Source organism: Rhipicephalus microplus, chromosome 9, assembly GCF_043290135.1.
Source record: "Rhipicephalus microplus isolate Deutch F79 chromosome 9, USDA_Rmic, whole genome shotgun sequence".
In the NCBI taxonomy this organism is placed as follows: Eukaryota; Metazoa; Arthropoda; class Arachnida; order Ixodida; family Ixodidae; genus Rhipicephalus; species Rhipicephalus microplus.
In genome coordinates this window covers 38,592,928-38,881,285 of record NC_134708.1, presented here as the reverse complement: position 1 = coordinate 38,881,285, position 288,358 = coordinate 38,592,928, and the positions used below count along the sequence as shown (strand labels likewise).

Here is a 288,358-nt window from a genome sequence, read left to right as displayed (position 1 = left end):
ACCTCAGGCTGTTCTTCGAGCTGCGGGCGGACGCATTCCCCGACCACGGACGCCGCTACGTCCGAGTCGTAGCTGACCCGGACTTCGAGGAGTGGAAGGAAAGGCGTTTCGTCATGCGCAACAGGAAGGAGCACGGCCCTCTCGCCGAGGACGCGCTCGTGTCCTGCGGCGTCAGCAAGAAGCGCATTCGAGAGCTGGCCCACCGCATATGGACTCTCGAAGACAAACTCCTTGTCAAGGTACTCACACGCGAAATCTAATACATCTGTAAAACGCTGCGATCCACTTCTTTTCTAGCTAGATTACCCTGAATCGATCTTAGAATGCTCTAATATTCAAGGAATGAGCGTTATTGAGCTTCCATCTCATTCAAGTGCAACCGCAGTTGGGCGAAATTTGATTCCAAGACCTCGTCGATAGACCACTGAAGACTTAGATAACTTGTTCATTATTGAAGTTGGGCGAGGTCATAAATATTGTCCATCACACCTTGATTCACCACTTCACGGTTGCCTTAAAATTGGTCGGAGTACTTATACAGATGCGGCTATAGCACCACTCGCGTGACCAAGTTCATCGCCAATAAACTGGTCGCAAGTGGCTGCTTTGGTTCAGACGAGTAGTGAGCAACGGCTTTGCACGGTCGCTCGTTGCTCGATTTTTCAGCTATGCCCCGCCATGGTGGTCTAGTGGCTAAGGTACTCGGCTGCTGACCCGCAGGCCGCAGGATCGAATACCGGCTGCGGCAACTGCATTTCCGATGGAGGCGAAAACGCTGTAGACCCGTGTGCTCAGACTTGGCTGCACGTTAAATAGCGTAAGAGTGGACGAAATCTCCGGAACCATTCACTACGGCGTCTCTCACAATTATATGGTCGTTTTGGGACGTTAACCCCACATATCAATCACTGTTTCAGCCACGTGACTGCTTTCGCCAACCTCTGGACCATTCACATGCGCAGGAAGTGGACGTTAGCTTATTTCATGGGGCAACAACAGTGTGATCAGACGTGATCCTGTGCGCCGCCTGGTATATATACCTATTCCGTGTGTGTAAACAGTGCTAGACGTCGTCGACATACTCAGGCGCTTGTAGTGACGTCACCACGCGCAAGCTCCACCCAGCCCAAAGCTCGCCACCACCCTCAATGATCACGTGACAACTGGCACAGCATCTGCACAGGTGCCTCTGACAACAGAGCGTCGGGAAGACGCGAGATGCTCTGCAGCGCTTTGAGCTCGGAAGTAACTTTGCAGATGCTGTGCCAGTGGTCAAGTGACCATAGACGGCGGTAGCGGTAGCGAGCTTTGGCCTAAACAGAAGCGAACGAGCCGCGACAAGCGCCTCGGTATGTCGACGGTGCCTACCGCTGTTTACACACATGAAAAAATGTCTACAAGTAACTCGCAGCTGTGAACGTCGGTCGCGCCGCGACGTTTTTTCACAGCTCACACATGATCACGTGACCGGTGCTAGTTGCAGGAGTGAATGATCCTTATACGAGTATGTGCCCCCTTTTTCCGGCGCAGACCGAAAGCGAAGTCCATGACTATGACGACTCCATCGACGATAGCTGGAAGACGTCCCTGGAGGCTCATTCCGGGGGCGCCTTCATGGCCGACTTCGAGCTCGACGTCGGCTCCGACGCTGCGATGTCCTTCAACGACATGCGGTCGCGACAGGGTGTCAGCGATGCCGGACGCGCCCTGTACGTCGCCTGGGAGGCGTGCCGACGTCTTGTGAACGTGAGCACGCCGACGCCCCGGAAGTCTTCGCGGTGCGTGGCTCTGACCTCTGTCGACTACGGTCACGTGGTGCGAGCGCCGTACTACTACTCGGCGTTGACATCTAACAGGCTGGCGAAGGTCAAGACCATGATAAGAGGCATCGTCCACGAGTTCGTGGCGAGCATCGACGGCACCCGGTGGCTACCGGTCAGTGTTCGGGAGGAGGTAAAGAACAGAGTCCACCGCGTGCGGTGGATGCTGGGATACGCGCCTCGACTGGACCAGTGGACTGGATTGGACAGGTGAATCCCTCATGTAGCATACGACCCTTCGTAACCCTAGGTAGAGAAAAGAAAATGAAATGCCAGAGCAAACGTGAAACAGGCATTTAACGTGTAATTTCAAACTGAGCGTATTACTAGCTTCTCGGGTACTCTGTTCCTCCGAATATCTAGTCCATCTTGCACAGTAGGCTCAGTGACAATCCCATGCAGTGCTCGAATGTGTTGCCTGCAAAAGTTCAGAATGTACGGTAATTTCCAGCAGCTGTTAAATTGTTGCAGTGGTGCGGACCATTCTTGGTTCTCCTATTGATGCAGACTATTGCCGTTGTAGATGTGTATGCGGCTGCAGAATACACACAAATGAATTATGTATTAAAGAATACATAGCTTGCACTGCAGGCGCCCCGCTAAAAAGACAGAAGAGATAATGGGCATCTTCATATGTTTAGTTCGGGTGTGCCATTCTTTACAGGCGGTAGTCTTTCTTAGGATACTACGTCACCAATATTGATCTGGTTTCGGCATTCATACTTTTGCGTATTGTCAATTAAAGAAATATATTGCGCGTACCTGAGGCGCAACCCCAACACGACAATACCTGTGGCGAGTTTCCTTATGCTTCAATGGCATACTGAAGTAATTCTAAGGAACGTAGTGTTTACTACGCTTTGCTGAGACGATACGGCGGTGGCACCTTCCTGTCGCCTTGCATTCTGCAAATCGTAGCCTCCGAGATTGCACACAAACGCCGCGCGCTCTATATCGAAGGCCATCCTTTCGCTTTCCAAGATTACTGCCGGATGGCACTTATGTCTCACGCAGCACCTCCGGAATCCCATTCACCGATTTTCTCGCGCAGAACATCAAATAAGCATTTTATTCCCTCTCGTAGACGCAAGATTTCAACATTTGCAGTGAAACACGCAGACACGGGTCTATTTCTTTTATTTCTTTCTTTTATTTCATATGGTTTATATCTGTCGATCTATAATTATTTATTGTTCACTCCCCCTCTCTCAATATATTTGTCTTTCGTACCCTTTCTCTCTTTCTAACTTCTGAATCCCTCTTTCTTTTTCTCTTTCTTTTTCTCTTTCTTTTTCTCTCTCTTTTTTGCTCCTCCAGTTCTTTTCTCCTTTTCTCTTTCTCTATCAGTCACTCAATTTATTTCTGTCACCTTATTTGATTCTCTCTTTCTTTCTGTTTTATTTCTTTCTCGCTATTTCTCTTTCTAATTTTTCTACGATATGCATTACTCTCCCCTTCGCTTTTCTCTCCTCCTAATCATCACATCTTTCCTTCTCACGCTCAATTCCCGTTACTACTTCCTTTCTGCAATATATAATACAAGGCAATTCTCCTCTAGTGTTGTGAATAAATGAATATCCTTGACAGCCTTATTGGAAATACGACATCCGAGATTTTGACAGGCGGAAGCTTGACTAGGCTCGTCCTTGTCCCAGCCTCTCCGGATTCTTGGAACACGTACGTTATCCAATGATGATATCGAAGGCAGTGACTTGAATGCACCTTAATTCCGCCGTCTACATGTAACAAACCAAATTTCCAGGTCTGAAGAGGTTTTGGTTCAAAATGACCACGTTTAATCGATGCAGCCTTTTTTTTCATTCCTGCTTTTCAGGTTCTATATGGGCTACCCGACCGCAACGGGTGTCTTCGCGGCAGACTATCTAGCCGCGAGGCAGGAGCGCATGCGCAGATTTCTAGAGTCGCTTCACGACGATTACAACGTACACGCACGGTTCGCCTACGTTGAGCCGCCCAGCTCCAAGACGTGGTACGTGGCTTCTGAGAACAGGGTCGTCCTTCCGGCGGCCTCCATGCTCCCGCCCATGTTCGACGCGAGGAGCCTGCCGGAGGTCAACTACGGACTCCTCGGCTCGGTCCTGCTGAAGGCCATGGCCCGCGTCGCCATGGACGTAGCCAGAATTAAACACGAAAGAGCCGAGAAAGTAGCTTGGAGTGGCCACACTATCAAGCAGTTCGTCGAAAGGTATACACGGAGCGACAGTAACATTTGAGCGATTTTGTTTGACAGAAAACATGCTTGCGTTGGCGCTTACCTCGAGCGGAAGTAGTTATACCGGATGTCCTACCTACACCGGTTGCGTATAACTAAGCGTGAGAGAACTAGGGAGTTGAACTAGGGAGGGAACTTGCGAGCGCACTTCGTCGCAAGATCTTTCGGTGAGTCGCTGGAAATACTGGAGGGTGGCTAGGGCTCGCGTAAAAATGAAGGTGCCATTTTTAAATTTGAGAAGCACATGCCATTTCAAACTTGAGAAGCACATAAAATATGCGAAGTTTTAACACGTGCCAAAACACGAAATTGTACTGCATTAAGCAAACAAAATATGACTATCTCCTTGGTACGGTGTCTTTTTATAAACAGGATCCCGTATAATACAAAATAATGTTTTATTTTATGATTTTCACGTGGAAAAGATGAAAGCATTTAGGGGTATATATTCTTTAGCGACGGCATAAGCCCATTTGTGCTCCACAGCCTTCCCTTCAATGCCAAGAAAAGTTATCCGCGAGTATAGGCGAAACGTACCTTTTGAGGATGCACGAAGCGCCGCCAGAGAAGCTGAAAATCTCTACTTTCGTAAATATGAGAGGACACTTGGAAATAACAAACACAATCTTCAAAAGGATACGGGTCATGCAACGTGCAATAAAACGCAGGGGGCCAAACATTAAAAGATCGCTATACAGTCTGATCGGGCAAACAACAATCGTGTGGGGGTGACATCTTATTGAATATTAGGCGAAAGAAGCAGACATGAGCCGGCCACGTAGTTCGTAGGAGTCAGAAGCGTAGCCAGGGGGTGTCACACTGGGCAATAGCCCCCTTCCCCGATATTTTTTCACCATGACATAGAGCGCAAAAAATTACAATTTCAAGGAGGTGCCCTCACCGAAACAAAGGGGATGAGGGCACCGAGGAGAGGCCTCCTAAAGAGGAAGGGAGTAGCTGATAGTTCTGCCTGTCGAAATATGGCGTCATAACTGGGCGTGGGAATGAACAAGCTGATGCAGAAGTGAAAATGGCGAACAATAGTGGCGAAATGATATCGATTCACTTTTCCCGATACGACATTAACGCCTTGTGGTCCAAAGATATGAAGGCATCTGTGCAACGAATATGGAATGATCCGGATTATCGCCACGAGCGTACTTATAAGCTTGACTCTTGTCGTGCTTTTCGTCTTCCGTTCCGACTGAGGAGAGAATAAGAAACGCAACTACATAGACTGCGGCTGGGTGTTACATACCCGCGACCATACTTATGCAAGATTGGACAAGAGCAAAATCATAACTTCAACTTGTGTAACACGCCAGAGACTATTAATCATGTCCTGTGTGCGTGCCTTTTATACGCAGTTGAAAGACAATCTCTCAAGCGCCTCACAGTTGATCTAGACTGCTAATCCTTTTCGGAGGAGAATCTTTTGGGTGCTTGGGAACGTGTGAATCACGCCCAACGCAGCTTAAAGGGCCTGCTCGCATTTCTAAGCAAGACAGGTTTGGATTCCCGTCTTTGGAGCATCGGCTAATGTAGAAACTTTTGTGCGTGTCCCACACCGAACGAGAAATCGTGTGCAGTGACTCATTGTGCTTTAATACAATCACCTCTCATCATACCCTCCTCTTTCTTTCTCTTTTCCACTTACCCCCGTGAGTAGTAGCAGGCTAGAAACCCGCTTTCCAGGCCGACCTCTCCTTTTTCTTCTCATTAAACACCTTCTTCTTCTTTTTCTTCCCTGTTGGGAGGTATTACGTTAAAGAAGGCTGGCGACTGAAGGCTACAAATAAAGATCCTCATCACGAACAGTGCGCAGTGATGTTGACCGCAAAAGTCTATGAAATACGGGATGGCTGCCATGTCACAGGCGAAATGACTAAATTTCAATCTCATAAAGGACCATACTGAGAAATCGCCTGTGTCTTTACTGCAGGTTGACGTGCAGACAAATGTCTGCGGACCTCACGAGCGATGCGCCCGGGCCGCCGAGCGTATCCGTCGGTGGTCATGCCCTGCTTCGATCATTCCGGAATGCGGCCGCCCATGACGTGCGCCGTCGTTCTCTGCCAGCGACGAAGCGCAAGAGCCGTAGCCGGATGTTCTTCCTGAGCCGTTGCCTGCTCTTCTGCGCCGACGACCACAGCGGGACCTCCAACTCCGCAAACCACCGCTGCAACCTCATGGCGCGCCGGTCGTCTGAGTTCGCGGAGGCCTTCGGTTGTCTCGGTTGGCGGAACAGCACGCGCGACCGGTGCGACGTCTGGTAGCTGGGCGAGAAATCAGCGGGGGCCTCCGAGCTCTAAAGGAGGCACGCCCTGATCTCGAAGGAGTACAGGCTGGGATACTCGACGAGGGCTCCCGTTTTAGTTATAAATTACTGCGTACATAACATCGCTTACTGCGTACATAACATTTAGGAGGAAACCCAAAGCTGGCGTCTACGACTCATTACACGTGGTTCCTTCTGCGCCACCTGGCAGGCTTTGAGTAAGATCAGTGTACCGTGGCCTTTCTAAGCAATGTTCACTAATAGTTAATTTCTTTTTCTGTTTCGTTAAACATAAAATACTTGTGTATTACGTTAACCGGCTTCGTACGCTGGGCATCTCAAATGCTGCTACAGTGCGGTGCTGTTGCATCGCTTCGATGCCAATCAAATCTTCTGCCCAACTATGGTTGGGTGCAAATCTAGGCATTGTCGAATTTTGTCATACTGTCAGGTCTTACAGGCCTAATGGGTTGTCACACCTTTCCCGACTGGCTTATTATGGCATCTTTCATTGTCTCAGGATGGCAGCACGTAGGAACTACACGGTGCCACGAAATACGACTATAGATGCTGACTCTGTCTTCACTCGAGTAATTTTTAAATTGCGCTGTTCCTTCACCCCCTTGCAGAGGATGGTGACAGCACCCAGTGTGTGATCCAATATGGCAGCGGCATGGTCAATGCGTGCCACATTGGATGTAGAAACGCTGGCATAAAGGCGCCTTACGCGCATCAACAGCAACTTGCCCAAATCTCTAGGCTCGGGAATAATCATAAGATGATGGAAGTTAAGTTTGGAAAAATGTGTAGGTAGCTCGCTTTGTTGAAATGTGCGGATATTCGGAATAAGAGTAAGAAAAATGTCGTTCTTGGGCAACTCTTGGTGTAAATCTAAAACCTGCCCTAAATGCATTTCCGCTAATGTTAAAGCTGAGGAGAAGCGTAGCACTGGTATCTCAAGTGATTCCGGTTCGAAGAGACTCGCTTGACGAAGATGGTAACAAAACTGTCCCGTTTGTCAAACTGCTGATAACGCCAAAGTTTCTGGTAAACAGGTAGGGTTTCCCCAACACAAGTATATTCTTGTTAACGAGGTTAGCAAGCTGCCGAGCTGAGTGTGCGACATGGGTGCTACTTTCCGCGACTCCTTATGGTCGCCTTGCCTGTTAAAGCACTCAAGACACCTGTCATCTGCAGCGCCAGAATGCATGCCCCTTCAGCGACGGAGAATAGCCAGTATATATAAGAGAAGCAGTCGCTTCTTTAGCGAGGTGGTGGTGTCCTTGCCTGCACGGCGCCGGAGTCATCTACGCGTTTTCGAAAAATCTTTAGCGATATTAGATTAGGCTTTGAGACTACTACTCGGTTACTTCTGGACAATTTTAAACCTTGTTCGCTTACTTTAACCCTCTTTTACTTTTAAGCATTGACACCCTTGTTTTAGGCCTGTATCGACCCCTTGATTAGTCCATGCCTTGTCAGATCTATGGATCGACAACACACTGGGCCCCTTGTAGATCCCTGTGTTCGCTTCACGCTACAATTTTAACGCGATACCGTAAAAAAGCTCGTTGCGCGGAAATTCCGGCATCGGTAACGGCGTGAACGTCATTGGTTGCGAGCGAGAAATCATCTTGAACATGGCTGAAAATTAGAGAAAAACACTAATATATTAATAAAAATTTCTGGATCCGAGCGAGAATTGAACCAGGGCCGTTTGCGTGGCAAGCTGGTGTTCTCCCACAGCCACGCGTCAGTAAAAATAACTTTCTCTGCCAGAAGATGCAGTGAAAATAATTCATGCATTACAAAGACACGCGTCCCATTTACAAACTTCACAATACAGCATGTAACTGTGACATCATGTGGTACAAGAGTACATTTCCATCGGGCGTCAGAACAGGTGGCTGCCATGTGGTACAAGCGTACATTGCCATCTGGCGTCAAAACAGGTGACTATCACGACTGCCTCATGGCTTAAAGCCAGCCACCCATTACGAAAGGCACACGCGTTACAGCACGTGTTCCCTTTAGGCAGCGTAGACGGCAAACAGCAAGTTCTAAAATACTTGACTTGCATAATGTTTCGTAGTTTGAAGCATGCTACCCCTCATACAGAACGCAGCCATCTACGAAAGCTTCACTGACACAATCCACTTTCAACTTTATCGATAACTCTCCCATAGCCACTTCCGATAGCCGCTTTGCGGCTCTGGGTGTGCACAACTCCTTCGTGGAGCTGCGAGAAGACCATCGCGTCAACCAACTAAATCGTCTATCGCAGACGCCTTCCGGGCGCCGCCTGCTCCACAAACTTGGTATGAGCACAATCGCTGACCTGGTCCCTCCATCCCCAGTACCGAAACATTGGCGCTAGAAGTTATTGGTGGAGCCACTAGCCCGTAACATGGACCCCGAACAACATCCTGGTCGTAGGCAAGCGCGTACTGCTGCCCTTGAGACACGTCACTCCAATCGCCTCGACGTATTATATGTAGACGTCTCGGGCCCTTCCACTTTGAATCATTACATGGCCGCTGTGATCCTAGAGGGCCGCCACGTCGATGGCCTCTCCTTTAGAGCTGACAGTGCAACTCATGCAGAGGAGGTTGCCATCGCTTTGGCTGCCTCCCATCACACTGCTCATAATATCTTAACAGATTCGCGCTCATCCTGTTCTCGATACATCCAGGGTTTGATCACCCCATTGGCTGCTCGTCTTCTTCAAGCCGCTTCCTGGTGCGTTATGTCTCATTCCGCAAGAGCAGTATGGACTCCAGGCCACACAGGTCTTCCCGGCAACGAAGCGGCGAATTCCGCTGCCCGCGCTTCTCTTCTCCGGGCCGCTGCCCTTCCATGTCCTGAGTCGGATCTCGGAAACTCCAGTCTCACACACCACCAAAATATTTAAGATTATTATCGCAGTTCGCACCAACTTTACCCTGGCCCCGCATGTGGTCTGGCGAAAGTGGACGAACGACTATTACGCCATCTTCAGACTAACAGTTTCCTTAGTCAGGTGGTCGCCCAGCCTTTCATACAGAGAATCTCTGCCACGTGCCCAACTTGTCAAGTGTTAGCCGACACCTTTCACGTTGTGGCTTCGTGTCCTGCTACTTCACTCTCTTTCTCATTCCCCTTCCCCATCCCATCTAGAGAGGCTTGGGAAGAGTACCTGCTCGGCTGTTCTACCTTGGATGCTCAATGCTCCTTGGTGGCGCGCGCCCGGGCAGCGGTGATCTCCAATGGCGACCGGACTATGGGCTGCCACTCAGGCGCACAATAATGCTCTATCTCTAGTTCATTTCAAAATAAAAAAGTTTACAACCACCACCACTCTCGCCACGCGCAACGCGATTCGCGTTGTGGTGGCGAGACGCCTCCGGATTGGGCGACGGAGCCCGGCGCTTGCTGGCGGGAGTTTCGGCGGAGGGCACGCGGCGCGTCGAGGCGTTGCCGATGACGGCGACGTCGACGATTCGCCGGCGTTGGCCCTCTGCTGTCGGCGCTTCCACTCGGCTTTCTTGACTTGCGTCTCGTCGGTGTTACCCCTGCGCCGTCTCCATTCTCGAACGCGATCAGCATGCTTGACTCGCACTTCGTCAGTGTCGTTGGTTTTCCACTGTCGACGCTTGCGTTTGGCTTCCCTTGCTCGTGCCTCGATGTTGCAAGCGCGACGTCGCCATTCGCGAACGCGATCGGCTCTATAAGTTTCCGAAAGTGAAAGACGCCATAGACCTCTGTAAAATTTGAACGGGAGTTTATCCAAATTTATTACGACTGCACAAAATTCATCCAACTTTGTATGGGCGAGATTGTCCGTGGTGTCGCGACTCGCAATTGACCCTTTACCATATCTCGTGGAGTTGTGCTAATTGGCCAAATGAACTCGATCGCTTACAGCGAATGTATAGAATGGAAAACTCTTTGGAGCAGTGGGAGGCACTCCTCGCCAGCTCTGACAAGTGCAACTAGCACTCCTGGACCACGTCCAGCTGGCGGCGCAAGTTAGTGGAGCCTTGGACATGGGGCCCCACCCATCTAGCTTCTAAACCCCTTCTTTTTTCAACCCAATAAAGTTACTTCTCTCTCTCTCTCTCTCTCTCTCTCTCTCTCTCTGCTAACCCCCTCAACGCCGGTGACGGCCGAGTTGTGTCAAAACGCTTCAGGCGCATGTTTCAGCGGAAAATGAAGCTTCGCTTCCGACATCCACTTCATCGCAGATAAACTAGCTGAAAGAGGGTTCACTCCATGTGCTCTCGAACGTTGCAAGCGGTGGAGAGGGTGAAGCTCACCTGCCGCGTGCTCACTGACGGCAGTGAGCACGCGGCAGGTTAGGGAGAGAGTGATGTCACCATGCACTGCGAGGGAAGGCGGGACCTACTTGGCACCACCCCAACACCTGTGGCGGGAGGAGCGTGATGCGGCACGTTGACACGGAGACACGTATGGACGGCGTTACACAGGCTAGCAGTAGAGCTTCTTCGCATCTAAAACGCACTGACTGCAGTATTCGTAAGAGGCGTGGCCAGGTGATTTCTGGTGGAAGTGTTGTCCGCTCGTGTGTTCAGTTTGAGGTGTGGGAGCTTAGGGACGCAGTTATTACTAACGCCGTATTTCGAAAGAAGAGCGCATTTCCAATGACTATTGTTTGCATCATTTCTGAAGGGGTTTCGGCGTCAGGGTTCTTGAAACATTAGTTCTGGCCTCTAAAACAATTCAAATATGAATGCCTATTATGAATTTTATGGCGATCTTTTTCTGTGGTTATGTTTCAACACGATACCCCACGGGGTGCAGCTCGAAAACAGGTGCTTGGAACTAATCTTGACTCTGTACCTTACTCGATCAAAAAATTATTATTCGTAATAAGCTAGTCAATACCTAGAGTAGCGTTTTTAAAAGTCAAAAGCATTTTATTTCTTGTGAAACGCAGCGGACCTCAAAAGCCGCTTGCGGCCCGCGATGTGATTCGCATTTTTTTCTATATTTCCCAGTCTATAGGAGGCTTTTGGCAGTTGTGGACCTTAAACCGGCTGTTATCGTGGAACTGGTCACATTTACCAGTTGGCGATACGTGTCCGTTCTTTACCACTCCAGTGATGCAAGCCGACGCCATAGAGTTTCTCACAAGGTATCTTTTGAGAAACTCTATGGCAGACGCATACCACTTTATATGGACATGTCAAAGGTTACAGTCGGAACGCTCCCGTCCTCTTCTGCAAGGCGGCCTCCGCTACAGTGGTGCAACCAGTTACGGCCACTGGAAACATGACAGCACCTTCCATAAGACACTTGCTCACTTCATACAGAACACCGGCTCAACGGTGCATATTTAATACGCATAGCCACAAAAAATCATGTCTTAGATTGATTGATTGATATGTGGGGTTTAACGTCCCAAAACCAACATATGATTATGAGAGACGCCGTAGTGGAGGGCTACGGAAATTTCGACCACCTGGGGTTCTTTAAAATCATGTCTTAGTAGCAAGCCTGTGTCGCAATAGAGATAAGACTAGCTTTCTGTTCTTATTAGTCTCAAGTCCACTCTTTATCGCTATACTTTTTATTTATTTATTTTTGTTACCCTCATTCACCGAAGCATTACAGATAAGAGCGGGTTACAATATGAAAAATACGAAACGGTAAAACAAAACGTGCTATATATGAACAAGAATAAAGCAAAATAACACCTGTAATCAGTTAAACGGAACAAAAGTGAAACGTAAAAAAGATAAGGGAATCACAATGATACTAGTGAATGTGGTAAAGTTATGCAATACTAGAAAAAAAATGTAAAATAAAAGAAGTGACGCAAAAAGAACAAGAACCTGCTCGAAAACTCCGGTATCTTCATGACACGTGCAGCAGAAAGTGCCTTTAATCTTGTGGTTGTGGTCAATGCAAGAGGAGTGATATGTGGGAGGCGTAATAATCTCACTACGCTCTTATTTACTTCGGGGCATACGCCACGAAACCCCCGGTTTCCTGGCGTATGCCCCGAAGTAAGTAAGAGCCGAATCAAAACGGTCGAGCAGGTTACACCGCACATAATAAACATCATAGCATACTGATCATAATGATGATGATGATCCTTGATACTCTGGTGCACACCCACAAAGGGGGATCGGCCAAGAACCGGGCGGCAGGATCTTAACTAAAAGGCTTATGGTTTTGCAAACACAACGTAATTTTGGGCTGAAAAAAATATATAGAAAGAAAAGCCGAAAATCGAAAATGGAGTATATCTGAGCAGGGAGCGATGCAGGCAAACGAATACATCATGTTTATTCCATGTTCTTCTTCCCCTTTGAGGCGGCCACTGAGCGCGTGCCATCGCTCAGCGCTGTAGTCGGTAGCGACGCCTTCTATCACGTGTTCAGGTGTCATTGTATTATTCCATAGTGACCTATCATTCTTGAATCTTTGTTTATTCCTGTGGCCTCCCCCGTTTAGAAAATTACAGATCTTCTTTACATTCCCCACTGGTTTCATGGTCAATGCCCAATGGTGGGTAGGAGCAATAAAGCAAGGAACAAGCAAGCACGCGGGCCGCGTGTCTGAGTCCCCTGCCGCAGTGGGTCGAGCCCTTTGTCCAGCACAACCCAGTGGACTCCGCCAGCAGCTGCCGCCCAGGTCACAGGACTGCGAGAAGGTCAGCTCGTTTCGCGCGACGTGACGAAAGAAAGCGCTCTTGGATGGCCATGGAATGGTTCACCGCTAATGGGTCCACTGTCGAGTGGTACCCCGTTAAATTGAACGGCTTGGCGATACAGGTACGTTACTCTTGTTCTCCCCTGCCCAGTTCTCGGCGAGGCTTAGGGTATCAACTGCCAAGCTTAGGGGGGTCAACTGCCAAGCAATTAGCGTTAGCCAGCTGCGCAAGCGTACGCATGCATGGTTCCCCTTTGTGGTGCCGAGGTTTTCGGTTCTGGTTTTGGGACCGGTTCTCTGACCTCAAAGAGAGCGTTGTGTAAAGGTATAAATATGCTGCTTGTGTACATACAGTTTCCGTCCGAGTCTCGTGAGTGCCACTTTCTTCTCGGCCCACGCTTCGGGCGTGGGCCTCGTGTTCTTCGTGCGTCACCTGTCCCGATAAATCTGGCGACGAGGCGGCGAATCCACGTGCATCAGGCTGAAGGCGCGCATACGGCCATTGCTACTAGTGCTACCGTGTTCAGCACCCTGGATACTGGCCCGCCAATACTACATTTTCTGGCGATCTCCAGTTTGGGACCACCGAGACCATGCATACTGGGGCTATGCGTCTGAATCGGCCCTCCTGTTCGGCTACCTTTCTCCACAGGAATGTATGTTCCTGTTCCTGCAGTGCCCCGGTCGGCATTCTATTCCATGGCGACAGTGGCGTCCGGTCTTGCAAGTTTACAGCTCCCGCTGCCTGGGACGCCACGCCAGAGCACAAGAAGGCGTTGCTACTGGACGCATCAGGCGTTGAAGGTTTTAACTCCTATATACCTGCGTGTGGTGGAGGACGAACCGATTCCGGCAGTGAACCATGCGATCCCGACGGACGCCGTGCAAGGCGTGCATGCTGCGACGCTCTAGCAGTTGGGCGCGATTTTCGACGAGCACGTCGATCCGATGTGTCTGTGACGATACGGCAAGAACTGGCCGCGGGACCGCAGTGCAGTACCTTGCTGCGGTGACTAGGGCAGCCGATGTCGTTGCGGCGAGAGGCATGACCGTGTAGACGTGGTGCGGGACCGCACGGTTGTCCAGGGTCTCGGGGGGTCCAAACACACATGCTAATAAAGTTTTCCTGTCTGGCTGACTAGAAATGAAACGGCTTGCTGGACTCGGCAATTTCGGCGCGAGTACCAACATGCTGGCGAACGACCAAATTGTAGAAGGAATAGCGTCCCCAAATCTACGGAGAAAAATTCTCAAAATGAAAGCGCAATTCTCCCTTCAGAAGGCAGGAGTGCGCCGACCGCGCATTACGACAGCTGGATGCCATTTCGGGCAACGCTGTTTCTTCGCGTCAGACGCGACTTGGTGACCTTCTTTCCACCCTTCGGAGCGTTGTTCCTTCTACAGGTGCTTCGCAAGCCGAGGCCGCCTGCTCACCGACTGCGACTGCTCCCTCGGCTACCGGCACGTCCGACTCCGGTTCGTCATCGTCGCCGTCGACCCGCGTGAGAGCGTGCTTCTGCTGCGGTTCGTCGAAGTGCTGGGCCGACGCTGCCGCTTGCACTGCTAGGACCCGCACCTGTATGTGCGTTGCGGACGAGGAGGACGTCACGGAAGCGTCTGCTGATCCACAAGGGATGTACCTACCAATAGATTGGGCCGTACGTGTGTGTGTGTGTGTGTGTGTGTGTGTGTGTGTGTGTGTGTGTGTGTGTGTGTGTGTGTGTGTGTGTGTGTGTGTGTGTGTGTGTGTGCGTGTGCGTGTGCGTGTGCGTGTGCGTGTGCGTGTGCGCGCGTGTGTGTGTGTGTGTGTGTGTGTGTGTGTGTGTGTGTGTGTGTGTGTGTGTGTGTGTGTGTTGAGCGCGCGCGCATCTGCACATATCGAGTTCCCATCCAGGTCTCGTGTGTGCCACTTTCTTCTTCCCGACCCGTGCTTCGGGCGCCGGGCCTAGTGTTCTCCGTGCGTCACGCGTCGAACGCACGATACAACACCCTCCAGAGAGGGAGGGGGGCGCTTCAAGTTGGTCGCAGCGACCCCCTCTATCATATCAGTGTATGAAACTCGTGTTGCGCCCCCCCTCTCGGTACCCTCCCTGTAATGTCCATGTATAAGACTGGCTTAAAGCCCCCTTCCCCCTGGCGCCCCACCTTGGGCCGAAAGTGAGTCGATCTCGGAAGTGAGCAAGTACGTGACGAGCGTCGTGAACTTTGCTTTATCGCGCCTAGCCTTCTTGCCTGGGCAGGAACGTAAAGGCGAAAGTGTTGAGAGGTACGCAGAATTTGAAGTGTTCCGCACTTTGCAAATGGTAAGATTACTGAGTAAGAAGCTTCAGCCTCACAATTTATTTATACATACATTGAAGTAATTAATTTATCTACTTATTATGCACAGATTCCATGGTTTCGTTACGACGACGCGGTGCCTCAGGTCTTGGTCGTGGATTTAAACTTTCAACGTAAGTATGCGTACATCACAATCACGTTTGTCAAAGTGAGCAGAAGCGGTAAATTTTTATCTCGTTATGGGGTTACGACTTTCCGGCATTATGTTCTAAGGCGACAGGCGATTCTCTTTTTTTAGCGTGTGTTACGTGAGTGTTACTCTAATAAAACACTCGCATATATCAAAGTTACTTCGCACTAACACAACATCAGCGCGCTGCATAAACGCGGTGACACGTTTCTGTTGTTTAGGTCCGTAATAAATGTTATTTGCTGCGAAATATGCCTCCTGGATGTTGAGGCGGTCCATGGGGACCACTAGAGAGCAAAACATTCTTTGGCGTATCAGTAGAGTGCAATTTCCCAATCCCGAAAACACCACTCTTACCGTGACAATACGCTTGGTAAGTGAGACAACACGCGAAAAGAAAATGGGGGTGGAGACGCCACCTTGAGAATCCCGTACCAATCGAATACCGTACCAGTCGTCAGAGTAATGAACCGCGTCTGTTAATACTGTTCTATGCGTCTGACTTTTTTTTTATAACCAGAGCACGTGATGTTTTACTTCACTGTTACTTTATCATCATCATCAACGTCATCAGCCTGACTACGTCCACTCCAGGACAAAGGCCTCTTCCATGTTCCGCCGGTCAACTCGGTCTTGGGCTTGCTGCTGCCACTTTGTACTTGCAAACTTCTTAATCTCATCTGCTCACCTAACTTTGCCTCCCCCTAACCAGCTTGCCTTCTGCATTCTGCTTACGCGCTACATGGCCGGCCCATGTCAATGTTCACGTCTACTTGGGCAGGTATTAACCACGGAGCCGAACCGAGATTGAAATAACTAGAAGAATAAGAATGGGGTGGAGCACATTTGGCAAGCACTCTCAAATCATGACTAGTTGATTGCCACTAACCTTCAAGATTTATTTTTTATTTATTTTTATTTACAGATACTGCAATCCCCATTGGATATTTTAGCAGGGTGTAAATATATCGTCATGGTAAAAAAATTAGGCAGCAAAATGACAAAGGGTAGCGAACATTGCTTCCAAAAATATACAATACAGAAAAATACAGAGCACGCATACAGAACATCTACTACATAAAAATGGCGAAAGAATACATACTTGAACGACATCATGTTGCAGATTGCAAAATAATGAACATAAATTTACAGCAAATGAAGACAGTGAAGGTTGAGCAACTTGAGTGCTAGTCAGGTTATTCCATTCAGTCACAGTCCTTAAAAAAAGAATATTTGGAACAATTATTTTTTTACGCGAAATGGAGTTATTGTTAGGTGATGCCTTTGTCTTGTCGCATATCCAGAAGCAAAAGTAATAATGCCAGAAATATTGATATTATAATGTTTATTTATAAGCTGAAATAAGAATTTTAAACGGCAAACACGATTGCGTTCTGTAGGTGCGCGCAAATCGGTTTGTTTTAGTTCTGTTGCAGAGATACGGGAGTAGTTATTGCAGATAAAACGAACTGCCTTCCATTGCACCCACTCAAGCGTTTTTTTTTTATATTAGTATGAGTAAAGGGAGGAGGAGGAGGAGGAGGAGGAGGAGGAGGAGGAGGAGGAAAGAACTTTATTCAGAGTCCGGCGAGTAGATGGGGTGGGCGATTGGCCCCGCCTAGGTTACGGCCAGGAGTCCTTGAATCCTGGCGGCTTCCTCGGCCCGCTGGACGGCCCACATTTGGTCTTCGAGGACGGAACTGAGCACTGCAGCTTCCCAGCGCGCGCGAAGGCTGTCAGCAGAGGCCGCTTACTTGTTAAGAGTACTAATCCCTCTACATTCCCATAACATATGCTCCAGAGTGGCTCTGGAGTCGCAACGCTTGCACCTGTCCGTTTTGTATATATCAGGATATATAATGTGCGATAGTGCAGGATTCGGATATGTCCTAGTTTGTAACTGCCGCCATTCGACACACTGTCTTTTTGTTAATTTTGGGTGAGGGGCGGGAATATGCCCCTCTGTAATCTATAATGCTTTGTAATTTCATTGTATCTGGTCATTCTGTCTTCCCACTCCCACTCGTCTGCCACGCCGTAATCACCGGAGGAGGTTGGGGCGGCACTTAAGAGGGCAGCTCGGTCGGTGAGCCCTCGAGCTGCGTCATGTACAGCCCCGTTGTTGCTGTCCCCCGCGATGGCATGAGCAGGTGTCCATATAATATATGTATTTCTGGGGCTTGTTCGACACCCTCCTTTGAGAATACGTAGTGCCTCCGGGGAGATGCGGCCGTTGGCAAAGTTTCTCACTGCCGTTTGAGAGTCACTGACTATCACGGTTGCGTTTGTCTGAGCTACAGCGAGCGCTATGGCTACCTCTTCCGCTGTCTCGGTACTTGTGGTGCGTATCGTAACGCATGTCGTACAGCGTTTGTTGCTATCGATTACGGCTGCGGTAAACCCCCGTTTGCGCTTGTATCGAGCAGCGTCTACGAAAACTGCGTCCTTGTCATTACCGAACTTTTTTTGCATTTGTTTTGCTCTTGTCTCTCATCTAGTTTTATTGTGTTCGGGGTGCATGTTTTTTGGCAAGGGTGGTATCATCATTGTTTCCCTGGTCTCTTTTGAAATGTCCACCTTAACGCCGTGTTGCGTGTGATACGTTATGCCTAGTCGCTCTAGAATATGTAATTGCGGCATAATCGAGTACTGGAAGTATAACTGTTTTGTATGGAAACAAGCGAACGGAAGGTATTGAGAGTTTGAGTGCCCTCCTAAGAAAAAAAATCTACGGTAGGCATTAGCAGTCACTTTTTCAATGTGCCGATTGTATTTTAGTGTGTTTGTTATGTACAGGACAAGGTACTTATATTCTGTTACCTCAGAGAGGAAAATATTGTTAGCCGAGTAATTGAAACTTAGCTGGTCTTTTTTGTTAGTGATGCGCCCAAAACAGTTTTCTCGAAATTAACCAACATTTGCCAATCTTCACACCAGGCAACAACTTGCTGAAATGCATCATTTAGTAACATTTGATCAGAATGACTATCAATTTCGGAGTATAGGACACGGTCATAGGCATATAATTTAATCTTAACAGGTAATTCATTTGTCATATAATTTATACACAGCAAAAAAAAAAAAACAAAGGGCCTAGAACCGAAACTTGGAGAACACTCGAGTCGACGGAAAGTTTATTAGAGTCGTGATTTTTAAAAGTAACGAATCGACTACGCACATTAAGGTAGACGAAAATCCAATCATTCAGCTGCGGAGTATTAAGAATTATGTTTAATTTATACAGCAGTTTCTGATGAGACACTTTATCAAAAGTTTTCGAAAAATCCATGAATATATCGTCTGTTTGTTTTCCATTGTTTATAACGTTTGCGAAGTCAGGTACAGTCAGGTTGCTTAACAGTTGCACCCGCTGCTTCGCACCTACACATGGTTCCCTTCAGCAGAGGGATGACGGATGACGCCATTTTTTGTATTTATTTTTTTTCGCGGAGTGACGAATGCTTCCTTTAACGAACAGTGTCTTCATTTTTCCGGTCCAACAGCTGCATTTACGTTCCTGACCGCCCTCGTCATCACGGTTTTCATCACATGGCTTGGCAAGTGGCTGCAGAGGTACCAGCCCGCACCACCTCCAGCCACGCTGTGGCGCTGCCCAACGTGCAAGCAGGTGGTATCCGGGCCGGGACCTCTGCCTCCCGAAGGTTCAAAGAGGCAGGGCAAGACGAAACGACGAAGGAGGTTCATCCCGCACGCAGCGCCGCTGCTGGCACCGTTCCCGCTCCAGCCTCTACTCCGCTCGGGCTAGGCTGCGCCGCCTCATCTCCGGCCTCGGTCGATAATAACGCTCACACACTGAGCTGTCCGACTCCAGCGTAGAGAGCGCTGGAATAAGATCTTCAAGTTCGACCTGAACTGACTACAGGTGTGAAAACAGGACGATGTGGACGGAGAATTCAGCAAAGGTGCCAAAATAAGGCCGCCGCGCCTTAGCAAAGAGCGTCAAGTAAACATCATGCTTGTTTGGGCTGCATATAGTTTTCGTTTTGTGTTTCTTCTTTTTTTAAGCCACGTAGTGTTTTAAACACAAAAACTGCAGACGTTTACGTTGTTCTCTTATGCAAAATGCGAGTGCAACTGCGCAAGTGTTTCATTCAGCGATTTGTTGTTCGAGGCCCGCAGTTTCAGAGCGGCATATTGTACGTGCAGTTGAGCATTCATTTTATCAGTGGTTATTTTATTTGTGTTAGATTTATCACGTAGTTTGGTAACTAATTTGCTTTTTTATTTTTTGGCGTGCACTGATGCTACAGAAATTTTAATTTTTTTATTTTAGCTATTAATGTTTTTTTTTCTGGGGATAAGATTTCAGTGCAATCCCACACGCACAGCCTTTTTGTGCTTGTAAACGAAAACTTTGCATTATTGTGAGTTTTTCTGTTTGGATGGCAAACGTTCTCGATTATTTTAGGCCACTTCGGCGAAAAGACGACCGTTACGTGGCTGAGGCGTCCAAACCCAGATCTCTTTCGCTGCGCTAGTTCGCTAGGTTGCAACTATGGACGACGGATGCCACCCTTCGCAGTAACTGGAGCGCTCTAAAAGCATAGACTGCGCTCTAACACGTACTACCTCTAGCAGGCTGCGGAAATATGTCAAGTGTTTTGGAATTGAAGTCTTCCATACGCGCAGAGACTCACAGACGCAGAAAACCATAGGTCGGGACCAATATTTTCAAGGCGACAGTCTGTTTTGGCATACTTGAATGCGAAAATTTGATCTATCTATCTATCTATGTATCTACCTGTCTGTCTTCTATCTACCTGTCTGTCTTCTATCTACCTGTCTGTCTTCTATCTATCTGTCTGTCTTCTATCTATCTGCCTGTCTTCTATCTATCTGTCTGTCTTCTATCTGTCTGTCTGTCTTCTATATCTCTGTCTGTCTTCTATATCTCTGTCTGTCTTCTATATCTCTGTCTGTCTTCTATATCTCTGTCTGTCTTCTATCTCTCTGTCTGTCTTCTATCTCTCTGTCTGTCTTCTATCTGTCTGTCTGTCTTCTGTCTGTCTGTCTGTCTGTCTGTCTTCTGCCTGTCTGTCGTCTGTCTTCTGTCTGTCTTCTGTCTGTCTTCTGTCTGTCTGTCTGTCTTCTGTCTGTCTTCTGTCTGTCTGTCTGTCTTCTGTCTGTCTGTCTGTCTGCCTTCTGTCTGTCTGCCTTCTGTCTGTCTGTCTTCTGTCTGTCTGTCTTCTGTCTGTCTGTCTGTCTTCTGTCTGTCTTCTGTCTGTCTGTCTTCTGTCTGTCTGTCTGTCTTCTGTCTGTCTGTCTGTCTTCTGTCCGCCTGTCTGTCTTCTGTCCGTCCGTCCGTCCGTCCGTCCGTCCGTCCGTCCGTCTTCTGTCTTCTGTCTTCTGTCTTCTGCCTGCCTGCCTGCCTGCCTGCCTGCCTGCCTGCCTGCCTGTCTGTCTGCCTGCCTGCCTGTCTGTCTGTCTGTCTGTCTGTCTGTCTGTCTGTCTGTCTGCCTGCCTGTCTGTCTGTCTGTCTCTCAAACGTACGCACGGACGGACAGACGGACGGGCGGACGCTTCGCCCCACTGATCATCATTTGCTCCGTGGATATGATGTGACACAGTTTTTATTGACATGCAATTCAATGCAACTGGCTACGACTACGACGACATTGGACGCACTACAAAGCTTCGCCCCTTAAAGTGTTTTACGATTTAGAGTACTTCGCCTGCCTGCCTGCCTGCCTGCCTGCCTGCCTGCCTGCCTGCCTGCCTGCCTGCCTGCCTGCCTGCCTGTCTGTCTGTCTGTCTGTCTGTCTGTCTGTCTGTCTGTCTGTCTGTCTGTCTGTCTGTCTGTCTGTCTGTCTGTCTGTCTGTCTGTCTGTCTGTCTGTCTGTCTGTCTGTCTGTCTGTCTGTCTGTCTCAAACGTACGCACGGACGGACAGACGGACGGGCGGACGCTTCGCCCCACTGATCATCATTTGCTCCGTGGATATGATGTGACACAGTTTTTATTGACATGCAATTCAATGCAACTGGCTACGACTACGACGACATTGGACGCACTACACAGCTTCGCCCCTTTAAGTGTTTTACGATTTAGAGTACTTCGCACGGGCGAGCAGAAAGGCGTCACTATACTAAGTCTTTATGTGTTTAGAGATGGTTAACGATTTGCAGCACTTCGTATTCTACTATGGGAGAGCACATAGCCATCTCGTGGGCCTTACACTTGAGGCCCTGTCGACAAAAGTTACATCATATGGAGCCAATTTGTGTTCAGAAAATTTTTATTTGCGCTATGTACAGAAGACAAAGGCTTCATAACATTCCAGTAATAAGGTCCATACACTTCGGCACATCTATGTACCATGACAAACATCACTACGTTGCAGAGAAGATGTCATTGCTCTAATATACATGACAATGTTGGCAATAATGTACACAAAAACTCAATGTGATATCGCGATACATTGGTATAACGATACAATAGGTGCAATGAAACACAATCGGTTACGAATGAAATCATGAATAACGACTCGAGGGGCACTGCTTAGCACCACGTCGTCGGAAAACAAGTTGTACCCTTTCGTGATTAACCTTGACGAAAACGACCAGTGCCACAGAAGCTCGTGCTCCCCGAGGAAAAAAAAAAGCTCCTCAGAGAGGAACACGAGGATCTCTCGTCTCATTCTCCCCAGTATCGGCCACAAAGCACGCCGGCGGCACTTTGAAGCTACGGCCCGTAACTATTAAAAACCGGCCCGTAACTACGGCCCGTAACTATTAAAAGAGCCGAGAAGCGCCCGTGAGGGAATCGGCCGTTGGACACGAATGTTCACAAACACTGTCCCCGAAAACCAGCATGAACCACACGCAAAAAAAAAAATGCAGGAGACCATACATTTGTAGCGAGAGAGAAAAAATGTAGCGAGAGAGAAAGACGGGACGGCGGCCAACGTAGTCGTGTCGTTCTCTCGCCACTTTATTCCACGCCTGAAGCAGAGCCTCGTGGCTTTCCACGTCCGATACGCCAAGTGCGCTAGCTTGTTCTAATCCTCGAGCTAGCATCAGCTGCGCGAGAGGCGCGGCGCGGTGATTGAGAAATGATGATGGTGATGGTGGCACTACAGGGCTCCCCCTCTAGCGCTTTGCGCGATTTGAAGGCATATGAAAAAAAGAAAGAGAGCGACACATGCTATATACATGAATGACAATCCATAAAGTGTTCATTTGGCAAGTCCAGGTTGTCAACGTTTATAGGCCATCGGTAAGCAGTGTGTCTCCGGTGGGCGACTCTGGGAGAAGCGCAAGGGACGAAGAAGGAAGTGCCGGGTCGCTGTGGTTGCCGACAAGCGGGTCTCAGGATGACCTGGTCGGACAGGCCAAGAGTGGACAGTGTGTCGCGAGGTCATGCTGCTAACGTCGGCAGAAAGTCGGCAGTGCGGGTTTTGACGTTGGGGTAGACGCAACACACACCTCAAAGTTGAGCGGCGCCTGGCGTGCCGGTATAGATAGACGTGCCGACGCACGCAGGAACGTGTCCTAACAGTGCCGCCAAGTGTACGGTGGGTAGTCGGGTACACGACTAGTGGTGGGACATTGCGTTGGATAGGCCGAGTAGGCGCTTGCGCTGTCTTCAGGGCTGTGACTGTAACTCGTGGCTGCGTAGCAGGGCGGCTCAAAAGTGGCCTCAATGTGTGACGCCATGCACGTTGTCGTCGCCGACGTATGGTAGTGGGTGGTAGACACGTATGAGGTATGAGCGTCGTCGCGGTTGTGACACACGAGCTGGCCTTGTGGACACACGTCTGGTTGTTGCCGTCCGGAGGCAAAGGCTCCGGGGAATGGTGGTGGTGGAACCCAGTCAGCATGGGCTCGCCCGGAGTATTGAACGGGACACCTGTGCTCGTGTAATGACCTCCGGTAGTCCGCGCACGAGGGTTGGCGTGCAGGTCTGCATAATTGATGGCTGCCTCTAGCGAACACTCCCTAGATTGCTCCACCGCAGGTGTGGTATGTCTGGTGAGCCTTGTCTGAAGCGGACCGGGCACGTCGTCCTCAAGCACGTCAGTCATAGCTGCAGCGTCTTGGAAGCTTGGCCGCGGTTTATGGCTGGTGGCTTTAACTTCAGCTGCGGGAAACTGCGAGGACGATGGTGGTCGTTGCTGGCAGGACGTGCAGAGCATTGAGGCTGGTCGACAGTCGCCTTTGGACATCTGGGAGGGTGAAGGTTTTGCAACTGGGAGGTGAATAGCGGGCGTGATAATGCCCATAGTCGTGGTAGCCACCAGGGCGTTCGGTGATGTTGCCGTCGTAGAACCTGACGTGTCAGCCATGTTGTGAGCCATGGAGGTCGGCCGAGACGAGACGGTGGTAAGCATGCTTGCAGTGTCGTCGGCCGAGGACGATGAAAACACAAACCCCGCGGCTGACTGGTTGTCTTCAGCCCAAATGTCGAGAACCTTGGCGGATGAGCAGTCGGGCGCATGACACGCGTCGCTAGTGGCCAGACGAGAGGTTAAGTCTCGTTTATCGGACGTTGTTGAAGGCGAAAGCTTCGAGGTCGGGAAGTCAATAACGGGCGAAAGGTCACCTGTGCCAGACTCCGAGGTGGGCGGCAAGGTGGTCGTCATGGAGTCTGGTGGGACCACGGTGTCGCGTGCCATCGCTTTCGTGGAAAACGTGCAGGTAGCAAGCGTGCCAGAAGGACCTTCGGCCGAGGACTTCGAAAAAACGCACTTTGTGGTGGACAGGTTGTCGGCAGCAGGAACGACTTCAAGAACCTCGTCGGATCTGTGACCGGGTGCGAGAATCACTGCGCTAATGGCCGGACCAAAAGTGGAGGGAGACGTTGTCGGGGAAGTTAGGTTGCGGTCAGATGAGAGCTGCAGGCCGGAGGGTCCAGCAGGCTGCGACGCAGGGAAAACCTGAAAGTCACGGGTAAACGGCAGCGGGTGGTAGGTGATGCCATAGCTGGCAAGCACCGCAGAGCAGAGGTCATCGTAAGGCTGCTGGCTGGAGGTTGAAGTGGCAGAGAGATGACGCAACTCTACCGGAAGGGCGTCATGAAGAATGGCATGCATCAGCGGCTGGTCCGTGACGCCATTCAGCGCAAGAACGGCATCGAGCTGCATGAACCATACCTTGGGGCAGGTCGATTGGAACGGCGGCACTGGCGGGCAGAGTTGCGGGAACATGGCAGCGGGCCGCTCGGCGAAGGGCGTGTTCTCCGGGTCACTAATATAGCGAGAGAGAAAGACGGGACGGCGGCCAACGTAGTCGTGTCGTTCTCTCGCCACTTTATTCCACACCTGAAGCGGAGCCTCATGGCTTTTCACGTCCGATACGCCAAGTTGTTGTTGTTGTTGTTGTTGTTGTTGTTCTCCTATTGTTAGTGGCGCATACCCACTGTGGGGGATTGGCCAAGAATCGTGCGCTAGCTTGTTCTAATCCTCGTGCAGCTCGAGCTAGCATCAGCTGCGCGAGAGGCGCGGCGCGGTGACTGAGAAATGATGATGGTGATGGTGGCACTACAGGTTTTTTGTTTGTTTTTTTGGCAATTTTGGTGCCGGACAGCCCTCTCTGTCCCTACTTCGGGCTGGGCCTGGATGGAGCTCTCAGGCCGAGGTTGGCTAATGAGGAAAATCCCCTCGTCGATCCAGAAGACCGCGAGGGGCGGGCCACGAGGATAGAGATCCTCATTCCTTTGTTCCTGGGATCTCTCGGCTCTCTTGTGTGGCCCGAGGACTGTGGGAGGCGTCAGCAAACACACACACGGACAGGACGAAACACGAACACACATACGACAATTTTTCAAACCAAAAACAAAAACAAAGATAGTAGAAAAGAAAGAAGGGAGAGGCAAGGGCAACCCGAGGACCCCCGAAAGAAGGACGCTTGCTCCTGCTTACGAAAGAGCCACAGGAAGAGCAGCGGTGGGGCTCGGGCTGCCACCTCCAAACGCGGTGAGTTTTAGCCCTCCGCCACTCCGGAGGAAGGTGCCAGATCTGGGATCGCCCTGTGGAGGGAGGGAAGGACACCACGGCTACCCTACTTGCTCTTAGGGCGATGGTCATTGGTCAGAGTGCCTGGATGTCCTTCTCCACACTGATGGTTTAGGGCTGAGCACCTGACCGCCCGCGCCCGCTCTGACGGGGGCTGTGCTGCTCGTCAGCTTGGGCTGGCACAACCGGAACTTCGGCGGCTCCGGCTTGTGCGTCGGCAGCTGTTGGCTGAGGCGCCGGAGCAGGCATTAGTGCTTCATCTCGGGGAGGACCCTGGATCCGGGCCTCACGGAGCTTGTTGCGGAGGGTGGTGAGTGCCTGTTCACCTGGGACCACAGGTCCTCCTCCACTTCCAGGGACCCACTCCTGGATGATTGCATCAAGAGCTGCCTGGCTCCTGGGGGTGCTGATCCAGCCTTTGTACTGGGCGATGGCGCTGGCCTCACGGCCTCCCAGCTTCCTCACCATCTCTTTCGCCACGTAACCAAGGTTAAGGAACTTCGTGGCGGCAGCATCCCCCACGTTGCGCTTGAATCCATAGTACGGGTCGTTGCCCACGGTTTCGACAGCGGTGATGAATGCTGTCCAGTCAGCAGGAAGGAGACTGGCGATCTTGGCCCAGGGGAACTCGGGGTGGTCATCGAGCATTTTGAGGATGGTTGCATATTGGGTGAGGCCGGTCCACGCAGCTTGCTGGAGTGTCACCCTCATGCGGAGTGGCAGCTCTGTGGCTTCCTCCCAGGTCTTGAACATCTGAGGCAGGACATCGTAGGGGATGTGGGATCCCACGTAGTTCCACATGTCCTTGATGATTTGTGGTGTAAGGGACATGGTGTACCCTATCTCCTCCTGCATGTGAGCGAGCACAGCCTCAAGCTTCCTGGCTGTGATGTGCCCTTTCTTGGCGAAGCCAAGGAAAGCCGCAGCGTAGAGGGTGTTCACGCCTTCTACCGTGAGGAAGCGTCGGCCGCACAGGTTGAGTGCAGAGAGAATCTGGTCCACGTCCGTGTCGCCGACCCTGTCTGGCACTGCCATGTTTTTCAGCTGATCGCGCGCTTTTGGGAGCCACGCGATGTCGGCGAGCACACCCTTAGGGTGAGGCGGCTGCTCAGATCGCGGCTGGGTAAGCTCGACCCACTTGGCCTCGCTGACTTCGACAAGGCCGCGCTTTGTGATCTCTGTCTGAAGGAACTGTACTAGGCATCTGACTACCCGAGCATTGGCAGCCTCGACGGGGAGGTGGGTTAGTCCTGGGGCTATACCGTTGGCCACTGCCAAGCACAGGGTGAGGGACTCGATGTCCTCAGCCCTGTACAGAATGGCTGCACCCCGGGCCACAATGATGTGCGCTTGGAGGCCAATAGCACCACCAGGAATATAGGTCGTGGTGCGGTACAGCTGCTCGAGGTAGTTGCGCTGCTTGAAGGCCCGGGCTATCACTTCGTTGGTGTCCCACCAGGTCCTCTGGAACTGGTTGAGCGCCTGAACACGGGGGTTGGCTTGGGCCATTGAATACGTCGAACTGAAAATAAGATGAGAAGATAAGATGAGAGAGAAAGACGGGACGGCGGCCAACGTAGTCGTGTCGTTCTCTCGCCACTTTATTCCACGCCTGAAGCGGAGCCTCGTGGCTTTCCACGTCCGATACGCCAAGTGCGCTAGCTTGTTCTAATCCTCGCGCAGCTCGAGCTAGCATCAGCTGCGCGAGAGGCGCGGCGCGGTGATTGAGAAATGATGATGGTGATGGTGGCACTACACATTCAATCATCGCATGTCGATTTGTCTCAACCATGACGCAGCTGGGGCAAGTGGAAGTGCGAACCACCTGCCATCGCTGCAACCGATCTGCAACTGAGCAACCAAGCAAGTATGACTCCCCAGCCGAGCAAGCCCCATCTGCAACCGAGCAAGTCCCAGCCCAACCATCAAAGTTCCGACGATGCCCTGGCAACACTGCTGCAGTTATTGGTTTCCAAGGGCGGTCACAAGCGTTGTACCTCAGAAAACTTCCGGTCAACTCATTTACGACCTACTAACGTCGAAACGGAAAGCACGTTTTCAAGTTCCTTTTAAATGTAATATATGTTTCTCTTTAAATTTTCAGATAAAAGGAACGTGCGTAAAGCTCCAGGAAATATCTTGCAATTTTTATGTAGCTCATAAGAACATTTGTTCGAATATATTTTGCCAGCTAAGTGAAAGAAAGTGCATAAAATTAGCGGGCTATTTTCTAAAGCTCTTTTTGCCCACCGATGCTATTTTTGGCACATTTGTGAACGAAACCGGATGTCATTAAGGGGCTGTGTTTGTAAACAGTGGAATGGTCTATGGATTGACGATGTTGAGGCACCAAGGGCCGTAGAAGGCCGGCCATTGTGTCAACCACATTAGCTTCAGCCACCTCTATCTCTGGGCACGTATCCTACAAATGTCGGTGAAATGGCAGAAGGGCTCAATACAAAGATGGTAATTCAATTGATTGTGGACGTTAGTTAATTTGGCTAGCCAGCAGGAAGACATGCAGTGATGGCCCCAGATGGTAGCGAGTCAGAGTCTGAGTGAGTGTACCGTCATTTCTTAGTAATCACAATAAAGTGCGGAGGTACAAGCCATTATGGAAACGTCGGGGAATGCAAAACCACCTCGATATCGTGGTTGAGCTAACGCCGGACGAGATAACAATTCTGCGCCACCAGACCAGAAAATTGAACTGATGCAGCTTTGCACTTTCCTGGAGACGTGGAGCAGCGGTTTTACAGAATGGCAAATATACCGAAAGTTCCCGAGGTAAACCGTTTGAGATAAGTATTGGCGTTCCATGGGGGGGATGTCAAAGTGTCTCGCTTCTTTTATGTCACTTTGAAGGGTTCATACAACGGATGACCAGATGTTGTTATGTACACCAAATGCAGTGAAAGTGGCGTCCAGTATTCTAATGTTAGGAGGCCACTGTAAAGACGACGGGAAACTGGTACGACCATTGGGGTTTCTTATAAAGAAATACTTGCACTAGAGAGAATGCCAAAATGATGGAAAGTATCAAGAGCATACTGCAGCGACTGTTCATTATGTGCATATAAAGTAATATCATCTGCATACGCAGTGACATTTATTTGAATGTTGCCAAATATAGGGTAAGCCTTTAATCTACGGGTCACGTTCAACGGCCCTTAAGAGGGGTTCTAATGCAAGGATAAACAGAACTGGGCAGAGGGAACACCCTTGACGGAACCAACGCGTGACTTGAAATTGTTGACTTTCACGAGAAGCCACGTAAAGGGTACTTTCTGAATTAGTGTACATCGCGTTAGTGAGGTCAATGAACTTATCCGGGAACCCGAATGCATGTAAAATATTTAGTAAGTAGCCATGTTCTATGAAATCAAAAGCATTCTCCTAATCTAAGAAAACCAAAAGACCTTGCACACATCGGCTAGTGGTGTACTCAATAATATCGCGCGTTAAACCCTGTATAGATGTGCATTTCTCAGCCCGAAACGGCACAGAACTGGTGGGGAGCGATTAATGATGCAAGAAACGGACTGATTCGGTGCACCAGGATGTTGGCCAAGAGCTGGCCTTCTGGTCACGTGCACATTTGGTCTTTCTTGGGGACTAGTGTTATACGGCCTATGTGCAAAGAGGTTGGAATGGTAATATCTCGGAAACACTTGCGAATGACGCGTGACATAACTGAAAAATTGAATTGCTGCACAAACTTGAAGAAAAAAACAAGGGAGACAGGAAATAGCGCAGGCTGCGCTCTTTCATGTCTTCTTTGTTTTTTTCTTCAAGTTTGTGCAGCAATTCAATTTTTCAAGTATGAACCAACTAGTCTGCAAAAAAGTATTGCGTGACATAAGTAGACCAATTATAGGCTAGAGCTGTAATAAAAACTCTGCAGGGAGTCCACAAGGCCCAGGGGCTGAACCCTTTTTCATTGCATCCAATGCACTACTTCTTTCGTCGTCAGATGGCGGTGATAGCAGAATGTCACATGACATGTTGGAATCATGTGGTAAGTCTTTCAGCAGGAGATGCGAAGAAAGGAATCCTGGATAGCTGACGCTAACAACAGATTAAGCAATTGTCTGAAAGTGTAAAGTGAACACCTGAAAGTCGCACGTACCAGCAGTAGCTGGTGCGGTAGGGTTTAGCAAGTGGGCTGGCGAGCCTGGTAAATAAAGCAGAGCTCTGCATGAATACCTTAGCACCTCAGGGGGTGCCCATGGTGCACGTCTACAGCGCCAAGCTGCAGCCGAGAGCGAAGAAGCGCGCATAATACGCTGGTACCATTCAACGAGCTCCTCTTTCCATGCCCGCATAATAGGAGACGGGCTGGTGTCACGGTGGGCAATGCGTATTTTCTGGATTAACAATAAAACATCTTTGGACACGCTGGCGTGAAGTCCCCTGCTTGACGCACTGCAATGGTGACGTCACTGTTCTTTGAGGCGATCCTCATCAGCTATATCCGCGCCGATGAGCGATGCGCGTAACGCTCGGGACAATTTTTTCCGTATAGACTGAGAGTCCTGGAGGACGCTGCAATCGAGACACGATGGTCTATGGATTGTCTTCATCCCCGCTGGCAGGCGGAAAGAGAGCATAACCGGGCGGTGGTTATTAATGTACGCTGGTGTCGGTGCCAATGGCATTACCCCAGTATTGTGAACGTAGGCAATGAGACCGGGGGATGCGTACACACGATCAATTCTACTGCTCGACGCTGCTCGCCGCGAAGTATGGGCGTAATTCCTATCATGTACACTTTCATTTATGTCAGTCAATGATCTACTAGACGCTCAAGTTCTCAGGCGTTCCAGCTTGGCCGGCCACGACCCGGACCTCGAACGTCTGCGTGTGAGTCGAAGACGCAATTGAAGTCCCCTAAACGTTCCACATGTCTTGAATATAAAAGTAATGCATCAAGAGAGCGAAAAATGCGCTAGGATTAACAGACGCCGCTGGGGCGTGCACACCGACAAGTATTGTACGCAACAAAAAGTAGGTGCAGCCGAACACCAGCACCCTTCCGAAGGCATCGATAAGAAACGTGATGGTCAAGCAAAAGACTTCGGGTAAATATAATAACTCCGACGCCAGTCGAACATGTGCTGGCGTACGAAAAGAAACAATCAACACCGAACGCGCGTTTGAGAGCGAGTGCGTCAGAGAGCTTTAAAAAATTAGTTTCTTGCACGAATAGTAAGTCACAGGAGACTGAACACGCGAAAGCAAATACAGCAGCCTGTTTTCGTGGGTTGCGGAAACCCTGAACGTGAAAGGTTAGAACCTTTCAAGTTAGAGCTATGGCGAGAAGTAAAATCCAACATGAAAACACTGAAAAGCAGAGGTACTTTTGGCAGACGCTGGACCGGCTGCCCTGCGAGAGGCTCTGTCATTTTTTTTACGGCCGTGCAACCCGCCGGAGGCACGGGACTTCCGGCGCCTCGTTGAAGTCCGCAGGAGACTTCTGTCTCTGTTGAGGGCTTCCGAATCACTACTGGATATTCTGTGGCGTTTGGTGCCAGGGCTCTTGAGTGAGGACGGAACAAATGCGTCTAAACTATCCTGGCTGGCGTCGCTGGTGGTGGGTCGATTTGTGGGGGCGTCTCACTCGTGGTACTGCTCGACTTCTCGTAGATAGAGACCTCCTCGTCTTAGGATGAAGTCTCTTCGAAGACGTGTAGAATTTAGCTTGATTATGCAGCTATACGATGAGCGGCAGATGCAGAATCTTCTTCTGCGACGAACTCCCCAAGAGGCGCCTTGTCTGGTGAAGGCTCAGCCTGTTCTGCGGCCATGATCACCAGACGTGGCGCACAGGTCGAATCCACAAAACCAGGAAGAATCACCGAGCCCGGGCTGGCTGAGGATACAATACGCGTTTGGTGCAGCGTTGCGATTTCCGCTCCTTGGTCGTTTTGGCCGTTGGCCGGGGCCAGCATTGACGAACCCTCACTCTTGTTTTTGGACAGAGTTCCTGGCTGATGTGGCGGGAAGTCATTGGATGTCACCTCAGAATACGACTGTCAGATGGTGCAGGCGACGGGGACATGTGGGTAACCGCAGCGGCGGCACGGCAGCGACCGTTCCTTCACATAGACGCCGCACCGTCCCCAAATGGGGGACGTGCAGTTCATACGGAAGTGCCCGCTGTCAGCACATCGCGGCGGCACACTCGCTGTATTTTTTAGTCACAAGTACCACAGTGGACTGCGACTTTGAGGTAGTTCGGCACCGGTGACGATGCCATTATATTTCCATCCGAATCTATCACGTTCCAGTGGTCACAGTCGGGTGCGACCCCATCAGTCCTCTGCTGATGTGCAGCACTTTTCCGTCGGGGGACAGTGCTTGTGCGAGCACTTCCCTGGGGACGCGGTACGGCAGGAACAGGATGGTAACTTGAGTCACTTGGGGTCTCAGGGGTACGATGACAACGCGCTCTCCTCAGATAACGAGGTGCGACGCGTCCACGATTTGGGCCAGTACTGTTGACGGTAACTCGGTAGCTCCGGCCTCCAAAGTGCTGAACGCAGTGCACTTCTTCGATTACTACTATAGAAGACGTCACGTCCCCGACGTTTTCGGGACTAGTCCGCTCAGTGATAACGACATTGAAGTATAGTGCCTTCTTCGGGGGCTGGCTTGCCATGTTGGGCGTCCGCCAGCCCAGGGACGCCCTGAGACGATAGCAAAGATGACGAGACTGCTCCTTGCATAGGCGGCTTGGGCAGTCATGAAATTTAGCAAGACCTAAGTTTGCCCACTCATTGATACTTTCTGAAAATCTTACAGGGGAGCAATTCGAAAAAGGTAGCAAATCTCGATCTGTGTTTAGATAACATGTTTAACGACTTCGAGTACTTCGTACTCAACCATGGTAGAGCACTGAGCCGCCCCGCTTGTGCACCGGCCACAACAAGCATCACTGGTATAAGAGAATTTTATTTCCGGATATATCTTACACAGCTTATGTGCACACAGAAAAATTTACAGTGTTTAGAAAATTTTATTTATAGCATGTACAGAACACAAAGGCTACAGGGCTACAATACGTGTGTGTCTAAAAAAAGTGGGTAACGATTCAGAGTACTACAGGTACTCTACTTTGGGTACGTTGATGGCCAAAGCGACTGACATTTTATGATCACGTCCGCACACACGCCACTCTATCTCTCCTTTGTATACAGATACACGATAAGATCACTGCTTGGATTTTGGAAATTTGAACATCATAGTAAATTTAGTTCAGTATTCTTGCATTGCTGTTGCGCCAAAAACAACAATCACTCACAGTAACGACAAACCTTTATTCGGTATGCATAGTGTTTTATACGTGGACAAATAACTAGTACTTGTTGTTTGAGCGTAAATCATCTAGCGCAACTCTCTTAAAGGCTTACCGCCCCGCCGCGGTGGTCTAGTGGCTGAGGTACTTGGATACTGACCCGCAGGTCGCGGGTTCAAATCCCGGCTGCGGCGGCTACATCTCCGATGGAGGCGGAAATGGTGTGGGCCCGTGTGCTCGGATTTGGGCACACGTTAAAGAACCCCAGGTGGTCGAAATTTCCGGAGCCCTCCACTACGGCGTTCCTCATAATCATATGGTGGTTTCGGGACGTTGAACCCCACATAAATCAATCAATCAATCAATTAGAGGCTTACCGGCGAGCTGATTTCACCGCAGGCGGTTTGTAGATGCGCCCCAAGAAATGTGGATTCCCCCGATACCAAACGTTATACCAAAGTGCTATAAACGGTTTCAAGTGGTGTCATCCATTGAAAGATTCGGAGCACTTCCAGTAAGACTTTCTTCTGCTTTATGCGGAGCAAGTCTATTCCATTGGCGGATTGAGAGTGCTCCTTGTATGTTCCATTGGTAGATGTGGAGCAGCTCCGTCGCAAGATCTACTCCACAGAGCAACTGTTTCTACTCCGCGAAAATCGGCGGATTCGACCGAACTTTAAAGGCTACAGTCTTTAAAAATCTCCTTGAACATTTCTCAAACGCGATTCTGGGTGTATATTTTAGGGGCGAAGCTTTTTGAAGCTGCATCCGCTCGTCCATCGTAGTAGTGCGTAGCATGTCTTACGCTTTGACCTGCAAGGTGGTGCCGGTGGGAAATTTCTCCTGTGCGTTGTTGAACAATAAAAAAAAATTCGCACCGTGCGCGTTAACTAAAAGCCCAATTCTCCTGTCTCTCATTCCGCATTAGCAGCCATTGACATGTACATTGAGCACTATCTGACAAGAAAGGGTTGCTACGTTATACTCGCTGGGCGTAACCTCTATGGTTTTAGAAAGGTTTAGCGAGTGTTGAGCCGCAGTGCCATGAAAGAGAGAGAGAGAGAGAGAACGATGCCAGGAAAGGCGGAGAGGTTAACCAAACGCACATCTGGTTTGCTACCCTTGGCAGCAGCGTGGCAGCAGCGTGGACTTGGCAGCAGCGTGGGCAGCATGGAACACGCCTGAAGACACATCTTTCTTATCGTCGCAGATAACCCCATCAAACAAGCCACAGCTGCTCCTGCTGCAAATCCACGTGCCTACGTTGGGGGTGTGGCCACAGTATCTTTTGGAAGCCGCCTCATCGTTCTGCCGCCAGGGGCTATTGAAGCCAACATAAGCCGGACACCATCGTGCACCGGACCACTTGGCAGCAGCGTGGGCAGCGTGGAACACGCCTGAAGACACATCTTTCTTATCGTCGCAGGCGGGATATCGCTCCTATATATACGCATTTTTCCCCTTCCTGTTTTTTGCTGCTCCCTGCTGCCAAAACTATTGACTTATCTCCTGTTTAACCATGTCTGCTCGTTTCAAAGAAGAGATGAGGAAAGAACTTAAAGAATTCAAATCTAAAATTGAACGTGAGCTCAGAAAGGAGTTGAGGGAAGTCAAAGAAAGTCTTGAATTCTTAAGTAAGCAATTTGATGAGAGCAAAATAAACAATGAAACGCTGCAAAAAGAAAACGAGGCCCTCAAAAAAGAGAACCTAGCACTGAAAGAGGATTGTGATAAGTGTATGAAACAACTGAATGATCATGAAACAAGAATCACAAATAGCGAGCAATACTCTAGAAATCGCAATGTGGAAATCAAGGGAATTGAGGAGGGTAGTAATGAGAATCTGCATGAAATTCTGTGTCAGATGGGAACAACCCTGAATGAGCCAATAACAGCAAGCGACATTGATGTTTGCCATAGAGTGAAAACCAAGAACGATGTTTCCTGCTCGAACATCGTAGTGCAGTTTAAGAGCCGCTCAAAGCGTGACGCCTTTTTGCTCAAGGCTAGGAAAACTAGGCTATCAACAAGTGACATCGGTCGCTCAATGAATAAGCCAGTATTTGTTAACGAGCACCTCTGCCCTACTCTCAAAAGATTGCTCGGGATGGCAATCAGCAAGAAAAAAGCATGTGAATGGAAATTTGTTTGGACAAGGGATGGGAAGATTTTTGCCCGCAAGGACGAACAGTCCAGGGTAGTTCGCGTACACTGTGAGAGTGACATTGCAAAAATAATCTGAATGTACAGTGACACGCCTTCGACCACGATTTTGTACCGAAAATGACATTGCAACCCGAAGATGTCAACCGACTAATAGCTTCCGAAAGCATTATTGGACTAACGTGCTTCCATCTAAACATCAGATCTGCCTATCATAAACATGTGACCTACTTCCTGAATTTTGTTTTATAACTCATGATGCAGAGTGTCTCACTATTGTATCACAGAACTATGTCATAGCTGTAATGTACCGCCCTCCAGATGGAATCGTCGATGCATTCATTGCACATTTGGAAGACTTATTGAGCTATGCAAGTGAGAACAATTTAGAATTAATTATAGCTGGTGATTTTAACATAGACATGTTAAATTACTCAAATGCTCAACACAAGTTATCCACAATGCTATCTTCATACTGCTCAAATAATGTGATTAAAGAATGCACTAGAGTGACAAACATAACGGAAACATTAATCGACTTGTTTATAACAAACTTACCAGAGCCCGAAGTCATCAGTGGTGTATTAGCATCGAGCATTAGTGATCATTTGCCCATTTTTTTGTTGACCACAAAGCCTAATTCTGGCCGTCCCTCTATAACGAGCAAAAAAATTCAAGACATCAATGAAAAAACCTTGCGGAACTTTCGCAACAGCCTCGAAAAAATAAAATGGGATACTGTATACATGTCTACCACTTCGGATAATGCATATGATGAATTTTTGCGCCTATTTCTTGAAGCATACTCAAAGTCTTTTCCATTAATCACACATAAAAAAGTAAAAAAGCGCGTAAGCCCTGGGTAAATAAGGAGTGCCTTAAAATGATTAAAAAGAAAGATAGGCTTTTTAACATATTTCTCAAAACGCGTAACGCTGCCGACTGGGATACATTTCGGTTACATAGAAACAAGACAAATGTCTTATTACGTAATGCAAAGCGAAACTATCTGTACAATTATTTTGACATCGGAAATAAACAGAACTTGGACGTAATGTGGAGAAAAATTAATGAGCTACTAAATCGTGCATCTAAAAACCCAGAAACTCATGAACTAAAGTTGAACAATCAAGTCATACAAGGAGCAGAATTAGCTGAAGAATTTAATAGTTTTTTTGTAAATCTTGTTTCTAGCTCTCATTCCCCGGAGGCAATAAAGGGGATCAGCAGAAACTCGGCAAGCATATATATGAATCCCACCACTGATAGTGAAATAGATAACGTTTATAAATCTCTTAAGAACAGCTTAACATGCGATAATGACAGCATTCAAATTAGGCCAGTCAAGTATGTTGTTGACATCATACTGTTACAGCTTACGCATATCTATAATCTTGCTCTCTCTACAGGCGTCTTTCCGAAAAAAATGCAAGTAGCAAAAGTTATTACAATATTCAAAGGCGGTGAAAAAAATAGCTTATCAAATTAGAGACCAATTTCCATACTGCCCGTGTTCTCCAAAGGCTTAGAAAAGATAATTAATGCCAGAATAATTGGTTTTGCAAACAAGTACAATTTAATTAGCCCAACTCAATTTGGTTTCAGAAAACGGAGATCAACAGAACTTGCCCTTGTCATGCAAAAAGAAATCATTTTAAAAGCATTCCATGAAAAAAGTCTAATAGCTGGCATGTACATTGATTTATCTAAGGCATTTGACCACCTAAACCACTTAACACTCACTAAAAAACTTGAATTATATGGAATTAGAGGCACACCGCTCGCTCTTATAACGTCTTACCTGCAACACAGACTGCAATGTGTTTGTATTCAAGGCAATTTATCTCGGCACAAGGCAATTACCTCAGGTGTACCTCAAGGAAGCATACTTGTACCACTATTATTTAACTTCTATATAAATGACATTTCTAAAATTAATTATGGAGCAAAGTACATAACTTATGCAGATGATACAACTATTTTCTTTCTCAGCAATTCTTACGAAACTCTTCAAAATAACGTTAACATAGCTCTGCGCGACCTACACAAGTGGAGCGTAATCAATTCTCTTGAAATCAACACAGCCAAAACAAAAGCTATTATCTTCACACCCCGACAATCACCTGTTGCACCCACTCTGAATCTTACCTTAGGAAATTCACGTATCGAGATTGTTGACTCAGTAAAATCACTTGGTGTATTTTTTCAAAAGCATCTATCATGGGACATTCATATAAATCATGTTGTTACACAAATAGCAAAGGTAGTAGGAATTCTGGCGAAACTCAAATTCCACTTGCCAACAGCTGTCAAGCTTCATATTTATAATTCACTATTTCTTTCTCGCTTAAATTATTGCTGTCTAGTCTGGGGCACAACAACGTTAACAAACCTGAACCACCTGTTTGTTTTACAAAAGAAAGCACTTCGCCACATTGCATGCGTGGAAAAAACTGCGCACACAAGAGCCCTGTTTATCAAATATAACATCACGTCCGTACACAATTTGTATCCATTAAATCTAGCCAGAAAATACAAGCACGATACAGACGGACTACTTCGTACATTTTCCGAGTTGACACCACTCACAAGGTCATATAATTCACGCAATGATGATATCTGGAAAATACCTTTTTCACGCATTATGATAACAAAACGAATGCTTCGTCATACGCTTCCAAAGTTGTTAAATGAACTCCATCAATGTGAAATCATTTTAGAGACAACTGGAAACAGTGCAATCAAAGCATTCTTTGCCGCCAGGGATTGATGCTCTTTCTTTTGTAAAAAAGTATATATTCTGTTGAACGAGTTTTCAAGTCTTAACTGCTTTCTCTTCTTTTTGTCTTTTTTCAGTTTTTTTCCTTTTTGCATGAAGAAATGCTGATTGCGATCTCATGATTATGTGAATGATTTATCATTAGATAGTGTGCACATTTTGTATTGTATAGTGTTTGTTGTAAATAATGTAATATTGTGTTAGTATAAGTATTGTATTATATCTGTACTGCATAATCACTTCCATGCTCTCGCTGTATGCCTTGTAAAACGGGGGCTCGAGGCTTCTCAAGTGGATAAATCCACTTTTTCTCGAGCCCTCCTGTTCCACAACACACACGCTTGTGGACGAAATAAAGTATTTCTTTCTTTCTTTCTTACCCTGCACTGGGGAAGAGATGAAGGGAGTGCCATGAATACAGTGAACTAGTATATACCATGAGCTCGACGTGGTTAAAGGTGGGAAGTAGACACGAAGCGCAAGCCGTAAGAAAGTGTGCGTGTGCCACCTCTCGTTTAGTCCTTGGAATGTCCACTGGATGGCGGTGCTTCAATATGCGGAATATCTGATGAAAAGATGCGAGATGATGGTACCTGGAGTGTTGACTACATGGACGAACGGACACACAGACCGATGCATAGACGGACGCACGGATGGCTGAACGGACGGATGGACGCATGGACGGACGCAGGGCCGGATGCATTGACGGACGCAGGGATGAACGCATGGACGGACGGAAGCAAGAACGAATGGACGGATGGATGCTTCGCCCCACTCTTTTTCATTCAATTATTAATTTCATTCATTACTATATCTCATCAGTGCTCCTTTTGGTAGACTCTGGCTCATGTCTGGAGATGAATTTATATATGTATGCATTGACGGACGCAGGGATGAACGCATGGACGGACGGAAGCAAGAACGAATGGACGGATGGATGCTTCGCCCCACTCTTTTTCATTCAATTATTAATTTCATTCATTACTATATCTCATCAGTGCTCCTTTTGGTAGACTCTGGCTCATGTCTGGAGATGAATTTATATATGTATAATAAACAGCCTTCCAAGCATCTTTTTTACCTTGCGGTCAATTGTCTAAAGGATAAAACGAAAACATAACTCACTTATGTAAAACAATATGCTGTCCAGGTTACAATAATGGTATGTTGGATATACAGCAAAGCTCTGATGTGTAACCGGACCCTACACGGAGGCTTTCCTGGCATGACTTGAGCTAAGTGTGCCTTTTCACGATATACAGTCTTTAACAGTATATGGCGGAAGAGGTGTTTCACTTGGCGTAACCTCCTTGGTCACGTACGAGTTCCTGGGACGGCATTTATGCTCTCCCATAGTAGAGTACAAAGTACTCTAAATCGTTAACCCCCTTTTTTCTAAACACAGGCTCTATCCACGAGACGGCCTTCAGCTCTCCAATAGTACAGTACCAAGTACCGTAAATCGTTAACACCTTTTTCTAAACAGACTGTTCTCAACAACGAACATTGCTGCGATCCACTCTGCCATAGTTGAGTACAAAGTACTCAAAATCGGTAAACACTTTTTTTAAACACACAGGGCCCCATCAAGTGTGGGGCCCACTGGCCGGCTATATACATGCTTTCTCATAGTAGAGCACCAAGTACTTTAAATCATTGTGTGCTTTTTTTTAAACACTGGTTGTCAATCAGTTGATACTTCAAGCCCAAACCACATAAGCGCGAAAATGCACGCGACAGCGACGAGCGACGCGACGTAGATCGTCTTCGCGCGATCAGTCGCTAGCGCAGGCAAACCTCATTCACGCGACGGCTTCGGCGAGCGAATTCCACTGTTGCTGGCATGAGGCCGTCAACTCGCACCAAGAAAACCGCGTAGCGAGCGGTTTCCAATTTAAGAATAAGATATATTGTTGTGTAATGGAACGGAAAGTGTTTATTATTTCCTTGCAGCACTTTTTTATATGCACATGCGTAATAAACATTGCGTTATTTTTTGTTTCGCCCACGTGACTTTGGCAGGGTCACGTGCAGTGGATCCTTGGCGAGTTGTGACAGAGCGCTGAAAATCACGTGAGAACAACCGGCCGTACGTCACTGATGTATATCCTTTTCCGGTTTTTTTCTATTGGCTGCCTGAGCCCAGCACTTCCGGGCGATGAGCGACGATTTCCAAATCTGGAGAACCGAGCGATTGCGCGAAAACGAGCACGCGACACGTCGCGCGAACGCCCTGTTTCGTCGCTCATAGCGTCGCTCGTCGCTGTCGCGTGCATTTTCGCGCTTATGTGGTTTGACCCTCACTCACTGGTCGTGAGATCATTCACGGCGTAATCTTTGTCGCCACGGCCTCATCAAGTGTGAGGCCCACGGTACAGCTTTATGCTATCCCATAGTAGAGTATCTCGTACTTTAAATTGTACTTATTCAACACACATACGGCCAGGCGGTTACCCTGACAGCCTATGGGTCTCCCATAGTAGAGTGCGTATATAGTGCTCTAAAGCGCTCCGTAGTATAGTATATAAGGTACTCTAAATCGTCAACTGTTTTTCCAATCGCGCAGCCCTGTTAATCATTTCTTTTTAGGCACGGCGCACTACTCTCCAATGGTTGAGTACGAAGTACTCAGAATCGTTAAACACTTTAACAGATTTTTTTTTCTGAACACAATACTTCCTCTTCAAGGAGAACACACGTGGTTCAAGTGTTTGTAGCAGAATCTTTTTTTTTCTGAACACCACGCTTCCTACTCAAGGAGATAAAGCGTTGCTGCGTTAGGACGGCTCAATGCCCTCCCATAGTACTGTATTTGTTCCAATTCTATGTCTAGCAAAAGCACGTTCTGTAGAAATGTTCTGGTAACCGCATGTGATAACTAGTTTTTCTGAACACCATGAAATGCCTCATACCCTCTTCTATAAGTGCTCGTAGGGGCGGCTTCTATCTCTCGTAGAGTTGAGTACACAGTGCTCTAAATTGTCTGACCTTATTTTAAACACTATGCTATTTTCGTCAACCATAGCAGTGCTTGCGCTATTGATTGCTATGCTGTTTTTAAAATGTAATGCGAATGTCAAATCACGTCTGTTGAAACAGCCGACTTGGTACTACTTCACCCTTCTACACGTCAGCATCCAGAGGACACTTAAAATTGCGCATGCTGTTCGGCTACTTGTTCATGTGCAATGTTGACCCTAAAACTACCATCCTTAGCACGATGCAACGACAAAAAAAAAAGACCGTGAACGTGGCTGATCCCACTGTCTAGGAATCGGTATAACACGAAAGTGAAACGTGTCATCCCGAAGGTAGCTGAACGTTCATTGTGCATTTATTTGCCGCCAAAGCGATGAATTGAATTCTACATCAACAACTTGCGAAGTCACGCGAAGAACAGCAAGCAGCTCTAACCTCGTAGCGCGCACATAGAGCAGAATGCACGCATGAAATGAGCCTACAGAGACGCGCGCGGTCTAACAACTGTCCCAGCCCGAAGCGCGCTTTTCAAACAGAAAGACGCACGAAAGGAACGCACAAGCGTATACACAGGACAAGTGCGAACGACTGTCGCAGTTCTTACTTATTCGCGTGAGCTGTGTGTTCCTTCAGTAAACTCGGTACCGGCAGCAAACGAAGGGACCTTCGTGCTGTCTCGAACCATAGAGTTTCTTAATGTACACTAGAGGGAACTCTGGCGCTAGTGTCTATGAAAGCTGCAACACACAGCGCTTCAGCGAGCAAGGGAATGACGGGTAGTACACACATTTGTCTGATTTTCGTACTTCTGGCCTGCGTCTGGCTCCGTGTGTGTTCATGTGGCTTGAAGTTGTTTTTTCACGAAACAAATATTAGCAAATGTTCACCGTTTGCGCTTCACAACCTTATTTTTTTAGGCTTACCATTTCGAAGCAAGTCACTAAGTTCAAAAGGGCACGTTCTTTCTTTCAAAACAAAACCGTAACCAGCTGTAAACGAAGCCGCAAGTACGATTCGCCACCCGCAAGTACGAAGACTAGGCAAATGTCTGTACTACCCATCATTCCCATGGCCGCTGGACGATCGCAGCGCCAGAGCGCCCTCTAGTTAATTTTGGGAAACTCTATGGTCTCGAACCCCGAGTCTGATAACCGCTCGCGAAGGAGAGAGCACGCTCCTTGGAGGCGGCGCTCGTCGAAACGCGAGAGGCGACGAGATCTATAGTGCGCCCAACGTTATACTAAATGCGAGTTCGTCGCGACATCTCGTTGGTGACAAGAACGAGCTGAAGTTGCGGAGCTCTGAGAACCGCCGAACGGTGTACGGTGTATATAAAATGGTTTGCAAACACTTCAGTGTTAAAAGCAGGTGAAAGGAGCAAGGTTAGCGCTCAGTTTCGCTCGTTTTATCGCAACAAAGTGCATAGGATATATTTTGGTTGCGAAATGTGCAAAACAGCATACCATCGCGCATCTCGTCGCATTTTCAAAAGACATGACTCTCAAAAAGAAAATCGATGTGTCGCTTATACATGATTCGCCCAGTTTCCTCGTAGCAAAGACCTCCGATAATTCTCGTGAGGCCGTATGCTTGGTTCCGCCGAGAACCATCATCTTGTCTAGCCGTGGAATACACTGACGTGCATGGAAATTCGCAGACAAGTGCACTACGTGTTCACCGTTTACAGACAGCTCGTGTACCCTTGCCCGCTCATTCATGCAGCGTCGGCGAACCATAAAATCTAATAAATATTTCATATTTCTTGATGGGTCGAGTAATATCCTGTTTCCTTTTTTTTTCATGTCGGTTATAATCAGTTAGGTGTAACTTATTATAAAAGGAAGTCTATGCAATCGAGAGGAGATGGTGGTTCGGCTCCACTAACGTTAATCATATGCACTGGTGTTTCCCAGAGCGAAAATCTTTACAGTTTTACTCGCCACAGGTCCATCGCCACACCATCGTTTTGCAGATATGTCTCAAGAAGTGGTGTTTTAAACACATGACTTTACCGTAGAGATGCACGCTCGAGTCTCTGTTCTGAAATAAACTCGAGTGTCTTGGCAAATTCCGTCGGGTATTCTGACACCGCTGCCACGGAGGAATCCTCCGTGACCACCGCTCAGCTAAACAATATTTTAGGGCAGCAGCGACGATCCTTTAACTCGTCATATCCATATTTTGGAACTGGGACAAGCAGTGGGATTTAGTAAATTTTTGTGGCGCATACGAATTACGATGGATCGTGACGACGACATGACACATCAACAAGCTTACAAAAAAAGGTGTTTTGCCCCCCAAACACGGAAGATTAATAAACATAAGAAAGGGTTGGCCTGCCCGATTCGCGTTGACACACAAAACCTTCAATAAAACACCACGCAATAGAAAGCATATTACAGTAACCATGAGATAGATGGACAGCTTGAGTTGTTCGTTTAAGGCTTCTCGGTCATCGGTGGGCACACCAGCGACGTTTTAGGGTAATAGCCCCCAGGTATACTCACACAACGTCCGAAACAAGATGGCTCGCGATTTTCCATGGCTCGCGATTTTGCGTCATGTTATACCGCAAGGTTTGCGACAACGACGCAGCCTAAAGAGCTCCTCAATGGCCTCTGAAAATTATTGGGAAACAGCACGTACGGATGCGCACGCTACCATGCATACATTCGAGCGCGATTTGAAGGTCATCGCGCGACCGTCGAGCAAGAACTACAACCGCGCCCCGTCCCAGAATACTCTATAGAGGAGGGGGTCGTATCATACAAGCCTGACCCGTTTTTTTTTTTTCGCTTTTCTTAGGGCTGCAATCACTCCCGTCTTAGGAAGCTGTTTAAACGAAGCAGTGCAAAGCTCCAGAATTCATTAACGCATCGTTCTCCGCTGTTCTGTCCTGCGGAGAATACACTTGATCACGAAGAACGAAAGCCTCAGAATATAAAGAAAGGATGCAGAGTTCATCGCAGGAGTGTTTGTTGTAGCATAGAACATCCAACTATGGGTAGAATAATGCGCAATCTTATACTTTTCACTGTTCAGCTATGGGCTCCTGGGACGTTAGGCAGGTCGACGCTCACGAGATAACCTTCGTATTGCGTGCGACTGTACTTTCGAGAGCCGCTGTTCAGCAGACCCACATGACCTGATTTTTCCGCGCATGATACCACCGCCTAAATATGCGAGTTATAAATGATCCGCTCAACAATAATGAAATAACAATGAAAACTCACAAAAAAATAGTAAGGTACGGGATACCACAACAAAAAAAATAGTCCCGTACGTATCTGCATGTTACACTGCAAATGTCATCGAAAGACGATAGTCTTGCATCTGGAGAGAGTGAACAGACGTTAGTTTGATGTTCTGCGCAAAAAAATCGGTGAACGGTATTGCGGAGGCGCTGCGTTAGAGTGCCTCGATCGTGCAGCGGAGGCGAACGAGCGCATCAAGTGACGTCACACGTGAGACATATGCGCTATCTGGCAGTTATCTTAGAAAACGAAGCTCCTTGGGTGCGCGCCCGTCTAGGAGGCGATAAGGTGTAGAACGCAAGGCGACGGGTAGGTGCCCCCACCGTGTCGTCTTAGCAAAGCGATGAAAACACTTGCCTTTTAGTGCAAGCGTGGCATCATCAGAGCAGCGTGATAAGTGCTACGGTCCTTAGAATTACTTATGTATGCATTTCCTAGTATAAAGGCCCACATACAAAACATCGTGTTGTTATGGTGCCTCATATATGCGCAATAATTGCTTTTTAATTGACAATCACACAAGTAAGAACGCTAAACCTTGAGCAATATTGGCGGGCGCTGCGGATGGAGTCGGCCATTTAGAATATAGTTTCGTGCCTTTAAGGATATTGTCAAGGGCGGACAAACAGACAAGTCTACAGACATACAGACCAAAATTTTTGCGTCGAAGATCCCCAAAAATGACTATCGTCTATAAAATTAAGTGTAATCCTACCTCTTTCGGAACGTGGATAGGCAGGTGGTGCAGGCAGGGGCGTTGACGAAGACGCCACGAACGACTCGAGGTCGCGACGACGAGGCCGTCGAGATAGGCCTGGCGTCCCGTCGGCTCAGGGAGTGGTCCGACGAACGACAGCGCCGACCCCTGGCGGAACCTAAGCGCTAACGTGTGCACGGTCAACGGCTGAGGCGAGCTCGGGGTATGACCTCTAGAGGAGTGAGCCGCACGAGACGTCGTCCTTCAGCGATGCCGTCAGGTCAACCTTCGGGCTTGTCGCGGAGCACTCCTCTTTGCGCAAGGCGACGGCCTATTACCGGTGGTGCGTGGTAGTGATACGCGAAAAGTCCTGAGTGCATAGGAAGTTACATAGTCCGTCAAGTGATACCAAGTATCTGCACTGAGTAGTCTGCCAAGATGTGGTACACCAAGTAGAGCACTAAGTAGTGCGGTAGTCCACCAAGACGTTCAGTGTACTGAGTGGTACACCAAGTAGTAGCCCACCGAGTCGTATAGTGCTCCGAGAAGTGCACTACAGGCGTTAAGTATAGTTCACACAAGCACGAACTGATACATCAAGTAACAGAACCCATTCTGGTACCAATTAGCACGAAGCAGCACATCCAGTAGAACTACAGGTAATACACGAAGTGGAAGTGCACTATACTTTTTTATTAAAGGCTTGTGCTCTACGGCGGCTGCCTAAAGCCCTATCAAAAGACAGCTAAGGAAAGCGCATCCACTTTTGGTGGTATCGCCCGTTGCAAGGCCGTAGTGCGAGCGTAATCTAGCATCGCTTGTCCAATGGCCATGACTCGTTACTTTGTTCGACAGGCTACCTTACGTGAATTTATCACGCCAAAGACAGGCACGCTTTCTTTAGGTGTTACTAGATAGTATGGCAGCCAGCCACCGCAAAGTGCAGGCCACACGCTCGAGTGTTCCATCTCGTAAAGAAGGACAGTGTACACATCGAGAGAAAAAAGATATAGGCCTGAGCGCACAAGAGATCACAACGAAACAAACACCAAACTAACAAGTGAATGTGTGCACTGCGGTTGAAAAGAAAGACACGAAACTTATCTGAGCATGCGCGGCTCTGCCTGTCAATTTGATGCACGAGTCGTTCTACACGAGTGATAAACTAGTCAGGCATTCCATGCCTTCTTCATGCAAGTTAACTGGCGGCTATCTCCCGTATGCCCGGCTATCACTTTCGATATGCCAGAATGAAATGGAAAAACTTCATTTTTTGCCGCAGGACGCGCTTAGTGGTTGTCTCCCAAGTAAGGACAGACCGAGAATACCTGGCGGCCACTTCGTGGGCCTTCTGGACGGCCCACTGCTGGTCGACTAAAAGTGAGCTTCTGAGAAACCTCTCCCACTTGTTTGAGGTCGAGTCGACATGAGCGTGTCTACACTCCCAGGGCATGCATGTGAGTGTCGCCGTGCATCCACACGAGGGGCACGTGTCGCTCGGGTACGCATCGGGATAGAAAACGTGAAGCTTAGCAAGGTTTGAGTACGTGTCAGTTTGTAATAAGCGTAGGGTTAGCGCTTGCGGTCTGTTATGTTTGGGATGTGAGGGCGGAAAAGAGCAGCGTTTAATGTAAAAGTTCTTTGCGAAGTCGTTGTACGTAATGGGCGCGTCCCGACTGGTCTCTAACTCAACGAGATGGGGTTGCCCTGTGACGACGCGGTCAGTAAGTGCGCGCACTGCATCGCGGGCTATCTCGTTGAGGTTGAACGGGGCACGCGGCCGAGATGGGCGGGGAATCAGGCAGTGTGGTGCGTCAGGTTTGTGGGAATCGAGGCTAGGCCACCGCCTTTGCGTGGGCTTTGCCATCTCTTTCTTTCTCATGCCCCGACATGACTCCCCTCCTCCTTTGTCTGTCGCGCTGGAAGAGCGGGGAGTGACGTTTAACCCCTTTCACCCGGTAGCAGATGTCACCTGTGGCACCATGTGCGCAGTTTCTCGGGACTTCTCACGCGCACGCGTCGGGAGTGAGTCCAAACTTCTCCAGCACGACATGGGGTAAGCACGCATTTATTTTTCGGCTGCCATCGGCTGCCTTTGTTTTGGGGCTCGTTCGGACTTCGCCAACGGCGCCTTGCGCCCGCGGCGAACCTTTTGTCACCCCTTCCGAACGCTAGGCCGAAGAGCGGCGCGGTGTGATCATACTACGCCGACCCGTACCTCTTGAAAGCCAACGCGAGCGCCTTTGACCTCGCTTGAGCAACTGGGCCCTTTTTCCCGGTGTCACCGTGAATCACTTTTGCCCACGGATACGTCCTCGCAGCACGCCTGTGTAGTACTTCTCGCCCGTGGCGCGGATAAGCCCATTTGCTTTACCGCCGCACCTTTGCAACGGACTGCGCTTTCGTGTTGCCACAGACAATGAAGTGTTGCGACCTTGAGCAGTACCGTGTAACGTGTTCCCGCCACGGCGACAGTTAACGCGTGCCCTGCGGCTAGCTAAGACCATAGTCACGCTAGTGGCCCTACTCCTTCGGGATACGGGTACAATACAGGGTCTTCGGGTCCACGCTGTGGAGGATGCGTAACACCTGGTCGGAGACGACGCCTCGTTCGAAGGCTTCGATGGCTGGTCTGTAGTCAATGTAGGTGACTTCTCTTTTTTTGTCGAGCACATCTATATGGCTATAGCTATTTGCTCGTTACGTCGGGGTTTCGGGTGAGGATCGTGGCGGAGCTAGAAATCCGCTGCGCGAATGAGACCACGGCGAAGGCTCGGTTGTTGCCATAGGCACCGGCGTCCACGAACGAGACGTTGTCCGCTTCCATGTATATGCGCTTAAGAATGGCGGTCGCCCGCGCAAGGTGCCTGCCTCTGCTGTATTCGGGGTGTACATTTCGCGGGATGGGAGCGATCATGATAAGGTGGTGGGTTTAACGGGGAATCATGTGTCAGCTCTGGGGGATCGCTGGCCATCGAGAAGAAGCCGAACTCCCGCGGAATATGGCGGCCCACCTTGGTGGTGGTTAGTCGGGTCAATTGCACCCGTTCCTGAGTCTCGGCCATCTCTTCTCGCGTGTTGTGTACGTGAAGCTCGAGGAGTTTGTGCGTCGTAATGGTGACAGGGAGGCCGAGGGATCGTTTGACCACCTTTAGAATAAGGGCGTTGAGTTGATCAAGCTCAATACGTAGTCATTGCATAGAGCGGCAACGTACAAAACAAACGCGTCTACGATATGTAGCAGGTTGTCTTCTTTGAGGCCATGATGCCGGTTGGCCACTCTATATACGTGCGAGTCGTATGGCGTTCTCAGTCTTAGCCATGAGCATCTGTACTGTTTGGGTGTTGACTCCACGGGACTCGATCATGCCCAGGACCCTGATATTGTGTACCCTGGGGATTGTACGACCATGTCTGGTGTGGAGGGTGATGTTGCGTTCTGCCGGGGGTTTCCACCCTTTGGGTTTGGCGCCCCAGCGTTTTGGCAAGCATATCAACAGCTTCAACTTGGCGGGGGAGCACTTGAGACGTGTGTGTTCGAGCGGCAGTACTCGGCGGTTTCGATGGCCTCCCACGGAGTGGACTCTTTGAAGCCATCCGACCCTGTGGAGCACCATATGGTTACATCGTCCGCGTAGATAGTGTGGTTTAATTTAATTAGCCCGTCGTTTTTCGGGAGTCGTTCGGAAAGCCCGATAACGATGTTGAAGAGCGCCGACGAGAGAACGGATCTCTGAGGAGCACCCCGCTGCCCGAGCTCCACTTCTTTCGACAGCAGGTGTCCCACGCGGAGGACGGTTCTGCGTCGAGTGCTTTAGCCTCAGGCATCAAAAGTGAGTCTTCATTACTGCGCCTCAACACTGCATATTCGTCGAATTTTGCATTTACATTCTTGACAATAAAGATTAGATGGTCGTGCCTCTCGTTAACTAGTTTTGTCGCATTAACACAGCGGCCCATCTGCCTTACGCAGAAGCGGCCACAGCTAAATTAATATTCGATGTGTCTGACTTCGAGGAGTTCAATGTGAAGGAACCCGTATGGATCCCGAAACGTCTCTGTGTTTTTCCAGCCTGACTTGGTCAGTGACTGCATTTACATCCTCAACATGATACCTGACCAAACTCTACCTTGACTTGCATGGTCAGTGACCGCATCTACATCTTCATCATGATACCTGACCAAACTTTTCGTCGAGCTCTTTGACTACCTCTCATAGATCGGGCAGGCCATCGTTGGCATAAGCCTTCTATCGCTTCGAGGTCTTCTCGCAGCAGCTGTTGCCTTTCCATTTCCTTAGTGTTGGGCTAACATCTTCATTGTCTTCATAATGTTAGTGGACTATATGATGAGTGTTGGCATTTACCCGATTTCTGCTGCACATACCCTGATAGGCCACATAAGATAGGCTGCACAAATTGCGGCTGCCTTAAACAGCTTCACTGTAAGCACTCGCAAAGGCCGGTCTAAATCAAGAAACGTAGTAAGGGTTTAACGGCCTTGTGCATGTACGAAACTGTGAGCCAAAGTTCAAAGATAACATTTTATTTAAAGTGTTATTGCACCAAGACGATTCTTTGCCTATTCCCCTTAATGGGTATAAACCAATTACCAATAAACCAGCGCGCATCACGCGCAACTTCGTCGCGGCCGCCCCCGGGTGGCTTCCATGCGCGGTCCCCGCCATTCCCGTCCTTCGCAGCGCCAAAAATCTGCTCTTCACTGTGCCACAAGCCGTTACTGTTTACCAGGTACGCGATGAGGCTAGCCCGTACCGACCTCCGCACCTCGACAAAGGGCCAAGAGTCGTCCGTGAGCTCCGAATCTGCGGACCTTTTTCAATGAGCGTCGCTCCAGCATCCGCCGACTATCGGGGCGACTTTGCCTGCGCCTTCACGACGCGACCTGAACCGCCACGTTCGTCGTGGACGATCTCGTCGACACGTGCGAAACCTAGACTGACGTATTTGCGAGTGGACAACATTCGGGCTACGGCAAACAAGCTGCTGGGAAACATCTTTAGTTCAGTCTTCACCAAGCTGACTTATGGACGTTGCTCAGAAGTCCCGGACGCGGATGATCTAAAGAAGACGTTATCATTACTAAGGCGACTTAAAGCGGACGTCACTGACGCTACAGGGTCCGAGTTCCGATTGAAGTGGAAGGCCCCGCTACTAAGCGGTCTGGAGACGTCAGGAAGGCGGCGACCAGGACTGTAAAGCTGTGCGACTACATAGTTGTGACAGTGAGGCGAGATGGAACAGAGCGCATCGTTAGCGTCGTCCAAGCCCAGCGAGTCGTCGCACCACTCGTCGCAGACATCTAGCAAGACAAAATCTTCGGAACACGACAAAGGTGACGAGGTGGTACCTGGTTTGCTGTACTACGAGTTTCTGCCCCTTGTGCGTCGGTCGAAAACCACGGGCCTCTTGGAGTTCCAGGGTTTCAAGTAAGTTACACATCCTTGTACGATTTCTTTTATTCTTTACTCTTTATTTAAATGTTACCCCGCATCGCCCAAACGCGTTACAGCAGGGGGGTTACAGAAACGACATAAACAATTCTTCATTCTTACAGCACACTTGCATGGCAGACAATTCATTCCACTCTAGCAGTTCTAACAAAAAATGAATTCGCGGACAGGGGGTTACAGAAACGACATAAAATATTCTTCGTTCTTACAGCACACTTGCATGGCAGACAATCCATTTTAAGGGACCTACAACCACTTTCGTTGCACCTCTTTTCTTTAGTGCAAGGTGCCGCTTACCTGTCAGAGTAATCAAGGAATGGCACCGCGGACGACGCTGTAAATCATGTAAAACCAGAGTTTTTCCGTCTGTGGCAACTATGAAGTTGTATACACACAACGCGTGCTGCAATAATGAGAGGTGAGCTACAACGGCTCGTTTCTGTGCGCTGTGGTCTGATGCGCAAGCGTGCACTTCACGTACATGCACTCTGCACGACATGTTTAGGAGAGAGTCAAGTGGCATGGTGGCGCTGTAAAACTTGTAGTAGTCTAGATGAGCCAAATTGAAAGCACGTGTACTTGAAGGTAATTGATTTATATGTGGGGTTTAACGTCCGCCAACCACCATATGAATATGAGATGCCGTAGTGGAGGGCTCCGGAAATTTCGACCACCTGGGGATCTTCAACGTGCACCCGAATCTGAGCACACGGGCCTACAAGATTTCCGCCTCCATCGGAAATAGTACTAGAAGGTAGTCAGGGAAGGCCTCCGTCCCGAACTGGACGCAAGGTAGGATTATGACAATAATGATGGCGGTTATGTTAGTATTCCCACCGCGCCCACTGAAATGCCGAAAGGCGCTGTGGGTATTGTAATAAATAAATAAATAAAGTTGAGCGCTTATCTGTGCGTTTCACTACAAATGTCATCGAAAGACGATGGTCTCCTGCCGGCAGCACTACTAGTCCTAGTTCTCATCCTCGGCCACCCGTGATGCTGTTATCGTACCATTTCCGTCCTGGAATGATAAATGAATAGATCTTTGTTTGAACAGATTTCATTTTACCGCATTGTCACTGCTGGAATGTCATGTGTTCGTGCCTACCACTGCATATCAGCAATGTTTTGGTCGCGTGTGGTACTGTACAGCATGATGGTTTGCAAATAACCACCATTTGTGACACATGAATGTTTTTTATTGCGTGGAAGGGTCAATGGCTGTGCGCGTGTACTAGTGGTGCGCCGATGAAGATGCCTGCCGAAGCAGGCAGCACCGTATCGCCGGCAGAGCGCTTTTTCGTGCATAGCGTCGCATTTTTAGGGCAGCATAAGAAACACCGGGGTCTTCAGAATTGCGTACCTACGTGTTTTGTAGTAAAGGAACATACCACCTAACACTTGCGCATGGATGTTGCGCCTCAAATATGCGTAATACTTTATTTTTGATCGACAATGCTCACAAGTATGTACACTGCCACCAGTTCAAGATGTCTGGACATTCAGGAAGTGCTTAAACTTTAGCCAGGTGGCTCAGTCGCAGTGCTACCAACTCTAAGAAAGTCAAGCTTTCTGATGTACTCGCTTTCAAGCGCGCGTTCAATTTTGGTTGTTTCTTTTCGTACGCCAGCACGCATTCGACTGGCGTCGGAGTCGTTATTTTTAACCGAGGTCTTTTACGTGACCATCATGTTTCCTTCGATGCCTTCGGACGCGTGCTGGCGTTCGACTGCACCTTTTTTTCGTTAAGAATAAGATTTGTTGCCGTGTATGCCCCAGCGGCACGCGAGAACTCAAACGCGTTCTTCCAATCTCTTGATGTGTTTCTTTTAAATTCCCGACATGTGGTACTTTTAGGGGATTTCAATTGTGTCTTAGACTCACACGCAGACGTTCGAGGTCCGGGTCGCGGCCGGCCAAACTGGAATGCCAGAGAACTCGAACGTCTAGTGCAGCAATTGGCATTGAGTGACATTCATCAAAGTGTGCATGGCAGTAATTATGCCTATACTTGGCGTCGAGCAGCCGAATTGATCGCGTGTATGCATCCCCCAGTCTCATTACCTACGTTCACGACACCGGGGTAATGTCATTGCCACCGACACCAGTATACATTAAAGCGACCATCTGCCGGTTATGTTCTCTCTCCGCCTGTCAGCGGGGACGCCAACGGTTCACAGACCATGGCGTCTCGATTGCCGCGTCCTCCAGGGCTCACAGGCTACAGAGAAATTATCCCGAGCGTTACGCGCATCGCTCATTGGGGCCGATGTAGCTGATTGGGATCGCCTCAAAGAACAGTGGCGGCATCATTGCAGTGCGTCGGGCAGAGGACTTTGCAACCGTATGTCAAAAGATGCGTCATTGTTAATCCAGAAGATACGCATTGCCAATCGAGATCCCAGTCCTTCCACTGTAATGCGGGCATGGCAAGAGGAGCTCGTTGAACGGTACCAGCGTATTATGCGCGCTTCTTCACTCTAGGCTGCAGCTTGGCGCTGTAGACGTGCACCCTGTGCGCACCCTGAGGTGCTAAGGTATGCACGCAGAGTTCTGCTTTGTCCACCAGGCTCGCCTGCCCACTCGCTGAACTCTATCACCCCAGCTGCTGCGGGTACGCGCGACTTTCAGGAATTCACTCAACACTTTGAGTCAATGGCTAAATCTGGTGCTAATGTCTGTTACCCAAGTTCCGTTTCTTCGCATCCTCTGCTAACAGATTTACCTCATGATTCCAACATGTCAAATGACGTCCTCCTATTACCGCCATCTGATGACAAAATCAAAGGCGCATTAGACGCAATGAAAAAGGGATGGGCCCCAGGGCCTGACGGACTCCCTGCAGAGTTTTATGTACAGTTCTGGCCTATCATTGGTCCAACTATGTCACGCGTCATTCGAAAGTGTTTCCAAGATATTACACTTCCAACTTCTTTCCACAAAGGCCGTATAACACTAGTTCCCAAGAAAGACCCAATGTCCACGCGACCAGAAGATTGGCGCCCTATTACCCTGCTCAATGTAGATTACAAGCTCTTGGCTAACATTTTGGGGCGCCGAATCAGTCCATTTCTTGCAACATTAATCGCTCCCCACCAGGTCTGTTCTGTTCCGGGCCGAGAAATACACACCCATACGTGGTTAACGCGGGACATCATTCAATACACCATTAGCTGATGTGCGCAAGGACTGTTGGTTTCATTAGATCAAGAGAAAGCTTTTGATTTCATAGAACATGGCTACATACGAAATGTTTTACATGCATACGGATTCCCGGATAAGTTCATTGACCTTATCAACGCGATGTACACTAATTTAGAAAGTACCCTTTACTTAGATTCCCGTGAGAGTCACGCATTTAGAGTCACGCGTGGGGTCCGTCAAGGGTGTCCCCTCTCCCCAGTGTTATTTATCCTTGCATTAGAGCCCTTTTTAAGGGCCGTTGAACATCACCCGCAGATTCGTGGCTTACCTCTACCCGGTAACACTCAAGTAAATGTCGCTGCATATGCAGATGATATTACTCTATATGTACATAATGAACAGTCGCTGCAGCATGCTCTTGATACATTCCATGATTTCGGTATTATCTCCGGTGCAAAGTTAAACTTTTAGATTCTAAAAGCCAGTATTTTTTCATTGGCAACCCCAGCGGTCGTATCAACATCACGTCGCCTTTACAGTGGTCTCCTGAGAGTTCAATACTCGGAGTTACTTTCACTGTATTTGGTATACAGGATAGCATCTGGTCATCCGTTGTACAAACTCTTCTAAATGATATCAAAGCAGCCAGACACTTCGATTTCCCCCTCTTGGAACGCCGATACTTAACTCAAACGGTGTACCTAGGAAAATTTTGGTACCTTTGCCATTCTGTTAAACCACGGCTCCACGTCTGCAGGAAAGTGCAAAGCTGCATCAGTTCATTTTTCTGGTCTGGTGGCACAGAATTGTTATCGCGTCCAGCGTTAGCTCAACCGCGAGATCAAGGCGGTTTTGCATTCCCTGACGTTTCCGTCGCGGCTTCTACATTGTGCCTCCGCACTCTATTGCGAATACTAAGCAATGATGACATGCCCGCTCAGACACTGGCTCGCTACCATCTGGGGCCATCACTACGTGTCTTCTTGCCGGATAACCAAATAAACAAAGGTCCCCAATCAACTGAATTACCATCTTTGTATCGAGCCCTTCTGGCATTTCACCGACGTTTGGAAGCTACGTGCCCAGAGATAGAGGTGGCCGATTCTAAAGTGGTGGACACAATGGCCGCCTTTCTACGGCCCTTAGTGCCCCAGCATCGTCAATCTGTATTGAACCGCGCTTGGAAACCAATAACTGCCGCAGTGTTGCCAGGGCATCTCAGAGACTTTGTCTGGAGGTTGGGCTGGGGCTTGCTCCCCACGCGAGATCGGTTGCAGCGATGGCAGGTGGTTCGCACTTCCACTTGCCCCAACTGCGTCATGGTAGAGACCAATCGACATGCGACGTTTGAATGTGTGGTTTCCCGCCTTTTTTGGCGTGCGGTTAATGCTGGTTTTTGGGGACAGGGTGTGCGAATTTTCGTGTCCAACGGCCGATTTCCGCGTAGCCGCTTCTCCGCTCTCTTAATAGTTGCGGGGCTGTTCAGCCTTTGGAGAAACCGATGTGAGGCCGTAGCTGCCAATTGCCGCCGACGTGCCTTGTGGTCGATACTGGGGAGAATGAGACGAGAGATCCTCGCGTTCCTGTCCGAAGAGCTTTCCTTCCTCGGGGAGCAAGAGTTTCTGCGGCATTGGTCGTGCCATTTCGTCAAGGTGGAACACGAAAGGATACAACTCATTTTTCGACCGACTTGGTGCTAAGCAGCGCCCGTTGAGTTGTTATATATGATTTCATTTGTTACAAATTGTGTTTCATTTGGATCTATTGTATCGTTATACCCTTGTATCGTGATATCACATTGAATTTTTGTGTACATGTGCGCTAACATAATCATGTATATTAGAGCAAATGTCTTCACTGTAACGTAGTGGTGTTAGTCGTGAAATATAGATGTGCCGAAGTGTATGTGCCCTGTTACTGGAATGATATGAAGCCTTTGTGTTCTGTACATGCTGTAAATAAACATTTTCTAAACAAGATCAATTGTTATATATGATTTCATTTGTTACAAATTGTGTTTCATTTGGATCTATTGTATCGTTATACCCTTGTATCGTGATATCACATTGAATTTTTGTGTACATGTGCGCCAACATAATCATGTATATTAGAGCAAATGTCTTCACTGTAACGTAGTGGTGTTAGTCGTGAAATATAGATGTGCCGAAGTGTATGTGCCCTGTTACTGGAATGGTATGAAGCCTTTGTGTTCTGTACATGCTGTAAATAAACATTTTCTAAACAAGATCAATTGTTATATATGATTTCATTTGTTACAAATTGTGTTTCATTTGGATCTATTGTATCGTTATACCCTTGTATCGTGATATCACATTGAATTTTTGTGTACATGTGCGCCAACATAATCATGTATATTAGAGCAAATGTCTTCACTGTAACGTAGTGGTGTTAGTCGTGAAATATAGATGTGCCGAAGTGTATGTGCCCTGTTACTGGAATGATATGAAGCCTTTGTGTTCTGTACATGCTGTAAATAAACATTTTCTAAACAAGATCAATTGTTATATATGATTTCATTTGTTACAAATTGTGTTTCATTTGGATCTATTGTATCGTTATACCCTTGTATCGTGATATCACATTGAATTTTTGTGTACATGTATGCCAACATAATCATGTATATTAGAGCAAATGTCTTCAATGTAACGTAGTGATGTTAGTCGTGAAATATAGATGTGCCGAAGTGTATGTGCCCTGTTACTGGAATGGTATGAAGCCTTTGTGTTCTGTACATGCTGTAAATAAACTTTTTCTAAACAAGATCAATTCGTAGAAATGCGTGGAACAAATCGGGACGGCTGACTGCCCTCCCATAGTTGAGTGCGAAGTACTCGCAATCGTTACCCACGCCGTCCGCGGCGCGCCTCCTCTCCCCTAGCAACGGCGTAGCGACGTCACACACCACGTGATTGCTCGCCTTCCGCTCCGTGGCTGCCACGACTTGCTCGAGATCGGCAAGTCGTCACAGGTATGGATCCATCGCAGGCATCAACCTCGACTGCGATACCTCCAACAACGAGTACAGCGCGATCGAACGCGAGCATTGCACGCGTCGTTCAAGATGTCGCGCCGGTTGAAGACAAGGCAGCGCGGCGAAGGGTCCGTGATGCCGAGCGCAAGCGGGCGAAGCGGGCCGCGGACATAAACATCATTATAGCGCGAATTTACTCTCACATATACGCGTAAACTCACCAAGATTTCCCGAGAGGGCCTAATGGTTCCTGGGGATCGCAATGTGATCGCACGGGGGAGTTTACGTTAACTCACTGGCGAATGCCAACGGATTTTAACTTTACTCCCCCTCATAGCATAACCTCGTACATTCGCACTTAACCATGTTCACCCTCGGGGAAATGCTTGGGAGTTTTTTTTTTTTTCTAAACACAGATCTAGGGGATTTTCGTTGTACTTGGGGGAAAAGAGGAATTTGCCAACATCTAGCGAAATTTTTCGCTTCCACGTGAAGCGAGCATTTTGACGGAGGGACCTCCCGCGCGATATCTTTTTTTTTTTTGTTCCTTAATCCACCTTTTCTTTTTTTACGCATCCTCTACACTCATCTAAAGGTGCTGTGTCTTGCCCAGTAGTCGTTCCGAGGGGTGCGAGGGGGCGACAGGGCTGGTCTCCACCGCCAAGGCTGTGTCAGCGCTCTGCTCTCCCTTACTTCATTCTGTACCGTCCGTGTTCGACGTCGATTGCCTAAATCCCAGTTCGAACCAAAGAAAAAAAAAGTGCTCTCCCCCGAGCCCACTAAGTATATGTTTTTCTTTAAACCAACCTCCCATTTTTCTCGTCTTTCACCAGCGGCGTTATTTCTCAGGTTTGTTTTTGTTTTTATCAGTGTCCCTCGTTACGAATGCTGTCACGCTGCTAGTGAGCTGCCATGTGGGGTCATGTGGCTTCCCTGTGGTCACCAAGGTTTCTGTGAAAAGCGTGGCCAAAGCAGTGCTGCATGTATGCGGTTGCTTGCAGAGCTGGAAAAAAAAATTGAATAAAGAAAGAGACTGGAGGAAGACTGCAAGGTTATATTTGAAACAAATATATGGCAGTCAACATTTATAATGAACATAGCTTTTCGCAACCATTCTGCAGGTTGCGAGAGCTGAACTGCCAACTGGCATAGCAATGTTTTCATGGTTTATTTTTTTGTCACAAAATATTGTATCATTTATTATCACAAAGCTTGAAAGTACGCTTTTCAAGACATTGTTTGTAAGTTATTTGTGTAAGCGTGCTTCACTTCATCTACCACCAAACATGTTCCTCGGGAAAGTTGCAAAATAACAAAAATGATGAATTTTCTAAGCTTGCTCGCCAGAATACTTCATGTACTGCGGTTTATACGCTCGTTCTGGTACTTTTATTATTATTATTATTATTATTATTATTATTATTATTATTATTATTATTATTATTATTATTATTATTATTATTATTATTATTATTATTATTATTATTATTATTTATGTCACTTGCGTACTATTACTAGGGCTCTGCATTGTAGTGTAACATTTTCGTGTTTTGCATGAAACAGCTAACAGTGTTCTTTAATTTTATTTTGATAATTTATCGCTTCTTCAGCCTATATGCAATTCTCTATAATATATGTACTGTTTTTTGAACTATTTTATGGTTGTGTGTAACTGGAATGATTGATTTTTGCTTGGTGATTTGTATAAAATACTGCGATACTATGTGTCCTTCCCCCCTCCCCCCATTGTGATGACCATTTTGCCTTTGTGATTTCCTATGAAATAAAAGTTGGTTAAAGCTTTGCAATTTGTGCTGCGACACTTTCCCCCTTCAAAACGGTGATATCAGTGAATACTTTCAAACGAATGCACCATCACATCATAAAACTGAACTTCGAAATCATTTTCCCCAGCACAAACACATTTGTCTTCAAAAAACCACTCTAGACGTAAATCCAGAGAAATCTAGGGAATTTTTTCCCTCCACAGAGGTAAAAAGTGGCTCCGCAGGTTGGCAGAAGTTGGCAGACAAATGTACAGATCAGAATTTCTGCGTTCAAGTATCCCTAGAAACACTATCATTTTCAGCATAAAAAATAAATCAACTCCTCCCAATGTTGATGCCCTTGCCTTGACCATGCACGCAGCGACGTAGTGGAGCGTGCTAGCGACTGGTACCGGCAGATTTGCGGCTACCGCGTGGTTTCCATGGAGACGGTGCAGTTCAAGTTCAGAGACCGGGATCCGGCCTCGTCTTCTTCCAGCTCGGGAGAAGCGAAGGGAGAGCGCTCTTTGCGTTGGGACGAAGACGGCACCAGGCTGCCGCTGTCGGCTCAGAAGCACTACTACGGCGACGGGCTCAGGCAAGCTGTCAGGCAGTGCTGATCATGTAGAGTCATTGTACATGCTGCTTACGGGAGCATATAGAGTGACATTATTTTGTGCTGTACAGTCACTGTATATGGAACTTTTTTTTTTTTACGGAGAGAAGAATTTTCTTCTTTCTGGTCTGTTACGCAGGGATACAAGAGCTTACGTCACAGCCTCAGCTGTGCATTTTTGGGGGTCACGCATTTTAACAGCAGAGAGGACTAAGGCGGCGCCAAGGGAGCCTTTAGTGAGATGTTCTATACTACCTAAAGGTAGTATATACAGAAACTCTGGTTATTTTTTTACTTGGTTTTTGTTCAACAATGGCAACATGGGAAAACGACGGCAGCGGCGTGGCCAGAAACAATTTCAGGGAGCCCGAAAGAGGAGGAGGGATCCAACCCCTCTTTCCAAGATCTGATTTGTGTTTGTATTCCCTTATATATGAGCATCCAAAATGTAAAGAAATTGGATGGGGGGAGTTGTGATCCCAGCGGGTCTATATAATGTAACTCTACGCTCTAAATATTGCAACGGATAAGTGTGAATTTTTGCAACTAAATAGTGAGGGTAACACTAGTTAAGAGTGCATACATTCGCTGTTTGCAGTAACCTTTATTATCGGTGCTCAAAATCACGCTTATCTGTTACCACGTTTAGAGTGATACAGTATGCAGTAGGTATGCTACGCTATATACTAACGACGGTTAAAATATCCCAATGGCATGAATACATACACTAAGTGTATGCGAGTGAGTGAGTGAGTGTCCGATAAAAAAAATAACCTGGAAATCATAGCCCAGCACGGACATGAAAAAAACAGCAGTAGCAAAATTGCAACGAACAAAAAAATCTCAGTTGAGATATATGAAACCAATAGAAATGATGAAGCATTGATTGAGGAGATGTGGGGTTTAACATCCCAAGAGAAATAATGAACCAATACTTAACATAAATCACGTGCAGCCAAGAACAAGGTTGGGCTACACAGATCTAGATACACAAAAATGGCTAAGGACATATGCAGTACCTGTCTAAGAACTGTCCAAGAACATATGTAAGTACTAATATTCATTAAACGTCAAGTTAGTCGTTCAGACATGTCTTCCTTTCACCTCTTTGTGTCAGTGAATAAGACGACCCTGTCGGATTGCGCAGGGTGTGGCTGTTCCCTTGCGAGGCGCACATCAACGGCGGCGTGGAGCTGGGCTACCTGGACCTGGTGCCCCAGCTGGTGGAGCGGCCGGCAGGATGCGTCCGCTACGAGACGGTGCCCGACCTGCTGGAGAGGTTCAACGCCGAGCAGGCGACCGGGGCGAGGTCCGTGCCCGGAAAGGTGATCGGGGTCGAGTCGCGGGACGTGCGCCAACCGGACAAGATGCGCCGCGACGTGGACCAGGGGGACGGCTTCGGCTACTTCCAGCTCTTCAGCCTGCGCGTCTTCTTCTACCGGGGCCTGCCCACTCGGGAGAGGATACGTGAGTGCTGTGCGACCCGTATTTCGGCGGCGCGGAGGAGGAGGAAAAAACCTGTATTGATGCTGGCTGTGCCAGATAGCCCTTATCCCCACCGGGCTGGTTGACATCCCTAGTCCGGGACGTCATTAGTCGAGGCCGCCACCCGAGCCCGCTGGACTAGAGTTCGCTGTTCCTCTAGTGTGGAGCTATTGAGTAGGGTCGTCTCCCAGTCCTCTTTGGTGGGGTTGGGAAAGGGGGTTAACTTTGGGTTCATTTGGCAGGCCCAGACCATATGGAAAGTGTTGACCACTTCCCCACAGTACTGGCACTGCCCACTTATTTTTGGGTCGTAATATTTGAGTATGGCTGGACAGAGCAGCGTATCAGAAGACGACAGCTCAGCACGGCGATGGAATGCGGGGTGTCGAAAATCAAGCTTTGTATTGTTCTCAAGATTAAGCGCTGTGACGTACGCGAAATCCACATAGTGTTCTCAGAGATACACAAAGCGAGGGAATATTTAGCGCTGTCAGCCACACAATTGAGAAAGCTTGAATAATGAACTCTTTTTAGTGTCTGCAGCAAGCAGGCATGTTCGTATTAATGAAGTCGAAGGCAGTCGTTTTTCTGCACAGTTCCATTTGTTCAGGAAGAATTATTCTATATATGGGTGCTTCGGGATATCCCGCTGCGAAGTTTAATTCCGGTTTGCACGATTACGCAGGCAAGACAGTGAGCACTTGCGAGTAATAATGGGAGTACTGGGTGTAGAGGCAGTGATGGCAGGAGTAATGGGCGTATAGCAGTGAGTTGTGACCACTCGTTCAGAAACTCCCATCGTTCCGCGTATAGTAACATTTCCGCGACCTTACAAAAATCTCTACATTCCACTAAATGACGCCGAATCCGCGAAAGAGATTGAAAATCCATAGATCTATAGAGATGAATCTCTCGGGTTGACACATTGTCACCGACTGCCCATCGCCGAGTCAGATACCCGCCTTTGCAACTTCGAAAACTGCGTTACAAATTGCCAATATTAGCAAGATTTTTTTTTTTTTTCATCACCGGAATTCCAGGTGGTAGAAAAATCACCGTGCACACTGAGTTTTCTGGCTATAGGCTACTGTAGACATCAGCCAGCTGAATTACGAAATTCGTTTTTTTTATTTACTTCTTTTTTTTTTTTTGAAGCAAGGAATTGTCTCTTCTAAGCGCCTCACTTCACCATATTCCTGCGCTGTTCCCACGTAGTGAGCGGTCAACAACCAACAAACCCAACGAAAGGCCTGTGAATTTGTACCCCACTTCTAAATTCGATGCAACTCCTTGTCATTTCTTCTATTTTATCTGTAAGTGATGTCAAAACATAGCATCAGTCGCAAAAAAAAAAAGAAAAAAAGATTTGGAAACAAAAAAACTAGTGGCAGCGGTGGGATTCGAACCCACGCCCCCGAAGAGACTGGTGCCTTAAACCAGCGCCTTAGACCGCTCGGCCACGCTACCTACGTCAGGGGTTGACTTAACAGGTCATTAGGTAAAAACTGACATTAAGTCGCCAGAAGCGTGCACTTTTTGCAAAGGAGATTACTGTTGGGCGAGTTGATGCTTTGACATAGAAACCATTGTGAGCGCGAAACTAAACACAACACACAGGAAGAGACAGACGAGGATCGCGCCTGTCCTCACCTGTCTCTTCCTATATAGATGTGTGTTTTATAGCTTTTATAGCTGTGTGTTGTAGTGCCTCGATGTCTCCTGCCACATAAAGGCACCCTAGTGTGTTGTTTATTTGCCCCCTCACGATGGTTTCTATGTCTAGTTTCAGTTTACAATGCTGTCAGCGAATGCGGTTGGTTGCGCTGAGATGAGCTGAGAGACGCTGTGAGCAATGACGAGAGGCTGTATGTACAGCACGCAGTTTGGACTCGATTATTAGCTCTTCGCGGTAATAGTAATACTTTTAGGAGACTCACAATGCTAGCAAAAAGCGAAGCGAGATTTTTCTTTTTTTGTTTTATGGGCGAAGCTCTTTATGGTCTAAGCAGTTCCGCGTCCCCAAGGGCGAATCCAGCTACCCAATTTGAGATGGAGCGGGGGGGGGGGGGGGGGATCGCTTGAATGAACACCGGAAAGGTGGCGCGGTCATTGCTTTCCGTTTTTCTTTTTTTTTACTAGCACGAAAACCTTGTAATGACATAAATACTGTTATTGTGTGCTCACAGTGGCCCCACGCATGTGTCCTAACTGATGATATCAGGTGGATGGCGAGCACTGAAGAGAGGAGGAGGGGGTACTGACAGGCTTTGGGGGAGGAGGAGTGATCACCCCTACCGCCCCCCCCCCCCCCTGGATCCGCCAATGCGTCCCTCCGGAGTAGCCAGCACAGCGTATCCACAGACAGACAGACAGACAGACAGACGGACGGACGGACGGACGTTTCGCCCCACGCATCATTCACTCCGGGGATATGGTGTTTTTTTGTTTTTGTTTTTTTCACGACTTCAGAGTGCTTAATATGATCGGCGAAAGCAGGAACAGCTGTACTCGTCGGCAATGCGACAGACACCTGAAACGCAGATAGCTCGGTAGACAACTGTATGTGATGCAAGCAACAGCGCATCGTGACCGGCGTCAGCGAAATGTCAGGTCCGATCAAACGAACAAAATGCACGTGCAAAACACAAGAGCACCCACTGTTTGAATAAACACTTCGTGCTTTCGGCGTACATACTTTTAGTGGCAATGCTCCTTAGGGGCTGGTCTTGTTGTCGTCCGATGTATCGGCGTCCACCCCGTTTCACACCTACTACATTGATGTGAAAAAAAAAAAACTGCACTGTTAACAAAAGGTTAAAAGAAAAACAAACAGAACGGGACAATAAAAATACCTAGAAGCACAGGCCCTTTATACTTGTCAGCGAATTCAACGTGGCCTCCGGGACCTAGCTTTATCGTCGATCACTGTCCGCTGTCATGGCGGTTAGAAAGCCGTTGCTATAGGCGACACATATGTGTGTACGTTATAATTTTTAAATGGTTTACGGTATACGAACAAGTCATGATTGTGATCGAACGATATAAAGCACCTACAAGCGCAAACCCTTTATACTAGTCGACGACTTCAACGCTAGCATTATGGACATTAGGACGCAAGAAAATTTGAAAATTTCAGGGGGAGGAGTTGAATCCTCTAATTCCCTCCCCCCTTTGGCTACGCCACTGTTACTGTGCGACATACATATTTCCAACACACTTCCAACTCATCGCGTTGAAACTTGCCCCCTCCCCCCCCCTCCTTTCTACCATCAATGAAACCCTGCGCACTTAGTGTGGTTAATAAGACCTGTTAACCTGGGTGGCTTATTGCAGAGATTCGCGACGTGGTTCCCAAGCCACTTGACGACTACGCATTCGAGGAGTTCCCATGCGTACTCAAGAGGGCTTCCCAATGGCTGCAGAGCGAGAGCCCACTCAAGCTGTACAACCTACAGACACTCTTCGTCAAGGCAAAGATCGGTGAGCTCTCGAGAACAAGCAACAACACTGCCAGACCGGCTAGCTGCTTTCTGTAAATGCTGTTACGCGGTGATTACAGCATACTAGAATGTTATTTTAGCATACTGCACGAAACCAACTTTTCAATTATTAATTTAGTAGAGATTAGGAGAATGGTGAGAAAACTTTAGACCAACTGGCGATACTAGAAAAAAATAAAACGCGATGCTTCTGCGAAATCAAAGCAAGAACGGCGCATTGATCGGTAAGAGCAAGTATTTTTTATTACTTTAAGTGACCTAACAAAAGATGTTAGAATGCCCTTTTTTTAACGTGAGATGTGTGCCCAGATAAAAATGTGCAACTGGGATTTCCAGCTGGTTTCAACTGACGTCGAACTGGAACAAGCTGGTTCCAACTGGAAACGATTGCTTCCAGTTGGGAGTCAACAGGCGGGCAGCTGGATCCAGTTACAATCAAACTATGATCAGTTGAACTGGTACCAGCAAGTTTCTGTAGAAAATCATAACCAGTCCAACTAGAGACATGCAGTTCCAGTTGGGTTACAAAACTAGAACTGCGACAATTAAGTTGTTCTTGATATACGATTATTCACAGTCGAAGGAAAGAACAGTTCAAGTCCAACACAGTAAGATGGTAAGCTGGGCTAGTCGGTTAGGATTCGTCGTGAACTCGCTTACAGCGCAACACCAAAAACACAGACAAGGGATAAAGGAGCAAAAGAGACAGCGCCGTCTTTTCTTTCTCATTTTGCTCATTCCTTGTCTGTGTTTCTGGTGTTGCGCTGTAAACGAGTTCACGACAAGCCCAACGTACAGGGTGGATTGCAGGGCCTCTAGCGATACAGCAACAGGTTTCGCACTGCACGCAGACGTTCCTCCGGGCACGGCATTGTCGCGCAAGGTGCGCACGCTGGTTCGCTACCTGAAGGTTCTGCGCATCGTGTACAGCACGTTTCCCGAGAGCGCCGCCGACTTCGCGAGCCTGCGCTCCCCGCGGTGCATGTCTCACCGAGTGTTCATGCCGGCCCTGACCCGCGACGGCCGAGACTTGCCCGTCGCCGAGGCCATACGCGCGTTGAAGGCAGACATGAGCCTGTGGAGCGTCGGCCTGCGTGAGTATCCCATTCCTCATCTAGCCACCATACTTCTGCGGTCCGAAACCTGCACCTTCCGTCAGGGGCGCCACCACGATTCACAAGGAGGGGGGTGGGGGCTATAATCGGTGGCAGGCGAGTTTCTTAAAGAGGCCCTGAAACACTTCTTCAAGGAACCATCGAATGAATTCGCTGGAAGATCTCATTGTCTCACGAATTTAACGCCCCAAAAATGGTAAGAATCCGTCCAGTGCGAGTGAAGTTACAAAGATTTGTCGCATGTTGTAATTGCATTTTCGCTTCTCTCGTCGCGACAGAAGACCTGGAAGCTAAGCAGGGAGGGATGGCAGGGGCAAATAAAATACGTCACGCGCGCTTCGTGACCTTGAACACTTTTTCTTCGATTGAGCGGGTTTTTTTTTTTTTTTCATTGTGACCACATGGATGGATGGATGGATGGATGTGGCTGTACCCTTTAGATCGGGCGGCGGCTAACGCCACCTAGCCGTAATACTTAGTGAACTAACCATTACATTTATCTTTTTTTCCCCTTTAAATAATGAAGTTGAGGATTCGTACTTCGCAGTGAAGGGTTTAATTTTCACTCGTGCCTTGACTTTAGCCACCAATCAGATAACCTCCTTCTAGTTAAGTCTACCCGCTTAAAGTCTATTTTGCCCTCGCTGTTCCTAAATCCCAGTGCTTTGAAAAACTCTGCGCCATCATCCTGAACTATAGGGTGAAGCCCTTTACAGAACATTATCAAGTGTTCGGCCGTTTCTTCTTCCTCTCGACACGCACTGCATACTGTGTCTACCCCTTCGTATTTGGCCCGATATGTCTTGGTTCGCAGTACTCCCGTCCTGGCCTCAAACAGTAGAGAACTACCCCGAGTATTATCATAGATCCTTTCCTTGGCAATCTCCTGCTTAAAAGTTCGATAGATCTCTAGTGCGGACTTCTTAATCATGCCCATTCTCCACATGTCAGTCTCCGTTTCCTTCCCTTTCTTCTTAACCAATAGTTCTTTTTGGTTTGGCCACCTGCTGTTTTCTAAGTATTTACCAGTCAACTTCCTGGTTCGCTTCCTCCATTTTGTATCGACATTCTTCATGTACAAGTAGCTGAAAACCTTCTTAGCCCAACGCTCCTCCCCCATTTCTCTCAATCGCTTCTCAAATTTTATCTTGCTGCTAGCTTCCCTGCCCTCAAATGATGCCCATCCCATATCACCTTGTACTCCCTGATTTGGTGTATTCCCGTGAGCTCCTAAGGCAAGCCTACCTATTCCACGTTGCTTAATTTCTAATCTTGCTTGAACTTCTGATCTCATGCACAAGACCGCATTGCCGAACGTCAGACCAGGAACCATGGCCCCTTTCCATATTCCTCTCACAACATCATACCTATTGTAATTCCGCAGTGTCCTGTTTTTAATCACTGCTGCATTCATGTTACCTTTAGTCGTCACGTATATATTTCGTGTTCCCTTAGGTACTCGGTCCCATTGCTTATCCATACGCCCAGATATTTGTACTTATCTGTTATCTATAGCGTGACCTCCTGTATTCCAAGCTCACTACCTTTGTTGTCATTGAAAATCATGACTGCTGATTTTTCCTTACTGAATCTAAAATCTAACCTGTCTCCCTCATTACCGCAGATGTCCATCAATCTCTGCAAATCTTCCTTGTTGTTGGCCATTAGCACTATATCATCTGCGTACATTAATGCTGGTAGTGCCTGATCAATAAGTTTTCCTTGTTTCACTGAAGAGAGGTTGAAGCCCAGTCCACTTCCCTCTAATTTTGCCTCTAATCCTTGTAGGTACATCATGAATAATAAGGGTGACAGGGGGCACCCCTGCCTAAGCCCCAGTTTTACCTCTGCAGGCTTGGATACCTGTTTTTCCCACTTTATATAGATACCCTTTAAAAGATTAGTGACTACATGTTCCACGCCTAGTGTGTCCAGTATTCCCCACAATTCCTCTTGAACCACGCTATCGTACGCTCCCTTGATATCCAAAAATGCTAGCCACAGGGGCCTGTGTTCCTTTTCTGCTATTTCGATGCACTGCGTCAGTGAGAACAGATTGTCTTCCAACCTCCTGTGTTTCCGAAACCCATTATGCAGTTCCCCCAGCACCCTCTCATCCTCTATCCACGACTGCAGTCTTTCCTTTATAATCTGCATTGCCAGCCTGTAGACCACTGATGTCACTGTTATAGGGCGGTAGTTGTTTATGTCAGCTTTGTCCCCCTTTCCTTTATAGATCATGCTCATCCTGCTAAGTTTCCATCCATCGGGAACTTCACCATCGATTATTATTGTGCTCACTGCCTCTCTCAAAGCCTGCTTAGACTTCGGACCTAATGTCTTTATCAGCCTAATTGGAATGCAATCTGGGCCTGTTGATGTACTACTAGGAACCCTTTTCTCAGCCCTTTCCCACTCTTGTTGTGAAAATGGAGCCATTGCACCACTTGATTCGTCCTTGTCTATTGTGGTGCATAAAGTACTTCTTTGTTGAAATTTTTCTGTCACCCTTGTTCTTATATATTCAATAGCTTCGTCCCCTTCTAGCCTAGCACCTTGGGCTGTAGTTATAAAACTCTGCTCTAGGGGCTCGTCTCATTTCTTAGGGAGTTTAGATGGTTCCAAAATTTCGCAGCTGCCTTTCTATCTTTTTTATGTACTTCTGCCAGCCACTGAGCTCCCTTCCTTCTAATCTTTTCATTGATCAGACGGGATGCATCTCTTCTACAGCTTAGAAAGTTTGCCCATTTTCTTTCAACATCATCTGTTGGTTCACCCCGCTGCTTAGCATATATGTGTTCCCTAGAGGCTTCCTGACGTTTTGCTATGGCTCTCTTAACTTCCTCATCCCACCAACTTTTGGGTTTGTGTCTTCTTTTCCGGGGTGACTTGCCACGCGTCTTAGCAAGCTCTAGCTCAAAGAGTCTAATTAGATTCGTGTATGTCCACACTGTCTTACTATCCTCCGTGATTACTTTCTCAATTTGTTTAGTGGCTATTTCAATTTGCCTTTCTGGATAAAAATTTTCCTGTAGTTGCTCATCTTATCTCCTTCCCACTTTCACTGCTCTTCCAAAACTTAGCTTGATAAGTTTGTGATCACTACCCTACCCAGACTTCTGGAGCCACCTTCATCTATGTGCATTCCCCTGAGCTTATCATACATCCTATGTGACATCAGTGCATAATCTATCGTCGACTGAAGCCTTCCTACCTCCCATGTTATTTGCCCTTCACACTTCTCGGCACTGTTGCAAATGATCAAATCAAGCCTTTCACACATATCCATGATCATTTTGCCTGTCGGGTCGGTATACCCATCTATATCTTCTATGTGCGCATTCATGTCTCCTAGTATAATTATCTCGCACTCTCTTCCTAACTCCTGAATGTCCTTTGATATACACTCTACCATTGCCTGGTTTTCCTCTCTGGCCTTTGCTGTTGTTTTGAGCTTTGCGCTCGCTTGTCTCATCACTGCTTCCAGCTTGCGTCCTGGGAACGTCCCTACTGCAACCCTCTTGTCACCTCTTACCCTCTCTTTTATGGCTTCTGTGCATCGATTTAAATTCGAATCCCCGGCGATTATCACATGCTGTGACTTTTCAGCTGGAGCGTTCTGCATCTGTGGGCTACTTGCACCTGTGACACCGGCTGCTTTGTTCCCTCCCTGCCCCACCACTACCTCGCTGAAGCTGGGCCTTGCGACAGTTGAACCGGCTAAACCTGTTTTTTCCAAACTTGCTTGTTTTTCCTTCTCCACCGTTCTGGTTGCCAGATCCCTACTGTTCTCTCGGTAGGTTGCTTCTTTGTTCAGCTTCGCTAGCGCTTCCTCGGCGGACTTCAGTCTTTCTCCCATTGCCCTCGTTTTCTCTTGCTCTGTCGCCAACGCAGACTCGAGCTCGGCGATTCTCATCAGCAGTTCACTCTGGGCAACCATCATTTTCTCCATTTTTTCCTCGACTTCACATTGCCTACACTTCACGTCAGCCTCTTCTCCATCCGCTTCTACGCTTGGGTCCACTTTCAAACCCACTCCACATCCTGAACACTTTAGTCTTTTTAACCATGCGTTTCTGACACCAATTGTCCCTATACTCAATAATTACTAAACTCGAGCCCTGCACTACGAGAAAAAAAAAAAAAGTCTAAGCTCTACGCGCGGACAAGGGGCGGCCTCCTGCGGCGATCTGCGACGACCGAGCGCGCCATGTTCAAATTAGCCAATGGCTGATAGATGGCTTTTTACGAGTGATTTTTCAGCTTCTTCCATTATTTGTCGAAAGAAGAGAAAGCAATTTTCAGCTAACTTTGACAATTTACTGTGAATTCCAGGCCCCGTGCAGCTCTATAATATTTGGCTCGCGTGTTCTCGGGAGCCTCTACTACTGATCGGCAAAGTTTTCTGACTATACTAAAAATGTGTTGCAGAGCCCCTGTAAGGGGGTAGGGACGCTGTAAACTTATGCGCTGTATTTTGAATGTGTTTGTTCTTAGGGTGGAGGGGGTGCAAGCGAAAATCTTTAAAAATGCCTCCCCCCCTCCCGCCCTGCGAAACTAAGAAAAAAAAAGCAAAGTATAGAAAAAATGAGTCTCCTTACTCGTTTAAACGATGGACGATAATGCAGAGAAAAAAAGATGTTCTACGTCAATCAACTATTAAGGTAAAGCAGTGAAACTGACCGCTGCAGTGGTGTCGCATTGTCGGGAGAGGCGGACAACGGACTCCGCTAAGTAAAAGCTTGAGCTAGCTGCTTTTCTTGCAGAGCGGTCGAACACGAAAAAAAAAACTTGCAGAAAAATAGAATGGATGCGACAGTAGCACGCACACGACTAATTTTAATCATTCAGGTATATGAGCGAGCAGGACAGCAAAGAATAAAAAAAAAATGGCTGCAATATGGCCAGTCGACAGCAGATAAGCATGGAATAGAACGTTATTTGTGAACAATTCTCTTGCAACATCAGGGGAATCAATAGTAATCTGGTCCGCACACTAAATAAAGCGTGGAATAAAACGGTACTTATTTCGAATAAGGCACTTTTGTATAGGTCTTAATTGAAGCTTGATTTACATAAACTATAGCTGGTATATATCAAGTCCTATAGGTTGCATGCCATAATCCGTAGGTCACATTAAAATTTAGTTTTAAGATCATCTTGGTAGGTGTCCTGGTCCCTTCTTCTAAAACGTCACCCTTAGTACGCACGAAGTCAGTGGTTTGTCAAGTATGCATGAGGCAATTGCAAATATAACCTGATCAGGCCAATCACTGTCACATCGACTGACGCGCAGGGGGCAACATCCTGTGTGCCGAGTCGCTGACTGTGGACTACGACCCATCGGGGCGCGGCCCGAGCAAGATCAACGCATCGGCGCCCAGCAAGTCCGAGATCATGGCGGCCACCAACGCTGGTGGGGCCGCGCAGCGGCGAGCTCGCGTGGTGCTCTACTTCCGCGTCTACACGGACGCGCCCGAGCCCGTCGAGAAGGCGGCCGCCCCCCCATCGACCTCGGTCAGCCGACCGCGCATGAGCGCGAACTCAGACGCACTGTCCAGCAGAAGTAGTGTTCCGGCTTTAACGAACCGGAAGTGCCGCATCATGTGACGCGGGTCACATCTCCCGAGCTTCGCGTCGTTACGTCACCCAATAGATGTCTCCGCTCGGTTGAATAAAGTGGTTCCATGAAGACAACGGTCATGATTTAGAGCTTGTACAGAAAAAAGTAACCGTTCGCGTTAGAGGTACCGAAATGAAAATTTTCAGTTGTATTTTCGTTGCATCAAATGAAAGGCGAAGCTCTTGAGAGCATGGAAAACGTCCAGACAAGCGTGAATGTAAAAAGTATATGCAGTATATTTTTAAAAGTTATTGTTCCGACTGTATACCCCGTGACAACACGGTATGAGCTTCTCGTGACGCAGTCATGCAAGATGTCGTGATATTTCCACAGAGACTGTTTACAATATCCGACATTATGAAGAATCAGCATCCACAGTCTTGTGCGCACTCTTGCTTGGGGCCGCACGACTCATGCCTCTTGTTCACAGGCACGAGCCAGTGTGGGTTGGAGCTGCGAAGAAGAAGAAGGTGCGTGGGCAGAGGAACAGTTTTTGTTTTTGGAACGCTCTAGCGGACTCTTCCATCTTTTCGCACATAATTTCCAGGGCACAAGTTCGCCCATAATAAACTAGTTTTTGACTTCTCCTCTCTTGCACCCGTTACATTCTGGTGGAGGTGCTGGGTATGATTGGAAGCCCCCTTGGCGTAAGAGAGCGAAGCCCCGATCTTCAACGATTGGAACCTGGCGAACTGACTCCGGTACACCAGCGTTCAAGCCGCCGCCTCCGAGGAGAGCCGCCTGAATTCGCACCTCTCCCCAGTGCTCAAGCAACACAAGCAGCATCCACAGACAACGGAACGATGGCTTACCAGGTGACATCATCGGAACTTATTCTGTCCCCACCATGCTTGCCTGAGCCCTTCCACGCCGACACGCTCGAGGATGTGGAGGATTGCTTAGAACACTTCAAGCGGGTTGCGAAAACCAACGGCTGGGATGAAGCAAGGAAACTGCGTCGCGTGTACTTCGCATTGGAGGATGCAGCGAGGACGTGGTATGAAAACCATGAAGCGTTCGTACCGACATGGGAAGAATTCCGACGACAAATAGTAGCTACATATGCCAGCACTGATCGTCGGGAGAAGGCGGAGAACGCTCTACAGTCCAGAAACCAGCGCACGAACGAAAGCGTTGGCATGTATAGACATGTCCCGCCTTTTCAAGCGCGCTGACCCGAACATGAACGAAGAGAAAAAGCTGCGTCACTTGATGCGAGGTGTCAAACAGAAGTTATTTGGCGGTTTGGTACGCAACCCACCTCGTACAGTTGCTGAATTCCGCAACGAAGCCACCTCCATTGAGCGGGCATTGCAGCAGCGCTCCCGTCACTACAATCATGACACGAGTAGTGTTCCTGCGGATGTCCTCTCAGCAAACCTGGGAAGCAGCAGCGAAGCATTGAGGGAAATGGTGCGATCCATTGTGAAGGAAGAGCTCCAGAAGCTGCTGCCCCAACAAGTCGCAACGCCAGTTTCGTCTCTGACTACCCTGATCAGAGATGAAGTTCACCACGCCATTCTTCAAGCCGAACCCGAAGCGCAACCTGTTCGACTTGAACAGCAATTGCAGGAATGCCCCGTACCGACTTACGCCGATGCTGTGCGCCAGCCCGCCGTGCATACTGCTTCGTTTGCAGCTCCCAGTGGCTACCGACCGGCTTCGCGTGGCTCAAACTATCCAGCTAACTCGAGGCCCCGAAAAAGCGACGTGTGGCGCACACCCGACAGGACGCCTCTCTGTTTTCACTGCGGCGAAGCTGGACACCTGTACAGAATATGCCCATATCGACGAGTTGATCTCCGTGGGTTTTCTTCAAACGCGCCATGCCCCCAAAATGGCGAAAGACCCGTTGAAATTGAAGATTACTTGTCCGGCCATCTGTTTCTAACTGCCGGTTTCCAGCATCAGCCTAGATCACCAGCGCCTGCTCGCTATCGATCGCCAAGCCCTCGACGATTTAGTTCACCTTCTCCATCTTCAACCTCAACACACCGTCGTTCAAGCAGTCCCCACCAGGAAAACTGAAGCCAGCGACCTATGGAGGCAAGGCCGCTGATGTCCGACCAACTGAAGATCCTCCGTCAAGGTCCTAGTGCAGCAACGACGAGCGGAACACTACAACTAGGTTAGGTAAAGACAAAATTTCTTCAGACTTACGCATTACCGTAGACGGGTGTGAATTTACCGTTTTAGTTGACACAGGTGCTGATTATTCGGTTGTCAGTTACGCTGCCGCAAAGGATTTAAAGAAAGTCCTGACGCCTTAGAGTGGACCCCAGATACGCACGGCTGGGGGTCATCTCATCACACCTGTGGGAAGATGTACCGCACGAATCGGAATTCAAGGCGCTACTTACGTTGCTGACTTTGTCGTACTTCGGGAATGCTCTAGAGATTTAATACTCGGAATGTATTTTCTGCTAGCAACCGGAGCTGTAATCGACCTGCAGAATTCTAGTGTCTCTTTTTCGACCAAACTGGCCATTGACACAAATGAGCCAGAATACACTGCATTACGTCTTGTAGATTGTGATATTACCGTGCCGCCTCGATGCAGCGTAATAGTCGGTGTAAGAAATGAAGCATTCGTTGATTCTGAAGGTATAGCGGATGCAAACATCGAACTACTGCTCAAGAAAGGCATTTGTGTAGCTCGAGGCATTATTCAATTACATGGTGGATGTGCCGATGTATTCCTCACGAATTTCGGAAACGAAATTCAGCACGTTGCAAAGAACACTGCTATCGCCTTCCTGCACGGTTTTCAAACAGTGATAGATTTATGTGGTCTGGTGTCAGGGCCACCTACTTCGGAACCTGCGCCCGATGTCGTGGCAAGAGTTGCAATCAGCCAAAATCTATCCCCAGCCGAGAAGAAAATCATTCAAGACCTCCTAAAAAACTTCACCGGATGTTTCTCTACCTCGTCAAAAGTACGGCGGACCCAGGTTGTTAAACACCGAATAATAACAGATGAAGCTACAAGGCCGGTACACCAAAATCCTTACAGAGTATCACCGAAGGAACGTGAGATCATAAAGAGCCAAGTGAAAGAGATGCTGGAGGATGATGTCATACAGCCATCCAATAGTCCGTGGGCGTCGCCTGTAGTCCTTGTGAGGAAAGAGGACAACACGCTGAGATTCTGCGTTGATTACAGAAAGCTGAACAGCGTGACCAAGGGGGATGTCTACCTTTTGCCGCGTATTGATGATATGTTGAATCGGCTACGGCACGCAAGGTATTTCTCTTCATTGGATTTGAAAAGCGGTTATTGGCAAATTGAAGTGGACGAAAGGGGCCGTGAAAAGACTGCTTTCTTAACCCCGGATGGTCTATATGAGTTTAAAGCACTCCCATTCGGCTTGTGTTGTGCGCCTGCAACATTCCAGCGCATGATGGACAGCGCTCTTTCAGGCCTCAAATGGCAGTCGTGCTTAGTCTGCCTGGACGACGTTGTGGTGTTTTCAGCAACGTTTGAACAGCATGTAGAGCGACTACGTTCGGTACTTCAGGCTATCCAGTCAGCCGGCTTGATGATTAAACCGGAAAAATGCCAGTTTGGATTCGAGAAGCTTCGTTTCCGCGGTCATGTAATCAGCGCTAAAGGTGCTGGCCCGGACCCGGAGAAGACTGTGGCCATGGGGCTGTTTCCCAAGCCAAAAGACAACAAGGAGGTACGCCGATATTTGGGTTTATGTGCTTATTATAGGCGGTTTGTGAAAAATTTTGCGAAAATTGCCGAACCTTTAACAAGACTCACAAGAGAGGACGTGCCATTTATTTGGTGCACCGAACAAGACAGTGCATTCAACGAACTAAAGAAACGTTTGCAAGCTCCACCTATCCTGGCCCACTTTGACGAAACCGCAGATACGGAAATTCATACAGATGCCAGCAATCTTGGCCTAGGTGCGGTCCTGCTGCAATGGCAGAATAGAGAAGAGAAAGTAATAGCATATGCTAGCCGCACCCTCTCAAAAGCAGAAAGAAACTACTCTGCAACAGAAAAAGAGTGCTTGGCAGTCATATGGGCGATCAGCAAGTTCAGGCCATACCTCCACGCCAGGCCGTTCCGTGCCGTCAGCGACCACCACTCACTTTGTTGGCTGGCGAGCTTAAAAGACCGATCAGGACGGCTTGCGAGATGGAGTCTCAGGCTCCAAGAGTATGACATTACGGTCGTATATAGGTCTGGCAGTAAGCATGATGATGCTGACTGCTTATCACGTTCACCAGTCCACTCGACTCTTTCAGAAGAAGAGGACTTGCCACTCCTTTGTGTGATAAAAACCTCAGAAGTCGCCGAACATCAACGGGCTGACATGGAACTGCTCCCATTAATAAAGTATCTCGAAGGGCACGACGAACAAGTTCCTCGCGTATTTAAGAGAGGGTTATCCTCATTCTGCCTGCGAGATAATGCACTTTACAAGAGGAATTTTGAACACAACAAGGAGAAGTTCTTACTCGTTGTACCATCAGCCATGAGGCATGAAGTCTTACAAGCCTGCCATGATGAACCGTCTGCGGGTCACTTGGGCGCGAGTCGAACTTTCGCCAAAATTCATCAGAAATACTACTGGCCCAAGTTGCTAGCATCCGTAAAGCATTACGTCAAGACATGTCGCGAGTGTCAAAGGCGAAAAACACCACCCCTCAAGAGGGCCGGCCTTTTCAAGCCCATAGAGCCACCTGCGACTCCATTTCAACAGGTTGGAATGGACCTCCTCGGACCGTTTCCAATGTTGGCATCAGGAAAAAGGTGGATAATAGTTGCGACTGACTATTTGACTCGATATGCTGAAACCGGCTGCCTTGAGCGAGGAACGGCAACGGAAGTCACGAAGTTTTTCGTTCAGAATATTGTTCTTCGCCATGGAGCCCCACTCGTCGTGATTACTGATCAAGGAGCAGCGTTCACAGCTGATTTGATGCAGTCCTTAATGACAATGACTAACACCAGCCATAGGAAGACCACTGCATACCATCCCCAAACCAACGGGTTGACAGAACGCCTGGACCACACCATCGCTGATATGCTGTCGATGTACGTTGACATTGAGCATAAATTGTGGGACGAAATCTTGCCATACGCAACTTTCGCCAACAATACGGCAGTGCAGGAGACCATCCGCGTCACACCATTTCAGCTGGTCTACGGTAGCACTGTCACTACGACACTCGATGCCAGGTTGCCAGTAGACAACGACAATTACGAGCCATCTGAACTTGACTTTTTGCAAAGGGCTGAAGAAGCACGCCAGTTGGCACGACATCGAATACATCGACAGCAAAACAAGGACGCAAGGCACTACAACCTGCGCCGCACAAAAGTTCAGTACAACCCAGGCGAGCGAGTGTGGATATGGACACCACTCCGACGCCGCGGCCTATCAGAAAAGCTTCTTTGTCGATACTTTGGCCCCTATAAGGTTCTCCGACGAATTAGTGACCTAAACTACGAAGTCATCACCGATGGACACATCTGTTCAAAGCGGCAAAACAGCGCAGAAGTCGTACACGTCGTTCATATGAAGCCCTATTATGAGAGGGAATGAAAGCACTCCCTTTTTCTGTTTGCCTCCCTCCATCGCGCATCGGGACGATGCGTATTTCGAAGGGGGACTAATGCCACAGAGACTGTTTACAATATCCGACATTATGAAGAATCAGCGTCCACAGTCTTGTGCGCACTCTTGCTTGGGGCCGCACGACTCATGCCTCTTGTTCACAGGCACGAGCCAGTGTGGGTTGGAGCTGCGAAGAAGAAGACAGTGCGTGGGCAGAGGAACAGTTTTTGTTTTTGGAACGCTCTAGCGGACTCTTCCATCTTTTCGCACTTAATTTTCAGGGCACAAGTTCGCCCATAATAAACTAGTTTTTGACTTTTCCTCTCTTGCACCCGTTACAATATTTCCACGACTGCTCCACTGGGCGGCTACGTTGGTGATGCACAAGTGGCCATATTGAATGTTACTATTTTTAACAACCGATGTTGCAACTGGCCGTAGCTGGAGCGTGGGATTACGAATTGTTGGTGTCAGTAGGTGTGCAATAAGAAAACCTTAATGTCAAAATAAGATATATCATAAGCATCTAGTGAGCTTGACATTTACTCAGAACATCCAATGGCAGAGTGAATTAATCTCTGAAAATTGGTGTCAGTGCACCTTTAATGAAGTATTTTCCAAAATCTACAGTTACACAGCTCGTCGAAACACTTCATGACCTGTCTTTCGGCATAAATGATTGTATTCAAACTGATGTAATTTTTCTCGACTTCTCGAAGGCATTCGACCGCGTCTCGCACCGTAAACTACTACTTAAACATAATCACTTGTTAGGCGATGGCCCCATCTTCCAATGAATAACTAATTACTTTACTGACCGTCACCAATACATACAGCATGGCATCCATGCTTCTGACCTAGCTCCGGTGTTGTCAGGTGTTCGCAGGGGTCTGTACTAGCTCCAGTTTTGTTCCTAATATATATCAATGACATAACTACGCAGACGTTAAACTCAGACTCTTTGCAGACGACTGTATGCTCTACAATGAAATATGTCATCACGATGGTCAGGTGAAGTTAAGTAATTCATTAAACAAAATAGCTCAGTGGTGCACTGATTGGTAAATGACTATAAACATTGACAAAGCTGTATTTATGTCCATTACCAACAAGGTGTCTAAGTTTGATTTTTAATACCATTTTAATAATATGCCACTACGAAGAGTTAATTAGTACAAATACCTTGGTATCACAATTTCGTCTGATCTTAGTTGGACAGAGCACGTGCATCAAATGTCCAAAAAAGCGACGAGCAAATTATTTTTTATTAAACAGGCCCTGTCATTCGCACACATGAAACGAAGCTTCTTGCTTACATCACATTTCTCCGCCCGGTCTTAGAATATGCTAATATCGTGTGGTTCCCTCACACTGTGAATAATATCGCTATACTGGAAAGCAGTGCGCTTTATCTTCAACAGATACGGGCACAACGACTCACCTACTGCTCCATTACACTGTGCTGGCCTAGCCACTCTTGACAGTCGTGCAAAGGTTTTCCGGCTTAAATTTATTTATCTACTTTTATACAGATCATTCCGCATAAACCGAGATCTTTACTTGAACTTTGGAGACGCCAGACCGAGGAGACGAAGGCATGCATGGGAACTCAAAGAATACTCATTTAGTAACAACACTTTTTCTTATTTGTTCTTTCCGTGCGTAATTCGAGAATAGAACACACTGAATCCAGTCATTACACAGCAGCCAGCATTAGAGAAATTTATGAAACTAATTGAAGGTACTGATCTATTCTAACCTAGTTAGCATGTATAGTGATCACCTGTTTTTCGTCACGCAGTCCTTCCTGCTTCCAATTGTCATACCAAAGCACTTGTCTGCATATATTTATTGTTTAATACGGTTCCTTGATAATAATACACAATCTGTGTTTTCTTCTTTCTATGCTTCGTTTCTTCTCGGCCTTTGTTTCTTTGTCGGAGTACCATTGGTGTACTTTGTACTTGGCTATGGTTCAAATAACTATGTATGATTGTTCTATGCCGTACTGATGTGTTCAGTGATTATGTGTTCTTTATTATTCTGATTTTTCTTGTTTCAAACATCAAAAGTTGTGACAGTGATGCTCACCACTGTAATAATCCCCATGGGGAATTGACAGTATTCTGTAAATTAAAAATAAAAATAAAAAATACAATTAGAGTGAAGTGCTTCAAGACCAATTAATGAGCAATTGTAGAGGTTTTACATTTTAAAACCATGATATGATTGTGAAATACGCCATAGATGAGGGCTCTGGGACTTTTGACAACCCGGGGTTCTTTAACGTGCACCTAAATCCAAGTGCACGGGCCAGATGCATTTTTGCCTCCACCAAAAATTTGGCCGCAGCATTCAATCTAGCTACCCTCGAATCAAATTATGCACCATAACCACTAGATCACCATAGTATGTGAAGTGCTCCTATACAGATGTAGCAATTGATGAAAAGTAACTGTCCACTTCTGCATTGCTTTCCCTCCAAAACTCTTATTCTATGCAAGCTGGCCTCGCTATTTTACTGCATCCTCAGAAGACTTTCAAACTTTCCTTGTTGTCCCAAACAACTTTCCAAAATTATTGTCGGTTACTTCATGATAACAGCTGCAGAAACATTCAAGAACTGACGCTATGTGCTCACCCTCCCAATTTAATAGTTATGACTAGGTAATGTTGGCCACGTTATGTAGCATCAAATTGCATTGGCCTTATGTTGAGTGCATACTCAAGAATTCCAGGTGTTGAAAATTTGCTTAGAGTTCCTTGCCACAGTGTGCTTCATAATGATAATGTGGCCTAGGTGCACAAGACACCAAAATTTCACTGGACAAGAATTCTTGGCAGACGTGAAACGAACACTAAATACGGCTCAGGTGGTTCAAGCCCCTACCTTTTGTCTACTCCCTTCTGTTTCAGTTACTGCATGTGGTGCCTGTTAAACCTGTAAATGCTAACCAACCAGGCAACATTTTATGCAAAAGTCACTTTCAGAGACACCTATGTCATATGCAAACATATTCGGGAAGGCATGCAGTATTGCCCAAAGAAACAAAATTCGCCAGATCCCACGTACCACGGGAATCGATGTTATGCGAAGCATGCGGTGGGGGATTGACCAAGGTGTAGTTCGAAACGTTATGAAACAAGACTAAACATAAGTACAAGCTTTGTGTTCACAGATATATGTTGAACAGTTGCATATGTTTTATATAACCAGTTGTTTAAAGTGGCGTAACGATGCCCACAGCAACATGGGTATTACTGTCACCAGAAGTGGTGAGCTAATAACTAATGCTTGTACTGGCGAGGACGGTAGCCCTGGCTAGTGCTACGCAGACCACCTTCAGTGGACGGCACTTAAGTATACAACTGATGCCAACCCGACGTGATGCCAGAATCATATTAGCACATATGTAATGTTTATAAAATAGGACAGCCAGCACTACAACCACAACTGCAGTGCTGGCTGTCTCACCAATATTAAGCGTGCATAGTGTCTCTTTCCAAAGCAGTTTTGAGACCTGATGGGCTCAGTGGTAGATGGGCTCAGTGGTACTGAGAGAGAGAAAACATTTATTGTATAAAGGCTTGTAAGTGAGGGTGGGAGAGTTCTTTACTGCAAGAACCCTCGGGCCCGGACCATCTGCGGGACTCGGACCCTGATATTTACTTCATGTATTCGTCGGGTCAACGCTGCCATTGTCAAATTATTTCTTAACACTCTAACATTTAAACTACCAATGTCTGTTATTCTTTCCATTTATGGACAAATATAACTTCCATTGCCAGTGGTGCATACCCGCATACCGCAGCCTATGGTACGTGTGTACGTGCCACACATGTCTAGCAAAGCGTTTGACAATGTGAGCAATGGTATTTTCACGTTATTCGTGTCATGACCATCTAGACATATTCTTTTTTTCAAACCCTCTTACCCTGCCGCACTAATTTTAGTCCACTAAACTAAGGAGGTTATCACAAGAGCACCCAGATAAATAGCTAGATAGATAAATAGATGCGTAGATATATATGCTAAGTTCTTTGCATTTAATAACCCACTGGAAAGAAAAACAATGAAGAAAGAGCCACAGTTAGCCAGGACAGAGGACTGCAACTTCTCATCTCTTTTTTTTTTTGCTCTGCAGCTGCCACAATTTTACAAAAGCAAATATCTTTGTAAATTAAAAAAAATAATGAACAAACACATTCTTGCACTAATTCACTTCCACATAACTTTCAAAAATGAAGGTATGTCTCATGTGTTCAAGAAACTTGAAGATGCCATTTTTATCTCATACAGAGGTAACATGATTGGAAGCTTCTCTGTGGTACGGCTGGCTTTTGCCATGATGTTTGCAGACCAGATTTCACGCAGCTCCCCGTAGTATTTATATCCACGAAACTCAACGCCGCGTTTGTGCAGAAAACACAGCATCCACTTACACACAGAAAAATGGCATTGTATCATGCACCCCTCCCTCCTCAGTAGTACTATTTCAATAACTCTTTCTTCCACAGCAGAGCTGCATAAAAGCTTCATTATGGTAACTTGCGCAAAAGTGACCCCTGTGAAATTACACATCAGAAGTATACGGAGACCATTATGTGATCACAGTGATCCCTGACCATTCTGGTCTTTCCGTGCCAGCGACGTGCGATACCAGGCCCAGTGCAGTAGAGCCAATGCTACATGCAGAAATGTGTGTGACACAGAGAAAACAATAAAAAAAAAGTATGAATGGATTTACTGAAAGATTTTCAAGATATGCTGGTATGGTGGACCAATTGCACCAAATATATAAAAACTTCGCTATACCAAACTCACATATATCGAATTATCAGACGTAATGAACAAACATATATAACGAACTAGATGCAATTTCTCCCTCGGCATTCAACAAATACATGCTTATAACTAAAGTCCAATACAGCAGAAAAAATTCGTCACAGCGAGGTATGCCCAAGTGAAGTGCTTGTCAGGTTTTGGACAAATTTTGGGTTTATGTTACTTCATTTTTTTCCCCTATAAATGTAATATCAAGTGCCTATGCTGTGTGAATATGATACATTTGCAGACATTTGATCATAATTTGCACCTAAAAGGTTTAGACCGAATTGCAGTGTTGCTGTACATCACGCATGAGTTACTCGTACACTGTGTAGAGCATTTGAGTACAACTGCAACAGACTTACCACATATGCGCTAGCCTGCTTGACAAGAGAATGATGAAAACTTAAAGACATTTATAAGAAAGCCATTATGTCACATTTATTAACAAAAATTACACATATCTGTCAGTTAATGTGCAGGAACTATGCGAATAAGGCGGCGTACTTTCAGAACCATAAGGTTGACATTTGTCATCGAAATAGCGCCCTCAGCATCTGTGCTTCTTCCGCCATTTCCTCAACAGACCTTTTGGGCTTTTTATCGTCCTTGTCATGCTCTTGAAGCTGCAAAGCAGTACAACAAATACTGTGAAGCTGAGAAGGAGCACTTGGTATTTTTTCTTTGCTGGTATTTGGTAAACAGCCGTTTCTTTATTGAATTGGCAGCTGGGCTAGCTGGTAGCAGAACTAGAATAGAACTAGAATAATAGTTCTAGTTGGCAACAGAAAGACTTGAAGCCACGCAATATGTTGTGGTGTGTTTTCTTATCACTTATTGTGCACGTATTAGTTGCAATGCTTGAAGGCGTTCATGTGTCTTTCTCATTTTTTTTTCATACCACTTGACGTTACCATTTATGGTGTAAGCCACAGAGAAATAAAATAAAGGGACGAGATGTCTGCTGTACTGAGGAACATCTAATTCTGTAATAACAAAAGGCCGTAATTATTAGAGGCACGAGGAACAAGCGATACTGTAGTGCACTCGCCCCAAGTAGGAGCGAAAAAAAGCACTTCTACATTTCTTCAAGTTTGGGACAAAACTGGTTTATTTGCCACGAAAAACAGGCTTCGAGAAGCACGATAACACAAAAGAGGTGTGGCTGCATATCTCCTGCAGCCAGAGATAACGTGAGGTACGTCGGCTGCGCATGCGCAGTGCGCCTTGGCATATCAATTGGTATGCGCACACAACTAAAAATAATCGCAACCGCCGGGGTCAACATCCGCAACAATACTGTAATTTTTCTTCAAGCACTTCCGATCGAGCACCTACTTTCGGTGAACACGTATTCAAGGAACAATTTTAAAGATAATGAAGTCGGACCAGGGAGCCGTTGATATCGCTTATAAGAGGTGCCTCTTATAAGCAGGGTACGGCCTTAGCATTTTCTGATCAACCCCGATTTGCATGGGCACAGTTGTGTCTCTTATACCCCATTGTCTACTAGATCAATGTTTCTTGTAAATGGGTTCAACTGTACTGGTATGCAATCGCTGGTTCAAGTTAAAGGTTATAATGCATATATACAATATTTGAGCATAAGTTTTCTAATTATAGGGTCATTAAACTGTCAGGATATATAATTAAAATTAATTTATTGAAATAGCAAAAGGTTTCTAGTCAGAAACTCGAATAGTAGCAGCAACTGGTGGAGCGGATAATAACCACATGCATCGTTCTTTGTGGCCTCTGAGCTATGCTTCGGCAGTGCCGCCAGTTAACCCATAAAATACACTAAAGCTGTTGCAGCACCATTTTTCTTTATTCATTGGTGCAATCAAACATAAATGCAGTGACCATTATGACAAGGCAAACGCAAAATTCAACTCACTAAACTATTTCAATAAGTTCTTTGTAGTCATTTGGAACTAAAGATTCATTGTTTGGGACAATATTAGTTTCATCAAAGCGAATGTCTGTAGGCTTACTGTTCAGAATAACTACGCGCAGTCCTGTATGTACTCGATAAGAGCAGAACCATGTGGCACAACCAAGATGGGCTTTCAAGACTCTGTGAATGACTTAGTCTGGCTGATTTGCTGCCAGCCAGCCGACATGCCAAGAGTCCAATGTGATGAAACCAATTGGGTGATTGCATACGAACAGCTATACAACAGCAATTGTAATTGCCCTATCGAAAGCATCAGGCCTCCATTACTTGTTTGTAGAAACCCAGTTGTACTCCATTCTTTTTGTCAATATCAGCACGTTGTTTGCACTCACAATTTTGCACTAACATTTAACGTCCCAAAACCACCATATCATTATGAGAGACGCCGTAGTGGAGGGCTCCGGAAATTTCGACCACCTGGGGTTCTTTAACGAGCACCCAAATCTGAGCACACGGGCCTGCAATATTTCCGCCTCCATCGGAAATGCAGCCACCGCAACCGGGATTTGATCCCGCGACCTGCGGGTGAGCAGCCGAGTACCTTAGCCACTAGACCACCGCGGCGGGGCCGTTTGCCTGAACGAATACTATGAATGCGAAGATCAGACGACTCAATCTGTATTTCAAATGCAACTTCATTATGTAATGCGACTTCATTGTAAAAGAATTATGATTACTCAAGGTTATGTTATCTTTGTTTCTTTTGTGTAAATGCATACATAATCAGGTAGAAAGAGCCTATCTGCATGTCAAATGCAACTCCATCATCATCATAACAAGACTTCAAGTGTGAAAAAGTTATGAATACTCGAGATGATGTAACGAAGAGGTTTAGCCACTGAACTTACCTTGACATAGACATTGTCATTATGAGTAAAGTCACCCGGTTTTCTTGGAAGCACATGTACATGAATGTGGTTTATGGATCTGCCTGCATCAGGACCATCCTGGAAAAATTGAAATCTTCCCTGAATCTTGCACAGCAAGCCGCATAAAAGCAGTCGCGCAAAATTATGCCAATATGACACGAACTGTAGACAACGGAAATGAAAGTGTGTACATCACTTAGTTCTAAATTTCCGTGCTTTAAACCACGAGTACTGCACAAAGGTAACACAAAACAATGAAGTAGTAATTTGTATAAAGGCATGCTCATTACTCTTTACAAAGCATAGTTTGTTCTCTGTGCTGCTAAGTATTATAGAAATACACGTTAATGTCCCATGCTTGCGAGCAACTCGGCACAAATGATGATTCTGCTATCGTTAATCGAACCAACACCGTCATGCCCAAGTGATGTTCAAAGAGGCCAGATATATGCATTGTACACTGCTTGCTATGTTTTATGTTACCAGCCCATTAAACGTGTATTGCTGCATTGTAGGCTTGTGCAAAAGTAAATTCCAAGTTCTAAATGAATAGTGATTTGGTTCAAATAATTTCGAATCGAAAAGTAATATGTACAACATTTTATAAGAAAAAATGAGCACATTTGTCATGACCCAACTAACCTGCACATCATTCCTTTTTTAACTGAAAAAAGTCATGTGCGTATGCAATCTTTTGGGGGGTTCCAAGAAAGTCGAAGAAACTTTGAATACGTAGTAGTAGGATCTGACTTTCGGTAGAATGTAAAAGATAACATGTGGAATATGCTGTTTTAAACGTTACTATATTTAGACCATATAGGCCACTATAACAAGCTCTCAAAATTAAAGAAAGAATAGATGTGAGGGTAATATGTTAATTTAATCTTGAAGTGAGTCATTGTGGAAGTGCGGATTTACTCTGGAAATATGTATTCGCAGTACAGCATCCCTCCACTGCAGAGAAACCACTGTTACAAGGGTGTTCCATGAGGGCAAACATGCACTCATTCGTTTATTTTGAATAGTATGTCGAAATTCACAATAATTTAACTTGAAATGAAAGAGAATTTGAAGACTTCAATATTCATTCGAATGTTCCAAGTGCTCAAATATTCGCACCAGCCTACTGCGTTGCGCAGAACTGCACCCGAGTGTCCGAGAAAATTATAGGTTACTTTGAAATTTTCTTTTAGGCTTGAGCATGCAAGCACAAGCACTAGAGATTATCCTGAAACTAACACGGCCACCAGCGATAAGACTCAAATGCTCGACGCCGCATGTGCAATTGCGGACGTCACTTAACTCTATGGTTGATGGTTGTCCAAGCCACTGTCATTTTACAGCATGAATCACTGGCTCATCGTATTTTCATTTTTCGGGCAAAGTTTGCCTGAATTAAAAGTTTAGTCTTGAACATGCCAATGGCTGCCTTCATCGACGTTCCAACCACATGTAAATATCTACGACAGTCAACTTGCCTGAATAGACACTGTAGAAGAACTGGCACCGAAGTGTTTTTCTACCACACTCTGTACCCTCTGGACAACCAGGAAGAGGTCTTGAACTTCTTCAGTGGATAGGTCACTCAACCGAAGTGCTGGCCTGATTGGCGCCACCAGGACATCTGATGTAGGCGAAGTCACGGAAAAAGAAGCTAAAGAAGTAACACACATGTACCACTGTTTAACTTGGCAATAGAAGCGTAAACCAGAACGTACACATGCGGCTCGTGTCAAATACGAGTTTTAATATTCGGCTTGCTCATGTCATTGTTGCGGGTATGCGAATCGAAAATTTCAGAAACAAATTGAATAAGAATCAAATAGTGATGAGACCAAATTGAATATAAATACTAATTAAAAAGTTTTTTAATAGTAAGACAACCATTTTGAAAGCAGTTCTAGAATTCCACAACATATTATTTGAAACAAATATTCACTGGCTTTCCCCAAAGAACTTTACGATTGCTTTTAACCCTCTCGGGTTACCTCAGTTATGAAAAGTGAAGTAAGCTCGTATGCAACATTGACTAGAGCCTCTGAGGTATTTTGTAACTCTACGATAAAATAGAGCAGTGGCTTCAGTATTCAAGGTGGTACTTTCTCGCCAGCTCTAAATAAAACTAACAGATAGTATAAACTAAAAAAAATTCTACCATATACCACACATACTGCTAAAGCTGTAATGAAACAGATAAACCTGTCATAACAACGTGACCTTCGGAATCGAAAGCACGTAAAAATCAGTGTTGAAAGCTGTATCTGCAAGAACAATTTTACCCAACACAACTCCGGCGTCTGCAGTTATTCATGAAACTTAATGATGCTGCAGTCTCTTCCTTTAGTTATTACAAGATAAAAACAAACTGAAAAATTGTGATGCACCTGCAGCATAGTAAAAACTAAGAGTGGGGATTGCAAAAAAAAATGCCTTCATCCGCTATACGACATAGCTCCGGTAGTCTCATAAAAGGTTGGGCTTCATGCATATTGATTGGTGAGTTGGTTATAGAAAGGAGAAAAAAATGACCTGTGGTAGTTCCAAAATTTCAATTGCCATCAATGCTGATTATTCAAAAATTATGTACGAATCCCAACATGAAACGTACCGATTGTTTACTAACTTGGTAGCAGCAGCGGGGAAATCATGCCGACGCTGCGCTCGAACTATTAGAGAAACAATTCGAAAAGCGAGCCTGGTAGCTTGGGTCTTATAGCCACCTGTGGTGACATCAGCCTCCGGTGAAATGTGCATTGCAGCATGCGACCGAATAACGCTGGCTGCGCCGGTTTGTGCGCAGGTGTGTCACCACATATTCGTTAGTTCAAACATATACTATTCGATTCAAGTACTGAATCGAATAGAAAGCTATTCGATTTGTTATTCAAAATTTTGAATTTTCATACACTCTTACAGTACAATATCCACTAATACCAGTGTCACATGGGCACATTTAATTGTGATCAGGGCCAAGCTCGATCGGGTGACGCTACACAATCACATTTAATGACGACCAGGCCGAATTGGAATTAAAACGATAACCTACGCATCATGGTCCGGCTCCATGGTCGCAATTCGACTGACATCTGCGCCAAACTCAATCCAAATTAGGCTATCATGGTCCGGCTTCATGGTCGCACTTCAACTGACGTCCAGATCCTCGCTGGCGAGCAAAGTCTCCCACTGCTTCCTTGCGGAAATTTCGCCGGCTGTTTGCGGCGAGTTAATTTCAGTTGGCCTGTTGTGACAATCCCACGTTATGTCGGCGAGAGTGGGCCTGCCTTTGCACCACGGACAACTATCGCTGTACATCGCAGGTTGAGTGGCACGCTTCAACGAAAGATTTTGATATGTGTTTCGTTTGTATACGGCACCAGTCATAAGAGTTCCGCCGCCCAGTTAATTCTGTGTGTGGTACACTGTACCTTCGTCGCTCAAGCCATTGGTTTTCAAGGATATCTCGCGGTAAAAAGAAGCTGTCGTCAGAGTGGTAGGCCACTCGGTTGCTTAAAGCACGAGCTGCGCCGTCCGCTCTCTCAGTGGCATCGAGTCCTGCGTGACCCGGCCACCAGATAATAGCATGGTCCTGCGTTAGGTCTGGTCCTAATAGGCGACAGACAGATATCCAAGAAAGTCCAGCGAAGCTTTAACTGTAGTCGGGTCTCATATAATGTATGTTGCTATAGTGAATTTAAATAGTATTAGCATTATTGACTATATTTAGTGAATAACAAGGCATGCACTATATGATCCTGGTGTTTCTCTTGTGCAGGATGCTTATTCTGTCACCAATGGTGGCCAACGGCACTTTCAAAACGAAACCCTGCGGTGCATAAGGAAGCTCACCGTTTTGAAAGCACTAAAACGGCATTATGCTGATTTGTCATGCAAATAGTCTTTTCTTTGAAGCAAGATGGCTTGTGTCATTCTGCTGTGTCAGGGGAACCACATAATTTTATGTTTACTTAATTCTTTTTCTACGCAAAAATGTGGAGCCGCTACGGTAGAGCTCAGTTGGTAGGGCATCGAACGCGTATTCGAAGGTCACAGGTTCGGTCAGCAAGCTATCATTTTGTCCACTTTTTGTTTCGCATTCAAATTACAAATGCACAGTTATTCAGTGCAGGCTTTGTTTGTCCAGCGTTCCAACTAAATCATGACTACACTTCTTCCTGAACATCTCGAAGACTTAAAGACGTCCACGATAAACAACAAAGCAACGTCAAAGGCAACAAGGATACGTCCTAGAAGCACAGGCATCTTGTTAACAAAGGCCATTGACAGTGAAGTCTTGAAGAAGAGCTGCGATGCCTCCAACGTCACCTGGCCAAATTGGTACTGGGCCTTGTCTGGTATTACTGCAAAAAGTAGAATTACAGTTCTAGAAAATTGAAAGAAAACGTGCACCAAGCTGGGGAACACTTAAATTCCTGGGCTCTATGTGCCAAAAGTACAGTACGATTACGAACAAAAGAGGAGGAATCAATCGAGGGCTTTCAAATCAATGGGTCGAGCAAAACTCGTGCCACTGAAGCAAGGCAGAAGCAGAAGTTATATCTTTTGTGCACTGGATTGACTAAGATGTACAATCATTCTCTTCCACTGTTGGATACCCGCTCGTATAAGGCAGTTTCAGTATTATTGCCACTACCCAATGAAACGCTCATGCAGGAACTGGAGCTTTAAGACTTCGAGCTGTCGCTATCAAGCAGTGAAAGCAGTGCGATGAAATTTACCGAGTCGCCCATGTTGTTTCCCCATTAGTACCAAAACTTGAAACTATCAGCAGTGCCCCCAAGCAGGCTGACATACTAATAGAAAGTGCATCGTGCAGAGTTCTGGCCAACTCCACAGATTTCGGCAGGGCAACATCATGCACTCTACTGAGGCACTCCAGCTCTGCTCCTGCATTACAACACTTGATTCTCGCCTTCGCTCTTGCAAGTGGAACAAATTTGCTCCAAAACAAGCACGTTTGTTCGAGCAAGACCCCGTTGTGCAAGTATGGTGATTCAGTTTCTGTTTGGCCGCCTTCGAATGCAAAAGAGCCAAGTGAACAAAGAGTTGAAATTGGGCGGGCAGCCATCGCCGCGTTTGACTGGGTGGTTAGGGGCAGCGAACTTCGTGCGCTCGGCCAGTCAGACTATGCGGGCACCACCGGGCTTGCATCAATGACACAACAGTCCCACATTGCCGGCGGGCCTCAGGAAAAAGTAGCCATCACGAGCACCTGCGACCTGCCCTCTAACAAGATCAAGACAAGCAGGTGATCATGCTGCCCTGTGCCCGTATTCGCCACAACAACATGGTTGCAGACGTCTCCAGGATGTCGCTGCTTCAAAGCTCGGCTCTAATAATTCATTGTGCTACCCGGCGCCAGTGTTCGCCACAACGGCGTGAGTGAGCGGTCGTCGACTTAAGCATTGGGTCACGGGTGTACGGCGCCATGCACTTTGTGGACGGATATGCTTGGTATTGGATATGCTTGGCATTTGTGGTATATGCTTGGATATGCTTGGTATTGGATAGATATGCTTGGTATTAGAAGTGACCAGTTTATGTGTATTGTGTCAGTTGCCTACGTCTTTCAGTTGTGCTTCGTTTGAATTGATAAAATAATTTTCTGTGTCTACTGTCACGGCTCTGAGCGTCCCAGTTCCTGGACCCACGAACAACTACAGCAAACAAAAGCTTCAAACAAAATTCGAGGTGCCTAAACCACCACCAGACTATTGTGCTCGCATGCTCCTTGCGTTTTTACCTCAGATAGTGAGGAAGGGTATTTGGAGAGGTAGACAGACAAGCCAATGAACACATTTGCTAAAGACTTGTGCATAACTGCACGCCACAACTAAATTTTGCATGAATTGCCACAGGATACCCGTTCTTTGTTTCAAGGCGACACAGAGATACATTGCAAAACTCGCTTTACTAGGCCAGTAAAGCTTTTGCTTTAAAGTTGCTCTGACTCTGCCACTAGAATTCTACGTTAAAGACAGAGTGCACGAATGAGGACTAACAGCTGCCAGTACTTGCCCTTGTCTTTGGAGTCCCAACATGGTGAGAGGTTACCATAGAGGTCGGTCCTCCGGTGCTCCCAGACTGGGATGGCCCGTCGCACCTTCTTGAGCAGATCGTGGTTGATCTCGGCCAATGCCAGGCCGATTCCATCTGAACACTGGGCCACTACACAACCCCACGGATCGACGACCTGACATAAAATGAAAGGATGTGCGTTCGATCAGAGTGTTAAAAAAACAGCGAATCAGTTGAGACTAGTACACGTATCGTACAGAAACTTAGCAGGGCACTCGCTACACACTAACGAAATCTGAAATGCCCTAGAAAGCCAGTTGACTTATCATGTGTGATTGTACCGTGCAAACTATTTGAAATTTTCTTGTGCATTAGTAAGTAAGTAAATCAACCCATACTGCAATGCCATATTCGTCCTTCTTGGCATGTGAACACACTTCAAAGCTACAGGAAGTGCGAAACTCAAGGTGGCTATACTGTCATGATGCTTCAGCACCAATGGACTGTGACATAACAGCTTTTGACAGTATCTTCTAAAGCTCTATACAATTTATAACTAGTTCAAACTTATTGCACTGACCTCTGAAAAAGCAATACGCCAGTCACGAACTTTTGAGACCCTTTATAGACTCAAGATGGGCAAAATATAAAAAAAAATATTTCGAAATTTGTGACACACTGCTGTTCTAGCATGGGGGTTCATGAAATTCAACGATTAGCTTGACCTTCATTTTTTTTTTCTTCTACTAATAAACCTGCGATTACCAAAATAATCCAAGGCGAAGTTTGCAAGCCATAATTTGTCAGTGTGCACTAATTTAATGCCCCTTTAACATTGCGGTAACTCACCAGTGCATGTCCGTAAGAAGACCGCTTGGCATTGTGCTGTCCAACTTGAGCCGCAGACACAACGTAGCACTGGTTCTCAATGGCACGTGCTCGCATTATCGCCTGTGCCGCCAAAGATGAAAGAAAGCAAGAACTCTCACAATGATGCTGATATGCTGCTTTTTATTCTCAAAAAAAGCCTAGAAAAAAAATATAGATGCTTGTGTTGCTAGTATATTCCTCTAACACGATACTAAAAACGCCATGCTTGCTACGAGAAGACATTTGGTAAGCAAGCAAACTCGCAAGAAGAAAACATCACTGCAAAGTTTCCGTCCCAGTCACCGTGATGTCATAGATTTTGGCCACGTCTACTATACTTGGCGACAACTTTTCTCGACTTTGAAAAAAAGCTAGGGGGCGGTGCTTCTGCCCATGCAGCCTTATGCGAAGTAGTCTGATGCGGAGCGTGTCTCGTAACGCTGCGGAAAGTGATGGGGGCGCACCATCAGCGTTTCGTGCAGACACTGCTTGGCGTTTTAGGTACATGTAAAAAGGTGGCGCTTTTTCATGGGTCTGAAAACTCTGTAAATTTAAGCAAATACAGCTGTCTTGCTGACGGGGGCTGCATACTGTCTCAAATAGCTCCATGCAGAAAATAAAGGAAGAACATTTACATTTCATGTTGGAAATATGGTTGCTATTGGGGAACTACATTCAGTGGTGGTAGATTGCAGGCAATTTGCTCCTGTAGCCTTCGCTTCAATGCCAAGAAAAGTTGCCCGCGAGTATAGGGCCTATGTAGTTCTTCATTGGTAAAAATGAAGCGCAATGTCCTCTGAGATCACCAGAAACTTTACGTACAAAGTTTCAGAAAATTTCAAAGAGGCAATGAGGCCAGAATTAAAAAAAAAAACCTTTAAAAAAATAAAGTCTGTGATGTCCCTATTGAAGAATTTGGCAGGAAATTCAAAAGCGAGACTTCTGGCATTGATTTTGCTCATCTGTTAATAAACCTATGGTGCCGAAACTTTAAAAGCAGTGGCATGGTTGCATGGTGGTCCAAGAATGTCAAAGGACAAAACTGACAGTAGTATGGCACATGAGGATAACACTGCACATCGTGAGCAAGAATAAAAGGGGATCAATAATCTTGACAGAATGTTCCATTGCAGTATATGAATTTAAGATCAAATAAATGTGTAACACTCTAATAGTAATATTTTCCTTTTTTGTTCTCTCTCATTAACTTCGAGTTGAACCAAGAGTATTGCCAGCTTAGAAACGTCAACAAATTGGTATGGTATGTGGGGTTTAACGTCCCAAAACCACCATATGATTATGAGAGACGCCGTAGTGGAGGGCTCTGGAAATTTCGACCACCTGGTGTTCTTTAACGTGCACCCAAATCTGAGCACACGGGCCTACGACACTTCCGCCTCCATTGGAAATGCAGCCGCCGCAGCCGGGATTCGATCCCGCGACCTGCGGGTCAGCAGCCGAGTACCTTAGCCACTAGACCACCGCGGCGGGGCATCAAATGTCAACAAATGTTCCAGTTGTTCATTCATCTTGTAAGTGTCCATTTTGTATTATAAACAACTGGGATGAGTGAAAAAAATATGTGCGATGGTGCTGGTGAATTCCCCAATGCTTAAGTAAGCCTCTTAAAAAAAACTACCAGGTAACTCTGGCATGATAATGTACCATCGAATTTTTTTCATATACTCACATGGAATATGACACTTCAAGGCATACTGAAATAATATTTGTGCTGTTGCAACAAAGAAGAAAAAAAACTAATTAAAAAAACTCTCATTAGACCACGTTCACATGCCTTCTGCAGGCGCCAAACATACACCAATGCATATAAACTGACCTCCCAGTGAGCCATTCCGGTGGGCACTGTAAACGCCGACGGGTACGTCAATATCTCGGCCCCCATTTTGGTCAGGCTGAGAGAGAATTCGGGAAACCGCAGGTCATAGCAGTAGAGCGAAAGCGTTAAGGCCACAATGCAACTTCAAAATTTTTTTTAGCAGTTCACCGAGTACATGCCAAAGGTTCTGTAACACAGCGTGCTTGTGTAATGGGCAAAATGTGCTGCCTTGCGATGACCTGGTAGCCCCTATCTTTGTGCGCTTTCCTGTATGACATCAGTGTACTGTAGCATACGGAGCAATTTCAACTAAGCAGCATCAAAATAAATTTAAAACACAGTGGGTCGTCCAAAATTTAAAAATATGTTTGCATTAACCCAAAGTATAAACTATGAAGTGCCTCCTGTACACTCAAACCTCATTATAACGAAGTTGCATCTTAAGCAAAAACAAGTTTGTTATATCCAAATATTCGTTATAAAGGCTATTCCTAACACTGCATTTATTCCGTTACTATTCATTATTTACTTTGTTATAAACAATATTTCTTTATATTCAGGTTTGTTATCATCATCATCATCATCATCAGCCTGGCTACGTCCACTGCAGGACAAAGGCCTCTCCCATGTTCCGCCAGTTAACCCGGTCCTGTGCTTGCTGCTGCCAGTTTATACCCGCAAACTTCTTAATCTCATCTGCCCACCTAACCTTCTGTCTCCCCCTAACCCGCTTCCCTTCTCTGGGAATCCAGTTAGTTACCCTTAATGACCAGCGGTTATCCTGTCTACGCGCTACATGCCCGGCCCATGTCCATTTCCTCTTCTTTATTTCAACTATGATATCCTTAACCCCCGTTTGTCCCCTAATCCACTCTGCTCTCTTCTTGTCTCTTAAGGTTACACCTACCATTTTTCTTTCCATTGCTCGCTGCGTCATCCTCAACTTAAGCTGAACCCTCTTTGTAAGTCTCCAGGTTTCTGCTCCGTAGCTAAGTACCGGCAAGATACAGCTGTTATATACCTTCCTCTTGAGGGATAGTGGCAATCTACCTGTCATAATTTGAGGGTGCTTGCCGAATGTGCTCCACCCCATTCTTATTCTTCTAGTTACTTCAATCTCGTGGTTAGGCTCTGCGGTTATTACCTGCCCTAAGTAGACATAGTCTTTTACAACTTCAAGTGCACTATTACCTATCTCAAAGCGCTGCTCCTTTCCGAGGTTGTTGTACATTACTTTCGTTTTCTGCAGATTAATTTTAAGACCCACCTTTCTGCTCTCCTTGTCTAACTCCGTAATCATGAGTTGCAATTCGTCCCCTGAGTTACTCAGCAATGCAATGTCATCGGCGAAGCGCAGGTTACTAAGGTACTCTCCATTAACTCTTATCCCTAACTGTTCCCATTCTAGGCTTCTGAAAACCTCCTGTAAGCATGCGGTAAATAGCATTGGGGAGATTGTGTCCCCCTGCCTTACACCCTTCTTGATTGGTATTCTGTTGCTTTCTTTATGAAGCACTATGTTTGTTATATATCAGACTAAATAAAAGCAGAAAACTTACAGGACAACACACAAGGCAAGAAGGATAGGAGCTACCTGGTACCACTCCCTTGTCCTGTCAATTTTGTGCTGCTTTCCTTTAGTCTTATACATATAACAATGGCGATTCTGAACCTAAACTAGCAATCTTTATTTACACAAAATGAAAGTCTGCACATACCAAGTAAAAATTTAAAAAGAGGACTACAACAACTAAACAAGAGAAGTAAAGGACGAACTAACTTGGGAGGACATTTGAGCTTCGCCTTCAAGAGTACAACGTGATAGTGTAATCAGGCCCCATGCACGTCGCCTTCAACCATGCTGCAAAGACAGGAGCGTTTGTGTGCGTAACGTCAGCCATTTCAAACCTTTCTGGAATCTGGGGTATAGCGCATTCAGGACAGGACAGAGAAGACACAACAGCAAGCCCGCCGTGCAACCTTAGTAAACTTCCTGGAATGTCTACTGATTGTACAGCTGCTTAGTACACACTACGCCATAATTCTTCCTTTCACTAATTGGCAAAGTACCCACTACTCGTTCATAACATGTCACATACATGTGCGTACTTGCACACTTTAAAATGAGTGGGCAGCTCTAAACCACGCACTCGTTGAGCAATTCACAAGTTTTGACGCTTGTTGCGATTCTAGAATTTTGCCGTGACAGATGGCATACGTTAATGCGACTCCTTCCACGTCAAATTTATATATTGTTTTTTAACAAAGCTGTTGCAAGCAATGACATGGCTCTTTGGTAGAACACATGTTTGCCACACGGACGGCTTAGGTCTGATCCTCACTTCAAACTGAAAATTTTTATTATTCATTTTATTTGCATCTTATTAAATTTTTTGGCACAGACAAGGTAATGATTTTTCAATACCAACCACTGACGCCAACACCATGCCCGAATCTCTGAAAAAGAAGCTCTTTGACGACATTGTGTTAAAAAGTCAACCAGAGCCAGACACAGAGAAAATAAAGCTTTTCGGCATAGCATGACATGTTAAAAACGTATGCTAAAAGACACACACCTGTTCTAGGCACTACATATAATGTAACAAAAAAAATACAAGAAAGGATATAATTCCAAGGCCTACTTTTCCAGCAGGTGTGGCGACAGGTGTGGGGATCGCTGAGCCCGCAACTGTGTAGTCAGACTCTCGGCTCCTCACCGTTCCAACATCAACGTCGAAGAGGTGCACCTTGCTATACGTTCCTATCGTGTCTCCCGTGCTGTTGATGATCACATGCGTGTTGTAAATGCGATTGCTTGCTTCTTTTGGGTCCTGAAAGGTGTTGTTATAAAGACCAAACACAATATAGCCCATTATGCATCCTGCATGCTCGCCAATGCTGCTGTTTAGGATTGGCTGTAATATGCACCACTATTTGAGCTAATACCGGTAATTAGCGTAACTTGTGTACTGTGTATACATTGCATACGTAACACAATGTGCATCCCGAGTTAAAATGCCTTGTAATCTGACGTCTGATATCACTAGCTCAGCACTTGCACGGTAACACCTATTCTGCCGAACTGTTGAATTTTGCCATTTGTTTTCAATGTGAACTTACTTTGTTCTTACTCTTGTATCTGACCCCCCTTACACAATGCTTCTGCGATGCTTGTGTTAGTAAATAAATAAATCCACCTCTACTTCATCCCACTAAATGCTTCATATACTATATTTGCTCTCTTTTGCGAAACTGGCACAAGCTTTGTATTTCTGAAAAAATTTTTGTTTTTTTTTTTACTAAGAGCGAGCAGATATTCGAACTTTTGAGTATTTTCCAAATAGTTTTTGCTATTCAACTTGCACCGGAATCATACTATTTGAAGTATTCCAACTTCCCAAAGACAAACACAGTCAACGTTCTATTGACAATGACCCCTTCAGATTTTTATTATGCTTCACCCGGTCATACTCTAAAATCGCAGCGAACCTGCCTTTCAGACTTTGTTACGGTTCCAAATGCGTCGACTCAAGAAAACGCTTGGTCTAACATGGAAAAGTACTGTACTGTTACAATGGCTCCTTCATATTTTTAAATATACTACACTGCATCACATTAAGATATTGCAACAAATCAGCCTTTATGGCTACACTACAGCTAAAAATGGATTCACTCACTGAAACACTGGTTCGAACCTACATGGCAAAGATGGGAGCTTTAATTAATGCCATTTCTGCTGTTGCGATCCAGAAAGCCCCCCAAAAAATCGGATGAAGATTTCCAGCATTCGACATTTCTGATGTGTTATACATTGTTGTCTACAGATCAGTTTACCAACTCCAATTCGAAGGGAGCATGCCCTTTCCCGTCAATCAGTTGGGCCTCCACAGAAGTTGAAAAGGAGAGAGGAGAAAGAAGCAGGTTTTGCTTTCATGTGTAAAGTGTTGTGACACCCCATTGGTTGCCACCAAATCATGTTATGATGTACATAAATACAATTCAGTCTCTGCATTGCCTCATTCTTGATTAAACAACTGAGGAAAGACATACCTCTAACACTTCATCAACCTAGCCGAAATAAACACTTCCATGGTTCCTACCTCATAAGAATGTATTCTGCAACCTTTTTTCTGTACGTACTCTCACTTCGAAGTATTGGAAAAATAGTGAACAAATCTTCGACATTTATTCAAAAAATATTCAATTCTATTTGAACTCGTACTTTATTATGTATTTGAATTCATTTCCCACACAAAATTTTGTTATTCGCACAGCTCTGGTTCTTATATATTGACGTCTATACGGCAGATCTGGAACTCCAGACTCAGAGGGAGCACACCTTGTCCACCACATCAGTTGGGCTTCCACAGAATTTTGAAGATCAAGAGACGAGGAGAAAATAGCATCTTTGCTTTTCACGTGTAAAGCGTTGTCCACAACACCTTGGATACGCCAAATCATCTACATAAATGAAATTCAGCCTCTGCATTGCCTCATTATTGATACGAAAACTATATGAAACACCATCTGTCAGCACTTCGTCCAAAAGAAACACTTTCATGTGGTTATCTCATAAGAATTCGCTTAGTAATCCTCTTTGCTTCAAAGTATTAAAAAAATATTCTATTCAGTTCTCACTCACATTTCAATACTGGAATTCTCTTTGCACACAAGATTTTTCTGTTTGCACAGCTATAGTTTTAAGAGGTACTATCCCATCAATGCTCCGCAGAACATTCAGGCTGCTTCTCCGTAATGTCTTCTTAAAAACTGCATATTAGCTCCTCTGCCATAAAGTAAGGGTTGACTACGCACGAAATGGAGTGCAAGCTAGATTATGTATCCCACACAACATATAGTACGCACGTATGAGCCTTACAGATATATTTTTGTAAAGGAATAACTTAAACGCTCAAGAACTTGTACACAGAAAACCTTTTTAAAATTTAATTACAGAGGCAGGTTTGCAGAACACGTTATGATGTTTGCCAAGCAGCTAGGTTAAAACCATGTTGGCGGCCTCACCTAGTAGTTAGCTGGTTGAAGTAATGGATAAGTGTTTCAATGGAAATGGTTTCCCTGTACTTGTTCTAGACATCTACCACAAAACGCCCTTGCTAAGAAATTGAAATACGAATCATGGAGCAAAATGTAGGAAGAGAGCATGGTAATGCGGATTCGCTTGCGTATTAATTTCCCAATTAAGTCCTATATACACATATTCATTTTTAGGCGGCTCAGCATGTACCTTAACATGGACGCTGCCAAGTGAGAGCCACACACCCAGCTTCTTTGCGAGTTCCTTGTACTGGGTAACAATTGGACCGTCCAGCGGCTCTGCCAGTTCATACGCTTGTGCCTTCTTTTCCGCTATGAAGTCGACTGCTTCTGGCAAAAAAACCACCTGGAAGAGAACAGGAAGTTCAAAGCACATGGCACGGATGCCTTTAGCTATGCTGGTCAATTACATTGCCACTGTGAATATTCACAAGGTAAGGGCTCGCCTCCCTAAATATGAATTCTCAAGAAATACGAACACGCACGCCATGTTTCACCGTAATGTTGAAAGGTGGAGCCAGGAGGGAGTCATTGTCAAAATGAATGAAATCGACATTTTGAGAGTGGCGTTGGGTCTGACAATGTGCACTAATAATCTTATAATAGTAAACATGTTACTGAATACACCGGGCGATGCGATCTCTGAACCAAATTTTAGCTCGCACGAGTCAGCAGCGGCTGACTTGTACGGTCTTATCGAAGAGACACTTGCTTGGTCAACTCGGTTCGTTTTACAAGATATGAATGTTTCGATCAACAAGTGTTAATAAAGTTAGGACTAGACCAATACACCTAGCCAGCCACTTAAAACAACAATAACACGTGCACATATCGTGTCGCGGGAACGCTTTTGAAACTTGTATGTTTGAGCTTAACAAATGAGCGATCTCCTAGCTGTTTCGATGTCGAGCTCTCACCTTGGCTCCTCTCTCCTGTGCCTTGTGGATGAGCGCGGAGCACGTTTCAAAGTTGGCCGCCTTATCCGACGTGGACGTCACTTGGCACACGGCGACGAGGTTACCGTTCGAAGTGGACGAGCTAAACATCTTGCGCGATGCCGACGAACTCAGAAACGACCTCGCGAGCAACTCGTGCAACTTGGCTCGCGCTCTGAGAGATATGGCGGACAGAGCTGTAAGGGGGGAAACCGAAAGTTGACAGCAGTAAGAACAGAGCGGAAATGACTGGCAATACGGCCTCCCGGCAGTTTTTTTTTTATATAGGTTGGGTGATAGCGCTTTTAACTGAGCGGTCGTAACAACAACTGCAAGTGTCAGGGGTCGTACGACACATGAATCCCTACTTTCAGCAAGAATCCGAAACATGCAAAACATTGACGGTGAAGCCAACGTACCCATAGTTGTAGGTGCAGGCTCAAACACTTGATAGCTCGGCAATTTAGTTTTTTACGCGATAAAAGCTAGTTGGTTTCGGATGCGACCGCTGCATTTCGCTCTCAAAAACAACGCCGCAACAACTGAGGCGCCTAGGGACATCTATGAGCAATCACAAACACTTACGTTGCAGTTTTTTATAGAGAAATAAGCATAGTAAACTTTTAGTAGACTTCTAAGAAGCGGTAGTGTCCGTGCTTTCCCCAAGCGTTCAGAAACTGCCACGCGTTGTTTGTCTGTCGTTCGACTCGTTTCCTCCCTTTCTGCCTCGCCTCGCCAACTTCACGTTACGGATCGACCAGCCGGCAAAACGTAAAAATGGTTTTGGACCTAGAACTATTTCGCGCCGACAAGGGTGGAGACCCCGAGAAGATTCGGCAGAACCAGAGGAGGCGTTTTAAGGATCCCGGGCTCGTGGACAAAGTCGTGGATGCCGATACGGTGTGGCGAAAACGTGAGTTGTGTGTGAATGACAAGCGGCTAGCGAAAGCACGTTTTCTTGCGCTTTGCGTGCGCGTGGTGTATCGGGCAATCGCGGCTCCGCGTTTCGTCACTCGCTTTTTCGGATGCCATGCGGGATATAAGCAGAGACGTGTGTAAAATGCTTCCAACCGGCACGTCTGACGGTCCCTGCCCGCGTTTCGTTTCCCACAGTGAGGCACCAACTGGACAACTGGAACAAGTTGAAAAACCTGTGCAGCAAGGAGATCGGCCAGAAGATGAAGGTAAGTCATTGACAGCCGATCAGTGACTGTTTGTATTGCTCGCACGAAACCACCTAGCGTACTTCGTTACGCTGAGGTCCGTTCTGAAACCCCAAAACGCAACTCGAAGTGGTCTCGGTTTCAGGAGTTCGTAGCGACCTGTTTACGCATGACCTTATCGCACGAAGGTTCCGATTTCGACTTTGCCTCTGAACCTTTACCGACGACAACGTTTGCCACGGTTGTACGTCGCCTACGTTTTCATTTTTCTATGTTAGATCGTGGTCTGAAAGTGCTATTGTAGTACTGTCTCATAGCATTCTTCTTGTGTCCCATTGTCTTGTCATCGCTGGACGGCCAGCGGAGCACGCCTAATAGACATTGTGCTCTTTTTTTTTTTTTTGCTGTTGGTTTCAGAAAAAAGAGAATGTTGGAGAAGGTGACCATTTGCCCGACAGCGTCGTTGAAAAGCTGAGCGAACTCACGTCGGAGGTGTTACAGGTAAATTGCTGTACCGTCTTATAAATGAGCCCTTCACAAGCTTCGCTAAAAAAATGCTACAGTTTACACAGACTGCAGCAATCTTCAACCCAGTGCTATGAACAGTAACAATGTTTACCACGTTTCCAATAAACTAAACCATCACAGTTGATCTCAAAGTCATGTCAGTTGTCGTTTCTAACACAGTTCTTAAAACAGCATTTTTAAAGGAACAGTTCTGGGATGCCCTAAAAACATTCCCCTTCATTTTTCTCATGACTCATACACATCAAGACAATACCAAAGCAGAGCCATCTATTGCATTTGTTGTTTTAATGATAAAGTTATTTTACCTTCCCAAAGCTACATTTGGACCACAAGAGAAGCTTTACGCTAGTATTTGAAGAACTTCTAATTATCGTCAGTGCATGCCTTCTGGCACTGTGGTCCCGCTAATTTGCAATGTGTAGCTCTTCTGCATTTTGCTTCAATCGTAATACGAACACAGCAACTGAAAACAGAGTGCGTCACCTTATGCTAAACAGCAGAAAACTATAGCTGCTAGCAACGATTATGGATAGATGGCATCTGGTGCATAGCATTTCCTTTCTACACGTCTTCAGAGACGTTCTCCAAACTTGGCCTTGTCGCTTCTACTTTTGTTTCTGTTTCTTTTTCCAGAGCCTCACTGTCAACCAGATAAAGCGAATCAGGGTGCTCATCGACGAAGCCATAGTTCAGTGTAACAAGGACCTGGACACCTACGAGGCGGAACGAAATGCCGCTCTCCGAGAAATGGGCAACTGGCTCCATGAGTCGTGTGTCGTCTCCAACGACGAGGTGTGGGCCCCATGTCTCTTTCACTTCTGATACACCATGGTCGCTGAGGTGGATCAGTGATTGCACTGCTTAACAGCTGTTGCATTTTGAGGGAAGAAACATGCTATAGGCTTTTGTAAGGTCGATGCATGTTAAGGGAACCGAGGTGGTAGAGATTATACGGAGCCTTCGTCTACAGCGTCTCTCAAAGTCGCTTTGGGAGACTACAAACCATGAAGCCGATCGTGTTCCGGCACTCGACCGGTCACTCAAGGCACATTTGGACATCACCGAGCCCAGTCCGATTCACATTTCATGACTCTGGTTGACTCCCTTTGCGGTTTTCAAAAATGACCCAGTTGTGGTTGGCCAGTCAGATCCCGAACAAACATGCCCATGCGACGAGGGTTATTCAAATGAGTAGCAATAATTGGATATTGAAGGACAACCTAGCAAGGTCAATTCAAGAACAAGAAGAAACTGGCAGTGTAACACTTACTTTACTGACACAGCCACGCAGAGCTTGAAATGATTATTCACATTGTTTCATGTCTGTTCAGAAGATATTTGTTTTGGGTTTTGAAAGCAGTCATAAAATATATGGTATTTCAAATTTTGTAATGGCAGTGAGGGAGTGAGGAAGTGGAGCATCTAGAACTCTAAATGAATGTTGTAATAACTTTTTGTTCTGCAGGATGAAAATGCTGTGATAAAGACCCACGGAGACGTCGCAACAAAAAAGAAGTATTCGCACGTTGATTTAATCGTCATGATCAATGGCATGGATGGCGACAGGGGCTCCGTCACGGCTGGCGGGCGTGGCTACTACCTCATGGTTAGTGCACAGTTTCATTTTTGAGAGGGCTTGTTATTACCGCGCCATTTGTGTGGGAGGTCACCTGCCTCCCGTTCTCACCTAGAAGTCTCTCAAGGCATTCGCACTTTGAGTGAAAAAAAAAAAAACAATAAGCTTCTCACATATAGGATGATCATGCTTATTAAGCGTGTATGTTAGAGATCGTGTCGGAGTGGTATCGATTACATCATTATTGACATGATGGTGTGGTAAAAAGTAAGACTTTGTCTGTCTTGCAGCCTTTTAATTTATTTCTAATTTGGAGCTTGCCAAGCATAGTGTCGTACAGGACTACATGCACACAGGCTGTGTAAGTACACGAAAAGGTCCCAAAGCAGAACTGTCAGGGAAAATACTGCTGAGCGATAGTAAAGAAAAAAAGAGGGCGCAGCTAAAGATCGATCAGGGTAATAGACGTATCAACGCGTAGTGTGAAAACTAGATGGTTTAAATTTATGGTACCTCCACTACGGCATGCCTTTTAACCATATTGTGGCTTGTAAAACCCTAGACATTATTATTAATTCTTCCTGTGTTGCTGAGCTAGCTCTTTCTTTTAAACACAATGTTTGATAAAATACTGTAGACTCTTGTTAAGTAGAACCTAAAGGGACCAGTAAAATATGTTTTATTTGACGGGAGTTTCGTTTAGCGAGAGATGAACAGAGAGTTGAAATACAAGTACTAAATCAGTGATATCAGAGACAATTCTTTCATTTAAGCAGCAAGTCCGTTTAACCAATTTCCTTTTACATGAGATTCAAATGGACATGAGCCGGGCACGTAGCGCATAGTCAGGATAACCGCTGGTCATTAAGGGTAACTGATTGGATTCCCAGAGAAAGCAAACGCATGAAGGGGAGACAGAAAGTTAGGAGGGCCGATGTGATTACAAAGTTTGCCGGTATAACGTGGCAGCAGAAAGCAGAATACCGGGTTGATTGGCAGACCATGGGAGAGGCCTTTGCCCTGCAGTGGGCATAGTCAGGCTGATGCTGATGACGATGACCGCATAGCGTGCGATATATTTTTAGCGCAAAAGTAGAAGGTGGAAGAACTCGGACGAGACACGAAACCGAGAGGTAGGCCTTAACAACTGTATAGGTCCTCTTGTCAAAATGCTGACCAGCTTTTCTAATTGATACAACCGCTGTATGATATAGGACTTTTTTAAAAATGCAGGTGCTTTGACATCCCATTTCAAAGTCATGGCTGTAACTTGAACAAGGTTGTTCCCACACCCTTTCTTAAGAAAATGGCGACATTCATGTTCGTGCAGAACGCCGCCGTGTTCTTGGAGCAGGCCCTGCTTCAGCTGGCGTTGCAGATGCTTCACGCCAAGGGCTACTCGCCCCTGTATACACCCTTCTTCATGCGCAAGGAGGTCATGCAGGAGGTGGCCCAGCTCAGCCAATTCGACGAGGAGCTGTATAAGGTAAGCGGCAGACGAGCTGTGCTGCGTGCGTACGCCACGCTTGAAGCTACAGTTAAACAGAACATACGATCATTCGATTGGTTGTTGTGAATGGCATGGCTATGCTTTATTGCCTTATGTTTACGTGATCGGGTTTTGCTCACAAAATTTTATAAATCTATTTGGCACAGGCCCTGCCTGAATGTTTGGAACGATTGTTCCAACTGTACCAGGACTAAAGAGCCATGGGCCAGCTGGTGTTGCATCTTGGGTAAACGCACTTTTAACCATACAGGGATAGACTGGACAGCCACAAACACAGAGTGTAGACTAACAACTACTTTATTTTATGATATGATACATGCCAACAAATGTATCAGTGCACCTTCGTTCAAAAGAAATTCATTTTATAGAAACAACTCAATTTTTTCATGTGCATGCCCATTTGACTACTTCGTTTTTATCTTGCCTCAGGTCTTTTTGCTATGCCTTTCCTTTGTGTATATATGCGAAGAAAATGTTTGAAAATGAAATAGTTGTTAGTCTGCGCTCTGTGTTTGTGGTGCGTTCAGTCCGTCCCTGTTCGGTTAAAAGCACGTTTACCCAAGATGTACCAGGCTGTTCTAATAAGACGGCGTGCATAGTGCGAGTAATCAAGATTACTCTATAGCTAACACAAGCATACGTAATGGTGCTAGAATTTTCGGTTACTCATGTATAAAATACGACATGCTCTAAAGACAATCAAATTATTCACGAGCGACGTCCATGCTCACTGTAATCATATCACTGCGAACGTTGCTTGTACTTTGACTTCTTTTTTTTTTGTAGGCAAAAGCATGCCCAGTAAAAAACTTCCATCTTTACCAGCTTGATATTTGCATCTTTAGCCATTGCACCACGTGGCTGTGTGCTCCCTTCTCTCTGCCACCAGGTGATCGGCAAGGGCGGTGACGGTGCGGTGGACGAGAAGTACCTCATCGCCACCTCCGAGCAGCCCATCGCTGCCTTTCACCGGGACGAGTGGCTGTCGCCTGAGGCCCTGCCCATCCGATATGCCGGCATCTCCTCTTGCTTCCGTCAGGAAGTTGGCTCGCACGGTCGTGACACCCGCGGCATCTTCCGTGTTCACCAGTTCGAGAAGGTCAGTTGCAAGATGCATGCTTAAAGAGCCATTAAACGATCTCGCAGTCCTAAATTTGTAGTGAATAAATAATTGTGCTTTTGTACAAGTGAACATGTTGCCACAAGAAATTTGCGAATAAGGGATGTAATTATAAAGATACCTGGGACAGATCAATCATTCCAGCTAGTTTCTGTTCCTCACTTGCTATCACCACGAAGTAGGGTAGGCGTAGCTTGTTGCAACTCCATCCTCATCGGTAATGTAACACATAGTCAGCCATTATGTCAACAGTCCATATCCAGTGACTGAGCAAGGCTTTCCCCAAACGTCACTAATATCAAAGTGGCACAGTGAGGAAGCGCGATGTGAGGCACTGGTCAGGTAGATAAATACGCAGTAACTACATGGCCAAAACCACATCACTGGAGGGCCAAGGCATTGTTTTTCACTGCAGAGGACCAACCGACAAAGCCAGTGCTGTGTAAAGTTTCCCATGGGCAATATTATGTCACTTCAGGGGGCGAAGACTGTACAGAAGCTGGACAGGGGTGCACAAACTGTTTTTTTAGTTGAAGCGTCTGCGTGGTGCGCAGTGCAGAATGGTATGTAGAAAATGTGGTAGCTGAGGACTTATGTATGAATTGGTGAGCTTGGAGCATGCTTATTGGCAAGTTAACAAGCCCTAACGTGCTTTAACGAAGGTTCTCATCATCACACAAATAGTGTGCTGTGTATCCAGCTTGCAGTGTCCGCTCTCTGTAGGTGGATCTGAAACATCACCGCTGAATTCCTTTCTCCCAGGTGGAGCAGTTCTGCATCACCTCGCCGCACGACAACAAGTCGTGGGAGATGTTCGACGAGATGATCGGCAACGCAGAGGAGTTCTGCCAGAAGCTGGGCATTCCTTATCGCGTCGTCAGCATTGTGTCAGGTGAGGGCCCAAAAGAACACCTTTGCAAATTTCTGATGCGCACTGGGAATAGTGAGGCACCATCCATGGAGTTTAGTAAAATAATTTTTCTAGTTCGCTGTCTGAGTTGGATGATATGTGAACTGTCCGACTACCATGCCGCATTGGGGGGCAAAGTCACCATTACCACTTCCTTATTGCCTGAGTGAGTGCCGGCCGGTTGGAGTCAAGATCTCATCATAAAAATGCGCATCTGACAGAAATATATTTGTAAGCATGTGTGAATAGGAAATCTTAAGTTCGAAGCAATGGGTGATTTGGTTGAATCATTTTGAATCGAATTCGAATGGCATGTATCACATATTATATATAAAAAAATCTGCATAATGGTAACGACCAAACTAACCTGCACAATTGTTTTTCGAACTTGAAACAAGGCATGTACCAATGTCCTCCTTTTTGGTTCATAAAAAGGAAGCGGAAGCAACCCTAAATATTAGCAGGATTTGACTTAAGTAGAATGCATGTGATAACCTGTAAAATGTGTAACAATTTAAAATTCACTAAGACCATATAAGCCGGTATGACGAGCTTCTATGTGAAGTTATGAATCTATGTGGGGGTAATATGTTCGTATAACCTTGTAGCAAAGCTTCGCGGCAATACGGATTCCTTTGAATGGACGTATTCACAGTATGTCTCTTCACTGCAATGAAACCACCTTTACAGGGGTTACATGCGGTTTATATATACTTATTTGTTTATTTAGAATACTACTTAAGGATTCCGAATAATTTAAATTTGGGTCAAAGCGAAATCGAATAACTGAAATGTTTATTTAGGTATAGAAAGTAAAATATTTGCATATGCTTACATACTTGTTATATTCAATAACTAATTATATCCAACAATTCATTGTGAACATATGCTCGTGTCTCTTTCTTAAAAGCAGTACTATTACTCAATTACTTTGATATAACTAGTAGCTCATCAAATCAAGGTTCAACAGTATGTACGATTCCTGTGCTCTTCTAGGACATCCTCTTTAGGGAGTCCGTTATGTCAGTGTGAGAAGCCCCACCTCCCCTTTCTTTCTTTTATTTCTATTTCACTTTGTGCTGCATTTTCAGCAGTAGCTTTGCATTTGGCATTGGATGAAAACGAAAGTCATGTGCTATTGTTAGTGATATTCCATACAGTCCCCATTGCATAATGTATATGTGCCACTTCCATTCTCAGTCAAATCATGGTTTCCTTGAAAGGATGGCTGCATGGCTTTCTGTTTAATGTTTTAACCATTTTTGTGCTATGCATTTTTTTATTTATTATATGTATATGCAGCTGATGCAATCACGACTGAGTGAGCTAAGTGCCTTGCTTGTTGACCGTGTTGAAACTTTTCAACAAATCGCAGTTTTGATGTACTTTATAACATGGGGAATCAGCACTGTGAATTTTGTCACAAGCAGTATCTTTACATGCAGATTATGAGTGACAGTGCGATCGTTAGTGAGCTGCTCTGGTACTCCACGATCTTCACAATGCGCTTTCTGGACTTTGATGGCATGAATTGTTTTGCACATTGTTCTAATGCCTAATTGCATTTAGTCATGTATGTCCTGTTTTCATAAGCAAGCAGTAGATTTTGTTTTTAATTTTTATTCATCATGGTGTTGGTCATGAGGCTGTCTCAGGGTGAGTTTTTAGGCATCACAAAAACTGGGTCTTGCAATAACGAAGTTACTAAAAGAAATATGAAGAGGGGGGCCACAAGAGTCACAGAAATAAATTGCCAAACATAAAAAAAATACTGGTAGACTTGTAATTTGGACAGTAGTGATCAAAATATATCTTACAACAGCAAATTACATAAATGAAGTACCATTCACAGAAAATAGACGTCCTAAGAACATGATCAGTAATTTAACACTCGGGCAGTCAATCTTCTAATCGGTGATGGCAGGCTGCTTTCAGAAGTTTCGCCATACATTTTCTTTCCCCCTGCATTCCAGGAGCGCTGAACAATGCCGCGGCCAAGAAGCATGACCTGGAAGCCTGGTTTCCTGGGTCTGGTGCCTTCCGAGAGCTGGTGTCCTGCTCAAACTGCCTCGACTATCAAGCGCGCCGCCTACTGGTCCGGTATGGCCAGACCAAAAAGATGAACGCGCAGGTAAAGACTCTTCCCTTGGTCTTCTTTTTTTTTTTTGGAGAATGCATAATTCTTACACGAATTACTAAAGAAAGCTTTAGCTATCAATAGGTTAGAGGAGGCAGTTGCCTTCTTCTAACCTCTACACCAAATAAGGAAACACATGAGCCAGATAACGAGTATTGATGTGCATTCCTAAAAAAAATTAAAAGGAAGAAGGGCATAGTTTAGGTCTTTAGCGCTTTCCCTTTGTTCTCACGGCACACCCAGTGCTTTCAGGTCACGTATGGTATGCTCACTATCGCTGTGACATTGGGAAACTGTAAAGCGCACCCTTTTCAAAAAAAAAAAAAAAAAAAAAAAGAAACACAAGCGAGCTAGATGATGGCTATTGATGCATGGTAGAAACATACCCCAAGTATGCGTAAGGTGCAGGGCGAAGAAACTCTCCTTAGAGTGCGGACTGTGCCTTAAGTGCTGTAATTTTTCCAGGAATCTCCATGGCAAAAACTGTGTGGCAGGCAGTGGAGGTTATTCTGAACCTTAGAAACAGTCTTTCCGCTGAGGGCGATGCAGTGCCATAGACGACAGGAAACTTGTCTTGCGAATCGCTGCTAAATTATGTGCCGTTTCTTTGATGTTGTAGCACTTCACATGTGCCACGATATTTTGTTCGCAACTTATCGCATCTGTTTATGATAATACTTAGTGCTTGTGTTTAATTTTGTTTTTTCAATATGAATAGTCACCTTGACGTCATGACAGCAGTATCATGTATATGTGTTCTAAATAGATTCTAAATAAATATGTGTTCTATTTGATTCGATTCACACTGGAATTTTTACTATTCGTACTTCCTGAAGACAAATGCAGTCAACGTCTTATTTAAAGCAACCCCATCAGATTTTATTATGCTTCACTTCACTACATTCTCGTAATGTGGCTAAGCTACCCTTCACGCTCAGCTACGGTCGCAAATATATTGACTCGCGATAACGCTATTTCTAATATAGAGATGATAGACATAGGAGAGGTGGAGGCTCAATTAATGTGGTTTTCGACCTGAAATTCTGGCAGGAAGTTCAAAATTTTGAACGCCGACGTGTTTTATAATCAAAAGTTTCAAATGTTTTTTTTTTGTGTTGAGGTCTACAAGGCAGATTTGGAGCACCTAACTCAAAGGGAGCACAACGCTATCTGCCACATCAGTTGGGCTTCCACAGCAGTTGTAAGAGAAGGAGAGGCTGAGGAAATAGCATCTTTGCCTTTCACAGGCAGAGTGTTGTTGGCAACACTTTGCTTGTATCAAATCATGTTCTAATACCATTCGGCCTCTGCATTGTCTTATTCTCGATAAGACAACTATGAAACATCACTTCGTCAGCATTTCATCAACCTAGCAAAAAGAAACGCTTTCATGTTGCTATATCTCATTAGAATATGCCTAGGAATCTTGTCCAACTTTTTTTCTCCCAATTTCGCTTTGAACTACCGTATTTACTCGTGTAATGAACGCACTCACATAATAAACGCACCGCCAACTTCAGTCATCAAAATTTGGATTTTTTTCCCCCGAAATAATAAATGCATCCCCTACATTAATCCGCTGCAATCCCGCTAACTGACACCTGGCGCCTCCTCACCCATTGGCTCTCTTCCATTTTCTATTACTTTGCCGACCCAACTCAACCACCTCGGCGCTCGCCCCCCCCCCCCCCCCCCCCCTTCGCTTGTTGGATGTCCGCATCTGCGTCTTATCTGTGCGCCACAGCAAAGTTCACCAGCAGGGTTCACCAGTGGTGCGAGTGTAGAGACATTGTAGAGACATGGCAGCTGATAAGCACAAAGCAAGCGAAGGTCACCAAACTGCCGCCATTGGTGGCTTTTTGCGACTCCCCTCCCTTTCTTTTTTAGCCTTTCTTTTTTCTTTATTCTAACTGTCCCTTCATTCCCCGTTCCCCGCCTTTTAGACGCCCCTCAACTCACAAGCAAATACCATTGTTGCAGTTAAAGGATTGCAAGAAAAGATAGTCGTAAAGCGTTTTTATGGCGTGTGTGTGCGGGAGGCCCAGGGTCAGCTTGCAGAAGATAGTGCCATCAACCACCGAAAATGAGTAAAATGCATTAAAGAAGCTGTTTCCAAACAGTGTTCGCGTACTAAAAGCCAAAAGGCCAAACGACCTAACTTTTTTTTTTTGCATTACCACATTTTTTTTCTTCTCCCGAAAAAGCTTTCATAAAATTTACCCCGGGTAATTTACCCCAACTTTGCTCCGATTTTTTAAGAAAAAAAGTGCGTTCATTACGCGAGTGAATACGGTACTAGAAAAGTATTCTAGAAATATTCTAAAACTTTCGCACTTTGATATTCGCTTCGCACCCAAAATTTTTCTACTCGCGCAGCTCTACACAGTACATGTAGATGCACACATACATGCACATGCGCAGCACATGCATATACTGTATCTTAACCTTTTGTTCTTGTCATTAGACAGAATACGTGCACATGCTGAATGCAACGATGTGCGCCACGACTCGGGTGATCTGCGCCATCCTGGAGAACAACCAAACAGACGAGGGTGTCATCGTGCCGGAAGCCCTGAGGCCGTTCATGCCACCCGGTGAGCACTCGCACATCTCTATTTGTTTGTACATTCTCCCACTTTGCTCTGTGTTTCTCTGAACTCTTCTAGAAATTCAAGGTTGCGTCTTGCGCCTTTCTTTCTCCATATATACATACTTTCACTGTATAATGGCTATCGCTGCGTGCGTCTACTAGCTGGTGCCTTTTGGGTAATTGCCAGCAAGTGTTGCTGAACAGTCTCGTGGAACAGTTGAAATAGCCGAAAACTTGAGTTGTAGTAAGTGGAATAGTAACAATTCAGCTGTGCCCTTAATGACAAAAGGCTCGGGGAGACTGGCTTTACGATAAATGCAAATTTCTGCTTCGTCAAAGCGTGAGCCTTCTAATTTCTTAGCCACGAAGCCTACAAGAGGTACAAAATTTTAATTAGAGGCTACCTACGAAGCATAAGCGAGAACTCGGCGTTTTCACGAGTGTTATAACCCAAGTATGCCTCAGTACTTTCCACAAGTTTTTGTTTGCTAATTGCACTTGTAATAAGATGGTGTCCACTCACATTTGCAGCATACCGGGAAATGATTCCTTTTGTGAAGCCTGCACCGATCGACGAGGCCGAGACGAAGAAGCAACGCAAGCACCGGGAGGGCATGGAGAAAAAGGGTGGCGACGAAAAGAAAGAGGAATAGAGGACCACTTCCTGTCAATCTCGACAAACTTGTCTTGTTTGCTTTTTATTGTTTCATTAATGGTGAATTTCATTGGTAGATTCGGAGCACTTTCGGAAGCAGTTTTTCTGCTCCATGTGAAGCTATTGGCAGATCGAGAGCGCTCCCTGTGTGTTTCATTAGCATATCCAGAGCATCTCCGCTGCCAGACTCACTTCAGAGAGCAGCTTTCTCCGTAAAAAACTGTGAAATTCGACCAAAAGTCCCGAGCACCGCGTGTGCTCGCAGAGTGTGGCATACCACGTGATTAGCTTTGTGCAAATAGTAAACTTTAGGTTCAAAGCAAATTCGAAGCAAATGGTGATTTGGTTCGAATAATTTCCAGTTGAATTCAGATGGTATGTATATTTTAATGTGGCGGCAGAAGCGTGCGAACGAAGAGGAAGGACAGGCTTTGTGGATTTTGCTGATCGGCAGCATCTTACCGTCCCTTGCCTTCTGCCTGCTGCTTCATTGACCTCATTGTAAATAAACCCATATCATCCGTAATAGTATATCACACATTATATTTTTTAAAAAATGGGCATACTTGTCATGACTTAAGGGCCACTCACCGGGCCCCATACCAAATTTTAGTTAGACAATGGAAGTTATTGGGTGTTCGATGAGGAACATTTTGCCACAAAAAGTTTTTGAATCGGTTCATTACGAGCGGAGAAAACGAATTTTTCGAAGCGACCCAAAACGAGGATGAGAGGAGGCAAACTCGAAACCTTTGCCGCTCCTCCACGTAGCCTTCGCAAGCCAAATCTCTTCCCCATCCTCTTAGGCATCCGACAAAAAGGTCACGTGCGCATGACGTGCCCAAACAAGTCCAACTCCTGAGCACGTGAGCGGCGTTGCTTTGTTGACCAGCGGTCTTCTGCCTGTTTCTGCGGGATGGTTTGGAAACGCTGGCTTAGATGCGGTAGAATACATGAGCACAATGAGTGCGCGAACGCGTAGGAGCGTTCCACGGCGGTTGTCTGCTCGATGCGCTGACCCCGGGGACACGAACGCATGTGAAACGCCGACACATTAGCCCCGCATCTCATTGCAATTCACGGGAGAAAAATGGAAAAAAGACGATCACATTCTCTTATTGCGTCTCATTATTTATCTAGAGTGCAACGTCAGAGCAGAGTCGTCTACATAGAGGACCAACGTCACTGCATTGCCATGTACGTAGGGCCATTCATACGCGCACGTCATGCCTTCATTCTCTAAACGCTTGCCGGCAGAAGGGAAGGGGAGCAGCATTCATCTTGAAACTCGACCCATTTCCGCGGCGCGTAGCGTTGCACATTTTGGCAGACGTCATCATGTACGCCTCGTCTACGCATTGCGCTTGTCAGCTCAAAATTGTCAAACCTGGTGAGTGGCCTTTTAACTAACCTGCGAACTATTTTTCAAAAATTGAAACAAATGCCACTTTTTTTGGTTTGAAGAAATGTAAACAACTCTGAATAGTAAGCGGGATTTGACTTCCAATAGAATGCTATTGATAATCTGTAAAATTTGTTACATTCTATAAATGTACTATACTTTAGATTATATGGGCTGGTATAGCAAGATTTTAATTTAATAAATAATTAATTTGTGTGAGAATAATATGTTCGTCTAACCATGGAAATAGGGCTGCACGACAGGGCGGATTTTCTTTTTGTAGGTGTTTTCTAGGCTTAGCACTCCTGTACTGCAGTGAAACCATCTCTGAAGGGTGTCACATACGGACATATCATTTTGAATACTTTGAAATTTTAATTAATTTAAATTCGAGCCTAAGCGAATTTGAATACCGTGATATTTGTTCGAATATTTAAAGTATCTGAATATTCCCGCAAGCCTACATGCGACCAAAAAAATGTGCTGCCCAAGCACGTCTGTTCTCTCGGTGTGAACCTGCGAAGAAGAAAACAGCGCAAAATGCAAGGAATGCGGACCACTTCTGGAAGTGGAAGTATTATAGTGCATTCCGCCATTTGCGCTGGCTAGAGCACCTGTGTAATTAGCAGATTTCTTTCAGCTGCCTTCCGCCAGAAAGTGGAATGCCCCGTCCCAGAGGTCATCGGCCACTACGAATCTGCCAATGACATTCACCATAACAAAACCTTGGAAGCAAGGCAACGTTAAGGATAATGAAGAAACATAAGAAAATGGCTGTAGATCAGCGCAGCAAGTTATAAATTGAATGATATACGCTATGTTAAGAGAGACCAGAAGCAGGAAGTCTGTGTAGCTGATATTTCAGATAAGATTAATTGCACAGTCAGCTGCATCGTTGGTTTGTCTACCATAGAAATATGCATGCCGTGTGAGCCAAAATCTTGCTGCTTTTCTCTTCTTCTTCGTTTGTGATGAGGGCAGTTGCTAGTGATCCCTGTCGTGGCAACTTGCAACACTCGTGAGCATGTGCATACTACCGGTTCCCCGGTAGTATGCACATGCATACTACAGGGGAACTGGTACAAGAAAGAAGGACGTGATGCCATCCCTCGGCAAACGACAACAACTCAAGACAACACTGTTACAATCGAGATAGCCAGCGGCGTCCTGAGCATCTCGCTAGAGGAGGCGTTGGTTTTATGCTGTTCTCGGGAAGTTTTTTAGGGCAGCAACAAACCTCCGGGGCCACATTCAATTGTGCTCAGGCTCAATCATGGTTAAATTGGTGCGATATAACAATTGGGGTTTAATATCACTATCTTATTTGGTTTTATTTAAAAAAAGATGTAGGGGGAAGCCAGTCCGGATCAAGAAAATCTATCCCAATCAGGCTTAATTTCAATTGAAAATGACGTGTATTGCTTGGGCACAAGAATGAAGTCGTAAAGCTGGCTCTGCTGGTGACAGGGATGCCTAATCAGCATTGATAAGTAAGCTTATTAATGCAAGCAGCCTAAGTAACACTGTTAGAAATCTTTGGAACAGCCTGTCAAATACAGTGCGAGAGGAGGAAATTGAGCTGGTCATGACATATGGAATGATTTGCTTATAGTAACCATGTGGATGCCTAGGTGTTGTACAAAAGACTACCGGTAAACGAAAATCTCTTATGCAGAACTTCTGCCTGTACAGTGCACCTGCCTCTAATATGATTGGTTTCTTATTGAATTCTGCACTGATCTCTTGGTAAATGGGCCTCATCTAAGCAGAAAACATCACTGAAATGAAGCTCCTGTTAAACAGAACACTATTTTATAGTCCCTTCAGGTTCTGTTTAACAAGAGCCTACTGTATACTAAATTTTATTCATATAGCTATCGATCCTGTAAAAATTTTTAGTGCTCATATTCGGGACCCAATGTAACTTTGTGTCACATATGTAATGAAGGTAGGGTAAGAGATCACCAAGTAATTCCATGCTGTGCTAACTAAAATTATTGTTGCAGAATATGAGGCTTTTCTTCAGCAAAAACGAGTTGTGCCACGAACAAGCAGAATGGTATGCTTGCACAAGTAGAGGTTGTTGTCGGGACGGGGGCGTGCATCCATGACCAGCTCATGGCCAGAATGCAGACGGAACTTTATTAACATAAAGGTGACGTTACCAAAGAGCAGGTGGGGCCACCAGTAAATCACGCACTGGGGTGCACCAGTAGCAACCACGACCGCTGTAGCGCACAACAAAAACGAAGTACAGATTTTCGCTTTCTTGAAACTACATGGCATACAAATATTTTCCTATTTGATGCAACCCTGCTTCCACAAGCTTTAGTCGTATAGTTTGTCACATTAAACCGGCATCAAACTGCAAAGCTTCTTGGCACAACGAATGCGGAAAAGCACCACCCTCGTTTTCTGTTACTTCGTTTCTACTGACGGCAAACTCTTCCCTAAGAGCTGACAAAACAGCTAACATAGTTCACAGGCTCACCAATGCTTAACACTGTTATAAACTTCATGTAGAGCTACAAGAAATTGGAAAAATTGGCCAAGGGGACCCCCAAAAAAAAGTGTCCTGCTACCTTCATTCTATGATTAACTTGTCTATCTCCTCCGATTTCTCTGCAGGCTAAACAATTTCATAATTAAGTACCTACCCATATGATCTTCAAAACTAGTACATACACTTAACTCCAAATAACAAGTTCCAGTATCAGCTGTGAACCAAAGGGGGCTCAACAATGGGATGGCATGCCAGCCTTCTACAAAACCTTTTGAGGGACTATGCTTATGCTTCTATATTTAGCCATCTGAGAGTGTCGTTTTGTTCCTTGAGTGACACAATGATTTAAGTGAAAGTTAAAATGGAACCAGCATGAACTAAAAATTCGTTGAAGCATGTTGCAATGAAATGTATCCACTTCAACACATTGCTTCAGTCAAACTTGCTCTTATAGTCCTACTTTATGGCTAGTACACCGAGGCAGTGAAAAACAAGTTTCATCCGTGTTACTACAACTCCCAACTCTCACAACTGTACAAAAGCATAGCACGTGTAGAATGCACTACCAATGCTCAGTGACTATAAATCGTTCCAATAAATTGAATACGTTAAGCAGTCACATAGGCTGTACTATGTTAGTTAAGCAAGCGTGTGCAGGCTGCAAAAGAAGAAAAACAGAGGGATGTCTCCAATCATCTGTCCAAGAGTAAAGCCCTCACTGTATTGAGAGTGTCTTCAACTGCTGTCCAGCAAGCAATTTGCCACATGATGTCTAGAAGACAGCTCAAGGACTTGGATGATGCAAGAACAAAGTGTGCTTGCCTGACAGCTATGAGTGATGAGGCTCTCAAGGACTTATGCTACTTGTTATTCTTTAACTTAAGGATGCAGTTTGCCCATGCTAACAGTACTCAGTTCATGAATTCTTTATATTTGTAGCTCACATTTCCCAGAACCCAGATGATGGTTATGGTTCAAGCGTGATAGGGTTCCTGCAGCCTTACATCGTCACACCTGACACGACGATTAACAAGTCCTTGGAATCTGGAATGGTTCCATCGAGAATGTTGTGAACAAGGCTCTCAAATCGATTCTAGCTACTGAGGCTAGTTTTGCACATTACAAAACTTGCTTAGTATCGCCAGGGAGACCATATGCACTCATATTGGTACTTATCCAGTAAGTCATTTTGGTGAAATTGTAGTCTCACGCTAGAATCTCTAATATCTGGGTCATATGATTGGGTAAGCACTGCAGGTTAAAAGGGCAGCGTATTTCAAATTTATTTTTTTCATGCAGTTACAGCACTTGACAAGACAGAAAGACGCATCACTGCACTAGCACAATGCACTGTTTTTACTTTTTTCATGGTTTTTCTTGTTCCCAGTGCACCAAGGATGGATGATTTGATTGACATGGTGGGCTTAACATCCCAAAACCAATATAGGATTACGAGAGACGCCGTAGTGGAGGGTTGCACTAAAGATGGAAGAACCAACCAGTCTTCTACTGCACATAAGTGGTTGACATGGCCAAGTTCTGATCCGGTTTAACCCCTCAAATGCTTTGCGACTTGCTTCATCAGCTGCTTGTGGTAAAATTATATTGCACAACTAATCCAAGTGCATTTTTCAGCAGCAAGCAAAGTAGTTTTTCACAAGAACTCCACACAGTTTTGTTGTTGAGCTCCGCCAACATGTTTTTATTAGCCTTTTTTTTTTCTCCTTTCAGTGCTTCTCCTAGGAGATGCGACAAAATGAAAGTAATAAAAAAAAACAGTGATAACACCTATATCTTCTTCAGTCACTCAACTAGACTTCACTCGCAGGACACCGGAACAAAAAAAAAAAAAAAAGCAACAGTACAGGGAGTTACATGTTTAAATAGTGCCCAATGGAACAAGATACTGCACACATTCAGGAGCGCTCGCCAAGAGACGAGCTCTATAAAGAAATACTGTGAAAGAACAGAAAACTGTCCTCAAAATGCAAACAGGTTTTGCTATTTGGTAGTCCCAATGCGTGGTCAAAGACTTTTTTCACTCTCCCGTGACTAAAAAAAAAAGTAAAGGGGTTTTCGGTAGAGCCGTGGGTGCGCTTGTTGGGCCTAAGCAGCTGAAATGGTTGCACCGGCGATCAGAGGTCGGCCAACTTGGGCGATCACGCCGATAGGTCGAGCCCGAGTCCGAGCTTGTGTCCTCCCTGGTTGAAGTTCTTGCCGTCCAGCATGGTGGAGAGGGTCAGGCTGATGCCCGGTCTCAGGCGGTGCGTGAACCCGAGCCCGATCTGACCAGAGTTGTTCACCTTCGCGCGAACCGATGTCTCCATGTCGAGGTCGTAGACGCAACCCAGGCCGAATCGGGTAGCGTTCGTGCCAGCGGTCCAGGCCAGCTGGACTCCCGTCTGCAACTGCGGGTTCACCCGCTGAAACACGGACCCGGCAAACTCCTGGCCGTCGTTGACGTTCGTGTGCAGTACGAAGTCGCCGGCCTGGAAACCCACGGCGAAGTTTGTCTTGCTCAGCCGGTTCTTGGTGGTGTCGAACGAGACCTGCCCGCCGGCGAGCCAGCCCTGGTAGTGGAGCACGGCCGCACCGTGCACGAGTGGACCCGGAGGTCCCAGGTCGACGTCGCCGTTCAGGTGCACGTTGTCGAACTTGTAGGCCGCCTTCAGGGCTCCCGACTTCTTGCCAGTCTGGGGCGCGAAGTTGGCGTGGAAGGCGACTTTGAGGCCGCGCGCGAGCTTCTCCTCGCTGCAGATCTCGGTCGAGAGCGTGTTGTCGGTGTTCCATTTTTCCTTGAGCGTGAGGCCGTACTCGGGAACCTTGTACTTGGTCTCGAGCGAGGCGTTCACCTTGCCGGTGTCATTGAGGCTGGTGCCGCTCACGTTGAACTCGACGCCCGTCTGGGTGGTCGACTTGCAGTCGAGCTTCACGACGCCGAAGTGGTAGTTCTTGTTGAACAGGTCGCGAGCCTGCTTGCCCAAGTCTGCATAGCACGGTGGGGCCATGGCGAGGTTTTTCTTTGATGCGGCGGCTTGGCAGGCAGCGTGCGAGGCCTGAGCTGGCGATGTGTAAGCCAAAGATGGACGGCGTGGAGAGAGAAGAAAGATGCTCGTTAAGCCTCGGACGCAGCTTCGTACGCGCGGATGAATGGATAGATTGATATGGCTGTACCCTTTAAATCGGGCGGCGGCTAACGCCACCTAGCCGTGATACTTAGTTACATCGTACGCGTGATGCAACCACAGAACACCTACCGACTACTTGCGTGACATGGTTTGGTACGCTCAAACTGCCGTACTAAAGTCGGTTTATAAAACACGCCGGCAGTCCGTCAGGAGCAAAGCTGGCTGGGGGCGTTGGACTTGTGCTTACCGTCGCTTCCTGCTGCCCTTATTTATTAACTACGTCCTCACATTTAAGCAACGTTATGCCGATCAAGTGACGAAAAGCAGCCGGTCACAGACGGCGGTTGCTGAGCAATCTGTGATGAGCGCGTGCTGACGCCCTTTCTAAGGGGATTTCACAGAACGGTACTTTTTCACGAGCAGACGCTCTCTCCGTTCGCGATCAGCCATGGACGTGAACGCCTTGGAGGCCGAGGCCAAGGCGACGGCGATCAAGCACATCGTCACGATGCTTCAGGTGCCCGAACAGCTGGAAAAAGTTCAGCAGTACAAGAAGCGCGTGAGTCGCAAGAAGGCGTCCATCGATGCTATGCTCAAAACGGCCCTACAGTCACAGCTCGACGGCTTCCGTACGGCGCTAAATCTGCAGAAGTCCATCCCGGACGACCTGCTTGAAATACAGCACAACCTCAACGAAGACGTCCAGGAAATCTTCAAGTCGCTGCCAGGCCTCACTGAACGGCTGCAGGTATATTTAAATAACCGTTTTAGTGAAGCGAAGTTTATTTCCTGCGGGCTGCTAAAGTGAGCACTTTAGCAGCCTGGCTTGTCCATCCACTGCAGCAGTATCCCATGTCGCAAGGCTAACAGCGCGCTAAACTGATGCGAGATATACTGACAAAATCTAAAATAACATAAACTAGTAGAAATAACCAAGAATTGATAAAAAATGCCTCTAATCGCGAAAAGCGCTTCTGAAACGTCCGGTTGATACCCGCGCCTTGCGTAAGAAGGCGCCACCGCCTCGGTAAACGCGAAATTGCACCGCCTGGTTTCACGGTAGTGGAGCTGCATCAGGCGCAGGATTTAGCACTACACCGAGATCCTACACGAGAACTAGGTCAGCGCAGAAGTTTAGTTAGTCATTGGAGTCTCTTACAGCTCCTGGGCACCATAAATTCTAAAGTGAGCTAGGACGTCGACAACTACTAGAGACAGCTAAAAGACGTCGCCGTCCTGTAATCTTGAAGATGTCTTACAATAGGTGGCCAAGAGTTGTCTTGATAGCCAGTAGTATACGAAAGACCAGTGGATCAGTTCACAATTCATTCGAGCTCACACAGCTATAGACATTTCTCCATGGCCCGAAGAATGCCACCTAAAACGATTTCGTGCACAGCTGGTGACCTGCATTTTCTGTAACCTTCCTCTTTGGTGAACATATTATTATTAGGCTTCAATTAAGTGGAAGCCCACATGACAGACAATAAAACATCTTAGTTGCAGGACCTCTGCTTTGAAAGAACATACGGGATTGAATGATTTTCCAGTCCAATGACAGACATTTCTTTTTGCCAGTGCACACTGCCAATAACGAACCAAGAGCCATAAAGTTAAATCACTCAAGTGGCCAGTGGTCACTAGGTTGTGTCCTTAATCTTTGGTATGATCTCAACAAATGGCACAGGTTGGCAGGCTTTTGATCACACCAGGGGGGAGAAAAATGGTGGTTGACACTGGAGACAACCCCCCTGATGCTCGAAGTGCAAAACACGCCACTTGATGATTACATACGTTCTCGCATCCAAGTGTGTCCCCTTCCACGAAATATGCATCTTTAGTACAACGTGGGCAGGCGTGTCACTCGAATCTCCTCTCGTTTAGCTCAAGCTCGCACCCAATCGTCTGTTTCATGCTTTGTTGATGCCACCCAGTGCAGTGTTTCCGCTCACTTTGCAGTAGTATTCGTAGATGCTAAGGGTCAGATTTTATCCGCAGCGTCGGTTCGAACCACTTCTTACAAACCAGTGCAGATAGCCATTGCACTAGCTCCCCTTGATCTACACAGAACTGATATTTATACGGATTTTAAATCCGCTGCTAGGGCCCTCGCTTCTGGTTCCGTGTGCAAGGAAGTTTTTAGAACTCTCACTCACAAGGAACTCACCCACCACACTATTATTTGGTTCCCTGCTCACCTTGGCTTAAAGGTCAAGGGCCTTCCCTATGTCAAAGAGCTAGCCCACTCCAAGGTGCGAGGCTTCACTTATCGTGCCGGGACTTGTGCTTCTCAGACAGAGGAATCGGCCCCCAACCTTCATTTTAGGGACATTTTGACTACCTTCAATGAGATCAAAAAGCACCATAAATTAGGCCGTAGGTCCTTTCCATTGCCTAACGAAAAGTTGTCTAGGCCACAGGCAATCTCTCTCTTTGCATGCTTCAGACAGGAACATATCCTAGCCTTGTTACCTATAGCCATTACACCGACATATCAGAACTTTGTCCGGACTGTCATAATCGCAGTGATTTTAACCACATGCTTTGGAGGTGTCCTGCTTTACCAGGAAAAAAATCAAGAATTTTTCGAAAATGCCTTTCATTTAATGCTCACGAGTCCGGTCCTCATACAACAACTCAAGGCTGTCCAGAAAACCCACGATGCGGCGGTGAGGCTAGGCCTCCCCGTCCCTACTTGGGAGCGGCCCGCGGTCCTACCCCTATAAAATGGGGGTGGAATCCTTCAGGACACCAATAAAGTTTTTCATCCATCCATCCATTCATTTTGAAATGCACGCATACATCAGTAGCTGAGATCCAAGTGTCACGTGTCTTAATTAGATAATGCTTCGAAATTGCAATGCAACCCACAGAAAGTGCTTGGACGCAGAACCATGTCAGTGTAAAGCCCAAAGCTTAGTAAACATTTGAAGCTCAGCATGGTTAGCATTAAGACGCATGATGTGACATTCTAGGAGTAATGAGCTGTATACAAGGTGGTTTCGAGTGGTTGTATATTTGCTACTCACTGCTGCAAAGGAAAGGGGGGAGGACACCAGAAAAAGTGTGGGGAAGCAAGTTGTGCGCTGTGTGTGTTTGATGCAGTTGTGCGCTGTGTGTGGTTGATGCATGGGTGTGTGCGTGTGTTAGTGATCGTGTCAAGTTTTCGCGCTCGAATTAACTTTTCGAAATGCTCTACCAACTAGCCCAACAACAAGTTCTTTTGGAAGCAAGTTAATCTGCTCAATTTAAGTGTTAAAATAACGACAGAAAATACAGTATACAAAGGGACAACTTGCCATAGCTGTGAGCCTATAAGACACGTGTACGCTTGTGTGTCTGGTGCTTTACAAATTAAGCACCACATTGGAGAAGAAAAATTTTCATGTATATGCAAAGATGGTTTAAAGACACCTTTGCCTTGTTCAAGCAACTGTTTTCTTTAGCAGTGGTTATGTGGTTATGTGTACGCTTTGCTCACTCAAGTTTTCTGCATGCTTTGCCAGAGCATGAAAAAAGCTTGAGTAAGTGAAGCATGCACAGAGAGGGAGCACGCAGAAAACTTGAGCCATCAAATTGATTGGGCTAACGTCACGGTTTGAAGAAAGAAAAAAAAAATCTGTAGTCGCAGAGGCATCTGGCACTGCATGCTGATCACCTGGGCAAGGTTTTGACTACATTCCTAAGCTTTGTGTGGCCACTAAAACCTACAGTGTTACGCTCGATTTGAATACACCTCTCTTTCTTTTGGAACATTCATTCATTCACTCTATGTCATGCAGGAAGTGAAAGAAGAGAGCATCCGGCACTCTCAGTATGGCGCAGCCATTGAGAACCTGAAGCACATCTTCAATGTGCCGGGCAGCGTGCAGAAGACGCAGGAGCTGATTGCCAACGACAAGCTGCTCCATGCCCACCAGGCCTTGTCTGAGCTCGAGAACTCCCGCGATGATCTTCTCTACGAGCTGCACAAGCTGCCCAGCCAGAGTGTGACTGACCGCAACATGCTCAAGCAGTACTTCGCAGATGTGGAGAAGCTGTCGGACGACCTGGGCAAGCAGATCTGGCTGGTGCTCAAGAGGACACTTAACTCGGTGCGCAAGGAACCGCAGGTAGGTGTGCGTTTTGCGGAGAAGTTTTGGAAAACTCATTGTGAAGTGCCACAGCGGTGGCCTAGTGGTTACTAGAAGCTATCTTGAAGAAGACGCGGTGCTACTAGATACAACTGTGTTTATTATTTCAAAATCACCCGGCCTTTATACATTGCAAATGCAACAGTGAACACAGGTCATGCGGTGCTAACAAGACACATTTGCGAGAGAGTCAACTAAAAAGCAGCATCTTAACAAGTGATAACCGCAACGGATTATAGCCATTTGCGACCTGAACAGTTAGTTTTCCTGATTGAATGCTGACCTGTGCGACCGCCCTCTGTGACCACCCTGTGTGGAACTGCAGGGTGGTCCTGTGGTACATAAAAGCAATTTTTTTATTGACCTGCGTCACCCATAAATGTATCCGCAGGTAGTGGTGACCGCGCTGCGCATCATCGAACGCGAGGAGCGGCGCGACCAGGCGGCGCTAGAGCGTCAAAAGTCCTCGGGCGGTTTCCTGCCACCGAGCAGACCCAAGCAGTGGAGGAAGCGCTGCTTCGAGGTAAGGCTCTTGAATTCACACTTCCATTAACGTACTGAAGAAAAAATTTACTATTTGTGGATCATTTTTGCCACAGAACAAGAATCGTCATCTCGCTTGCCCGCATTTTGTTTCTTAAGAACTCGGCTCTTGCCATTTTCTATCAAGAATGCTGTGCCATGCTGCTAGCATGTATGTCGTTCGTGACCTTGAAATGCCGAGGTAACGATTATAAGTGCTAGGAAAGCACATGACATACAAGAGAATTGTAAATACACGACAGCAATACTCCGCACACACTGTGTTTATCTTAGAGCTTGAGCGAAGTGTATGTGGGTTCGAGAGATATCAAGCAGTCTTTGACAAAAACCTGTCACTCTGTTTCTTGTGCACTGCTGAAGTATCCTATTCAGAGGCATGAACGCTTTGGAAAATATATTCAGACAAGAAGCTGAAGCATGCCGAGATGCCACTGAAAATGTTATCACGGGGATCTGAAAACATTGCATAGTTTCTTTGTCTTTGATGTGCCACCCTTGGTGCTCCTTCTGTGCTACGTCTAACTGTAATTTTATCGTAGAATAAGCGTGTATATAACTAGAAAAATTTCTTCTGTGCTCGGGGCACACATTAACAAAACAGTGTTTCTTCCTCTGTCATGTGTGAAAGTATTTTTTTTTTTAATTTGGTGTTTACAGATTGGCTGGTGTGGGTAAGTTATGGAACTTCTTTTTTTTTTAATTAACATGACTGTGCCAGCCCCTTGGCACCGTTAAGTTGTCACCACTATATAGTTTCAAGAGGTTGCAGGCTTATAATGCTTTTGTGTTTATGCATCTCTGTAGACAGTTCTCATCAGTGCATATGCATATGAGGCTCATCAGTGCATATGCAATCAGTGCATATGAGGGCTCCTGTATCAAGATACAGGAGCCCTCATATGCACTGATTTTATGCCATTTACATAAGGCTAAGGGAAGCATAGCGGGAATTAGTAAATGAAAGTAAATGAAAAAAAGCATACCATCAGTGGGAAGCAAATATACAACCTTCGCATTATGCAAAAGAACACAAAGTGATGGGACCTTTTACATCACCCTGGTAACAGCTGATTCAAATGATTTCCAGATTCTAAGTGGATAGCTTGCTACATCACATGTGGAGGGCAATGAATGCTCTATTAATTGCTACAGTTGACAAGGATGCTGAATATTTAGTGCATAACCCGCTCAGGTGCAAATTATTATGAACTGTTTAAAAATGTGTCAAATCAATGCCTCCTAGAAAAGACTATGCCACAAAAGCGCTGCCCTACCCTTTCCAACCGGTACAGTCGTTAGAGCCTCTCGCGGCGAGTCCTTGCAACCTGCAGCAACACCGTTGGTAACTGAGCAGGCGACGTGACGCGTGTTGACGGAAACAATGCCAGTGTCGAAACCAACGGAGGAGTTAATCAAACTAGAGCCCGACGAAACGCATCTCGAACGCGCTAGCGATGTGACATGGTAAACGAGTTTAAAATGATGCTGCGCAGATAAACAGGCATCGAGAGAAATAAACTTGTGAGGAAAAAGCTACAACGCGCATTCTTGGGGAGCTCCATGTGTTCAGGGAAAATGAGATGTGTTTTCGAGCCGTGCGTTCATATTGCCTGAAAATCCAGTTTTGCTGCATGCCCAAGTGCTTGTCGAGCCTCAGGAAAAAAAGTCGCAGATACCTGGAGAGCTATCTGCGTGTCCAGTGACTTGAAGCAATTTTGAGAGATGAGAGGGTGCTAACACGTAACGCTGTAGTGTGCACTGAGAATTAACCGACTGGAGTGCTGCCCCAAGACTGCTTGAAAAAAAAAACCCTGTTGCGAAAAGCTCTTAAGCTGTAGCTGAACTTACTGCAAAGAAATTACTGGCATTTATTGAACTGGCGCTCCTCCAGAGCGCTTCACAAATGTGCAAGCAACCGCCCGCACAAAGCAGCCAGCTGTGCCACTCCATCGGCACTATGTTGCCAACATCGTAGCTCTCACCAGGTCCGGCGGTACAGTCGCTAGCACAACCACACAGCGCCCGCTCGAAACGTGCGGCAGCAGTCCTCTAATGGCAAAACTGGCGATGTCCCAGGCATAGTATTTTTCTAGGAGGCGTTGGTCAAATTCACACTACAAAATTTCGAGGCCCTTAATAGTACATCCCAATAAATAAAATGAAGCAATACGTTGTTTTGTGATAATTTCTGTGGTTGATGTTAATTAGCATGTAATTGGGTATCTAATTTTCTCACTATCAGTCAGCTTCAACTTTTGCATTGTATAATTAAATATCATGCTCAAAATGCTTGCCCAGTTCATTTTCTGGTTGCATTCGTTTTTGAGCAAAGAAAAATCTTTTGGCAGATCTTGGAATGCAGCACGTCACACGTGGCAGTGTCTCCAGCAAAGTGATTCTCTGCAGCAGTACGCAGAACAACAAAGTTAAATGAAGATTGTATAAATGTGCAACCTGTGTTTTAAGCCACTTGAAGAAACATGCAGTGCCTGACCCACCTCCATAGTTGACGTGTACAATTGTATGATCCAGCACTGAAGGGGACATAATTATAACAATCTCTATGGTGTCTTCACTGAAGGAGTATAATTAGTGGCCTACCACTTAACAATTCAAATGGATCCAATTTTCCAGACTTCTCGTGATTATCTAAGCTGGAACACTGTGTTCAACAGGTGCTGGAGAGCGCAGTCGAGGACCGCATCGAAGGCAACCAGTTTGAGGACCGGCACGAGAACAAAATGTGGCTGGTGCGACACCTGGAGGTGACGCGGCAGATTGTCCTGGATGACCTGAGGACTGTCAAGACTGTCTGCGCTCCCTGCTTCCCGCCTGAATATGACATCTTCAACAGGTACGTCTGCTCTTTTTAGACTCTGGAGCAGAACGAGTGGTGGGTAATACTGCCATAACTCGCTCATAGCTCATGCAAGGCAGCTGCATGAAGAGAGGAAGAAAGTTAGTTCAACAGATATGATAAAAAAGTGTGCAGTGATGACGTGTTGCCGCAGCAAGCAAGGGACCATGTTTATTGGTGAAACATGGGAGAGGCCAATTGCCTTGCAGTGAGTGTAGTCAGGTTGATGATGATGTTGATGCTGAGGTGGTTTTAGTCTTGCAATGTTCTTGGCACGAATGAGTTGACAGTAGATATCAAAACGACTTGTTACCTTTCTTTGTTCTGTTTGTCCTGTGGCAGGTACGTGCGCATGTACCACAGCTGCCTGTCGCGCCACCTGCAGAGCATCATTGCTAATGAGCTGGAGGGCAATGAGTACATCACAGTGCTGGGCTGGCTTACGGTGTACACGAGCGAGGAGCTGATGGGCCACCCGGACCTGGCCCTAGAGACCCACTCGCTGGAGCCCCTGCTGGGTCGTCAGGACGTGCAGCAGCTGATCGACAAGTACCTGGGCACGCTGGTGGCCAACTACCAGGACTGGCTGCGCAACGCGCTTCAGTCGGATGTCAAGGACTGGCACCGCGAGTGTGAGCCCGACATGGACAGTCGCGGCTGCTACCACACCTCGGCGCCCATGATCGTCTTCCAGATGGTCGACCAGCATCTGCAGGTAATGTGAGCGGGACCCTCCTGTTGTCATCATTGTTACCGTTGTCATTATCGTAGGCGTTGTTGGTGTTGTTGTTAATGATGATGACAATGTTTTATGGCAAAAATGCCTACATTTCTTTTCCAAAGGTGACACGAGAAAGTGTGTACAGCCGAGGCTGTTCCCAGGAATTTTTCTCGGGGGCGTTTTTGTGTAGACCAGCTAACTTTGGAAACTGGTGGTCAATATGAAGATGTGCGAATGCTTTACTATCACCTGAAAAGTTAAAGCGTGAAAGAATTTCGAAGTGGAGGGGTGGGGGTGTGCCAGAGTCCCTTCTATTCCCTCCTAGTTATGGCCCGGCATGCATCTATACTAGTGGACTACTTTTGTTAGCAATGAAGCGAAGGCTACAAAGCCTTATTGCATGAACATTACCGCTCATGAATGTAGACCCATAATCGTGTCCATGTTTTCTGCATGAGAAACAAAACAAAACTCTTTCATTTTGTGCAGGAAGCTTTTTGAGACCAGTGAGACAATTGTGTTTAAAATTCGACACTGTCATTTCGCGTTTTTGTATGCATGAGAAAGTCATGCCTTTCACGTACACCTCAAATACTAGATGGCATCTGCATCTTCTGGTGAGCGTCCATCTCATTCTGGTTCTTCTATCTTCTCGCCTAAGAAACTTGCAATGAATTTTACCTAAATTGGTCGTCTAAGCAGACACATAGAATGCTACACAACACCTATTCTACACAGCAATCCCTTTTCACAGTTGTGCGAAAGGCTTGCCACACTGGACTACTTTGTGTAGGAGTACATGTGCAGAAGCTCCACCCCCGTAGCTCAAAGTAGTCCACGAGTCTAATTGTCTTTATGATTCACAGGTGAGGCTGTAATACCATAGTACCATTTTCATCCTCAATATCACCGAAGAAGAAACTGTCTGCTAGCCATAAAGTGAAGCCAGCTTTCTCCTAAACATAAATAATTATAAAGATGTTGTTGGCAATGCATTGTGCTTAGTATTTTTCATGTTTATCTCAAAGAGCAACGAAAAAAAAAAGAAGAATCGCAACGTGAGACTGTTTTTCCACAAATTCGGAAAGTAAAGGGTCATGCCTTTGTGGTCCAAAACCTTTACCCATTTTTTGTCCTTTCTAGTCTGAAATTACAGAAAATGAAGTGCAGGTAAACAGAGTTTGCTTACTCCTTTAGAAGTGGCGCATTGTGTAGCGAGAAATTGCGACATCAATCAACCATCAAATAACTTGAATCAGTGTTCGAATCAACCATGAAAGTGTTGCCCAACCCCAGACCTCTGTGGCCATTTTGTGTTGTCAAGAAGGGCCTGAAAATAGACCACAAAGAGTTAACGGTCTCGTAGCTGAACTCCAGGTTGCCAAGACGGTCGGTCCGGACCTGGTGCGCAAGGTGCTGACCATTAGCCTGGAGCAGACGACTAAGTTCGTGGCCTCATACATGGAGGCAGTGACCGAGTTCCGGGACCGCCACTTCGAGGATCGAAGCGTGCGAGAGTATTTCACCCACTACGTCATCGCTGTGGCCAACAACTGTCTCCAGTTCCAGCAACTCTTTGAGAAGTCCTACAGTGATTGCTGCAGTGGCCAGGGTGCCCTGGCCAAGGGAGACAACGAGGTGTCACAGGTGGGTGACACCGCCTTCTTTCGCTCTGAAGCCCTACACCCAGGTCCAGAGCTTCCTACAAGAATTTTAGGACACCGCCGACACTAGTTGTCCCCCGATTACGATTGCCTACAAGATTGTCTCTCAATCACCTAGTCCCATGAAGACGATAGTCTTAGAGTTGTCCCCCAGAGACGATGGTCTCCCTGTTCCCGTCATCCTCTAACGCAGTTTTCTCTTGTTACAGTTGCTCCCCAAAGATGATTGCCCCTAGTTACAGTTGAAGCTGTACGTGTCATGTAGGCTTATGGTTGTGTATGTGTGTAGTTCTAATAGTCGTTTGCTGGACAGCATACGAAGGAAGCCGTCAAGGTCTATTCATTCAAGCTTCCGCTATGCGGTGAGTGATGCAAGCACGTCATTACTTTTATACGAAGTTTGTTGCCTTTGGCCGCTTTCTAGAGCTAGAAATGATTTTGTCCTTACCTTTTCATCCACTACTCTACATCATTAGGCTAGCCATAGACGTAATTAACTAGTACATATATCTGACTCCAGACTGATGACTATTGTCTACTATACTATATCTGTTTACCAGAGTTTTAATCGCTACTCCAAAACGCCAACGAAATACAACAAGCTTTTAAGGCAGTGCCAGTCTATTCTTTAGCAGTTAGAAACTTTTCGCGTTTACTTTACATGCACTCAAGTAGCCCACGACATATACACTCAACATAACAATCACATAAAAGTAGCCGATTAGTTCGCAAAAAAAGCGCACAACTCGTCAGTTGACAAGAAACATCAAACTAGGTGTGCTACCCCTCTGAAGCAGCAGAACTTCGACATTGGGGTTATTTTAAAGCCAAGAATATCAAAATTGAGCAAGACCGAAAGAGGCTACAGCAGAATAAACACATGAAAAGAAGGATCATCTAGCGAACTAAGCTGAGCTAAGCTCACAGGGTCGGAAGTTTGAAGCCGCGTCGTTTATTTATTATTATTTTTAACAAATATAAGTTTCAAACATTTGAGGGAAGACCAGGCGAGCTACAAGTAATGTGAAGTTGAGAACTGATAGGCGGTCAGGTGGTATAATCTACAGTGCTAAGAAAGTGCAACAGAACCCCCTACCTAGAGATAGTGCATAAGCCTAGCATACTATGACCAAATTTCGTTCGAATGCTGATGCCGCACCATTTCCAATAGTATATTTACTTAAAATAAGTCATGAAGGAATCATTAAAAAATAGAAAAGAAAAAAAAGGTCTGGGTGCGGCCTCACTGGTGACCCCCTGCCGGTAATGCACTCCCTCACCTGAGGAGGATTGGCCTCCCTTGTGCAGTACTTGGCCACTATCTCCAACATGAACACACCAATTAACCCTCGGCCCTCAGTTGCCAGTGGCTGCGAAGCAACTGTCTAAGCTGGTGGTCAGACCTGCGATGCAGTGGAGGGTGCTAAGAATCGCTGGGTCCGGACAGGCCACCATTGGATTCTGGACTTCTAGTCTATCTAGTGAAGCTAGTCTAGCTCTGCTATTTGAGGAATTATAGGGTGTTAAATGGGATGTAATAGGGCTCAGCGAATTGAGGAGGACCATGAGGCTTATACAGTGCTGAAGAACTGTGCTATGCTACCATGGATTAGTTGATGAAAAAGAACTAGGGGTGTGGTTTCTTATACACAAGAATATCACTGGCAACCTAGAGGAATACTATAGCATTAGTGAGAAGGTGGCAAGTATCGTAATTAAGTTTAACAAAAGGTACAAGATGAAGGTGGTACAGGCCTATGCGCCTACATCGAGCCATGATGATCATTTATTTGAATGCTTCTATGAAGACGTAGAGTCAGCATTTAATAAAGTAAAAAAACAGTATACTATACTGATGGGCGACTTCAATGCCAAAGTAGGCAAGAAATGGGCCAGAGACCATGCAGTAAGGGAACATAGCATCGGCTCCTGAAATGCCAGAGGGCAGTTACTAGTATAGTTCACAGAACGCAATAGTTTATCAATCTTTAATACCTTCTACAGAAAATAGGCTAATCATAAGTGGACATGGCATAGTCCTAATGGCAAAACTAAAAATGAAATAAACTTCATTATGTGTGCACACCCAAGCATTGTATAGGATGATGTTCCCGTTTTTGCTGCGTACCCCACGCGAATGAAACAACGTTCCTACAGGCATTGTAGTCATTAAGGACTTTGAGCCTTTCTGCAATAAAATAGCTAAAGTTGTATACTTAGGTCCTGTTTAACTTACTGCTTCTGCTGTTTGTTTATCCCTCTCTTCTCTTCTTTTTTATGGTTTTATCACTCCTACTCTGGCCCTGAGGGGTATACTAAACGAAGCAAAGTTAGTACAGCTTTGCAGGGACCAGCTGTGCAGTTTGAATTACCCGCCCCGCCGCGGTGGTCTAGTGGCTGAGGCACTCGGCTGCTGACCCACAGGTCATGGGATGAAATCCTGGCTGTGGCAGCTGCATTTTCGATGAAGGCGAAAATGCTGTAGGCCCATGTGCTTAGATTTAGGTGCACGTTGATGAACCCCAGCTAGTCTAAATTTGGGGAGCCCTCAGCTATACGCCATCTCTCATAATCATATGATAGTTTTGGGATGTTAAACCTCACATATCAATCAATCGCTTTGAATTACCTGTCAGTTTGGATTAAGAGATTGCTAATTAGCTGCCACAGTGGCTATGGTGCTCGGCTGTTGACCCACAGGTCACCAGTTCAATCCCAGCACTTGCATTATTGACAAAGGCAAAAATGTTATAGGCACATATAGATAATTATTTAGGCGCATATGAAAAATTCTCAGGCAGTCGAAATTTCCTAATAAAACCTTCAAAAGTGCAATAGTATGAGGGACGTGATAGTGGAGGGCTGTGAAAATTTTATCCATCTTGGGTTTTTTAACGCGCAGAGAAATCTAAGTACATGGACATGTAGCATTTCACCTCCATCGAAACGCTGCTGATGCAGCCGTGGTTCGATCCCACGGCATTTGGGTCAGCAGTTAAAAAGCCGCAGTCACTAATCTCATAAACCATAATTCATAATCACGTGTCAGGACAAAATTTGTAGAGCCTTCCACTATGTTGTCTCTCATAATTGTAGTGTGCTACGGGACGTAAAGCTCTATCAATTACTAATTATTGCACTAAGAGATTCCTACTTACGGAGGTCCACGTTGCAGGTCTACCACCGGCTGCAGCAGAGTCTAGAGCGGCTACAAGAGCGCACCCTAGACACGCTGCGTGACGAGCTCTTCCTGGACCTCAACAAGGAGCTGATGGACGTCATGACACGCAAGTGGCTGCTCACGGGATCGAACATCATCGACACAGTCTCAGCCACGGTCGAGGACTACTTCCGTGACTATGCCCGCCTGCTGCCTAAGAACCTTGAGACGCTGGCAGTCAAGGTGCAGTGGGCACTGGCTCGGTCGTACGTGCACGCCATCTTGCAGCGCAAGATCACCTTCAAGGTGGGTTTCTGGTAGTACTTGAGCTGCCATAGCGACTCGGCAGAAATGAGAAGACAGAGGAGAGGGGTTGTGCTCACATATTCATGCTGTTCCATGCAGTACGTATGGCTGCAAAAATAACAAAACGAAGCATATGCGCAGACGCATTCACTCTGCTCTACCAGGGTCATGCCGGTGCTCTGGTTTCCACAGCTGGCATTAGTGTTGTGTGCATCAATATCTGAACCACCTCTGAGGCTTGGGGGAAACCTGCATTCCGTGAACAGCAAACATAATTATGAAAATTTCTGCTAAATTCTATAGCTGTGCATTATAATGAGATCTAGCAGACTATCATGCCAAGGAAAGTATAGGGGATGCTATTAGAAGTCATTGTAACGTAAATTGTAATGTAAAAGAGCTCAGTTGGTAGAGCATCGGATGCATTATTCGAAAGTCGCAGGTTCGGTCTCTCCCGGCAAGTTATCTTTTCATTCACTTTTCTTTCTTCACATTTACATTACAATTACTTCAAATGACATCCCCTATACCTTCCTTGGCATGATTTGTCTTTTAGATCTTTTTAATATTGTGTCTAACGAAGAGAGCGAGCCCTTAGATGTACACTTCCTTTATTCATAGCAAGGGTCTTGTTCTGGCAAACTTGGTGCCTTCAAATAGTATATACAAGAGATTATTGGCCAGCTGCCAGTTCATAATAAGTTCACGCATTACGTGACTCCCAACAGGCAGATAAAGAGTGTTCCACACTCGCCGTCATGATGGCTACTGGTGGTGCTTACTGAGACTCCCACGATTAATGCACATATATACCCCTAAAAGTGGACGGGGAATCGCTGCCATGGTAGCTCAGTTGGTAAAGCTTTGGACGCGTTATTCAAAGTTCGCAGGTTTGGTCCCTTCTCACGGCATGTTATCTTTTCATCCACTTTCCTTTCTTTACATTTAAATTACAATGACTTCTAATAACATCGCCTATACTTTCCTCAGGTATGATTGTCTGTCAGATCTCTTTAATATTGTGTCTAACAAAGAGAGCCAGCCATTAGATGTAGTCTTATTTCCTTCATTTATAGTTGTGCATGTCACACAAAGTTTATACATAGAGCACATACCTAGACGTGGCATCCCAAGCTCTTGAGTCTCTCAAGCAGCAACTGCACATTTTGAACATAAGGGTGCTGGTGCACACACTATTTAAAAAGACATTACTAGACAGCTGGTATTTGTTGTGGTTCTCACCACTTCATGTTGATACGACAAACAGCCCGAAAACAATTTGTCTCCCTAGAGCGGCCACTTTCGTTTTAACCAGCGTTTTGAAGAGTTAGACTAGGTCAGATCCAAAACAGTTAGCTGTGCTAGCCTTACTTTGTACCAATTGGTTGGTATTGCATTGATTGCTTTGCCCTGTTGGTGAAACTGTGATGGTCGTTAATCCATGTTCCGACTACGTGCGCTGCATGCAGATCCTTGGTAAAGATTTTAAATGTAAACACAAGCAACGTAATGAGCTTGTTCAGACATCGTCGTATTTAGCGTGAAGTGCGTAACGTAAAAAATGTTGCCGGGCCCACTGCTTTTACAACAAATACTGGTGCGACTGTTATGTACTACCAATCGGCAAAGCAGTTTAGGTTTTCACTTCCTGTTTGTGGGGCTTCCAGCCTCCCCAGATTCCGTGCCTTCATGCGCGTCTTGAAATCAATGCAGTAGCATTGTCTGTGCAGTTGGTTTGCCGTATTAGAGGGCAGACGCGAAGCGTGTTAATAGGAGTGCTCGTCACGTCTCCCCTTTAGCTCAACCAGCCAAGCCTGTGGCTGAACGCGTGAATCTTGCCTCGGTGCAATTGTAGCGAGGATGCAAATGCACCTACATAGCGGTGATTGGTGAGCGTGTCATAAAAAGCGTATCCCGAAAAGGTCAGTGTGAACATGCGTGGTCACTATCTATGCAAATGAACGACACAGCTGTTGCTTGATACGACACTTATGAAGTTATGATAGATGCAACTGCAGTCTGAATGCATGCAGCTTTACTTTTATTTACAGACATGCAAACTTCAAGCAATGTGCACACATGTGTCGCACACGTTTCAGGATGCAAAATGAGCAGGTTTCAGCTTCATCTTGCAGGTGGGTTCAAAAACAATTAATAAAAAACTCCAAACACTTGGACACTAAACGGCGAATCACTTAATTGCGAATCCCGGACCAGTACAAGTTTATCATCAGTTAGGGAGCTTTCTTTCCGGGAAATCTGCATAGTTTTGGTCGTAACTTTGTGTTGTAAGTTGGTGGAATAAAATTTTGGCCTTGTTCTTTTTATTTGCGAGGGGGTTCGCAGTTGTACAACTGTAGTACCTGATTACAAGGGGGCAAGATAACGATGGTGCAACTAACGTTTCAGGGTTACGAAGAGCGTAAGGATGCAGCCGAGAAGATCAATCGGGAGAGCGACAAGCTTGCCGAGCTGTTCAGGAAGGCCACACCGCCATCTGCAGGTTAGGAAGCATAAGCAGCTCATTGTACAGTCGTTGACACCTAAAGCATAAATGAAATGGGGCTTACTAAAGCTCATGCTTTCGTCACTCGCTCCGGCCATTACAACAAATGTGTATTGCTGTACACTAAAGAGTTGAGCAGTGGAACTTCCCGTCGCTATCATGTGAAAGAGTCTTGTGAACTGAGCAGAAACATCACGTGTGAAGTTCTTGATGGAGAGGTGCATTAGTGGCAGGTTGCTGTCGACACTTGTTCTGGCATGGCAAGGTTTAGTGCTTGCATGGGTTATTGTTGGCATGGGTCACAGGAGCAAGGGCCAACCACAACTGATGCTGGCAAAATAGCGAAAATTAATGCACCAGCAGGGCAAGCTGATACCTCCCCTTTTCATTCATGCACTCTATGTGTAACTAGTTTACTTATGGTTAACCGCAACCTTGGAATAAATATATGCCCCATCCTATTGCATTTTCTCGTTTTCTTGACATACATTGTCTTTCACATGTTTCAGGTAGTTGACATTCTCTAGCTGATGAACATTTGTTGATGCCGGTTTGGGTATAAAAATTTAACTTCCTGGCAAATTTCGCCCGACGCTCCAACAACACTGCTCAGCCACACATAAACCACAGTTTATTTCCGTGGACTCCTGTGGCGATTCTAATGTTGGTAATGCCACGTTTGCATTACGTACGAGTTATGTTCTTTGTGTGTTATATATTATTATTTGGAATTTGATTCTGTTATTTGAGGTAATGTTAAACTTGGCTGGAGAGCTCCATTGTGCAAAATGTTATAGATCTCCACATAATCTTTGTGCAGCGGCTCATACTTTGTCCGCTTGATCCGAGAGCTGCACTGTTCCAAACCCTGCAGTTGCAACTGATAGTAGTTGCGTACACTGAGACTGAAAAAGGTATACGAATACTACTAAATTTTTTTCTTGTTGCCCACAGCGAGTTCGCGCAGAGGCGGTAGCATGAGCTCGTCCCACGGTTCCTCGCCGCTGGACGCGCTTCCGCTGCTCGCAGAGGTGCTCAAAATGAAGGACACCAGCCTTCTCAGTCTCGAGGTGTCGGGACTCATCAAGCGCTACCCCGACATCTCGGGCGAGCACCTGCAGTCGCTGCTGCTGCTGCGCGGCGACATGTCGCGCAACGAGGCGCGCACCCTCGTGGCCGAGATGCGCTCGGACGACCAGCCTCACGGCATTGGCGCCCCCAAGAGCGTCTTCTCCGAGATCGTGCTGACGTAGCTGTCTTCTACGAGACGCTCAAGTGGACTATCTTTTCGGTGCATTCGTGTGCTTGCACGCGTGCCTGTGAAGAAGCGTGTTGGACTGGGGGTTGGTTATTACGTCGTAACAATGATATTGAGCCGCACATAATACGTGACAGCGCGAAGATGACTGATGTAACATCATGAATTGTAATCATTATGCAGGTGTGGTCGCTATTGATTGATTGAATCTGCAATGCTATGCCACATACCCGCTCGTGGGGTATTGGCCAGGACTGTGTACTGTAACATTTCGATGATAACGTGAAGAATACATAATAATAAAAAAATTTTCTGTAAATTAGGAAGAAAAAAGAAATAAAAGCTAATATATGAACGAAACACAGTTTTAGTACAATTGTGCAAGCATACCAGACAATGTATTAATCTGACCGGAAAATTTTTGGATAGTTATTTAATCTTGACACTATCTTTTTTAACTACTGTTTATTCTGTTTAATCTTCTTCCTCTCCCTCCAAGAACTGTACTCGTGCGTTTTTTCTGTATTCTTCGTTACAACTGATACAGCGCAGAATCTGTCATATTCAAGGGTCACCAACTGGAGACAAAATGCACAGCACAGGACGTCGGAGGGATATGTGGAGCCACAAAATTAGAAATTTATAGGCTTAAAATGGATTCAGCTAATGCAAAAATCATTGGAAGAAGCCTTCAACCTGGAGTGGGCAAAGGACAGTGCATCGATGATGGGTATATTTTTCCACAAACCTCAGAGCAAAGCTGTTGACATTGATTGATATGTGGGGTTTAACGTCCCAAAACCACCATATGATAAGAGAGGCGCCGTAGTGGAGGGCTCGGGAAATTTCGACTACCTGGGGTTCTTTAACGTGCACCCAAATCTCAGCAGACGGGCCTACAACATTTCCGCCTCCATCGAAAATGCAGCCGCCACAGCCGGGATTCGTTCCCACGACCTGCTGGTCAGCAGCCGAGTACCTTAGCCACTAGACCACCGCGGCGGCGTAGAGCAAAGCTGTACGCTTGACTATTGACTGGTCGGGGATTTCAAGGTTATGCTTTCAGACCAGTAAAGAAAAAAAAAGGATTCGTGCATTAAATGGGAGATCTTATATGCTGTAATTTGTAGAAAACAAAGCAACAAACATTGCGAAGACACTTTTTTGCAGGGTTAAAGAGTGATCCTGACAATGAAATTGCGTACTCAGATTTCAATTAACATACATTATCCTGTTGTCTGTGGAGCTTTAAAATTTGTGTGCCTGTTCATTATTTATGTTGTACGTGCATAAGATCATGCATCTCACTTAATATATTATTTGTGCTCATAAAAAAAAAAACACTGTGCAAATGTTTCATGAAACTGACATTAGAAGACATGCTCCTCCATGAACAGCAGTTTCTCTCTTGTATTTGTAGAATTTTCACACCGAATAAAAAGAAATGTTTTCACTCAGTTTTCTGGAAACATTCACTATAACAAATCTCTGTGGTCAAAACGAGTTGGAAGCGCTCCCGTTAAATTGACGGCAAGGGACTCCTTTGTACAAGCCGCTAAAGCATCCAATCCTAATTTAAAAATTCTATCTCAGCTAAACTCCACTGCTTTAAAAATTGCCGTCTCCGAGTTATGTCTCACGTTGTGGGGGCGGCATTGTACACAGTAACCATCAGCTTGACTTGGCACAAAGCTTGTTTATGCATTACTGTTTAGTGGTTAATTTGGCAGTTATTAACTAAACAGAATGCACTTGTGTAGAAGACGAAGGAGCCATCATCGTAAAATTATCGCTGTACAGACCCAGTATGGTGATCCAGTAGTTATGGCGCTGAACTGTCGACTCGGAGGTCGCGGGCTCAAATCCCAACGGCTGACGCTGAATTTCGACGGAGACGAGATACTAGAGGCATGTACTTATATACTACGCATTACATTGCTACATGTGGCCAGACACACCAAGACCTTTTGCTGCATAAAGGAGATACTTAATGGACACTCGACCAAGATAAGGAGTACACCCATTTCTTTTTTGTTTGATGAGATTTTATGAAAAAGGTTTGCACAGTGCAATTCATCCTAGTTACCCGAGTAGGTAAGCATACTGCCATTGAAATTAGTTTGCACATGAATTAGCAGGTGATGGGCATCTATTTCCAGTTGCCTCTTAGAAATGATCGGCATATCTGCTTGCGGTTATTCTGTACACACGTATGATTACGTATTAAAATAATACCATTTGCATTGTCTATGCAGCTACACACTTGCAGTACAATTTGACACTTCGAACTGACTAATTGAAAATGGTGCATATGCCACAGTTCCGGATTTCGAACTTTGCAGTCTGCTCGGTAGACGTGAAACGGCCGTAGTGTTTCAGGGTGCATGCTTCTGTGTGCCGCTCGATACAGTGGTGTTCCAGTCAACACTTTTGTGAAAGCATCCGTGCAGCACTTCGGAACGACATTAAATTCCAGTGCGCATATCAGCCGATCACTGTAGATCACCATCACTGTCGCAAATTACCAATGTACAAACCAACTGGTTAACTGAGAACTAAGCTGGACTGAAGCGGCAGGCTTGTAGTTGTTTAAAATAATAGCACAAAGCAAACGAAGTCTTGATTTGAATTATTTAAGTCCCTATGCGTTGCTTGCCTAATGCTGTGCTTGTATTGAAGGAATTCCGCGTTTGCAAAGTTTAAAGATATGCGATACTTATGCGAGACCCAAGCGTTTTACAGCTAACACTCGTTAATCTGGTTTGAAATTATTAGTAACAGTGCGAAAACTTCCAATATACAAATCCCCAAGTACGTCGTCTATTGAGCATGTGTTACAGTAAATGTCCTGCCTGCACGTGTAATGTTTGAAGGCAACACGTGTGACCGATTGACTGGTTGATTAATTTCTCGCCTGCGCATCTGTGAGCAAGCTGTCGCGCGTTTTCGCAAGCTCCCAGAACTCGCGTACGCAAGCATGTTGTTGACGTATCTCAACACACTCGCCAACAAACTACTCGATAGCAGGTTTTTAATTACAATCACTTTGACGCCCATGCATGAACACTCGCACAGGTAAAAAAAAAAAAAACAGAACGAGACGAAAACGGAACCGAACAAAGAAGTACTTATGAGCGTATGATCGCGCGCTGCCACGCGCACAAGCGCGCCTCAGACCGGCACAACCCTGACGGGAAGAATACGACAGTGAATTCCTTCGATGTCGACCTCCCGTTTACCGATCAAAAAGTCCGCCTCGTCGACAGTCCACGTCTTGATCAGGTGCACGTAGGACACCTTGGTGCGGGCCCAGCCGCCGAACTTGACTTCGGGGCAGAGATCGATGAACTTGCACAGCTTGGGCCATATCTCGGGACAGCCGACGTCGAACTTGAAGATCACCGTGGTCGACCAGTCGTAGTCGGCGGGGAACGCCAGCGTCCGGTAGAGTTCGTCGTCCGTCAGGTAGTGCGTGATGTCGGCGTCCGTCCCGGAGACGTCGTCGCCGCTGAGCCCGTACACCCGGTCGATCCAGGGGCTCGTCTCGTCCAACCACGGCTCGAAGTCGTCCTCCAGGCAGTCTCCCGGGTACAGGGCTCCCATTGCTCGGAGCGGCCGAGTCGATGACCAGAAGCGTCGTTGAAACGGTCGCCTTTCACGGGGTTTCTCTCGCTCCGATGAAACGGAAGAAGTTTCAACGGCGCGACGACGCCATGTTTCTTTTTTTTCTTGAGAAACAGAAAACAGCTGTGCGAGCACCTCGAGTTTGCGTAGTAATGTTTATCGACCACTGCCGCGTTCGGTGAGAAGAAGGAGTGTTCCTCTATGCAAGTAAAGATTTAAGTATCCAACGACTTGTCACCAGAATTTGGAGAGAGACGCTTAAGGGTTAAAGTTGCGGAAGCCTTCGCAAGTAGCTTCTCTCCGCCTTTGATCCGACTTTAGAGTAGTTTCGGTTCCGAACTGTCAAATTATCGACACGAGTGGAAGCACGAGTTCCGTAGAGGTTGCCTCAACACCAATCTGGGCCATCTATGTGTGTGACCCAGATATATAACCCTACTCCAGCTTGTAAATTAGCAAACTTAAACCGTGCTAATGCGGCTAAACTACAACCCGGACGTTGGAAACGATTTTAAAAGGGCGATATTGCGCGTACTCAACTGTCGTCACCTCGTGGAGGAAAGGCACAACAATAGACAAATTAAAAAGCACGCTTTAAAACATGGAAGAAGTTTCCTTCATGCGTTAAAAGCATCATTATATTAAGCGCGCCCGAGAAATCATACCCTACATACATAGAGTTAATATGCACATTTAGTACCGACTTAATAACTGTATGCCACCATACGTAACTTGTCGCTCTCTCCAGGTTCTCCTCATTTCTCTGCTGCGGTACCACAGAACACCTACGTCTAGACGGTGATTGTAACTTCCGGTTCTTGTTCTGGCCAACATGGCAGCTCCGGCGATCGCGGCGATGAGCGAGCGCGAGCTAAAGTTCGTACAAATCGGGCTCAGCGAGCAAAAGGCCAAGGAGACGGCGAAGAATGCGACAATTTCGCAAGGCCTTTTCGACGCCATCTTGGCGGTAAGTCCAAATTACATATTGTCGCTTTGCGATCTCTTTCTGTCGATGCCGGCTCGCCGGCAAGCTCCGTACGCCGCTACCGCGTGCGCCTTTGCGTCACCGATCTGTGAAACCCGAAACTTGTCAACCTGTGTTGTGCGTTTTGCGTTTGTCTCTTTGCGGTGATGTGACGCGCTTCTTATTCACTTGACAGGCCGAGAAGACGGCAAGTCAGCCGATCACGAAGGCAATGGGGAACCTGTTGTACCACGTCGTGACCAAAATGAAGGGACAAATAAAACAGTACGAGTTGCTCCTCATCGAATACGTCGCCAAGGGAAAGCTCGACTCCGAGGCCAAGCTGTCAGGTATTCGCCTGCTGGAATCCAGAGCGCGATGCGCTCGTTTTATGGGTGTCGCGCGCGTGGCCGGCACAAATCAATCACCTCGCTTACGTTCGCTCGTCGCATCTCGCAGAGCAGACAATTTTTTTTTTTTTTGCGCGTCTTTTTTTTTGGGTTTGCTTACCAAGGTAGCAGGCGTGTCGACTGCCAAAGGCGACTCCTCACAACGCGAACGAAACTGAAAGACAAAGAAAAAAAATCGAGTGACGGTTCCTGTCGGGTTCAGGATTCATCACCAAATCGATGAATAAATGCTGAAAAAAAAACGTCTCAATAATCCCACAAGAAGTAATCGTTCTATACCCTTGTCTCCATTTTTTTTTTCGCAACTTGCGCGTGTTTTCTTTCGTGTTTTAACGTTAAGCTGATCAACATGCTTTTTGTGCTCTAAGAGGGTCTAAATTTGCTTGTCGTGTTTAGTAACTCTTGATTTAGTTTTTATACGTTTGATCAGTGACTCGCGATCTATACTAGGTCCAAAAAAATGTTAGAAATTTCGAAATCGCTTGTGGATTCCTTCTTCATATACCAGCTGTCGTTGCCATGTGCTACGTGCACGTTCGCGCGATGCAACGAGTGCAGGTAAACAGGTGGCATACTTCCTGCAGTGTGGTTCAATGTACATGGAGCCCGACTGAGTAATCGCCGATTCCGACAGCTGTTGAGATGATTAATCCCCCCCTGCCTCCTTGCATTTACGATTAGTCCTGTGGTTTTCTTTTCGAGAATGCTTGGCAACGGCGTTCTTCGAAGGCAAAAGACACTGTAAGCAGTTAGAAATAACCGTGAGGATGTTGCCTTATCGGTGAAGAAAAATCAATTCGCAGGATTGATATTTAGGCTTTCACTACATAGAGTTAGTACTTCACTGAGTGTTCTGGTCAGGCGATGTAACTCACCACCCAATGGAAATGGTGCAGCCTCGTCTATCATATGACTATAATTTTTAACATCGCACATGTGATTCCTTGCTTGTCCGGAGAAGTGTCTCGTCTCACCACTGTGAACTTGATCGCAGTCACCACGTGCAGTCTTGTGATACGTTGATGTTATGACTGTCTACCGAATCTTTCAGAAAGCATTTGTGCAATATTTAAGGATCACGGTAATGACAGCATGCTACTTGCACTATCTATATTATGTTAAAATACATCGTGAAGATTACAGATGCACAGAAGATTGGAGAAACAATTATTGAGATGGTGTTCGCATAACTCGTGGCTGTTGACCACAAAAAACAACCAGGTGCTCCTCTTCCTTGTTGTTGCAATGACAAGTAATTATATAAACAAGTTTGTTACCTGAAGGGTAATGCTGACATATTGTGATGCTGACACACATGAAAACAAGGTGATAGCTGCGAGATATTTACAAGACGCCCAAGTGTAAGCCACAATGGCAAGAGAGAGTGCCCCCCACATCCTAGATCCCGTCGTCTTCCATACTGTCTCTCTTGCTTCTTCAGCATGAAATAGTCTATAACATATAACTCAACCCCTGGTTGCTCAAGCACCGTTTTTGTGCTTTCTCTGGTGTTGCGGAGCGGTAGAGCTTAAGGCAGGAGACATGAACAATATCCGTAGATAGTGAGGTAGAGGGAAATGAAGACTGCAACGGGCTATTTCATAGGTGACATCGGTCACTTGGCACAATACACAGTAGGGTCCTGAGTATCAGGAAAGCAGTTTTTCAGAGAGTCTAACAGTATTGCCCACATTCTTATTTTTTTCTTGAACTGATGTCGTATATTCATGCATTACAAGACGAGATGACATCACAGCTTCTATAGCTGATCTGCACTGTTTTTCATGCAGCTGCCATGGACTACCTTCTCACGCACCCGGAACCGCCGCTGGACACAAAGGCGTTGGAGACGCACAGCGGCGTCGGCGTGGTCATCTTGCCTGACCAGATTGAGAAGGCCGTCGAGGACGTCATCAACAATCACCGGGAGAAGCTCGTGGAAGACCGGTACCAGTTCAATGTCGGCATTCTTCTAGGTGAGCAGAAACCTGTTCGAGACGCTCAATTGCTGCGACACTTAGTTGCCGATCGTGGCAATCTGCAATCGATTCTCCATTTCAGAAGCCAAGCACCAAAAATAGCAGAACACAAAAATGCATCTGTACTTATGCATGTCAACGTGACAGCATTAAAGAGCTCGTTTCACAAAATTTCTGATGTCGGCGTAGTCTTTGGTTGTGAGCGAAAATTCGGGATAGATGCAATAAAAATAGGAGCCGAAGAGTGTTTGTGCCTTGGCTTTCCTGCAGTACTCTTTAGGTCTCCCCCAAGAATCAAAGCCAGGCTAATGATTGGGAAGGCAATAGTGTGCCAGTGTGTGCATGCGACAGTGTCCGTGCGTGCATGCAGATATTGCTATCACATTCAACTCCCAATAGGAAAGCTTACCGTAAGTGTCTCGCAATGCTTTTTTAACACCAAACACGTCTAGAGATGTAATACTAGGAACATCCTTTGAAAAGAAGGTTCAATGTTTCATTATATTTGTCATTTGTTCAAGTAGATCGGCGGCTCAGTGTACATATATGCTGTCTGCCATAGCCCATGGGCACTTGAGGCACGGCAAGTGAGTGTTGGATGTTTGTAGTTTTATCATTGCCTTTGATATCCCAGCTTTGATATGAGGAAGCAGTGGTCTCGATACCCAAATAATGTTACTTTGGTTCGAAAGTGAACTGGAAAAAACTTCGCTATGGCTTTGCTTATCGCTGAAGTAATCTATCCGAATGTACACCACTGGTACTTGGATTTTTTTCTTTTTACTTTCAGCTTTTTAAACTGAATCATAGCAGGCGTGGTTGACACGTTACACTGAGCAAGTTACACAAATTGCGAACATGGCCTTTGAAATGCTCAGCTTGTTTCTTGCGAGCTCTGCCTGATGTAGGAGGTCGAGCCTAGAGGCTGCACTGCCCACGGGCATTTCATGTTATGCATTGCTTCGTGCAAGCATTAGTGTTGGCGTTTTACAGTTTCAGTATTTAAAATAGAATTTTATTGTTACTAATATATTGCGACACCCCTTCTTGTGATTGAAAATTAAAGTTTTTCTGGAAAAAAACAATGAAATTCTTTATTGTACTTAAAACGTCCTACTTGGCTTCTTCACTTGGCAGTTTGCTTGCAGCTCGGTCAGTAATCCATCCAAGTTATATGTGTAGTTCTGCAGGCTCTTTTCCATGTTGTATGCTTTCATAAAATTTTTAGTCTTCCTGTCCCTCGTCACCATATTTCTGTTGCTTTGCTTCTCTTTTTTATAGCCTTACATTTATTACGCATTTCTAATGCTGATAATGTTTGCCCCCGCAACGTTTCTCTGCTTTGTGTTTTTGTTTCCGCAGCGGAGGCTCGTGCGAAGCTTCCCTTTGCAGAGGGCAAGTACATCAAGAACGAGGTGGACTTGCAGGTGCTGCACCTGCTTGGCCCTAAGTCGGACGCCGATCTCCAGAAGGCGTCTCGTCCTAAGACCAAGGTAAGGGGATACACTCCCAGTGTTTGGAAGCCATTTCATTGCTGCTGGCGTAGAGTTTCCTAAAATTAACTAAAAGAGACTCTGGCGCTGAGATGATTCAGCGACGATGGGAACGATAGGTAGTACACGGATTTGCCTATTCTTCAAACTTACGAGTGGCGAATTGCACTTGTGGCTTCGTTTATTGCTGGTTGCGGTTTTGCTTCGAAGGAAAAAACAAACCATTTTGAACTTCGTGACAGGATTTGAAATGATAAGCCTAAAAGGTTAAGGTGGTGAAATGCAACCACTGAACATTTGCTGTTTTGTTTCTTGAGAAAACAGCTCCAAGACACACGGACACACACGGAGCCAGCAGTACAATGGATTCGAAACTTCATTTCTTTTCGACAGCAGTTCACTGTTGTTAACAATCCTGCGTCCCCTTTTTCTTCTGTTAGTTCGGGCGTACCGCAAGGCAGCGTCCTTGGGCCCTTACTATTTTTAATCTACATTAATGACTTACCCTCCGAGATTACTTCTTGCATGCGTCTATTTGCCGATGATTGTATAATATACCGTTCTATAAACTCCAGTAATGACCACTTAACCATTAAAGCAGATCTCAATCAATCTTGCGTCCCCTTTTTCTTCTGTTAGTTCGGGCGTACCGCAAGGCAGCGTCCTTGGGCCCTTACTATTTTTAATCTACATTAATGACTTACCCTCCGAGATTACTTCTTGCATGCGTCTATTTGCCGATGATTGTATAATATACCGTTCTATAAACTCCAGTAATGACCACTTAACCATTAAAGCAGATCTCAATCATATTTGTAACTGGTGCGACAAGTGGCTTATGAAACTGAACTTAACAAAATGCGAGGTAATGTCTTTCACACGTAAACTCTGAATTCTCCCATTACTTGAACAATACCATGCTTTCCCACACTTCTTCCTACAAATACCTAGGTGTTCTTCTCACAGAGAATCTTTCATGGGCCTCACATATCGAGTCTACCTGTGCCAAAGCATCACGTTCACTGGGCTACCTACGCCGCAACTTGAGAAATTCCCCTACTAATATTCGAAAACTAGCCTTTCTTACCTTTATTCTGCCAATATTAGAATTCGCCTCAGCAATTTGGTCTCCTCATCAAAACTACTTGATTATTATGGTAGAAAGGATTCAAAATAGAGGTGCACGCTTGTCACCTCTATTTGCGTTATTTCAAACATAACGCAAATTAAATCAGACCTTCAGCTGCCGTCATTGGATAGCCGTCGCAATATTGCTCTTCTCTGTCTATTCCAGAAATATATTACCTCTAATAAACGAACGCGGCTTCAGCTTCAAACACCTCACTCTTTTTCACGCAGATTGCATAATCAGTTCAGCCTCATGCGCATATACGGGTCAACTAATGCATTAAATTCATCACCACTGCCTCGGGCCGTTCATCTTTGGAATGACCTCCCTGATTGCATAGCCTCCATATCTAATCCCGATACATTTCGCCGTCAGCTACTCACTCTGTTCACCATGTGATCCTGTTTTTGTATTCTGAGTGCATTGCTTAACGGTGATTTATATTCCCCTTGTCTTTTATTTTAAAATGTATCCCTCTGTCGCCATGTTCATATCAACAAGTGCTGTATTCCCTCAAATTTACCTCGCCCTGTATAGCCTAAAATGTGATCTCATTCATATATATATATATAGTTTTTCGTTGTTCTTGCACTGATCCTGCCTGTAAATGTCCTGTCTGTACCATTCCGATTCCTCTCCCCCCCCCTTACCCAATGCCCTGTTCTGGGGCCTGTAAAACTTTTTTTGAATAAAGAATAAAGACAAATCCGTGTACTACCCATCATTCCCATGCTCGCAATTCAATTCAGCTCCCCTAGACATTAGCGCCAGAGTTCCTTCTAGTGTATACTTAGAAAACTATGGCTGCTGGCACCTTGGTGTGTAAACCGCAGATGATTGAAAGTGAGGATAGTGCAGTGAGCGTTGGAAAGCAAAGTGATACCCTCAGACCTTGATATAATGAACCCGGATACGATAAAATATCAGTTATATTAAAGTAAACGAAAAATAGTCCTGATATAGCTATAGTGTTAGAAACATACTTTTATAACGAATTTCTGGATGTGACAAACTTACTTTCGTTTCATACAACTTCATTTAGTGAGGTTTGAGTGTAGATGTATTGTTAAGGCACAAAAAGAAAGTGGAGTGGGTCAGGGAAGAAATGCGTGTAGAAGGGGCACTGAGGGAAGAAATGAGTCACGAGGATTGTTGAAATGGCGATCCACAAAATCGAAAATAAATAGGCAGGGCATGTAGCGCATGGGCAAGATAACAGTTGGTCATCGAGTGTTGCTGACTGGGTTCCGAAAAAAGCCAAGCTCACGAGGGGGAGGCAGAAAGTTAGCTGGGCAGATAAGATTAAGAAGCTTGTAAGTTAAAGTATAATGTGGCTGCATCACGAGACTAGGTTATAATTGTAGAAGTGTGGGAGAGGCATCATGTATGTTTTGATTGTTTCTGTACTTACGCTAAATTCCTGATTTAATGCAGTGAAAGGTCGTTAATTCGAATTCGTTTAGTTGAAAATGACTCCTTGGTTCTGGCACAGTGTATTTTTATGGGGGAAAAGTCCCAATATTTCGATTTTGTCTGTATCCGTTACGCTCATTAATTTGATCTGGGAACCCCCTGTATTTCAACTAAGGTTGCACGGCGGGCTTGTTGGTTATTCATGTTGTTCGAGGTATAGCACATCCAGGACGGGACAGAGAAGAAGACACAGAACACCTACACAGCGCTAACTTTCAACAATGCGGTTTAATACGAGAAACAGCAATACTTATACCCAAACACTGCGCGTCACAACCACGTGCTAGAACCAGAAAATTGTGATCTACTGCAACTCATTGAAAGAATTGCATTATTTGGATGTCGCATGAGTTGCAGTAGATCACAATTTTCTGGTTCTAGCATGTGGTTGTGACGCGCAGTGTTTGGGTATAAGTATTGCTGTTTCTCGTATTAAACCGCATTTTTGAAAGTTAGCGCCGTGTATGTGTTCTGTGTCTTCTTCTCTGTCCCGTCCTGAATGCACTATACCTCGAACAAACCTGTATTTCATTGCTTCTTGCAGAAATCGGCCTAAGGTGATAGCAATGTGATGCAAAACCAAACAAATCCAAATTGTACTTCACTCAAACTTCGTTATAACAGTCGCTTCTGCCACAAAAATACATTGTTATATCAGGAAATGCATTATGAACTATTATTCGCAATACTGTATCTATTACAAGCTATTCTCCACTTTGTTATAAATGATAATTTGTTATAACTGCATTCGTTATATAGAGATTTGAGTATAGATGCAAAAATATAAAACAGCATTATTCCTCCTCAGATAAGAATTTAGGCGCTTCACTGGAGCTCTTGGCAAGCTAACAACGCTGGTGGAGTCGCAACTAAAAAGCGCAAGCAAATGCAAATTACTGTTACTGTTAATATTGATTGTGGTCATTTGGCACTGTCGTTTGACATTAAAAGTGATTGTCTGACACCGGTATAACACATCTTAACTTTGCAGGGAGGCAAGGAGCGCCCGAAAGCCTGCACTCCTCGGGATACACAGTCGGCTGAGGTTCAGTTGAATAGCGGTGAGTGATCAGCGGCCTCCTTCATTTTTGTTCTTGTGGTTTCCAATGTCTATTGCCAAGTTCGTGTTGTGTTCCGTACGGTGAACGCCAAAGCTTCCTCCTCCCCCCCCCTATACTATCTTTTTCTAAAGCTTTGTGTGGCATTTTGTTGTGCAGTCCTCTTAAACCACCTACGAAGTAGACATGCTTCGTTGTATGACCGAATGGTCGGAAGCTCCACAGGTATCAAGCATCTACATCGAATGGTCTGAAGCATCTACATACGGAAGACACTTGGACTGATTTGTGCTCTAACCGATTGCTTTATCATGCACCGCTGCCTTGCAATGTGTGGTCTGCTTTCTGCATTGCCGTTTCGCTCTCCCTTTTTTTTCTCTCTCTTCTCAACCCACCACAATCACATTGTGCATGTCCGTGATCGCTTTTGCTGTATGCGGGCGGGCAGCAAAGTCAGATATCAGTCATTCTCAGAAGCCAGGGTATTCGACAATTTTGGGTGAGAGGGGGCTTCTCACAATCATTCTTTTTTATGAAGAGCGCTGCATCCACTTGCAGGAACTTTGTGCAGTGCAATGAATGCTGTGGGTGGCATCATCTATACCCATGAAACAGAATTTAAAGGGACACACTGTCATTCACCCCCATGCCTTCGACCTATTGTGAACTGAATGGAAGCTTCACGGAAAGATTGGTTGCGTGTAGCAAGCAAATCCCCGTTTTCCATAACGCATGGCCACTACCATTGGTCGACTGGGATACAGAAGTCTATGTTTAATAATTGGCTAACACCAGCCTTTAGTGCCCTGCACAGAAGTGGTGACATAGTGTATAAAGAGAAACATTTGCATAATCAAATATTTTAATCAATGATGAGCATATATAACCAATTTGCATGTGCATGGTACTCATTTGGTTGACTTAGTTTTCTTTTTCCCAGAGCACCTGCTCGTGGCAACATGTCTGACTTCAGAATGCACTGATACATGCATGATACATAAATGCATGATATATACAATGCATGATACATAAATGCATAAGGTAGTAAAGCTACATTTACTGTCAGAGGAAACAGACAGTTTATGACCTGTGATCAGTAACAGTGCTATAAAGGCTAGTAGACAATTTTTTGCGTAGAGATACTCTACTTACTCGAATGTTTGGCTCCTCACATTACCATCTATTATCGAAATTTTATTAATTTTTTTTCCTGGGTGCGATGAAGAGTCATCCCTTGCGTTACGAACGAGTAAATACAGTAGTACATCCAGTTGAGTGAACTAACCAATTCTTTCCGATAAAAGCAAAGAAACGTTCCGGTTACAATATTGGTTATATTATTTGTTAGGTGTTCAAAAATTGTTCAAACTGCCAATGCCATCTTTTTTTTTTTGTTACATGCTGCTGCAGCTTGTTAATGTCTTCGGAGACTAAAGAGAAAAATGATTTTGCACATATTAGTAAAGTACAATTTAATAACCCCAAAGACACCACTCTAACCATGAGGCGACACTTGGTATGCGGAAAAACGCACGAAAAGAAAATGTAGGTGGAGACGCCACCTTGAGATTCCCACACCAAACACTGTAATGTCATAGATTTTGAAGTAGTCCACGGGGCCCTACATAACCAAGTCGATAAAAAGTAAGTACATTGTCAATTGTGGGTGCCATAAACATAGCACACGAAGTTTCAGGAAGTTTTATATCAAGGCAATGTCGCAAATTGACGAAAAATACATTTTGAAATGTTTGATGCCACAAGCAGATATTTCGACGTGAAATTTAAAAATGAAACTTCAACCTTCATTTTCTTCGCTATGATAGTGATAGTGAAACTTATAGCATAGTAAACTTATGGCATTAGAGTTCTCACAGTGCAGTTTGCTAATCTAAATGAAATTATTGTATCTCTTTAGCGTCCCTGTACAACGTTCCGAGAATGAGGGCATGGGGCCAAGACTATTCTCACAAGTGTATTTCAGCAAGCACTTTTGGCTTCCAAGTATTGACGGCTAATGAACGTGCACGAGTGAAACGAAACGACTGGACGACACACTTGACTATTCCCCCATGGTAGCGACATACATATTAGCATTACCACTTCATTTGCATGCATTTTGTTGCCATTTATTTGTCCCATTCTTAGCTTAACCAGAGAGGGCAGTGTCAAAGCACTGCTGGCCTAGCTTGGGTTCAAGGTGGCGGTTTAACAGTTCCGTTGGTTTCGACTTGGCCAGATGGGATGTCTGCTGACACCGGTGCCAATACGATGGAGGAACTCTTCCGGACCAAAGTGCACTTCCACAAACCTGGCGAGAATCAGAAGACCGAGGGATACGTCGTCACCCCGAACACCATGGCGCATCTCAAGCACCACCTCAAGGTGACCGGTGGCCAGGTGTGTTATGTCCTACATCTGCTCTCACTACCTCTCACCATAGGTTGGAAAAACCTGTGGGGCTCGCTGAAACTGGCTCACGAAATACATTCTTCAATTTGGACTCACTCGGATCCAAACTCACCAGAATATTACTCACCCAAACTCCTTCTGACTCATGGCAAGATCCGACTCTGAGCGAGTCCGAAAGAGTCGACGCATGAATCCGTTAGCCTAACATCAGTTTTCTGGACTAAGGTGTCAATGCCCTTTAACACCAATATCTCACGTATCAGTGCTCTTCTTAGTGCCGTTTGATAAAGTATCTTCGAATACGAGTTATGAGTGCTTGCAAACCAGTTAGGCCATTTTTCTTGGTAAACATTGCCCCACAATACATATTTATCAAGAAATTCTGTAGAAGAGTTCGGGGGGGGGGGGGGGGGGACTTCAAGGCACTCCCCTATGTAATTCACGCCTCTGATTAATAAATATGCAATTGGTGTATGAGCAACACTGGTTCAGAATAGGTGTGCATAAGTGCGAGTATAAACGTCAGTCAAGGTAGTAATGCTAAGGATGAGTATAAATTGGGCCATAGGTCGGCAAAAGTGGAACTCACTCTGGCTCATTCATGAAATATACCTCTCTTTGGCTTCACTCAGACTTGGACCACGGCTTGATCCACGGTGCAAGAATACTTTAAGTGAGTGAGCGCCGCCGAGCGAGTGCTGGGCGGGGAGGGACCGATTATGTTCTCGTTTGCAGCATGCCGATATATGGCTCGTCGGACTGGGGACCGTGACAGGCTGCTGGAAAGTTCGGCAAAGCAGATCCGGCACGCGAGCGACGGTTTCTAAGTCTGAGAAATCTAAATCTGGGTTATCACGCGATATCAACCACGTGACATGCATAGAGCGGCGCCGCGAACGAGGGGGTGATAAGAGAGGAGGTAGACTGCGTGGCGAGGGTGTTGTGGCGACAATAAATGAGCGCTGCTACTTTCCTACGTCACAGGGCTTTCCTACACCGAAAGTTGGGGGGGGGGGAAGCCGGGACAACGTTTATAGTGCCATCTCTGGGGTCCTTGCGAAGCAGAACATTATCTGGCAGTGGATAGTCCCGGATTTGGCTCACTTAAAGAATTCTTGCACCGTGGCTTGATCCATATCCGAGTGAGTCGACTCATTAGTGAGTTCACCAACCTGTGCTTCTCACAGCAAAGCCATTGGTGTCAATACTCAGTTACAGTGTGGTTTTGTCCACTTTTCATTCTTCACATTTACATTACAATGACTTCTAACAACATCCTCTATACTTTTCTTAACATCATTGCTGTTGGCTCTCTATAATGTCTGAATGTCATGTGTGACGTCACGACTTGTTCACATGTTTTTTGGTACTGTCAGACACTAATGCCAAATTTTTCTCTTCATAGGCCACATAACACTTTTCAATTTTCAAATACCCCCTTCTGCAGTTGCATTTCTGGGTTTTTACATCTTCGCTGGATATCCACTTTTGCAGGATTTGAATAGCCACTCTCTCCAAGTTTTGTTGTTTTGATAGAAAGTTGTTTTAGACTAAGTGATGCTGATGATTTTTTTTATGCTTTTAGTTTTCAACACAAGGAGGGTACGAAAATAATGCCAAAGGTCTACAGCAGAGTTCAGGCTTTCTTATACACGAAAAGCCACTCGGTACGCGCCGTTGCTTATAACTCCCTATCGTTTCCTGTGTGATTCATGCAGGTTAGGACGCGGTTCCCTCCCGAGCCCAATGGAATTCTGCACATCGGGCACGCCAAGGCCATCAATGTGAACTTTGGTTACGCCAAGTCGCAGGGTGGCGTGTGCTTCTTGCGCTACGACGACACAAACCCCGAGAAGGAGGAGGAGCGTTTCTTTGTGGGCATCCAGGATATGGTGCAGTGGCTAGGTGAGAGTGGCTGCTGTGATAATGTCTAGATGTGTACTTCCAGCAGCCTGACTGCCGTGGATATTTGTTGACTGTACTACCAGTGAGCAACATCCAGTCATAGCGGTAGTTACAATCAATCCTTCCTATACTAACGAAGCCACATCCATTGTGAGAATGTCTTCATGGCATGATTTATTTTTTGAAAATTTATATCTTTTTAATTTTGCAATGGCACCATGACATTTCTTTCGTATACAGTTGAAACTCAATTAAACAAAGTGATGACCACACTCAAATTATTCTTTTGAATGAGGAAGTTTGCAGAATTGGCTTTTGTTTGATTGAGCTTAACTGTATCAATTTTAACTGTACTCCTTTGAATCCATGACCATTGTGTTAAACTTCCTGGAAAAAGAAGAATTAGTGACCAAGGAGAGGCGAGGGTCTGCATAATGCACTGATCCTTTTCTCTTGCTTTCAAAAGAGCAGTGAGATCAAGGAACTAAAAAACAGGCTGCTGTCAGCTTAAGGGGGGGCGCGGCAAGTAAAGTGCCGATTTTGGTCAAAATATGCAATTTTCTGATTTATTTTTTTTCGTAATCTTCAGACCTTCAACTTCCTTGTTCTAAAATATTACAGCGAAACGTGCGCTACAAATCCCGCAAATAGTGTTTTTGCCGAGGCTAGTCGCCGAAAAGTGCGAAAAAAAAGCCCCTGAAACGGTGTTGTTCACGCCGCACAAACGCGCCAAGTTGTTGACCGTGGGCCGCCATTTTGGTAGCTTTGGAAAGAGGAGAAAGCCGGCTTCCCGATGGTCGCGGTCTCGTATTTTGCCGAGTGAAAATAAAAGCGCGAGGATCAAGTAAAAAAACGAAAACGAAGAACGGCAATTGGCTGCGCGGGTCACGTGGTAGCAGGCGCGACCTCTTACTGGTCAAAGCTGCGCCGCGCACCTTGGCAACCTTGGAAGCGCGAGCGCATCTGCGGCCGCCGTGTCGAGAATCATCCGGGGGAGTTCGCGGTGTGCCTCGCACGGAGCAGACGTGTTTTTTTCCCCGTCCCCAGTCCTTTGATTTTGGCAGTTTTTGCTCACTCCCGTGGGCGTATTTATTTCACGTCTAAACCTTAAATAGCACTCTCGAGTGCAGCCCTTTTTAGGGCTCTAAGGTTTAGCATGTGATTTCTCAATGCCCCCTTTTTCTTCTTTTTTTTATTATTGTTTACTTTAATTTCAATGGCACCACCCTGGATGGTCCCTCAATCCCATCGCTAATGGCGGACGGCCTGCCTGAGGGCTTCCCATCAGGTTATGCTCTCGACTTGGCAGAAAGAGCCAAGGCCTGCGACCTACTGCTCAAAACCGCGGCACAGGTTTTGCACACAGGAACGGCCGGCCGACCAAGCCCGCCGCGTCCCTCACCTACCTCCAGCGCACGTACCAGGGCAGGGAGACTCAAGGCAGCCACAAGCCTGCTGTCCAAACCTCCGCAGCAGACCGCGAGCAACGCTGGTCCTAGGCTCCGCGCACGAAGGACGAAAAACTTCCCACCGAAAAAGCGCGCAGTCACAAGAAGGCAGACAGCAGCCGCCGCCATTTTAGGGACGCCCGCCATCCTGCAGAACCGGTCTCCGTGCCAGGAGACAGGAATTCAAGCCAGCAGCAGTAATGAGGTTGGCTACCCAGAAAAGACAGAATGTGAGCTGTCTCCCTCCCCTCAGAAGAGCGACGCAGCCAGCAGTGGTTCTTCCCCCATCACTGAAACGTCGTCCCCCACCTCTTCCTCGTCGTGGTCACACAACACGCCGGCCTCCTCTCCCAGCACCTCTGTAGAAGAGAGCAGCCCGGAACACAAGGAGCAGGGCTCCTCCTCCCCTTTGGTGACTGACGACACAGGGACACCTGGAAAGGCAGCCCTCTCTACACCACAAGCCGAGGGAGAAAAACAAGTTTTCCTCTCGGTCCCGAGTACACCTCTTTCGAGACCGCCTAATCAGCTACGCCGGGAGGTAAACAAATCCAGCGCATCTCGAGAAACGCAGCCGCGCCCCCTTGATCGCAACAGCTGTGTGCTGGGGCCGCCCGAGGAGCCATTTCCCTCACTGCCATCCACAGGGGCTCCAAACGGCACCAAACTCTGCGAACCACAGGTTCCTACTACCAACACACGGCAGAAGAACCAGGGGGTACAAAAACCTGCGGTTTCAACCCAAAAATGTACCCCACCCACTCAGCTACCTGCGAGACCTGGGTCTACTTCCCAGCTGGAGACCGTCCTCTACAGGCCAACCGCCAGGAAAACCTCCTTTCGGTCTGCGACACAAGAGGCAATCTCCGCACAACTAGCGGCAGTTGAGGGGGCACACCGCGTGCGAATTAACTTCGGCCGCAATGTTATCGCTGTCGACGTTGCCGCGGGAGCACCGCTCGCGCCCCTCCTCGCAGTTTCCGACATCTGCGAGATTCCCGTGCGTGCCAGGCAGGCGTCAACCAACACCTGCAGTGGAATAATCCACAATGTCGACCCAGCACTCACTGAGGAGGAACTACGCGACAACATCGCATCGCAGCTCCCTGTACTGCAATGCACGCGATCCGGACGCAATGTCGTGATCATGTTCTCTGGACGTAAACCTCCACAGGACATCGAACTTTACAAACAACGACGCCCGGTTCGTGCTCGCCGCCCTCGTCCTGTGCAGTGCGAACGGTGCGGTCGCTACGGCCACACGGACATCACCTGCACAGCACACGAACGTTGTGTGCGTTGTGGCGGGCCACATCCGCGTGCCGATTGCACCGCGCAGCGCCCGCGCTGCATATTCTGTGGCGCCACCCATCTGGCCACAGAACCCCGCTGTCCTCGCTGGCAACAAGAGCGTCAGCTACTAGAGGTCCGCGCGCAATCGGCCCGCCCCATGACACGCCGCGAGGCCTTTGCAGTTGTTCGCAAGAACAACCCCATGGCACACAAATCTGCCACTCGAGAAGGGTTTTCATATGCGGCGGCCGCTGGTGGCTCTACTGCTGATGCATCAACGAACACCACCACCGCTCCAGAGAACTCCTCGGCGATCTCGGTGCTCGCGGCCGCAGTTCGTGCCGCGTTGGACTTCCTCCCTCGCGACTGTCCGGTTCGCCCGCTCTGCATAGCAGCGCTGGCTACGCAACAAGCTCTGACACAGCATGGCGAGTAAAAACTGTGCACGGCGGCCGCGCATCCTTCAGTGGAACTGTCGTTCTTTGCGCCGCCGTCACAGTGAGCTCGCTGAGTACTTGCTGCTCAACGAGTACGACATCGTCGCACTACAGGAGGCTTATGTACGCGGAAGCGAATGTAGACTCACTGGTTACTCGAGCTACCACTGTACAGCGAGGTGTCAAGTGCGCGATTGCGACTTAGATGTGTGCTGCGACCCCACACATCCTCCCGCCCGCTCTTACGCCTCCATCTACGTGCGCAATGGACTCTCACATTGCACTGTTGATGTTTCCGACACCTTGTGCAGTGAGGTTGAATGTGTGGCGGTTAAAGTGCGCCTCGGGCAGTGCGACACGGCAGTGGCGTGTGTTTATGTCCATCCTGTCCACAGGTGGGACACGACATTTGTGACCCGTTTGGTGCGACGCCTACAAGGTGACTGTGTGATCTGTGGAGACTTCAACTCGCACCATACGGCTTGGGGGAGTGACCACATAGACTGCAGAGGCAGAGACCTGTTGGATGCCATTGCTGCGACAGGCCTGCTTATTATAAATACGGGCTGTCCGACTTTCGTCCGTCGCGGCGTAAAAAGCAGTGCCATAGACCTCTCACTTGTGAGTGACCATTGCCGGTACGAATGGAAGAGGGAGGCAGGCACGTGGGGCTCAGATCATTACCCCCTCCACCTAGAGCCACTTGATCGGCGCCGCGCGGGCACGCGCACATACACTGTCACTGACTGGCCACGTTTTCGGCAACTTTCGGCTGCCTCCCCACCTTCCGGTGTCGCCTACTTCTCGCACGTCGCCCGCTGCGTCGAAGCGGCCTCGCGCAAGTGCACAGTGCCAGTGGGAACACCAGCTCCGGACATAAAACTTCTTAATTTACGCGCGGCTCGCCGGAGGCTCCAGCGCCGTGCGACTAAAACTGACCGCAAGGAGCACTGGACACTGTATAATCGCCTTGACGCCGTGTGTCGCCGACACGCACGGCAAAGACGCGACCGCTCCTGGGGCAGTCTATGCGTCACGCTGGACGACCCGCGACGCTCCGCGTGTGCGTGGAGGATATTCAGTGCCGTCCTCTGCCCCGTTGAGTTACGTTTCCCAGCTCTCGCCATTGCTGTTGCACATTGTATCACTTACCAGCAACTGGCCGAGCTACTGGCTGACACCCTCTGTCTCAGCGCTCCTGAAAGCTTGCCCGAGGTTCCCCAACTCCCGCTGCACCATCGCCGAGAGTGGTACAAACCTCGCCGCTTTTTCCTCACCACCAGCATGCGCAATCAAGTACGTGCTTTATGCACTGAGGATTTCACTCTCGGGGAGTTGCGCCTGGCTTTGGCGTCGCGCAAACGGCGCTCAGCGCCAGGCGCTGACGGCGTGACATACCAGATGCTTCGCAACATCGATCAGTCCCAGCACCCAGTGCTCTTGGCCGCCTACAATGACGTGTGGCGCACGGGGATAGTGCCGCAAGAGTGGCGCGAAGCCATCGTCATCCCCGTGCTCAAGAAGGGCAAACCCGCCTCGGAGCCAGCGTCCTATCGCCCTGTTTCCCTTACCTCTGCAGCGGGCAAGCTCTTCGAGGCCATGGCACTGAGGAGACTTGAATGGATTGCCGAGGCACTGGATGTTTTCTCGCCTTCGCAGTGTGGCTTCCGCCGTTCGCGTGCTACTGCCGACGCCCTTGCGGACTTCATCGCAACGCTAGAGGAGGCACAGCACAAAGGAGAGGCCGGGTACCTCATCCTGTTAGACATCAAGGCGGCATTCGACTCCCTGCCACACCCCACCATCTTGAACGCGGTGCGCGATCTCGGAGTGACCGGTCTCCTCTTCACGTACATCGCTTCCTTCCTCGGCGGCAGAACCATGCGTGTGCGCGTCGGTGGAGTCCTTAGTGAGCCGCGTCCCGTGAGTGTCGGTGTTCCGCAGGGCAGTGTACTCAGCCCCTTCTTGTTCAATCTCGCCCTGGCTGACATCGACGATTACATCCCCCGTGCTCTTCCCTGTGATGTGCGCGTGGCGGTCTACGCGGACGACATTGCGGTGTTCGCGACGGGACCTGTGCCCAGTGGCCGGTGTATTCGCACCAGTGTCCAAACCGTCCTGGATTCTATTGACGCGTTCATCACAGGCAGGGGGATGACGCTTTCACCGGCGAAGACGGAGGCGATGCTGCTGCACCCCAGTTATGGCGCCCAGCACCACACACCGAAGTTCACTCTCCAAACGATCCCCATCCCTTGGAAGAGGCGAGTGACCTACCTCGGAGTGCAGCTGGACCAACGCCTCAACTGGTCACCAGCGGTCAGCGACCAGCTTCGAAACGCGCGAAGGGTCGCCTCCGCCGCTCGAGCGCTCCTTGCTCGCGGCAATGGATGCACACCGTCCCTAGCTCTCCGCATCTACAACGGAATGGCTGCGGCGCGCATTTTGTACGGCCTTCCTCTCGCAGCGCTTACGCGTTCCAACTGGGAGACACTGGACGCAGCGCATCGTATCGCGATTCGCCAGTTTTTCAGCTTGCCCAGATCATCTCAAATCGGCCCAACACTTGCTGAGGCGGGAGACATGCCACTGTCACTCCGGGCCGATCTTCGAGCGCTAAATCACATAGAGCGTATGAAACGCTCGCGCCACGGACAGCAGCTGGTATTCTGGCTCTCCTCACTTCCGCACTCACGAATGGGGCAATGCGCTGCGGCATTCTACGCCCTCATCCCGAGCTCACCGGATGTGAATGACTATAGTGCCCCGCCCTGCCACCATCGCCCTCTCAAGATTCGGACACAGTTACCGGGAGTGGCAAGCAAGCGGACGACGCCAGTGTGTGCACTTCGGCACGAAACTGCTGCCACTTTTGACGAACTCGCGGGACGACTCCTCGTTTTTACTGACGGTTCAGTGTTGAACGACGGGTGTGCCGCGGCTGCGTGTGTGGTGCCTTCGCTGGAGCTTCACAATCAGTGCCGCCTCGCCTGCGAGGCATCGTCGACGATAGCCGAACTCGCCGCGCTTGACCTCGCCGCCGATGCCCTCATTCAACTGAGAGCTCCGTCGGCTGCAGTTCTCTCGGACTCACGTGCTGCTCTCCAACTACTCGCGCAGGACGCCCGCAGACCTCCGGTTGCCACGCGCATCGCGCGAAAGCTCGAAGCAGTGCAGGACCTAGGATGTGATCTTGTGCTGCAATGGATACCAGCGCACGTTGGAATATCCGGCAACGAAGTGGCCGACGAGCTGGCCAAAGAAGCACACTCTCCGGGAACCCCTGTGACTACAGCGGTGAGCACATTCGACGTAGCAAGGCTTCGCACACGGTGCTCTGTCACCGCTCGCCACCCGGACCCACGAGTTGCGGCAGGGCAGCCACCACGCCCACTCCCGAAAACAGGATTTTCGAGAGAGGAGCGTGCCCTCCTTCTCCGCCTGCGCATCGGCTGCTACCGCACGGCGGAACGGGTTCACAGACAGTCGGGACGTGGAGACCCAAACTGCCGTCATTGCCCACAGCCCGAAACACTCCATCACATTATCTTCTAGTGTGAGGAGTATTCGGACGCGCGCAGATCACTATTCGATGCTTACAGCAAACTGGGACTCTGCACCAGCACTGTTGATGTGATTCTTTTTCCCCGTGCGCACGCATGCCTGGTGAAGCGCGCGCAAGCTGCCCTCCTCACCTTCCTGAGGACTTCTGCGCTATTTGAGCGCTTGTGAACTGAAAGAACATTAGTGCCTCCCCATCGATGTCCACTGGACTCGTATTAGTGAGTGCTACGGTTTTCCGTACAGTGTTTTCCGTACAGAGATTACGCGCTTCGGCGAGTGCTTCACGCGCTTTGTACGACGCGCCAATCAAACCGTTGTCCTCCTCTCGATGACGATACCTCTCCGGCCCTTGGGAGCCTTCCTAGTCAGCTGTGCATGGCGCGTGGGGGCTTGTGAGTCCGTTGCGAAAGCAGAACGAATGACCCTCGCCTTTCTTTTTTTTTTCTCTCTTTTCCAATCTTTCCCTCCCTATATCTTTTATTCCCCATATCCCATTCCTGTGCTGACCTGTTGAGGTGTCCTTGTAAGGAGAGACAGTTACGGGTCGGCACCTTTCTTTTCTTTTCTTCTGTTATAACCACTTATAAAATATCATCCGGCGTGCGCTTCGTTTTTTGCTAGTTTGCTGTTTTTGTGATAGTTCGCGTGCTTTTTTTACGAAACTTTGTTTACATCGGTGGTCTCTTCTGAGTGCTTGCTCATACTGCGGTGCTATGTTGCCGCAAAAAAAGTTCCGGAGCGTCCACAAGTACGGCAAGCGTCGGAAAGCTTGGAACAAAGGGCAGACGACTGCGGCTGCCGTCCCAGTCGCAGTTCCGGACGGAGCATGCTCTTCAAGCGTCACGGAGCCTCTACTCAGACCCTTCGCTGATTGTTGTGAGGCCGAGAGTGTGGAAGGTGCCACATCGTCGTATGTCAGACCGCCGGATGCCGTCGACCGTGATGGACGCTCTCGCGAACCCGATTGCGGTGGCACCGCGTCGGCAGCCGTTGCAACTCCGGGCGTGCGCGCGTCGAACATTCTATCGCGAGTTTCGGCCCAGATTCCGAGCAGTGAAGAAATCGCGCAGCGGGCGCAGACAAGGCGGGATGTTTTGGATGCCGTAGCATCGAAGTCCGCTTCAAAGCGGAAGCTCGAGCTTCTGAACGAAGGCTGCGACGAAAATGACGGCGGTAAGGACTCCACATTCTTCATTGTAAATAAGAAGATGCTGAACGGTCTGCTTTCGTCAGTGAAGTGCAACAAGTGCGACGAAGGGTCGATACGCCTCGAGACTACGCACTGCCTTGGACTCGCGGCGAGGATGGAACTTTTTTGTGACAATTGTGGCATAGTGAACAGTGCGTGGTCGTCCCCGAGGTGCTCCGGGCAACAAAAAACGAACCCCTTTGAGGTAAACGTGCGTGCTTTGAGGGCTGTGCAGTCAGTTGGCAGAAAACAATCTGCCATAAATGACATTTTTTCTGCGATGGACATTTCGCATCGAGCACTGCACCACAAGTCCTACCAGAGACTGCAAAGGAAGTACAGCCACCCTGCCACCACATCAGCTGCCACCCGCATTGAAGCAGAAAGTGCACAGAAGGTGCATGACATTTACAAGGACCTAGGAGGAGTGCCAGGCAACATTGACGTCATTTACGACGGCACGTGGATGACGAGGGGGCACAGAAGTCATATTGGCGTGGGCTGTGTAATCGAGCTGTACACAGGCTTGGTCTTGGACCACTGTGTCCTGTCCAACTACTGCCAAGGCTGTGCTGTTGGCCCCAAGCCTGGTGACGACAACTATGAGGAGTGGCTTGAGAAACACAAGCCACAGTGCCAAAAGAACACCGATGCTAATGCAGGCCAAATGGAAGTAGAAGCAGCTAGGATCATGTTTGAAAGATCGTTTACCAAGTACAAGCTTCGATACATCAATGTGCTCTGCGACGGTGACAGCCGTACGTACCTTGCCCTCACGCAAGACAAGGTGTATAGCTACATGGTGATTAAGAAACAGGAGTGTGTGAACCATGTGAAAAAAAGAATGGGCACTTCCTTGCGCAACCTTCTTGATGAGCACAAATCCAAAGGCCGAGGACTGAGCATGGGTGGCAAAGGCCGGCTGACGCAGGGCCTGATAAAGAAGTTGACGAATTATTATGGCTGAGCCATTAAGAGCCACCCCAACGATGTTCCTGGCATGGAGAGGGCCATCATGGCCACTTATTACCATGTAACATCCACAGACCAGGATCCACACCACGACCTGTGCCCAAGTGGGACTGACTCCTGGTGCCCGCACAATCAGGCATTGGCCAAGGGAGAGCCGCTGCCGCCTCACAAACATAAACTGCCCCCTCACGTGCGAGTGGCACTGCTGCCAATCTACAAGCGCCTCTCGAACAAAGAGCTCCTTGAAAGGTGTGCGCAGGGAAAAACCCAGAACGCTGTGGAGAGTATGAACAGCCTCATTTGGTCACTCCAGTCCAAGAGCCAGTTCGCCTCCCTTCGAAGTGTGGAAAGTGCAGTTGCAGATGCAGTCTGCCGTTTCAATGGTGGCTGCAAGAGTGCGCTGCAAGAGATCACTGCTCAACTGGGCTTCAATCCAGGAGACTGCTCTTTGCGGCGAGCAGCCGAAAAGGATGCCAAAAGGGTAAAGAGGGCTCAAAAGGCGCATTGTTCCACGACAAAGAAGCGCAAAACTGGGTTGCGCTCTACAGAGGCCAAGGCCACAGCATCTCAGGATTACTGCCCAGGAGGATTCTGAGTGTTTTAGGCATGTTGTGAACTTCTAAACAAGAGTGAACTTTCAAAGTCAGTTTTCTCAACTCTTGATTTTCGCCTATGTGCCTTCGCTAGAACATCTGTCATTTTCTAACAAAGACTGATAGAGTCGTTCCGTTTTTTGCACTAGGCTCAGGAGGCCTTTAGCAGTGCAATAAAGCTTTATCTGTCTTCTTACTCATCATTTAAAATTTTTAGAACACATTTTATAATTACTGCGATGTGTGCGCAAAACAACATCCATGTTTTGGAAATTTTATTTATGGTTACAAGAACTAGAAAAATCAACTAATAGCTTCTTTGCACAAGTTGATGCTTTGGGAACATAGTAATATGAAAAAATAATTTCATTTAGCAATAATTATCTCTTTAAGTGTGAAGAGCATTAATTAGTGTAATTATGCTTGTAACTCAAAAAGTACAAGAGGTATTTGAAAACGGTTTTCATATTTGGAATCCTCACAATCATCCACATACACACACCAAATTTCATCACAAACAGTACATTAATAAAAAAATTAGTTTTACTTGCCACGTCCCCCCTTAAATGTAAAAGCACACTCACTCACTGTGACTTGTTCCGGCTGAATTGGTCTGAAGACGATCGGGAGGTAAAAAAGAAGAATGCTTGCAGGATATGAACCATACAAGGTGACCCATGCGTCCGACTACTTCGATGACCTCTACGTTCTGGCTGTGCGATTGATAGAGCGCGGACTGGCCTACGTCTGTCACCAGACAGCGGAGGAGCTCAAGGGATTCAACCCACCACCATCGCCTTACCGGGATCGCACCATCGAACAGAATCTCCGGTTGTTCGAGGCAAGTGTTTTGTTCCATGTAGCGGGCACTTCTAAGCACATGTTTTCTTTTGGATGTCATTCTCGCCTCCAGTGTTACTCAGCGATATTAGTCTGATTGCATTTCGTTGTGAGCAAGCCCAGGCATTTATTTTTGGGATGAAACCTGATCAGGAACATTAATAATCAAAGGTGAGTAGCGATTTGGAAGGTATCTTTTTTTTTGGGGGGGGGGGGGATCGTGTTAGTTTAAAGGTACGGTTTCTGAATATGGTGTCATTTTGGGCCCCTTTTACTTACCTTCTGTAATGGGTATGATAATGATGATAACTTTGATTACTGAAACTCATGAGTCAATTGTTGTTTCAATTAAAGGCTTTTCTTAGCTAGTAGAGTAAAATCCAACCACATATCGAACACATTCGCATCAAATTATCCTGTATATTGAACAGCTTCTGAACACGGTATAGTATCAATGAGAATATATAGCGAAAATTACGGTTACGTCGAACAATAGCTGCTACTCCCTTGGCTTTCTCTCATAGCTGCGAAGAAACTGGCGCTTTTTTCCACCACTCACTCCAAAAGTGGTTAAACCTGGCAGCACATGACCTTCTCTTCCTATTGTGACCGCGCAGCGTCAGTCGAGCCGCCCTCACCTCCCCCTCCCCCCCCCCCCCCCCTGCAAAAAACGGTCTTCACCTGCTCGCAGCGTTTCCTGAGACAGCCAATCAAGGCCTTTTTTACCCTCGTCGTGCGAGCCTGTGGCTTGTACGAGTTATCTACCTGCATTTTTTGTTCGTTGTGCTTTTGTGATGTGCTTTTGTGATGGCTAGCGTCAAGCGGCAAAATTGGTCTTTTGCCGTTGGAGGGACACTAAAGTCAAATAACAATTTACGTCAGAGTGAAAGCTTAATGTATGAATACATCTAAAATGACAATATTATGAACAACAGTGCCCTACTTACCGAAAAATTAAGGTAAGTTCACAAGAACACATGCGCCGCAGTAGAGCATTTTCGAAATGATCCCGATGACATAAAACGGACCGCTCTAATCGATCTAGCTGCATTAAATAAAGAACCTTCTGTGCATCAAAAGACACAATGAAGTTCTCCTTGTTCGTTTCTGTTTGATTTATGGAAAAAAGAACCGCTGGACGTTACAATGGGGAATGGGACGAGTGATTAAAAAATCCAATTTGCGCGTAGTTACAGAACGTATATTGGGGCTTAAAAAACAACATAAATTAAATGCCTCAGCCTGCACCACCGAGGTATAACAGGCTTATCGCGTAGTTACACTGGGCAGGTGGTGCCATCTAGTGGGGCGTAGTTGAACCGAAAACGTCTTCAACTTCGGAGCTAATGGCGGGAAATTGATCAATGGTTGTTGTTGCTGCTGTGGCTCTCGGTGCTTTCGGTCTGCGACCTGAACGTCGCGACCTCGGGTGAGCTTGAAAACGAAGACTACATCGCCGACATTGTATCGAGTACAAGTGAAAGCGGGCACAATGACCAAAACAATGAGATTCCTTTGCTGACATCTTTAGAGGTGCTTCGGGCGCTTCTGCACAAATGTGGGAGGTTGTGGCCTCACCTGCTCTGACTCTTCAGACCATGTTTAGAAATGCGTGCTGTCGGAGGCAGTGAAGTTGTTAAAACAGAAAGAAAGTGGAGGACTATTTCAATCGCAACTAAGCTAGCTTCATCAATAAAGTGCTTTTATGAATTATACGTGAATTTATGACATCCAATTTTTTAGCAGGCTAATATTGAATTATGTGCTACATCGAACTGACAGGCGTTTTTTGAGAGTTCGATATATCCGGGTTTTACTGTATTTCTTATGTTGGCTGTCCACTACACAGCAGCATCATCTTCAGTCAACCTCTTTTTAATGATTTCTACCAACCTCTTTGTCTTTTTTCTTATTTCCCAAGTCTTGTTTTGATTTACGGATTTCAATGCATTCGAATACTTTTTAATTGAGCATATAACCAGTAAATAAACCTGTTTCTTGAGTATGATAGACTGTTGCGAGTTTTTACTTGGCCGCTTGTCATGTATGCCCATTTTATGCAATTCCTCTTCTTATGGCCCATTAAATACAGCTTTGGTAACCTATTAAGCAATACTGAAGTTCTGTCGTGCTTGGAATTTGAATACAGATTACAATGCAATCCTCCGTTGTTGCCGTTTTACAGGACATGCGCAAGGGCAAGTTCAACGAGGGCGAGGCCACGCTGCGGATGAAGGTGACCCTGGAGGAAGGCAAACAAGACCCCGTGGCGTACCGGGTGCGCTTCGTGCCGCATCCGCGCACGGGCGACAAGTGGTGCATCTATCCGACATACGACTTCACCCACTGCCTGTGCGACTCGCTCGAGCACATCACCCACTCGCTGTGCACCAAGGAGTTCCAGTCGCGCCGCTCCTCGTACTACTGGCTCTGCAACGCCGTTGACGTCTACTGCCCCGTGCAGTGGGAGTATGGACGGCTCAACCTCAACTACACCGTCGTCTCCAAGCGCAAGATCGCCAAGCTCATCGAGCAGGGCATCGTCAGGTGCGTGTCGTCGACATTGCAGAACTTTTCTAAAAAAAAACTTCGAGGACGCTTGAGCTTCTCTCTAACACTAGAACGCGGTAGCTTAATCGGACCATGTGCTTCTCATGTCCTTCTGATAAGCCAAACTCCTGTTAGCATGATTGTCCTGGTCCCTCCGAGTTCTTAGGTTTACTGTAGCTGCCCAATAATGAGATGCCGGTATTGAGGAATCTTTCCGTCGTCGCGCATGTACTGCGAGCGAATGCTCAACTATGCTTGACACTGTTTTTTGTGCCTTTCAGATCACATTTATATTGTTTCAATAATTCTTCTCCAGGGATTGGGACGACCCTCGGCTGTATACACTGACAGCACTAAGGAGGCGCGGGTTTCCCCCTGATGCCATCAATAACTTCTGTGCAAAGGTAAGACATGGCTTAGCATAACCACATTATTTAAGGGCCGTGCCCAATGTGACAAACGGTGCGTCACTTGTCTGCATGTGTATGATGCAACCAGTACTGCAGTGTCGATGTTTAGAAGGCTGAAGCATAAAATAAAATGTACTGTGTTTTATAACCGACTCCTGTATATATAACCCATACTTCTGATGACATGCAAAAGGGGGGAAAAAAATGAAATTCCTGCCTATTGCTATGAAGCTGTCTTCCTTGCATTACTCTGGAACAATGCCATGAAGCCAATATGTGCACCAAATTTCATATATAGTGCACACCTCAAATTTTAACTGTGAATTTAATGTATGCTCTGTGTGAGTAATGAGAAAAAAAATAAGGTATAATTTAAGGCAACAGTTTTACGTACCTCATAAGGACCAAGTGAACCATGGATATCCAGAAAGGCACGTTTATGTCATCCATTGTTCTTGCTTGGTTCTGTGTCTCCAGCAATTTTTTTTTTTTTTTTACTTTACAGCTCGGTTTGACAGGGTCCCTGTCGGCTGTGGATCCTCAGCTGCTGGAGGCCTGCGTCAGGGATTCTCTAAACCTGACCGCACCTAGGTGGGTCGTAGCTTTAGACTACGTGGATTAACTTCTAAATTTCCCGTAAATTTTATAAATATTTGTTCACTGCACAATATTATAAATGTTGTGTCATGTGTTATGCGATAATAATGCTGCTTTAAGAATACAGGTTAGTGGGAGGTTGCAAAACAGTCCTAAATTGTTGTGGTACCTAGGCTATTAAGTGGTCTTGTTTCACTCTAAGATGTCATATAACCCTAGTGTAGAATTCTACATACGTTTTATAATGCCTGTAAAATTGCTCCAGAACAGTTGTTAAGCATGCTCTCTTCTCCTATGATACTCCGGTAATGCTTTGGGGGTGCTACCAAAGCTAAACTGTCAATGATCAAGTGTGTGTGCTTACTGCAAACTTTTTGAAAAACTAAAATAATGAGTGTTGAAGTACTCTTCAAACAATGAGCCTAGTTTCATAGAAACAGAAGCAAAATTCAGAATAATATGCTACCTTTGTTTCGAAACATAGCAAAACAAACTCCTTCAAAAATTTGTGTGCACGAAAAATCATAGATTTTAGCATTATTGTCACCAAAAGTTCAAACAGTGTTAGCAAAGTATCTACTTTGTTGTCAGATTAAAAACTATTTTTTAATTAAATTGTTAACGTAGATCAAATCGAAGCATAGTAGTTTTCTGTGAATATGAACATAACTTTCTAGTGGCCGTCAGTTGCTAGGCTACTTCTCTATAAGTTTTTGTCTCTTTAAGAATACCCCAGCACACTGCATATTAGCTCATGAAATCTATGAGAATCAAGCATTGTAATCGCTGCAAACTGCTAGCACAGGAACGTTGAACACATGTAAAGAATAAACCAAACTTTAGGAACTTAATTCCAGGTTGAGTTTTAGTTCATTGTAAACATACTGGCATTTACGATGTCGCTCAGTTACATAAAAGAGTTTACATCAGCTGCTACACTCCTCAATCATGAAATATAGCTTACAAAATGTGCGTGCTTTGTCATGTCGTTGCCCTATTGTGCAGGGTAATGTGCGTGGTGGAGCCAATGAAGGTGACCATCACAAATTTCCCACACGGTCAGAACGTCGAAGTGCCGGTCACGGTGCCCGACTTCCCGGCCTCACCCGAGCGAGGTTCACACACAGTTACTTTAGCCAGTGTGGTCTACATCGAGGTGTCTGACTTTCGGGAGACTGCCGACAAGTCGTTCCGCCGCCTCACGCTCAACCAGTCAGTCGGCCTTCGGCACACCGGGCTGGTCATCTCAATCAGCAAAGTCATCAAGGTCAGTGGAGGGAGAAGACTGCGTTAGTTTGAGTTTGTTTGTGCTTTAGCGCGGTACCACTAAAAAGCTCGTTTCACAGAAATTCTGGTGTTGGCATTGGCGGCATTGTTTGTGAGTGAATAGTAATCAAGATGGATGCAGTGTTCAGGCCTTCTGTGTGGCAAGTAGGTGTTTTATCGCAGTCGCCCCACTGCTTGAAACTCGACTGTTTGGGAGGGGCGATACCTATGCAGGTGTTATATGATGCAAGGTCTTTGGTTAACTCATGCAGTATTGCGCAGTAGAAGGGTAGATTGCACGGGGCTTCACATCGCATAAATTATACAACGAATGGGTGGTTTAAAGGCCCCGCCATTACAAAGTGCTTCAGGTATAATTAATCAATATCATCAGCAACAGCATCAACAACGCATGCAGCTACAGAAGTGCGGGTGTTGCCTTAGAACGTTTATTGGGCACTCTGCAACTTCACTTGCAGAAGGCGTTTTGGGATAGTTTAAATGTTACACTGTGGAAATTGAGGCTAGCCCGCTGCCCTTGCATGGGCTTTGCCGCCTTTTCTGCCGTTCTCATGTCCCGACATGTCTGCCCTCCTTTGCTGCCTGCTACGCTGGGAGAGCGGAGTGACGTTTAACCCCCTCACCCGGTAGCAGATGTTGACTGTGGCGCCGCGCGCGGAGTCTCCTAAGAGGTTTTGCGTGCGTGTGTTGGAAGCGGGTGAGATACTCTCTGGGGCAGCTGACGGTGAGCCATGCAATCTTTTCCGTCCGTCGACTCCCGTCGCTCGGAGCCCGTCGGATTTCGCTGACGGCGCCTCGCGCCCGAGGCGAACGCTCACCTTTTGTTGCCCCTCTGCGTACGCTCGGCCGAAGGGTGGTATGGTGTCCTAGTGCATGGCCAAGCTACGCCGACTTGTCTCCCTCCGAAGCCAACGCGAGCGCCTTTGCCCTCGCTCGAGCAACCGGGCCTTGGTCCCGGTGTTTCCGTGAATGAGCTTTACCACGAAGACATGCTCCTGGCACCCTGTGTAGTACTTTTACGCCCGTGGCGTGAAAAAGCCCGTTTGCTTTCCCGTCGCACCTTTGCAACGGGCTGTACTGCGTTTGGTGTTGCCACAGACGCTAAAGTGTTGCGACCTTGAGCAGTACTGTGTTCTCGCCATGGCCACGGTTAACGCGTGCCCTGCGGCTCGCTAAGGCCGGACCCATGCTAGTGTCCGTACTCCTTCGAGATACGTGTAAACTACAACACGTAGACGTTCATGGCATGGTTGAGGTGTCCAATAAGAATTGAAGCCTAGCTAGTGAATGAGAAGGCAGCGCAAATGGGGTCCAATTGTGGTATCATGCTTCACTCTTGAAAGCGAAGCTCAAGCATACTTAATTGCTATCAAAAATTCTCGAGAAGGTACGCTCAAAACTTGCTCTTGGCTTAATTCAACAGTGCAACATCTCCCGTTATCAAACATTCTGACATGCCTACGACACTGAAAAAAAAAATGGTATCGCAACATGAACAGTTTGAAATAAGTGTCGACCTGTATGCATTGTGTATTGTGCTATTCTTGTGGTGGCTGAAATCGTATTGCAGTCAAATAAGCCACATTTCCGCCCCTATTCTGCAAAGTCTTCATATTTTTGCCAAAGTAGAAGGAAAGAATGTATGTTTACTAGAGCTGTGCAAATAGCAAAACTTTAGGTGCAAGACAAGTTCGAATATTAAAGTGTGAGTGCGAATTGAATCGAATATTTTTCTAATATTTATGGAATATTTTTCCAATACTTCAAAGCAAAGATGCAGAAAAAATGCTGGAGAGGATTCCTAAGCATATTCTTATGAGATAACAACCCGAAAGTATTTCTTTTTGCTGGGTTGATGAAGTGCTGGCGGGGAGGTCTTTCATAGTTGTCTTATAGGCTGAATTTTTTCAGCCTATGAAAATGTTTCATAGGCTGAATTGTAGTTCTGAATGTGATTTGGGGCGACCAAAGTGTTGCTGACAACATTTTGCATGTGAGAGGCACAGATGCTATTTCCTCAGCTTTCTGTGGAAGCCCAACTTATGTGGCAGGAAAGGATGTACTCATTTGAAGGCCTAAGTTCCACATCTCTTAAGAACATCTGAAATTTTGCCTGCCAAGAATCTTTGACGTCCAATTTTCCGAACTTACTGCCCAAATTGTTGGTTCAAAATAGCATTGAGCCTCAAATTCTGTCACATCTCTGATCTCCGTGTTGCAACCACCTTATTCTTGGAGCTTGAAAGGCAGCTTTGCCGCAATACGAGAATGTGATGAGGTGAAGCTTATTGAAAGTCTGAAGGGGCCACTTTTAATGGGACATTGACAGTGTTTGTCTTCGGGAAGTTCGAATAGTTTGGAGTAGTAATAGAATAGCAAAAACTATTAAAAAAGTATTCGAAATTTCAAATACTCGCACACTCCTAATGTTTGCTTGTCAACTGCAAACATTGCAGTTTACATGTAAACATATGTTTACAAGTAAAACATAATTTGCGAGTAAATATTTCTTCTTTGCAGTTTACGAATTTATAAATGTTTTGCTTACGATTGTGAATAGAAGGTGATGAGGGCCTATTTTGGTATTACTGTTTTTTTTACACATATATATTTAATAACATGCGTTCTGAATTGTCACGTGATTCTTCTTCCCATGGTCTCTTTTCTCTGCATCATGTTGGCCCTCATGCAGGATGCTGCCGGTAACGTTCAAGAGTTGGAAGTTACGTGCCAAAAATCTGAAGACATCGAGAAGCCCCGCGCGTTCATCCACTGGGTCTCCAAGCCCGTCAAATGTGAAGTGCGGCTGTACGACCGGCTGTGAGTGTTTTTTTTTGTTGTTGTTGTTGTTCGACCTCATGCCATTTAAATGCTGTAGTACTGCTGTGTTAAAACTGCAGATGAAGCAAATTTCTTTATTCCATTTTATACATATCAGCTATGATGGTTACAAAAGCTTCTCTTACACCTCGCATTTGAGGGAAAAAAAAGCATGTATTGTGCGTGAAAGAATGATATTGGTATGCATCCGGAAAATACATCAAAAGGCAGGGTTGGGCTAGTTGGTTTGCATTCATATTGGAGCAGTGCAAACACAAAGCACAAATAAAAGCTTGAAAACACGAGCGCTGATGAACAACTGCTTGCTTTATTTAAGCGAAACAAAAAAAAAAAACGGAAGAAAGGGGGGACAAAACGTGTGCGCGCAAACTATGCACGTGACAAAACTACACTTCTAGCATCGTTATGTCTTCTCCAAGTACGTCAGCTCACAATCAAGTAACACAATCAATGGTTATGCATGCGTAAATGCACCGTTGATTGCGTTACTTGATTGGCATACTAGTAGAAGACGTAATGATGCTACAGGTGGAGTCTTTTGTCACGTGAAGAAGTTGCATGTGCATGCTTTGTTCTAACTTCCTTGCTTTTTTTTTCTTTGTTTCGTTTAAATAAAGCAATTAGTTGTCAGCCAGTGCTCGTGTTGTCAAGTATTTTTTGTGCTTCGTTGTTGCACTATTCCAATCCGGGAATTAATTAAGCACACTTTATCATGTTTCATGCTCTTACATTGCAAATTGTGGCATGTATATTTCATGAAAAACATTTAGATCAGAACCTGTTTGTCGCTGAGCTATCAGAGCTACGAGTCTTTGTAAACAGTGGCTACAGCACATGCATTTCACTCGTGACCAAAGCCTAGTGCTTTGCATATTGAAAATGTGGTTGTAAACTATTTACCTTTTGTACAGTGAGGTAATTTTATGTCTGCAAGTTGTAGTTATGGCATATAAAATAGTAGATTTAGTAGACTTTGTTAAATGGTATTTGAAGGGACCAGGAATACATGTTCCATTTAACGGATGTTCAATTTACTGAGAGACGACCAGGGGTGCGGAATGCAAAAACGAAAGCAATCTTTTGTCAAAGGTCTTGTTCCATTTAAGCAGCAGTTCCATTTAACAGACTTACATTTGCTGAGAGTCTACTGTAGTCATTCTATGAAGACGGTATTGTGGTTGAAAAGCAACTCCTCTGCAAAGTGAATGGAGAGAGATTCTTCCGACTCCTGTATTGTCAATGGAATTGCCTACTGAGTGTTTAATACTAGAGAATTACCTCCCTACTGTTGCCAGACCACACTGCAAGCATCAAAGATGGATGTGAAAAATCGCATAAACGTTTTTTTCACTGATATATTGTGGAAGGTTCGAGATCTGGCTTTAGCACAAGTTGCTAGGTGTTATTCTTGGTTAGTTTGTTGATTATGTCAAGTTGTGTGTTTAAAATGTTTTTTTATGACATTTTAAGGTTCTTCCACAAGAACCCAGAAGACACAAGTGAAGCAGTCGGTGGCTTTCTCAACGACGTCAATCGAGTGAGTCTCTGACCGAGTGCTTCTTTATTGACAAAGAATAATATGCATCTTCATTATTAGCCTCAGTAGCTAATCACCACAATTCTTAAAGCACTGATTTAACGCCAATCACTGTCACTGATGGCTGACCTGCAGGTTGGGAGTCGAATCTTGCTACAGTGGCCGCATTTTTTATGGAGGTGAAAACTTTTGAGGCCTGTGTACCTAGATTTTAGTGCACAATAGAGAATCCCAGGTGGACCAGATTTCCGGAGCCTTCCACTACGTCATTTTTCATATTTATTTGTGGTTTTTGAACTCTGAACACCTACAATTATTATATGATATCAATGTCACTGATGGGCATCAGCATCAGCGTGAGGCCCATCAGTGACGGTGGTCGTTGTTAGTGTTGCTAGTAATGGTCACTGGTGAACGTGACTGACAGTTCCAACCACCATCAGTGTTGTCGATGAAGATTGCTGGTTATCATCACTGACAGTGATCAAAAGACTGTTGCCAGTCCCATAATCAGATCATAGTTTTCGACACGTAGAGCTCCGGAAGTCAATTAGGGAACGAGCCTCGAAGGATTAATGTTGCACTTGCTACTTCCAGGATGCCATGACAATCTGCAGTGACTCGCTAATCGACAAGTCACTGGCTAGTTGTTCTGTCTTGGACAAGTTCCAGTTTGAGCGCCTTGGATACTTCTGCGTCGACCAGGACACTACACCAGAAAAGGTGAGATTTCATTGAGGTGTCACGCTCTGTCGTGAGCACTTTGTAGAGGAACACCGAGAGGAACACATCACGATTACTCGTGATGTGTTGATACAAGTGTGACGTATTTATTTGCTGTAAATGTATCTTTCCTCTTGAATTGTTAGTGTTATAAATATTTTGGGGTATGGAAACTGCATTTAACTTCTGTGGTCTCTTGAAGGCGATTTTGGTGTTTCCTTTTATATTGTTCATGACTGTATTCTGTGCTTTATTGGTGTCTACTATCGAGTAAAGCCTGCAGTCCATAGTAGATATTGCATTGAATGAAAAGGCAGAGAATTACTTCTTGAAACCTAACACTTCTGCTAAGCACGGTGACCGCTGGTCTAGTTATTATCAGTAGGTTATCTTAGCTTGCATATTACCAGAACTGTCTAGTCTTGAGTGTCAAGGTAAGCAGAGGTCATTAAACCTAACATTAACATTTTTCTCAGATTTACTGCCGAGTTACCCCTGGTTTTCTTTGTTCAACAAATGTTGCAAGCCCTCTAATAACCCTAGGACAAATACTGCAAAATATTGAAGCACCATAATATCAGTGTTCAAGAAGTATCGTTACACTATCGGCAGGCTAGGAGTTTCACGGCTTGTTTGAATAAATGCATACTGTTTGCTTAGCCATGCCCTTTGTTTTCTCCTTAGATTGTGTTTAACAGGACGGTGACGCTAAAAGAGGATTCCGGGAAGAACTGACAACGCGGACGTGGTCGTCCTTAGGTGCCTCCGTTTTTCAAAGTGTCTCTCAAAGAGCGCTCAACAACGCACAAGAACTATATTTTTTCAAATAGTTTTTCAAACGCTCGACAGTCGCTCGATAATGCATTGCTCCTTGGCCCTCGCAAGCTTGCCAAGGCCTCATTCACTCTACATGACGACTGGGGTGATCGCCAAAATGAACACATCGCTGGTAACGTCTCCGCTCTATGCACTGAGTGTCGGCACTTCAAGTTTGTGCATTTTCCACGTGTACACAGAAGGGCGATTATCAACGACTGCAGGGATCCTGTGGCCCAAGATCCTTGGCTCGCCAAGGGGTGCTCCTCTTTGTTCGCTCACTCTCTTAGTACTGTGAGATGACAACTTCTCACGGAACTGACATGCAACTCCGTGAAACTTACCTGTCCATAAATAATTTATTTTCTAGAATAAAAAAGAGAGGTGGTTCTTCCACAATATTTGTATAATGACATAGCTTCTACGTAAACTCTTTCTATCCAAGACATATTGTCATGGCATGTCAATAAATTAATTTCAAATGCGTTCTGCGAAGGCTGTTTTTTTCTCTGTGAAGTTTTGATGAAGAAGCTTGTGCACAAAGACTGTTCACACGGACATATTGTGCTGGTTTTATTTGTATTTGATACGTTGTGCAGATGTGTTCAGATTTGCGTTTGTACAGGTTTCAGCTGATTCAGATGTGATGGCAGTTGTGACTAAGCTAGGACGGTGGGTAGAGTTGTGCTGAAACTGCAGGTACACGGCCCCTTTTGGACACATACTAGTTCTGTTCTGACATGTGGACCGCGCGATGAGGGAAATTGGCAAAACACACGATACAAAGACATGGCTGGAAATGTGTTGGGAATCTGCCTATAGATTCTGGAATAAGGTGACCTTATTGAGATTTTGAAAATAAAGCGCTTGTGTTTTCTGTCTGCGTTCTTGTGCTGCCTTTAATGCTGAATCATTCTTGTAACAAATATAACAACTCTCCATTTTGCCATTCTTGTCTTTGTGGTGAAAATTCACCCCAAGGCTTGAATATTTAACATGCTATGCAATACATGCAGCATCTGGAAGATGCTGTCTCATCGACACTTGTTGACACACTGAACAAATGGCTGCAGTAAATGCAATTTGCAGAACTGGACTATTGGCAAACCTACCAAACTTGATGAGAATTTTCAATAAAGTTTTGCATCTATGCATTTCTCATGGTTGCTAATATTATCCCAGGCATCTAAAGAGAAGCTTCTGGGAAGCTGTTAGGTAGAATCCCAATCTATGTTGTAGGTCATTAGAGCACTGGAGTTTTAATATGGTCTTGAGATTTTCGTTGAATAGATATGGCGTCACCAAAGTTCTGTTTATCACCAACTCTGTATGAAATGTGGCCTGAAGAAAACAAAAACGTCCATTCCATTCTATGCTGCTGTGCCTTGATGTGTGCCACTTAGATACTAAGGTTGTCAAGCCATTGGTTTGATACTTCAGTTCAAACTGCGAAAGAGGTATACAAGTGACAATTCATAATTTTTCTATGCATTTTGGTATTTTTCTGTATAAATCTAGACATAGGAAAGTAAAGCACAGTCAAGACCAAGGAGGGTACTTGGTCATGACGTGTCTCAGGTATTCCCATTTGTCGTGAATGCGGTGTTAAACAAGCAAGCAAGACTTACCTACTCAGTTGTTTCGTGCCAGTTCGCTGGTTTCATCACAATCATTAGTGAATGGCTCAAACTTATTTTCAAGTAGCTAGGACAACTGGCACAACGCTCAGCAGCGCTTGTAATAGGACGTCTGCTCGGTCACTGCGTGTATATACTGCATGTGCATCACCCAACAGTGCACCAAGTTAATGGTTACATTACACCCCTTAATGTAGTGCAGTTGGTTTGTTTATTTATTTTCGTAGTGCTAGCGAAAGACAACTTCAAACAAACCGAAACAAACCTTTTCGTTCGCGCGTAGCCAAAGTGGCAGCAACAGGCAAAGCGACATCAATGTCATGGCCGCTTGCATGGGTGAATTTCGACGCGACAACTTTCCGCTGTTTCCAATCTCGATTTCTGTTTGCGTGTGAGTGTACGACGTTTCGCACCACGCGTTATCGTAAAGCGTGAGACAACCAAAGCGACGAGATGGGTAAGCGACAGCATCAGAAGGACAAGCTTTACCTCACGACCACCGAGTGGTCGACCATCTACGGCGGCCGACGTCCCAACGCGACACGACAGGCTGAAGGCTCCGAATTCAAGCGACTGCCGTTCGACCACTGTGCGCTTTCGCTACAGCCCTTCGAGCACCCGCTATGCACCCCGGAAGGGATAATCTACGACATCATGAACATCGTCCCGTTCATCAAGAAATACGGCATCGACCCCGCCAGCGGAAAGCCGATCGACGCCAAAAAGCTGATACGACTGAACTTCGCCAAGAACGCCGACGGCAAGTACCACTGCCCCGTCCTGTACAAGGTCTTCAACGAGAACACCCACATCGTAGCCATCAAGACGACCGGAAACGTCTTCTCCTATGACGCCGTCGACCAGTTGAACCTTCGCGCGAAGAACTTCAAGGACCTTCTTACGGACGAACCGTTCACAAGGCAGGACATCATCACGCTGCAGGACCCTAGTGACCTGGAGAAGTTCAACCTCTCGCGCTTTCACCACCTCAAGCACAACCTCAAGGTAATCGATCCCGAAGAAGAGAGGATGAAGTCGGACCCCAAGTACACCCTGAGAAAGATGAACGCCGAGACACGCACCATCCTGGACACCTTGGACAAGGAGTACAAACCTCCCGCTGAAAAGACCGAGAAGGTCGTCAAGAAAGCCGACAAGTTCAACGCCGCGCACTACTCGACGGGTGCCGTGGCGGCTTCCTTCACGTCCACCGTCATGGAAGTCGCGACCGCCCACGAGCCGGCCGTCCTTGCCGACGATGTCGTGCGTTACTCGATGGTGAAGAAGAAGGGCTACGTCCAGCTCCAGACGACGCACGGAAACCTCAACTTCGAGCTGTACTGCGATGCGGTGCCCAAAACGTGCGAGAACTTCGTGGGACTCTGCAAGAAGGGTTACTACGACAACACCAAGTTCCATCGGTCCATACGCCACTTCATGATACAGGGCGGGGACCCCACGGGAACGGGCAAAGGTGGGGAATCTTTGTGGGGAAAGCCATTCAAGGACGAGTTTAAGCCTAATCTCGTCCACCAAGGCAGAGGCATGCTGAGCATGGCAAATGAAGGGCCTAACATGAACAAATCGCAGTTCTTCGTAACCTACCGGTCGTGTCGGCATCTCGACTCAAAGCACACCGTGTTTGGAAAACTGGTCGGTGGGCTGGAGGCGCTGAATGTGATCGAGGCTGTCGAGACGGACAATAAGGACCGTCCCATCGAAGACATTGTGATTATTAAGGCTGTGGTTTTCGTGGATCCGTTCGAGGAAGTCAATGAGGAGTTGAAGAAGAAGAGAGAAGAGGAGGAAGCGAAGAAGAAGCAGGACGGCAGCGAGCAAATGGAAAAAAATCTGAAAGCTAAGAGGGTCCTCAAGGAGTTCCACAAAGGAGTTGGAAAATACATCGATCCAGCTGAAACTGCCAAGGCAGTGAGTGAACCTGCGGAAGCTGAAGCACCAGCGAAAAAAGTGAAAGCAGTGACTGGAAAGTTTGGTGACTTCAGTTGTTGGTGATTAAACTGGAAAGTACACTTCTATTGTTGCTCGTTGTCTCAGAGATGCAACGGAATGCTAAAAATGCACGATTTTTATCTATAGAACTTGTGAGCATGTGTTTGGAATGTGGTCAGTGCTATAGCCATTCTTTCGGTGTGGAATGATTCATTGTTAAATGCAGCCCAGTCAATTTTCTGGCCTGTCTTTTTGACTGTGGCATTGTTTTTGTAAAATGGCCTTGATGCACTTCTTGTGAGAAAAAACACTGCACTCCTTGCAGAAACATGTGAATCGTGATATGTACTCTACCTTGTTCAGGATGTGGCTAAGCAAAGCACTCCTGCGTTTCATTAATACCTAAATGAGAAATGTACGAGATAAACTTATGAATGACATGTAGATGATAAGCCATTGTGAATGCAGAACAGTGTGTCGTAAAACAGAACTTCTCATGGCCCTCCTTGAAAGCACCACTGTTGTGGCACAGCTGGAAACTAAGTTTCGAATACTTGTCTGAAGAAATATTGTATCTGTGCAATGGACTTTTAGACTGTGTGTCTGCGTATCTGAAGCATGTATAAACTTTGTACATAAAGAAAACTGTGCTTATATTTTATTCCCTGCAAGCTGCATTGCATTTAACTTGTTAAGGTATTGAGACGATTTCACTTTACAGTGAAAGCTGTAATGAGATCACAAAAAGGTAATTTTTGACGCTGTTGTTGTTCACAAGTGTTTGTAATTACTGTCGTTTGAAGTGAGAAAAAAAAAGCTAAAAAAATACCAAGTACCATAGGGAATTTCAACTCGGGATCCCTGCATGCCAGCCCAGTATTCTACCACTGAGCCACGCAGGTGCTCGAAAGTTCTTTGCAGACTGACCCTAGATAGGCTTCACATTGGGTACAAAATTATGTTAATAATATGTGTAATAAAGCATTTTATAAGAGCAAAGGAACAAACACGCATGACACAATGCGACTTACATAAAAGAGGGTCATCAAATGTTTCAACTCATTACAAAAGACACGCATAATTCTTCATTGTCATCAGCCATAGCATTGAAGAAATACAAATGATTCCTTGCAAGGGTGTGGTGGGTACAACACTTTTCTGAAGAATGATCAAGAGTGGCATGGTGGATGCCTTCCTACTACGAAAAAAAAAATGATATATAGCATAATAGGTGCCCAGCAAGTTAGCTTGTAGCAGTTATCAAAATAGAGTTTTTAAAGGGTTTATAGAAAAGCTGCTCTTCCAGATATCACTATAGCTATGCTGGACGTTCCGTACAGGCTTGCCAGTTTTGTTATTGTTTCAGCAAATGATAAAGAAAGAACAATGTATTCTCATTGAGGGGGAACCAAATGCATAACATATACCTATAACAAGCATGTGCAGTAGTGTGATGTGTAAACCATAGTTGTACATGGTTGCACAAAGTGTTTTGCTGACTTCACGAGGAAATATTTTGCTCGACTTCCTTTATTGCACTATGCATTATAAATTCATAACAGCATTGTTTTTTAATGAAAAATACATAGTTCACCACCTGTTGGACTGTACTAGGCGCATCGCCAAGGGGGCGTTCCAATCCCTCAAAATTTCGCATAATAAATGCATGCACAAACATACTTGAAATATGGTTGAGCCTCCCCCCTTGCCCCCGAAAAAAATTTCTGGTTGCACTCCTACACTGCACAGAATGCTCACACACGAGCTGTCAGTGTACTAACGCTAATTCGGCGTCCCAATCCGTGTTTGGGGCATAGGAAGCTCACGGCTACCTACCGTAATAGGACCAAGGCACACGTAATTCTCCGATTATTTAATTATAGGTTGTCGTTACCGCACTCAAGATGCAGCTCGTTTTTTTAGCCAACATTAGCGGTTTCGCGAAGAGCGTCAAGCAACAAGGACGTCGCTAAAAGCAGAGAGGGGAACACAGAGAAAGGAAAGGATCTCCTTCCTCCGTGGAGGGGAATGTGCTTGCGAAAACACAAACAAAACACGAAACCACGTGCTTTCCTCGCCGCTGGCTGGATTCCCGCTACCGCTGGCAGATTGCAGCAGCGTGCGACTTCTCTTATGACAGTTATGTGTATGGCGATAAGAGGCGGCAATGCCTCGGGTGGACTTCTTGCCAGCCTACGACAATTCTGGCTCATACACGAGAATCTACCGCGGCGTAAGTGAACGTCTATTCGCTCGAGATGAAACTTTTTCGGTGTCGCCGATGGACCGATACGCTGAGATTATTCCGATGTGTTTTCCGTGCGGCCTAAAGCCGGCGCTGTTGGGGTCTTAGGCCTTCCTACGTTTTCGAGATCGTAGGAACTGCCGAATGAGAATTTTTCGCCCGGAACTTCGAGCGGGCTTTGGGGCTTTCTGATATGCGTTACGCAAAAGTTGTCACACGTGTTTGAGAAACTTACCGTCGCGTTAGTACGTTCCGTGCTGCCTGTTTCGCACTGCTAGGTAAACAGCATGTATATGGAAATAATACTGCAAGCAGAATAAGTTCTGTGATGATTTAATAAACAAACCTACACCAGGCGCTGAGTGCGTTTTAAATTCACTGTTTCACAATACGCCTTCGTTCGTGGTAAGAAGGATAAATGTAAAGTTAATTGTAGCAACTACAGCTTCCATACATTACCCATGGAATTACTAATGAACTTAAAACTAGTTTAACGATCGTCGCGCGACATTTTTTTCTTCGAAGTGTGCATCGCATGCGTGATGATTAAGCGTGTAGTTGGGCATATTTCGTTGGTGTTTGTAGTGCGTGATTATAAGAAACACAATGCGGAAGGGCACGCCCTTTCCTTATGGTGAGTGACTGCTGCAATGACTAATTGTCATAATAAATCCTGGTGTACGTTTCGTAATCTTGAGCAATTTAAGTGACCCTGCTGTCTACTTGCTTAATTGCTCAAACTGTAGTTAGTAGATACCGACTTTGCAAGTTTTCATGTTCAATTCACTGATATATGTTTACATACGGGACGAGGAAGTAGCAGTTAAACCAATCGCCGCACGAATTTGCAGCTGAGATGCATCCATAATAAGCAAACACACTTCTTCGTATTGAATAAAGTGTAAATTTAAGGCCTCGTTTTATTAACACAGTATTAATGAGAACTAACAGACATTGATGCCAATGAGAAGTAAGTCTGAAGAAATAAAAGTGGACGAAAAGTGACAAGTTATCGTTTTGCCACTTTTTTTTTCTTCACATTTGCATTACAGTTACGTCTAAAAGCGTCCCCTATACTTTCCTTAACTTCATTGTCGAACTATCGTAAGTTATGTCGAAGTACGGCTTAAGTAGGACTTAATTACATGTGCATATCGTATCATAATTGCTTCCTCCACGAGATGAAACGCTGTCTCGCGGAAAGATAATCTCGTTATCACAAGAGGGCTAGGGAAGTCACACCTACACACTTATCTAGTTCCTGATTGATAAAGCAACAGTCCAGCTCTTCAGTTTAGCGTACGATTTGCTTAAAAACTTGTTTGCTTCAGAAGTGGTGCACATTAGCATATCACGCAGTAGCGATGTACGTGTTCTCTAAACAGACTTTTCTCATTAAAGTTATGTTAACATGTTCTTTTAGTATAGTGCTAGCCTGTTTGCTCTGTGAATACTCATTTGAAACTTGGAACAGGAATTGGCAAAGACCTTGTTACTAGGTATATTCTTACTCGGGGCTCATCTACCATGCATTATAAAACAAGATGTGCGCCTATACGATCAGGACACCAAAAGGGAACACACTACAGCTCTGATTTACAATAATTTATTTGAGTAAATTTTTCACACACATATATGCGAAGTGAGCCACTTCATTGTGCACACTGAAAATAGATAAACACTTCCCCCAACTTGGAAATCCCAATCGCAAGAAATGTAGCTCTTTGTTAGTGGAGGGCAAATTAACCCATTCAGAGATTACGTGACAAATACGTTCTCACACTGTCATGCTATCTAATAAAGAGTTACATTTCTTGCAATCGAGGTTTCTAAGTTGGTGGAAAGTGCTTATCTTCTTTTGACACGTTCAATGAAGAGGCTGATTCTTTACATATGTGTGAAAAAAAAATGTCTCCAAACAATTGTTGTAAGTAAGCACTGTCGTGCAGCCCTTTCTGCGTCCTGGTCCTACAAGTGCACTGTTTGTTTCATAAAGCTTAACCAACAAGCTTGAGTTTGCACTACTGCCATGTCAGTTTTAGCCGTTAAGATGTTGCACCTGTAAGCTTGGGGATGCAGGTTCCCTTCACATGATTAGCAAGGCTGGTGTACGTGTGTGTTTGTTTGTTGAAGAGAGAGAGATTATCTGTCGTATGAGTTTTTAGATTTTTCGACACTTCTCTCAACTGCAGAGCATCCTGTTCCTTAAGTACACCTGGCACGAGCTGCTGCTGCTTTTCTGCAATGTCGTCAACGTCTTCATTCAGCTCGGCATGGGCATCCCGCTGCTCGTCTACTCGGCAAAAGACGTCCTGGTCGTGCCCATCAATGCCACCACTACTCACGCTAATGAGGTCACAATGCAACCCTACGACCCGTTTGCTTTCGATGTCATCGTCCTCTTCTGTGTGGGTTAGTTGATACCTTTACCTTGCATGCATAAAACTGGGCTTTCATTCCTGTGCCTGCACCATTCCATTTCATGCTTTGTGATGAAAAAGACTCTATCTGGTTACTTTTCGTATTAAATGAGAAAGAGAAAATGGAGAGACCCGCCCATTTTCAGCATGAAACCGTAAAGAAATACATCTATATGTATTTCCTTGTGGTTTCATGCTAAAAATGGTGCTACAAGCGATGTGCTTGCTCCTTCGCCTGTGAAAAGCTGGTGTTAGCTGGTTTTTACTTGTACTGCAAGTACATTCTCTCAGTTAATATAAATAAGATGCATATGAAGTGTTAAGGGTTTGTCATTACTACCTAGAACATTACGTAATGCTGAGTGGCAATGTCAAAATTGCTGTATAGATTTACCAGGACTTTCAAGTTTTTAACCTAGAACCAATCATGCAAATGTGTGTTTGTATAGTAAAGTGAACTATCTGAAACCCTGGGGAGGTGCTTGACACCATAAAATAAGTAAATACTGCATAAACGAATAGCGCAATCAGATAGTAGTTACAGCATAACTACGGAAGCAAGAAACAAAGACAGGAAATAGCGCTGCGCTCCAGCCCTTTTTCCTGTCCTTGTTTCTTGCTTCCCAATTGCACTGTTCGTATATTCAGTCATGTTCTAGCAACTTGCCCAACTTTCCACACTTCATAAGTAATTGCTATTGGATGGAGTGCCTATACAAATTCTGTGTCAGAAGGATAGCAATAGCTGTGGGAAAAATACACATTTCATAGGTTGTAACTGAATGTAATAATTAAGATATGGCTAACGCTTAGACAAGTTCTTTTGTAGAAGCATTCGGTGAAGGGATATTTGGCATTCCACTTTTTTGGCTTCTGATCACCTCCAGTCTCCATACCGTCCGGGCGCTGCATGTGTGTTCACAACGGTAAACTGATTGGCCCAAGCACTTGTCCTTGTGACCAGGGTCACTGTTCTGTGCAGGGGCTTGTATCGTAGGTATCGTGTTGGAAGCTGTGGCTATTGCTCAAGTTTCTCATTTTGGTTTCTTTTTCTTTTTTTTCTTTGCCAGCATTTGGAGCATGGTTCGGCCTCTCTGGAGTGCTCTTGGAGCACGAGTACGAGATAGGGTTACATATTGCCTGCATGGCGTTGGCTTCTCTGTACGGCGTCACGGAGTACTTTGTTTGCGGAGCGTATCACAACTCTCTGCTCGTTATGGTAAGAAGTGTTACCTTTGTACCACTTAATTGAACGAGATCCTATTAGTAGTGACCGAGCAGGTCGCCCTTGGGTGGATTCACTCATCGTGATAGGTGTTGTAATCTACATAGCAAAACAAATCCCTTTTGGGCACTTATTAAATGGCAGATCATTTTTTAGAGATACATTCTTAAATTACCTTTTTTTTCTGTACATTTTGGAATAGGCATGGTAAGTAACAAGGACCCGCCGTGTTGGCCTATTGCTCGACTGCCGACCTGCATGTCGCAGAATCAAATCCCGGCCGCATTTTCATAGCGGTGAAACTGCTCGAGGTTGGTGTAGTACTTAGATTTACGTGCTTGTTTTTTTCTATTTTTAATACTGACTGTTCCCGCTTTGTTTTTTCTTTTTATGAAAGCCTCCTCATCTTATTGTGGCTGCTGTATTTCAGTGGTTAATGCATTCAGGGGTTACGGCGCAGAGCCAGATCTTGTCACGCATTTTAGTGGTGAGTGGTTGCCAGTAAAACCAGATTACTCTTCTTTGTAGTAGTTACTATCATCACAGGAACACCATCAAAACATACTGTTAATTCGTCCCGCTTGTTTGCCGTTATCGGTGATAGAGGTAAAGACAAGCACTGAAAGGAAGAACGAAATGTTGAAATTGAATCATGTTGCATTCCAACCTTAAACACTTTTTAGAGAAAGATCGTTCTTATCACTATGTAATGTCTGATATACATTGCACTACAATGAGCCAAGAAATGAACAATACTAGCGCTAATATGTCAAGTCAGTTATGCTCAAAGAGGGGTTGATGCGTTTGTTTCAACTTGTTACGTTCAGTTGAAACAAATGCATAAGCATTTCTTTCAATGTGTTGCACAAAGTCTTTGCGAACGTTTTTAGATACGGTCAGTTGAGTAAACCTGCGCGGTCGCAGCGGCTTCCTCCCGTATCCCGCGTAACGACAGCGCTGCTGTCGCTTTGGGATTGGCGAAAGAGCGTCGTCTGCTACCTCTGCATGCCAAACATTGGGGAATTCATTTCCAAATATGCGGATTGTCGCTAAAGCGGCTAGATGAGGGCCGAATGATTTCTACTTAGTTATAACTAAAGGCTGCGTCTGTACCTAAGAAATGTATGATTATTTCTTTGCCGGCAATGGCTCAGTGGTGTGGCCAGCAAGTGGCATACCGGGCCTGTGCCGTTTCACCCCCCCCCCCCCCCCCAAAAAAATCAAAATCTTTTTGCTATTGTGTACAGAGCAAAAAGTGACACTCGACCGCACTTGTCTGTCCGGCACCTCTTCAGATCAAGGTGGTGCCCCCCCCCCCCCAAGAAATCAATTCTGCCTGCACCTCTGCAATAGATATGGTTCATCTGCACCTTCAGGTTGTGAAAGATTTTAAGCGAATGAGCCTGTTGTAATTACACATCGTATAAATTGTGTGTAAGACTCTATTTAGAAACGGCTCTGCTTTTTTTTTTTTTTTTTTGAACTGCTAAAGAAAAATAGACAGGCCACACAAGTAGTCTTGTGCGAATTAGCGCCAAAATCCTGTTGTGCTTTATATGAGTGAGCTTGCAAGCCTCACAGCTGGCGCAGGCACAGCTGACATAAATGGTGTATTTATTATGTGAAAATGCATTTCATACACAAACTCCTTGGATTGTAGCTGAAATTATCCGAGGGATTTGGAGGAGGGCTTCCAAAGTGATGGAAGAATAATTTAAGAAAAAATAGATTGCAGTGCAATAGCTGACATGCAGCCAGTATTTAAATGACTTTTCTTTGGAAAAGCTCTTTCACACTTTGTATTTCACATGTGACATGACGATCAAGCATGCTTGAGGGAATTAGCAGTAGGATAATAAACATACTGACCTGTAGCGCGCCGGCCTGTCGAAGTAATCCTGCCTCCGAGGAAACGAGTTGCGATCGGCAGCACTTCTTCAAACTCCAAATAATCCTGCAGTTCTCAAGGCCTGGACAGCTGTTATTCCGCGAGAAGCCTTCCAGGCGACAGTCAAGACCTACATTTCTAATCCGAGAACCTAATTCCTTGCTGCGAGCACATAAGGCGGAAACGTTGTCAAAATTCAACATGGTAGGCTGGCACTTAAGCCCACTGCTGTTCCTCGAATTTTTTTTAATATTCCTGCACACTTGTCTAAATCAGCGGCACTAAAGCGCGAAATGGAACCCCCAAAACTAGAAGAAACCATGAATTTCCGGGGCCGTGTGTGAGCAATTAGTGGTGATGTGTCTGACGTTATCATGGAGTACAGCGATGTTGACGAAGCTACTGGTGTCCTTTATGATCCATAGTTATGTCCAGAGGTATCAACTTGGTTGCCTGGAATACAAGACTGAAGAAAGTTCCAATCCAGGAAGGTTGAGCTTATCCAGGAAGAAGTTCTTTTTTTTTTCAAAGTTGTTCAAAACAAAAGTATTGTCGAAATAAACAAGGCAATGCTGGTAACAAAAGACTTCACCTTTGTCCTCAGTTGTAGGGGGAAGCTTGTTTCCTCGTGCACATACAACGGACATGATTTCAGAAGCCAGCTGAAACTCACGAGCTTGCAGATGGTGGTATCAACTTTTCTCAGTTATGTTGATCACATGAAGATATTCATGGGCTGTCATAGCAGCTTATTCCCTTCGATTTTGACTGCAACATCAGCCTTGAGATTCGGGACGTGTAGAAAAGCACTTTCAGGCTGTTTCGGAAAGACTTGTGCCCGCCATGCAAGAACACAAGGAAGAATCGGCGAGCTTGGTAGAAGAGAAAAAAAGGAGAAATCTACAAAACGAATGAAGCTTCACCAAAACTTAATATCGACAACCGAAAGAACTAATAAAGACGGTTAATAGGGCCACAGCTTTGCAGAGAAAGTGAAGAACGGCATTTGGAAAATGAAAACACAGCTTTCAAAAGATTCTACCAGTTTTAAGTAGATGTCCTGCCTTCCTCCAGCACAACAACGGATGCTGCTGAGCGAAACCTCCAGGAACCCAAATTCGCAATGCATTCCCATGATAATTTATTCGTTTAAGGGGTGGACGATGTCGGCAGAGGCAGTATAATATGTTCACCTTCGACATCAACTTATAAGCAGCAGCAGGGCTCAATATTTTAAGGAGCAGGCAAGTAATCAGCCACTCGGTTTCGTAGCGCTACCCTCTGGCTGACTTCGCTTTGAAGCTTTTAGGGCAGCACAAAAAGCGAATTAGAAAAAAAACTTCTTTCTGAATAAGCTCGGCATTCCAGGATTGGAACATTGTTCAGTCTTGTAATGCAGGCAACCAAGTTGCTACCCCTGGACACAACTCCGTATCAGAAGAGGCGCCAGTAGCTTCGACAACATCACTGTTCTCCATGCTAACGCCAGACACATAGCCACCACTTGCCGACACACGGCCTTTGAAATTTGCAGTGTCTCTAAATTTCGGTGGTTTCTTTTTGCGCTTTAATGCTGCTGGTATAGACAAGTGTGCAGGAATATTAGGGAAAATTCTAGGAAACTCACCGCGCTTAGGTGCCCAACTACCACATGGAAGTTTCATGTTTCCCCTTACGGTGTGCTCGTAGCAAGTGATTAGGTCCTCGGATTCGAAATGTAAATCAGCAATGTATGTGTTGAATGCCACCAGGAAGGCTTTTCGTGGCATAGCAGCAGTTCAGGTCCTGAACTGCAGGGTAATTTTCGGAATTTGAAGATGTGTCGCCGATCGCAAGTGTTTTCTTGAGAGGCCACTTCTCAACAGCCCGGCACAGCGCAGGTCGGCGTGTTTACTATGTTAAACTGCTTATTCACTCAAGCATGCTTAATTGTCATGTAACATGTTGAGTACAATTGAAGATTACCGAAATCTAACCTTCCCTTCAAGCTCCCGCCACTATAATCTGAGCAAGCGAACTGAAAAAAAAAAAAAAAAAATTCAACGCTTTCGCGGGAAGTCGGCAGCGATGGCTCAATCTCAACACTATGCCAGCGCCACTCCTTGGAGCGGATACAAGTTGGTGCCGCCTTCAGAGCGAGCTTTTCCAACTGGCAGTATCTAAAAATGCTCTTTGCTCAAGCCTGTTTTCAAACCAACATGACTGCAGATATATTTTCAGGGGGTGCAGAGACACATTATTATTGTTGTAATTTCCAGTATCGAGCATTATTTTCTATGGCACTGACAAGCATATCAGCGATCCTTGCCATCAAGGCAGTATTTCATCCGACGTGGACAGAATTCGTACTTGTTGGAGTCTCCGAAGGGATGATAGGTGAGGTCTTCCGTTTCTTGTCATCACTTTTTTGTTCCACAAAAAGTAGTAGAGCAGCGTACTGTTCACTCCATCTGCAGCAACACAAGGTCTTTCAAAAAGAGTGCTGGAAAAAGAATGATGCACAATTTATAAAGCTGCTTAGATGGTGCAGGAACAGCCGAGTTCAAACTGGTATGGCTGAAACAGAACTGTACAGTGGAGTACAAACAGTACAGTAATGTTAAGTGCCAACAAAGCAGTACATACAAACCTCAACAATGCAGTAGAGTCAGAACACTAGACCAAACTTCGAGCAGTGCAGTACAGTTGAGTGAATTCAATATAGAACGTTACAGCTGAGTCTGAACAGTACAGTCAAACCTGAAAGTGAGGGACTCGGACTATGCTCACTACAAAAGTTCATTACACTGCATCATACCATACATTACGTTCAATAACAATTAGCACATTTATTTACATTATGATTTAGGTATATGATCTTTAGGTATCGATTGCTTGCAAACTTCAAAGTGTGTGTTGGATTTACATAATTTTTTGTTTTCTTTGCAAGTTGTTTCACCTCTGCATATAACGGCGCTTCAGCTGTACAAAATCCTAACAATACTATACTTGCATCAGCTGTTGATTGTCGTTATCATAATCCCAGGCATTGCTTAATTACGCAAATACTTAAAGGTTTTTTTTTTTTTTACTTTTTTCTCACCAGCGATGTACAAAACATTCTGCAAGTTTCTTGCCATGCTGAAGCTGGAGTTCGTGTCGTACGTAAGTAGCCTCGTACACACTTTCGAGCTCTCACAATTCCCTTATAAAACGCACCAGTCTTTAGCCTGTTTAACTTGCTGTGATAAACCTAGGACTAACCGCCTGTTGAACTTGCAGAGCGTCATTTCTCGAACTTGCGATTATCCAAACATAGCACCTGCAGCACAGATTCAGCATGTGATTATGGGAGCCGAAACTTCTTGAAAGGTCAACTTCTGTAGTAGAGGTCATTTAGCTAGTCGTCAGGTTATTGTTGAGAGCCTGTACATGGCATCCCTACGTAAGAAAGTGTGCAATTTTTAATTAAATCTCCATCTTTAGTAGTGAAATAATTTTTAAGTACCTGCTGTAGCAGCTGCAGTGCAGCACTGTGAATTTAAAAAAATACACGGTTACTCCTGGCCATAGCAGGCATTTAAACTAACCCTTATGTGGTTTTGGCACATAAAATTTCTGAAGTTTTCAATGTTGTTATGCCACTAGAAACAAGCGCACTTGTTTGATTTTCAATTGATGCAGGTCATATTTGGGATCCTGGTGCTGAATGCTGGTGTTAATAGTACTGTGTGGCAATTCACGACTCTGGTGATCATTCTTCTATACGGTATTGCCCTCTGGTTCATTGGGTCTCTGGGCGTAAGTGTTTTTTTAAGCTTTGTGGATGAATACTACAGCCATTTCTAACCATTTTTCTTGTTGTAATTGTCACCATTTGCTGTTGGATTTCTCATCGTTGCTCCTCTGGTTGTTGCTGTTTGCTGTCGTTATTGTTGCATGAAGTGATCAAGCCTGATCAGTCCGCCTATGTCCACTGAGAACCTGCTCTTCCTCTTTTCAGAATAAGGGTATTTTTGTGAATCAGTGCTAAAGTGATGCATTTGTTAAGCTTACAGAAAAAAAAAATCAGTGGAGTGAACATTTAAATATGTTTTGTTTTCCCTACAGTTATATATTGGCAGTCTAAGATGCCTCTACAAAGAAATACTGTTTTAGTGGTTTTATATGGAGATATAGCTATTAATTGCTTTGCTGATTGTGTCCATTTTGTGATCAGGAATTTCTTTGATCAAATGACTTTTTAGGAATTTGGTAGTAATTTAATAGTTTGTTGATTTACTAGTAATTCGTTCATTCATTGTTTTGTCATGCAACAGCCACGCTAAAGGAAGTATTTTGTACTGCCTTGTTTTAGCAGCTGCATGCGCCTTTTTTATTTGTTCATTAAGAGTACCTCAGACATTCTATACAAAGAGTTTCACTTTAAGGGTGGATGCGAAGAAAAACAGTTAATTCCTCTGTCCATCATTTGAGGAACAGTTATAGGCAGTTGAAAGGATCTACAAAGTGGCCAAAAGGCTTGGTCTTTCGGTCCCAGTGTGGGAGCAGGCCGCTTAGGGCTAGGACAATAGCGCGACCTATTGGACCATAATAAATTCACAGTGTCGTCACTCGCGAGAAATGGCAAGGCGTGCACTCCCAAGTAACAGCAAATACAAAGGTATGTGCATGAGCACATGCACATACATGTGTATGTGCTAATGCATACACTACCACAGTGTGCTTTAGCAACACAGGAGGCAGAGGTTGCAAGACTCAGATGCCAGCGAGCAAAGTGCCTTTTCGCGTTCACTGCTCAAGCTACGAATTTCTGCCACTTATTTTGCTGAAGCACACTGCGGTAGTGTATACATAAGCACATACACTGGTATGTGCTCTTGCAGAGTCTGCTTCAGCAAATAAAAGGCATAGGTTCACAGCTTGAGTCAATAAGCAAGGTGTTTTGTTCGCTGGCATCTTCCTTGCTGCATTGAAACCTAGAACTATCAAGCCTCATAATTCAGTCCAATGCCTTTCTTTCTTCTCTACAACAGGTCAGGAAAGAACGTCCAACGCTGGTCTACACATATGTGGCACTCAGCATGATAGCACCACTATTTCTTGTATTAGAGGTGAGTGATGGTGTTCTAGGTGTAACATGGAGCGATAATTTCTTGCGTGAGCATTGAAATGCTTGAGTGAACATTAAAAGGCTTGCGGATGTTGTTGTACTAAGAGGGAGGCCAAACACGAGAAGTTTGCATGCACAAGCTTGCTGTTGGCTGATAACTGGCCGACCAATTGATTCTGTTCCATGAACTTGATTTACGAATCTCTTGCTGTGAATGTGTAGTTACGCGCAATTCGTGATACTGAGTCCAGAGATGGCTTCTTTAGATTCTGGCCATGCAATGTGGTGCGCTGTCTGTTCATTCTAGTGCTCGCCCACAACGTCAAACTCCGCTTGATTCGAACAATTTTATAGTCCCCTTTGAGTTTGAATCAACAAATTTTTACTGTGTAAAATATGTGGCCAACAAAACAGCCGACACGGACTTGAGAACTCAGACAGACGTTTATCAGCGTCCGTATGAACCCAGAACGTTGAGACACAAAAAGTGGAAGCAAATAGTCGAGAATTAGAATACCATACGTAAAGCTTGCGGACGTTGCGGGCGTAGCGGTAGCGTTCGTCGCTCAACAGGAGCCCTCAAAAGGTAAGCGTGGGACGTCAGTATTGGGCTGATGGCTTCTTGTCTTCGTCTTCAGTTTTTCTTTTTCTTCTTGTGCGATTGGCGCAGGAAATTCAACAACTGTACAGCAGTTTGATGAAAAAATATTGAGCAGTTTTCACTGTACAGTGCCTAACAGATCTTAGGTATCTTGTTACCTACCACAAGTGACTGCATAATAGCCATTTTCAGGCAGACAGTGACACAAACATTTAGTGTTAAACGTCTCGTCATATCTTTCTTCCAGTCAGTACTTCAACTGTTGGTAAGTGCGAGTAGCAACATTTAGGTTTCACCACTCATAATTACTACTTATTTAATACTCAGTGGGCTTCTGCTCTTAGTAATAAAATAAATGTGCTTTGGTGACTTCACAATTTGAAAGATATACCGTACTTACTCGCATAATCCTCGCACTTTTTTTGCCGGAAAACCGATGAAAAGTTGAGGGGTGCGAGAATCATGCGGGGAAAACTTTCTGCGAAAACGTACAGAGCGAAAAAGAAAATGAAGTGGCCGCGAATCGGGATTCTCACACCAACAACTAACAGCAAGCTTTAAGAAGTACTAATTAAAACTTACCTCAACAATAAAAGCAGAGGTTCAACACAAGACAAGATTAAATTGAGACACAAAAAGTGGAAGCAAATAGTCGAGAATTAGAATACCATACGTAAAGCTTGCGGACGTTGCGGGCGTAGCGGTAGCGTTCGTCGCTCAACAGGAGCCCTCAAAAGGTAAGCGTGGGACGTCAGTATTGGGCTGATGGCTATTTAACAGAATTGTCCGCAGTTTCCTTCTTAAGAAATAATGTTTACCATCAATCCCAAGGGCCTACCGGCGGCCCTGTTGCCGTTCTTTATTAGTGCATTATCTATCACTTGCAACTTGAAAGCAGCCGTACAGCTTCAGTATCGCCTCATAACTTGACAAGGTTACCGACGCAACATACAAAACACGCCGCAATGCGCACTGACCACTTCGGCTTCGCTTGAGTTGGATTGAATCTCTGTGCAATAGTACGCCTGATGCTTAAGAGATGGCACCAGATGACGTGCGCTGTCATCATCAGTGGTTGGAAAGAGCAGACGACATTATTGCAGCAGTTTTGGGGGTGCGATAATTACTCGAGGAAAAAAATAAATCGTATTTTTGTTGGGCGATGTGGGGGGTGCGAGAATTGTGCGAGTGCGAGGATTACGTGAGTAAATACGGTATTTTCAAGTGGAAGAATGTCAAATAATGACTTTTTAGATAATTTTCGGGAAAAAATGAAAATGTAAGAATGCTCTTCTAACACATGGCCAGTAAACAAGCCCACGGTACAAAAATTGTAATAAACAGAAGTTTGTGCACTTTTGCCATGTGAACATGCTTAAACAAGAATTTTGCAAATACATGCTATAATAAGAAAGTTGCAAAGGTTAGAACATCCATTTCAACTGGCTTCAAATTTTCGCGCGGCCTTGTCACTGTTCTCTGCCATAGGAAGGGGAAGGCATTGCACATCGTCATGACTCCACCCACTTCGGCAATGTGAACGTCGTCGGCGTGCAGCCAATGACTGAGCAGGGATTTCCCCACGTGACCGCATGTCATAGAGGCGCGGGGAGAAAGCCCTATGCGAGAAGCACGCTTCCCTGAGTATCAAAGTCGGGAGACGCCTCTTTTATCTCGGAGGCTTCCGTACTGGCGATACCGCTTCTCCCTGTAGTCTTGGGCTCTACGAAACAGCAGAAGGCAGCACAGGAAAATGAAAATGCGGACTCTGCCGCCGAAAGTGCATCAGCACAGGGCCAACGTGCCATTTTGTAAGGCAGAGGACCAATCAACGAGCTCAGTGGTACATCAAGTTACATATGGGCACGTTTGTATCACTGCGCGTATGGGAGTAATCGGTCAGGCACAGGAATTGTTTTTCGAAATGGAGGGTCTGCAGAATGCGCAGCACTGTATTATTTGGAAGATGTGATCACCACCGTGGTCTACCATACGAACTGGCAAGCTTGTTTCGGGGGCGCAAAAAAAAAAAGAAAAAAAAAGCCGGGCCCTGTTTACTGGCCCTTTACTGTTGCCACTAGTATTACAAAGAACTGGTGGAGAGAGATAGTTTTTATCTGAGTATGAATTTTGTTTGTGCATGTATCTGCTTTGTTCTTTCTTCACACCAGTAATCGGCACTAACGTTCAAGTTGTTGGCAGTGGTATGCTGCATTGTGTGCAGACTTTCTTATCCCTCTATTTCAGATCACCGCCAGGTTTCCAAACAGAAGCATTCATATCGCCGACGCACCCATTGTTCACGTTGTTGCAGGTGCGTTTTGGCATATGTGCATATTTACATGCAATTTCTCGAGCACGTATATTCAGGGAGGTTGTGGATGTGTTTTTCATGTGTATGCTGATCAGAGAGCATGTCTGGCATGTGGTACAACAGCAACATTCTCGGACCGTGTGCATGCTATGGCTAGCATGCTGTTTAGAGAGCATGTCTGGTGTGTGGTATAACAGCAACATTCTTGAACCGTGTGCATGCTATGGCTAGCCGTCTGCAAGAGCAAACGTGCAAATTGTGGCCATGAGGCAGTTGTCTTTCAGTTTTTCGATTATGAATTACTCTGAGAGCTCTTACGAGATCACAACTAGGGCCACATGCAGCGCCGTAGTTGTCCACTGCCGCCGCCAGTGTCTGTAACCACTATTTCACTAAATAAGAAAAGCTTAGTAAATAAAAACATCAAGGACACAGTGGGATTTGAACCCGGGTCCCCTGCAAGCCAGCCCAGTATTCCTCCGCAGAGCCACGCTGGTGCTTGAAACTCCATTGCAAACTTTCCTTAGGCAGGCTCGGTTTCGGGAAAGGAATCGCATTTGTATGCGTAATAAAGTGTTTTAGAACAGCAAAGGTACAAGAGGCATCACACAATGTGAGTTACGTAAGGAGTGGGCCGTCCAACCCATTACAAAAGCTTGTAACTTGCTTCAGACATAGTTCTTCATCGTCGTCAGCCACTGCATAAAAAAATTTAAACGAAATTCCTCGCATGTGAATACCACGCTTCTCCGAAGAATGACGAAGGATAGCGTAGTGAATGCAGGCCTACTACACAAAAATTATGATTTATGGTGTAGTGGGTACCCATCAAGTGTGCTTGTAGAAGTTACCCAAACAGTGTTTAGAAACAGTATTACTCTCCCTAGGGGCTTTATCACTGGGTCATTTGCAACAGGGACATATATAGAGCAGTATATAGCTATATAAGAGAGTCAAAACGGCTACCATGCTAATATCACAAGTACATACTCATTACTTATATTGTCGTTAGTCTTTTTCATATATTCTTTACTATCATTTTTATTATTTTTTTCTATAACAATTCATAATAGACTCCTGGCACAACTAATTTTTTTTGTTTTCCTATAAAAGAAAAATATTTTTAGGCAATCCCCTTCCCCTCTTTTTCCCTCCAAATCCCACTGCCGCACAATTCATGGCTGACCTGCTGTGGTAGGTTGAGCCATTCCTCTTGGGTCCAACCAATCAACCAACCAATCAATTTAGAAAAGGCTCCGAAAGGCCGCTCTTCTGGTTTTTGCTGTCACTGCGCTGCGTGTTAGAAGGAGGCCTGGCGGTTTCTTTCTTGATTTCACCTCTTAGTATGCGTTGTGTGGATGAGCACTGCTCCTGCTGTAATTCCCTTTGGGAGGGATGTTCTAAATATGTGCGACACTTAGCGCCCCCCCCCTCCCCCCCCCAAAAATGCTCCATAGAGGCATGGATGTTAGTCTTTGTACTCTCGGCCGCAAAAGCTTGCGGGGTGTGCAGTGCATGGTGGAGCGATGAAACACTGCATTGCTGATACATCTACTATGATGCGCCTTGGTGTTGAGGATATCAGTTATGGCCTCTGCAATGAGATCACGCAGGGGCGCATTGTCTAATCGACGACGCTGCAGCTAGTAGCCTCGAAACGCGCCGCATCACACTAGGTGACCCAGCAGTGCAACTTCTCGTGGCTTCACCACGTGCTGCAGATCTCTCAAACTTTTGCGTCCGACAGTACTACCTTGCAAGCCCATAAAGGAGGTGCCCCCTCTTTTTTTTGTGGAAAAGGTCCACAAAGGCAGAGTGCTTGCAAGGATTATGGCAGCAATACCAACTCGTGATGTACGTAGACATTGGTTGTATGTGATAATACGAGGTTGGTGTCAGTGTCGTGAGCTGGTGCGTCTTGCTGCTTGACACACCCTTTAAAATGTGCCTGAAATATGTCTTAAAATATCTTAACCGTTGATATTTCATCGATGATGCATCTGCTGATACTATTCTATCCCAGAAGTTATCTTGCCACTAAATTTTATGTCGGTACTCCTTATACAACCTGTATGGAGAACGTTCCACTCAGCTGCCAGATCGGCCATGCCAGAAGCACTTCTCGTATAAAGTGGAACCCCGTCATTAAATATTTTATGGGACCACAAAAAAATAGCTCCTCACTCACAAAAAAAAAAAAAAAAAAACTTGACAACCAATAACAATTTTTTTTTTAGACTGGAAATTTTTTTTATTTTTCGCATGAAACTTCGACGAGAGATGGCAGCAGAAGAAAGCACATATCTCAACAATCATTTTGCTTTCTTGATCCGACAACATTAACTTAACGTGGTTTTCAGAAATTAAGTGACTGCACACGTTTGTCCAAGTACAACCGTACAGTGCCACACGATTTAAAATGGCCGTAGTCATAGCTGATGTAATGAAGTCTCCGATTTCCCTCTTGCGCTGGATGTACAATAACAACGAAGTAAGAACGAGGGAAACGCAAGGAATGGGAGCGGAGGCATTTCTTTCATCATAGTGTGTCGACCTGATGGCACAATTTTTTTTCTTCTAGGTGGCTTCTGCATTCTCATGAGGGTGTATCTCCACATTGAATTGCTTCATGTCTTCAAGAATTTCAATTATGGACTTATCAACCAAGGTGAGTGACACATGTTATTATTGATAGTTATGCTCACTTTTTAAAGTCGGAATCGGTGTCCTCCAACTATACATGACCGAACGCTCGCTCCAAGGCGTCAAGAAAACACTCGAAAGGTGTCGTGATGTATGTGTTAGTAATAATGATTGAGGGCAGTGTGGGTGGCTTTAGAACCAATATATTTATTAACGCTGCCTTTTCTGGTGCTTCTCTCTGTTCTGGGCCAATGGTAACAGTATTCCACTCGCACTATCGATAACATCAGCTAGCTGTGAGCAATGGTGATGAGTCTGACGACACCCGAATGGAATAAAACATTGCACATAGCTACGCAATACTTGCCTAAGTTCAAGTATCTTTGAAAAGTGTGTCTGCTGTCTGAAAAGTTGAGACACTGTTCGGCTACAGAAGGCAAGTTGTGTTCCCTGTTGCCAAATTAGCGTGTCTATTTCACTTGTGTATGGTACTGAAGCTAGTCTGTCCGAGTTGATAAGTACCCTTTCTGACTCTCATTCTATTTTCTAAACTTATTTTTTTCTTTCAAAGAATTCTTGGGCCTTCTAACGCCAGAGGCCACTGGCTTGCTCTCCGGACGAAGACACTGAATTTATCGCCGTCCCAGACCGATCGCTGTCTTGTAAAAAAAAAAAAAAGCCTCTGTGTGTGCACTTCGCCGATGCAGTCATGCGATGTTTACTGACTTTGAATGCTATATTACTCAAATGTGTGTTTAAGAGAACTTCACAACTGCTAACACTCGGCGCTCGTTGCATGGGATAAGCCAATGCAGCTCGACTTCTTTAGGTTGCACATAACCAGCGGTCCTTCCTGTAGAGCCGCGCTTATGTTTGCTTGTTATACTGTGCAAATGGTCGTATTCCTGTTTGTGCATGCAATGTCGAAAGAAGTGTTGACACGGGAGATATTACTTTTCTTTTCTCTGATGCTGCAGAAATGTCCGGGACCTAAAATAAGCCAATACTGCAACACTCGAGAGCATCTTGAATAACAACTTTCGTTTAGCCAGTCTCATTTTCTTTTCCCCCTTGCATACTTCAGTACTGTGGTGCCATAATTCAAGAGGTCGATGCCTGGTAGCTGGACACTATAATTTATTTGATGCCTGCTTTGGCTCACTTTATGATCTCCAGTGCTGATGCTCATGGTCAATACCGATGTAGCAGTGTGGCACACGATAGAGCGACCATCAACATGTCACATGACATTCTTAACATACGATCACAGCCTGTCATCATGTCATATGCAGGCGAACCTATGGAAGTGAAACTGGGAGTGCTTGTAGCTGAGCTCTTATACTAAATTATTCAAAGCACCCTGAGCATCAGCACTATTTCTTTATATAACTTTGAGGTCCCCGAGCTTTTGTTAAATTTCAAGTGAACGGTCGAAAAAAACATGGTACCGCATCAAGACTAACCAGTGAAACTTGTAACAGCACTGAGATGCGTGTACTAACTTCGTAAGGATTGTCATGTGTTTGGTTATTTCTTAACAGCACTGACCATTATTGCATATACTAAGTTATTTTGTTATATACTCTTGTTTGACTCTGGTTTTAATCTGCTAGTCTTGTACTCTTTTATACTTATACATTCACTTTAACCCCGGTGATAGCACCGCACATGTACGCATTGCGTGTGGACTATTTAATTAGAGTAACTCTTGCCTAGTGTTTATGTTGAATGGATTTGGGACATTGTCTCATTGATTGCATGACATGCTCAAGTTATTGAAATCTGAAAGTTTGTATGTTTGTGATGATAAAAATGCCATTTTATGCGTGTTGGGAATGCATTTAATTGCTTAGTTTGAGTGCGATTAATGATAGTTTATGCCAAGTTCACTGTTACCAAAGAATGGCTGGATCGTGACTGTTTCAACGTTGACATTCCCAATCTCTTCAATGCCCAATGGTCTGGTTTAGAGAGGTCTAAAGAATCCGTAAACGTATATATCGATATTTTTGCATATAGATTATGAAAATTGTTGCACTTTACATATGTTGAATATATTGTTATTCTTGCTGTACACTTTCGTTCAGAAGAGAAGAAGCATAAAACATTACCGCAATGTCAAATGCCATAACTACTTGTACGGGGATAGCAGAGGTTGATAAAAAATGTTGATGATAGTTGTCCAATGCCTTAAAGAAAAGTTATGTGCAGACATTTGTCTCGAATCGGTCATTGTTTTTAGCTACAAAAAAAAAAGGACAGTTTGACTGCAGAACCTTTCTTTTGGGACCAAATGGCATGGCATATTGTATTATTTCCGTAGAGATCGCGTAAGTTTATATGGTTGATAAATTAGCCCGTTCTAAGGCTGGCCCACTAGTTGGATGACTCATCCCAAACTTGTAAAAGTAGCGAGACTTTGTGTTGAAGAATCTTTGCACAGATACCCTAGTCTAATTTTTAATGAACTGTCAAAAAACTTTGAAATTTTATTACATGAAGCAGTTTGTCTGTGCAAGACGTACACATGCAACACTTTATTTTAAAAGTGTGTCAAGTATGGTGTCGGGCAGTACTTATCTGGAGCGTTCCTTTTCTGATTGTCATTTAATTCACTGACGTAGCGTTTGGCATACAATTTAAGGTCACACTCGTGGAAACGCCTGCGTGTGAAGTGTGCAGCATGTTTGAAACGGTGCAATGCATGTGTGGTGCAAACGCATAGTAATGTTATTCAAAACAAGGTAATTTATTATAGCATGATTCCAATTGAAATAATCGTCCTGTCTTGAATAAATTTTTTGCCTGATCAGAGGCACCTCTTCTATTGCATCCATTGATCTCTCTATTACTTTTATAATCGTAACAGCTGTGCATTATTTCAGGCGTGGAAAGTTTGCTCTACATTATATATGTTTCTTGTGTGTGATGAATCAAACTGTGTTGATTTTGTATGAAGCGTGTGACGAATGTTTCGTGGCAGCTTGCTTGCCGGATGGCCACTTTTCAGCAGTGGAACAAATAAATTTTTATACGTTTTTATGTTGCTTGCCTGCATTGTTCTACTAACAAGCACGAACACAGTGTTCTTGTTGACACAACCTGGAATGCCGAGTCGTAAACAGTACCCCAAATTGCAGATTTTCAACTTTTTTGTGCTGCCGGGTGGTGACTGTTAAGATTCAGAATTCAGCATTAACCACGCGCCACAAACGCAGTTACCACTGCTATATTTATGCAAAAGAGTAATCTTGAATGCCATGGCCTGCTGAGGAGAACTTCCAAAGTCTTATCAACTTTAAGTAAAACCTTTTAACTTATGATGTAACGTGGCACACTTTTTTTTTTAATTCAATTCCTGTAAATGCTGCAGTGGGGTGGATGCGCTTCACAGTGTGGTGTTACAAATCATGAACACAGTAGCATGACATTGCTGTGCAAATTTATTACTTCACGGTGTAGCTGCAACACAAGTCCAACTTGCATCATTCAATACATTAGTAAATAATATACTGGCATTACCATATCTCCCAAATCTAATGATACTGTTACGTTTAGAAATGTGTTTACTCCGTAACAATACAGTGTTTGGTCTCCTGTTGCTACTTTGAGGACAACAATAACCACCACGCTAGACAACAAAGTAAATGCACATAACTGATGAACTCTTAAAAGTGTTTGTGCAATTTCACTAGTAGAAAAACACTTAACTGACACAAAAAAAAACAATGTCACACGTGAGCATTGTGGTGTACCTGTAAAAGATGTGACACATGTCTAAATGTCGACATATGCCATAGCTGCCGTTTAAAGAAAGAAAACAAAAGTGAGGTTCTAGGGTCACATTTGACCAAAAATATTTACACAAATATAGAACATAAAGGTGTTCTTTAAAACAAATATATAAGCAAGAATGTCAATAGAACAAAGCAAATGCAAGGATATTATACATAAACAAAGCCTTTGGCTGCACTTAGTTTATGTGCAAGAGTGCACAAATGTGCATTAGATAAGTAAAAAAAACACTTAAAATTGTTCTGAGAGGTATTTGATCACTAGCCATAAGCTTTCAGCGAGGTTCAACTGCACAGTCATGATCAATATGAAAGGGAACACTAAAACTACATTCAGGGTACCATAGTAGCTACACTCAGCAACAACTTTTCTTGACAGCACTGTGGTTTTTACAGAACTAAAGTGCATGCATGCTACCATGCCAGAAAAATAGTGCTCAAGTTAAGCAATAATTTTCTCATGTACCTTACTGAAATAAATACTGCTGTATTTATTATGAGACTGAAAGAGTTGGAGGAAGTTGGTAAAGTATAGTTAATGTTCACCTTGTAAGAATGCTTTCCTTTTATTTGCATTTCTAAGACAGCACAACCTTTTCAGTACACCCCTTTTTCGTGGAAACATGGCATGCGTGACGTCAGTGTGCGACTGCAATCGAGCTGTTTACTTCTTTAGAAGAAATTAACTCGTAATAAGACACTAAATTGTACCCTGAACAATTGGAATGCTTTTCCCATTCATAATTTTCGTGGAAGCCTCGCCTCCGTAGCTTTCGCTCCATTGTGAAGACAAGCTGTCGCCGAGTATGAATGCAGTTGGCACGCTCAAATGTGTCCGTAACACTAAATTTTCAAGTGGTGATCTACCTCTCGTGAATTAGTACATCACGTTCATATCCATACATCATGAGTAATCACTCCTTTAGAAGAATTAGGTGGGCATCCTCTTCATAGTGATCATGACTGCACGTTGTTCCATTCTGGCAAATGAAGCGTATAAGGAAACAAAAACATAAACGATAGATACATATTCATCAACGTTTACAAGAACAAATGAGTGGATGCCGTTAAGCCTTCAAGGCATAGCTACAACAAGATATTTGTTCGCTATTTCAAACTGGCTACCACAAAATAATCTTTCAGATTTACTTTGGTTGCCATGTCAGGTGAGTCCTCCATAAGTGCTTCTCGCATCTCACTCAACTGGTGTGTGTCGTGTGTTTCATTAACAAACAAAACTCAACCAAAATTGTAAAGAGTAAGTCTAGCTGCCGCGACAATAAATTCCACGAGTGTGGTTCGTTGGCACAGAAGTACGAAACAGGCTTATTTAAAATAAACTTTCTTCACATCACACTCATTAAGCTGAGATTCTCCAGTACCAGAGCCTAAAGAAAAAAAAAACAGTAGTGGCAGCGTTTTGTTGCAAACGCGCATAAAAAGCATGATATAATAGCTTCTGCTTTCCTGCCGCAGGACCAGAATAAATAAGTGGCTCTTAGAAGTGGAAAGTACAGCAAGCGCAATAAGAAGATACTTTTGTTGCAACACATCTCACTGGGTTTCACCTAGTGAAACGAAAGACATTGCAGCCTTCGTGAAAAAAAAATCACTCTTCGCCACATTTTTTTAAACGTAAATGCAAGCTATAGAGAACTCGAAGTCGATTATAGCAGAGTTGGCAGCCTACGACTTTTGCAACTCTTTCTTTTAATGGGTGTTGTCATTTTCTTCAAATTAGACGCGTTCTATGCTTCAAATATTAGCATCAATGATTTTGTACTGTCCGCCTTGGTGGAACCGTGACTACAGTGCTCGGCTGCTGACACGAAGGTCCACGTTCGAGCCCAGCCGGGGCGGTCATATTTTGATGGAGGCGAAACAGTGGAGGCCCTTAACTGCGTGATGTCAGTGACCGTTGAAGAACACCAGGTGGTCGAAATTACTGGAGCCCTCCACTACGATGTCTCGTAATTATCTTGCAGATTATTTGGGGCATAAAAACAGATATTGTTATTACGAACGATCTTGTACTAAAAATGCATTCTCATAGCTTCCAGCACTATTCGGTGAAAAAATTGCTATATATTTGGCCTATCAGCATCCGCCTGGTATATATACTTACTTTATAAAATGTGACCGAAATGTGTTTGTGTTACAGCACGCAGTGTGTGCCCATAAGAGTTTCAGATAAGCTGGACAAGATAACATCTCAACTTGTATCATTGGGTACTGGCGATAATCCCTCAGTTGTTTTTCCAGAAAATGGGTGCAACGCATGGCGTGCTGTCTATAGTTCCGAGCCATATGTAACACACTATGTGCAAAAATAAATAAATAATTGATGATAGCTGCCTTTACATCGTAAATGAAAGCACTCTCAAATAGCACTCTCTGCAAAATGTGCCCCAACCAGAGGAGGCCTTCGTGTGCATGTCTGGTAACATGTCTGCATTTGACTTGTTGCATAAACACTGATAAAGTCAACATTGATAAGCTCAGTGATTTTACGAACTGAGTATTCTATTCATCAATCGAGGACACATCATTAAAGTTGCACAGAAATAAAAAAATGTTAAGTAAAGCTAGATCGGTAGATCGTTTGTCTAGAAGTCTGTCATCGCATCCCATGCACTGATATTCGCCCCGAGATCAAGCTATAGGGGGCAGCACCGTCACCGCACTGGTGTGGATAGGCGGACGGCGTCGCGCACGCAAATGTAGCGGCGGTGCGTTTTCTGAGCGGCGCGGTCCGACTGTCAACAAATAAAATGTGTTGACTGCTGCCTACTCGTAACATATATGCCGTCCCTTGCTGAATGGATGCACGAAGCTAGCCAAACGTTATTATTACTTGAGACAGAAACGCAATGCGCAATGTACCATTAGTTTGTGCTTAACGACTGTCTGCGCTATCGCACTGGGTCGCTGTTCTTGTATTATTATTTTAAGTGTTGACGTAGCGTGACTGAATTCATTCTTCATAGACGCTGGTCTTGAATCTCAAAAAAAGAAAAAAAAAGCAAGAAAAAAATTCTATACTACTTGGCGACGGGCCCTAGAATACCGTGATTATGCATCCGCATTTTAGTCTTCTTCAGTTCATGAAATAAAGGTAGAACAGTTGATACGTTTATTCAGGAGAGCTAAGTGATTGACAGCGATTGAACGCGCTTGTTTTTGATTCACTAACAGTATAAAAAGGTAACAATTCAGCCCGCTGCTTTCTTGGATTGATTATTTGCATCACAGCGATATAACAGAGGTTGGAATATTTGATGAGACAGGTTTTTTTTTTTTCCAAGTCAATATGAGTCCACTCCTTCCGTCAGTCATCACAATGCCACGAAAGTGCTCAAAATGACGCAAAAAAAATGTGACTTTCTGCGTAAAATCGTGCGACATATGTTAGGTGCCCCATCCGAATGAATTTTGGCAATCTGGGTTTTTTTAAGCAAACCTAAACCTAAGAACAGGGTTGTGTCTGTATGAATTTCGCCCAATGTTAAAAATTGCGCAAAGCAACTCAAATTTAATCTCCTCCATGTCATTCCATTTTTCTGTTCCCTTTAAGGGACAATTTAAATACCGAAGAGTCGAAATTTACTAGACAGCAATGTCGTGAGACGGGGACCGTACAATAAAAGGTTTTATCACGCACAACTAAAGCTCGTTGCATAACCGATAAGCAGCAGCACCACAATTAGACACATAACGACTATGCAAAACTTCGTTTATCCCCGAGTCACTAAAACGCTGCGTTCACACAATATTTAATATTCCTCATGTTTGGGATGACGCTTAGTGCACTTTCTGATGTGCTTCAGCTAAAAAGCGGCACCTACACTGTCATGATCCGGGCGAACAGAGACTATGACGACGATGCACAGCACTCGCACTTGATCTTATTGCAGTACATATACAGCTGAGCAATGCCAAATGATTCTGTACACAGTGCTAGGCAAACGTACAAACAGTTACTCTTGCGCTAACAGAGCAGGACGAACCGCTCTTTCAGGACAAGCATGACATATGCACACATGCTTGCTTATGTGGCTAGCAGTTGACGCAAGGAGCAATCCGCACTATGTGTGCTTCAGCCAGTGGCCACCAGGCAACGACTCCGCGCAATTGGGTGAGTATAACTTTGTCACTTAGAATATAGCCACTGAAAGTCTTGTCACACATTTTGAAGCATTTACGCCAAAGCGAACGAGTTGACCTGATTTCTAAAACCTTCTATAGATCCCTGCAAATGAGTTGGTGCTGATCTCACGATGGTGCCACCACAATTTCAAATTTTTGCAATAATCTGACTCGTAAACGAACTTAATCCTCATTATTACAAAGTTTCATTCGACACAGAAATAACTTTACTGTGTCCGAAAATATGTATAAGCATAGATTTGAACCGATGTACTTGTTACTAAGGCTATTCTTTATTTAACTTGTTATAACCAATAACTCATATCTATGCTCCTTATATCCAGGTGTGAACGTACTTTCTGTCTAGCTTGACCTACTTTGAAGAGTTAACTACGAATGCTTGTCATTTTACGTGTGGGAAGAGTTCGAAGTAGTGCTGTGTTTGGATGTTTCATTGCTTAAAAAAAATCTAGCAAATCTTATTCTTGCCCTTTGCTGGCCTAGATTTTCACTAGCCGCATTCCTACTGCTGGGCCGTTTTAAACTGTGGGCAGCAGACACATGCCATGCTACCGTTGACCAAAGCCTCACTTCCAAATATAAGCAAGATCAGTTGGCAAAATGGATGCACTGGTATCTTGTAAACTCACGGGCATTAAGAAAGATGCAGAAATACCCTATCAAGCATTAGACTGCACTGTGCTACAATGCCACACACAAAATACGTACTCACTTACATCTAGATAAGAGTCATTTATGTGCGATGTCAGACACTTTTCCATTCAGCTGCAGCACACCAAGAAGCTCCATGATGAGACACCGAATCCCTGCCGCTAATTGCATCCCGTCACTGTTTACGATTCCTGCGTCCACTTATTGTATACATCACTTCAGGTAAGTATACATCACTTCAGGTAAGTGTCTGTTCTGTTGGTAACATCATTCAAGGCTGTAGAAGTTAAGTAGGTTGAAGACTCTGTCCCTTAATCTTAGCAGTGCTACACTAGATTTCACCACTAAATCAAACAATGATTTGACACCAAAGGCTATAAACTTGTGACCTGCAATCTGTGTGCATTAAGATGTGCCCTGAGATGGCATGCCTAGATAAGATGCCAGGATGTATACGCTTTGAGCTATGCTATACACCTGGCTAGTGGTGGCGAAAGAATTGAGTGTAAGCAGCATCAGCTGTTGCTTGAGAAAATGTGTAAGACAACTGATGTGTGACAAAGGTTCAAGCTGTAAAAAAAGATAAGCCAGCAGATAAACCACCAGCAGCTGCCGTCGTGTCTAGTGCTTGTTCCCCCGTTGATGCTTCCTGCCGATACCCTCACGTTCAAGGTGTGCAGCCATGTACGACAGCATATCATAGTCGTTAGTCATAGAAACATTAACAGAGCATTCACCTATTGGTTGAAAGCAATGGCCCACTTTGGACACCAACTAGAACATGCCAGCAGCCATTGTCGTGTCCAAGACGAGACGTTCACCACCATACATTTTTGTAGATGATCACATGCTACCTTTGAGGACACCACCGTGGCGAACCAGTCGAATATCTTTAAAAAAATTGAGACTGTCTATTCCTTGCCTGACAATGTGGCACCATGCTCTCGAAGATGTCATGCAAATGCTCTGGCTGCAGTTAAGAGTGCAAGGAAATGCATGCTGAAGCATCTGCACTGCCTACGAGGGTAATGCCAGGGCTGAAACAGTCGCACCAACACTCTGAATCGTCTGCTCCTCAGCTGACAGCAACGCCGTGCTCCTGAAGGTGCTTCTTGCGGTGTCGCACCAGGATCGACCTCTGGATGAAGGTGCGCAGGCAGAAGTCGCACTTGTGCGGCTTCTCGCCAGTGTGCGTGAGGATGTGCCGCGAGAGGGTCTGCTTGAGCGCAAACGAGGCTCCGCAGTAGAGACACCTGAAGGGCCGGTCCCCAGTGTGGATGAGAGCGTGCCTCTCCAGGCTGCTGCGCCGCGTAAACATCCGTGAGCACCGGTGGCACCGGAACTGGTTCGGCCTCAGGAAGTGCGAGTTGAGCTGGAAATGCCAGTCCTGGCCGGGTCGTACCGTTGCTGAAGAGGACAAAAGAAAGGCACTAGTCAAGAAAATATGACAGGAAGCGAGTTGTTTTTATTCAAACAGAGGATGAAACAGTGAAACTATAGCAAGAACACCAAAGGAACAAATACCACATGACAAGTGCTCGTCCTGTGGCATTTGTTCCTTCACTCTCTTCTAGTCACAAAGATTCATCTTCTGTTCTGAACTCGACCCAGCTATTCATCAAGTTGTTGCAATTGCAAGCATTTTTTTCATTTGTGAGGGATTTTCCCAACTTGTTTGCTTAGAACTTGCCACTGGTACCCTGGTCTTTACTCACATACTAGCAGCAGCCTATCATACTTGGTCGCATATTCGTTCCACTGGCCAATGTTGGTTTTTCTTTGGCAAATGTTAGCTAGTGTTGAGATATGGCTACTGTTGGCTAATAATCACTATCTGCTGTTATAACCCTAACATTGTTTGCGCTTGTTTTCATATATTGTTCAATATTCTTACATATTACATAAGAAACAGCCAGCGTTTGTTCTGACTGTCTTACTCATTACTCTTCTTGCAGCAGGAATTGTTATCTAATGGCCCACCCAAGATCCTCACTCAAAGAGATAAGATAACATGTAGTTTTAGTCGGTCCATGGACTATTGCCGACAATGTGAAACACTGGCAGCACAATTCTATAGCGCTGAGTTTCTCTAGGTGCTACTACTGGCAGTGCCATTAACTGGCATTTTGAAACAGAAATTGTTGCTTATACAGGTAAATACATGCAGCATCTCGAAAACAAGCTTTGCATTGTGTACATGCAAAGTTCTCTCTTCTTACACGAAAGTTTTACTTGTTTTCTATCAATATGCCACTGGGCATGCTTTCTTCTTACACACAGAAAAAAAAAGTAATCACTGGCAGCCCTGATTTTGATCAACACTGCAGAATATGATGTGACAGTACATTGAAAACAGCACATTGACATGAAGAGTTAATTTTTAAAAAGTTGGTATCGCCTTTTCAGATGTTTGCAGAAGTGAATGTGTAAGAGATGAAAATATGCAACAAACACATATATGAAGTGCTAGGATGTGAACAATAAACAGTCCAGCCAAGATTCGTGCATGGTTGGCAGGGACATGAACAGTTCTGAGAACAATATTTAAAAGTGCTGATTAGATGGTAGTCGATGATCTGTAACTGCTTCCAGTTTCTTCATCAAAAGTATGATGTGGGCCTTTCGGAAGTCCTGAAACAAAGTAATTCAATAATGTCACACTTTCCCAGTTACACAAAATAGAATCAAGAACTTGCATGATGTAAAAAGACTACTTCAGGGACCCTTGAAAATAATAAGACATACTTCAACTGATACCAGATTCTTTTACTGGCATTCAACTTCTCCTCTAAACTGTCTTGCCTTTTAGGTCTAAAAAACGGCAAAGGTTTCCGATTTAGCCAGAACAGGAACAGACTCATATGAGCATAGTTTTTTTTTTGCAACTCTCTTATTCTTATCTTCACTGCTAATGATTGACCTAAGTTGCGACGCAATTCTGTAGAAATGCCTCTTTATATGCTACCTTTTTTTTTTGCTTCATCTGTGACCGTAAGTAACACTCCTTTTATGTTATTGGTAGGATTACATAATGAGAGCAGTGTAAGTTAAGTGGGCTGCTAAAGATTGGAGGCCTGATATTTGTGGTTGGGAAAATCTCTCAGATCACTGCCAAATTGTGAGAAAGTGACAACGACGACAACAACAATAATAATAATAATAATAATTTACACTGTTCCAAACTCACATGAGCACTATCTTCCATTAAGATTGTCATCACAGATTTTTTTATTTCACTATAATGGTATGAATTAATATTTTAAGCATCAGGTTGAGGGGAGGGTTTGTATAAAGGAAATGAAAATAGAAAATGTTTTTCCAAGCTAAAGCATCTTAAGCAACATGGTCTGATGAACCATCCAATACGAAAAATAAAGCAGTGCATAATTCTAGGAATTAAACACAAGTACGATAAAAAGAACTATGAAACACAATAGCCATTGCTAGCAACACAAGAGTGTAGGTATAAATCCTATTAATTGTGGTACAGAACATTCAATAACGCTTTGATAAATGCTTGAAGAAAAAAAGGGGTATTTGGAAGAAGCTTAAGAAAAAATGATGGCAATTGCTTTTTTTTATGATATAAGCAGGACAGTAGATTATGGGCTTATTTTTACAGAATCTCCCTAGGTTGGAATGCACTTTGTACTGAGGTTCTTAGTTTATCCCTATTAACTTATTGTTCAGTCAAGCGCTCATTTCTCCAGTGTGGTTCTTGGTCCACCTGCAAATAAAATGCAAGATATAGAAATACGTATGAGCGAATCCACAAAAACACACACGAACACAATGATGAAAGTGGATATTATAAAATGAAGCATAAATACTCAGCATTTTATGATGCTGGAAGAGGACAAACGAAAGATATGGGGACACAAAAAATCTTGATGCCAGTGTCACGTTTAATCTCAGTGGGCTGTTCTGTGGAAGCTGCAGAAGGAAGCCAATTGCTGGGAACAAATGTGACCCCGATCAGGCTCTATCATATCACGATTAACAGTGCCCCGTGTGACAATGGTACAAATCCTAGAAATGATGGGCCCCTATATAAAGAACTGTGCGTAATGTGTTAGCTAAAGCTGGAGAAATAATGTTTAACTATACTGACAGCTGTACGCTTCAGCCTTGATGCAACATCGTAACTGTAAAAAAAAGATAGCCTTAAGGAGCAACAGTAACATAGAGTTCATCAATATGCTACATCGCTCGAATGAACTTTTCAAGCAAGAGGGTTTGTCTTAATCAGAGATGTAAGGAACAAAATACCCTTATCGATACATTTACTTCAGCCTAACATCTCTTGTTTAATTACAATTAATCACTTACTCACACAGTCTCAATGCAAACCAATAGGAGTGCTCATCTTGCAGTACAACCTGAGAACATAGCCTCGTTTGAAATATTTCAAGAAAAATTTTCTGGCCCATAGGGATATATTTCAGAAAAAATTTCTGGCTCTTACATTCCTGAAGGCCTTGGAGGCATGTCTATTGTCGCAGACTACAAATACATAAAGGCAAGCGCTCTCTTTAGAATGGTGAGTTGCACAAAAGATACATGTAATGGTCTTTAGAAGAAACTGTGTACAACACAATGTGTGCGTGTGATTTTCAAGCAGCTTCACGAGTGTAATAGAAACTGCTTCGCTGACGCAGGGTACGTAGAGGTTGTTTCAATATAGTAGTCGAAAATATATATCGAAAAATTGACAAACAGTCGGGGTTGCTTTCGTAAAACGCCACGCGAACGTCCACGCCTTGGTCCGATAAATCTAAGGTCGTCCACGAAAAATTTTACGGATTACGAGCGACTTTCAGTTTTAGAAGCATATACTTGCGCGCCGATGAACGCGCGGGCGCGACCCTGCGTGATATCAATTTGAATACCCTTTTTTTGTTGCGCGATTTTCATCGGTAGTAATTAAGACATTGCTCCGCGAGCTTCAAACGACAAGCCCGTTACTTAGCGTAAAACGCGGCAGAATTTTTGTAATAACATCTCGCGAAAAAGAATCGCTTTTGCGATGTCCTACGCTCGCCGATTCCTTCCGAAAATTGCACCTTTCTTCAAAAAGCTGCTAGCGCGAGTAATGTCGCGCATTTGATTTTGTTGGGGAAATCTCTACCTTCTCTTGGAAGCACGACGATATAAAGAAATCGCACTGTATGACTACAAGTGGGAGCTGTTGTAGCGAGCCGCGTTTAAAGGGCGACAAAAGAGAAGCGAGACCAGGTCGCAGTTTGCACTCACGACAAAGAAATAGCGCTGATGAACTGAAAAGCGGTAAGCGCAAAGCGACTTTAGCTAACGCCAAACTGTAGCGATGCAGCGAAAAAAAAATGATCCAGGCCCCAAGCAGAAGGCTGACCTCGATCGAACACCTGGCTTTGTTTAGCGCCGCCGGCATAAAGGAACCAGCGGAGCAGATGTCACTTACCTGCAAGACTCACCTTTTTTTATTCGCATGGCAGCTGACTCGCTCGCTATGTTTACAAACACTAGCATAATCGTCGGCGAATAGGCGAACACGGAGTCGCTTGATCCGCAGTCGGTCGAGCTACGTGAGAAAGAAATCGCACGCGTGGTAAAGCGCGTGAAAGAAAATACCAGCGCATCAACCAGCGGGACGCCTCAATTTCTCCTCGACGAGGGACGGTCTTTTGAGAAAGCGCAGGTGAAAAGCGCTTTCAAGCAACAACAAAAAGCGAAGAAACGCTGCCTTGTACATGCTAGCGATGGCGATGGCGCCAGCTTTGAGCCGTGTGTGGTTTCGGTTTCGAAAAGACGACTCGTGTAGATCGCACGTTCAGTGCAACTGCATGGCATAATGATTTTACCGAGAGTGTGCGGTTTAAAGGCCGAGTCTGTACTAACTTAGGCAATGTTCTGTTTTGCATTGCATTGATAAGTTGCCAAACTTAAGGGTCAGTGTTGCCAGACTGCGACCAGATTTGCCGGAAACGTATGCTTCTGAGGACTCTGTTGTCGGCGGTGTATTTTGCGAGTGTGCGGGCGACGTTGGCCGTTTTAATTAACGGAATGGACGGCGCGCCGTATTGCTTCGTACGCAGCTGTGCAATTAAGAGGTCGGCCTAGATCGTGTCTCAAAATTAAGGAATCAACGACGCGTCGCCCGTCGTGCATTTCGCGAGTGCGACGTTGGTCGTTTTAATTAACAGAATGAACGGCGCGCTGCAGATGTCGGGGCGCGTTCTCTTGCTATGTGTGCGGCTTTGCAATTAAGAGGTCGGTCTCGATCGTGTCTCAGAAGTGGGGAATCAACGCGCAACGGCGCTTATGAGTACACGCTCAAGGCGAACTTTTCAAGCTGAGAGACAATAAACATTCATTAATTGGAATTTCGCTCGTTCGTGCTTTTTTTTGTGGGTGGAGCCCTGCAGGTGACGGCGGCTCACCGGGCGGGGTTCCATTTACAGGTACGCGCTTAGTTCGCTCTAGTAGCGGCGATTAAGCGGCCTTCCGGGCGTATACTTGACGTACCCCAATTTTACAGTCTTGGTACGTTCATTCTTCATGCGTACGCGAGTTCGAACGATATATCGTGTGCTGACAACTAGGGGAAGCGTAGCGTCCCCCTCGTCTCGCGCGGTCAACGCGGCACGATGAGCTGTGCAGAGAGCTAGACAGCCGACTGCCTACTTCCGAGACACGATAAAAAAGAAAAGAAAATGCCCACACCTCCCCGAAGGGAATCGTGAGGAAACGCGAATGAAATGCATCGCGTAGCGTCCATAACAGCGTTTCGCACGCGAGAACCCTGTGTTAAGGGCCAAACCTCATAAGCGCGAAAATGCACGCGACAGCGACGAGCGACGAAACAGGGCGTTCGCGCGACGTGTCGCGTGCTCGTTTTCGCGCGATCGCTCGGTTCTCCAGATTTGGAAACCGTCGCTCATCGCCCGGAAGTGCTGGGCTCAAGCAGCCAATAGCGAAATACCGGAAAAGACAAAGACTACATAGGTCACCCTGCCCTAGTCACGTATGCGCAACAAGAAATAACGCAATGTTTATTACGCATGTGCATATAAAAAGTGCTTCAAGGCAATAATAAATACTTTCCGTTTCATTTCACAACAATATATCTTATTTTTAAATTGCATACCGCTCGCTACGCGGTTTTCTTGGTGCGAGTAGACGGCCTCATGCCAGCAACAGTGGAATTCGCTCGCCGAAGCCGTCGCGTGAATGAGGTTTGCCTGCGCTAGCGACTGATCGCGCGAAGACGATCTACGTCGCGTCGCTTGTCGCTGTCGCGTGCATTTTCGCGCTTATGAGGTTTGGCCTTTAAACAAAATGTTTTCTGTTGCTGACAGCTGCCGACGCCAAAAACCGTGACACAGCTATTGCTAAGGGAGAGGGCAGTGGACGGATCCCGACGGACGCCTGACATAGCCCGACTAAGAGATGAATTCGCACTTAATGAGGAAAGTGCACCGCATGCTGCGACTCTATTCAGTTTCCCCAGAAAATGCATCTTTGTGCGTAGTCGACTAGGTAAGCACAGCTACGGAAATATTTCGTGCTTCGGCGACACGAGTCCGACCTATATTGAAACGCGGCGCACAAATTCAGTTTCCCTTGAGCCTGTACTCACATGCGTTGTTGTGCATTGATCCCCTAATTCTGAGACACGATCGAGAACGACCTCTTAATTGCATAGCTGTGCACACAGCAACAAAATGCGCCCCGACTTCTGCAATGCGCTGTTCATTTCGTTAATTAAAACAACCAGCGTCGCACATGCACTCGTTAAATGCACCGCACAAAGTGCCCTAACTTGCATTTGGCTTCAAAAGTTTAGACACGCATTAGGCCTGAAAAAGTATTTAATTACTGAGCAATTTACGACTATTCAGTCAGACTACCCGTACATGTTGATAGCGTGTTTTAAGGCTGCCAGACCAAGCAGCAAGATTATTTAATTTTCTTTTAAGCCTCGTGGCTTCTAAAAGTTTGACGACAACCACATTTGACTACGTTATGAAAGAGAAAATTGACGACCACTTGTTTGTGGCACAAAGCTGCAAGTAAATCCATATGGATTTCTCAGAAACAGAGTCATCGTTCGCGAAAAAATTTGTCCTGGTTCGGTCATTTGCAAGAAGTCTGTATCGTTTTCATGTTTAGTTTCACTCGCATGGCTGACTCCTTTATCTCAGTCTATCAAAAAAATTTTTTTTCTTTTACTTGATAGTCTTCAACATGACGCTTCTTTTACTAGTGGACAGTCGTATGATAATATCGCCACTGGGATAAAAGAAAGAGAAACACAGGAGACCATATTGTCAGGCTTTGAATTCACGAAATATGCGCATCGCACTTTATTGCCCAGTCTGTTGGCACACGAAGTTGGCTGAGTAAATTTGCCAACTATTTACAATCCTTACAGCATTTTTCCTAGCAAACTGTGGCAATTTATCACAAGCACTGAGATGCAAGTAAAGTGATTATAGCTGCAAAGTTTGTAATCACAAGAGAATGGCACAAATGCATACACATCAAAGAGTTAAAATTGCATTTCTTTTGGTTCATTGACAAATTATAACATAAACAAAAACTGTTTCCCTTGCCGAGTAAATAAAAGCAACACTAAAACACGCAGTAATAGAACAAATGGCTTGCGCAGTGTTGCCTGCCTTTGTAAGTAAAGCAGTCAGAAAGAATGGTAGAATGAAATGCTTCGCTAGAGATACGGTAGTCACTAAGCACTTTCTATTTACAGAATCACTTTCACACCATCATGTCGGCAGTGACTACACGACTGATGGTCAGCACGCATGCATCTGCCTAACATTCATGCACCCATTGAGATCAAGTCCAGGTTCCTGGGGTGTGCAAATATTTGAAATTTTTGAATTGCAAATCAATTAGTACCCCATTTCAACTTACAGTCAAATAGCTGCTGTAAAGTAAATGAACACAAAGTCTGCGCAAAAGTAGAACTGACTTCCTCACAGCAAGCGTGCAGGCATAGCATAGACATAAGCTATAACGCCTCACACAATACAGCAGGCCATGTTGCTAGGGAAGCCATGCTTACACAACGATCTTGCACTCTCTCTGAAGCAAGCAAAGAATATGCTTAGTTGCTCCCGATGCTGTATATGCTATTTCAATGCTACAGTTATGGACATTAGAATACTAACATTGCCAAAGAAAAACCATAATTTTCATGTCTCTGAAATCGACATTCGCGCACCTCTACTAGTGTCACAATCTGTTTGAAAACAGGATGCACTTATTCTGTGAACAGCTATCAAATGTGTCAGGATAAAACAAACAATGAGTGACGTACGTCGCTACAAACATCTACGTCTAACAGTTCAGGGCACACTGTAGTGATTCAGAATTTCCAAATGTTGGTAACCCAGCTGCCATAATTAGTCACACATCCTATCTGCCACTGAATCTCTGCAGGGATACAGCAAAGCAGAACCACAGAATAAAGACCACAGAATTAAATATGATGAGGAGAAATTACTCAACGATCTGCACAGGCAAATTCAATAAAACATCACTTTGGTTAAATTGATTATGAAGGAGTAGCACACAGAATGGAAGAAACTTTCATAAAGCTGCTAAGCCAGTAAGCCGTGAGTTTTAGTGCTCCGTATTTTGCGTCCGTAATGGTGCTGCATGTGTAAGAATCTTGTGGTTAGCATAGCGCGCATGAGCAGAAGTTCTGTGCCCATTCTCTATGCACAATGCGGCATTTTTACACATGTCATTACAGACTCAATGTATGTGATACTGGAGCTTGCCGATGTCTAAACTTTTTATTAGCAGTATTACATTAGCAGCTAAGGGATGTGCACTGGTGGTTAGAGAGCGCGTTCGCTTATCCAGAATCACGGGCTCGCAATCACTTTGGCTCGAGTTTCCTTAATTGGAACTCGAGGAGTACTATGATAATCTGTGAACTAAGCGCAGTTCAAATTAGCGAGCGGGCTCCAGAATGAATGGACATAGTGCCACACTGTGTGGGCAGAAGCCAAAGAAGCGACCTCTAGACTCGTTATGACAAATTAGGAGCTACTGCATGTTCTTAGAAAGTGACTCCGTAAATTAAGTTCGTGGAGCTCTAACAGCAAATAGGGGTAATCTATCAGTCAGCGATATGCCAGAAACAAGCACAGACATACACTTATGTGAGCAGTGTGTTTTAATGTCAAATATATGATGCTATTTATACTTAATACATGTTAATTTACGTGACAGAGTAAATGCCATCAATGTTAAATGTAACCAGTAATTTGCATTTGCTTGCTTTTCTTTGGTTGGAACTCCATGCACGTCATTTGCAGCTTACCGAAAAGCTCCAGCAAAGTGTCTGAATTCTCATCTCCCGAGAAACGCTGCTGTTTCACCATTTCTCGTCTCTAGTGAATTCGGTTTAGTTTCCCAACACATTGACCTCACTCTGGCGCGACTGCTGCAAGGAACGGTAAAAGCCAGGGGGCTCCCAGTTGGAATTAGTTGTTGTGGATAGCAACGTCTTTGAACCATTCAAATTATGCCGGGACCAGGGTGTCAGTTTGAATTAACAGAAATTTTCAGTTAACTATTAACGCTTTCCTGATCATGTAGTTTCAGTCCGCTTTGTTCCTGATGAACAAAGCTTTACCTCTCACATCTTTTAAAATTAACGACTTCTCTTGGTCAGCACCCACGAGTTGCATTTTCGCGAGCCTCGCATGCAATACAGCTATAGAGTCTTAAAACAATGCTTCAGTTTGGCACAATAGTTAGCCACCATTTACAGGAACGATTGCGGTTACAAAAAGCAACCCCTATCTCAATAGAGAACCTCATGCTATGCATCTCCACAAAGAGGCCGAGTTCTTATCATTACGCAAATGCGTAATGTAAACCCGAAGAAGAGCAGCTTCCTAAATACTATTGCCTTTTGTGGTGTTGAGTGAGCATTGCCTAGATAGCATGTCAATGCCTTGTAAAAGCAAGAGAGCACACAATGCAGCTCCATCCCGAGCGCATTTGGCTTAGGCTTTTGCTTTTCTATTGTGCATGCCCTGCCTAGGTTATCGAGACATATTCACCAGTGACAAAAAATGAGTAGCCAACACCATGCAACAACAGGTACTGAAAATCATCGCTTATGCTCTGTTAAAGGAACCAACTACCTACCAATTTTCACGGTACCCATTTTCTTCAGCACAACAGAAAGCTTACCGGTCAGAGTGTCTAATCACGGAAGGGCAACGTGGAAGACTTCGTGAAACATTTGTAATCAAAATTTTCTATATATAGTGAATATGGAGTTGTATACACACATGACAATGCATTTTTATGAAAACGAAATTCTAGAGGCCTGTGTATTTGGATTTAGGTGCATGTTAATGAACTTCGGGTAGACAAAATACTGTCCTTCATCATGCTGCCTTTTTTAATCCTATCATAGTTTCTGGGCGTAAAACCCAAACAATTATTATTACCAGTATTACTAGACGCTTGACAAACATGTTACAGACATGTTTTAGTTGTACACCTGTTAGTGCGGAACTTTGAAGACAGAGTCTTGCTGTACCTGTTTCAGCAGCTTTTCATAATAGGGTACGGTGACATGCTGTAATCGTTATTTACAATCTAAATGAACTACTATACCTGCTCACATTGCAAGCATCAACATCAACTAAATGTTTGCCAATGCTGGTTACCACTGGCTAAGCAGTATTACGGTATACTAATAGGAACCTTGTATTCATTCAACCTCGATTATTCCGAATATATATATTTTTTTCCTAGTGATGAGAAGTGCCTTGATAACGCTGGCAGGGTACATGTGCTCCCAAGGAGAGCAGCATTGCCGACAGTGCTAGCAGTGAGGGGTGCTTTTACAGGCTTACACAAACTGTCGCTGAAATCACCGCCTTGCCATTATAAACATGCTGTGCAGTCATCACTCGCGTGATTATCACTCGTGTGACTATCACTCCCATGATAATTGGAGGCTCCAGCTTCAGGAATAAATATTACAAAAGCTAGCAGTTGTGTGGAACATGGCACAACCCAAGAACTCGTAGGGAAAACTATGAGTAATGGCAGTACATGTGTTCAGCGAGAAATTGCCTGCCTCATTTCTTATCACAGATACGCGTACAATGTCAGTTCTCAGCGCAAGTGAAAAGCTGAACACACGCTAAGTGAACCTTCGTGCAATGATGGTGCTGTGGTTGACATTGTGAAAAGTGCAGTATTCTCATTTGGCAAGGAATAAAAATGACAGGCTTCCGCAGCACACATTGCAAGGACTGGATCTGGCATGACCACAAAGATTGTGCTCAGTTCTTGCACGATCGGTAAAAATGAGCAGGAGCCGTTGTATCAGTCGTAACGTGAAAGAAACTCCTAAAGCTGCTGCAGAGCGTCACATTTAACGTCACCTCATAAACACGTTAAAAATAGTTATTTGGAAAGATGTACACTTGGTTAACAGATGGTCCCAATCATTGACGTAATCACGAAACTAACATAGACACCAGAAACAGATAAATAAACTTGGCGACTATTCTAAAAGACAGAGAGCTCAAATGGCACACGAAAAACAGGCGAGATTTTTCATTTCTGGCATAATTTGTCACGTACTTCAATATTTGAGCATGTCACAACTGACCATGTCCAAAATACTACTTGTAAAAATTTGAAGCTGGTGACCCACGACATTTGTTCGCCCGCTTCTTTGTTTTCAGTGTCTGCAAAGCCAGCGTTTACAAAAGTCCGCATTCATGGTAATTAGGCGTGATGCGTCAATGTTGTCCTATGCACGTGTGATGCTTTACGGCAGTGACATGTCACGCTTACCAGAGCTCTCCTGCAGCCACATCAATATTCCTCGTGCTTCCAAGAGCAGGGACACAAAACGTTGCGAAACACGTAAGCGCCAACTTACAACTGAATTTTAATGGTTTGGACGCATATTTATAACAATAATCGTGCACCTGCTCCACTCTGCAAATCGCAAAGATCCGAAGTGATAACTAGCGAGCTCACGAGATATGAAGCATTGCCAAAGCTGTGGATGTATGCCTGAATTTGAAAGGTGTGCAGTACTCTACACTCCTACTGACCGAAGAATGGGGGAAATGATAAACGCAGCAGAAATAGCCTCGGTTGATCAACAGTGTATCAGTCTGCTGTCTATTGCCCTGTAAGTGTAGCGTGGGATAGCAACAGATGAATAATTCTCTGCGAGTTTTCAGTTTTGAATGTAACCGGTGGGTTTCACTATGTAAGCTTGCCGGTTATCACTTTAGGGTTTTGGGATTTGTGAAGGTGGCGTGGCGCAGGTGCATTGTTACCCTTACAAATGCGTACCCCGACGAAAATTCCGTTGGAAGTTAGTGCTCGTATGGTCGAAATTTTTCACATCTTTGGTCTTGAAAGTTTGAGCTAAATAAGAAATCAGAGCTCTTATACTCGCAGGCAACTATTCCTTGCAATGAAGGAAAAGCTACAGGGTGGAACTTTTTCAAACGCACACTTACCCAAAGTACTCCAGTACAGTGCACGTTTTGCACTGCCATAGAAAAGTGATGCCTGTACGCAGTCAGCACTGCATATCTATGCACATGCACTGAGCATTCGAGATACAGTCCTGGTCAAAAGTTCCCAGGCCATGCTTTCATAAATATACATGGGATAGTGGCCTGGGAACTTTTGACCACCCCTGTACATGCAGGAGGTGCAACTTTCTCACGCACGCAGAAACATTAGGTGACAATGTATAAAGTAGAACAAATACAAATATCCTACTGGTGTAAGCTGTCACAGTTTCAAAGAGGTACATGTAGAAAATAAAGGGAGTACCTCTTACATCTCACGCAAAAAATACGGACACAATTGCGGGACTGCATTGACTGGCGGTAGAATATGGGCAATTTGGCTAATTATTCATAGCTAAGAACAGTTGTCTATGAGTATAGAGACCTCCGTTCTCAGTTGTGAGACAGGCGGATGAGATTTCACGGTGCCAGATGCGTGTTGATGTGCAGGTCGAGCGCCGTCTTTATGTTGAACATCAGGGGACAGAACCGGCACTGGAACTTCCTGTCGCGGTTGTGTAGATGCATGTGGTTGGACAGGGTGGCTCGCCGGCTGAACGCCATGTTGCAGAGGTCGCAGACGAAGGGCCGCTTGCCAGAGTGCACAACCATGTGCTGGTTGAGGTGGCCCCGGTGTCGCGTGGTGTAGTCGCAGTGCCGGCACACCCAGTGGCTCACCCCTCGGGCACGTTTCGTTATGACGCCATTCTCGAGCTGCACCATCACTGAGAAACGAAATGAAAAAAAAAAAAAGAGAGAGATAGAGGAAATGAAAGTTCAATCGGCAGCGCCCCATGCTTGATTTCATACATTAACCGTTTACTGCAGAGTGTTGGGAATTCACGACATATCGAAACAGTCTAAGCAAGCAAATCACGGAATGCGTGCCACCTTTAATGGGGGCTGTCAAGTACTCACGAGAAATGTACCTTTCAACATGACGAATATAGCGTTGTTTCGTCAAAGACATATTATGCTAGAATCAATTTTTTTTTGTAGCTGATGGAAGAGCACGAAGCCTGTGCAACAGCTCCCAATTTTTCGTTCTTTCCAGCCTGGGCGACGCGAGTTCTATCTTTAATAATATTGTTTATTTTGTGTGCATGCACCCAAGAAGTGGCACAGAATATGTTATGCAGTTTCGCAGTAAGTTCCATGTTGCAAGGTCCTCCCTTCTGTGGCATGTGGAGAATTCGCAACACCCATAAAACATTCATTCTAGTTGCATTTAGTATACTTTAACTACGAATAAATGATTGCTATTGAAAGCTGGAAAATTAAAACATCATTTACTTTGTTCAGCAGTTTCAAAGTTCAGGCATTAACTGGTTAAAGGGGAATTTTTTTGAGCGCTCGTTTCTTCGCTACACACAGCCAAAACTATGGAACAGAAATTACTCTAAGGAAAGCAAAGGGTACATTATTAGTTGTATTTGAGCAGAGTGTAGTAATTAAGACATGAATTGAAATGAATCAAAATGGAAGAAAAAGTGTTCTCACTTGCCAACAGAAAGATTGTGTTTTGTCCACTTCCATGTCAAAGAGAAGGCAAGTCACCACATAACCACCAAGACACGTTACAGAATGTTTTCAAAAGCAGGTAGAATCACAAAAAAGCACTCAGAATATCAAGAATAGGCATAAAGAGAGTCTAAGCATCACTCACAGTGGCAGAAAAAGATATGATTTCAATGCTGCTGACAGTGAACCAATCTATATAAGTTGACAGAAAAAAAACCTTGTCACTGCGAATAAAAAGCAGCAAAAAAATTATAATACTGAGAATGTCTAGTTCTAGATAATATTTCCACACTTGAAGGTATTACACTTGAAATGCAAGTGGATGTGCTACAAAAAGCCTGCGCATGGACGTTTTTGCAAATTGGCTTGTTACAGTGACAGCAAGCCTGCAATGTTTAAACTGGCTGAGTGCCTTTGCACGACCTCAAGAGATTTGAGCAGTAGCACTTTTAGTGGGCTTCACATTTCGAAGGCCACAATGTGCGTTGTGCGGCCTATTTACTATTTAACAGCTGGAGGTACTAGATATGTTGGTGCACTTTGTAAAAAAAAAAGAACTAAAGCTTTTTTTCTTAAATGAGAGCACAAAAAAAAATTGAAGTACGAAAGGAAGACACCTGGACACAGAGCACAAATACAATCATTAACACAATCTGTCTGCTCATCTAATCATTTTCTTTCACCGCAAGTGTTCTCGTAATCGCATATATGTGTCTGCTTCCTCTAATAAAGTTACAGTTGTTAGTGTGCACTGTGTTCACGCATCTTCCTTTTGTACTCCCCCTTTTTTTTTTTTTTTGCACAATCTGTTAATATGAATTACCAACTCGCTCAGCAGTCCGCGCTTCACAAGCAAATCTTCGGGCAATCTTAGTGTTTTATTTGCATTTAATGGCACTACCCCCTAGTGCTTGGTGAACTTTTTGTTGTTCACTTGAATAGACTACAGTTAAAGCAGACTGCTTTCCTGAGGGTATGTGCCAAGAAGATAGCGCACACATACATACAAAAAAAACCAACAAACAAGCAAACAACTTCCCTGGAGCCCCGAGGAACAAGATTAGGGGAGTTCGAGAGAGCTCCCCCAGTCAAGTCAGTGCCTCCACCAATGTCGTTGGGAATTTTCCCAAACTATTCTCCAAAAACATCTGTGATAAGGCTTTTCAAAACACATCCACATGTATAACAAATGTAAAACTTCACAAGAAGGTCGTTATCTGGAACTAGGCATTGTCAGTGATACTAAATTGGTGTGATTTATGTATTTCATGAAAACAGCCTTCGGCAGCGCGCCATCACGCTGCTAAATCTGATCAAAAAAGGCCGCATAAAAGTGCATAGCCGAGCTCTGCTCTGCAAGCTGTTCACAAGAAAGCTGTGTGCTTTTTCATTTAACTAATTCAATTAATCATTAATTATCCTGACAACAAATTTGCCCTTATCATAGCTAAACTTATGCTCCAATATAATATATATCTTGTACAACTCTTACCTCTAGTTACCTTTTTTTCTAAGACTTTTTCTTTCTTATTGGGGTTTTGTAATGTTGTGAGCTTGTGTTCAACTTATGTTTGGCTGGGCTAAGATTCTGGAGTGCTCACTGAAAAACAATGTCACTAAGCTCTAGCACCATAAAAAGATATCACACGATAAACAGCCCTAGAGCGAAGTTAAGATTTTTTTGACAGTACACATTTTTCATTAGTAAGCAACCTAGATGAGCTGAACTGTGATTGCAGCTGCTTTCAACAAGACTGTGTTCTTTGGTCCCCAATGGACACACAGCAAAACTGTACACTTTGGATTATGAACAATGTAAGCTCAAGCTTTGCAGTCAAAAATATATTGTCTTAATAACATGTTTTTGCAAAACACACAAAGGAGCAAACTTCGACATGAAAACAGGGTGGGGTGACTGCAGTCGATGCAAACACTTCAAACTGAAGCTCACGCTGTCATCACGTGCCAACTGCAAGAACAGAATAAAAAAAAAATGTTTTTACCATTTCAACACAGACCTGCTTGCAAAAGCATTTGTTTTTGCTGCCTCTTAGTCAATGATAAAGAGCACAAGGTGCTAAAAACACCGTGATTTTCAGGGGCATTAGAGGCATTTTACTGGAATGATAGTTCAATTGACTGAGATTATACTGAACTTAGATTATAAGCACTGAAATTACAGCCTCCTGCACATATAAACCTTATAAATAAAGCATGTCCTAGGTAACTCAGGCCAAGCTAGTTCATTGTTGTAGGGAGGTTAGAGGATTCGAACCTCCAACCTTGCTATGCCAAAGAACACTTGTGCCTTAATCTACAGGCCACAGGAATACAGAGTCATTGCACAACGCATACAAGGAAGTGCAAATCAAATGTTTCGTCACTAGCGCGTTCGTTGGCCTGCTTATGCTAATAAAGCAATATCACAGCTCTGCTGATCTAACGGAAACCTAAGAACACAGTTGTGATCGAAATTGCGCCGCCGTGCATGACTTCGAACTTCCTGTCTGGTTTCTTCTTGCGTTGTAAGTTCAAGTATGGATTCGTACACTCGCTCAAATTTTAGTACTTGTACGCCACACATTGCTGTCGTTTGCCTCCCGCAACATTCTGGAAAGAAAGAAAAAAACATGTTAATGTGAAAGACATGTGCTCCTTTTACGATGGAGCAGACATGCACAAAAATGAGGCAGTAAAAAACTTTCTGTGCACTATTCACTAATTTTTCTGCGTTGTATATTCTAATATCTCGATCGCCTATGTCTACAGCAATAAAACGTCGGTTTGCCGTAGCTAGAAAACGGCATGACTAAGTCACAGGCGACAATTTCAAGATGCTCCTGACCGATTTTCGGAGCTTTATATTTTACTCAAGCGCGTATGCAAGGTGAAATAAACATGACCAAAGGGGAAATGCCCACGGCCATGTCAGCGATACGTTTATAGCACATAGTGACAGATAATGCAAGGTTCAAAATCGACAGTCGATTCAACAAAACAAGATTAGAACACGGTCATGTTTAGGACATGCGAAACTTCACCACACAGGTCATCCTCCGTAGAAGCAACAACTTCGCAAATCTTCGTTTGTCAAAAGAACCGTCTTCATTCCACGTTAGGCAACATCGCTGTCAATGACCTGTAGAACTCCGGTCGACAGCCTGTGCATTCTGTAGACTAACCGACGGCACGCTAGACCTGCCTGTGACGAGTAGAGGTCTCAGAAAATAGTCGCTGAAGAAATAAAGCAAGAACGAACGGGGTACAAGTAACAGTCACTGTACGATTGTATGCGAAGCGTCCGTCGCGAGATATGTCAGTGGGAAAAATGCCGTGCAATCCGAGTACTTGATGCCCTGTTTCATTCGAGACGCGGCAACCTGGCCACGCATTATTCAGAGCGTGTTCCGCATAACCGGCCGGGCGAGAAAGTCGCTCCAGATGCCTCGCGATCGCCATCAAATCACCCAGTAGGACATAAAAACCGGCTTCTGAGATCGAAATAGGCATCGGCCGCAAGTTGCTGCCATGATCGCGGCTCAACGCTGGCTATGGATTCGCTTTAAATTGGCTACGGCTAGTAAGGCCAGTTATAATTACTGCACAATTGCTATATTGTACTAGCATGGTACGGTAGACTGCAGAATCGCCTTTTTAATTTTTTGCGCTGACGGTAGCTATGCGTTTGCTAAATACGTTAAATATGAAATGAAGACCCTACTAGACTGGGGCACAACTGATAGTGGCGCTGAGAACTTCGCCTGTATTTAAATGCCCACATTGAGGATCTAGATGGATATACAGACTATAACGGTGCAATGGTTATCGATATGTGTGAAGACCAGCAACTGGTAATAGTTAACCGGGAACATAAATGCGACGGGCAGATAACGTGGCAAAGCTGCAGTAGACAGTCTTGCATAGACTACGGCCTGGTCTCAGAGCACACGTACGAGCGGTTGAACCAAATGACGATAGATGAAGAAAGAGAAAACAGTCTGGGCAGCGACCACAGGCGTATAACCCTGAAATTTGACAGTGGGGGGGGGGGGGGGGGCTAGGAAGAAAACACAGGAGGTTGGGCTCCCGAAAGTAAGCGAAAAGCAGATAGCAGACATCGTCAATAGCATCGAAAGAGAATTAGAAGCACAGCCAACAAAGGTGTGGGAATATGACGAGGTTGTTAGTTGTATACAAAAGGAAATAAACAAAGTAAGGAAAAAAAACCGCTGGAGGGGTAAACGGAAACCACGAAGCTGGTGGGACAAGGAAATTAAACTGGCTATTGAAGAGCGACGACGGGCCTCTAGACTGCACAGAAAAGCAAAGCAAATGGGATATCAGGATGATGAGGTGCAGTTACGGTGGAGCCGGTACCGAGAAAAGAAATTTGAGGTGCAGAAACTAGTACAAGCGAAGATTAAAGCTGCGAGTGAGAAATGGGTATCAGACATACGTAAGAAGGATAAGAGCGCCCCCCCAAAAATTCTGGAACCATTTAAAAGCATTGGGAACGACGACTAAAGAGATGCAGACTCAGATACAGGACGGGGACGGTAACGTTCTCCTGGGGGACAGCGCATTAGAGTACCTACATGGAGTCATAGGAAATACTTTCGGCCAAGCACGCTAGAGGGCGGCTAACTGGACACAGGTGGCAAATAAAAGAGTGGCAGATGAAAAATTTAATATCGAATTTTTGGACTGGAAAAAGGCAGAACACAGTGTTCCCAAAAGTACGGCAACAGGACCGGATGGAATCCCGATAGAGATTATCAACCATTTGGGACCAGCGGGACAGGCGCACTTGTATGGAGCCATCGAGCGCGCTATAAAATCCAAGAGGATTCCTGCGCACTGGCGCGAAAGTAGAATGAGTTTGATCTACAAAGGCAAGGAAGAAAGGGACAAGGTGAGCTCTTACAGGCTGATTACAGTCACGTCAGTGCTCTATAGATTAGCTATACAAGCCATCAAAGCCGAGTTGTTGAAGTGGGTTGAAAGTAACGGTATTTTAGGGGAACTGCAAAATGGATTTAGGCCGGGTCGACGCTTGGAAGACAATCTTTTCGTCAGAACCCAGACCATCGAAATTTCGGCAGCACAGGGCAGACCAACATGGCTACTGTTTCTGGACATAAAGGGTGCCTATGACAACGTGGACAGGGGATTGCTGTGGCATATACTGGAAGAGGAGGGGATTGGGTCGGAATTTGTAGGGCTGCTAAGGGCAATATATGAGGATAACAAGGCACACATTACATGGGAAGGGCGTACATACACAGAGCCCGTGTACATTCGAAGAGGTTTAAAACAGGGGTGCCCTCTTTCGCCATTGCTGTTCACACTGTACATTAGAGGAATGGAAAGACGACTAGAGGAGAGTGGATTGGGCTTTGATTTGTCACACCGAAGCAATGGAGTGTTAGTGGAGCAACGGATTCCGGGATTGATGTACGCAGACGATATAGTGCTGCTGGCGGATAATGCGGAAGAACTTCAAAAACTGGCTGACATTTGTGGTGATGAGGCAACGTACCTAGGCCTACATTTTAACCCACAGAAATCTGGAGTCATGGTGTTCAACGAGGAAGCTCATGTAGCACCAATAAGGATACAACAGGAAGCCATACTATTAGTAAATAAGTACAAATACTTGGGGATCTGGCTTAATAAAGGAAAAGGCTACCTGAATGCTCATGAAGAACACCTCAAACTGAAAGGGAGACGAAATGCAGCAGTAATGAAACATAGAGAACTTTGGGGACACAATAAGTACGAGGTAGTACGAGGCATCTGGAAAGGGGTAATGGTGCCGGCGCTCACGTTCTCTAATGCCGTATTATGCTTAAAGTCAGATATCCTGTCGGGGCTGGAGGTTAACCAAAAGGCAGTCGGCAGGTTAGCTCTGGGAGCTCACAGTAAGACTACAAACGAGGCTGTACAAGGCGATATGGGTTGGGCTTCATTTGAGGCGAGGGAAGCACAAAGTAAAATACGGTTTGAGGAGCGACTTAGACATTTAGATGAGAAGAACTGGGCAGCCAGAGTGCACAGATACCTGTACCTGAAAAGTGTGGACACCCAATGGCGGAAGAGGACGCGAAAGCTGGCGACTAAATATAACTTGACCGCGGCAAATAAGCAAAGGGGGCCAGTTAAAAAGCAAGTTAGGGAAACAGAGACGCTCATGTGGAAAGAGAGGATGAAAAATAAGGGATCGCTGGGAATCTACAAGGCAAGCAAACAAGAAATCCGAAAAGAGAACTTTTATGACAACAATAAAGGTAGTGCGTTGCTCTTTGAGGCGCGGGCTGGCTGCTTGAGAACTCTTAACTTACAGGAACAAATATTCGTCACAGGATGAGACATGTGTTGGATGTGGCATAAATAAAGAAACAATCGACATCATAGTCATGGAATGCCAAAAGATTCAGCCGGATAGAAATGGGGGGAAGGTCACACTTCCTGAGGCGCTGGGCTTCGTGGTTGATGGAAGCATTAACTGGTCAGCAGTAGGTAATACTAAGCAGCGGCTGGAGTATTGGTGGAGGAAACGCAGAGAAGTCGATAAAACAACATCCCAGCCAAGAGTAGCGGCTGGGCAAAATTAAATAGACATCCGAATTGAGGGACAAAATTTAAACTCGAACTATTAAGGTAGGCTAGATGGCGCATGCCGTCACCCCGATTCAAAGGGGAGGCCTTTAATCATCATCACCATCATCGTATGACGTCATAACGGACTTTCGCTCGCTTTCGTCTGCTAAGTAGGCCTGGCGCCGTATACAAACCGTATGAACCAACGTTGTGATAAAATTCAATGAAGAGGCAATTCAGTTGGTTATCTTGTGCGTGGTGGCTAGCGACGCTGCTCGAACAACCGTGGGTCTCTGCTTTTTACGTTCATTTTAGAAGACAGCTCTTTGTTTCTTAGAACTGCGGCCGCTTGTCTCCATGGCGAGTGCTGCGCAATGGTGTATTACTGTTGTGTGCCTCAGTGTACTTCGTCAGCTCGTGAAAAGGACGTTAGCTGACACAACTAACTCGAATACCTGAAGCTGAAGAAAAGGTGGATAGTGAAACGCTGAATGGAAAAGCGCCCCACGACTTCATCGATCGTGAGCAGCAAGCACTTCGCTGACAGTGACTTCTTCTACCCACCGCACGTGCCGCTATTTGGTAAGCGTGTAACCATGTTCGAGTTCCTTGCAAGTACTTTAGCCAGCCTAAAAGTAGGCTATAATCAGGTCATGAGCAAGCTATAAGCATAACTGACATACACCAGGTGTGTCACGGCGCCAGGGATGCGTAGAAAGAGCTGGATCCCCCCCCCCGCCCCTCCTCCCTTCCCAAGAGGGAACATAACCATAACACAATGGCTAACTTCGCCGCCTCCCTGTCCCTTCAGAAAAAACTCCCTGATCATGCCCCCCCCCCCCCCGATGACGTGGCCTCCGCATCGCGTCTCGTGAGCGCAGCTGAACGGCGTAGGACGTGTCTGACAACGGCTGTATTTAGATCGTGTGCGTATATACTGCACACACGTACATGACAAGCACACCGATAGCAGTCTGCTTATCCCTGAATTTATAAGCAAAACGTGCTGCTGCTAGTGATTTCACCTGAAGCAGTGGAGACGCTTTATTTAAAGATCGGAACTCATTAAGCTTTTCGTGCGTGAGCAGAAACCAGCTAGCCTTTGCCATGGTCTGTTACGTTACACGTAACTAGAAATATCAGCCGTCATGCAGACACTGCGGAATCAGGGCGTCGATGAACTATATATAAACATCCCGGAAGAAATCTACAGGGGATTAACTGCTACCATAGTGCATCATAAAGAAAGCAACAGAATACCAATCAAGAAGGGTGTAAGGCAGGGGGACACAATCTCCCCAATGCTATTTACCGCGTGCTTACAGAAGGTTTTCAGAAGCCTAGAATGTAGAATGGGAACAGTTAGGGACAAGAGTTAATGGAGAGTACCTTAGTAACCTGCTCTTCGCCGATGACATTGCATTGCTGAGTAACTCAGGGGACGAATTGCAACTCATGATTACGGAGTTAGACAAAGAGAGCAGAAAGGTGGGTCTTAAAATTAATCTGAAAAAACGAAAGTAATGTACAACAACCTCGGAAAAGAGCAACGCTTCGAGATAGGTAATAGTGCACTTCAAGTTGTAAAAACCTATGTCTACTTAGGGCAGGTAATAACCGCGGAGCTGAACCACGAGATTGAAGTAACTAGAAGAATAAGAATGGGGTGGAGCACATCTGGTAAGCACTCTCAAATTATGACAGGTAGATTGCCACTATCCCTCAAAAGGAAGGTATATAACAGCTGTATCTTGCCGGTACTTTGCTGCGGAGCAGAAACCTGGAGACTTACAAAAAGGCATCGGCTTGAATTGAGGACGACGCAGCGAGCAATAGAAAAAAATGGTATATGTAACCTTAAGAGACAAGAAGAGAGTAGAGTGGATTAGGGAACAAACGGGGGTTAAGGATATCGTAGTTGAAATCAAGAAGAGGAAGTGGACATGGGCCGGGCATGTAGCGCGTAGACAGGATAGCCGCTGGTCATTAAAGGTAACTAAGTGGATTCTCAGAGAAGGTGAGCAGGTTATGGGGGGAGACAGGACGTTAGGCAGGCAGACGAGATTAAGAAGTTTGCGGGTATAAATTGGCAGCAGCAAGCACAGGACCGGGTTAACTGGCGGAACACGGGAGAGGCCTTTGTCCTGCAGTGGACGTAGTCAGGCTGATGATGATGATGACGATGATGTTACGTTACACGTTGACTCGACCTGCTTTGTACGATGAGCGAGCACTCGCCACTTCACTGCAGTCGATCACGATGGAGACGTTGTGCGGCGTGTTCGGAAGTACACTTGTTACACTTCGGAAGAAGAAGTACACTTCGGAAGGACAAGAGCCGCGACGGTGATGCGGTCTCCGGTCAAGGCCTCGACCGCGCATTCAACAACTTGGTTTGCGTCGTACACCGCCTCGCCCTCGATGAGACACCGCGACGTTTTGCAAGCTTTGTGTGCCCGTAGATGCTGGAGCAAGGCTCGTTTCATTACTGAACTATCAAAAGAAACCCCCGAGTCAATTCGTATTGTACGGCAGAATGTGTGGATAACGAGCGAGAACACTGATATAGTTTCACTTTCTACAGCGCGGTTGGTGGCATCGGCCCCGGCAATTAGAAGGATTTCCTTGACCTGCTTGCTTAGGGTAGCACGGTTTTGGTTGAGAACAGAACGCAGGACAGAATGGACGCTCACTTGAAACTGAATTTCTTCGAAAACGCTTCACGCCAAGAAGGCCTATGCCCAGGCGCACTGGCAACAGACACTGTCGCAAAAACCTTTTACAGATCGCCAAAAAACCCCGTAGCAATCTGATATTTTGAAGGAGGGGGGGGGGGGGGGTACATTTAAGCTGTATAAACATTCAACTGCCGTGAAGGTTATTCTGTCTCTTTCATTTACAGGTGAACCGAAAGTGCGCTAATGCACGCGTCTGCTGCTATCTCAATTCGGTCCACCTCCAAACTTTATTTTACACCTAGCCTTTTCTCAACCCACGAAGTCAGCCTTTTCGGAGAGTGATGTGCATTCGCACTTCCTGCACTGCGCAGAAAGGTGTGCTCCGTCATTCCGAGCCTTGATCGTAGCTGAGTGCTCTCTTAATCTGTCATTAAGAGACATCGCTGCGTTTTGCCGATATAAACTGAAAAATATTGCCACGTTCCATTTCCCAAGTTTTTGTTATCGTCCCAATACACCACACGATTCTCAGCGCAAACCGCGCCTGCAGTTTTCGAGAAGGTTCCGGACTGTAGTAGATCATTTCGATAAGATCACGCCCACTGTGCGAACGGTACAGATTGTTCTGGAACCTACGCCACCGCCAGCGATAACGCTAGAACATTCGACGGCAAGAGTACAAATGCCGACGCGCTTCACCGCTTGTCAGTTGTTGATCGAAGGCTGACGCTCCGTTCGCCGCTATCAGTCCGAGACTGCTATCTGTGCGAGACTGCTGCTGTAATTGGACTTTCCGTTTACCAGGCACATGTTCGCCCAAATAAACAGTTAAATACCAACACGAAGTCTCCTGTCTTCGGCCACGTCACGACCCCGTGACAATATTAAGATACTGCACAGGGAACAAATGGCTGCTTACGTTTTTTTTTTTGTGCACGCTGTTTTTTCTTTCTTCACTGGTAAGAGCGCACAAACGTGAGAGCTTCAGGGGTGCCGTAAAAAGGAAGTTCACGCAATGCTTTAATAATGTCCTCTTTAGGGATGTGCTGAATTGTGTGAATGTATGACATGATGACATGCTTGTTGAGTCTCTCTCTCTCCGAGATGAGATAAACTCCTTCACAGCAGTAAAATGTTTCGATATCAAGCGAGCATCCTTTCTCTCATGTGTTCTTTTCTTAAACAAATCTGCTCTCCCCTAAGGTAGATGTTGAACGAACGAGCCCAACAACGCACCATATTGAAGCATGTTTATTTCTAGCAAGTGAGTCGTCTTGATCGCAACTGAAACGAGTTCGTGATTGCACTAAACCAAAATCTGTGAAGTTGTCCGGTTACTTTCGCGAGGCTGCTCGCTCGAAAAAGTTCGCGCCGGAAGCAGACGATCCGCGTACAGGAGCTGCGGTGGCTGTTGCGCGATGGAGAGCGGAGTCTCCGCTCTGACTTCACACGCAAGAGGGCGCCACTTCAATATCTCCAAAGCGTTCTTTTATTGATACGCGACTGCGTTTGCACATTGTAGAGGGCTTTCAAATATTCATTGGACACTCACCAAGAGACGCTGCCCACGGTTCTTCATCGAGCGTGAAAGCTCCGTACAACAGGGAGCTCCAATGCGGTAATGAATGAACGCAGTCGTGTATTAACCAGAGGACGCTTGAAAACGCTGCGGTAGCGAAAGCGTCTCTAATCCTTGTTTATGATGTTCCTTGCGCTTTTGATTTTTTTACAAAAGAACAAATTGACAGATTTCACCAAAAAACATGAAATGCTGAATTCTGGGAATATTTGAGGCGCCCTCCAATACAAAGTTAATATTTTACCTTTTTATCTGCGAGCGCAAGCAACGGACGCTCATCGGCGTCTTCGATACACGCAATACGCGTCCGACAAGAATGCTGCCTAATATAACGTGAACTGCAGAGTTCGTTAGCGCGAACCGCGCATGGCAAATACGCCGATGGGTGTCCCGATTTCGAGCACTTGCAAGTACCACCACGGCCGCTGGATACCATTGGCCGTGGTCTCGCGGTGTTCAGCGTTCATCAATTGGCAGAGCGTTTGCGCAGGTCTGCTCTGCCACGGCCGCTGGTTACCAGCGACGCTGCTTACGTTAACGTCACAGTGCGTGTGGGTGCCGGTGGTTCCGCATTATCCTTTTGGGAGCGACCTCCTCACGACCCATTTGAAGTAATTGCAATAAGTATTGCAGCAAAAACGGACTTGCCAACCGTGTGCTATAGGCACACTGCGCTTCTAACTAGGTGGATGGATGGATGCTATAGGAGCGTCCTCTTTATAACGGGGCGGTGACATGTGTGCCACCAGGCTCGTAAGAAAAAAAATGAAAAGAAAGCTTTCTTCTTATGTTGGCCCAATGCTTCACATTCGTGACGAGAACGCCTCTAACGGCAGTGTTCGCGTCCGTGTGTGAATTTTCAAACGCAGCAATTGGCGGCAGTGTTTGCGCCGACTACTTCATCTTTTGTTCGCACTTTTGCGAGAATTTCTCCTGTGGCGGTCGTACGTGCTCTTGACTGTCACAGTATGCATAATATATCACCTGCAGAACAAAGCTTTACCGCTTTGCGAAGGCTCACCGGGAGCAGAGACGCCAACGTGGGATGCGACTTGTCCGCCGTCTATTGTGAATAAAGTTGGTTCACTGATTCACTTACGCCGAATAGCTGCCACGAAGAGTTTGTTTAATTCTAGTTATCTCTATAGCGCAGCGTTGATAGAACAACCTGGAAGTCGTTAGAGAAATAACATAATGAGCAGTAGGATATTCGAGGGGAATGCTAAGGTCAGTGAACTGGAGCATTCAGCCTACCACCACCTAAACATTTTCATAATTTTAGAAGAAGGCTGCCAAATACAGGTTGTATGTGCATACATCCTCAGCGCAATTCCTTTCATTATTGATTTTTCTAGTTGTATTCCCTTGATGCAGTTTCCAGCAACCAGTACTGGATAAGGAAAGCACTGTCGAAAAGATATTAAAAAAGTGTATGTTTATTGCAGGCAAAATTGCGAAAAAACAAACAAAAAAAGATTGAACAATACAGCCAAGACGCTCACACATATCGGTGGAACACAACGGCAACTTCATTTGCATATTTTATCTGGTCCTCTTCCAACTGGATTCAAACATTCAAACTGCACGCTCAACAATGACTAGTTTAATACAGAAAAAAAAATGCAAACGTACGAGTCAATTTACGCCAGGCAAACATGCAGTCATGTTCCAAAGTCAATCACAACGTAACATAAATCACGAGGTCACAAAAATCAAACAGTACAGCCAAGGTACTCACAAGAACTCATGAATCGGTGAAACACGACGACAACCAGAGACACAGCAGTTAGCACAGAAGAATACAAAAAAAAAACGTTTGCGAATTTATGTCAAGCAGTCGTCATATCACAAGAGCAATAACAAGCTCTACGTTCGAGCGTCTGAGGTTAAAAAAGATTGCACACGTCTGAGACCAGTGCAACTGGTGAAGAAATTCGCAAGCCGCATATTGTTGCCTTGCTCAAAAATAAATAAATAAAGACACTTGGTGTTTCCCTTTCATTACGTAAAAGCTTTAATAGGTAAATGACCAAGATGGCATGTTTATCAAGACAGCCGTAAGACAGCAACCACTTGGAAAGCATCTGTCAGCACGAAACGCCACTTCGTTACACAATCTCAAAGGGCAACAAGCTGCCGTGTGGTCTATGACTATTGGATGTGTTACATTCAAGATTTACTAGTTCGATTTTATCAAGCACTAACAGATGGTTACGGGACTAGAGTAGACATATTTCTGATATATGAAACACTACTTCAGAACGCATCACAACCTGAAAGATGAATAAGTGGGCACCACTTCCACCAACTCAGCGATCAGTGAAAAATGACGAAACGCTTCTTTTCTTTAAAAATGTTCGCTTCTCGTCTAATGAATATCGGCAAAAATGATGAAACCTTGAAACACCGCATGACTACGCTTAAAAATAAAATGATTAGTACTAAAAACACCAAGGGAGACGTTGCTTCTCAGAAGCAGCATCGTAGGTTTACACAAACTCGGGCCACGTGTTAATTAAATAGAATAACAAAAACTGTCAATATGCATAACTGCTGTAGAGTATGCCTAGCGCTCACAAAGCAATGTGCACACGGTCATTGAATATAAAGTTTGATTAATCAAATTAGTACAGTGAAAGCTCGTTATTTGGACATTTGGATTGGATATACTTTCTGGTCCTGGCCACCATGTGCATTGTTCAAACCTTCTGTATACTGCCCCTGTTAGTGACCGTAGTTACACCAGGCTATACCGCAGTTTTAGCCTCATGGGGATCCGGCACTGGGTAACCTTTTTTTAATGGAATGCGCCCGTGACAAAACTCGGACATGCACTATGCATGGAAGATAAACCGAGCTGTTGGATGAATCAACTACGCCATCCAGAATGCCTGTAGTAGACAGTGGAGATGTTAAAAACGGCATACCGTTCCCGCCCCCCCCCCCTTGCCCAGAGAAATGATTTTTGTTTCGTGGGGGCATACAGAGCGAAAATTCAGAGAGGCGGGGCCTATTCAACCCCCCCCCCTAAAAAAATTCTAATTACGTCTCTTAGAAAGAGACGAAAAACTCTCAGGCTGGTTTGGTGGAATAAAACTGGTTTGTCACGTGGAGGAACCATTAGTTGTCGTACATTTGACGTGCGAAAAAACTATCGACGCGGGGTGGTGGTGACAACTCAGGAGACCTAATAAAACACAAAAGAGTCAAACACGGGGATTCAGCGCTAGTCAAACATTGCAGCGTTGAGAACGATGCCGCTAGATGAAGAAAGATTGTAAATGTTTTGCTTGTCTTACGCAATATAATTGTAGGATTTACATATTCACCAAGAAAATGAGTCACTATTGATTTGTAGTACACATTAATTTTTCGTTACTGCTGATAGCTGGGTTCATTTGCAAATTTTTATCTGGTCCTGTTCAAACTTAAATAAAGCGAGCTTTCACTGTATATATTTATGAAAATGGTTCTTCTTGCGTTAAAATGATGCATGTTTTCATTCAATTAGACATTGCTGTGAATTTCAAAAGGCAATGAGAAGGAAAAAACATAAAGCTTAAGATGTCACCGAGTCCGGAGAAGTACGTGGTATGTCTGCCAATTTCAGATACGAAAAAATGTCCATCCAACACCATATGTTTAGGGAGTCTGCTTGTGGCGCACCTTTCGGGTGGGGCCAGCAAGTGACTGGTCCCTGGCAAACTCCCGCGATGGCAAATAGGTTTGTGGTGATGTGTCGACGTGCATTGCGCATGGCCTCGGACGCCCGCTCCGGACCAACGACCCTGGAGAGATGGTTCTGGAAGGTTTGAGTGTCGCAGAGCTCCTCGTAACCCTCCGCCGGCTCCCGCTCGACGCCATACTTCTCCGGGTCAAGGGCGAACTCGACAGCTCGGTTGAGGTGGGCGGCGTTCCGGCGAAGGATCTCGTTGATTGCGAAAATGTCCTCCTCGTATCCCGGCTGCTCCCAGATGTTGAGAGACGTGAGGAAGTGGTTCGCGTGCAGCTCCTCAGCAATGTAACGCAGTTCTGACTTCTTGGTCGTAATGTGGCCAAAGTGTGTCAGCGTCTTGTTGCCTTTCAGCATGTTCACAAATGCATTGGTCCATGAGCTTCGGGTGGCTGAGAACTCCATCTCCATGTGCGAGACAGACTGGTTCACTTTCAAGCCTTCCATGACTATTTCCAGGGCACCTTTTTTTGCGTTGCAGTCGTTTATTTGAATGTGCTTTAACGTCTTCGTTGTGACAAGTAGACGGGCAAACTTCCTTGCAGCTGAATCGTCCATTCTTATTGGGGACTCGAGGCAGAGGGACTCGAGGCACGAAAGTTGAGCCAGTGAACCAAAGAGTTTCTTGAGGCAATCTCCCTTAATGTTCACGCTGGCGGTCAGATGTATAGATGTAATTCGTTTTGCATTTAGGTGCAGGCCCTCTGAGAGATCGAAGACATATGAGAGCCGTTTATAGCACAGTTGCACCCGGCCGTGAGCGGCAGTGCTACTCAAGGCTGTCCTGACAGCCTGCTCATTGTCTGCATTTTGTGCCGGAAAGGAACCCAGCCTCAGCTCTTTCAGAACTTTGTTGCTTGCAAGTGCTTCGACGAGTGTTAGAACCCCTACTGAGCTAATGTGGTTTGCCTCGAGGTTCAGCGTCTCGAGGTGCGTGTTGATCCTCAGTGACGTAGCCAACCGCATCGCTCCAGTGTCGTCGATAACGTTGTCCTTCAAGTCCACGTCGAGAAGGGCAGAGTTGAACTCCAGAAGAATTCCGAGGGACCTAGCTGCCGTTTGTGCAAGGCCGCACGCGGACACCGCCAAGTTCTTGAGAGTGCTGTTGGTTTTTAGAACTTCGGCAAGCGTGTCTATGCCGGTTGGAGTAACATGGCAATATTCAATCTTGAGTGTTTCGAGACTGCGATTCGTCTTCAGCCCCTCTGCGATGTGCACAAGCTGCCCCTCATCGAAGCATGGCACGTGGCTGAGTGACAGATCTCGAAGCTTCAAAGACGTGGACAGGTATTCGCCGAGGATGCGCGCTCCGCCGAACCCAATGGCGTTGCCTCTGAGCCAGATAAGCTCGAGGCTGCCGTTGCGACACACACCTTTCATGAGCTCTGTGCCAGCCCCGGGTGGCATGCCATTGTCCAGGAACTTGATGATGCGTACGCTCTCTGTCTTCGCTACCATCTCACCAATCCGTGCAGCTTCACTTGGCCCCATAGACAGATTGGAGACTGCGATCGTTTCTATTCGCGCCGGCATCTTGCAGTACGAGGAGACGAGCGTATGCTCGTAGCCGGGTGAAATGTCCCAACAATCAATGGCCAGGTGCTTGAGGCCCCTGTTGCAGGCAAGTGCATCACAGAGTATCTCGGGAAAACGATTCGCGATGGTCCTCTTGTCTAGGAGCAGCGACTGTACGCACTTGTGCCTCGTGAGGAGAATGTGGAGCAGAATGCAGGCATTAAAAGTCCGGTTGTGGTCCGACTGTTCGATCCCATCAAGGAAGCAGACACTGAATTTTCGGGGCTCTTCTTCTTTGACTTCGATGTTAGTCTCCGAGAGAATGCGGTTGAACATCGTCAGACTGTTGGAGATCCAACAAGGCTCAGTGTCTGTCATCGAGCAGGACATGTCCACTCTGAGTCCTGTACTTTGAAACCTCCTCTGTAGATCTTTCAGACGCTTTGCGATGTCTTCGACTGGCGGCAAACTCGGACAGCTCTTGTGCAGATTGAGAGCGTACTGATGGTCAATGCCAGTGGTCACAGTGGCGGCAGCAGGTCGGTCATGTCGTGCCTTGCTACTGTAGGGCAGGCTCGGTTTGACACCTGGACTTGGTTTGGATGGTCGACCTGGGATGGTTCGGTGCTGGTGGATAGACGATGATCCGGCATTCGTCGAGTCGGTTTGGCGAGAGCAAAAGTCATTTCGGAAGCTTTCCGCAGCTGGCTTGCACTGTCGTTGGTCGGCTTCCTGATGAGAAACATGCCTGGGGGTACCCTTGCCATGCGTGGTCAAGTATGGCTGACCGCTCGTCGAAACACTTGGTTCGTCCCAACGATTATACTTCGGCACTCCAGGTTGCTTGATTGCCGGGTCAGCATGCCTTTTGTTGAGCACAGCACGTGTCATGGCAGGGCCATTACGTCCCTCATTTTGGAGAACGGATAGCTTGTGTGGCAACTTGTTATAAGCGTAACTGCAAGCCGGCATTGAAGATGCTGATGAGCACGGTGCACTGTGGCCGACGACAGCCACAGGTGGCTTGGCATCGTTAGCTTCCCACGAGCTGCTGCCGGGGGTCGGGATCGGCTGGTTAAGCCTGAAAAAAAAACAGAAGCAAGGAAGGATAATAATAAGAGATGCAGAATATGGGGAAAAACTGGTGGAGCTGGTAACGGTCTGTGGCTTAACAATGTAAGAAGAAACTTGGTGAGAACAGAAAGGAGAAAAATACAGAACCAGGCGCTCCACTCCGCCGGTATGTTTATTCGAAAAAAAAAAACAAATTAAGATGAGGGGCAATTCAAGAAAATATAAAGACTAAAGGGAGGAAATAAATGCTTGCAGGTAGGACCCACGTAAAAAAAGCAGGCAACGGCGCAAACCACCCTGCCCATCATTCATCGGCGCTTTGTTTCACCGTTATTTTTCTGACACCTCGGTTTCGTTTCGGCTCAGAAATCGAAATGCATGGACGAGTTTAGGTTGTGACTGGAAACAAAGAATCGCATTGAGGCTTCAGCGTTCCCTGTCGTTGGGACTTGTTTGGCTTGGACATGTTTTAAGGGTGGGCCAAGGGTGATGCGCCATCGGTTTACGTTGGTGTGGGTCTTCCTAGTTATTAAATGATCTCCCTTTTGCTGTCATGCAATTTATCGTATCTAGAGTAAGCCTTTATAGTGGCTTTTTTGTAGTAACCGGTCACTTCATAGCCATGTTTTTTTTTGTACATTCTGGTCCTCTTTTGCCTGCATGTACTTTTCTTTGTTATTTTTTACTGTTGTATAAGAAATAAATATGTGCATTTGTGGTTTTTTGAATCAGCACACTGAGGAATAATATCTGAGGTCTACGTCCCAAGACGAGGATATGATTATGATGGATTCCGCTGTGAAGGGCTTCGGAAATTTTGACCACCTGGTGTTCTTTGACTTGCATTGACACGTGAGTCGCTAGCCTTTCGCCTTCAACGAAACGTAGTCGCCGCAGCTTAAATCGATCCCGCTATTTTCGGTTGAGCAGTTGAGCTCTGTAAACGTTATGCCAATTAAGCGGGAACAGCAATATTGATTGGGTTTCTGCGTTTCAATGAGCATCACATCAATGCAGAATTGTTTTTCAGTATTGAAAGGTTCATGAAATACTATTACATCGATTTGGCAATTTATGGCTTTTCTCGGTCGCGCGTAACCAACGAAGGAGCAAAACTATCCAAGTTGCGTGTCTGACATCTTCAAGAACCAAGCATTTCTATAAGATTACATGAAAATTGTGTTCTATACTGTGCACGTGCGTCATGCAGCGCCGATTCTTCACTTCCGAAATGCGCCACTGATTTGAAGTATAGCCCATCGGTTCTAGTTGGAGGGTCAGGTTTTTAGAAATTGGTCGATTGATTCCCTAAAACTGTCTCCAACATTTTCAGGAACGCTACTGTACATTAGCGCACAAGAACAAAAGTAATATGCAAGGTAAAATATGTGTCAAAACATACGCAAAAAAATTGACCGGCGTCACTGTGGTATGCATCATGCGAAGTCTGTATACCTGGCATAATATATTCCTCGGCTTTTTCCACAAATTCATATTAAAGACGCTCAACATTATCACTGTTCAAAAGACTCGAGGAGCCGCACTGCTACTTTGGTGGTGTGGGCTGAAGCAACATATGAAAATTATTATTAATAACATATCTTCTGTAAACTTGCCTAGCTCTGCACGATGACTCGTTTTCGATGGCAGCTGTGCGCTTCGCTAATCCACTTTCAAAATTGCTGCTCGAGAGACTTTGAGCTTTGACTTGTTCTTGGGCCACGCAATTTGTATGGAAAGCGAGATAATGAGTCCTCGTAGATCGTCGCGGGCAGCCGGTTAGCGCGGTGGCTGGTATACGTGTCACACGTTTTGATTTTCTGATCTTGCATCGAGTGAACAAGCGAGGCTTTCCTGACCCGATGAGCTCGTTAAAGCATCACAACGAAAAACCACACGGCTTTTCTTTAAGCATCGCGCACAGCAACAGATGACGAGCCCTCAACAAACCACGCTGCAGCATGCAAACTGCTGTAGGTACCCACCGAGCTACCCGGGCATGGCGGGAGATGGCGACAATGGCGGAAGTGACATCACATGAACAATATGTATTCGTCAGAGAATCTCCAGTGCAGCAGTAAATAGGGCCAATACTTCTGCTTGCCAAGTACACAGCAGTTCATTTTGTTTTCTTTTAAACGGCGATTCTGAACAAATATGGAGCGTAACTACTAGTAATCGCTAATTCGATGAACCACTGCGATAAAAATGTTTTCGATAAATATCGAGTGTCGCAGGTGCATTTTCATGCTGAGGCCATCTGTGAGGGAAATAACAGGTGTCACGCAACTTCAATCATTCATCGAAAGTGGGGCGACTAAAAACTACAAATCCGGCAAGACACGCATGAATTATTTTTTTCATACTACAGTGCATGACACAGTCTAGAAGCCGCGGCTAACCTATTCTTTGAAGCACATGCGACTCGCCACATCTCCAATGAAACATTTAGCCTCAAGGGGCTGCTATACAAAGAAAGAAAGAATGAAAGAAAGAAAGTCATATGTTCGAAGAAACATATAAAGAAAATTATATGTTTGGAGCAGCAATTCATTTTTGGAGCAGACTAAAGCAGCCCTTCCATCACAGCGAGTTTCGAGGGGTTATGCTATTCGAAAGAAAAAAAGAAAGAAAGAAAGAAAGAAAGAAAGGAAAAAAGAAAGAAAAAAAGAAAGAAAGAAAATATTGCAGCGCACAACGTGAGTGCCAACTGCAGGCAGCGCTGGAGTCGAGAAGTTTCTTCGCCTGCCACTTTCATAAACACAGGCCACGTAGAAGCATTTTGGTTGTGCCCACAAAACTCGTACTCGCTGCTTCTTCGCCCTAAAATCGCACTATAGGTGGCAGTACCGTGTCCGTGATTGCCGTACAGCAACACGGGCACGTCAACCTCAGTTACCCTGAAGCGTATTCAAGTCCTACTGTCGGACGGAAAGCCTGGCGGCAGTTCTACTAACAGTTTGCTATCTCCGAGCCAAGGTTCACATCCTCAGTTAAACGTGGTCATGGCACGGGCAACCACAGTTTTGTGGTTTTCACCACAAGCTAGCCGTGAAGGGTGTAGTATGCCTATATACTGACTTGAAAAGCGGGCCCTGAAAGAATATTTAATTGCGAAACAATAGCCAGTGATGGAATAGACTTTTTTGCTTTTTGGAGTGTGCTTTGAAGCAGGAAAAATGCTTTAGTTGTGAGCAGCTGTTGGTGTCTTAGGAGGAGATACTAATTTTATCCTACATTAGTTGGAGGTCATATAGCGTTGTGGAAACATCTCCCAGTATTAGTTTTCATTATGCAATGTATCTAACTGATAACAATCCCATGTAAATATTAGAATCAATTTGAATTTGCCCATTTTGGCAACATAATGATTTTCGACAGACCTTAGCGCAACCTAATTGGGTGTGTATTGTTGAAAAAGTGCACTAGGCCAGGAAACTTGACAGAAGGGCGTGCTCCGCGTGATTATGCTACAGCAACATGAAATTTTTCTAATGAAAAGAACCCTTTGAAGCCGAATGTCGAATTGAAGTGTCAGCTTCGCTATTTGACTAGCTCAGCAGTAATATTTGCCAGAAATCGGTGCTAGGTATTCAACAGAGAGCTGTTCCTAGGAGTAGGGGAAAATTTGTTCTACAAAATGTATTCACGAAAGTCCTCCGCGCATTGAAAGTGTCAAGGTGACCTTCTCTGACAGTTTCCAGCATCTTTGGTTTTGTCTGCATCGTTAGATCAAATGGAAGGTCACATCTAGTGTCACTAATCGCTCCTATGACATCGTAGTCACGCATCCATGGGTGCGAACCCCACCTGAATTGAGTAAAGAATGAGTTTTGAGTTCGAGTATTCAAATTTTATGGAGGTCATGTTTTGTATCGGCATGAGACATCCATATTCTTTCATGGGTTTGTTTTGTTTACAGCCTCAAGTCGTATTTTCCACCTCAAGTGTGTAGCTGCTGCGCCTTGTGCCCAATCTTATAGCTACTTTGGTTACATGCGCAATCTATACTTCACTGGGGCGCTGTGTGCTGGCACTGGCAGCAGAGCTTCTCCTAACAGCAAGAAGGCCCCTGGAGCAGTTCTTGACGCTGACTACAAATCAGCGCGAAACAATCTAGATCTGCGCGTGATATTGCCCTTTCTTTATTACGATATGCTCAAAAATGCAAAGAAATATGCTAGAATACATATAATGGGACGGTAACCTATGCTGAGTGAGATGGCCCATATAGAGGCATTAATCGCATCACGGTTTATATCTATATTGGAACACCTGGAGACTCCTATCGCAAGAAAAAAAATTTATGAAGAAGTGCAGGAGTACACGTGTTTCTCGCGATAACCCACAAAATGTTTCACCGCATAGCATGAGCAATGAAGCAACACTTCGGCTCTGATTTTCTTTGTCTACGCGAGAAGAAACGTTTTGTACAACATTCATTATATCTTGTACTGTTTCTGGTCATTTCCCTACAAAATGTATATTTCAATTTTCTTTGTTTTGAATTTTTTTCATATATAGGGCTTTTTATTCTTTTATTTACCAGCTGGTGACCGAAAATTCCACACTTTCGACCCTTTTATTCATTTCAAACTACTTTTGTTGCTCAACATAAGTTTTTGGGGAAGAGCATTTCATTGTGCAATGTTTGGATATGTGCGATGAGTAAAGGGTTTTACTCAATGGGTCCAGGTCATCGGACGCACTTAAGACATCCTGATAACACGAGGACGTTCTTGATATTGGACGAGGACACACACGAAGAAATCTCACGAAGAACATCCGGACGATACGAGGCTGAAGAAAGTCTACTGGCAAGTTCCTGTCCACGTGAGACGTAAGTCTACATCTTAACTTGCACGCCCAAAGTTTTCAAGACGACACTCACGCGCGCCCTCGTTGGAGTGACCGGGCAACGTGGCGTTGAGTCCGTCGCGGCAGCGTCCACGGTGGGAACACACCTTCTCGCGTAGCTCGCTGGCTCGAGCTTACGTCCCGCACCCTTCCATCTCGCTGGCGTTCAGGTAACGCTCGACTGAAGCGCCCACGATACGGGGTCGAAAGCCCCGACAACCATCCAAGCCGGTTTGCTCCGAGACTAGAACAGCGGCTGGCCGTGAAGAACGTTGCACCCCGAGGGTAAGGTGGGGCGATGCCCAGTCCAGAACGCACCCGAGGACTTCATCGCCGAGACGAGACCCGGACGGTCAGAACGAGCAGTCGGGGCGCGGCCCGAACTTGTCCTTCCGCTCTGAGGATAGCCGAGCTGTCCCCGGGGCTCGGAAGCTTTTCACGACGCACGCGCATAGGCGAGCTTCATCATTTCACCACTATCACCATCGTGGTGATTCCCGCGCACCTGAGATGCTAAGTCGGCCCCGCAAACCGATCATAAATAAATCGGTCTCTACGCCGCACTCGTCGCAGTCATCACAGTATGATTCAATGCGTGCCGGAGTACTTTTTAAACCGGCAAAAGTGATCTTCCCGAGACATACGAAAAACAACCATTTTCGCGCGCTAACGAAAGAGTCAACATGCAAAGAGCGCATCTTTTGTAAAATACAATATCTGCTATATATTTATCATGAATTTAAAGTAAGTAATATGTGTGGGCTGAGCATTTACACTCCTCCCATTCCAATTTATCTTGTTTATTTAAATGTGTCATACACACTTTCTTGATAGTTATTTGCATTCTACAGTTAGTGGGGAGCAATATGAGCCGGAGGTGACCATGAATACAAATGTTTAGTGGCAGAAAAAGCTTTTCCAGAAGAGTTATATTTAACATAATGTTGTGGTTGAAAACGAAAATAATAAACTTACTACAACAATAATTACATATCTGAAATTAGCCTAAAAATTTATGTACACGGCGAAAAAATTATTGCCTTCAACTACGAAACAAATAACTTCTTGTTTCTTTTGCGAATCGCATCTCACTTGAAACAGTACCTTTAAAAGTTACCGTGTAGAAGTGGCATCGTTACTTTTCCGCTACAGCGCGAAATAAGTAATTGATATAAATAATATAATTTATATAACGGACACGCAAGACGCCTTTGCAACGAGTACAGGCTACGTCCAATATTCGAAATTTTTTAGAAGTGAGTCGCATTATTCACATTGGAAATGCCGATTAGCTTTTTTTAAAATATTGCCTACATTATAAGCACCGATTGGTAAAGCTCGAAGAAAAGAAGTATCGAAAAAGACAGGGATTACTAAAACCCAATTACTAGTACGCATGCAGCTAAAGGTCTTACGGTAGTATCGATAATCTACTGATTTGTGCGAATAGTGAATCTCAGGCTCCAAACGTGTAGTGATATAGGTTGAATAATTTCGAATCAAATTCTATTAGTACACACCACTTGTTAAAAGAACAGTGGATATATCCGTCATGACGAAACTAACCTACGCAATATTAGGGAAAATTGGAACTATTTCCTTTAATATAAGGGCATATGAGCTGGTGTAACAAGCTTGTAAAGTTCAAAAATAACGAAGCAAAGTGAGGGTGTTATGTTTATTTAGCCTTCAAGTGTAGCTTCGCGGCAGTGCAGATTTCCTCTTAAGTGGGTGCTTTCGCGTTTAGGCATTTCACCACTGCAGTGAAAAAAGCTTTACAAAAAGTTACAGTTATTTGTTTATGTTGAGTACTTCAAAATTTCCAATAATTTAAATTCGTATAGAAATGAACCTGAATACTGTAATACTCGTTCGAATATTCGGAGCATTCAAATATTTGCGTAAGCCTAGTGTTTACTCGATTGTCGCCGAAGTGAGATTCATCAATTCGCTGTTTTCATCATGACTCTCGTGATCACTTTAACACAAATATACTCCTTTTTATGAATCAGCTTCGTTTAAATGATGTTGGAAAAGTGTGGCCTATAGTGCTATAGCCATGTCCATAGTTTTTATAGGCGATTGTAAAAATGTTTCTAAGGCTTTAGTTGCTGCTGTAAACTAGCTTCCCACAGTTTCTAGTCTTGTATTGCTTTTTGTTGCTTCAAAGCGGTCGTAAATTTTGTTGTTGCTGTTAAAAGTTGGTGAATATATAGTTACGATAACACGCTGTGCGATTATTGGGCTGTTTTGAAAATGGTTGCATTACCATTCAACAGTCTGCTTGGAAAATTATCGCCATACTGTACTATCCGGAAGCCATTCGAATAATATTCGATTCGATTTTGAAATTCACACTTCGCCTGAAGCCCTCGCTGAGTGGTGCCCCGTCCTCGGACTCTATCGACCGTGTCACCATTTTTCTATATATCTTTTTTTTACTTCTGTATGTGGGTGTACTCATTTCTATCTCTGTCTCTTTTAACCCCTCTTTACCCCCATCCCTCGTGAGCCACTGTTGAGTTGTCGCACCTTGATGCAGACAGTTACGGGGCTAACTTTCATCTTCTTTTCTCTCTTTTGAGAATGCCTTACACACACGGAGCTTGTTGAACACTACTCGACGGGGAGGTTGATTGAGCCTAGGGGGAAAAGCTGTACTGCCCTTGAAGGGTACACTTTGGTAGGTTTACAGCAGTGCACATAACAGCCTTCCTCGCTGCGGTGGTCTAGTGGCTAAGGTACTCAGCTACTGACCAGCAGGTCGGGGGATCAAATCCCGGCGGTGGCGGCTGCGTATCCGATAGAGGCGAAAATGTTGTAGGCCCATACGTGTGCTCAGATTTGGGTGCACGTTGAAGAACCTTGGGTGGTATAAATTTTTGGGGCACTCCACTATGATGTCTCTCGCAATCATATGGTGGTCTTGGAACGTTAAACCGTAATAATTATTCAATGAACACGAAGGTAAAGATACAGAAAGATAGAGAAACAGGACTGTCAGCGAAAGTGCAGTACTTGTTCATTGGAAATAGATAATAAAGAACACATCGCGCCATCTTGTAACGCAATATTAAACACCGAATTTCGGAGAAATGGAAATTCGCGAGAAGGAAACTCTGATAAAGGCCGAATGTTCTCCTAAAATCAACTCGGGAAAACACCCTTGTTTATCACTTCCCATGACAGACTGAGGCCTTCTCTTCTTCTGGTCAGTTGTATGACAACTTGAATGCTTTCTAAGCAATAAATTTTTATGCAAAACTGGTTAATGTTCCTGCCCTTTCTCTATCTCTCCTTTCTTGCTCTTTCCGCTGTTGACGCATATGTACAACGTTTACAAGGAAACGAAGAAGCACGTTGGTGTCGCGGCGTTCTTGCAACCCCGAAAAGGGAGGAGTCGCAATTGACAGGCGGGAACGCGCTGTGAACGCGATGATCTTCTGAAGAATATTTCGCCGCGGGATTGGACAAGATGAAAGGACAAACTAGCAAGTTGCCATAATTTCAACGCGAAAAAGCGAAGAGCACACCACCCCTGCCCCCCTCTCTCCCACGTTTTTGGTTCAAACATAGTCCTTCACAGTCCGTCGGAATGGAATGAAAACCGAAAAACCATTTTTGATTCGAAGGAAAACTTAACTGAAACGTTATGTATTCCCTCGCTCCGGAATGAACACATTTTTTTCAATCGTTTTTTTTTTGTTCGCGGGAAAAGCGGCCAAAACGAAACTACCGAGATTATATAAAAGTCGAGCAATAATGCCTTTCACGAAATGCAATAACAGCGCGCATTTCAAGCGGAAATCTGATAAAAAACAGTAGCAGGGGCAAAGAGACACGTTTATATCACCAGACGTGAACTTTCGTGTACCTGTCGCGCTCACCAGCGTGTATTTCAATACCGTAGAGAACACTCGATGAGATGCTGCTTTTCAGGTCAAACTCACTATCGACACTAACTGTTGAGCCTATTCCAAAAAATTATTAATTCAGTTTTGAGGAAATGAATGCTGTGAATTGGAAGGGTACTCGTTCGCGCTAATTGACATTGATTCTTGGTACCAATGCCGGGCGTGCTCCTCTGCATAACGTGGAAAAAGTGTGTTCATATTCAAACTGTGCATACAAATGAAATCCTTATGGAACAATTTTTATTCGTTCCGAAAGAAAAACTTTTGCGAATGAACCAAAAATTGACTTAAGCGGTAAAGATTTTGCCTCGACATCCTATTTCAGTTCGATTATACAAGGCAGAATGCCGTGGCCGGGTGGCTTGGTGATATAAGAAAGTAGAGGGGAAAGTCCATGAGAAAAGATAAAGGGGAGGGGCGGAGAAGATAGTGGCGAGCGTTGCAGGAGTGACGCTAGGAGTCTTTGCTGGGGTTGGGGGGGGGGGGGGGGGAGGTGTGACAAAGATGCTTTCAGGTGTGCAGGTAGCTTACGCGTCATGTTTTGACTAAGTTCGCTATCAGGAAGTTCAGGGGGGGGGGGGGGAGTCGAAAACTTGGGAGGTGGGGGTGGGGTTCTGGTAATTTTCACAATCTGTTGTTCCTTTAGGGATACCGAACATGGTGTTTGTGGCGAAGATTGTGAACGAAATTAAACGACTTCGTACGGGAATCAAGTCATGCAACCTTGAAATCAGACTGAAACTAGCAAAAAAATAAATGTAATGACTTTCAAAAAACTACCGTATCATGCCCCCTGACTACGTAGTGCTACGTAGCTGACATATCAGGGGTAAGAAAACGACAACGAGGAACTGGTGTATGGGTTGTGCGTGCTGTCTTGCATCATAGTCAACGCTATACGCATCAGCTTCAATATAAATTCTAAGTATACACGCCTCGTGTCATTTTCAAGTAACAATATATCGTCTCTTGGCATGCCTATTTTGGGCGGGGACCCGTTAAAAACTACGGTGACCCGTTAAAAAGGGCAAGGGCACCAGCATCATCATCGTAATCAGCTGACAATACACACGCCGAAATGAGCTTGCCAATAATGCCAGACGTGTCTATTGACACGCTCAGCTCAGACTACAGTGTTAGCTAATAGTCCGGTTGGGAATAATCGTCAGGAATATATTGAAAGGGGGAAAGTGTGAAAATAGGACAGGTAGAGTAAGAGAACACGAACAGCCGAAGTCCACTCTGCCAGCCCTTTCTCACGCCCAGCCGAAATCTACCGCTATTGTATTCCTAGCTTGGACGATTACAGAGATACGTGCGTCCAGGTAGATTAGCCACGCATTTTTCGCAGTAGAATATGCTAACGCGATGCGCCTTTCTGGTCTCGTCAGTCCCCATTCGATAGTGACCAGGGGAGGCGCTCCACATATTCTATTCAGAAAGGCAAATATAAATATATAGCTGCTAAACAAACTGACCAAGTAATCTCTAAGGATAATGAAGCAGTGTGGACGTACACGAATCTAATGAGACTGCTTGAGCTAGAGCTTGTTAAGGGACTTGACAAGTAACCCAGGCAAAGGAGACGCAAACGCGAGAATTGGTGGGATGAGGCAGTTAAAAGAGCCATACCAAAACGTCAAAAAGTCTCTAGGGAACACAGACATGCTATTTAGTGGAGTGAACAGACACATGATGTTGAAAGAAAAACGGGATATCTTTCTGAGTTGTTGAAGGGAAGCATCTCTTCTGATCAATGAAAAAATTAGATGAAAGGGGCTCAGTGGTTGGCAGAAGTACATAAAAACGATAGAAAGGAAGCTGTGAAATTTTGGAACCATCTAAACTCGCTTAAGAAAGTAAGACGAGCCTAGAGCAGATGTTTTATAACTACAGCTGAAAGTGTTAGGCTAAAAGGGGACGAAGCTATTGAATATTTATAAGAACAAGGATGACAAAAAAGTTTCAACAAGTGCCTTATGCTACAAGTGGCGAAGTTGCTTCAATTTCACAACGAAAGTGGCAAAGGGCTGAGAAAAGGGTTCCTAGTAGTACATCAACAGACCTTTACAGCATCCCACTTATGCTGATAAAAGAATGTGGTCCCAAGTCTAAGCAAAGTTTGAGAGAGGCAGTGAGAAAAACAATATTCGGTGGTGAAGTCGGCGATGGATGGAAGTTTAGCAGGATGAGCATGATCTATAAAGGAAAGGGGGACCAAGCTCATATAAACAACTACCGTCCTATAACAGTGACATCAGTGGTCTACATGCTGTTGATGCAGATTATAAAGGAAAGACTGCAGGCATGGATAGAGGATGAGGGAGTGCTGGGGTAACTGGAGAATGGGTTTTGGAAACAAAGGAGGTTGGAAGACAATCTGTTCTCACTGACGCAGTACATTGAAATAGCAGAAAAGGAACACAGATCCTTGTGGATAGCATTTTTGGATATGAAGTCAGCACACGATGGCATGGTTCAAGAGGACTTTTGGGAAATACTGGACACACTAGGTGTGGAAGGTAGAGTGACTAATTTTTAAAGGATATCTATAAAAGTTACAAGGTAGTTATATAATGAAGAAAACAGCTATCCAAGCCCAGACAGATAAAACAGAAGCTTAGGCAGGGGTGCCCTCTGTCATTCTTGTTATTGATAATGTACTTACAATGATTAGAGGCCAAATTAGAGGGGAGTGGACTTGGGTTCAGTCTCTAGTTCGTCAAACAAGGAAAAAATTGAACAGGCACTACCAGCATTGATGTATACGCAGATGATATAGTGCTTATTACCGAAAACAAGGAATACTTGCAGGCATTAAGAGTCATCTGCGGGAATGAGGGCGATAGGTTAGATTTGAGATTCAGTAAGGAAAAATCAGCACTCATGATTTTTTTCATGATACGAAGGTAATAAGCTTAGGGCACAGGAAGTCGCGCTAGAGATAACGAATAAATACCAATATCTGGGCGTATAAGCGCTGGGACCGAGTACCTAAGAGAACACGAAATTTACTTAATGCTTAAAGGTAACTGGAATGCAGCGGTGATGAAAAATAGGGCACTGTGGTATTACAACAGGAATGATGTTGTGAGAGGAATTTGGAAAGGGGGCATGGTTCCTGGTCTGACGTTCGGCAATGCGGTCTTATGCATGAGATCAGAGCTTCAAGCAAGATTAGAAATTAAGCAACGTGAAATAGGTAGGCTTGCTTGAGGAGCTCACCAAGTCAGGGAGCACAAGGTCATATAAGATAGGCATCTTTGGTGAGCAGGGAAGCTAGCAGCACGATCAAATTTGAGGAGCGAATGAAAAAAAGGGGGAGGAGCGTTAGGCTAAGATAATTTTCAGCTATTTGTACACGAGGAATGTCTATACAAAATGGAGGAAGCGAACCAGAGAACTGACGGGCAAAAACTTAGAAAAAAGCAGGCGGCCAAACCAAGAAAAAAAAAAACTGTCGGTTAAGAAGAAGGTGAAGGAACCGGAAACTTACATGTGGAGAATAGGCATGAATAAATCGGCACTAGAGATCTTCGAACGTTTTTTTTTTTAAACTTAAGTATCAGCAGGAAATTGCCGAAAGAATCTATGATAATTCTCGGGGTAGTTGTCTTTTATTTGAGGCCAGGGCAGGAGTATTGGGAACCAAGGCCTATCGGGCCAAATACGAAGGGGTGGACACAATATACAGTTCGTGTGGAGAGGAGAAGGCAGAAAACTTGATAAAGTCCTGTAAAAGGCTTAACCTCATAGTGCAGGACAATGGCGCATAGTTTTACAAAACACTAGTGTTTAGGACATGGTGCAAGAATACTTTCGCTGAGCGAACGCCGCGAAGCGAGCGCTTGGCGGGGAGGGCCGATTATGTTCTGGTTTTCGGCGTGCCGATAGATGGCTCGCCGGACTGAGGACTGTGGCGGGCTGCTGGCAAATTCCGCAAGGCACATCCGGCACGTGGGCGACGGTTTCCAAATCTGAGAAAGCCGGACAATCGTGCTAGAGTGTACTAGAAGTCTTCCTTCTAGTACACTGTAATCACGTGATATTAACCACGCGACGCGCCTAGGGTGGCGGCGCGAAAGAGGGGGCCGGTGGTAAGGAAGGAGGTTGACGGTGCGGCGAAGGTGTTGTGTCGGCGATAAATGCGTACCGCTACTTTCCGACATCACGGAGCTTTCCTACACCAAGAAGACGGGAGGCGAAGCAGGGGCAAACTTAGTAAAGCCATCTGCCAGGCTCCTGTCTAAGCAGAGCATTATCGGGCAAGGGATAGTCCCGCCGTTAACTCGCCTGAAGGATTCTTTAAGCGAGCTTCAATTGTTGTCGGTACTCGAAAAAGAAAAGGGAAAAATCTAGGAACCTCGTGTAAACCCTCAAAGCACCTCGGCAAATGTTACGTAACGGCGTGCAGTCGACGCGTGCTGACTTTCCATTCATAGTGACAATTAATGTGCATTGAGACGGCCACGTTTCGAGTAAAATTTCCACGTTGTCGGCAGTTTTTTTGTTTTTCGAATTTTCGTTTGGTATCCTCTTAAAGTGACCAGTCATCAAGCGCTACGCGAGCCGCTACCATTTAACCTCCATGGCAAATGCGGCCAAACCGCCAAGGTGGTCGTGCTTGCCCACCTCTCTGAACTGTAGTTACTTAGTTGCTGGCCCACGAGGTCACGGGATCGAATCCCGTTCGCGGCGGCCGCATTCTTGGTGGAGTCGAAAATGCTTGGAAGCCCGTGTGCTTATGTTTAGATGCACGTTGAAGGACACCATAGAAGGTCGAAATTTCTGGAGTCCACTACGGCTTTCTCAATATCACATTGTGGTTTTGGGACGTGCAATCCCAAGAAATATTATTATTGCAATCACCGGGACCGGGATCGAACCCGCGAACTTTGGGTTGTTGAAAACTGCCACACTATCGTAACGAACGCCAGCAAGAATTTCAGAGCAGCTGCGGTGAACACGAGATCTTTGCTAAGGTGATCATTATATAGTCTTCAAACACGGAATCACTGCTCCCTTCGCCTAGCCTAGACAGTGCGCGATACTCGAGGCTGAGAAGCGAGGCAAAGCCTCATGAATCTCGAACATTGGGCTACATTTCCTCCATTTGTGGTAAGGTCTCGGCCCCTTTCTACAACCATTGCTTTCCTGAAATCTACAGGCGTTTCGCCTGCTTGCGCTAGCACGTCTCCTGGCTAGACCATCAAAGGCCGCAAGCTGCAGTGCCGTGAGACATCGCCTATTGCGTTCCATTTCTTACAGGAATAAAGTTACACTTTGGAAGTGGAGAAACATGAAATACCCCGACGCCTACCCCGGAACTCCTAAAAAGAAAAAAAAACGAGGAAAAACATACCTGAGACGACCTCTGCCACGACCTCTGCCACGACCAGGTCCTCCGGGGGCGACGTTGCCGGCCGTCGACATCCTCGGGGACGAGATGGTTGCTAGTCCAGACAGCAGCAGCAGTCAGTTCAACGTCGTCGGAAGTCAGGTCAGTGAGTGCAAGCAGCAACTGAGAGCCCTCTGAAGAAGCCCAGTAGGCCCCGCCCAGGCGATGGAAGCGCGACCAATGAAGTGGTCTGTCACCAGCCGTCCAGCTCATGACGTCGTGCCAGAATGTTCGGCCATCGCGGGAGGTTTGGCTCCTTCCAACCTTGAGGAGGATATGCCTTTTCTTCCCTCACACAACACCTGCCATTAGAGCCTTTCAGCAAGTCGTGGAGATACAATGCCCTCCTCCTTTCTCGCTCGTTCTCGTTTTCGCTCTCCTAATTCCAGTTAGGGCAGGTCAACATGCTGTGTTCAGCAAAATATGCTGCGAACTTTGCACGCTCAATTATTGCCTGTCAGCGCACGCATTGTTGACGAAGAACCTGTTTTTCCTAGGTGCTCGCGGTCACTCGAACAAGCAACGGCTTAAACATAGTGACCGAGAAAGGAACTTCCAAGCAGACTGTTCGTGTGAGGGGACCGCTGTTTCGCGAGGCGCTGGGAAACGTTGCGAACAATATGGCGTCTGACTGAGTGTCGTCGTTTGCGCTTCAATGCTTGGTGCTACTAGGCAGCCTAGTTCTATATTGAACTTTATCACTAATAAACAAAATACACCAAAGAAATCATGTTAGCAACATCACGACCCTTAGCGCAATGCTAGTATGGATTCATGCAATTATAAAGTAGATATATTACAGGCAGGAGATAGAGTTATACAATTATGGACATTTTAGCTTAAGCTGCAGATTAGATAAAAGGGAGAAATGCGTACATCCGGCGTGCACAATCCAGGTGGCCTCATGACCGCACAATTTCACCGGCTTCCGAAGGATGGATATGGGGTGGGGGGGGGGGGGGGCATAGGGGATTACGGATATTTCTTCACAAGCATGAACAAAAAAAAAAAACCTGCGACCCTAATAAGGCAGTTTCCTCACGCACAACCATAGAAAAGGCCCTTCAGGACGGTGACACAACTTTGAACCCTGGAAACTACCACAAATACAGACGGCCAACTAGCGGCAGTGAAGTTGACTGCCAGTGGTTATGAAGATTGCAAATAATTCCGACATGAAAGTTTATTGTTTCATTTTTCTGAAGCTGGATGTGCGTGTGCTCTTATCACGAGAACCGGCATGCAGGCAATATTAAGAGCCTCATTTACCTAGATAGAAAAACAATAACTGGTACATTTCGTTTAGAGAGCGACATAGCTCTCCATGGCGTCGCATCTCCTACCCTGTGGAAATTACCCAATGTCTGCAGCACCCAAGCTACCAAACCAAACTTGAAACCAGTCGTGCCAAAAAAGCTTGTGCGCATCTGCTAGTTGCGCGTAGTGATTTTGTTCTGTTGCACAAGTATCAGCCTTGTTGGTCATTACAAAGCCTCGATTTTAAACCGCGCAGCGTCATAGCTATGGGCCCGCATGCACGTGGAAATGAAATCGCTCTACCGTGTGCGTATTCATATTTTTTGCACGTTTAATGAATGTTGAGGCAATGTTTTACTCGGCGTTAAGATTCAAGAAAGGAAATACGGTTAAATGTACACGATGAGTAAAGACAGCACGAGGAGCTCTGTGGTGAAGTGACGACACTGGCGACGAATGATGTATTTATATCAGGTGTGCATGTGTTCTGAAAAAAAAAATCGGAAGAAGCAGTATAACATAGTTTGCTATACAGTGTCTTACGTACATCTGCAATACCTTATTTAGCCATCATGAAGATCCTGCGAGCCATGACTGTCATTGTAAGCCAGCTATCCGTTATCTATAGACTGCACCCGAAAGGGGCTCCGCAAATTGACATTCTGGACTTCTACCTTTGGCACAGAGTTCCTGTCTATATACTATGAAGGTGTACGGGATGCCTGTGTTTCCAAGGCACGAAAGTTACCTTCGCTCACTTCCGAGCAGAGAAAGTTTTTTTATTTGCATTTACAAGAAGGCGCGTTTTTTTATGAGGAGCCACTGCAGCACACAAAAAGTTCATTTTCTTTCATTCTTTTTTTCTTTTTTGATTTTCCAGAATAAAATGAAAACATTACACTTTGGATGGTTTCCTGGGCTAAAAGCTGTAAAGAAACATTTTGACTAGGGCCCAGATGACCGATTACATGACAAGTGACAACTAAAAATATTTACACCAGAATTTAGAAGACATAATCAAACATGGTAGCAAAATATCTTTACAAGAACAATGTATACAACAATACTTATATAAGCGTAACAGGAAATTATTCATGAATAAATACATTTTTAGTAGCAAACAAAGAATTACAGAATACGGAAGTTTATTTACAGGAAAAAATGTGTAATTCTGCAAGTGCAAAAAAAAAACAGCAATAGTACACCTGCAATTCTGGCAGTATACTGCACGAAACAAGACCATCAACACAATATATTAGAAGGAAAGCATGGTAGCTAACCATACACAAAGGTGTATACGGTGAAATGTAGTAAAGCATGAAGAAATAATTAAAATTTATGAATGCATTAGTGATTCATAAATATTTCACGCAATGACTTTTGCGCCGGTTTATGTGAATGTTTATGCATGTTAAGAATACGTGGGAGGTTATATTTCATTGACTGAAGTTTATAGTCGGTGCGAAATCGGGGTATAGGCCAGCTTCCTACATTCCGAGTACTGATAGCGTAACTGTTGCGTTGCAGTGGGGTAGGTAACACGATGAATTGTTTTAAATGAAGAACACACATAAAATGATTGCAGAATGCAGAACTAATACATATTTTGGATTTTAATTACGCTGTACTTGCGAAAATATGTCGATGTCGGTGATCAAAAACTAGTGTTGGCAATCTCTATTGATGTTGAAAATATTCTATTGATGTTGCGTTAAGTTGTAGTAAGCCAAACTGGACTGCAATAAATTATGTGTGATTGAAACAGTGCTGAATACATGCCGACTTTTATTTTCGTGAGGAGAGTTTCTCGACAACGCGACAGAGCTGCCACTGTAAAATAAAGCTCCTTGCATAAATTACGTACGTGAGAGTCCCAACCTAAATGAGACGAAAATGTTACACGGGGGAATTTTTTTTTACATTATTTATTTTTTGGTCTGCACAAATGATATCTTGCTTAACGCTCAAAATCTTTTTTAGCTCTAAATAATATTACCTCCGTTTTCTTCGGGTTAATTTTAAATTTATTTGATAGGGATCATGATGCGTTAATACAAAACAAACGATTACAGCTTTCTACCAACGCATCTGCATCTGCACCAAAAAACAAGACCGTGCCATCATCAGCATATATTATAAATTTTACTCACTTGTTGGTATTAACAATATCGTTGATAAAAACATTGAAAAAGAAGGAGCCCCATTACACTTCCTTGTGGGGCGCCTCTACTGACAGGCAATGATGATTAGTGATGGTTACCTTAACACGCAGATTGTGATTGCCCGGTTAAATGTGATTTTATTAAAACCAGAGGAGTGCCTCGAACGCCACAGATTTCTAACTTAGGAAGTGGAGTGTTATGGTCAATGAAATCGAAAGCCTTGGTGAAATCAATGAACAAACATAGTGTAAATTGCCTGTTTTTCGTGTTCTGTAAAACTTGCACCAGTGCACGTATATTTCTCAAAAAGTAAGAAGGTTCTTTCAGAACTGCGCCACAAGTTCTGCAAGGACGCTTGGTTTGACGATAATACATAGTCTTTGCTCCCAGCTTATATCAAATAGATCCGTGTCTCTAATTTTGACGCAGTCGGAAGACGATAGACCGTTTGGCACACTACTGCACCGTCTACGATAAGGTGTTGCATACAAATGTGCACCTCACTTCTTATGCCAAAAACAACAAAAAAGAACAACCCCGCACTTACAATACTGTGGTCATGTCGATGCGTCAGAAGAGCATATTCTTATAGAATGTCCTCAATATGATCAACGAACAACGCGCTGAAAGGAGTGATCGCTTGAACCGACTCGACTGACGACTATTTCCGCTTGTCAAAGAACTTGGATCGTAGCCACATTCCGATAAATCATGGCGCGCAGTGAGCTCCCTCCGTGTTTTTTTATTCGACACAAACTTGATTAACTGTCTTTAGTTCATATTATACCTTGCCACTGTTTGTACTAACTCTATCTGCCATCTGATCGCGACATAAACTGGACTATCCCATACTTGTACACTGTGCTCATTCATGCTTTGTGAGCCCTGTAGTGTATACATGTACAGGTTGCCTCTGAATATTTTTTTTCTTTTTTTATTTAGAATGTTTCGTATTTTGTGTTTATCTTGTGCATTGCTGTCATCATGTTGGGATGGCCGGCCCCAACGTAGTCTACCTTCCCATATTTTGCCCAATATAAATAAACAAAATAAAGACGCGTGGATCTGTGGTAGAACACCCCCTTGGCGCGCAAACGACCCGGATTTGATTCGCACTCGGAGGCACTGTTTTCTCATCATTTATTTCATTTACATCTGTCTCGACTTTTCCACTACGTTCAAGATGACGATTTTTCGCTCGTGACCATCAGCGGGGACACCGACGCCGGAATTACTGCGAAACGAGATCCTGTTTGAACGCCGTTAAACGTCCCTTGTTATGTGGCTGGATAGCGAACCTGACTTCGCAAACAGGCTCTCTGGGTTCAGTACGCTACGTCGTCGGCCACGTGGGCGTTCTATCAGTATTTGTGCATGGAAGCACATTCCTGTAGCTCACTTTCTTCTGTTCGCCAGTAGCGCCAAGACGGGTGAATCACAAAGAACCGTGACGATGCACCGGCGCTAATCAGTTGACACTCGAACGACCATGATATGCCGAAAAAAAAAAAACTCGTTCTACTCGTCAAACGACTTTCACAGTTTCCACAGCTTCGCACCTGACGTGCGAAACGGTATGTGAGGCTGTTATAGCGCACTAACACCGGAACCCCTTGTTTGTTTACTTCGCAGTCTCTTACTTGTGGAAGGGTACGCAGGAAGAAGAATGCACGGGAGGGGGGCCCAAATATGTGCGTGAAAAGCTGAGCGCTCATGCTATGTGCCTCCTCTTTGCTTTGTGTCTGTGTTTACGCCCGCGCTCCCCTGAACCATCATGAGTCTACAGCTTTTCATGCTAGAGTAGCCAGAAATAGTTAGGGGATTTTAAAGTACACGGAAAATACAATTCGCCTTGTCCTCAAAGCGAGGCGACGGTGGACCAGATGTGGCGTTCCTGCGTTTCGGGAAACAAAAGTACTTCGGGTGCGGGTAGACGGGGGCGTGCACAAAGAAAACACCTTCGGCACAGACACCGACCTCCCGGCCATCAGACGCGTTAATAAGATAGCTACCAGGCATAAATCACCTGACAGCCCTTGTCACTCAGAAAACTGTCAGTTGCCTTAATAAAGTTGTTTACTACTACTTCTACTACCACGGTTACGCATGACACCACACCGCAATTCTTCGCAGTGGCAGAAAAAAATAAAAAAAAGACACCTTTCCTCCTTCGAGAGATTACCATCTAGGTGTGAAACGTACTGGGAGAGCCACTCCATGTAAGTTGGCAAAGACCGCATGCTCCGACACATTCTGAGACGTTTCGCAAAAGCCCGCCAATGTGCAAGAACACAGTCATTAAATAAATATATAAGATGACAGAAAAAGTTGGAAACGAGGCAACGTCCTTTTGCCCACAAAAGAGAAGCCATAAAGAACGCGTCACGAGGTATCGTTATTTAAACGGGACTACTCACACAGAAAAGTTATTCTAAGAGCTACAAAATGACGTAAGCTTGCACATGCTTTCATTTATTGCCCACCTGGTGCTATTGCACTTATTTATGATAGAGGACACGAATTTTGTGGTCATGCTGTGTTCTACCACTGGATTCAGATTAGTTGATGCAAAATCGTTTAAGAAGTGACAAGGTAGGTGCACGAATTTCGTTCGAGGGAGGGTCGGATAAGTTCTCGTCTGAACTCTGCCGTCATTGAGTCGTATCTGAAAAAATGCTTTTTTTTCCTGACCGAAATGCTGTCGACCACATTTAGTAACTTGAAGTGTTCACTCTGGTGGCTTCACGAAAACTTTCTTATAATATTTTGGGTCTAATGTCCCCAAACCACGATATGATTACGAGGGACGCTGCAGTTCACCACAAAAATGTCGACCATCTGCACTTCTTTACCTTTACATCTGCACTTCTTTACATCGCAGAGTACATGGACTTCTATCAGTGGCGTAGCCAGTGAGTTACACACCAGCACCCCCCCCCCCCCCATGCCCCCTTAACTTGCCTACTGTTTTTTTTTTGTCATTATGACATAACGAGTGCGAAAAAGGACCATGTCAAGAAGGTTTTCCTCCTGTAAAAATAGATGACCCCCCGCCCCCTCCGGATGGATGGATGGATGTATCCGGCTGTGCCCCTTAGATCGGGCGGGGGCTCACGCCACCTAGCCATAAAGTCAAGTACTATCACTGTGTGTTGAGGATTTCATTTCACTCGCGCATCGATTGTAGCCACCGATCAGTTAGTCTCCGCCTGGTCATTTCTACCCATTTAAAGTCTATTTTGTCTTCACTGTCTCTAAACCCGAATGCTTTGAAAATTTCTACGCAATTATTTTAGACTATAGGATGGAGCTCTTTCCAGAACATAATCAAATGTTCAGCCGTTTCCTCCTCCTCTCCATACTCACTATATACCGTGTCTGTGCCTTCATATTTTGCTCGGTACATCTTAGCCCACAATACTCCCGTTCTAACCTCGAAGAGCAGAGAACTAGCCCGAGAATTATCGTAGATCGTTTCCTTTGCAATTTCCTGCTTAAAAGTTTGGTAGGTATCCAGTGATGATATCGTAAGCATTCCCATCTTCCACATGTCCCTGTCTGTTTCTTTCACATTCTTTTTAACGGATATTTCCTTTTGGTTTGGTGTTCTGCTGTTGTCTTAATACTGCTTGACAATATTCTAGTTCGCTTCCGCCATTTAGTATCAACATTCTTCACGTACAAGTAGCTGAATACCTTCCTAGCCCAACGCTCCTACCCCATTTCTCTCAATCGTTTCTCAAATTTTATCTTGCTGCTAGCTTCGCTGCACTCGAATATATCCATCCCATGTCACCCTGTACCTACTGATTTGGGTTATTCCCGTGTGCTCCCTAAGCAAATCTACGTATGCCATGTTTTTTTAATTTCCAATCTTGCTTGAAACTCTGATTTCATGCACAAGACCTAATTGCCGAATGTCAAACCCGGTACCATGGCACCTTTTCAAATCCTTCTCACAACGTCGTGGCTATTGCAGTTCCGTAGTGCCCTATATTTATTACAGCTGCATTCCTGTTACCCTAAGTCATCACGTATCTTTCATGCTTCTTTAAGTACTGAGCCCTGTTGTTTATCAATACGCTCAAATATTTGTATTTATCATGTATATCTAGCGTGACTTCCCGCATCTTATGCTCGCTGCCTTGTTATCATTGAAAATAATGATTGCAAATTTTTCCGTACTGAACTTCAAGTTTAACCTATCTTCCTCATTACCGCAGATGTCTATCAATTCCTGCAGATCTTCTTTGTTGTCGGCTTTTAATACTATATCTTCTGCATACATCAATGCTGGTAATGACTCTTCAACGTGTTTTCCTTCCTTGGCAAAAAAAAAAAAAAACAGGCTGAATCCGAGTGATCGCCCCTTTAATTTGGCTTCTCGTTTCTATAGATACAGCATAAATAACAAAGGTGACAGGGGACATTCTTGTCGAAGCCCGTGTTGTATCTCTAGAGGTTCTGATAACTGTTCTTCGCTTTTATAACCAGATCGGCCGGTGGCTACCGCCACCTAGCCTTAATACTGAGTGAACAAAAACTAGATTTATTTTTTTTTCTCTTGAAGTAGTGAAGTTAAGGACTGGCACTTTACAAGTGTAGGATTTATTTTCACTCGTGCCTTGATTGTAGTTATTAATCAGGTAACCTCCATCTAATTATTTATACACGCTTAAAGTCTATTTTGCCCTCGCTGTCTTTAAACCCCAGTGCTTTGAAAAACTCTGCGCCATGATACTGAACTATATACAGGGTGAAGCCCTTTACAGAACATTATGAAGTGTTAGGCAGCTTCCTCCTCCTCTGCGCTTAAAGAACGCTGAGCTCCCTCGTGCCGCGTCCTTTATTATTTTTTGATAAAACGGGCCCTGCCTCGTTTGCAACCTTCTTTTCATCCTTTTATTAATTTATTCACTAACTGTGTTCTTGTGTATTGGCAGGCAACTGCGGAGCATCTTAGGATGTGTTCGAGCATGTGGCCTCTGCCCAATTAAATGGAGCGGCTCTCCCAGTATGTTTCACACCGAGACGATAATCTCTCGAAGGAGGAAGGGTGCCGTCTTTTTTCTGCCGCTGTGAAGGTTTGTTGCGTGGTGTCTTGAATAACCGTTGCGGATCCTGTGTTTGTGCATGCCCGCGTACAACCGCAGACTCATGACTTTCTTTTGCCGAAACGCAGTAACGCGACTTCAAGTCCTCCATGGCCTCGCTTTTCAGACAAGGCGGATATCATTTTCTGTGTACTCTCGTGTGGCGGCTGCGACGGTATCAATCATCACGCACTTATCTGGTTTTCCGCGCATGTTGCACTTATCCGCACTTAACAGTCTTCTGCAAATTTTTACCTCGCGCGAAGACTATATTTACTCCTTCATCCGAAACTTAATAGGCCCGTACGTTGAGACTTCTGCAGATGGACACGTATTCAGACCTGAGCTCCCTTCTCGCTATTTATCCTGACGTGTTCTCCAATGACGCTTGACTCGCATGGTGGGACGTAGCCACGCTCGCTCACATGCTCTGAGAGTGCAATGCAGTGTACACTAACCCCGACACAACTTCGGTCAGGTGGGAGGCAGCCCTACACAGCTCCCTCCTAGCCGTCCAACTTTGGGCAGTCCAGCATGCAGGCCCGCCAAGCGGCCGAAAGGCTTGGCCTAACGGTACTTTTGCACTTCGGTTCTCGACTGGCGGCCGCGGTGATGAGCGACGAATACATTAAATACCCTCCTCGTAACCCTAACATATTTAAGTTTACTAATATAACGGCTAGTGAGATTGTAGCTGTAGTTTGTGGTATGCCAGTTAAATTCTCAGTCGGATGCGACAATATACCTTCTTTAGCGCTAAAGGAATGCATTGACATCCTTTTTGTGCCTCCAGAAAAAATCTTTATTTTTATCATTTTATACGTCAACCTATCCCGAACTTCTTAAATTGTCAAAGATTATCCCGATTTACAAGGCAGGCGAAAAAAACCTACCAGAAAACTACCGTCTCATTTCCATTTAAAGTATCATAAATATTGTGTTTGAAAAACTAATAGTTAAACGAAATATGTCTTTCATAGAACACGAAAGTATTCTTACAACCTGTCAACATGTGTTTAGAAAGGGCAGGTCAACCGACACAGCTGTTTTGTCACTTTCCGAACTTATCAATTTGCACCTAGATAACAAGCAGAACAGTGGTAGGTATATTTCTAGATATAAACAAAGCCTTTGTAACTGTCAATCACAAGATATCATTAAATAAACTAGAATGCTATGGATTTCATGGAATGTGTCTTGAGTTCTTTAAAAGCTATCTGGGAAACCGTAACAAACAGTGCAATTAGCCAACACCCAATCAGAGCTTTTTAATACAACTATAAGAGTACCCCAAGGCTCCGTTCTTAGACCAATATTTTTCTCGCTGTTTATTAACGACTTGCCTAGCGTGGCACAAAACTACTCCATATTTATGTATGCTGATGATACAGCTCTTATATGCGCTCAAGATTCTTTTAACCAAACCATAGCATCTGCGAACTCAGAGCTTGTTGATATCCACCAGTGGTTCTCTTCAACTGCACTAACATTAAATATACACAAATCCAAGTACATTGTGTTTACTTCACCACGCAAAACCCTCGAGGAACACACATACACACTGACACTAAATAATTCAGTGCTGCAAAGAGTACATACGATAAAATACCTAGGCGTTACCCTGGATGAAAATTTTAACTGGAAACCTCACATTGGCGAAGTCTGCCAAAAAATTCAGTAAAGCTTGTTATCTTCTATATAAATGTCGAGACCTTTTTGATTTACCGACTTTACGTGTAATTTGCTTTAGCATATTCCATAGTCATTTAAACTACTGTGTTGTCACCTGGGGTCACACATACTGCACGTACCTAGAACCGATAATAAAACTTCAGAAAAGAGCAATACGATTTATAAAGAATTCGGACTATACGGCACACACACTACCACTCTTTCAAATTCTAAACATCATGCCGTTCAAAGCACTAATAGATTATAAAACAGCTCTCATGGTCCATTCAAGTATAAACACTAACTATCCAGTTTCCTCAGCAAATTTTTCATGTTCCAATTATGAAAGCCGCAACAAAGGAAAAGGAAAATAGCTGACTCAGAAAACAAAGAACGTATACGGTAAAAGAAAACTTACTGCTAATGGAGTCGCCGGGTAGAATAACCTTTCACAAGAAATAAAACAGAGTAAGAGTTTCTCTCTTGAACTAAAAAATAATTATTAAATAAAATAAAGACGCCCAATAATACAATGCTAGGAATAGTTATATTAAATACATTTTCAAAAAAAGTTCTGTAGCGCCCTTTTACAATACTTACGTACACGCCTATCTGCAATTATGTAATATGTATGTATTATGCATTAGAATCAATTTTCTTGCACTCCTTAATCAATATTGTTATGCTATACAGATATATATGTCATGATTAGTTTTCATATATGAAAATGCGCTCAATTATTTGTTGTGAAGTTTGATATGTTCTTAAACGATGCCATACATACCTTTCTTTTTTTTCTTTTTGCATCAATGGCCATGATCACTCGCCAAGCACTGTAAATTCATGTTCAGTTCTCCATGTGTAAAAGACTTGCATTTGTAAACTTTCTTTTGTGTGTAAATGACATGCCCATTTCTAAATTACTTTTTTGAATGAATCCCCACTAGCCTTTGGCTAGGGATTCAGATGCATTTTTTACACTGTTGTATACTGTACACTATTTTCATGTCAATAAAACTCAATTCAATTCAATTAAAAAAAACGGTCCCGACGTGGGAGTCACCCGCTGCGCGCTAACGCTGACCTTGCAGGACTCCAATAAAATTTAGCAACCAATTAACCGGCAGGTCCCTAACCATTTCAGGCTACTATCGCACGGAAAACAGAAAACTCCTCTTTTAATGGACGGACGGGTATAACTGACTGTGCCCTTTGGAATGGTCAGCGCGTCATGATTTAGATTGGTCAGATTGGTCAGATGTCAAAGAGGGGGAAAATAACGAAAAGAGAAAAATAAAATGAGAATATGATGGGGTAGGTGTGAACGGCAGATCGAGGGTAATTCGAAGATTGTGGTAATTTAGGGAAGCTGCTAATATTTACAGCAATACACCCTACCTGCCCACACTTCGCCCAAATAAGTGGAATGTGTGAGGAACCCACGCGTTTAGTATTCGATGCAATCTGCGGTTGGCTTGTTCGCCCCTCCCTTGGTCTATGTATATTGTCAATTATACCTTCATGGCTTGAAATTTTGTGTGTATACGTGCATTAGATGTCCGCCGTTAGATTGGAGCTCTGTATGAAGCGAGACAGTGCCTAATATGGCGGCATTATGTGTAAGCAAGTTACGCATGATCAACTAGCCGTTCGTCACCTATTTTCAGTGAAAACCTTTTTTATTGAGTCAATGTACGACAATACTTAAGATGCTTAAGCCTCGTAATGTCTTACGTGGCTTAAGTATCTCTATATTTTCTCGCCTCTGAAAACAATGCTCGAAAAGACATATGAGCGAGACCCGACACCAACTTTTGTGGATTTCGTGATATTGCGGTTACTCATGGTAGAACTGCAGGTGTGTTACGAGACGTTGCGATTACTGGAAGGCTTCATATTACTTGGAGCATGTTAAGCTCCTTCATCCACAAGCACAAACGTCGGTACAAGAGCCTCGTTTTGCTGCTCCGCCGCGAACGCACAATCTTATGCGAGTCACAGCTTAAATTCTCACTTGGCATTCAATTATCGGTTTCCGAACGTAGAAGTTTTAACAGCCTACCATGGCTCATTAACTTAGATGAGTAACAAATTAAGAGTGCTAAATCTTACGTATTTCGCGAAGACTCTGACTCGAGAATCGTCCCCAGCAGCAGAAGTAGAGGAGACACTTTTTTAACAAAAACATAAATTTATTTCCATGCATGCCGAGGTATTCGTGCTCTGCCACTAGAGTACACATGGCCTAACTCTCCGCCCTTTCTTTTTGTCTTCTTTTTGGTTCATGCCTTTCAAAAAAAATGTGGACACGAGTGAGGCAATAAAATCGCACCACACTTTTTTTTGGTCAAGAGAGCACCATGCTTTGGGCAGCCAATTTGTTGCGTCTCGCCAATCCCCTTCAGCATCTCTATGGCCGACTTGGCGTTAAGACGTGCTGAGCTCAATAAACGAGTGATCTTGTCCTCAAGGTTCAGGATGAGGGTATAAAGGGAATTCGACGAATGCTAATGTCCGCCCAAATCCCACAGCTTGCTTGCCTGGGCTGGGAGATTTCCTGGCACATTTTCTCTCGAGACAAAACAGGCGTTCTTGCACTCATCAGAATTATTGCTAAGTATACGCTTTCTTGCAACGTAGCCTGCGACATAATATACAAGGCGGGAGACACTTCGCTCAGCAGTGTACGATGCATGATCTATCGACACTATCGACACCCAGCCACAAAGCACCAACTCTGGGTCGTTTTTTTTTTTTTTACCATTGACATCCTCGGGCATTTCAGAGGGACCTAGTGCAAACACTGACTGATGGCATACTTGCAATGTAGCGACTGCTTGCGAAGAAAATCCCAGCACACATGCAGCAAACACAGGGAAGTGCGCCGCTCCCTACCCGCGCCGCTGCCATGAGCGCCCCTTGCGGCATCGGCGCGCCGAGTGACCCTCTCCGACAAGCGAAAAGCGCCCCGCTCATCTCACCTCCCCATTCCAGCCACCCTAATGATGGGTAGTGCACACATTTGCCTAGTCTTCGTTCTTGCGGTGGGTGAATCGTACTTGCGGCTTTGTTTATTGCTGTGTTTCGGTTTTGTTTTGAAAGAAAAAACGAACCCTTTTGAACTTAGGGACTTGATTGGAAATAGTAAGCTTAAAACAATAAGGTTGTGAGGCACAAACGGTGAACGTTTGCTAATTTATGTTTTCGTGGAAAAACAGCTCCAAGCCACACGAACACACACGGAGCCAGAAGCAGGCCAGAAGTACGAAAATTAGACAAATGTGTGTACTACCCATCATTCCCATGCTCGTTGAAGTGCCGTGCGTTGCAGCTCCCATAGAGAGTAGCGCCAGAGTTCCCTCAGGTTAGTATTGTGGGAAACTCTATGCCTACTAGCCTGGGGCATGACTGATGGTGGCGCTGAGAACCTCGCCTGTATGACGTCATAACGGACTTTCGCTCGCTTTCTTTTGCTAAGTAGGCCTGGCGCCGTATACAAACCGTATGAACCACCATTGTGATAAAATTCAATGAAGAGGCAATTCAGTTGGTTATCTTGTGCGTGGTGGCTAGCGACGCTGCTCGAACAACCGTGGGACTCTGCTTTTTACGCTCATTTTAGAAGACAGCTCTTCGTTTCTTAGAACTGCGGCCGCTTGTCTCTATGGCGAGTGCTGCGCAATAGTGTAATGCTGTCCATCATGAACTTTCTTACAAAGCAACACCAGAAAAAAAAAATACAGGACTATGAAGGAGTAAAAGAGAAAGAAAAGACGGCGCTTTTTTTTTTGTTCTACTCCTTCCCTGTCCTGTATTTTTTTTTTCTGGTGATGCGCTGTAAGAAAGTTCACAATGGATCCTAACCAACTTGCCCAACTTACCGTCTTACTACAGGTGTAATACTGTTTTGTGCCTCAGTGGACTTCGTCAGCTCGTGAAAAGGACGTTAGCTGACACAACTAACTCGAAGACCTGTAGCTGAAGAAAAGGTGGATAGTGAAACGCTGAATGAAAAAGCATCCCACGACTTCATCGATCGTGAGCAGCAAGCACTTCGCTGCAGTGACTTCTTCTACCCACAGCACGTGCCTCTCTTTGGTAAGCTTGTAACCTTGTTCGAGTTCCTTGCAAGTACTTTAGCGAGCCTAAAAGTGGGCTATAATCAGGTCATGAGCAAGCTATAAGCATAACTGACATACACCAGGTGTGTCACGGCGCCAGGGATGGGTAAAAAAGGCTGGAGCCCCCCCCCCCCCCCCCGCCCCTTCTCCCTTCCCAAGAGGGAACATATTCATAACACAATGTCTAACTTCGCCGCCTCACTGCCCCCCAGAAAAAACTTCCTGATCGTGCCCCACCCCCTCTGATGACGTGGCCTCCGCATCGCGTCTCGTGAGCGCTGCTGAGCGGCGTAGGACGTGTCAGACAACGGCTGTATTTAGATCGTGTGCGTGTACTGCACACACGTACATGACAAGCACACCGATAGCGGTCTGCTTATCCCCAATTTATAAGCGATAACGTGCTGCTAGTGATTTCACCTGAAGCAGTGGAGACGCTTTATTTAAAAATCGTAACTCGTTAAGTTTTTCGTGCGTGAGCAGAAACCAGCTAGCCTTTGCCGTGGTATGTTACGTTACACGTAAGTAGAAATATCAGCCGTCATGCAGACACTGCGGAATCAGGCCGTCGATTAAGCATATATAAACATCCTGGAAGAAATCTACAGGCGATCAACTGCTACCATAGTGCTTCATAAAGAAAGCAACAGAATACCAATCAAGAAGGGTGTAAGGCAGGGGGACACGATCTCCCCAGTGCTATATACCGCGTGCTTACAGGAGGTTTTCAGAAGCCTAGAATGGGAACAGTTAGGGACAAGAGTTGATGAAGAGTAGTACCTCAGTAACCTGCGCTTTACCGATGACATTGCGTTGCTGAGTAACTCAGAGGACGAATTGAAACTCATTATTACGGAGTTAGACAAGGAGAGCAGCAAGGTGGGTCTTAAAATTAATCTGCAGAAAACGAAAGTAATGTACAACAACCTCGGAAGAGAGCAGCGCTTCGAGATAGGTAATGGTGCACATGAAGTTGTAAAAGGCTATGTCTACTTAGGGCAGGTAATAACCGCGGAGCCGAATCACGAGATTGAAGTAACTAGACGAATAAGAATGGGGTGAAGCACATTTGGAAGCACTCTCAAATTATGACAGGTGGATTGCCACTATCCCATAAGAGGAACGTATATAACAGCTGCATCTTGCAGGTACTTAGCTACGGAGCAGAAACCTGGAGACTTACAAAGAGGGTTCAGCTTAAATTGAGGACGACGCACCGAGCAATGGAAAGAAATATGGTAGGTGTAACCTTAAGAGAGAAGAAGAGAGCAGAGTGGATTAGGGAACAAACGGGGGTTAACGATATCATAGTTGAAATAAAGAAGAGGAAATGGACATGGGCCGGGCATGTAGCGCGTAGACAGGATAACCGCTGGTCATTAAGGGTAACTAACTGGATTCCCAGAGAAAGCAAGCGTGTTAGGGGGAGACAGAAAATTAGGTGGGCAGATGAGATTAAGAAGTTTGCGGGTGTAAATTGGCAGCAGCAAGCACAGGACCGGGTTAACTGGTGGAACATGGGAGAGGCATTTGTCCTCCAGTGGACGTAGTCAAACTGGTGATGATGATGATGTTATGTTACACGTTGAGTCCACCCGCTTTGTTCGAACAGCTAGCATTCGCCACTTAACTGCAGTCGATCACGATGGAGACGTTGTGTGGCGTGTTCGGAAGTACACTTGTTCGCAGGAGGAGAGCCGCGACGGGGATGCGGTCTCCGGTGACAGCCTCGACCGCGCATTCAACAATTTGGCCTGCGTCGTACACCGCCTCGCCCTCGGTGAGACACCGCGACGTTTTGCAAGCTTTGTGTGCCTGTAGAAGCTGGAGCAAGGCTCGTTTCATTACTGAACTATCAAAAGAAACCGCCGAGTGAATTCGTATCGTACGGCGGAATGTGTGGATAACGAGCGAGAACACCAGTATATAGTTTCACTTTCTACAGCGCGGTTGGTGGCATCGGCGCCGGCCATTAGAGTGATTTCCTTGCCCTGCTTGCTTAGGGTAGCACGTATTTGGTTCAGAACAGAACACAGGACAGAATGGACGCTCACTTGAAACCGAATTTCTTCGAAAACGCTTCACGCCAAGAAGGCCTATGCCCAGGCGCACTGGCAACAGACACTGTCGCAAAAAGCTTTTACAGATCGCCAAAAAACCCCGTAGCAATCTGATATGTTGAAGGAGGGGGGGGGGGGGGGGTACATTTAAGCTGTATAAACATTCAACTGCCGTGGAGGAATTTTGTCTCTTTCATTTTCAGGTGAACCGAAAGTGCGCTAATGCACGCGTCTGCTGCTATCTCTATTCGGTCCACCTCCAAACTTTATTTCACGCCTGGCCTTTTCTCGGCCCACGAAGTCAGCCTTTTCGGAAAGTGCTGTGCATTCGCACTTCCTGCAATGCACAGGAAGGTGCGCCCCGTCATTCCGAGCCTTGATCGTAGCTGAGTGCTCTCTTAATCTGTCATTAAGAGACATCGCTGCGTTTTGCCGATATAAGCTTTTCCAGTGGAATCTTGTAAACTACTGCACAGGGAACAAACTGCTGCTTATGTTGTTTTTTTTCGCGCGCTGTTCTTTTTTTCTTTCTTCACTGGTAAGAGGGCACAAACGTGAGAGCTTCAGGGGTGCCGTAAAGAGGAAGTTCACGCCATGCTTTAATTATATCCTCTTTAGGGATGTGCTAAAGGGTGTGAATGTATGGCATGATGACATGCTTGTTGAGTCTCTCTCTCTGCGATATGAGATAGAACTCCTTCACAGCAGTAAAATGTTTCGATATCAAGCGAGCATCCTTTCTGTCATGTGTTCTTTTCGTAACCAAATCTGCTCTCCCCTAAGGTAGATGTTGAACCAACGAGCCCAACAACTGACCATATTGAAGCATGTTTATTCCTAGCCAGTGAGTCGTTTTGATCGCAACTGAAACGAGTTCGTTATTGCACTAAACCGAAATCGGTGAAGGTGTTCGCTGAATTTCGCGAAGCTGCTCGCTCGACAAAGTTCTCGCCTGAAGCAGACGATCCGCGTGCAGGAGCCGCGGAGGCTTTTGCGTGATTGAGAGCGGAGTCCTTGTTCTGACTTCACACGCAAGAGGGCGCCACTTCAATATCTTTAAAGCGTTCTTTTAGTGACACACGACTGCGTTTTTGCATTGTAGAGGGGTTCCAAATATTTAATGGACGTGCATCAAGAGACGCCGCTCACGCGTTCTTCATCGAGCGTGAAAGATCTGTACAACGGAGAGTTCCGTACAACGCAGTCGTGTATTAAGCAGAGGACGCTTGAAAACGCTGCGGTAGCGAGAGCGTCTCTATTCCTTATTTATGATGTTCCTTGAGCTTTTGATTTTTTTTTGCAAAAGAACAAATTGACAGATTTCTCCAAAAAAAAACATGAAATGCTTGATTCTGGGAATATTTGAGGTAACCTACAATACAAAGTTAATATTTTGCCTTTTTATCTGCCAGCGCAAGCAACGGACGCTCATCGGCGTCTTTGATACACGCAATCCGCGTCCGACAAAAATGCTGCTTAATATAACGTGAGCTGCAGAGTTCGTTAGCGCGAACTGCGTATGGCAATTACGCCGAGGGGTGTCCCAATTTCGAGCACTTGCAAGTACCACCACGGCCGCTGGATACCAGTGGCCGTGGTCTCGCGGTGTTCAGCGTTCATCAATTGGCAGAGCGTTCGCGCAGGTCTGCTCTGCCACGGCCGCTGGTTACCAGCGACGCTGCTTACGCTAACGTCACAGTGCGTGTGGGTGCCGGTGGTTCCGCACTACCGTTTTGGGAGCGAGCTCCTCACGACCCATTTAAAGTAATTGCAATAAGTATTGCAGCAAAAACGGACTTGCCAACCGTGTGCTATAGGCACACTACTCTACTGACTAGGTGAATGGATGTATGCTATATGAGCGTCCTCTTTATAACGGGGCGGTGACATGTGTGCCACCAGGCTCGTAAGAAAAAAAATTAAAAGAAAACTTTCTTTTCATGTTGACCCAATACTTCATCTTCGTGACGAGAACGCCTCTAGCGGCAGCGTTCGCGTCCGTGTGTGAATTTTTAAACGCCGTGGTTAGCGGCAGTGTTTGCGCCGACTACTTCGTCTTGTTTTTTTTTCGCACTTTTGCGAAAGTTTCTCCTTTGGCGGTCATGACATGACTCAGCCTACCAGCAACAAGGTTTCCCGTGCTGTTGGCTGTTACACTATGCATAATATATCACCAGCAGATCAAAGCTTTACCGCTTTGCGAAGGCTCACCGGGAGCAGAGACGCCAACGTGGGATGCGACTTGTCTGCCGTCTATTGTGAATGAAGTTGGTTCACTGATTCACTTACGCCGAATAGCTGCCACGAAGAGTTTGCTTAATTCTGCTTATTTCTAGCGCAGCGTTGATAGAACAACCTGGGAGTCGTTAGAGAAATAACATAATGAGCAGTAGGATATTCGAGGGGAATGCTAAGGTCAGTGAACTGAAGCATTCAGCCTACCACCACCTAAGCATTTCCATAATTTTAGAAGAAGGCTGCCAAATACTGGCTGTATGTGCATACATCCTCGGCGCAATTTATTTCATTATTGATTTTTTTAGTTGTATTCCCTTGATGCAATTTCCAGCAACCAGTACTGGATAAGAAAAGCACTGTCGAAAAGATATTCAAAAAGTGTATGTTTATTGCAGGAAAAATTGCGAAAAAAGAAACAAAAAAAGATTGAACAATACAGCCAAGAAGCTCACACATATCGGTGGAACACAACGACAACTTCATTTGGATATTTTATCTGGTCCTCTTCCTACTGAATTCAAACTGCACGCACAACAATGACTAGTTTAATACAGAAGAAAATGCAAACGTATGCGCCAATTTACGCCAGGCAAATATGCAGTCATGTTCCAAAGACAATCACAACGTAACATAAATCACGAGGTCACAAAAATCAAACAGTACAGCCAAGGTACTCACAAGAACTCATGAATCGGTGAAACACGACGACAACCAGAGACACAGCAGTTAGCACAGAAGAATACAAAAAAAAAACGTTTGCGAATTTATGTCAAGCAGTCGTCATATCACAAGAGCAATCACAAGCTCTACGTTCGAGCGTCTGACGTTAAAAAAGATTGCACACGTCTGAGACCAGTGCAACTGGTGAGGAATGTCGCAAGCCGCATATTGTTGCCTTGCTCAAAAATAAATAAATAAAGACACTTGGTGTTTCCCTTTCATTACGTAAAAGCTTTAATAGGTAAATGACCAAGATGGCATGTTTATCAAGACAGCCGTAAGACAGCAACCACTTGGAAAGCATCTGTCAGCACGAAACGCCACTTCGTTACACAATCTCAAAGGGCAACAAGCTGCCGTGTGGTCTATGACTATTGGATGTGTTACTATAAAGATTTACTAGTTCGAATTCATCAAGCACTAACAGATGGTTACGGGACTAGAATAGACATATTTCTGATATATGAAACACTACTTCAGAACGCATCACAGCCTGACAGATGAATAAGTGGGCACCACTTCCACCAACTCAGCGATCAGTGAAATAAATGACGAAACGCTTCTTTTCTTTAAAAATGTTCGCTTCTCGTCTAATGAATTTCGGCAAAAATGATGAAACCTTGAAACACCGCATGACTACGCTTAAAAATAAAATGATTAGTACTAAAAACACCAAGGGAGACGCTGCTTCTCAGAAGCAGCATCGTAGGTTTACACAAACTCAGGCCACGTGTTAATTAAATAGAATAACAAAAACTGTCAATATGCATAACTGTTGTAGAGTGTGCCTAGCACTCGCAATTCAATGTACACACGGGCATTGAATATAAAGTTTGATTAATCAAATTAGTACAGTGAAAGCTCGTTATTTGGACATTTGGATTGGATATACTTTCTGGTCCTGGCCACCATGTGCATTGTTCAAACCTTCTGTAATACTGCCCCTGTTAGTGACCGTAGTTACACCAGGCTATACCGCAGTTTTAGCCTCATGGGGATCCGGCACTGGGTAACCTTTTTTTAATGGAATGCGCCCGTGACAAAACTCGGACATGCACTATGCATGGAAGATAAACCGAGCTGTTGGATGAATCAACTACGCCATCCAGAATGCCTGTAGTAGACAGTGGAGATGTTAAAAACGGCATACCGTTCCCGCCCCCCCCCCTCCTTGCACACAGAAATGATTTTTGTTTCGTGGGGGCATACAGAGCGAAAATTCAGAGAGGCGGGGCCTATTCAACCCCCCCCCCCTAAAAAAAAATTCTAATTACGTCTCTTAGAAAGAGACGAAAAACTCTCAGGCTGGTTTGGTGGAATAAAACTTGTTTGTCACGTGGAGGAACCATTAGTTGTCGTACATTTGACGTGCGAAAAAACTATCGACGCGGGGTGGTGGTGACAACTCAGGAGACCTAATAAAACACAAAAGAGTCAAACACGGGGATTCAGCGCTAGTCAAACATTGCAGCATTGAGAACGATGCCGCTAGATGAAGAAAGATTGTAAATGTTTTGCTTGTCTTACGCAATATAGTTGTAGGATTTACATATTCACCAAGAAAATGAGTCACTATTGATTTGTAGTACACATTAATTTTTCGTTACTGCTGATAGCTGGGTTCATTTGGAAATTTTTATCTGGTCCTGTTCAAACTTAAATAAAACGAGCTTTCACTGTATATATTTATGAAAATGGTTCTTCTTGCGTTAAAATGATGCATGTTTTCATTCAATTAGACATTGCTGTGAATTTCAAAAGGCAATGAGAAGGAAAAAAACATAAAGCTTAAGATGTCACCGAGTCCGGAGAAGTACGTGGTATGTCTGCCAACTTCAGATACGAAAAAATGTCCATCCAACACCATATGTTTAGGGAGTCTGCTTGTGGCGCACCTTTCGGGTGGGGCCAGCAAGTGACTGGTCCCTGGCAAACTCCCGCGATGGCAAACAGGTTTGTGGTGATGTGTCGACGTGCATTGCTCATGGCCTCGGACGCCCGCTTCGGACCAGCGACCCTTGAGAGATGGTTCTGGAAGGTTTGAGTGTCGCAGAGCTCCTCGTAACCCTCCGCCGGCTCCCGCTCGGCGCCATACTTCTCCGGGTCCAGGGCGAACTCGACAGCTCGGTTGAGGTGGGCGGCGTTCCGGCGAAGGATTTCGTTGATTGCGAAAATGTCCTCCTCGTATCCAGGCTGCTCCCAGATGCTGAGAGACGTGAGGAAGTGGTTCGCGTGCAGCTCCTCAGCAATGTAACGCAGTTCTGACTTCTTGGTCGTAATGTGGCCAAAGTGTGTCAGCGTCTTGTTGCCTTTCAGCATGTTCACAAATGCGTTGGTCCATGAGCTGCGGGTGGCTGAGAACTCCATGTCCATGTGAGAGACAGACTGGTTCACTTTCAAGCCTTGCATGACTATTTCCAGGGCACCTTTTTTTGCGTTGCAGTCGTTTATTTGAATGCGCTTTAACGTCTTCGTTGTGACCAGTAGACGGGCAAACTTCCTTGCAGCTGAATCGTCCATTCTTATTGGGGACTCGAGGCAGAGGGACTCAAGGCACGAAAGTTGAGCCAGTGAACCAAAGAGTTTCTTGAGGCAATCTCCCTTAATGTTCACGCTGGCGGTCAGATGTATAGATGTAATTCGTTTTGCATTTAGGTGCAGGCCCTCTGAGAGATCGAAGACATATGAGAGCCGTTTATAGCACAGTTGCACCCGGCCGTGAGCGGCAGTGCTACACAAGGCTGTCCTGACAGCCTGCTCATAATCTGCATTTTGTGCCGGAAAGGAACCCAGCCTCAGCTCTTTCAGAACTTTGTTGCTTGCAAGTGCTTCGACGAGTGTTAGAACCCCTACTGAGCTAATGTGGTTTGCCTCGAGGTTCAGCGTCTCGAGGTGCGTGTTGATCCTCAGTGACGTAGCCAACCGCATCGCTCCAGTGTCGTCGATAATGTTGTCCTTCAAGTCCATGTCGAGAAGGGCAGAGTTGAACTCCAGAAGAATTCCGAGGGACCTAGCGGCCGTTTGTGCAAGGCCGCACGCGGACACCGCCAAGTTCTTGAGAGTGCTGTTGGTTTTTAGAACTTCGGCAAGCGTGTCTATGCCGGTTGGAGTAACATGGCAATATTCAATCTTGAGTGTTTCGAGACTGCGATTCGTCTTCAGCCCCTCCGCGATGAGCACAAGCTGCCCCTCATCGAAGCATGGCACGTGGCTGAGTGACAGATCTCGAAGCTTCAAAGACGTGGACAGGTATTCGCCGAGGATGCGCGCTCCGCCGAACCCAATGGCGTTGCCTCTGAGCCAGATAAGCTCGAGGCTGCCGTTGCGACACACACCTTTCATGAGCTCTGTGCCAGCCCCGGGTGGCATGCCATTCTCCAGGAACTTTATGATGCGTACGCTCTCTGTCTTCGCTACCATCTCACCAATCCGTGCAGCTTCACTTGGCCCCATAGACAGATTGGAGACTGCGATCGTTTCTATTCGCGCCGGCATCTTGCAGAACGAGGAGACGAGCGTATGCTCGTAGCCGGGTGAAATGTCCCAACAATCAATGGCCAGGTGCTTGAGGCCCCTGTTGCAGGCAAGTGCATCACAGAGTATCTCGGGAAAACGATTCGCGATGGTCCTCTTGTCTAGGAGCAGCGACTGTACGCACTTGTGCCTCGTGAGGAGAATGTGGAGCAGAATGCAGGCATTAAAAGTCCGGTTGTGGTCCGACCGTTCAATCCCATCAAGGAAGCAGACACTGAATTTTCGGGGCTCTTCTTCTTTGACTTCGATGTTAGTCTCCGAGAAAATGCGGTTGAACATCGTCAGACTGTTGGAGATCCAACAAGGCTCAGTGTCTGTCATCGAGCAGGACATGTCCACTCTGAGTCCTGTACTTTGAAACCTCCTCTGTAGATCTTTCAGACGCTTTGCGATGTCTTCGACTGGCGGCAAACTCGGACAGCTCTTGTGCAGATTGAGAGCGTACTGATGGTCAATGCCAGTGGTCACAGTGGCGGCAGCAGGTCGGTCATGTCGTGCCTTGCTACTGTAGGGCAGGCTCGGTTTGACACCTGGACTTGGTTTGGATGGTCGACCTGGGATGGTTCGGTGCTGGTGGATAGACGATGATCCGGCATTCGTCGAGTCGGTTTGGCGAGAGCAAAAGTCATTTCGGAAGCTTTCCGCAGCCGGCTTGCACTGTCGTTGGTCGGCTTCCAGATGAGAAACGTGCCTGGGGGTACCCTTGCCATGCGTGGTCAAGTATGGCTGACCACTCGTCGAAACACTTGGTTCGTCCCAACGATTATATTTCGGCACTGCAGGTTGCTTGATTGCCGGGTCAGCATGCCTTTTGTTAAGCACAGCACGTGTCATGGCAGGGCCATTACGTCCCTCATTTTCGAGAACGGAGTGCTTGTGTGGCAACTTGTTATAAGCGTAACTGCAAGCCGGCATTGAAGATGCTGATGTGCATGGTGCACTGCGGCCGACGACAGCCACAGGTGGCTTGGCATCGTTAGCTTCCCACGAGCTGCTGTCGGGAGTCGGGATCGGCTGATTAAGCCTGAAAAAAAAACAGAAGCAAGGAATGATAATAATAAGAGATGCAGAATATGGGGAAAAACTGGTAGAGCTGGTAACGGTCTGTGGCTTAACAATGTAAGAAGAAACTTGGCGACAACACACAGGAGAAAAATACAGAACCAGGCGCTCCACTCCACTGGAATGTTTATTCAAAAAAAAAAACAAATTAAGATGAGGGGCAATTCAAGAAAATATAAAGACTAAAAGGAGGAAAGGAATGCTTGCAGGTAGGATTCACGTAAAAAAAAGCAGGCAACGGCGCAAACCACCCTGGCCATCATTCATCGGCGCTTTGTTTCACCGTTATTTTTCTGACACCTCGCTTTCATTTCGGCTCAGAAATCGAAATGCATGGACGAGTTTAGGTTGTGACTGGAAACAAAGAATCGCATTGAGGCTTCAGCGTTCCATGTGGCTGGGACTTGTTTGGCTTGGACATGTTTTAAGGGTGGGCCAAGGGTGATGCGCCATCATTTTACGTTGATGAGGGTCTTACAAGTTATTAAATGATCTCCCTTTTGCTGTCATGCAATTTATCGTATCTAGAGTAAGCCTTTATAGTGGCTTTTTTGTAGTAAACGGTCACTTCATAGCCATGTTTTTTTGTACATTCTGGTCCTCTTTTGCCTGCATGAACTTTTCTTTGTTATTTTTCACTGTTGCATAAGAAATAAAAGATGCGCATTTGTGGTTTTTGGAATCAGCACACTGAGGAATAAAATCTGCGGTCTACGTCCCAAAACGAGTATATGATTATGATGGATTCTGCCGTGAAGGGCTTCGGAAATTTTGACCACCTGGTGTTCTTTGACTTGCATTGACACATGAGCCGCTAGCCTTTCGCCTTCAACAAAATGGAGTCGCCGCAGCTGAAATCGGACCCGCTATTTTCGGTTCAGCAGCCGAGCTCTGTAAACGTTATGCCAATGAAGCGGGGACAGCAATATTGATTGGGTTTCTGCGCTTCAATGAGCATCACGTCAATGCAGAATTGTTTTTCAGTATTGAAATGTTCATGAAATATAATAACATCACTTTGGCAATTTATGGCTTTTCTTGGCGCGCGTAACGAACGAAGGGGCAAAACTATCCAAGTTGCGTGTCTGACATCCGCAAGAATCAAGCAGCAAGCCTTTCTATAGGATTACATGAAAATTGTGTTCAGTACTGTGCACGTGCGTCATGCAGCGCCGATTCTTGACTTTCGAAATGCGCCACCGATTTGAAGTATAGCCTATCGGTTCTAGTTGGAGGGTCAGGTTTTTTAGAAATTGGTCGATTGATTCCCCAAAGCTGTCTCCAACATTTTCAGGAACTCTACTTTACATTAGCGCACAACAACAAAAGTATTATACAAGATAAAAAATGTGTCAAAACATACGCAAAATAGTGACCGGCGTCACCGTGGCATTCACCATGCGAAGTCTGTATACCTGGCATAATATATTCCTCGGCTGTTTCCACAAATTCATATTAAAGACGCTCAACATTAGCACTGTTCTAAAGACTCGAGGAGCCGCACTGCTACTTTGGTGGTGTGGGCCGCAGCAACATATCAAAATTATTATTAATAATATATCTTCTGTAAACTTGCCTAGATCTGCACGACGACTCGTTTTCGATGGGAGCTGTGCGCTTTGCTCATTCACTTTCAAAATTGCGGCTTGAGAGACTTTGAGCTTTCACTTGTTCTTGGGCCAAGCAATTTGCAGGGAAGGCGAGATAATGGGTCCTCGTAGATCGTGGCGGGCAGCCGGTGTACGTGGTGGCTGGTATATGTGTCACACGTTTTGATTTTCTGATCTTGCATCGAGTGAACAAGCGAGGCCTTCCTGACCCGATGAGCTCGTTAAAGCATCACGACGAAAAACCACACGGCTTTTTTTTAAGCATCGCGCACGGCAACAGATGACGAGCCCTCAACAAACCACGCTGCAGCACGCAAACTGCTGTAGGTACCCAGCGAGGTACCCGGGCATGGCGGGAGATGACGACAACGGCGGAAGTGACGTCACATGAACACTATGTATTCGTCAGAGAATCTCCAGCGCAGCAGTAAATAGGGCCAATACTTCTGCTTGCCAAGTACACAGCAGTTCATTTTGTTTTCTTTTAAACGGCCATTCTGAACAAATATAGAGCGTAACTACTAGTAATCGCTAATTTGATGAACCACTGCGATAAAAAATGTTTTCGATAAATATCGTGTGTCGCAGGTGCATTTTCATGCTGAGGCCATCTGTGAGGAAAATAACAGGTGTCACGCAACTTCAATCATTCATCGAAAGTGGGGCCACTAAATACTACAAATGCGGCAAGACACGGATGAATTATTTTTTCAGACTACAGTGCTTGACTCAGTCTAGAAGCCGCGGCTAACCTATTCTTTGAAGCACATGCGACTCACCACGTCTTTAATGGAAAATGTAGCAATAAGGGGCTGCTATAAAAAGAAAGAAAGAATGAAAGAAAGAAAGTCATATGTTCAAAGAAACATATAGAGAAAATTATATGTTTGGAGCAACATTTCTTTTTTGGAGCAGATAAAAGCAGCCCTTCCATCACAGCGAGTTTCAATGGGTTATGCTACTCGAAAAATAAAAGAAAGAAAGAAAGAAAGAAAGACAGAAAGAAAGAAAGAAAGAAAGAAAAAAAAGAAAGGAAGAAAGAAAGAAAATATTGCAAGGCACAACGTGAGTGTGAACTGCAGGTAGCGCTGGAGTCGAGAACTTTCTTCGCCTGCTACTTTCATAAACACAGGCCACGTAGAAGCATTTTGGTTGTGCCAACAAAGCTCGTACTCGCTCCTTCTTCGCCCTAAAATCGCACTATAGGTGGCAGCACCGTGTCCGTGATTGCCCTACAGCTGCACGGGCACGTCAACCTCAGTTACCCTAAAGCGTATTCAAGTCCTACAGTTGGACGGAAGGCCTAGCGGCAGTTCTACTAACAGTTTGCTATCTCCGAACCAAGGTTCACCTCCTCAGTTAAACGTGGCCATGGCACGGGCAACCACAGTTTTGTGGTTTTCAGCACAAGCTAGGCGTGAAGGGTGTAGTATGCCTATATACTGACTTGAAAAGCGGGCACTGAAAGAATATCTAATTGCGAAACAATAGCCAGTGATTGAATAGACTTTTTGCTTTTTGGAGCGTGCTTTGAAGCAGGAAAATTGCTATAGTTGCGAGCAGCTGTTGGTTGTTTTAGGAGCAGATACTAATTTTATCATACATTAGTTGGAGGTCATATAGCGTTGTCGAAGCATCTCGCTGTATTAGTTTTCATTATGCAATGTATCAAACTGATAACAACCTGATGTAAATTTCAGAATCAATTTGAATTTGTCCGTTTTGGCAACATAGTGATTTTCGACAGACCTTAGCGCAGACTAATGGGTGTGTATTGTGGAAAAGTGCACCAGGCCAGGAAACTTGACAGAAGGGCGTGCTGCGCGTGATTATGTTTCGGCAACATGAAATTTTTGTAATGAAAAGAACCCTTTCAAGCCAAATGTCGAATTGAAGTGTCATTTTCGCTATTTGACTATGTTGAGCAGTAATAATTGCCAGAAATCGGTGCCAGGTATTCAACAGAGAGCTGTTCCTAGGAGTCGGGGAAAGTTTGTTCTACAAAAAGTATTCACGAAAGTCCTCCGCACATTTAAAGTGTCGAGGTGGCCTTCTCTGTCAGTTTCCAGCATTTTCGGTTTTGTTTGCATCGTTATATCAAATGGAAGGTCACATCTAGTGTCCCTAGTTGCTCCTATGACATCGTAGTCACGCATCCATGGGTGCGAACCCCACCTGAATTGAGTGAGGACGAGTTGAGAGTTCGAGGATTCAAATTTTATGAAGGCCATGTTTTGTGTAGGTTCGAGACATCCACATCCTTTCATGGGTTTGTTTTGTCTACAGCCTCAAGTTGTATTTTTCACCTCAAGTGTGTAGCTGCTGCGCCTTGTGCCCAATCTTATAGCTACTTTGGTTACATGCGTAATCTATACTTCGCTGGGGCGTGGTGTGCTGGCACTGGCAGCAGAGCTTCTCCTAACGGCAAGAAGGCCCCTGGAGCAGATCTTGACGCTGACTACAAATCAGCGCGAAACTATTTAGATCTGCGCGTGATATTGCCCTTTCTTTAATACGATATGCGCAAAAATGCAAAGAAATATGCTTGGATACATATATTGGGACGATAACCCATGCTGAGTGAGATGGCCCATATAGAGGCATTACTCGCATCACGGTTATCCATCTATATTGTAACACCTGGAGACTCTCATCGCAAGAAAAAAAAATTTATGAAGAAGTGCAGGAGTACACGTGTTTCTCGTGATAACCCACAAAATGTTTCACCGCATAGCATGAGCAAAGAAGCAACACCTCGGCTCTGATTTCCTTTGTCTACGTGAGGAGAAACGTTTTGTACAACATTCATTATATTTTGTACTGTTTCTGGTCATTTCCCTACAAAAATGTATATTTCAATTTTCTTTGTTTTGAATTTTTTGCATATATATGGCTTTTCATTCCTTTATTTACCAGCTGGTGACCGAAAATTCCACACTTTCGACACTTTAATTCATTTTAAACTACTTTTGTTGCTCTACGACATATGTTTTTGGGGAAGAGCATTTCATTGTGCAAAGTGTGGTATGTGCGATGAGTAAAGGGTTTTACTCAATGGGCCCAGGTCATCGGAAGCACTTAAGACATCCTGATAACACGAGGACGTTCTTTATATTGGACGAGGACACACACGAACAAATCTCACGAAGAACATCAGGACGACACGAGGCTAAAGAAAGTCTACTGGCAAGTTCCTGTCCACGCGATACGTAAGTCTACATCTTAACTTCCACGCCACCAAGTTTTGAAGACGACACTCACGCGCACCGTCGTTGGAGTGACCGGGCAACGTGGCGTTGAGTCCGTCGCGGCAGCGTCCACGGTGGGAACACACCTTCTCGTGGAGCTCGCTGGCTCGAGCTTACGTCCCGCACCCGGCCATCTTGCTGGCGTCCAGGTCACGCTCGACTGAAGCGAGCGCCCACGACACGGGGTCGAAAGCCCCGACAACCATCCAAGCCGGCTGCGTACCTTTCCTCCGAGACTAGAACAGCGGCTGGCCGTGAAGAACGTTGCTCCAGAGCACGCCGAGGCTAAGTTGGGGCGATGCCCAGTCCAGAATGCAACCGAGGACTTGAACGCCGAGACGAGGCCCGGACGGTCAGAACGAGCAGTCGGGGCGTGGCCCGAACTTGTCCTTCCGCTCTGAGGATAGCCGAGCTGTGCCCGTGGCTCGGAAGCTTTTCACGAGGTACGCGCTTGGCGAGCTTCATAATTTCACCACTATCACCATCATGGTGATTCCCGCGCACCTGAGATGCTAAGTCGGCCCCGCACACCGATCATAAATAAATCGGCCCCTACGGCGCACTCGTCGCAGTCATCACAGTATGATTCAATGCGTGCCGGTGTACTTTTTAAGCCGGCAAAAGTGATCTTCCCGAGACATGCGAAAAACAACCATTTTCGCGCGGTAACAAAAGAGTCAACATGCAAAGGGCGCATCTTATGTAAAATACAATATCTACTATATATTTACCATGAATTTAGAGCAAGTAATATGTGTGGGCTGAGCATTTACACTTCTCACATTTCAATTTATCTTGTTTATTTAAATGTGTCATACACACTTTCTTGGCATTCTACAGTTAATGGGGAGCAATATGAGCTGGAAGTGACCATAAATACAAATGTTTAGTGGCAGAAAAAGCTTTTCCAGAAGAGTTATATTTAACATAATGTTGTAGTTGAAAACGAAAACTATTAAACTTACTACAACATTAATTACATATCTGAAATCAGCATGAAAATTTATGTACGCGGCGAAAAATTTATTGCCTTAAACTACGAAACAAATAACTTCTTTTTTTCTTTTGCGAATCGCATCTCACTTTAAACAGTACCTTTAACAGTTACCGTGTAGAACATCGTTACTTTTGCGCTACCGCGTGAATTAAGTAATTGACATCAAATAATAGAATTTATATAACGGACACGCAAGACGCCTTTGCAACGAGTAAAGGCGACGTCCAACATTCGAATTTTTTTAGAAGGGAGTCGCATTATTCGCATTGGAAATACCGATTAGTTTTTTTTTTTCAAATATTGCCTTCATTATAAGCACCGATTGGTAAAGCTCGAAGAAGTATCGAAAAAGACAGGGATTACTAATACCCAATTACTAATACGCATGCAGCTAAAGGTCTTACGGGAGTATCGACGATTTACTGATTTGTGCGAATAGTGAATCTCAGGCTCTAAACGGGTAGTGATATAGGTTGAATAATTTCGAATGAAATTCTATTAGTACACACCACTTGTTAAAAGAAGAGTGGATATATTCGTCATGACGAAACTAACCTGCGCAATATCAAGGAAAATTGGAACAATTTCTCTTAATATAAGGGCATATGAGCTGGTATAACAAGCTTGTAAACTTCAAAAATAACGAACCAATGTGAGGGTGTCATGTTTATTTAACCTCTAAGTGGAGCTTCGCGGCAGTGCAGATTTCCTTTGAGTAGGTGCTTTCGCGTTTAGGCATTTCACCACTGCAGTGAAAAAAGCTTTACAAAAAGTTACATTTATTTGTTTATGTTGAGTACTTCAAAATTTCCAATAATTTAAATTTGTATAGAAATGAATCCGAATACTGTAATATTCGTTCGAATATTCGGAGCATTCAAATATTTGCGTAAGCCTAGTGTTTACTCGAGTGTCGCCGAAGCGAGATTCATCAATTCGCTATTTTCATCATGACTTTCGTGATCACTTTAACACAAATATGCTCCTTTTTCTGAATCAGCTTCGTTTAAATAATGTTGGAAAAGTGTGGCCTATAGTGCTATAGTCATGTCTATAGTTTTTATAGTTGATGGTAAAAATGTTTCTAAAGCTCTAGTTGCTGCTGTAAACTAGCTTCCCACAGTTTCTAGTCTTGTATTGATTTTTGTTGCTTCAAAGCGGTCGTAAATTTTGTTGTTGCTGTTAAACGTTGGTTAATATATAGTTACGATTACACGCTGTGCTATAATTGGGCTGTTTCGAAAATGGTTGCATTACCATTCAACAGTCTGCTTGAAAAATTATCGCCATACTGTACTATCCGGAAGCCATTCGAATAATATTCGATTCGATTTTGAAATTCACATTTCGCCTGAAGCTCTCACTGAGTGGTGCCCCATCCTCGGACTCTATCGACCGTGTCCCCATTTTTCTATATATCTTTTCTTTACTTCTGTATGTGGGTGTACTCATTTCTATCTCTGTCTCTTTTAACCCCTCTTTACCCCCATCGCTCGTGAGCCACTGTTGAGTTGTCGCACCTTGATGCAGACAGTTACGGAGCTTACTTTTATCTTCTTTTCTCTCTTTTGAGAATACCTTACACACACGGAGCTTGTTGAACACTACTCGACGGGGAGGTTGATGGAGCCTAGGGGGAAAAGCTGTACTGCCCTTGAAGGGTACACTTTGGTAGGTTTACAGGAGTGCACATAACAGCCTTCCCCGCCGCGGTGGTCTAGTGGCTAAGGTACTCAGCTATTGACCAGCAGGTCGGGGGATTAAATCCCGGCGGTGGCGGCTGCGTATCCGATGGAGGCGAAAATGTTGTAGGCCCGTACGTGTGCTCAGATTTGGGTGCACGTTAAAGAACCTCGGGTGGTATAAATTTTTGGGGCACTCCACTATGGTGTCTCTCGCAATCATATGGTGGTCTTGGAACGTTAAACCGTAATAATTATTCAATAAACACGAAGGTAAAGATATAGAAAGACAGAGAAACAGGACTTTCAGCGAAAGTGCAGTACATTTTCATTGGAAATAGATAATAAAGAACACATCGCGCCATCTTGTAACGCAATATTAAACACCGAATTTCGGAGAAATGGAAATTCGCGAGAAGTAAACTCTGATAAAGGCCGAATGTTCTCCTAAAATCAACTCAGAAAAACACCCTTGTTTATGACTTGCCATGACAGACTGAAGTCTTCTCTTCTTCTGGTCAGTTGCATGGCAACTTAAATGCTTTCTAAGCAATGCATTTTTATGCAAAACTGGTTAATGTTCCTGCCTTTTCTCTATCCTTCTTTTCTTGCTCTTTCCTCTGTTGACGCATATGTACAACGTTTACAAGGAAACGAAGAAGCACGTTGGTGTCGCGGCGTTCTTGCAACCCCGAAAAGGGAGGAGTCGCAATTGACAGGCGGGAACGTGCTGTGAACGCGATCATCTTCTGAAGAATATTGCGCCGCGGGATTGGACAAGATGAAAGGACAAACTAACAAGTTGCCATATTTTCAACGCCAAAAAGCGAAGAGCACACCACCCCCGCCCCCCTCTCTCCCACGTTTTTACTTCAAACATAGTCCTTCACAATCCGTCGGAATGGAATGAAAACCGAAAAACCATTTTTGATTCGAAGGAAAACTTAACTGAAACGTTATCTATTCTCTCGCTCCGGAATGAACAAATTTTCTTCAATCGTTTTTTTTTAGTTGCGGAAAAGCAACCAAAACGAAACTACCGAGATCATGGAAAAGTCGAGCAACTATGCATTTCTAGGAATGCAATAACAGCGCGCATTTCAAGCGGAAATCTAGTGAAAAACAGGAGCAGGGGCAAAGAGACACGTTTATATACCAGACATGAACTTTCGTGTACCTGTCGCGCTCACCCATGTGTATTTCAATACCGTAGAGAACACTCGATGAGATGCTGCTTTTCAGGTCAAACTCACTATCGACACTAACTGTTGAGCCTACTCCAAAAAAATTATTAATTCTGTTTTGAAGAAATTAATGCTGTGAGTTGGAAGGGTACTCGTTCGCGCTAATTGACAATAATTCTCGGTACGAATGCCGGACGTGCTCCTCTGCATAACGTGGAAAAAGTGTGTTTATATTCAAACTTTGCATCCAAATAAAATCCTTACGGAACATTTTTTTTTCGTTCCGGAAGAAAAGCTTATGCGAATGAACCAAAAATTAACTTAAGCGGTAAAGATTTCACCTCGACACCCTATTTCAGTACGATGATACAAGGCAGAAGGGGATCGCCGGGTGGCTTGGTGATAAAAGAAAATAGAGGGGAAAGTCCACGAGAAAAGATAAAGGGGAGGGGCGGAGAAGATAGCGGCGAGCATGGCAGGAGTGACGCCAGGAGTTTTTGCTGGGGTTGAGAGGGGGGGGGGGGAGTTGCGACAAAGATGCTTTCAGGTTTGCAGGTAACTTACGCATTATGTTTTGACTAAGTGCACTATCAGGAAGTTCTGGGAGGGGGGAGTCGAAAATTTTTGGAGGCAGGGTTCTGGTAATTTTAACATTCTGTTGTTCCTTTAAGGGATACTGAACAAGGTTGTTGTGGCGAAGATCGTGAGCTAAATTAAATGACTCCGTACGAAAATCAATTGATGCATTCTTGAAATCAGACTGACGCTAGAAAAATAAATAAATGTAACAACTTTTATGAAGCAGCCGCATCGTGCCACCTGACCACGAACCATCTCTAGTCTCTCGGCATGCCGATTTTGGGCGGTGACCCGTTAAAAACTACGGTGACCCGTTAAAAAGGGCAAAAGCAACAACATCATCATCGTAATCAGCTGACGGTACACACGCCGAAATGAGCTTGCCAATAATGCCGGACGTGTCTATTGACACGCTCAGCTCAGACTATAGTGTTAGCTGATAGTCCGGTTGGGAATAATCATCAGCGATATATTGAAAGGGGTAAAGTGTGAAATTAGGACAGGTATAGAGTAAGAGAACACGAACAGCCGAAGTCCACTCTGCCAGCCCTCTCTCACGCCCAGCATAAGTCTACTGCTATTATATTCCTAGCTTGGACGATTACAGAGCTACGTGCGTCCAGGTAGATTAGCCACGCATTTTTCGCAATAGAATATGCTAACACGATGCACCTTTCTCGTCTCGTCAATGCCCATTCGATAGTGATCAGGGGAGGCACTCCACATATTTTATTCAGAAAGGCAAATATAAATATATAGCTGCTAAACACACTGACAAAGCAATCTCTAAGGATAATGAAACAGTGTGGACGTACACGAATCTAATTAGACTGTTTCAGCTAGGGCTTGCTAAGGGACGTGACAAGTAACCCAGGAAAAGAGACGCAAACGCGAGAATCGGTGGGATGAGGAAGTTAAAAGAGCCATACGAAAACGTCAGAAAGTCTCTAGGGAACACAGACATGCTAATCAGTGGAGTGAACAGACAGATGATGTTGAAAGAAAATGGGATATCTTTCTGGGTTGTTGAAGGGAAGCATCTCTTCTGATCAATGAAAAGATTAGCTGAAAGGGGCTCAGTGGTTGGCAGAAGTACATAAAAAAGATAGAAAGGCAGCTGCGAAATTTTGGGACCATCTAAACTCGCTTAAGAAAGTAAGACAAGCCTAGAGCAGATGTTTTATAACTACATCTGAAAGTGTTAGGCTAAAAGGGGACGAAGCTATTGAATATTTATAAGAACAAGGATGACAGAAAAATTTCAACAAGAGCCTTATGCATCAAGTGGCGAAGTTGCTCCGATTTCACAACGAAAGTGGCAAAGGGCTGAGAAAAGGGTTCCTAGTAGTACATCAACAGGCCTTGACGGCATCCCACTTATACTGATAAAAGATTTGGGTCCCAAGTCTAAGCAAAGTTTCAGAGAGGCAGTGAGAAAAACAATATCGGTGGTGAAGACGGCGATGGATGGAAATTTAGCAGGATGAGCATGATCTATAAAGGAAAGGGGGACCAAGCTCACATAAGCAACTACCGTCGTATAACAGTGACATCAGTGGTCTACATGCTGGTGATGCAGATTATAAAGGAAAGACTGCAGGCATGGATAGAGGATGAGGAAGTGCTGGAATACTGCAGAATGGGTTTTGGAAACAAAGGAGGTTGGAAGACAATTTGTTTTCACTGACGCAGTGCATCGAAATAGCAGAAGAGAAACAAAGGCCCCCGTGGCTAGCATTTTTGGATATCAAGGGAGCATACGATATCGTGGTTCTAGAGGACTCGTGGCTAATACTGGACACACTAGGTGGGGATGATGTAGTCACTAATCTTTTGAAGGATATACGTAAAAGTAAAAAGGTATTTATAGGATGCGGAAAACATCTATCCAAGCCCACAGAGATATATCTCTGTGGGCTTAGATAGAGCCTCCGTTGTATACAACGGAGGCTTAGGCAGGGGTGTCCTCTGTCATCATTGTTATTGATGATGTACCTACAAGAAATAGAGGCCGAGTTAGAGGAGGGCAGACTTGGCTTCAACCTTTCTTTCGTCGAACAAGGAAAACTCATTGAACAGACACCACCAGCAGTGATGTACGCAGATGATAAAGTGCTAATGGCCGACAACAAGAAAGATTTGCAGGAATCAATAGACATGTGCGTGAATTAGGGAGATAGGTTAGATTTGAGATTAAGTAAGAAAAAAATTAAAAAGATCCCACGTACTGGGGAATCAATTTTATGCAAAGCATGTGGACGCAAGGTGACCGTGTCGCATTTTTTTATTGAGCGATACGTTATGAAAGGACGCTAAATATATGTACCATTGTTGCATGCGCAGACATAAATTGAAGAGTTAAAGGTGTTTATATAACCAGTTGTTTGCAATTGCGAAACGATGTCAACTGGAACATGTGTATTAGCAGCACCAGAAGCTAATATGAAGCGCTGATGCTCGCGAATAGGCTGGTCCTGGGCACTGCTACATAAATCAACTTAGCGCATGGCACCTATCCACAATCGACGTTAACCCAAAGTAACGGCTGTGTACATATGTAATGTTTATAAAATTGGGTAGGCAGCCCTACAACCACTATTGACGCTTAACGAAGATTAGCGTCTATTTAAAAGTAGTTCCGAGACCTGGCCTCGCTCTCTGGTAGAATGCTTGACTGCCACGCAAAATGCTTGGGTTCGATTCCACCGGCGACTCTAAAATGTATTATGTGCATTCGTCGGGTCGACGCTACCGATGTCGTACTTCTCGACTATCGCGCGTTAAAGTTTCTCGTGTATGTTATTGTCGTCCGTGGGTAGATACTAAGTGCCAATCACCTATGCACATACCCACATACCAGTGCCACATACCCGCTCCTGGGTATGTGCCGCTATCTGGCTAGAAGTGTTTGATGACGTACGCGACGGGATTGTCACATAATTCATGTCTTGACCACCGCGTCACATTCGTGAAACCGTCTTACTCTCCCATGCTAATTTTGTATTACGCCTCGTTAAAGGGGCGACCACGAGAGCCTCTAAACGTAAGCGGATAGATAGATAGATAGATAGATAGATAGATAGATAGATAGATAGATAGATAGATAGATAGATAGATAGATAGATAGATAGATAGATAGATAGATAGATAGATAGATAGATAGATAGATAGATAGATAGATAGATAGATAGATAGATAGATAGATAGATAGATAGATAGATAGATAGATAGATAGATAGATAGATAGATAGATAGATAGATAGATAGATAGATACGCTCAAAGTCGCCGAAGTTCGCTAAGAAATGCTCCACATTTAAAATCAGTAACCATGATGTTTAATAATAATGAAGGTAGTAAGCTTAGGATACAGGAGGTCACACTAGAGATAACGGATAAATACAAATATTGGGGCGTATTAACAATGGGACCAAGCACCTAAGAGAACACGAAATACACGTAATGACTAAAGGTACCTGGAATACAGCTGCGATGAAAAATAGGGCACTGAGGAGTTACAATAGGTATGATGTGGTGAGATGTATTTGGAAAGGCGTCATGGTTCCTGGTCTGACGTTCAGCAATGTTGTCTTAAGCATGAGATCAGAGCTTCAAGCTAGATTAGAAATTAAGCAACATAAAATAGGTAGGCTTGCTTTGGGATCTAACCTAATACACCAAATCAGGGAGTACAAGGTGATATGAGATGGGCATCTTTGGAAGGCAAGGAAGCTAGCAGCAAGATAAAATTTGAGGAGCGATTGCGAGAAACGGGACAGGAGCGTAGGACTAGGAAGGTTTTCAGTTATTTGTACATGAGGAATGTCGACACAATATGGAGGAAGCGAACGAGAAAATTGGCGGAAAATTCTTAGAAAACTGCAGGAGGCCAAATTAAAAAGAACTATTGGTTAAGAAGAAGGTGAAAGAAACGGATACCAACAAGTGGAGAGTGGGCATGATTAAAAAGTCAGCACTAGAGATCTATCGAACGTTTTTAACTTAATTATCAGCAGAAAATTGCCAAGAAAAGAATTTATGATAATTCTCGGGGTAGTTCTGTATTGTTTGAGGCCAGGACAGGAGCATTGCGAACCAAGACTTATTGGGCGAAATACGAAGAGGTAGACGCGATATACAGTGCGTGTATGTGGGAGGAGAAGGCCGAAGACTTGATAATCTTCTGTGAAAGACTTCACCTTAAAGTTCAGGACGATGGCGCAGAGTTTGTCAAAATACTGGAATTTAGGGCACGGTGGTTAAGGGACAAATTGGGCAAAATAAACTATAAGCGAGTAGAAATAACTAGAAGTACGTTGTCTGATTGGTGGCTACAATCAAGGCGCGAGTGAAAATAAATTCTTCATTACAAATGTCAGTGCTTAACTTCACAAATAAAAACGATTAATCTAGTTTTGTTCCATAAGTATTATGGGTAGGTGGCGTTAGCCGCCACCCCATCCATTGGGTACAGCCATGTCAATTCATCCATTTATCCATGTAAAAGCATTAGACAACCGAAAACTGGCATGTTTTAGTAATAAAATATATTGGTGCCGCTTCAATAGCGGTCGGTACACGAAAACTTGAAAAAGAGGGAAAAATGCAGGAACTCTCTGAGCACCTCGGCAGATGTGACGTAACGGCGTGAAGTCGACGCGTGCTGGCATTCCACTAATAGTGACAATTAGTGTGCATTGAGACGGCCATGTTTTGAGTAAAATTTCCACGTTGTCGGCAGTTTTTTAATTCTCAAACTTTTGTTCGGTATCCTCTTAAAGTGACCAGTCATCGCGCGCTACACGAGCCGCTACCATTTCACCTCCCTGGCAAATGCGGCCAACTCGCCAAGGTGGTCGTGCTTGCCCACCCCTGTGGAGGACAAGTGCTCAGCTGCTGGCCCGCAAGGTCACGGGATCGAATCCCGTTTGCGGCGGCCGCATTCTCGATGGAGTCGAAAATGCTTGAAGCCCGTGTGCTTATGTTTAGATGCACGTTGAAGGACACCATAGAAGGTCGAAATTTCTGGAGTCCACTACGTCTTTCTCAATATCATATTGCGGTTTTGCATCGTTCAATCCCAATAATTATAATTATTACAGATGCAATTACCGGGAGCGGAATCGAACCCGCGAACTTCGGGTTGGTCAAAACTGCCACACCATCGTAACGAAAGCCAGCAAGAATTTCAGAGCAGCTGCGGTGAACACGACATATTTGCTACGGTGATCATTAGTCTTCAGACACGGAATCACTGCTCCCTTCGTCTGGCTTAGACAGTGCGCGATACTCGAGGCTGAGAAGCGAGGCAAAGCCTCATGAATCTCCACCATTGGGCTACATTTCCTTCATTTATGGTCAGGTCTCGGCCCTTTTCTTCAACCGCTGCTTTCCTGAAATGCACAGGTGTGTCACCTGCTTGCGCTAGCACCTCACCTGGCTGGACCATCAGAGGCCGCAAGCTGCAGTGCCGTGAGAGATCGCCTATTGCGTTCCATTTCTTACAGGAATAAAGTTACACTTTGGAAGTGGAGAAACATGAAATACCTCGACGCCTACCCCGGAACTCCTAAAAAAAACGAGGACAAACATACCTGAGACGACCTCTGCCACGACCTCTGCCACGACCAGGTCCTCCGGGGGCGACATTGTCGGCAGTCGACATCCTCAGGGTTGAGATGGTTGATAGTCCAGACAGCAGCAGCAGTCAGTTTAACGTCGTCGGAAGTCAGGTCAGAGATGCAAGCAGCAACTGAGAGCCCTCTCAAGAAGCCCAGTAGGCCCCGCCCAGGCGATGGAAGCGCGACCAATGAAATAGTCTGTCACCAGCCGTCCAGCTCATGACGTCGTGCCAGAATGCTCGGCCATCG

General features: G+C 45.3%; 12 protein-coding genes and 1 non-coding gene across 15 annotated transcripts; 7 read left to right on the top strand and 6 right to left on the bottom strand.

Annotated features, from left to right (window-relative positions):
* Positions 1-13,020: 13,020 nt before the first annotated feature.
* LOC142771303 (uncharacterized) lies at positions 13,021-19,449 on the top strand. The gene is made up of 3 exons (XM_075872780.1): positions 13,021-13,110; positions 15,378-15,441; positions 18,962-19,449. The coding sequence occupies exons 1-3, from the start codon at positions 13,033-13,035 to the stop codon at positions 19,222-19,224; spliced, it is 405 nt and encodes a 134-aa protein (XP_075728895.1). The 5' UTR covers positions 13,021-13,032; the 3' UTR covers positions 19,225-19,449.
* A 29,707-nt stretch (positions 19,450-49,156) lies between these two features.
* Positions 49,157-71,110, top strand: LOC119187170 (uncharacterized). Its single transcript, XM_075873459.1, has 6 exons — positions 49,157-50,048; positions 58,357-58,572; positions 59,738-60,057; positions 63,409-63,555; positions 64,427-64,669; positions 69,987-71,110. The coding sequence occupies exons 1-6, from the start codon at positions 49,855-49,857 to the stop codon at positions 70,298-70,300; spliced, it is 1,434 nt and encodes a 477-aa protein (XP_075729574.1). The 5' UTR covers positions 49,157-49,854; the 3' UTR covers positions 70,301-71,110.
* On the bottom strand, positions 61,461-61,542 carry TRNAL-AAG (transfer RNA leucine (anticodon AAG)). The gene has a single exon. It is a non-coding gene; the product is annotated as a tRNA-Leu (tRNA).
* A 10,022-nt stretch (positions 71,111-81,132) lies between the features above and the next one.
* Positions 81,133-98,838, bottom strand: NitFhit (ntrilase and fragile histidine triad fusion protein NitFhit). 2 transcript variants are annotated; one of them, XM_037415786.2, is made up of 11 exons: positions 98,699-98,838; positions 98,262-98,476; positions 97,535-97,690; positions 94,914-95,117; positions 92,287-92,397; positions 90,429-90,530; positions 89,580-89,754; positions 87,785-87,901; positions 85,022-85,167; positions 83,523-83,621; positions 81,133-81,343 (listed from the first exon to the last, which is right to left on the bottom strand). In XM_037415786.2, the coding sequence occupies exons 1-11, from the start codon at positions 98,700-98,702 to the stop codon at positions 81,251-81,253; spliced, it is 1,422 nt and encodes a 473-aa protein (XP_037271683.2). In that variant the 5' UTR covers positions 98,703-98,838; the 3' UTR covers positions 81,133-81,250. The 2 variants fall into 2 exon arrangements, with proteins under 2 accessions (XP_037271683.2, XP_075729573.1); XM_075873458.1 differs by lacking the exon at positions 92,287-92,397 and having other exon boundaries at positions 94,929-95,117.
* Positions 98,839-98,966: 128 nt separating this feature from the next.
* SerRS (Seryl-tRNA synthetase) lies at positions 98,967-110,494 on the top strand. Its single transcript, XM_037415785.2, has 11 exons — positions 98,967-99,192; positions 99,393-99,463; positions 99,860-99,943; positions 100,604-100,762; positions 101,436-101,576; positions 102,877-103,032; positions 103,946-104,155; positions 104,939-105,068; positions 107,060-107,217; positions 109,688-109,817; positions 110,345-110,494. Exons 1-11 carry the CDS (start codon positions 99,057-99,059, stop codon positions 110,464-110,466), a joined length of 1,497 nt encoding a protein of 498 aa, XP_037271682.2. The 5' UTR covers positions 98,967-99,056; the 3' UTR covers positions 110,467-110,494.
* Positions 110,495-116,046: 5,552 nt separating this feature from the next.
* Positions 116,047-117,513, bottom strand: LOC119163720 (non-selective voltage-gated ion channel VDAC2). The gene has a single exon (XM_037415784.2). It carries the CDS (start codon positions 117,379-117,381, stop codon positions 116,533-116,535), a length of 849 nt encoding a protein of 282 aa, XP_037271681.1. The 5' UTR covers positions 117,382-117,513; the 3' UTR covers positions 116,047-116,532.
* Positions 117,514-117,724: 211 nt separating this feature from the next.
* Sec6 (Exocyst complex component Sec6) lies at positions 117,725-135,009 on the top strand. Of its 2 annotated transcripts, XM_075873456.1 has the most exons (9): positions 117,725-118,249; positions 121,284-121,617; positions 122,030-122,157; positions 124,853-125,031; positions 125,377-125,749; positions 127,133-127,402; positions 130,595-130,885; positions 133,295-133,388; positions 134,346-135,009. In XM_075873456.1, exons 1-9 carry the CDS (start codon positions 117,950-117,952, stop codon positions 134,642-134,644), a joined length of 2,268 nt encoding a protein of 755 aa, XP_075729571.1. In that variant the 5' UTR covers positions 117,725-117,949; the 3' UTR covers positions 134,645-135,009. The 2 variants fall into 2 exon arrangements, with proteins under 2 accessions (XP_075729571.1, XP_075729572.1); XM_075873457.1 differs by lacking the exon at positions 133,295-133,388 and having other exon boundaries at positions 134,346-134,722.
* Positions 135,010-137,663: 2,654 nt separating this feature from the next.
* Positions 137,664-138,508, bottom strand: LOC119163718 (uncharacterized). The gene has a single exon (XM_037415780.2). The coding sequence runs from the start codon at positions 138,250-138,252 to the stop codon at positions 137,821-137,823; it is 432 nt and encodes a 143-aa protein (XP_037271677.2). The 5' UTR covers positions 138,253-138,508; the 3' UTR covers positions 137,664-137,820.
* Positions 138,509-139,062: 554 nt separating this feature from the next.
* On the top strand, positions 139,063-172,682 carry GlnRS (Glutaminyl-tRNA synthetase). Its single transcript, XM_037415779.2, has 16 exons — positions 139,063-139,240; positions 139,434-139,587; positions 141,438-141,623; positions 142,989-143,119; positions 146,713-146,782; positions 149,019-149,179; positions 150,910-151,096; positions 161,246-161,433; positions 163,618-163,979; positions 164,299-164,386; positions 164,898-164,983; positions 165,995-166,256; positions 168,969-169,096; positions 170,588-170,654; positions 171,252-171,377; positions 172,062-172,682. Exons 1-16 carry the CDS (start codon positions 139,106-139,108, stop codon positions 172,110-172,112), a joined length of 2,382 nt encoding a protein of 793 aa, XP_037271676.2. The 5' UTR covers positions 139,063-139,105; the 3' UTR covers positions 172,113-172,682.
* A 1,462-nt stretch (positions 172,683-174,144) lies between these two features.
* On the top strand, positions 174,145-176,441 carry LOC119163715 (RING-type E3 ubiquitin-protein ligase PPIL2). The gene has a single exon (XM_037415778.2). It carries the CDS (start codon positions 174,284-174,286, stop codon positions 175,841-175,843), a length of 1,560 nt encoding a protein of 519 aa, XP_037271675.2. The 5' UTR covers positions 174,145-174,283; the 3' UTR covers positions 175,844-176,441.
* Positions 176,442-177,831: 1,390 nt separating this feature from the next.
* On the top strand, positions 177,832-195,228 carry LOC119163714 (uncharacterized). Its single transcript, XM_037415777.2, has 10 exons — positions 177,832-178,013; positions 180,218-180,437; positions 181,516-181,664; positions 185,817-185,934; positions 186,644-186,702; positions 187,222-187,338; positions 188,574-188,651; positions 191,499-191,565; positions 194,147-194,233; positions 194,780-195,228. The coding sequence occupies exons 1-10, from the start codon at positions 177,948-177,950 to the stop codon at positions 194,836-194,838; spliced, it is 1,020 nt and encodes a 339-aa protein (XP_037271674.2). The 5' UTR covers positions 177,832-177,947; the 3' UTR covers positions 194,839-195,228.
* A 35,776-nt stretch (positions 195,229-231,004) lies between these two features.
* Positions 231,005-235,181, bottom strand: LOC142771669 (uncharacterized). The gene has a single exon (XM_075873455.1). It carries the CDS (start codon positions 234,999-235,001, stop codon positions 232,341-232,343), a length of 2,661 nt encoding a protein of 886 aa, XP_075729570.1. The 5' UTR covers positions 235,002-235,181; the 3' UTR covers positions 231,005-232,340.
* A 34,988-nt stretch (positions 235,182-270,169) lies between these two features.
* LOC142772229 (uncharacterized) lies at positions 270,170-288,137 on the bottom strand. The gene is made up of 3 exons (XM_075874425.1): positions 288,083-288,137; positions 287,925-287,988; positions 270,170-273,152 (listed from the first exon to the last, which is right to left on the bottom strand). Exons 1-3 carry the CDS (start codon positions 288,135-288,137, stop codon positions 270,383-270,385), a joined length of 2,889 nt encoding a protein of 962 aa, XP_075730540.1. The 3' UTR covers positions 270,170-270,382.
* Positions 288,138-288,358: the final 221 nt, after the last annotated feature.

Excerpts from the sequence above, each read along its gene's own strand:
- LOC142771303 (XM_075872780.1), top strand. The coding sequence starts at position 13,033 with ATGGCCATGGAATGGTTCACCGCTAATGGGTCCACTGTCGAGTGGTAC. Across the intron at positions 13,111-15,377 it reads TGAACGGCTTGGCGATACAG|ATTCCATGGTTTCGTTACGA; the intron begins GTACGTTACTCT and ends TATTATGCACAG. Across the intron at positions 15,442-18,961 it reads CGTGGATTTAAACTTTCAAC|CTGCATTTACGTTCCTGACC; the intron begins GTAAGTATGCGT and ends CCGGTCCAACAG.
- LOC119187170 (XM_075873459.1), top strand. The coding sequence starts at position 49,855 with ATGGAACAGAGCGCATCGTTAGCGTCGTCCAAGCCCAGCGAGTCGTCG. Across the intron at positions 50,049-58,356 it reads TTGGAGTTCCAGGGTTTCAA|CGACGTAGTGGAGCGTGCTA; the intron begins GTAAGTTACACA and ends CCATGCACGCAG. Across the intron at positions 60,058-63,408 it reads GCCCACTCGGGAGAGGATAC|AGATTCGCGACGTGGTTCCC; the intron begins GTGAGTGCTGTG and ends GGCTTATTGCAG.
- NitFhit (XM_037415786.2), bottom strand. Across the intron at positions 97,691-98,261 it reads CACAGGAGAGAGGAGCCAAG|GTGGTTTTTTTGCCAGAAGC; the intron begins GTGAGAGCTCGA and ends GTTCTCTTCCAG. Across the intron at positions 90,531-92,286 it reads CCGGAATGGCTCACTGGGAG|GCGATAATGCGAGCACGTGC; the intron begins GTCAGTTTATAT and ends TTGGCGGCACAG.
- SerRS (XM_037415785.2), top strand. The coding sequence starts at position 99,057 with ATGGTTTTGGACCTAGAACTATTTCGCGCCGACAAGGGTGGAGACCCC. Across the intron at positions 99,944-100,603 it reads TCACGTCGGAGGTGTTACAG|AGCCTCACTGTCAACCAGAT; the intron begins GTAAATTGCTGT and ends TTCTTTTTCCAG. Across the intron at positions 103,033-103,945 it reads TCGACGAGGAGCTGTATAAG|GTGATCGGCAAGGGCGGTGA; the intron begins GTAAGCGGCAGA and ends CTCTGCCACCAG.
- LOC119163720 (XM_037415784.2), bottom strand. The coding sequence starts at position 117,381 with ATGGCCCCACCGTGCTATGCAGACTTGGGCAAGCAGGCTCGCGACCTG.
- Sec6 (XM_075873456.1), top strand. The coding sequence starts at position 117,950 with ATGGACGTGAACGCCTTGGAGGCCGAGGCCAAGGCGACGGCGATCAAG. Across the intron at positions 121,618-122,029 it reads GCGCAAGGAACCGCAGGTAG|TGGTGACCGCGCTGCGCATC; the intron begins GTGTGCGTTTTG and ends ATCCGCAGGTAG. Across the intron at positions 125,750-127,132 it reads TGGTCGACCAGCATCTGCAG|GTTGCCAAGACGGTCGGTCC; the intron begins GTAATGTGAGCG and ends GCTGAACTCCAG.
- LOC119163718 (XM_037415780.2), bottom strand. The coding sequence starts at position 138,252 with ATGGGAGCCCTGTACCCGGGAGACTGCCTGGAGGACGACTTCGAGCCG.
- GlnRS (XM_037415779.2), top strand. The coding sequence starts at position 139,106 with ATGGCAGCTCCGGCGATCGCGGCGATGAGCGAGCGCGAGCTAAAGTTC. Across the intron at positions 164,984-165,994 it reads CTAAACCTGACCGCACCTAG|GGTAATGTGCGTGGTGGAGC; the intron begins GTGGGTCGTAGC and ends CCTATTGTGCAG. Across the intron at positions 171,378-172,061 it reads AGGACACTACACCAGAAAAG|ATTGTGTTTAACAGGACGGT; the intron begins GTGAGATTTCAT and ends TTTTCTCCTTAG.
- LOC119163715 (XM_037415778.2), top strand. The coding sequence starts at position 174,284 with ATGGGTAAGCGACAGCATCAGAAGGACAAGCTTTACCTCACGACCACC.
- LOC119163714 (XM_037415777.2), top strand. The coding sequence starts at position 177,948 with ATGCCTCGGGTGGACTTCTTGCCAGCCTACGACAATTCTGGCTCATAC. Across the intron at positions 181,665-185,816 it reads ACAACTCTCTGCTCGTTATG|TATCGAGCATTATTTTCTAT; the intron begins GTAAGAAGTGTT and ends TGTAATTTCCAG. Across the intron at positions 194,234-194,779 it reads TTATGGACTTATCAACCAAG|AATTCTTGGGCCTTCTAACG; the intron begins GTGAGTGACACA and ends TTTCTTTCAAAG.
- LOC142771669 (XM_075873455.1), bottom strand. The coding sequence starts at position 235,001 with ATGCCGGCTTGCAGTTACGCTTATAACAAGTTGCCACACAAGCTATCC.
- LOC142772229 (XM_075874425.1), bottom strand. The coding sequence starts at position 288,137 with ATGTCGCCCCCGGAGGACCTGGTCGTGGCAGAGGTCGTGGCAGAGGTC. Across the intron at positions 287,989-288,082 it reads CGTGGCAGAGGTCGTCTCAG|AAATGGAACGCAATAGGCGA; the intron begins GTATGTTTGTCC and ends TATTCCTGTAAG. Across the intron at positions 273,153-287,924 it reads GCCTCTGATGGTCCAGCCAG|GCTTAATCAGCCGATCCCGA; the intron begins GTGAGGTGCTAG and ends TTTTTTTTTCAG.